This window comes from Elgaria multicarinata, chromosome 8 (assembly GCF_023053635.1).
Source record: "Elgaria multicarinata webbii isolate HBS135686 ecotype San Diego chromosome 8, rElgMul1.1.pri, whole genome shotgun sequence".
Lineage (NCBI taxonomy): Eukaryota > Metazoa > Chordata > Lepidosauria > Squamata > Anguidae > Elgaria > Elgaria multicarinata.
The window spans coordinates 4587475-4875832 of NC_086178.1; the positions used below are offsets into that span (position 1 = coordinate 4587475).

At 48.6% G+C, this 288358-nt stretch overlaps 2 protein-coding genes across 4 annotated transcripts; both read left to right on the plus strand.

The window, feature by feature from the left end:
* Positions 1 to 33275: 33275 nt before the first annotated feature.
* Positions 33276 to 168455, plus strand: TNK2 (tyrosine kinase non receptor 2). 3 transcript variants are annotated; one of them, XM_063131763.1, is made up of 16 exons: positions 33276 to 33535; positions 96765 to 96942; positions 98841 to 98911; positions 104383 to 104595; positions 105895 to 106047; positions 107964 to 108241; positions 113546 to 113672; positions 113807 to 113953; positions 118470 to 118564; positions 143095 to 143289; positions 147915 to 148006; positions 152422 to 152466; positions 155918 to 157302; positions 158115 to 158210; positions 164005 to 164132; positions 168239 to 168455. In XM_063131763.1, the coding sequence occupies exons 1-16, from the start codon at positions 33512 to 33514 to the stop codon at positions 168243 to 168245; spliced, it is 3234 nt and encodes a 1077-aa protein (XP_062987833.1). In that variant the 5' UTR covers positions 33276 to 33511; the 3' UTR covers positions 168246 to 168455. The 3 variants fall into 3 exon arrangements, with proteins under 3 accessions (XP_062987833.1, XP_062987831.1, XP_062987832.1); XM_063131761.1 differs by lacking the exon at positions 33276 to 33535 and adding an exon at positions 83985 to 84130; XM_063131762.1 differs by lacking the exons at positions 33276 to 33535; positions 152422 to 152466 and adding an exon at positions 83985 to 84130.
* Positions 168456 to 203446: 34991 nt separating this feature from the next.
* On the plus strand, positions 203447 to 221180 carry LOC134402370 (maestro heat-like repeat-containing protein family member 7). The gene is made up of 10 exons (XM_063131786.1): positions 203447 to 203604; positions 205040 to 205177; positions 208087 to 208195; positions 208577 to 208717; positions 211823 to 211999; positions 213850 to 214005; positions 216899 to 216997; positions 217317 to 217463; positions 220843 to 220896; positions 221099 to 221180. Exons 1-10 carry the CDS (start codon positions 203474 to 203476, stop codon positions 221102 to 221104), a joined length of 1158 nt encoding a protein of 385 aa, XP_062987856.1. The 5' UTR covers positions 203447 to 203473; the 3' UTR covers positions 221105 to 221180.
* Positions 221181 to 288358: the final 67178 nt, after the last annotated feature.

The window sequence follows — 288358 nt, forward strand, 5'->3', positions numbered from 1 at the left end:
CTTGAAACAGGCTGTCCACCCCTGCCTTAGCCCTTCAGAGCATCTTCAGGTGCCCAAACTAAAACTTAGGCCAATGCTATTTTCGGATGCATTAATAGAAGTATAGCTTCCAAATCACGTGAGGTCCTGGTTCCTCACTATTCAGCCCTGGTTAGGCCTCATCTAGAGTATTGCATCCAGTTCTGGGCTCCACAATTCAAGAAGGACACAGACAAGCTGGAGCATGTTCAGAGGAGGGCAACCAGAATGATCAGGGGTCTGGAAACAAAGCCCTATGAAGAGAGACTGAAAGAACTGGGCATGTTTAGCCTGGAGAAGAGAAGATTGAGGGGAGACATGAGAGCACTCTTCAAATACTTGAAAGGTTGTCACACAGAGGAGGGCCAGGATCTCTTCTCCATCCTCCCAGAGTGCAGGACACGGAATAACGGGCTCAAGTTAAAGGAAGCCAGATTCCAGCTGGACATCAGGAAAAACTTCCTGACTGTTAGAGCAGTACGACAATAGAATCAGTTACCTAGGGAGGTTGTGGGCTCTCCCACACTGGAGGGCTTCAAGAGGCAGCTGGACAACCCTCTGTCAGGGATGCTTTAGGGTGGATTCCTGCATTGAGCAGGGGGTTGGACTCGATGGCCTTGTAGGCCCCTTCCAATTCTGCTATTCGATGATTCTATGATCTATGATTCTAAATGCACCATCCTCCAGCCGCGCCAGCTAATTACTCCTGTTTCTCTTTGAACAAGGCCCGCGTGCTCACCGGCCAAGTGTTTCCAGGCTGCGTGTGGGCAGAGGCTGCCTCAGCAGAGTAGGAAAAGTCCCTGGCAAGCGGAGGAATTGGCAGGCCCTCGGGTCTCCGGGGATTGTCAGAAGAAGGCAAAGGAGGACAGGCCTCGTCTCGCACTGACGGAGCACAAGGCTGGCTTGGGCACACAACCGGTTCCCTTGCGGACGTGTGCTTTCCACCACTGTTGCTCCCTTCCCTTTGTCCACGGCACGCTGCCGCCTCACGCATCTCACGCGCCGGCTAGCATCCCAGAGGTGCTGCAACTTCTGTATTCCCCTGGACGAAGCGCGGAGCGTTCTGCTCTCATGCAAGCTGTGACACCCACCCATCCATCCAACGTCGGCGGTGTGCCATGAAGAGGAAGTGGCACAGAGCGCACGTACGGCCGTGGAGAGGCCGCACAGAGCGCACCAAACAGACGGCGTAGCCCAGAACTGTCTTTAGTCACACGGGGGGGGGGGGGTGGCAGGTGATTTGAGGGAACCGCTGCATGGCGTCAAGCCGTCAACGTTTGAGATTGCTCTTCTGTGCCTGCGTGGGTACAGCTCTGCACTTGTGCCCTGCTGGCAGGCACGATCGCGGGAAGAGGGTGTGTGTGTGTTAATTGGATTCCTCAGAAATGATGTGAGCGCTTCTCCGCTCCTTAAGCCCGAGGCGAGTGGGTTCATCTGGCAAGATTTGCCCTGGGACGTGTAACTACACTTGTCAAACTCAACATGTTTCCACTCTGACTCAAAGAGGAAGGGATTAATAAATGCATGCTGTATAAACACACCAGAGTCCATGTGCCCCATGTCCCTTCATAACCTCTAAGATTGCCAGGAAGTGCCCCGTTATGTTTATCTATCACGTCCTGCTTGTGATTGGCCACTGTGTGAACAAGATGGACCCTTGGTCTGATCCAGCATCAGAGCTCTTAAGAACATCAGAAGAGCCCCAATGCTGGATCAGACCAAGGGTCCGTCTAGTCCAGCACTCCGTTCACACAGTGGCCAACCAGTTATCGGCCAGGGATACACAAGCAGGACATGGTGCAATAGCACCCTTCCGCCCATGTTCCCTAGTAACTGGTGCACACAAGCTTACTGCCTCTGATACTGGTGGTAGCAACTACCTCGAGTACTGGAGAAAGCACACAACCATCAGGGCTAGTAGCCATGGATAGCCTTTGCCTCCAGGAATTTATCCAACCCCCTTTTAAAGCCATCCAAATGGGTGACCATCACTACATCTTGTGGTAGTGAGTTCCATAATTTAACTATGCACTGTGTGAAGAAGCCCTTCCTTTTATTTGTCCTGGATCTCCCACCAATCAGCTTCATGGGAGGACCCCTTGGGGTTCTAGTATTTTGAGAGAGGGAGAAAAATGTCTCCCTGTCCACATTCTCCACACCATACATAATTTTGTACAACTCTATCATGTCTCCCCTTCAGCCTCCTTTTTTCCAAGCTAAACAATCCCAGTTCAGGTAACCTTCTTTTCTCTGTGTCCGTCCATCTTTCAACGCCATGATGTTAGGACTGTGAAACCTAGAGATCTGAAACTCAGCATGCATACTAAGAGAACCCTAGGGATGTGCACGTCAGGGCTATTTTGCTTCTAAAACGCCTTAATAATTTTAATGTGTCCATGTGGTTGAAGCCTGCAGTGACATCTTTAGCCACTAGGGGTGGCTGTCCTTAACCAGCACATAGTTTTGCAGGTAGAAACCAATGCAGATGAGTAGGGTGGGGGGCAGAGTTATATGCTGACCCTTTTTCCCTACTCTGGGTCATCTGCCCTCCTTATTTATTTATTTATTTATTACATTTATATACCACCCCCATAGCCAGAGCTCTCTGGGCGGTTTACAGAAATTCTAAAATTGAGATAAAAACCAGTATACAAAGTTTAAAATTCTAAAACACGGAACATACACACATAAAGCATTAAAAACCGTTAAAAAACTAAACATGTGGGTGATTAAGATTTGCCGCTATATGCTTGGGCAAAGAGGAAACTCTTAACCTGGCGCCGGAAAGATAGCAGTGTTGGTGCCACGCGAGCCTTGTCAGGAAGATTATTCCATAGTCTGGGGGCCACCACCAAAAAAGCCCTGTCCCTCATTGCCACATTCCGAGCCTCTCTCGGAATAGGCACCCGGAGGAGGACCTTAGATGTTGAATGTAGTGACCGGGTATATTCACGTCGGGAGAAGCGTTCCGTCAGGTATTGTGGTCCCAAGCCGTGTTAGGCTTTATAGATCAAAACCAGCACCTTGGATTGGGCTCGGAAACATACAGGTAGCCAGTGCAAGCGGACCAGAGCAGGTGTTACATGGTTGAACCTTCTGGTCCCCAAAATCAATCTGGCCGTTGCATTTTGCACAAGCTGCAGCTTCCGAACCATCTTCAAAGGCAGCCCTACATAGAGGGCATTGCAGTAATCTAACTTCGAGGGTACCAGAGCATGGACAACTGAAGCCAGGCTATCCCTGTCTAGATAGGGGCGTAGCTGGGCCACCAACCGGAGTTTGTAGAAGGCACTCCGTGCCACTGAGGTCACCTGAGCCTCAAGTGACAATGATGGGTCTAAAAGAACCCCCAAGCTACGAACCTGCTCCTTCAGGGTGAGTGCAATCCCATCCAGAGCCGGTAGAACACCTGGCTGTTTTAATCTCATATTTTAACCTATATCAATTTTTGCTGTGTGGTTTTATCCTGGTCGTGCTTTCTATATTTAATTTTGTATTTGTGTTTTAAAATCGTTGGTTGTTTTATTATGCTCTTCATGGTTTTAATTTTTGTGAACCGCCCAGAGAGCTTCGGCTATTGGGCAGTATAGAAATGAAATGAAATGAAATGAAATAAATAAATAAAATAAGTGGACAGACTCCTACCTCAGAGGGCTATAGGGGTGCACCTAGCAGAAGCCATGCCTACGGATACTAGCAGGGATCACTTCACTCACTTGGGTTGAGCACAAACTTTGCATGTTTGGTTGAAGGCTTCGTTCAGGGCCGGCCCTCCCATGAGGTGGAGTGAATCCCCTACCTCAGGTGGCAGATCTGGAAGGGCAGCAGAGCTCCTGCACCCACCAGCAGAAAGGCCATGAGTTCCAATGTCGCAGCTGTCCTATGCCTCTCAAAGTAAGGCCTAGGGCAGGTGGCCGCTCCAGAGAGTCCTACTGACCACTCTCCTGCTGTGGCACATACAGCCAAAGTGACTCTCCGAAGCAGCTGTGGCCACCTGCTCTATCCTTGCACTGAGTAAAGCCTAGGCAGGCAGCCGCACTTGAGAGCCACAAAAACCGCTCCCCTTTGCTGCAGCACGAGAGCACCCGGTGCAGGTCCCTGGCGTGCTGCCTACCCCATGCCTGGCTCTGAGGACTCCTTAGAGGGACGTGTCAGGCAGGCAGTCTCTCTGGGGACCACCGGCAGCTTCCTGGCATGGCTCTTTACAGAGCCCAGCCCAATTGCTTTGCTCTGAGGGGGTATTCCCTCAGAGCAAGGGAAATGGCCCTATAGACTGCCTGTGTTGGAGCACCCCTCAGAGTGAGGCCCCCTCAGAGCGTGGTATTGAGGGGAAGGCAGGGGGAAGAGGGCCTGGGGGGCGAGGCGGCTCGTGCTCCTCCCTGTCCAGCAATGGAAGATGGGGGTGTGGGGGGTGTTGCTCCCTCTGGCAGGGACTTGCTCTCCTTCCCTTCCCAGCAGCGGCTTGCCTTTTCACCCCAGGGCAGCGGGAATAGCAGCTGTATCAAGGGCTATTCCAACCCCTGCAAAGGCGGGTCAGTTTGTTCGCCCCTGACTAGGGTGACCACATGAAAAAGAGGACAGGGCTCCTGTATCTTTAACAGTTGTATTGAAAAGGGAACTTCAGTAGGTGTCATTTGTATATATGGGGAACCTGGTGAAATTTCCTCTTCATAGAATCATAGAATAGCAGAGTTGGAAGGGGCCTATAAGGCCATCAAGTCCAACCCCCTGCTCAATGCAGGAATCCACCCTAAAGCATCCCTGACAGATGGTTGCCCAGCTGCCTGTTGAAGGCCTCTAGGGTGGGAGAAGAGCCCACAACCTCCCTAGGTCATTGGTTCCATTGTCATACTGCTCTAACAGTCAGGAAGTTTTTCCTGATGTCCAGCCGGAATCTGGCTTCCTGTAACTTGAGCCCGTTATTCCGTGTCCTGCACTCTGGGAGAACTAGAGCTTTGAAATCATCACAACAGTTAAAGCTGCAGGTGCCCTGCCCTCTTTTAAATCTGCTCACAGTATAGCTGCAGTATAGCTCCTGCAGCTTTAACTGTTGTGATGAAGAGGGAATTTCACCAGGTGTGACATTTATTTATTTATTTATTTATTTTATTACATTTTTATACCGCCCAATAGCCGAAGCTCTCTGGGCGGTTCACAAAAATTAATGCATACAAATGACACCTGCTGAAGTTCCTTTTTCTATGCAACTGTTAAAGATACAGGAGCCTTGTCCTCCTTTTCATAGGGTCACCCTACTCCTGACCCCATCTGAGTAAATGCATGTTGAGGTCTCAAGAAGCAGATGTAAATAGAAGGGTTTCACTGCAAGCAATCACTGAAATTATCTGTACCGTGCCCTGAGATCCTAGTGATATAGGGCGGGATACACATGTTTTAAATAAATAAATAAATAAATAAATAAATAAATAAATAAATAATGAAAAAGAGGGCTAGACACCCTTTGTCCTACAGGTGGCAGTAGAGCCCAGCTTTTTGGCGTGTTTCCCTCCCGCAGAGGAAAAAGTAAACACCTTTGAAGCTGGAGAATCGTGTAGCTACCTGCTTTTCAGGGTGGGGGAAACAAATTCTCAGCGGATGGGTCTGCTAATGGCACTTTTCGCCACCAAGGCAGCAAAAGGCTTCTATAGGGAAAGCCTGCCTTTCGGTACAATTGTCCTCTATTAAGCCTTTGGCTTAACCGGCTTTGGGCAGTATAGAAATGCAATAAATAAATACAACCCTTTTGCCTGCACTGAAATTAAGCTTAGTTCCATGTAACTGAACCGCACAGGTGTTCGTGTGCTGACATTTAGATTGTAGGTTCCTCAGGGCAGGAATCCATTTGCTCGTTTGTTACTCTGCTGGGGACCATGCAAATGAATGGTACTATTTATTTATTTATTTCATTTCATTTCATTTCATTTCTATACCGCCCAATAGCCGAAGCTCTCTGGGCGGTTCACAAAAATTAAAACCATGAGGAGCGTAATAAAACAACCAACAATTTAAAAACACAAATACAAAATACATTATAAAAAGCATGACCAGAATAAAACCACACAGCAAAAATTGATATAGGTTAAAATATGAGATTAAAACAGCAGAGTTTAAATTTAAGTTAAATTAGGTGTTAAAATGCTGAGAAAATAAAAAGGTCTTCAGCTGGCGATGAAAGGAATACAGTGTAGGCGCCAGGCGGACTTCTCTGGGGAGCTTGTTCCACAACTGGGGTGCCACAGCAGAGAAGGCCCTCCTCCTAGTAGCCACCTGCCTCACTTCCTTTGGCAGGGGCTCACGGAGAAGGACCTCTGTGGATGATCTTAAGGTCCGGGCAGGCACATATGGGAGGAGGCGTTCCTTCAAATAACCCATATGTGATCCTATGAAAAGGAGGACAGGGTTCATGTATCTTTAACTGTTGCATAGAAAAGGGAATTTTAGCAGGTGTCATTTGTATATATGGAGAACCTGGTGAAATTCCTTCTTCATCACACCAGTTAAAGGTGCAGGAGCTATACTAGAGTGACCAGATTTTAAAGAGGGCAGGGCACCTGCAGCTTTAACTGTTGTAATGAAGAGGGAATTTCACCAGGTTCCCCATATATACAAATGACACCTGCTGAAATTCCCTTTTCAATACAACTGTTAAAGACACAGGAGCCCTGTCCTCCTTTTCATATGGTCACCCTAATGTAAGGGTCCCTACCATTGATCTAGCCTGGCCTTCCCAGTGCATTTCCAAGCCCAACTCACAGTCTTTATCTTTATATCCCATCATGACTTGCGGCCGAGATACCTAGAGGATGACTTGCGTGCGTCTCCACATGTGCCTGCCTGTATTTTCATTTCATCATCTGAGATTCTCCTCCAGTTACAGCAGTGCTGGGCTTTTCAGTGGTGGCCCCCTGGATATGGAACAATCTCCCTAGAGAGGCTCGCTTGGCACTCACTCTGTTTAATTCCTCCAGACTTTTGACAATTCATTGATTTCTTTTATTCAGGACTCATGTCATGTTTATGCTGCTTTTACTAATTTGTCGCTTGTAACTTATTATTACTAGGGGTGTGCACGGACCCCCCGCTCCGCTTCACTTGCAGATCCGCCATTTTTCGGAGCGGGTCGCTCCGCCCCGCCCCCGCTCCGCCCACTTCCGCTCCGCTCCGCCCGGAGCTCCGGATCGGATCCGGAGCTCCGTTTTTGCCCCCCCATAGGCTTGCATTGAAAGCTAAAAAAGTAAACAACTTTTTTTCCGTTGAAGTTAGAAACCTCACGTTTGGCACCATGACACCTCATGGGCGTATACACACACACGCCAAGTTTCAAGGCAATCCCATCATCCCCTGATTTTTGGCGAATTTTTGAAAATCGGGCACCCCATTCACACCCCTTGGGATAGCTCCGTCAATTTGCATGTTACAAACCTCAAACTCGGCACCAGGGCAGCTTATCCATGTGTCCACATGCACGCCAAGTTGCAAGCAAATCCCATCATCCCCTGATTTTTGGCGCGGCTCTACCCTCTAACGCACCTCCCATAACCCTAATTCACACCCCTTTAGATAGCTCCGTCAATTTGCACGTTAGAAACCTCAAACTCAGCACCATGATAGCTTATCCACGTGTCCACATGCACGCCAAGTTTCAAGGCAATCCCATCATCCCCTGATTTTTGGGGAATTTATGAAAATCGGGCACCCCATTCACACCCCTTGGGATAGCTCCGTCAATTTGCATGTTAGAAACCTCAAACTCGGCACCAGGAGAGCTTATCCATGTGTCCACATGCACGCCAAGTTGCAAGCAAATCCCATCATCCCCTGATTTTTGGCATGGCTTAACTCACCCCAAATTGTCCCATTCTACAACTACGTCAATTTGCACGTTAGAAACCTCAAACTCAGCACCATGATAGCTTATCCACGTGTCCACATGCACGCCAAGTTTCAAGGCAATCCCATCATCCCCTGATTTTTGGGGAATTTATGAAAATCGGGCACCCCATTCACACCCCTTGGGATAGCTCCGTCAATTTGCATGTTAGAAACCTCAAACTCGGCACCAGGAGAGCTTATCCATGTGTCCACATGCACGCCAAGTTGCAAGCAAATCCCATCATCCCCTGATTTTTGGCGCGGCTTAAACTTTTTAACTCACCCCAAATCAAGTCCCATTCTACAACTACGTCAATTTGCACGTTAGAAACCTATCCTTTGGTCCCATGACAGCTTACCCATGTGTCCCCATGGACACCAAGTTTCAAGGCAATCCCATCATCCCCTGATGTTAGGGGAACTTTTGAAATTTGAACACTCCAGTATGTCAGGGATTTAAAGTTGCAATTGCAGACAGCTCAATGGGGCCAGTTCCAAGGCAATCCCAACATGCCACGAGATAACCCTAAATCTTCTGGCACATTTGAAAAAGGGATTATTGAATTTGATAAAGTCTAAGTGAGCGCAGGAAGGACTTCTCCCCTTAGTCAAAGCAAGACACATACACCATCGCTGCAAGGCGGGAAGGGGAGAATTATTATTATTATTATTATTTATTTATATAGCACCATCAATGGAAAGCAGGCAGGCAGCATGCATTGTAGTGCCGCAAGGATGGCTTGAGCACTAACGCATAGCAAACCAACCCATAAGTGGGCGCAAAGTGAGGCAAAGATGGCTGGTTGTTTCTTTCTAAGCCAGCAGTTACGCCTTGAGGGGCACAGAGGAGGACGATTGGGAGCAAACCAGGCACCAGGCGGGCAGAGAGGCAGGCAGAGTAGGCGAGGAGTCAGTCCTGGCAGATGCCCCACCACAGCAGCACCCCGGGGGAGGCGGGCAGGCAGGCAGGCAGGCTGCGGGCATTTCTGGGGGCACAAGGAAGTGATGGCTGGTTTCTAAGCCAGCATTGCAGTTAGTCACGCATTGCAAACGCAAACCATCCCAGCGAGTCGGTCACCGAGGAGGACAGGCTAGCAGAGGGGCAGGCAGAGTGACATGTCATAGATCTAGTATTGGGGAGGAGTCAGTCCCGGCAGATGCCCCAACACAGTAGCACCCTGGGTGGGCATTGGAAAACGCCATCTTGTGGGTCAATACTTCCCCCACCCCATGTCCTGCAGGGTTGCCTGCCTAACCCTTGTGGGGATGGGAGATGGAGAGCTTAGAGTGGCAGTGCCAGCAGCAGCCTTCGGCTTTCCCCTGGAACCAGTCGCCTTGCCCGCCTCTTTCCCCAGCAAGATCGCCTGGTGCTGCCTATGAAGATGCATCTTCATGCTGCTGGTTCCATAATGCCCTGTCGATGAACCCCTGCTTAGGCTGAGTTTGCAGTGGCGACAGACAGCAAAGCGGGGATCCGCTCCCAACTCAAAGTGGTCCCACACGATGCTTGTCTTTCGTTTCTGTGGTGACACCACCAATTGCCCGCCTGAGCTCTCTGGTGTTGCCACAGAAACAGGGGTGTGGGATGAGACTGGGGAGAGAGCCTCGGCCTGCTGCTGCTCCTCCTCAGCCCCCACATCCTGGAGGCCCACCGCCTCCTCCTCCTCCCCCCCCTCCACTGTGCTGAGGACCTCGTCTAGGTCCATCAGCGGGCTCGTGGGCTGAAAGGAGAATGAAGGAGTTGGGGATACTCCTCCTCCTCTAATGGCACTGCTGCCACGTGCCTCTTGCAAACGGGCACTTTTCCCATTCCCACCCTCAAAAAGAGAACGCCGGGCACAAGTTGCAGAAGAGAGTGGCTCTGCCTGCTGCTTGTCCTGCTTCTGTTTTGGAGCAGTCAGCCAAGGAGTTGCCCGTTTGAGTTTCACAGGAGGAGAGGAAGCCCTGCTGGCAGACTGAGCCTTGCTGCTTTCAGCACGCCTGCTTTCTCTTTTCATGATGACTAACAAAATATTAATACTACTAATACTATGTATAAGGTACTACTAAGAATATGTATAAGAAGAATATAATATGTTTAAATGTAGGGAAATGGGACAAGAACAATAAAATATACTACTACTAATATGTATGAGAATATACTACTAAGAATATCTACAAGAATATAATAATATGTTTTAGAATATTACTAATAAATGTAGGGAAATGGGACAAGAAATGGGACAACCACTACTATAAGAAGAACAAAATATGAATACTACTACTAATATGTATGAGAATGTATACTAATAGACTACTAAGACTATGTCAAAGAATATAATAATAATATGTTTAAGAATAGGGAAATGGTGTGCGTATGCTTTCCCCAAAATGCTCAATCTGTGGCTGCCTGTTGAACTTGACAAAAGCAGCCCACTCCGTCGAAGTTACACAGAGAAGAAAAAGAGAATCCAATTTTTTTGGTATATTTGGTATATAGAAGATAGAAGGAAACACAATCAGGATTTAAGAGAGGGGAGGGGGAAAAAGAACCAACCACTACTATAAGAAGAACAAAATATGAATACTAATATAATATGTATGAGAATATATACTAATGGACTATGTGAAAGAATATAATAAAATATGTTTAAGAATATAAATGTAGGGAAATGGGACAAAAAGTGTGTGTATGCTTTCAAAAGAAAGCTTTCACAAAAGCAGAACAGTCAGGCTTTAATACAGGGAAGGGGGGGGCAACCAACCCAACCACACACTCCAAAATTCAAAAATAAAGTTTATATTAAATCAAAGTAAGGGGAAAACACAGGGCAAACTAAGCTACAAGTCAGAAAGAAGCAAACAAACACACACACGCGCCAAACTAAACCTATATTAAATTAATCTATCTCCAAAGCAGGAGCACTAGCTAAGTAAGTGTTCCCTCCACGAACGCCAACCCACAAAGAGACACAAAACAGAAAGTTCTCAGGGTGGGTCTGCCTTAGTCCCCCCTCCAACGCTGGGATTGGAGGAGGATGCTTTCTGAGGAGATGAATTCTCATCAGGATTGGGAGTTGAATGTGCCTGTCATCGCTTCCAAAAAAATAATAATAATAATAAAAAAAAACCCAAACCCCGATTTTTAAAAAAATATTGCACGTGAACCACAGCACGCAGAAAGTTGAGAGTGGTCTCAAAATGACCCCCATCCACGACTCTCTGTGCACAAGAATTTTCAGAACGATAGCTTAAACCCCCCCCCAGTTATCCCCGATTCTTTCCCTCAATGCAATCCTATGGGCGAAAAGCCGAAACGCCGTTTGAGCCCTGCGGTTGACCCGATTTTTAAAAAAATATTGCACGTGAACCACAGCACGCAGAAAGTTGAGAGTGGTCTCAAAATGACCCCCATCCACGACTCTCTGTGCACAAGAATTTTCAGAACGATAGCTTAAACCCCCCCCCAGTTATCCCCGATTCTTTCCCTCAATGCAATCCTATGGGCGAAAAGCCGAAACGCAGTTTGAGCCCCGCGGTTGACCCGATTTTTAAAAAAATATTGCACGTGAACCACAGCACGCAGAGAGGTGAGAGTGGTCTCAAAATGACCCCCATCCACGACTCTCTGTGCACAAGAATTTCCAGAACGATAGCTTCAAAAACAACGTAGTTATGCGCGATTATTTGCCGCAATGCAATCCTATGGCGAAATGTTTTCAAGATGGCGACCGGAGCGCTCCGACTGAACTCGGAGCTCCGAAAAATGGTCGCTTCTCTTCGCCTTGCTTCTAGGGGGTCCGCGGTCCGCTCCTACTCCGCCTCTGGGTAAGGCGGAGCAGGCCAATCCGCTACTGCTTCTACGCTCCTAATCGGAGCGGAGCACATCCCTAATTATTACAGACTAGCCATTGTATCGTGTTTTTTAAAAATATTGTGAGCTGCCCAATCTAGGGCTGTGCTCTGCTTCATTCTGGACCCCTGGATCTGGAGCGGATCGGGACGATCCGGACCCACTAAATCCAGATCCGGATCGGGTCGAGGGAGGTCCGAAATGATCTGAAGTGGGTCGGACCCAACCCGGAAGGTCCAGATCAGGATCCAGAGTGAATCAGGGGGTTTCTGCACAGCCCTAGCTAGCCCAATCACCCTTTTTTTAAAAGATGGGTATAAGTTTAATAATAAACAAACAAGTATTGAACTTTGGGGGGGGTAACCCAATGAAACTGAGCAGCGACAGGAACAGAACGGATGAATGGAAGTAGTCTCTCTCTCACATCTCATCTAAGAATTTAACAGCACTGGCAAACATGTGTGGGTCATGTTCGTGTGCCATTTTCTCTGTGTGAATGGAGCCGTGCCAGGGATGCTTACCTGCCAGCCTAGACAATTTTGCAAAGGCAATTACGTGACATCACAAAAGAACTAGAAAGCAAAGAGAAGGAGGGAATCTGATCCCCTGGTTTGCAGTGCAAAGGGATCAAGAGCAGAGGAAGGATTTTAAGATCTGGAAGAACGCCTGCTGTGCCAGTCCAGTACCCCCACCACTCACTGCATGGGGTTGTTTCCCAGGAATTTTGGCTGATTTGCAGCCAGGCTCCTGTTGCAGCAGCAATGCCAGATTAAGCTATTGAACATGACAGCTCAGGTTCCATCCATACAATGGATGCGAGTCTGGGCAGGGAAAAGAGATCATCCTAGCTCTTTTTTCCTCTTCAGTAGTCAGAAGCTGTTGAAAGAAATTCCTCTTCCTTGCGTGAACTTTCAAGTCTTCGACAGAGTCGGAGTGCAACACTTCAGAACTCTTCTGCCTTCTGTAGTTCCATGTGTGGAGTCCCTGCATATCACTGACTGCAATATGCATGGAGGAGGAGGAGGAGGAGGAGGAGGAGGAGGAGGAGGAGGAGGAGGGGAAGAAGAAGAAGAAGTAGAAGTAGAAGTAGAAGAAGAAGAAGAAGAAGAAGAAGAAGAAGAAGAAGAAGAAGAAGAAGAAGAAGAGGAGGAGGAGGAGGAGGAGGAGGAGGAGGAGGAGGAGGAGGAGGAGGAGGAGGAGGAGGGGAAGAAGAAGAAGAAGAAGAAGAAGAAGAAGAAGAAGAAGAAGAAGAAGAAGAAGAAGAAGAAGAAGAAGAAGAAGAAGAGCAAACAAGGTCATCGAGATGTTGTATGGGAGCTGCAAAATAGCCAGTTTGGTATAAGGGTTAGAGTGTTAGACTGGGACTAGTTTGCACTCAGCTGTGAAGCTCAGTCACTGACTCTCAGCCTAAGTTACATCACAGGGTTGTTTATTTATTTTATTTACAATATTTATATACCACTCCCCATTCAAAATTTTGGAGCGGTGTACTAGATAAAATACAATAAAAACAGAATAAAACACTTCAAAATAGATTTTAAAAGAAGCAAAATGTACAGTAAACCGTGGCTAGTCATTAAGGAAAGTCTTCCTTGAACAATGACGTTTTCAGGAGGCGCTGGAAGGAATACAAAGTTGGCACCTGCCTGACCTCCAGAGGCAGGGAGTTCCACAGGAGGGGGCCACCACGCTGAAGGCTCTTCCCCTGGTGGACTCCAATCGGAGGATGGGTCTATATGGAACCACCAGGAGCAGGCCCCTTGGATGACCTCAGTGACCGGGCAGGTTGGTAGGGGAGAAGGCGCTCTCTCAGGTATCCTGGTCCCAAGTTGTTTAGGGCTTTGTACACAAGTACAAGAACCTTAAACCTGGCCCGGTAGCGAATAGGCAGCCAGTGCAGTTCCCTCAGCAGAGGAGTTACATGCTGGAAAGGGGCAGCTCCAGACAACAGCCGAGCTGCAGCGTTCTGCACCAGCTCCAGCTTCTGGAGCAGCTTCAAGGGCAGCCCCACATAGAGCACATTGCAGTAATCCAATCTTAAGGTTATCAATGCCTGTGGCCAAGCTATCCCTGACCAGAAGAGGCCATAGTTGGTGAACTAGCCAAAGCTGGTACTACGATCTGCCACAGCCACTTGAGCCTCCGGCGACAGAGATGGTCTAAGAGTACCCCACCCTTGTTGTGAGGATAACGACCATTTAAGCCAATTTGGGGTCCTTGCAAGAGGAAGAAAGGCAAGGTAATAAATAAATAGTCATGTTGTGTGATTCTCCTTCATTTCAATCAGGACAGGAGAACGTCTGAAGGAAAGCATCTAATCTTCACGTATGTCTGTAGATATTTCTGGAAATGTAGCGGGAATTGACTGAAAGGCTGGTGTTATGGAACAGGGTGTTCTAAGCCAAGTCTCTTTCTCATAGGGAACAGAAAATTACCGTATTTCTTCGATTGTAAGGCGCCATCGATTGTAAGACGCACACTAATTTCAGTACCACCAACAGAAAAACACACACGCTAAGACACACCTGAGATTCTAAGACGCACCCCATTTTTAGAGATGTTTCTATGGGGGGGAAAGTGCGTCTTAGAATCGTCTTTTAGAAGCGTCTTTTAACCTGTTGGTTGTTTTATTATGGTTTTAATTTTTGTGAACCGCCCAGAGAGCTTCGGCTATTGGGCGGTATAAAAATGTAATAAATAAATAAATAAAATCGAAGAAATAGGGTAATGTTTACTGTTTTCAGCTTTTGTGAATCGCCCAGAGAGCTTCGGCTGTGGGGCGGTATATAAATGTAATAAATAAATAAATAAATAAATAAATAAATAGCATCCCAGTAAGTTCCTTCACTTGGCCAGATGTTCCATTCCACCCACTCACCCCAAATAATGCAACTTTTCAAAGGCCAGGTTCATTGAGAATCGACATAGGATCCGAAGCAAGCATCCTGAAGATGAATAAGTAAGCAATCCACAGGACAGACTCTGAGCGCTCATCATGACCATATGGACCAGCCTTCCTCATGGCCATGCTGGCTGGGGATGATGGGACTTGTGGTCTAACACATTTGGAGAACATAAAATGTTAAGCTCTACATCTAAGGGCTTAACATTCCCTCTACGAGCGCTCGCGGCTCTTGCAGTCACCGTATTGACAGGGGTCTGATTCAACTATCTTGGCTGTAAGAGCCATCAGCTACAAGGCAGTAAGCCTGTGTGCACCAGTTGCTGGGGAACATGGGCGGGAGGCTGCTGTTGCACCATGTCCTGCTTTGCTGGTCCCTGGCCAACAGCTGGTTGGCTACTGTGAGAACAGAGTGCTGGGCTAGATGAACCATTGGTCTGATCCAGCATGGCACTTTTTATGTTCTAAACCCAACGGCTGGTCCCCTTTTCTGCTTAAGAATATAAGAAGTGCCATGCTGAATCAGACCAAGGGTCCACCTAATCCAGCACTCTGTTCACACAGTGGCCAACCAGCCATCGGCCAGGGATGAACAAGCAGGACATGGTGCAACAGCACCCTCCCGCCCATGTTCCCCAGCAACTGGTGCACACAGGCTTACTGCCTCGAGTACTAGAGACAGCACACAACCATCAGGGCTAGTAGCCATGGATAGCCTTTGCCTCCAGGAATTTATCTAACCCCCTTTTGAAGCCGTCCAGATTGGTGGCCATCAAACTGCACTCAATCCAGGCCTGCCTATTTCTGCATTCCTGCCTAGGTTCAACTTGTAAAGCACGCTGAGTTTTAACGAGCCATCTCTAGCCAGCTGAAATGCAACCATGAACATTTAATTACAAATGCAAACCATCCCGCCAAGAAGCACTCCCGTTCAAACTGCTGGAGTACCTGTAGGAAGGAAACTTGTCAAAGGAAAGGAAAGACGTTTCTAATCTCTGCTTGATTATTTTCCTCATTGGCTGGGTTCACATGGTCAGCTCAGGGTGGGAAAGCCACTGAGGATTTTATGCCACCCCACAACCCATGGCTTGTTGTAGGGGTTGTGCGGTGGTTTAGAAGCCCCCCCCCCACTGCACTGGGTTCAGACGACACGATAACCTGTGGGTAATTAGGCAAATGGTAGGCAGGTGAGTAGCATGCACAGGGCCAGGGGAATAAGCCAAGGTGGCTTCTTTCCCCCTGCTGATGGTGCAAACTGGCTCTGACTTCCTCTGTGTCAGGGGTGGTCAACTTTGGGAGGCCCTGAGACCATTTCCCCCACCTGTGGGACACAGTCCATGGGGTGCCACACAGTCATAGAATCATAGAATAGCAGAGTTGAAAGGGGCCTATGAGGCCATCGAGTCCAACCCCCTGCTCAATGTAGGAATCCACCCTAAAGCATCCCTGACAGATGGTTGTCCAGCTGCCTCTTGAAGGCCTCTAGTGTGGGAGAGCCCACAACCTCCATAGGGAAGTGGTTCCTTTGTCGTACTGCTCTAACAGTCAGGAAGTTTTTCCTGGTGTCCAGCTGGAATCTGGCTTCCTGAGCCCGTTATTCCGTGTCCTGCACTCTGGGAGGATCGAGAAGAGATCCTGGTCCTCCTCTGTGTGACAACCTTTTAAGTATTTGAAGAGTGCTCTCATGTCTCCCCTCCATCTTCTCTTTTCCAGGCTAAACATGCCCAGTTCTTTCAGTCCATAGAGTGTCCCTGGCCACCGTGCGAAGAGAATGCTGGCCAAGGTGGACCCTTGGTCCGATGCAGCATCAGGAGCTCTTCTGTGTTCTTATGTTCTCAACCATCATGTGAGATGAGTTTGTGCGTAAGGATGATTTTCCCCCCTCCCAGCTCCTGCCTCGAAAACAATTCCTGATTCAGCGAAGGAATCAAAACTTATACCAGAAAGACAATCCTGGCTGATTTCCCCCCCTTTTTTTCTTGCATGACTTAACTCCACCTTCCCCAACTTGACGCCTCCAGCTGTGCCCTGGGCTACAACTCCCATCACCCCAGCCAGCTGTGGGCATGCTAGTTGGGGATGATGGGCATCGTACTGGCTTCGCTTAGCACTTGTGCAGACGGCTCTTAGCCACTCCGTGCCTAGAGGGAGAAGCATCGCCAGCAGCAGGAGCCCTTAAGAATCCAGCCTGACCCCCCACCCCCCACCCGGGGTAAACTTGAAGGATGCCCAAAGCTTTGACCGCTGCACTTGCCCGGATCAAAAGCAAAGCCGCCGCCTCCGCTTCACCGGGGCGAGGCGCTTGCTCCTTCGCCCCAGGAGCGGCGCCCACCAGAGTTGGGATGCAGGAATGGCTGGACCACTCCGTCCTGGCGCATCCTTCTCCTCCCAGGGACGCCTCGTCCCGCGGCCGCCCGCCTGTCACGGGGGCGCTGGGATGACGACCGCCGCCTCCCGAAGCTGCGCAGTCATCGCCGCCTGTTACATAACCCGGGCACTGAATTAATGAATGGATGAACCCCCCCTCTCCCCCCCCTCTTTCTAGGCACAAACTCCGTCCGCGCTCCGCATTAACTCCTCGTTGCCCTGCTCCAACGCGCCCCGGGCGCACGGCGACGGGCAGAGAGACCCCCCCTGCTCGTCGCCCCCCTGAAGCCAAGGCCGCCCCCCTCCGTCCCCGCCGCCTGATTCCCCCTCCCGGCCGTGCTCTGGCCGGCTTACCGGTCCCCCCAAGCCCCATCTTCCGGAGCCGGGGCTCCTTTAAGGCGGGCGGGCGGAGGCGGAGCGAAGCGAGAAGGGAACAGACCGAGCCACGCTCCGGGCGAGTAGAGCCGGGCCGTGTGGCGCGGAGGCTGCGGGGCCGGGGGCCGGCGAGGGAGGGAGCGGGGCCGGCCGGCGGGCTGCCCGGGCGGGCGGGCAGGCAGGCAGGGGCTGCCAAGCGAGGCGGGCGCGATCCAGCCGCGAGGAGGAGGAGGAGCAGGAGCAGGAGCAGGGGGCGGCGGAGAAAGTGAGGAAGGGGCTGGCCGAGCCGAAAAGTTTTTCGGGGGGCGGCTGTCAGCCGGGGAGAGGGGGGAAGGGGGCTCTTTCGGAGGCAGCGGGGGCAGCTGGGTTGGAAGTTGGCTGGAGGGCGCGCAGGGCGGGGGTGGGGGGTCCCGGGAGTATTTGAGGCGGGGGGGGGGGGGCGTCGAGCACCCTGTAAGTGGGCGAAGGTGACCCGGTAAAGAGAAGGGCCGAAGGAGCCGGGAATCAGAATCGGGGGGGGGGGGAGTTGGGGGGCAGAGCAGTTGGGGGGGACTTCGGGCGAGGCGGGAGGGAACTGCCGGGGGGGTCCAGCCGTCGGAAGGGGCCCCAGCAGGGGCTCGGGTTTGGGGTCGGAGGGGTGCTTGGCCCCGGGGGGGGGGCTGCTTCTCGTCCCGCTGAGCCATCCGGCCGGCGGCGGTGCGGGCCCGCGGGGCGCTTTGCTGCCAGGAGGCGCTGGGACTGGGGCGGGGGGTCGAGGAGGCCGGGGGCTTGTCCGTCGGGGTCCAGGAGCGGGGCTGGGGCGCCGGCGTGCAAGAGGAGGCCCTGCGCTGGTCCGTGCAGGAGCGCAGCCGGCCCCAGGCGGAGGGAGCCGACGCGGACGCCTGGCCTGAGGAAGGCCCGCGGGCCGCGCTCCCTGGAGAGGAGGAAGAGGAACAGCAGCAGCAGCAGCAGCAGCGGCGGTGGGGAAGGGGCCGGCTGCGGGCCAGGGGCCCCCAGGCGCCGCCGGGCCACGTGCGCTGGGCGGGTGAAGGGGCGCCGGCAGGGGGCGAGAGCGTGCAGGAGCAGGCCGGCCGGCAGGGGGCGGAGCGCTGCGGGGTCCAGGAGGAGCACCCCCCCTGGGGCCAGGAGGGTCCCCCGGCGGCGCGCTGGGAGGAGGCGCCCCCGGAGGAGGAGTTGGAGGCAGCGGCCCCCGAGGAGGAGTTGGGGGAGGAGCAGTCCTCCGGCGGCCCAGTTGGACCGGGCTTGCTGGAGGAGCAGGGGCTAGGCCAAGGGGGGTGGCAGGAGCAAGGCTTGAGCCTGGGGGGCCGCCAGGAGCAAGAGGGGAGGGCCAGGGGGCCGGAGCAGGAGGTGGGCCTGCGTGCCCAGCACCAGCCTCAGGGCGAGGGGGATGTGAGCCCAGGGGTCCCCCTTGAGGCCAGCTGGGGGCTCCGGCAGGCGGTGCGGCACTCGGCCTTGCAGGAAGGCGGGGTGAGCCGGGGGGTGCAGGAGCAGGGGGGGCTGAGCCGGGGGGTGCAGGAGGGGCAACAGGAGCGCAGGGGCTTGGGTTGCGCGGTGCAAGAAGGGGAGGGCAACCCCAGCAGGCCGCAGCCGCAGCAGGGGTAGAGGAGCACGGAGGCGGTGGGCCCGAGGGCACCCAGAAGATCGCGGGACGTGGTGCTCCGTGGCAGCCGGTTGGAGGGCTAGAAAATCGACGGCTGGCAACAAGGGTCTGGTGTGCTGCGTGGCCGTGGCCGTCTCCCTTTGCAGCGGGTACCGACAGGGGTTCTGTACAGGTGTTGCTTCTGCCCGTTGAGATAGCCTCTGGGCAGTGCCCTGGCGTGAATTGCTGGACTTCTGAGATGCTCTGCAAGCCGCTCTGAGCCATTTCCTGTGACCACAGCTGGGACTCCTGCATCCGTGGGCCTAAAGGCGTTTGCTTTTGGCTGTGGCTGCTTGGTCTCTTTCTCCCCCCCGCCCCCGGTGCATCGTACCAGTGCCATGGTGCCCGGTGTGCGTGCTGGGGCTGTTTTGCCAATGCTCTGCAATGTCGTCTGTTCACACCGGCACCCTTCGGAGTAACGTCACCGTGTTGTTATCGCCTTCCTCCATTCTGCAAGCTTCATGATTTAGTCTTCCCGAGCCTCGTCCTCCTTGCGTCAGTGTGCAGAGTTTCCACGCAGAAGTTGCATGTGCTGCCTTACAAGCTGCAGCATCACCTCGTCTTGCGTGTTCCCCCCACCACACCTCTGCCCGAACAGCGGCAACTGCTTCGCCTCTGCAAGGGATCCAATCGAAACCCTAGAAGTTGCATGCGGTATGTGTGCTTCTACCTGCTTCCGTCTCGGTTGCTGCAACCGCGTCTTTCCCCATGCAGTGATCTTGGCACTGTGAAGTTGCAGCAGCGTGTAATGCAGAAGTGACCTTGGCAGTGTAGCAGCTGCATGCAGGGAGGCCTCGCAGTTAAACCTCCGCCTTGTCTCGTGCTAAGTAGCGCTGCCGGGCCCTCTGGATTATTACAGCAGCTGCAATGTCTTCCTTGTGTGGAAATTTGTGCTGTACGTCATCAGAAGCAGTGAACTTGGCCTCATACCTGTTGCTGTGAAGCACAGTTGCACGCATGTCACTACTCTGCAAAACACAGCAGTATCCTCTCTCTCTACCTGGTTCTTTGGGATTAAATTGGCAACTTTCTCCAAGTATCTGTCTTGACAGTGCGTAGCCACAAGAGTGCGCATTGGGTCTGCTGGTGCGCAAAGCCGCTGCATACAGTGATAGGCTGTCTCTGTGTGTGTGTGTGTGTGTGTGTCAACAACGCTTCACCCTCCTGGCGTATAAGATCAACAACAAGCCCGAAAAAAACAATACAGCGTCGGTGTGCGCATACTGCAACTCTGGAGTTTATCTCTCCGACGACGTGGGAGCACAGCGGAAGAACTCAGTGTCAGAAAGGAAGAAGGAGAGCATGGACTAGCAGGTAAAGTGCTTTGGCTAGAGGCCGGGGTGGCGGTGGCGGGTGGCGATGAATACATCCCCTCTTGTATCAAGTTTCTTGTCTTGTTCGTTCCTGTTAGAGGAGTTTAGACCACCTGCCTTCCTCCGGAGGCTGTTGGTCAGTTTAGATGGATGGACTCCATTCCCAGACTTGATTTAGGAATGAAGCCAGGTCTGTGGTCATGGGCCGGTGTTCTTAAACATTTGTATTTGAGGAAATGTTGCCTCCACAAGCTTTTTTTTTTTTTTAAAAAAAAACCCTGCATTTTGCTCTCCAAAAATGCACACCATGTAAATCAAACCGGAATAGGGAAAAGTTCCAAGTATCTGTAAATTATATCAGCGTGGTAAAGCATTCCATGTTAACCATTAATTATAACAATGCATGTATGTTGGAAGCAGGGGAGACCAGATCTCATATTCCCCTAAGCAGTCAGGAACAGGGTAAGGAAAATCCTTAATGAACAGAGGCAAGAGTAGAGAAATTCCAAAACGCTAATGCATGCAGGCTGATGCCTTCCCTGACTTGATTTAGACTGTGAAAAATCTCCATCCTGCTGTTGCAAAATCTGGAATTTGGCCACGGGTTCCGATTTAAAATCAGAAATAAAAAAGCAAATTAGCTCTCATTGTTGCATGTAATTTTTTTTTTAATAATATGGTTGTGATGTTTGGTAGGTTTGGTGCAGTTTAAAAGAAAATCCTAGATTTACATTGGGCCTTTCACAAATACTTTGCCTATAAGGCAAGATCATCCACTGTCCGCTAACCAACCGCAGGAATCCACATCCTTTTTCCTGAGCGCAGTGTGATTACACCGGGTTCCTGAGTAGCTTCATTTTGCTCCCCTCCTGATGTAAAACTCAAGCATATACGTGAGCAGGATAAACATGTGAATCCGCAAACATGGGCGCCCCATCGTATCTAGTTTGGCCAGAGAAGGCAGTAAAATCACTGTGCCAGTCCGCTTCGGGGAGGCGCATTTTTGACTCTTGTGATTTGGAGGCAAGTCTTGAGATTTGAACTGGTGTGGTTGTCTGTTGTGGACATTCATTATGTGAACCGCCCAGAGAGCTTCAGCTATGGGGCGGTGTACAAATGCGATAAATAAATAAATTGCATTGTATTTCATAGAATCATAGAATGTTCAATTTTCGACCGCATTTTCGGCGACTTAGAATCATAGAATAATAGAGTTGGAAGGGGCCTACAAGGCCATCGAGTCCAACCTCCAGCTCAATGCAGGAATCCACCCTAAAGCATCCCTGACAGAGGGCTGTCCAGCTGCCTCTTGAAGGCCTCTAGTGTGGGAGAGCCCACAACCTCCCTAGGTCACTGGTTCCATTGTTGTACTACTCTAACAGTCAGGAAGTTTTTCCTGATGTTCAGCTGGAATCTGGCTTCCTTTAACTTGAGCCCGTTATTCCGTGTCCTGCCCTCTGGGAGGATTGAGAAGAGATCCTGGCCCTCCTCTGTGTGACAACCTTTCAAGTGTTTGAAGAGTGCTATCATGTCTCCCCTCCATCTTCTCTTCTCGAGGCTAAACCTGCCCAGTTCTTTCAGTCTCTCCTCCTAGGGCACAACGACCCCATGCAGCTTGTCCTGTTCTCCTGTGTAGGGAGAGAGGGGCAGCTGGGTTCTGTAACGGTTGTTGTCAGGAGGGAAAGAGTGAGCCTGCCACTGCCCTTCTTAGCCAGCTGGATGGGCAGCTCTTTTTACGTGGCTTGGTGGTGTTTCTGAGACTCACGGCCCATCTGTTAGTCTTAGCATGGGGCTGCAGAACAGATTATGTTTCTGTATTTAGCTCAAAGATTGATCCAGCTGTGAGCCTCTTGAGCTGGCTCGTGTCGTGTCTTTGGTGGAAAGGAATAAGGGAGGATTAGAATCCATAACCCAGGCATGCTTGGGATACATAGAAATCTGGGAGTGACGATCTTCAACTTATTCATTCATTCATATATTATTTATTGCATTTCTATACCGCCCAATAGCCAAAGCTGTCTGGGCGGTTCACAAGCTCACTTGTCCCTAAATGACCTGGATTTATTCATTCATTCATTACATTTATACCCCGCCTTTTCTCCTCCAAGGAACCCAAGGCGGCGTACATAATCCTCCTCCTCTCCACTTTATCCTCACAACAACAACCCTGTGAGGTAGGTCGGGCTGAGAGTCTGTGACTGGCCCAAAGTCTCCCAGTGGGTTTCCATGGCCGAGTGGAGACTGGAACCCAGATCTCCCAATTCCCAGTCCAACACTCTAACCACTACACCACACTGGCAGTTTAAGGTTAACTCTCCCCGCCAGTGCACTGTGACCCCTATCCCAGATATCACGTGGCAGTTAAACTTAGGGAAAAACTTAGGAGCGACTTCTGGGCGCACCGTTCCGAAGCTGCCGGCTCCAGCGTCCTGGCTTCGCTTCGGCTGGGTGCCCAGCCGAAGCGGAGCCTGGAGGGGGAGGCTTCCCAAAACGATCCCCTCAAACCCCCCCCCCCCAATTCCGTGAAAAATTGTCTTCCACGAAACCAGTCCCTGTTGCCAAAAAGGCTGGGGACCGCTGCTTTATGTAATGTATTTTAATGGTTTTTAATTTTTGTGAAGTGCCCAGAGAGCTTCGGCTATGGGGCGGTATAGAAATATAATAATTTAAATGAAGTGGGGGAGGGGATTGCAGGTTATTTTATTTGTTTATTCTTGCATGTATTCCCCGCCTTTTTTCCTCCAAGGAACCCAAGGCAGCATACATAATCTGCCTGCTCTCCATTTTATCCTCACAACAACAACCCTGTGAGGTAGAGGTTGGGCTGAGAGTCTGTGACTGGCCCAAAGTCTCCCAGTGGGTTTCCGTGGCCGAGTGGGGACTAGAACCCAGATCTCCCGACTCCCAGTCCAACACTTTAGCCACTACACCACACTGGCTCTCAGATTTAGGGGTGAGCAAAGAGGGGCGTGTAGATACAGGGGAAAAGCACCACTGGACGAGTACGAAGCAAGAGACGGGCTCTGGTGCTACTGAAACAGTTAAAATTCTATAATAATTCTAAGAATTATTAAAGAATTTTAACTGTTTCAGTAGCACCAGAGCCCGTCTGTCGCTTCGTACTTGTGAGCAAAGAGGGGGCCAAGTGACACCAAATTATTTAGGGTGAATAAAACGAGAAGGGATTGTGAAGAGCTCCGAAATGATCTCTCCATACTGGTTCAATGTAAGCAAGTGTAAAGTGTTTCACTTTGCGGCAAAAAATCCCAACTTCCATATGCATTGATGAGATTGGAGCTGGTAGTGACTGTTCAGGAAAAGCATTCTGATGCTGTGGCGGATGGTTCATAGAAAACGTTGACCCAGGCCACAGCTAGACCGAAGGTTTCTCCTGGGATCATCCAGGGTTCGCCCCTGCCTGAGCACTGGATCCCCTGTGTGTCACCTAGATGAACAGGTTTGACCCCTGGACGATCCAGGGATAAACCTGAGGTCTAGCTGTGGCCCCAGTACGCAGTTGCTGTGAAAAAGGTTAAATTCCATGTTATGGGGGTCATTAGGCGAGGAATTGACAAGAAACCTGGTGATATCGTCCTGCCCTGATACAAATTTATATTGCAAACACACTTGGAACACTGTGTACAGTTCTGGTCTCTGCTCCTCAAACAGGATTTTGTAGATCTGGAAAATGTGCAGAAAAGGCAAACCAAGGCCTAATCTATGAAAGCGGTATATAAAAGGCAGGAGCCACACAAAGCAGGATATAGCGGTATGAAAGTGGTCTATGGTCTGTGTCAATGGGCCCCAACAGTTGTCAGTACACTTCAATACCGCTATAAAGCAGTCGTGTGACTCCTGCTATTATTATTATTATTATTATTATCATTATCATCATCATCTCTTTCTCACTCATGGTGTTTTTTCTAGACGGTCATGACAGGCGTTGGCAAGTCATGCTGTCTTTTACAGATTCAGGAATTTCCTGACAATTGAGCACGTTTTAAGTATGACTGCTTTCTGGATGTTGGTGGAGATGTATTTTGGTAGGCCCAGTTTCTGAAGGTTTTCTGTATAGTTTTTTTGATGTGATGCCAGTGACTGATGTGACTAACAGAATAATGGTGACCTTTTCCTGTTGCCATAGTTCTTTGACTTCCATGGCCAGTGGTGTATATTTCTCTCTCTTTTCCTCTTCCTTTTAACAACATTTTTGTCATTTGGTATTGCTATGTTGACGAGGTATGTGTTTTTTTCTTTTTTGTCTATTATTATTATTATTATTATTATTATTATTATTATTATTATATTTATATACCGCCTCATAGCCAAAGCTCTCTGCGCGGCTTACAAAGATTAAATACCAGTTTCGTACTGCTTTCATAGTGCAATATCCTTCTTGGTGTAGATTAGGCCCAGAAGATGTAGAGGCTAGAGTAACTTCCCTATGAGAAGAGATTATGATGTTTGGGGCACTTTAGCTTAGAAGAAGATGACTAAGGATCGGCATGAGAGAGGGTTATCAATTTACGCATGGTGTGAAGACAGTGAACAGGGAGATATATTTCTCCCTCTCTCATAATACTAGAACCCAATGGGGTCATCCCACGAAGCTGATGGGTGGAAGATTCAGGAAAGATAACAGGCAGTCCTTCTTCACACACAGCACATAGACTTTGGGATTCGCTACCACAAAATGTAGTCTTGGATGTTCGGATGGGTTTAACAGGAGACTAGACAAATTGATGGCTGTGGTTTTCCACAGGCAGCTGGTCGGCTACTGTGTGAAGAAATGCTGGACTAGATCACACTGGACTGACTTAAGTTCTTATACTGGGATCTTGTTTGGTGGAGTGGCTTTCAGGTGCAATCCCATCTATTATTATTATTATTATTTATATAGCACCAACGACGTACTTGGTGCTGTACAAAATATACAAATAAAACAGTGATACCCTGTCTAGAGGCTTACAATCTAAAATCACATTAAAACATATGAAGGGGGGAAAGGTGTTCACAAAGCAGAAATAAGAGAAAAGTCATAGTAATAATAACAGTAAATCAAGCTAAAATACCAAAAGCTATTGAAAACAAATTTATTTATTTATTTACTCGTTTATTACATTTTTATACCGCCCAATAGCCAAAGCTCTCTGGGCGGTTCACAAAAATTAAAACCATAATAAAACCACCAACAGGTTAAAAGCACAAATACAAAATACAGTATAAAAAGCACAACCAGGATAAAAGCCACGCAGCAAAATTGATATAAAATTAAAATACAGAGTTAGAACAGTAAAACTTAAATTTAAGTTAAAATACTTAGAGAATAAAAAGGTCTTCAGCTGGGGACGAAAGGAGTACAGTGTAGGCGCCAGGCGGACCTCTCTGGGGAGCTCATTTCACAACCAGGGTGCCACAGCGGAGAAGGCCCTCCTCCTAGTAGCCACCTGCCTCATTTCCTTTGGCAGGGGCTCACAGAGAAGGGCCCCTGTAGATGATCTTAAGGTCCGGGCAGGTACATATGGGAGGAGGCGTTCCTTCAAATAACCTGGCCCCAAACTGTTTAGGGCTTTAAATGTCAATACCAGCACTTTGAATCAGGCCAGGACCTGGACTGGCAACTAATGAAGTTGTAAAAGGACTGGTGTAATGTGATCTCGCTGGCCAGTCCCTGTTAGTAAACGGGCTGCCCTGTTTTGTACCAGCTGAAGCTTCCAGACCGTTTTCAAAGGCAGCCCCACGTATAACGCATTGCAGTAATCCAAACAAGAGGTTATCAGAGCATGGATAACTGCAGCTAGGCTATCTCCGTCCAGATAAGGACGTAGTTGGTCTATCAACCTAAGCTGGTAAAAGGTGCTCTTTGCAAAGGAGTTTTCAAACGCGTTTTAAAATCTACAATGGAACTCGTGGTACATACCGTATTTTCCGGCGTATAAGACGACTGGGCGTATAAGATGACCCCCAACTTTTGAGAAGATTTTCCTGGGTTAAAAAGTAGTCTTATACGCCAGGTTGCTCTGGAAGAGCATTCCAAGCAAATGGGGCAGCCAGAGAGAATGGGCGAAGCCGGGCAAGAGAGATAGAAACTTTTGGGCGGGAGAGCAACGTAACATTTGAAGAACGGAGGGTACGAGGGGGATGGTAGAGTGAAATGAGAGAGGAAAGATAAGAAGGTGCAAGACCAAGACACGCTTTGAATGTCAGCAAAAGAAGCTTATACTGAATTCTATATGGGATCGGAAGCCAATGAAGAGATTTCATCAAAGGAGAAACATGGTCAAAACGACGAGCCAAGAAAATAACCTTGGCTGCAGAATGGTGAAGAGAGACCGAAGAGGAGAGATGTGCATAAGGAAGACCAAAAGTCCAAACGGGAGATAACCAATGCATGGACAAGGGTCTTAGCAGACGATTCAGATAAGAATGGATGGATCCTAGCAATGTTATATAGCAGCCTTCCTCAACCTGGGGCGCTCCAGATGTGTTGGACTACAACTCCCAGAATGCCCCAGCCAGCTGGCTGGGGCATTCTGGGAGTTGTAGTCCAACACATCTGGAGCGCCCCAGGTTGAGGAAGGCTGCTATATAGGAAAAAACAGCAGGACTTGGCTACAGCCTCGATATGTGAGGAGAAAGAAAGTGAAGAATCAAAAATGAAGCCAAGACTACGAGCTTCTTCCACTGGATAAAGTGTGACATTTTATTTATTTATTTATTTATTTATTTATTACATTTTTATACCGCCCAATAGCTGAAGCTCTCTGGGCGGTTCACAAAAATTAAAACCATAATAAAACAACCAACAGGTTAAAAGCACAAGTATACAGTATAAAAAGCACAACCAGGATAAAACCACGCAGCAAAATTGATATAAGATTAAAGTACAGAGTTAGAACAGTAAAATTTAAATTTAAGTTCAAATTAAGTGTTAAAATACTGAGAGAATAAAAAGGTCTTCAGCTGGGGACGAAAGGAGTACAGTGTAGGCGCCAGGCGGACCTCTCTGGGGAGCTCGTTCCACAACCGGGGTGCCACAGCGGAGAAGGCCCTCCTGATTATTAACAGTAACAAAGTATGAAGAGCGAGGGGACAGTTTGGGAGGGAAGACAAGCAAAACTGTTTTCGCCATGTTTAGTTTTAATGAAACCAATGAAAATGGTAACATGGGAAACGTCCCAAGTTGACTCTGATTAAAACGAAACTAACGGGACCACAGCCCAGGGCTACCAAGCTGCAGTTCGTTCCCCCATTTTGTTAGTGTTTGACAGAAGTGTACGGTGAGGCTTGGGATCTGTGTGAAACGATGCAGACTCCCATTTCGTGTGTGTTACCTCCTGATTTCGGGATCCCAATCCCTTCCTTCCACCGCCTCCAGCACTTGTTAATCTGGTTATTCCGCTAGCGTTGAGGCTTTCGCTCTTAGTGGAACGCCTTCCGGTGCTGAACTGTCTGCCAATTGAACCTCTGTGCGTGGCAGGAGATTCTGGGGCAGCATCCAGGGGAGAAGATTCCGGATTCACTTTCCATCAATCTCCCAATGGTGTCCTCCTGATCATGTTAGATTACAATTCCTATTAATCCCCAGTCGGGCGCTGTAGCCCCACACATCTGGAAGGTGGCAGGATAGAGGAAGGCTGGTCTAGATCTTTCAGGTATTACTGTCACCCAAAGTGAACTGACTAGGCAGGGTGTTGCTAGGCCTGGGGCCCTAGCCCCGAATCGATTTTTGCTCAGCCCAGATCTTATTTATTTATTTATTTATTTATTTATTACATTTTTATACCGCCCAATAGCCAAAGCTCTCTGGGCGGTTCACAAAAATTAAAACCACAATAAAACACCCAACAGGTTAAAACACAATTACGAAATACAGTATAAAAAGCGCAACCAGGATAAAACCACACAGCAAAGTTGATATAAGATTAAAATACAGAGTTAAAACAGTAAAATTTAAATTTAAGTTAAAATTAAGTGTTAAAATACTGAATGAATAAAAAGGTCTTCAGCTGGCGACGAAAGCAGTACAGTGTAGGCACCAGGTGGACCAAGGGCACTGGTCCATTGGTGTCAATGGATTTCACCCCCTAAGCTTAATTGCCACAATTGGGGGGGGGGATTTTCAGGGGGAACACAGCTGAGGAGGGAAGGGCAAATCCTCCCTTTCCCATGTATTGCAGCCCCCTCCAGATGATCACCCACCCCACCCTGGCAATGAAGCTTAAGATAAATCCTTCCATTGCTGTAATTTCTGTGTTTTTTCTAAGCTTCATTGTCATGTTTTAGATATATGCTGCTTTGTGTGTGCTATCTGTTTTATGTTCCGTGAATGGTTTTAGACTTTATGTCAGGGGTCCCCAACCCCCGGTACCGGTCCGTGGCCTGTGAGGAACTGGGCCGCGGAGTTGAGCTGCTTTCACGCCCCACCCCCACCCCAGCGTACCTGGGCGCGGGGTGCCATCTCACCTGCCCAGCCGAAGCGAAGCCAGGACGCTGGGGTGGGGTGGGGTGGCTTTGGAACGGCTACCCGGCCAGAAGCCGCTCTGGGAGAGCGACTTCTGGGCGACCGTTCCGAAGCCGCCCGCTCCAGCGTCCTGGCTTCGCTTTGGCTGGGCCCACCCAGCCGAAGAAAAGCCAGGGGCACATCCACACGTCGTACTGAGGGCGCTTCCATGCGGCCCCAGTGCACCCCGAAAACGATCGTGTAGCTTGCCTGTAAAAGAAACGAGGAAGAGGCGTCCTTGCCGCTGCCAGCAGTACGAAGTGTGGAATCCCCCCCCAGGATGCTGGAGTGGGGGGGGGCTTCCCAAAACCATCCCCTCAAACCCTCCCCCCCGGTCCATGAAAAATTGTCTACCACGAAACCGGTCCCTGGTGCCAAAAAGGTTGGGGACCGCTACTTTATGTAATGTATTTTAATGGCTTTTAATTTTTGTGAAGCGCCCAGAGAGCTTCGGCTATGGGGCGGTATAGAAATATAAGTGAAATGAAGTGGGGGAGGGGATTGCAGGTTATTTTATTTGTTTATTCTTGCATGTATAACCTGCCTTTTTTCCTCCAAGGAACCCAAGGCAGCATACATAAACCGCCTCCTCTCCATTTTATCCTCACAACAACAACCCTGTGAGGTGGGTTGGGCTGAGAGTCTGTGACTGGCCCAAAGTCACCCAGTGGGTTTCCGTGGCCAAGTGGGGACTAGAACCCAGATCTCCCGACTCCCAGTCCAACACTCTAACCACTACACCACACTGGCAGTTTGGGAGGGAAAGGTTAACTCTCCCCTCCAGTGCACTGTGACCCCTACCCCAGATATCACGTGGCAGTTAAACTTAGGGGAGAAATGCCCCTTGATGCAAAAGGAAGCTGTTCTGGGGCGTGACTCAGATGGGAAATTCACTGGCTGACTTTGTCTTCTTTGAAAATGCAACTGAATTCTAGTAACTATTTTGAAATTTGCATACACAGGCATAAATTAGTATATGAAAACAGATTTTAGTCCTAACAGCCTGGCCCCCAAATTTCAAAGTGCCTAGCAAGGCCCCAACGTTTCCCGCGTGGCTGCTTTTGTGTCCTGCTGGTGGTCTGAAGGCAGTGGACGCTGGTGGCTCCAATGTCGGTGGGGCAGTGAATCTGCGCTGGGTTTTGACCAGAACTCTAAAGGAGCTATCTGTAGTCTTTGGGCCTGGAGCCTATTGGGAGCTTGAAAAGGATGTGGGCAGAGAAACCAATGTGTTATCTCCAGTCTGTGAGTGGAGATAACAAGGGGATTCCAGTTGGCGGCGGTTGACATGCTGGCCTTCCCCGATGGCGGAATCTGGTGCTGAGTAAAACAGGATGTTTGACTAGATCAGCCGCTGGCTGGGGTTGATGGGACTTGTAACCCATCACATCTGGAGGACACCAGCCTAGAGAGGGTTGGACTAGCTGGGCCTTGAGGAAAGCTGTTCTTATGTGCTTGGTTTCAACGGTGTTGTGCTGCTTTCAAGGGAACCTGTCGTTCACCTGCCACTGAATTTCTACTTAAAGTCTCTGCTGCTGTTCCAGCCTGCCTGAAGCTTGTGCTTAGCAGACCCTGGGCGGGATTCTCAAGGCTCCGTTCCTGGCTGCTGCTGGCTGGGATAAGCTGCGTTCCCTGCCTGGCCTGGATGCCTTAAAAAAGCAACAATTGGCCAGGGAGGAAACGGCTCGTTTATTAGCCGTGGAGATAATTGGATTCAGTTGTGTGAAGGCTGGTCTGTTCCATTGCTAATTGCTCCCTGGTGATAAGAAAGTTTGCAAGCAGCCAAGCCAAGGTGGAGTGGGCGGGCAGGCGAAGTGTTGTCCCCTTTCTCCTGATGGGGACACTGTCTTTGAACAGGACAGAAATTCGAACCTTTCCCGGTGTGGAGATATCATGACTGCTGCCTGCACCTGCTGGATTTCTGCCTGCACTGCTTAACCTACCTTAAAGGGTTGTTAAAGGCTGCAAGAGTTGGGGGAGATATTGTTGCCAGCTGGGCTGGGCTGTGTCCTCCAATAGCGTAGGACCTCCATTCCCATGGTCCTCAACTGCTGGGGAGTGATGGGACTTGTAGTCCTAAGTCTCTTGAGGGCACTGTCTAAGGGGAGCCTACAGGGTAGAAATGGAAAGTTATCAGATGTGGACCGAATTGGACCAATAGACGGTACTCACAGGAACATCGCTTGTAATTCATTCAGAAAACTGTTCGTTATAGGGCAAATTAAAAAAAGAATAAATAAATAAGCAAACAGACACGTTGAGCTGCCTTGTACGGAGTGAGATGTTTGGTCCACTTCTCCCGGTGCTATCCAGTCCACTCTGAATGGCAGCTGCCCTCCAAGGGCTGAGTTCGAGTCCTGCCAAGCTTGGCTGCCTGCACTGATCCTTCTTGCTGGACTGAATCTGTCAGCCCCATGAGCTCTAGTCCTTCCCCAGGGCAAAATTATTATTATTATTATTATTATTATTATTATTATTATTATTATTATTATTATTTTGTTACCCCGCCTCTCCCTCTGGATCGAGGCAGGGTACAACACAAATGCAAACACTATAAAATACATATAATTGATTAAAACATATTAAACTAATACATTATTGAAAGGCATCTTAAAATTCAACTGGGTATGATGGCAGTTGCAATCCAGCACATCCGGGAAAGGCTGATACAGCTTGTAATGAAATAGCCCTGCAGGTGACTTCATGGTCTCCACCAGGGTTTTCCCTTTTCACTTCCTGGCCATGGACTTCTCAAGGTGAGGTCCTGACCAGGCTAGAGAGATCCCGGCTGGTTTGCAGCGTAATCCTCCAGCCCCGCTTTCTTTCTCCGTGTCTCAATTTTGGGAGTCCATCCCTGATTAGAAACTGGCATGGTGAGGAGGGTGAGGAGGAGAAAGGGGGGCGTCTGGCAAGAACCGCTGGCTTCGGGCAAGAGGTGTTCGCGATGGATGTCGTCAGCCGTTCGGAGTGTTTTCTCACTCCTCCGCTTCCAGGAACAGGCCGTCCAAAAATGTTCCCAAGCAGCAGGGCTGGCAGCCTGGCTGAGAAGGGAGATAGGGCCAGCTGGCTGTGGGAAACGTACCCTCCCACAGGTCCTGGTTGCTCTGAGGCCTCCTCTGCTCCTGAAGGAGAAGGCAGGGTGAAGGACCGGACAGGACAGGACACCATATCCCTCTTAGCATCAATGAACATGTCCATTGCAGGCTAAGCAGTTGGGGCGGCGGCCTGGAGAGCCAGACTCGCACCCGTAACATGCTGGGGGGATGTCGTAAAAACATCAGAAGAGCCCCGCTTGATCAGACCAAGGGTCCATCTAGTCCAGCACTCTGTTCACACAGTGGCCAACCAGCCTTCAGCCATTGACCAACAAGGCAGGACATGGTGCAACAGCACCCTCCCGCCCATGTTCCCCAGCAACTACTGCCTCTGATACTGGAGGTGGCACAAAATCACCAGGGCTACTCACCATTGACAGCCTTCTCCTCCAGGAATTTGTCTAACCCTCTTTTAAAGCCATCCAAATGGGTGGCCATCACTGTTGGGCAGATGTCCGGGGCACAGAAAACCGCATGGCAAAAGGCATGAAAACGGGCACGGGAGGTGGAAATAGGGTTTGACGGCAGATGAATCCGTGTGCGAAGTCAAAAGCAAGACTGGAGCGTAAAGAGAGGCAAGCCGGAAAAGAATCATAGAATCATAGAACAGCAGAGTTGGAAGGGGCCTACAAGGCCATCGAGTCCAACCCCCTGTTCAATGCAGGAATCCACCTTAAATCATCCCTGACAGGTGGTTGTCCAGCTGCCTCTTGAAGGCCTCTAGTTTGGGAGAGCCCACAACCTCCCTAGGTCACTGGTTCCATTGTCGTACTGCTCTAACAGTCAGGAAGTTTTTTCTGATGTCCAGCTGGAATCTGGCTTCCTTTAACTTGAGCCCGTTATTCCGTGTCCTGCACTCTGGGAGGATCGAGAAGAGTTCCTGGCCCTCCTCTGTGTGACAACCTTTGAAGTATTTGAAGAGTGCTTTCATGTCTCCCCTCCATCTTCTCTTCTCCAGGCTAAACATGCCCAGTTCTTTCAGAGAAGTTGAGATATATAAACCTGAGGACTAGAAACATGAATGTCACGAAGCATGCCAGGGAGCCAGACCTATTATTCCAGGGATGGTGGTGATGACGACGACGACGATTTATATAGCACCATCAATGTCAAATCCCATATTTTTGATTCAATCTTTGTCAAATCCCACATTTTCCATCCCCATCCCCTCACCTGTCCTTTTGTGAACCGCCCAGAGAGCTTCGGCTATTGGGCGGTATAAAAATGTAATAAATAAATAAATAAATAAAAATTTATCAAGTCCTTTCAGCCTCCGTTCACCGTGACCAAGTTGTCCAGAGTTTTTGGGTCACTGAAACCTCTCTTGTCTGCTCTCTTGCAGGCTCTGCGTGACTCACCTGCATCATGGACCGTGCTGTGACACAGCCCCGCGTGGCCTCTCAATCCCCTGCCTGAGCTAGACCATAATAGTCTGAAGCCACTGGACGCTTAGATGGCTCCTCTGTGATCTCCTGTTCCAAGACCAAAAATCCCCTGGAGGGGCAAAGGGCAGGGGAAGGAGAGCCAACGGACTGGCCGCCCTCGTCCTCCACGGGCTCCTGGGGAGAAAGTGAGGATTGGGACCGGAAATAGAGACGATGACCCAAATAGCGCAGCCTCAGGTAGGTAAACACACCACTATTTAATACGCTGTGTCAAAGCTGCGGCAAGGAGCATTCCTTGTTGCAGCCTTCCTGATCCTGTGCATGTTTACTCAGAAGTAAGTCCCGCGGGAATCCCAAGGCATTGTGCACAAGACTGCCAACCTTTTGCCAGCCTCCCTCAACCTGGCGCCCTCTGGGTGTGTGGGTGTGTGCTGCACTCCAACTCCCATCATCCCTGGGCAGGTGGCTGTGGATAATGGGCTCTTAAGTCCAAAACCACACACCCCACCCAATGGTGCCAGGTTGGGAGACGTTGCCTGAGGCCATGTAGCGAGGACCGTCTCTCCTGATCAGTGGTGGGTTTCCAAAATATATAATAAAAATGGATGATCTAAAAAGTCCGGGCTTGTTGACCGTGGAAACTTTTCTTTCGGGGTTAATAACATCTTCATTTTTATAATTTATTTTAGAGGGTTCGGTGCTCACAGGCTTTCATAAGTGCTAGCTGCTATTTTATTATAAAACTTCTTAGACTTTTTTTTTTAAAAAAATGATTGATTTTTCTTGCCAGCTCTCTTTTCATATGCTAGATTCTATGCACGCGCATAATGTGCCCGTGGTTGTGGCGGAAATTCCCGTTAGCTCCATGGTGTCAGGGATGGAGCTGAGCTCTTGGTCATTTACATCTAGGAAGCGTTTGTATTCTTAAGGCCTTTGAAAACCTGAGCTATAGATGATTCTCCACGCTGTTGCCCCAACCCAGCCAGGGGTGCTACCCCAGTGGTAACAGCTACATATCCCCAGTTAAATGGCGCTGGGCATGTGCAAATAGGCTGTGTCTATACCGGTTCTCTCTTGTAACAGGGAGTTTCGTGGGGCGGTACCCATGTGCACAGCCATTAGAGCAGTGGTTCTTAACCTTTTTGGTGTCACACCTCCCTTGTGAAAAATCTTATGGCCCATGCCTCCCATGTGTTAACGGCGCAAAATTTAAGCTTAGGCAGGACGAGTTTGCATTTTTTAGTTGTCTCTGGACTAAAAAAAATGCATATTCAATGAAAGGAACACGAACACAAGCAGTGAATAGTTTTGTAGCCGACTGTGGAGGAGTCTTGTTTGTTTCTTTGTAAACCACCTCTCAGCACTTGGAAGATCCCAGCCACGCAATCCAATCAAGTTTAGGGAGAAGAGTAGGGTGACCCCATGAAAAGGAGGACTGGGCTCCTGTATCTTTGACAGTTGCATAGAAAAGGGAATTTCAGCAGGTGTCATTGGTATGCATGCAGCACCTGGTGAAATCCCCTCTTCATCACAGCAGTTAAAGCTGCAGGAGCTATACTAGAGTGACCAGATTTTAAAGAGGGCAGGGCTCCTGCAGCATTAACTGTTGTGATGAAGAGGAAATTTCACCAGGTTCTCCATATATACAAATGCCACCTGCTGAAATTCCCTTTTCTATGCAACTGTTAAAGATACAGGAGCCCGGTCCTCCTTTTCATAGGGTCACCCTATTGTAGGCCTTTTCTCCAGTGCTCCTAGGCCAGCAATTGGAGACCACATGACCTCACCCTCTCCCAACAGCATTCAGATAGAACTCTTGGGCTGCTGCATTTTCAAGGAGCGCTTTTAAAAATAAAAATAAAATTGAAAGAAGAAAGGAACAACTGCTTAAACTTCAAAAGGTGGAAACCCTGTCCCTTTCCCCAAGGAGAAATTCTCTGAAAATTTCTCCTTCCCCAAGCCTTTTTCTCCAGAGTTTTCGTTTTCTTCCTCCCCCCCCCCCCCCACGAAATGCCAAAAAATGGAACAATCAACACTTTCGGCCCAGCTCGACTTTTTGCAATAAACTGGGGGAAAAGTGACTTAGGGAATGGTATTAAAGGCAAAACTGAAGTACTTTGGCCACATAATGAGAAGACAGGACACCCTGGAGAAGAGGCTGATGCTAGGGAAAGTGGAAGGCAAAAGGAAGAGGGGCCGACCAAGGGCAAGGTGGATGGATGATATTCTGGAGGTGACAGACTTGACCTTGGGGGAGCTGGGGATGGCAACGGACGACAGAAAGCTCTGGCGTGGGCTGGTCCATGAAGTCACGAAGAGTCGGAAGCGACTGAACGGATAAACAACAAAACCAAGCAGTCACTTACCTTGAAAGATTGATTGTTCTTCACGAACGCGAACGCACGTGTAGCAGGTAACGGTAACTACGATAACGCACGTGGTGTACAAATGAGCTACGTCGTAGCTCCCAAGATTAGTAGAAAGAAATACGGTTGGGCCAAGCTGCGCTGCTACGTACTTGTAAAATAAACAATTTATAGTTGAGAGGCTACTCCCACCTCCCCTGGAGTCGGTCCAAACCTCCCCTGGGGAGGCGTACCCCACCGGTTAAGAACCCCTGCATTAGAGTAAGCCCTGCAGACCTGGGTGAGCAGCTTTTAGCGCTCCCCGTGCCCTGCAAAACATTTTATGCTGGAAGATGTTATTATTGGAACATCAGAAGAGCCCTGCTGGATCAGACCAAGGGTCCATCTAGCCCAGCATTCTGTTCACACAGTGGCTGTCGACCAGGGACCCACAAGCAGGACATGGGTGCAACAGCACCCTCCCGTCCATATTCCCCAGCAACTGATATACATAGGCATACTGATACTCCAGATAGCACATAGCCATCAGGGCTAGTAACCATGGATGATCGGCTTCTCCTCCAGGAATTTATCCCTTGCTCGGCTTCGTCCATTTTCTTCTGCTGCCCCTTACGCCTGGAACGCTCTTCCAGAACACTTGAGAACTACAAGTTCAATCGCAGCTTTTAAAGCTCAATTAAAAACTTTTCTTTTTACTAAAGCTTTTAAAACTTGATGTTGTGCGGACTCTATACTGTTAGTTTTACCCTACCCTGTGCCTGCTTACCCTACCCTGTGCCTGTTGGCATTCACTTCCCCTCCTTATTGTTTTACTATGATTTTATTAGATTGTAAGCCTATGCGGCAGGGCCTTGCTATTTACTGTTTTACTCTGTACAGCACCATGTACATTGATGGTGCTATATAAATAAATAATAATAATAATAATAATTATCCAAGCCCCTTTTAAAGCCATCAGCTAAGGATCGCGGGTCTTCTCTGAATGAATGCTTGGAGGCGGTAATGGGCTGGATGAGGATAAACAAACTGACGCTGAATCCAGACAAGACGGAGGTGCTTGCTGTCAAGGGCTCTGACCTAGGTTTGGAGGTGTGTCAGCCGGTTCTGGATGGGGCTACACTCCCCCTGAAAGACTGTGTTGGCAGTTTGGGGGTGCTCCTGGATCCGTCGCTCCAAATGACAGCCCAGATAGACGCGACGGCCAGGAGTGCCTACTATCAGCTTCGGCTGATACGCCCCTTCTTAGAGTCAGAAGACCTAAAGACGGTTGAGCACACGCTGGTAACTTCAAGGCTTGACTTCTGCAATGGGCTCTACATAGGGCTACCATTGTACCTAGTTCAGAAACTTCAACTAGTTCAAAATATGGCAGCCAGGTTGGTCACCGGTACATCTAGGGGTGAGCATATTACCCCAACATTAAAATCACTCCACTGGCTGCCAATTAGTTTCCAGGCAAAGTACAATGTGTTGGTCATTACCTTTAAAGCCCTAAATGGTTTGGGTCCATGTTACCTGCGGGATCGCCTTCTCCCATACAGTCCGCCCCGCACACTCAGGTCCTCTGGGGAGAACTTACTTCCGTCAGCTAAAACTAGGCTGACATCAGTTTCCCAGAGGACCTTTTCTTCTGTCGCCCCCAGATTGTGGAATGGCCTACCGGAGGAGATTCGTAAAATTAACACTATGTGTGATTTTAAGGCAGCTTTAAAGACTAGCCTTTTCCGGCAGGCCTATCCAGATCAATGTAAAATCAAGAATTTTTAAGATGTATTGATTCCTGTTCTAACGTTGTTCCCCGCCTTGATCCAAAGGGAGAGGCTGGTAAGAAATAAATAAATATATTATTATTATTATTATTATTATTATTATTATTATTATTATTATTATTGTTATTATTATTATCCAAATGGGTGGCCGTCACCACATCTTGTGGTAGTGAATTCCACTACGTGCTGCGTGAAGAAGGCCTTCCTTTCATCTGTCCACCCATCAGCTTCACGGGGTGACCCCTTGGGGTTCTAGTATTATGGGAGAGGGAGAAAAATGTCTCTGGACCAGAAGAAGAAGGTGGGCAGAATGCAAAAGGGACGGCAGCATGGTCAGGGGCTCTGGGGTCAGCTGCGGGCCCCCTCCTGAGGTGTGGACCTTGGCAGGTGCCCAGTCATGCCTTCCCCTGGTACCAACCTTGTGTCACCTGATCCCTGCTGAGCTATTAGCTGCAATACCACCTGCAATACCACCAATATTAGGTGCAATACCACCATCTGCAGTAGGTGGCGCTACTGCCCAAGCCAAGAGTGGACCAGAGAACTCTGTTCTGCAACATATTTTATATTGTTTCTATGATTTTTATCTCTACGCCGCGCTGAGATTCTTGTGATATAGGGCGGGATACAAATGTTTAAATAAATAAATAAAAATGTTGCCACTGTAACCAGGAAAATGGAGCCCAGGGTACCCTCCCAAAGCCCCAATTCACATCCCCTGGTTACCTTAGTGTTAGATTGTCAATCCCTCTCCAGTATCTCTTCCTGTGGAGACGGTATTGCGTGTCTATACATGGGTGTGTTTAATAAATATGTTAAATAATCCAGTGGGTTACTTAGGGTGTAATTCATCATCCTGTCTGGGGTGAGGCAGTAATTTATTTTGTTTGTTTGTTTGAAGCATTTTTAGCTAGCTTTTCAGCGGAAAAGGTTCACAAAGCTGCTTATGGATAATTTTTTTAAAAAAGGTACAACACAAAAAGAAAAGGCGACGGGGAGGGAAGAGGAAAAAAGCTAACTCTGGCACCGGTTCTTAAAGTGACAATTCTTATAATGTTCTGCTGGGTTGGAAACAGTTCAGAGAGCCTGAAGCAATGGCTGCCGTTAGGTGACAGTTAAGAGAGAGCCAAAGGCAGTTGTTCTCCTGACCGAGTTGGTCAAATAGCCCTTCTCCCTCCCTGCCACCTGATCAAAAGGCTACTGCGAGAATACCAGTATCAGAGGCAGTACGCCTGTGTGCACCAGTTGCTGGGGAACATGGGTGGGAGGGTGCTGCTGCACCGTGTCCTGCTTTGTTGGTCTCTGGTCCACAGCTGGTCGGCCCCTGTGTGAACAGGTTGCTGGACTAGATGGACCCTTGGTCTGATCCAGCTCGGCTCTTCTTATGTTCTTGCTGATTTTATTTTGATTCTCTTTGCCTTCGCATACAATATGTGGCTTGGCTCACTTGCTTGAACTGCCCGCAAGTGGGAAGGAGAGGCGTAAGGATTTCCTGGGCTGCTTCAAACTCATGTTTTTGACATGTGGATGGTATTTGAGGAGATCTCGAGCTATTTTGCTGCCCTGGGCAATCAGATAATTTGGCCTGGGGGAGGACTGCATTTCCTCTTTTCTTTACAAGTAAACGGACGAAGGGACTCTGAGCTCTGCGTGTCTTGAGCTACAGTGCCAAGCCGATACTGCAGGGGGAATGAAAGAGAAAATATCCTGCAGGATTGTACCCTATCTGCTGGCATTCGGTGCAAAGAATCAAAAGTCAATCAGGTCCTCTCCGCTTTGAACGGTTCAGAGTCTTATCCAGAGTTTTGTGTTGTTGTTTCTGTCCGTCATTGCATTATTTTGTTTTGTTTTTTAACTGTTGGTATTATTTTAATCGCTGTTGATATTATATTTTTAAATGGTGGTTTTATATATTGCAGCTATCTTTTAATGGATGCTATGGGGTTTTTCCGCCCCTTAATATACTGTAAGCTGCCCTGAAAAGGGTGGATAAATACGGAAAGCAAGCAAGAAAGAAAGAACGAAAGAAACGGCAGAGAATGTGCAATGTCACGGAATCATAGAATCATAGAATAGCAGAGTTGGAATGGGCCTACAAGGCCATCGAGTCCAACCCCCTGCTCAATGCAGGAATCCACCTTAAATCATCCCTGACAGATGCTTGTCCAGCTGCCTCTTGAAGGCCTCTAGTGTGGGAGAGGCCACAACCTTCCTAGGTAACTGATTCCATTGTTGTACTGCTCTAACAGTCAGGAAGTTTTTCCTGATGTCCAGCTGGAATCTGGCTTCCTTTAACTTGAGCCCATAATTCCGTGTCCTGCACTCTGGGAAGATCGAGAAGAGATCCTGGCCCTCCTCTGTGTGACAACCTTTTAAGTATTTGAAGAGTGCTTTCATGTCTCCCCTCAATTGTCTCTTCTCCAGGCTAAACATGCCCAGTTCTTTCAGTCTCTCTTCATAGGGCTTTGTTTCCAGACCCCTGATCATCCTGGTTGCCCTCCTCTGAACACGCTCCAGCTGGTCTGTGTCCTTATTAGTAGCCTCTTCTGGAAGCACCCCAGGTTTGCAATCTAAGGGTCTAATTTACACCAAGCAGGATATTCCAGTACGAAAGCGGTATATAAAAGGCAGGAACCACACTGCTGCTTTATAGCGGTATTGTAGTGCACTGACACCTGTTGGGGCCCATTGACACAGACCATATACCGCTTTCATACCACTTTCATAGTTTTATATCCTGCTTGGTGTAGACGTGTCCTGGGCCCCAACAGTTGTCAGTGCACTTCAGTACCACTATAAAGCAGTAGTGTAGATCCTGCAGTGCACTCAATACCACTATAAAGCAGTCATGTGTCTCCTGCCTTTTATATACCACTTTCATACCGCTTTCATAGTGGAATACCCTGCTGGGTGTAGAGGAGCCCTGAGACTGTTCAACTGAAGTCACACTCTTAAGAGCTGTTTCTTCCACTTATCTGATGAAATCCTCTGTAGTTCCCAACAAAGCTTAGCTCAGAAGGAGGTTTTAAATGCTCCGTATTTTCTTCCAATATGGCGGCGGGCACTAAAAAAACCCTCTTCAAGTGGTTTTCTGAAGGGGATATCCCACTACTGACACCATGTAGTATCCCTCAGGCATAGGGACCATACGGGTGAGCTTACCTGCTCAGCCTGCCGCTTGCCCCTAGACTGCCAGGCAATAACTTCAGAGCCTTTTCCTTGCTGGATTCCTTTATTATTGAAACCTCCTGGAACAGTGACACACCAAACTCCCTGCAGCAAAGGCCCACGCCACCAAGTGGGTCCAGGAGGTTGTAAATGCCTCCTTGAGAGAGGGAGTGGTGCCGGCCTCTTTAAAAGAGGCGGTAATCAGACCACTCCTAAAAAAGCCAAACCTGGACCAGGAAGATGCTAAAAACTACAGGCCGGTGGCTAATATCCCCTTCCTGGGCAAGGTGCTTGAGCGGGTGGTTGCAGGACAACTCCAGGCACTCTTGAATGAAACGGATTATCTAGATCCATTTCAATCGGGTTTCAGGCCTGGTTTTGGAATGGAAACTGCCTTGGTCGCCCTGTGGGATGACCTCTGTCGGGAGAGAGACAGGGGGAGTGTGACCCTGTTGGTTCTCCTGGACCTCTCAGCGGCCTTCAGTACCATTGACCATGGTATCCTCCTGGATAGGTTGTCTGAGCTGGGAGTGGGAGGTACTGCGTTGCAATGGTTCTGCTCCTACTTGGATGGCCGATTCCAGAAGGTGGTGCTGGGGGATTATTGCTCTGTGCAGTGGCTCCTAAGCCATGGGGTTCCGCAGGGCTCTATTTTATCCCCTATGCTGTTTAACATATACATGAAGCCGCTGGGGGAGGTTATCCGGAGATGTGGACTGAGGTGTCATCAATATGCGGATGATACCCAGCTCTACCTTTCCTTTTCATCAAACCCAGGTGAGGCAGTGGCTGTTCTGAACCAGTGCCTGGGCACGGTAATGGACTGGATGAGGGCTAACAAACTGAGACTCAATCCAGACAAGACGGAGGTACTGTTAGCGGGTGGTTCATCTGTCATGCAAGGTGATGTTTGCCCTGTCCTGGACGGGGTTGCACTCTCCCTAAAGGATCGGGTCTGTAGTTTGGGGGTGCTCTTGGATCCAGAACTGTCGCTTGAGGCACAGGTGAACTCAGTGGCAAAGAGCACCTTTTATCAGCTCAGGCTGATATACCAACTGCGCCCTTATCTGGACAGAGATAGCCTAGCTACAGTGATCCATGCTCTGATAACCTCTCGTTTGGATTACTGCAATGCGTTATACGTGGGGCTGCCTTTGAAAATGGTCCAGAAACTTCAGCTGGTACAAAACAGGGACTAACACGGTTACTAACAGGGACAGGCCGGTGAGATCATATCACACCAGTCCTTCTACAACTTCATTGGCTGCCAGTCCAGGTCCGGGCCCGATTCAAAGTGCTGGTATTAACATTCAAAGCTCTAAATGGTTTGGGGCCAGGTTATTTGAAGGAACGCCTCCTCCCGTATGTGCCTGCCTGGACCTTAAGATCATCCACAGGGGTACTTCTCCGTGAGCCCCTGCCGAAGGAAGTGAGGCAGGTGGCTACCAGGAGCAGGGCCTTCTCTGCTGTGGCACCCCAGCTGTGGAACGTGCTCCCCAGAGAGGTTCGCCTGGCGCCTACATTGTTTTCCTTTCGTTGCCACCTGAAGACCTTTTTATTTTCTCAGTATTTTAACACCTAATTTAACTTAAATTTGAACTCTGCTGTTTTAATCTTATATTTTAACCTATATCAATTTTTGCTGTGTGGTTTTATCCTGGTTGTGCTTTTTATACTGTATTTTGTATTCGTGTTTTTAAATTGTTGGTTGTTTTATTATGCTCTTCATGGTTTTAATTTTTGTGAACCGCCCAGAGAGCTTTGGCTATTGGGCGGTATAGAAATTAAATAAATAAATAAAGTGGATGAAACAGAAACCCCGCCCAGGCCTTCATTGAGGACCTGTAGACTAGCAGCTACATCCTCTAGTTCATGGGGGGGAGGGCATGGGTTTTTTTGCGGGGGGAAATGACAGATTGTATTGGTCATATGGACATGATGAATGTTCGGAGGAAAAGCAGCTTAGAAGTCTTTCTGCAGAATTAGGGGAAGTGGTTATGGGTGCAGGGTTACTGTTCCTAGAAATTGCCTTGGACCCATTCTGGCATTTTATCTCAGCAAGATGGTCAAGTCTAGACGTTTGTGGGGTTTTTACTTTATTTATTTATCTTTTAAAACGGGTGCCAGGAGAAGGCCAGGATGCAGATGAAAAGTTCTGCACTTGAAGTACAGTGGGGTACAAACAAGCAAAATAAGAGAGAGAGAGAGAGAGAGAGAGAGAGAGAGAGAGAGAGAGTCTTGAGGCACCTTGAAGACTAACACATTTTCTGTGGCATTAGCTTTTGTGGGCTCGTGGTCCTCCATCGGATGCAAGGAGTATCGTAGAGCATTTTAGGTTCGTATGCAGTAGATCTAGAGCTTTATCACAACAGCGTTATACTGTGCAATCACTGTGAATTGCATGCAAAGGACTCCGAAGTTTTCCAGCTCATAATCTGCTTTTATTGTGAAGTACTCCCAGGCATCCCACTTTAATTGTGCTATAAAGGCAAAAGACTCGCCGTATTTTGATACTAGTTTTCGAGAGTATCATCCGAGCGGCCACTGGGGCGCAGGAGCAGGATTTGAAGAAAAATTAAACAAATGCTTACATTTGCGTAAGCTTTAAAGATAAAGACCTCAAAATTGGCACAGTAATAGATATTAAGGAGAGCTTTAAGCATACCAAATTTGAATTGGATTGGGTCATCCGTTGATTTTTTAATGATTTTTTTTTTACATTTCCCCCCTTAACCCCATCTCCTGGTATGCAAAGGATCTTGGCGCCTGGTAGCAAAAAACAACAACGACGCCAACAGCTTAGCGCTGCAGGGATAATTCGAGGGAAACAGGTACGTGGGATGAAGCTAATAGGCTAGAAGGTTGAGGGGAGACATGATAGCCCTCTTCAACTACCTAAAAGGTTGTCACACAGAGGAGGGCCAGGATCTCTTCTCGATCCTCCCAGAGTGCAGGACACGGAATAACAGGCTCAAGTTAAAGGAAGCCAGATTCAAGCTGGACATCAGGAAAAACTTCCTGGCTGTTAGAGCAGTACAACAATGGAACCAGGGGCCTTAGGGAGGTAGTGGGCTCTCCCACACTAGAGGCCTTCAAGAGGCAGCTGGACAACCATCTTTCAGGGATGCTTTAGGGTGGATTCCTGCATTGAGCGGGGGGTTGGACTCGATGGCCTTGTGGGCCCCTTCCAACTCTGCTATTCTATGATCCTCCCAGAGTGCAGGACACGGAATAATGGGCTCAAGTTACAGGAAGTCAGATTCCAGATGGACATCAGGAAAAACTTCCTGACTGTTAGAGCAGTACGACAATGGAATCAGTTACCTAGGGAGGTTGTGGGCAGTTAGGCAGAAGGAAATGCAATGCAGAAAGTTCTGACAGTGACAACCAACACTGTTGTAAACAGTGGTCATTCACAGCACTGTTGCTGCTGATGACACAAACACTTTGGCGCTACGTAAAGCAGTTAACACATGGGCAAGAGTCCATGAAAGCGCGTGCCAGAATAAATGCGTCAGTCTTGAAGGTGCCGCAAAACCTTTTGTTGTTTTTGCTGCAGCAGCCTAACACAGCTACCATCCGGAAGTTGTTACAGGCATAAATGTGAGTGAAAGAATACCAGCTACTAGCGGTGACATCTTGGGGAAACTGTCGTGTCTTTTGCCAAAGTCAGAGGAGGGAGGCCTTTTCGTTCTCTTTAAACTGTCTCACTCAGTTGAGCGTGTCTCAGGATCGCACCCTGACCCCAGGGTGGAGGGGGTGTTCTTGAGAAGCGCCATTTTCGCTAGAGGACATTAGCGGATCGCCTGGACTTGTGGGACGGGAGCACTTGTAGACCTGGTGGTGAGTTCTGTAGGTGGCTCAGACTGGTCATGGACTCACCGTGGAACTCTGGGGATGGAGCTGTCTTCTTTATTCTTGACGGGCAGAAATTCAACAGGTGTGGTGCCTCCCCAGCATGGAGCTGCCATGATGGGAGAAACTTTGTCTATTGAAAGTTTTTCACGCAGCCATTAATGTCACAGAATCTGGGGAGGGGGCAGAAAGGGGGCAACCTCAGACCTTTGGTCCATTTAGCCCAATATTCTTGACACTGACTGGCAGCCATGGCTCTTAAGGGCTTCAGGCAGGTTTTTTTTACTGCCTTACCTGGGGCTGCTACCGGGGCGGGGGGGTGTCGAACCTGGGCCCTTCTGCATGCAAAGCAGAGGCACTACTACAAAGCAACATAGAATCATAGAATAGCAGAGTTGGAAGGGTCCCACAAGGCCATCTAGTCCAACCCCCTGCTCAATGCAGGAATCCACCCTACAGCATCCCTGACAGATGGTTTTCCAGCTGCCTCTTGAAGGTCTCTAGTGTGGGAGAGCCCACAACCTCCCTAGGTAACTGATTCCATTGTCGTGCTGCTCTAACAGTCAGGAAGTTTTTCCTGATGTCCAGCCGGAATCCGGCTTCCTTTAACTTGAGCCCGTTATTCCGTGTCCTGCACTCTGGGAGGATCGAGAAGAGATCCTGGCCCTCCTCTGTGTGACAACCTTTTATTCAATTCAATTAAGTGTACCTTTATTGGCATAAAACAACCACAAACCATGCAAAAACATCATGACATCCTCCAGAGACCACCTTTTAAGTATTTGAAGAGTGTTTGTACTTGAAGAGCCTCTTCTGTAGGCTCTTGAAATGGTTAGCGGGGCTTCCTCCCCATCCGTGAGATCCGGGCGATAGTCTGTCATGATCCCCTCCGAAGAACTTGACGGAGGAGGTCTTAAGTCTGCTGCGGAATTGGCTTTCGAAAGCCTGGGGTCGGCGATCCCGCTTAGAGGGTCATTCCGGCCCGTGATGCTGAGGGCAAAGGGATTGGTGCTGTGCTGGATTAACCCAGGCGGGCAGGCTAGTTTCTCAAGCGCTCTCCAGGATTTCGAAGAGCCTCTCGGGAGTGACTCTCTGTGGCTTTCTGCTGTGAGGGCACGCCTGCCTTTCCAGGGAAACCAACCCAACCAGCACAGCTCCTTGGCGAGCGGAGCATGTCACTGAAACTCTGACGCCACCCACATGCCTGCCTGCCTGCCTAACTGCCTGCCTTGCTGTTGGTAATGAGTTGAATGGTCACCTTCCTCCTCGCATGCCAGGATGGGTGAAGTCATTGTCATGTGACTGACTGGCCAATTGGGAGCGAGGCAGCCTCGCTGGGGGAGAGAGCCAGAAAGCCAGAGTGCCCAACTCCTGGCCAGATGTGTGTGTGTGTGTGTTTATGTGTGTGTGACAGGCAAGCGGCAACCTGAGCCTGGAGACATCCCTCCGGAAGAGATGCAAGAGGTGAGTACCGATGCAGAAGCCACCTTTCCATCCGGAAGCTGCCGGGTCCCTCCATCCCTCGGCGGCAGGCTGACAATGTCTAGCGTTGTCTGGACTGTGATTCCAAACCAGTCCCACTGCCTGGGGCACAGGAACTTTATTTTTTCCCCAACCCTCTGATGGGCCCCAGGCTGTTTTTGAGCTTCCTGAAACTGACGGAATGCTAGCTGAAACTGACCGCAGAGGGCAGGGGGAAGTGCTCCCTGTTTTGGGGTGCGGGGGGGGGGGGCTCGCTGAGAACAATCTGGTGGGCTTTCACGAGCGGGGCAGGGAGCGTGTGTGTGTGTGTGTGTGTGTGTGTGTTCTGTGTTGGGAGCAGTGATTTCCCAAATTGATCTGGATTATAGGTTGTGTTTCTCTTCTTTCTGTGCATGGTTGCTGTTAGTGGTGGCTTTGCGTATCCTGAATTTCTTACACAGGTGTCAGTGCAGGAAACGGCAGGTCCCCCATGGTCCTTTCGTTACACGGGACGAATGCATCTGTCATTGTACTGAGAGGTGCGCGTATGTGTTTGGGGATGGGATAGCAGCTATGCGCGTCAGCCGCGGCTTCCAACTTTGCGTCCCCCGTAAACTCGCCCTGCATCCTTTGGCCTCGGCGCCCTCTCCCCAGTCTGCAATAGGGTGATAATGATACCGGCTTACCTTACAGGAACGTTGTAGGAATTAATGAACTGCTGTCTGTGAACGTAAGACCTTGAACACTCGAAATGTCCTGTGAAACGCTAAGCAGCATTTATTACCGTGTTGTTCATAGGTTGGCGGTTGCTTCCACACAGGAAACCGCACGGACGTCTGTCACATGTGGGATTTATTGATTTATTTATTTATTTATTACATTTTTATACCGCCCAATAGCCGAACCGGATCACTGCATAACTGCCAGTTTCTCAGGGGCTGTGGATGAAAAGCCATGCCTCAGTAGACAGCCCGTTCCCACAGTGTGAATACGGACGGAAACAGCCCTCTGTGTGTTCCTCACATGTGACATTGTGGAATCCATGTATCATTTCTTACATCAGATTAATGTCAGGTAGAAAGGGATGACCGGTCCTTCAAGGTGATGGATTGCCTGAACATCACTGTTGCCATGGAGAAAGAAAGCATTCTATCTCTCAATATAGAAGATAGCGTTGGTGGTAGACGCGCAACACCCCCCCCCCCCCATGGGAATTATGAATGAAGGCAGTGCCGGCCAGTGCGACAAAACTGTGACAACGTTGTGTTGACGTGGGAAATGTAAAAGACTCTTTCGGTGTCTCCGTTCAAAATAGCCATGACAAATTCTGATTCAATAGTCTGTGCAGGAAATTGTGTGGGTTGTCATGTATATTGATTTCACACACGTGCTTCAACGTGGTACGGGCCGCTGACTCGGACAGCTTTAGAAGGGATTAGGCAATTTCATGGAGGATCACGCTCTCAGTGGCTGCTCATGATGGTGGCTGTATGTCATCTCCAGTATCATAGAATCATAGAATAGCAGAGTTGGAAGGGGTCTACAAGGCCTTGAGTCCAACCCCCTGCTCAATGCAGGAATCCACCCGAAAACATCCCTGACATATGCAGTAGGCCTATGTATACTAGTTGCTGTTGCACTCCTGTCTTTATTTATATATTTATTTATTTATTTATTGCATTTCTATCCCACCTTCTCTCCTCCAAGGAACCCAAGGTGGCATATGTAATCCTCCCCCTGCATTTTATCCTTACAACAACCCTGTGAGGTAGGTTGGGCTGAGAGTCTGTGACTGGCCCAAAGCCACCCAGTGGGTTTCCATGGCCAAATGGGGACTAGAACCCGGATCTCCTGACTCCTAGACCATCACTTTAGCCACTACATCACACTGGCCATCATGTCTTGCTTGTGACCTTCTGGTTGGCCCCTGTAGGAACAAAAGCTGGACTAGATGGACCTTTGGCCTGATCCAACATGGTTCTTTTTAGGTTCTAATGAAATCTATAATGTGCAGTTATCCTACATGGCAGACTACCATACATGGGTTGGCTAGAACTCCTGCTTAGCACATAAGAACATAAGAAGAGCCCTGATGCTGGATCAGACCAAGGGTCCATCTAATCCAGCACTCTGTTCACACAGTGGCCAACCAGCTGATGACCAGGGACCAACAAAGCAGGACATGGTGCAACAGCACCCTCCCACCCATGTTCCCCAGCAACTGGTGCACACAGGCTTACTGCCTCGAATACTGGAGATAGCACCCAACCATCAGGGCTAGTAGCCATGGATAGCCTTCTCTTCCTCCAGGAATTTATCCAACCCCCTTTTGAAGCCGTCCAGATTGGTGGCCATCACTACATCTTGTGGTAGTGAGTTCCATAGTTTAACTATGCGCTATGTGAAGAAGTACTTCCTTTTATTTGTCCTGGATCTCTCACCAATCAGTTTCATGGGATGATCTCATTGGGTTCTAGTATTTTGAGAGACGGAGAAGAATGTCTCCCTGACCACATTCTCCATACCATGCATAATTTTGTCCACCTCTATCATGTCTCCCCTCAGCCTCCTTTTTTCCAAGCTAAACAATCCCAGTTGATGTAACCTTCCCTCATAAGGGAGATGCTCCAGCCCTTTAATCCTTTCCTGCACATTTTCCAGCTCCATAATATCCTTTTTTAGGTGTGGTGACCAGAACACAGTGTTCTAAGATCCTAGGTCTGATCCCTGGCAGGAACTTCACGTAAGGCTGGAAAGACTCGTACCTTAATCCCTGGATGGCTGCTGTTGCCAGTCAGTGTTGACAGTACTGAGCTAGATGGACCTAGGGTCTGACTCCAACGTTCCTACCTGCGGGTTTCATGTGATTTTCCACATAGAAGAGCTTTCCGTGTAGGAGTTTTGCCATGCCTGAAGCTAACCTTAGATATTTGGCTATCGGATTCTTATTTTCCTGCCCTCTCGCTAGTAGCAGCAAATAGCGTCGAGCCGAGGAACGAAAATGTTCAGCACACGATTGTCAGGACGCTGGTTGAGTTGTATTACACCTTACGGATCAAGGCCACATTTCCTGCGGCAGCTCCGTTTTTTCTTAGAAGGTGTTGTTCCACCCTCGCTGTGGGGAGGTGGCTGGGATGGGATGTCCTGACATTTTATTGTGACATCAGTACAAACCTTAGGGCATGGGTTTTGTAGTCCAGTTTAACTGGGAAACATCTGTTCAGTTCCGGGATGGTGTGATTGCTGATCAGAGAAGCAGCACTGGTTGCATTTTTAAAGCTGTTTCCTGGGGATGCTCATTTTAGCAGCATTGGGAGGTGACTCACACCTCTGTGCCGAGCAAAATCCAAGATATGAGGACACAAAAGGGAGAACAGCAAAAGTCCCATCACTTACCACCGACACACAGGAAAAAACATCAGTGGCTGATCATGTTGAAGGTATCTCATGCTAAGGAGTGATGCTGGAAGAGTGTGAATGGCTGCCAGTGGCTACTAGTCATAGAATCATAGAATAGTAGACTTGGAAGGGGCCTAAAAGGTCATCGAGTCCAACCCGATGGCTCCATGTTGCCTTTAGGATCAGAAGCTGCAGTCTGGGGATACAAGCATGAGGTTGCTTGCTGTCGTGCTTAAGTCTTACTTTGGGCATCCAGTTGGCAACTGTGTGACCAGAATGCTGCACTAGAAACAGAATAGCAGAGTTGGAAGGGGCCTACAAGGCCATGGAGTCCAACCCCCTGCTCAATGCAGGAATCCACCTCAAAGCATCCCTGACAGATGCTTGTCCAGCTGCCTCTTGAAGGCCTCTAGTGTGGGAGAGCCCACAACCTCCCTCAGTAATTGGTTCCATTGTTGTACTGCTCTAACAGTCAGGAAGTTTTTCCTGATGTCCAGCTGGAATCTGGCTTCCTGTAACTTGAGGCTGTTATTCTGTGTCCTGCACTCTGGGATGATCAGGAAGAGGTCCTGGCCCTCCTCTGTGTGACAACCTTTCCAGTATTTGAAGAGTGCTATCGTGTCTCCCCTCCATCCTCTCTTCTCCAGGCTAAACGTGCCCAGTTCTTTCAGTCTCTCCTCATAGGGCTTTGTTTCCAGACCCCCTGATCATCCTCGTTGCTCTCCTCTGAACCCCCTCTAGTTTGTCTGCATCCTTCTTGAAGTGTGGAGCCCAGAACCAGATGCAGTACCTAAAGTGAGGCCTAACCATTGCCGAATAGAAGGGAACCAGTACCTCACATGATTTGGAAGCTATACTTCTATTAATGCAGCCCAAAATAGCATTTGCCTTTCTTGCAGCCATATCGCCCTGTTGGCTCATATTCAGCTTGTGATCTACAACGAAGCCAAGACTCTTGGTCTGATCCAGCAGGGCCCTTCTTACGTTCTCATGATGGACCGCTATTAACTAAACAGAAGGCCGTGGGACTTCCTCGGCTCCCTCACTCACGACGCCCCTGCCTTTAACTGAGCATTATATCCAGTTTTCTCCTCCTCTTGGTGAAACCAAGAGTCCACTTGCCACATAGCAACGGCGCTCGCTCTCCACATCCTGTGTATGCACTCTTCCCCCTCAGTAGCTCCCGCACATTCACAAGTGTTTGTGAAGGGCTCAGCTAACGGGCATGAGGGGCTCCCTGGAGCAGCCGATTCTCCTGCCTTTTCTGCTTCTAATTTATTTATTTATTTATTTTATTTCATTTAGATACCGCCCCACAGAAGCTCTCTGGGCGGTTTACAACAATTAAAAATGGTAAACATTAAAAGTATACACAATTTAAAAACCATCAAAAACATAAAAAAACAGTATAAAAACAACAATATCCGTTTAAAAACAACAATTCTGGGGTCCATTAAAAACAAACTTGATGTCGTTAAATGCTGTTAAAATGCCTGGGAGAAGAGAAAAATCTTGACCTGGCGCCGAAAAGATAACAATGTTGGCGCCAGGCGAGCCTCATCGGGGAGATCATTCCACAGTCGGGGGGCCACCACCGAGAAGGCCCTCTCCCTTGTTGCCATCCTCCGAGCTTCTCTCGGAGTAGGCACTCGGAGGACCTTAGATGTTGAGCGCAGTGTATGGGTAGGTTCATGTCGGGAGAGGCATTCCATCAGGTATTATTATTATTTATTATTATTTTATTTATATAGCACCATCAATGTACATGTTGCTGTACAGAGTAAAACAGTAAATAGCAAGACCCTGCCGCATAGGCTTACATTCTAAAAGAACTTTCAAAGATGTGGAGCCTTTAGAATTCTGACTGGAACCCGGAGCGGACTCACCGCCCCACTGACATCGCCCCACCAGCCTCCACTGGATAAACCTGCATAGAATTGTGCCGTTATTGACTATTCAAGGGCTCATCAGACTAAATCACTGTTTTGCTGTCCCAAGCCATGTAGGGCTTTATAGGTTAAAACCAGCACCTTGAATTGGGCTCAAAAACATATAGGCAGCCAATGCAAGCGGGCCAGAATCGGTGTTATATGCTCAAACCTATCAATCTGGCGGCCGCATTTTGCACAAGCTGCAGCTTCCGGACCGTCTTCAAAGGCTGCCCCATGTAGAGGGCATCGCAGTAATCTAATTTGGAAGTTACCAGAGTATGGACAACTGAAGCTAGGTTATCCCTGTCCATTTTATTCTTACCTTCTAAGAAGACGAGAACCACCTGCTAACCATTCCCTGGACGAATGAGCACGTAACTCCCCTGGAGAGCGCATTGCCTTCTTCACGCCTGCCCCTCCATCCCTGTTCACTCATATTTTGCTCTGGAAACAGAGGTGCCGGTTGTGCACGCTTGGGGGGGAACTGACCCTTGCGAAGCGAAGTTGTGGAGGGGTGGTTTCTGATGGCGCCGCATGTGCACCGAAGGGTGTTTTATTCCGCCTTCAAAAAACCTCAAATAAGCCAGAGTGGTTTTTTGCGCAAGGCTTCGTTTTCTCCCAGGAACGCACAGCGGAACTCCCTGGGAAACCATGCGCCCCCTCCTTTCTCGCCCACCCCACGGCCTTCCCGTCTCGTTGACTTTAATCACACATCTGTCTGCGTCGCGTCCCTCTGGAGCTTGGGAGACTGAACCTGGCAGCTTGCCTGGGCCTGCGTCACTTCCTCCCTCCGCCGCCTGGCGTGCTTCCTGGATTCCTGGCGTACTGGTGCGGTGACCTGTGTAGGCAGGGTAGCTCTTCACGTGTCTGGTGCCGCTGGGCTCTTCCCGCCTCGGCTGATGAGCTGAGCTCTGCAGCATGACGGAGAGGTGGAAGGGGCCGGGGTGAATGCAAACAGACACATGTGCATTCCTCTCTCTCTCTCTCTCTCTCTCTCTCTCTCTCTCTCTCTCTCTCTCTCTCTCCCCCTCATACAGCAAAGCTTTATTGACATGACCCGATAACACCAGAATAGTCCAGGAAAGACAAAGCTCCAATGAAACTTTAAGGAAGGGAAACAGAGCTGTAAGAACATACGAAGAGCCCTGATGCTGGATCAGACCAAGGGTCCATCTAGTCCAGCATTCTGTTCTCACAGTGGCCAACCAGCTGTCCACCAGGGACCCACAAAGCAGGACATGGTGCAGCAGCACCCTCCCGCCCATGTTCCCCAGCAACTGGTGCACTATCTGCTGATACTCCAGATAGCGCAGGGCCATCAGGGCTAGTAGCCAGTGATAGCCTTCTCCTCCAGGAATTTCTCCAACCCCCTTGTAAAGCCATCCAAAATGGTGGCCATCATTACATCTGGTGGTAGTGAGTTCCATAGTTTAACTTTGTGAAGAAGTCATAGAATCATAGAATAGCAGAGTTGGAAGGGGCGTACAAGGCCACCGAGTCCAACCCCCTGCCCGATGCAGGAATCCACCCTAAAGCATCCCTGACAGATGGTTGTCCAACTGTCTCTTGAAGGCCTCTAGTGTGGGAGAGCCCACCACCTCCCTAGGTAACTGGTTCCATTGTCGTACTGCTCTAACAGTCAGGAGGTTTTTCCTGATGTCCAGCTGGAATCTGTCTTCCTGTAACTTGAGCCCATTCTTCCGTGTCCTGCACTCTGGGAGGATCGAGAACAGATCCTGGCCCTCCTCTGTGTGACAACCTTTCAAGTATTTGAAGAGTGCTCTCATGTCCCCTCAATCTTCTCTTCTCCAGGCGAAACATGCCCAGTTCTTTCAGTCTCTCTTCATAGGCTTTGTTTCCAGACCCCTGATCATCCTGGTTGCCCTCCTCTGAACCTGCTCCAGCTTGTCTGCGTCCTTCTTGAATTGTGGAGCCCAGAACTGGACGCAATACTCTAGATGAGGCCTAACCAGCGCCGAATAGAGAGGAACCAGTACCTCAAGTGATTTGGAAGCTCTACTTCTATTAATGCAGCCCAAAATAGCATTTGCCTTTCTTGCAGCCCTATCGCACTGTTGGCTCATATTCAGCTTGCGATCTACAACAATTCCAAGATCCTTCTCGTTTATAGTATTGCTGAGCCAAGTGTCCCCCATCTTGTAACTGTGGATTTGGTTTCTATTCCCTAAATGTAGAACTTGGCATTTATCCCTATTAAATTTCATCCTGTTGTTTTCAGCGCAGCACTCCAGCCTATCAAGATCACTTTGAAGTTTGTTTCTGTCTCCCAGGGTATTAGCTATCCCCCCCAATTTGGTGTCATCTGCAAATTTGATCAGCGTTCCCTGCACCTCCTCGTCCAAATCATTAATAAAAATGTTGAAGAGCACTGGGCCCAGGACTGAGCCCTGCGGCACCCCACTCGTTGCCTCTTCCCAGTTTGAGAAGGTTCCATTGATAAGTACTCTTTGAGTCCGATTCTGTAGCCAGCTGTGAACCAACTGTAGCCAACTGTAGCCGGGTTCTAGTCCCCGCTCGGCTGTGGAAGCTCTCTGGATGACTTTGGGCCAGGCACAGACTCTCAGCCCAGCCCACCTCACAGGGTTGTTGTTGTTGTGAGGATAAAATGGAGAGGAGGAGGATTATGTACGGTTCCTTGGAGGAAAAAAGGTGGGAAATAAACGTAATAAATTACTAAATAAAATGTATAAATATAACTTCGTGTGCGTGCAGATTTCCTGCATAAAAGCAAGTGTCTGTGTAACACTGTTTTGGGGAAAGAAGCGCCCTAATGTTATTGGGAAACTCGCAGGGTGTGTGTGCTCGTAGGATCATACGAGTCGCCTTGTTGGACCAGACCGAAGATCCGTCTTGCCCAGCAATTCGCCTCCAGCAGCTGATATTAGTTAATGGCCAAATTGATAGCAATTGCCTCTCATCCTCATTAGTCTTCGTTAACCTAACCAGATTTCCTCTCCACTGTGCGTGGTCCTCCCTCTGCCCATATTCAGTGCTACGATGTTGAACAAATCCTACGCTTCAAATCTTGGACTAATCTCATATCTCCGGTGAAGTGGGTGAAGGGCCCTAGGGTTACTGGATTGAGGTGTGTGTTTTCATTCCCCACTGGGCTATTAACGTTTATTTATTTATTTCCATTTCTATCCTGGCCAAAGCTCTCTGGGCAGTTGAGGAAAACTGAAGGTTTCCGATATGCGGCTCTTCTTTATTTTCACCTTTGGCAGTTTCTGTCTGGTCTCTAAATGGTTGGTGTTTGGGGGGCGGTAGGGTGCATGGATTAGCCATTGATTAGGGAGATCCCCTCCCCACTTTTTTCCAAGCATGCTCAGGAGCGCCCTCTTCGCTCCCCACCCCTTCCCACCGTACATCGCGAGAAGGGCTGGACCAGGTTGGGCAAAGGGGAGAAGCCCCCTCCCCTTCTCTAGACACGTCCGTTGGATTGGCGTTGCGGGGGGGGAGGAAGGGGGGGCATGGATGCTGAGAGGGGGAGGGGTGCCTGGACCGCTCGTCCCTGTTCCAAGCTGCATTGCTGAGCATCCTCCCCCCTGTCTTTCTATGCTAGTTCTGCCACACGGGCGCCAGGGACTGGATTTTGAACCTGTGCCCTGGACCGCTTTCCGCGGTCCGCTGCCTCCTCTCCTCCTTGGTAGCCCGGGAAAAGGACGGTTTGCGGTTGCTGCCTCCCCATCTCCTCCGGCGCCTGCGTTTGGACCGCTGGGCAGGAGCTCTGCCTGTCTCTCACCTCCCTGCCTGCCTCTTTCCTAGGAAAGCTCCTCCATGCCTCCCTCCCAGCCAGGCGCACGTAGGATTAGCTCGGGGTTGTGAGCATCCCAGCATCCAAGGAGAGGCCTCCCCTCTCGCCATGGCGACGGGATGCAGGAAAGCCTGATGGCGCCGCAAGGAGTCTCCTTTCAATCACCTCGGACTGCAAGGACCCAGAAGGGGGGGGGGAGAGAGAGAGCTCCAGGAGCAACCGGGAAGGGCTGAGTCACTCCTGACGGGTGCCGGGGCAAAGATGGCCCCCTGACGCCTCTTCCAGGTGAGATCCTGTGAGACCCGAGGCCCATTTTGGGGCTGTGGCATCGTTGGGCTCTGGAATTTGGGATCCAGCCTTCCGGTTCGGCGGTCCGCCTTCTCCAAGCACCATGGGGGAGAAGTCCGATTATCAGCGTTTGGCCAGTGGGGAAGAGGAGGAGACAGAAGAGGTGGCGGGGACCCCGTCCTCCAGCTTCGCAGATTCCGTGCCTCAGGTGCCCAGGCTGGATTTGTTGGCAGTGCCCGGCCAGAGGGTCAGTATGACGTTGGCAAGGATGGGGATGCTGGAGGGAGAAGGGAGGCCATGGAGGCTCAGGCCGGAACAGTTGGGAGGGTGGATGTGAATCCACCTCCAAGAGGCACCAGCGTGTGGTGTCTTTGAGGCATCAGAGGGGTGCCCCTTAAGACGCAGGCGTCCAGACCCGGCCAACACTGGAACGATGGTGATGATCTGGAGATGTCCCGTGAGGGCTCATGCACCAAGCGGTGTTTGAAATGAGCTTTCACATTCTCCCTTGCGATCCCTCATGCCGGGGACTCCTTCCAAAAGAGCCACACGTGCCACCCAACCTCTCCCCTCTCTCTCTTTCTCGCTGCATCTTTCTTCAAAACCCATCTGTGAGTCCCTGACCCACCCCGCAACTGAAATGAAGCATGTGCAAGAGAGCCAGTGGGGTGTAGTGGCTAAAGTGTTGGAGTGGGAGTCGGGAGATCTGGGTTCTAGTCCCCACTCGGCCATGGAAACCCACTGGGTGACTTTGGGCCAGTCACAGACTCGCAGCCCAGCCCACCTCACAGGGTTGTTGTTGTGAGGATAAAATAGAGAGGAGGTGGGAGGAGGAGGAGGATTATGTATGCAGCCTTGGGTTCCTTGGAGGAAGAAAGGCGGGATATAAATGTAGTAGTAGTAGTAATAATAATAATAATAATAATAATAATAATAATAATAATAATAATAATAATTTATTACATTTCTATACCACCCAATATCCGGAGCTCTCTGGGCGGTTCACAAAAATTGCCATCCTCTTGGTCTCTGTAACCTTTCTCTTTCCTCCCGTTGATGTCATAGAATCACAGAATCATAGACTAGTAGGGTTGGAAGGGGCCTACAAGGCCATTGAGTTCAACCCCCTGCTCATTGCAGGAATCCACCCTAAAGCATCCCTGACAGCTGCCTCTTGAAGGCCTCTAGTGTGGGAGAGCTCACAACCTCCCTAGGTAACTGGTTCCATTGTCGTACTGCTCTAACACTCAGGAAGTTTTTCCTGATGTCCAGCCGGAATCTGGCTTCCTTTAACTTGAGCCCGTTATTCCGTGTCCTGCACTCTGGGAGGATCGAGAAGAGATCCTGGCCCTCCTCTGTGTGACAACCTTTCAAGTATTTGAAGAGTGCTATCATGTCTCCCCTCCATCTTCTCTTCTCCAGGCTAAACATGCCCAGTTGCTTCAGTCTCTCTTCATAGGGCTTTGTTTCCAGACCCCTGATCATCCTGGTTGTCAAAGCAATGTAAATTATTCTTCAACAAAGGAACCCCTTTTTTTACTGCAAAGCATTAACATCTATATTGATGTGTGTGTGTGTGTGTGTGTGTGTTTAGATAGATAGATAGATGGGTAAGTATAGATATACATTATATTAATATCTATGCATCTTTTCTGTAGCAGTCCTGCTGGTTCGTTTATGTTTTGTTTATGATACTTTTATGCTGCTTTTTCAAAACTACAAGCCTTCCCAGAGCAGCGCGCAAAGTTTTTAAAAACACAAATAATTCAGCAAAATGGAAACATTATAATGTCCATTCACTAATGATTGAAAAATTGTTCTGAAATGTAAAGTTGAAAAGAGCAGCAAAGAACGTGTCATAGCAACCGGTGTAACGTCACACAGCCATAAAATACTTCAAGACAAATCAGAGCAATCATAATTAAACCAACCTCATTTCATACCCAGAGGCGGATTGAAATAAAACGGTCTTCATGGCCTTCCTAAAAGAAAATAGGGAGAGGGCGGAGCTTATCGCTTGCGGGAGGAAGTGTCAAAGACAGGGGTCCACCACCATAAAGGCTCTGTAGCTCGAACAACCATTAAATAGTTCATACTGGCTGGTTTGTGAGCGGTGTAGCTCAAGACTTGGGCAGTTCATATAGGTGCAAGCAGTCCATCAAATAACCTGGTCCCAAACTGTTTAGGGCAGGGGTAGTGAACCTACCGTCCAGCAGCAAAATCCGACCCTTCTTGCATCATAATCCAGCCTGCCAGGGTTCCCCGTTGGTTTCCGTACAGTTTTTCCCCCTCATACAAGAGTGGTGTAGTGGCTAGAGTGTCAGACTGGGAGTCGGGAGATCCGGGTTCTAGTCCCCACTCGACCATGGAAACCCACTGGGTGACTTTGGGCCAGTCACAGACTCTCAGCCCAACCCACCTCGCAGGGTTGTTGTGAAAATAAAATAGAGAGGAGGATTATGCAGTTCACCTTGGGTTCCTTGGAGGAAAAACGGGGGATATAAACACAATAATAAATAAAATAAATAAAAATGCCTCTCTTGAGGTTTCGTTACTGGCAGTAAGAGCTTTAAGCTAAAATACCCTGGTGTTTTTGGCCACGCCTCTTGCCTTTGGCCACGCCTACCCCTGGAACGTGGCCCCTAAAAGCTTCTCTGAAATGGTATTGAGCTTCTGTCACCTCAGGGTGACAGAAGCTCAATACCCCCGATCAAAGGCCGGAGGGTCCAGATTTGATTGGTTTTTATTTCAATAGCGGCCTGCCTACTGCACTAGGAACGAGGCCCTCCATCAAAGGAGCATCGGTCACTTCTGAAGCCCAAACACTAAGCTCAGTCCTGCCAGTTTTTAATGTCCAGGAAGGACACGATTCTGGAGAGTAGGAGGCCGGCCGGCCTCGGACGCCAACGGCTTGTCCATATCCTCAGGTCGCCACAAGCGGAAACATGGCCAGAATAGCCCGGCCGGACAGTCTCCTAGCAGCCTCCATCTTGGCTCTACCAAACCACGGCTTGTCAAGTTGGTGCGAACGCGAGCAATTCTAGCTACAGAGTGCAAAGCAAGCTGGACGCAGCAGGCCTTTATGGGTTCTGCCACTTGAGCCCTTGAACAGGGCAGAGAAACTAATTTAGGTGGGGGCAGTGGAAGTTGGTGGCACAGATATCAGTGGAGCGGCGGATCCACCAGCCTCTGCTAGTAGAAATTTCTTCACCGCTCGAAAAAGCTCTATGCAGATGCAACAGTGGCAAAAAAGTTGAGCTGCAGGACTGACTCCTGTCACTGATTCGCTCCTTACTCCAAGAGATTTCGCAGATTTCACACGCGTTACCTTGTTGTCGTCCACGCAGCAACCCTGCGGGGTAGGCCAGTATTGTTTCCCTCTTGTTGCAGGCTGGGGTGGGAATTGGGTCTGAAAAAATGACGGCTTGCGTACGGTCACTGGGCGAGTTCAAGATGGAGGCGAGGTCTCCTGTTTTGCAACCCGGCCAGCCTGTGAGCCACTTCATTGGGCTAGCTGCTCTCACCTCCTACATAATAAGATTGCTTTTGTTCTTGTCCAGAACTGCGTTTCTAATTGGATTGTGGTCCTTAAATATTAACAAGATGCCTCGAGTGGATTGAAGATCGGAAGGGTATAGTAATTAGCGTACCTTATGCTGAACCTCAGAGTGGCGTTTCTAGCTTGTGATAAGAACGTAAGAAGAGCCCTGATGCTGGGTCAGACTAAGGGTCTATCTAGTCCAGCACTCTGTTCACACAGTGGCCAACCAGCCATCGGCCAGGAATGAACAAGCAGGACATGGTGCAACAGCACCCTCCCGCCCATGTTCCCCAGCAACTGGTGCACACAGGCTCACTGCCTCGAATACTGGAGATAGCACACAACCATCAAAGCCATTGATAGCCTTTGCCTCCAGGAATTTATCCAACCCCCTTTTAAAGTCATCCAAATTGGTGGCCATCACGACATCTTGTGGTAGTGAGTTCCAAAATTTAACCATGAGAGCACGTTTGAGTGGTGGAAGGCAGACATTCTCTACATCTAAGAGCTTAACATTCCCTCTACGAGCGCTCGCGGCTCTTGCAGTCACCGTAGGGACAGGGGTCTGATTCAACTATTTTGGCTGTAAGAGCCATCAGCTAGTGTAAATTGCATACACAGTTTTGTTAGGCAACTAGTAGTTGCCCTTTATGACCTTGCAGGTTGATGCATCAGGTATATTTGTGAATAAATAAGGTTAATGATCATTTTCTATCCCTGTATTTATATCATGTGGGAGAGAAACAAACCAGAAATATGGGAAACAACCCAGAGTTTGTTTGTTCAACTGCAAGTCAATTCATGGCTAAAGCAACAAACCATGGTTGACATAAACCATGGCGTAGCATTACGTGTGAACATAACCAATGTCAGAGAGGGGTGTGTGGAGGGCAGCGGACGTGTTTATTTATTGTTAATTTGTTGAAGGGTTGAAGCTGCATTATCTTGAATAGGACTATGAATTGGACTCAGCAATACTACAAACGAGAAGGATCTTGGAATTGTTCTAGATTGTAAGCGGAATATGAGCCAACAGTGCGATATGGCTGCAAAAAAGGCAAATGCTATTTTGGGCTGCATTAATAGAAGTATAGCTTCCAAATCACGTGAGGTACTGGTTCCTCTCTATTCGGCCCTGGTTAGGCCTCATCTAGAGTATTGCGTCCAGTTCTGGGCTCCACAATTCAAGAAGGACGCAGACAAGCTGGAGCGTGTTCAGAGGAGGGCAACCAGGATGATCAGGGGTCTGGGAACAAAGCCCTATGAAGAGAGACTGAAAGAACTGGGCATGTTTAGCCTGGAGAAGAGAAGATGGAGGGGAGACATGATAGCACTCTTCAAATACTTCAAAGGTTGTCCCACAGAGGAGGGCCAGGATCTCTTCTCGATCCTCCCAGAGTGCAGGACACGGAATAACGGGCTCAAGTTACAGGAAGTCAGATTCCGGCTGGACATCAGGAAAAACTTCCTGAGTGTTAGAGCAGTGCAACAATGGAATCAGTTAAGTAGGGAGGTGATGGGCTCTCCCACACTAGAGGCCTTCAAGAGGCAGCTGGACAACCATCTGTCAGGGATGCTGTAGGGTGGATTCCTGCATTGAGCAGGGGGTTGGACTCGATGGCCTTAGAGGCCCCTTCTAACTCTGCTATTCTATGATTCTATGATATTTATCAGTCTGGTCTAGCAGCTCACCGCATTCCTAGAATTTTACCGGGGGGCCACATGACGTTGTCTTCCATTTGTATACCTCCCGTGTCGCCTATCCGTCGTTATTTCCATCTTCTTTTCTTAGCACAGAAAATCCATTAAGGAGGAAAAGGCAGAATGGCAGCAGGATGCCTTTTGATTGCCAGTGCTGGGGGGCCCCCCTCTGTCCGCGAGCATACTTTGCTGAAAAAATATCATTTGTCTTTGAAGTGCTTCAGAGCCCTTTGTAAGACGCAGTGGGGTTCCCCCCCCCTTCTGACGCACGGCCAAGGCCACGACCCATGTGGATTTTAATCCACGTCAGTGACTGTGCGCCCAGACTCAAGGGAGGGGCAGTTTTCCCAATTTGTTTAATGTGGAATGGGAGGCTGCGGGCTCGTGTGCGTCCGTGGCTGTCTCTGTGAAGCAGTCTGGCACTGGCTGATCTGTGCGGCCTGGAGGAGCCGTATGGAGCAGGGGTGTAACCAGGGGCACGTCTACACGAAGGGTTTGCCCCGGGGTGGCGTCGCAGTAGCAGCATGTCATCTATATGGCGTCATTGCAAAGCCATCCGGGGGCAGACCCTGGAAACTCCGCTCCAAAAAAGTCGGGCACTTATCACAACTTTTTTTGGCAGCGTAGCCCATGACACTGCCTGATTGGTCACTATGGTCGTCCCGTGCCTCTGGAAAAGTTAAAAAATAAAAACTGGGGGGGGGTAGGGGAGAGAGAGGAACAGGCTGTTCCTCCCCCCTTTTTTATTTTATTATCTATATCTGCGGAGCTCCGCAGATACACATTAAAAAATTTTTAAAAATGGGGGTGGGCTCGCGTCGACTCAGCCTTCCATCCTCCTGAGGTCAGTAAAATGTGTACCCAGTTAACTGGGGGAAAAGTAATAACAGCTGGGGAAGGCAACGGCGAACCACCCCGCTATAAGGCCTGCCAAGAAAACGTCAGCGAAAGCTGGCGTCCCTCCAAGAGTCAGTAATGACTCAGTGCTTGCACGAGAGGTTCATTTCCTTCCTTTGTAACAATCACAGCATCTTAAAATTCTTAGGTTTAAAATTCATCTGGGTATGCCTGCCAGAAGACACTAGTCTTTACGGCTGTCTTAAACTCAGAGAGAGCTTTAAGCTGACGAATCTCCTCCGGCAGGCCGTTCCACAGTCTGGGGGTGGCAGAAGAGAAGGTCCTCTGGGGAACAGTTGCCAGCCTAGTTGTGGCTGACAGGAGTCAATCCGCCCCTGAGTGTGCGGGGCGGATTGTATTGCATGGGAAAAGGCGATCCCGCAGGTAATCTGGACCTACGCAGGCCTAGTGCCTCTGATACAGTAGACCGACTTTCCCATCATCCCCACCCAGCTTGGTCATTGGGCCAAATGTTTTTAAGGATGCACTGGCCATGGTGTCTTGGAGTGATGGTTCCAACCCCCTGCTCAGTGCAGAACCCACCTCAAAGCATCCCTGACAGGTGCCTGTCCAGCTGCCTCTTGAATCTGCCTCCGTCGTACACTTGACCCAGGGCTCAGAGGGTTGGTGCGGTGCACATACCTTTGGCGATCCCAGCTGACCTGCGGAAGAACGCAGAACCGAAGTGGACAGGAGGGCTGGTTAGTCCTGATTGTCCCTTCTTCTTCTTCTTTTTTTTTTTTTTTTTTTTGAAAAGTGTAAACAGATCAAGAGGGGGTGAACAGGACGGTCCAGATTCTTTCCGAGTTAATAATTGGAAGGGGAGCGAAAATGGGTCTGTTGATGCTGAGCAGGGCCACCCAGAGAGCAAGTGTGTTTAGGAGGTGCCTGAAGCAGGTAAGGTAACGCGTTGCGGAAAACGGGAGCCCCATTTTCTCTGGCGTTTCAGAGGGCCTCCTCTCTGTTCTCCAGTGCTTGTTTCCCAGGGCCCAAATCTGGTGGACGGGCGGATCTGGAGTGGAGAGCGGCTGTTCTTTCCCCGGCTCAGTTTGGTTGGTGGGCGAGCGCTCTCAGGTTGCAGACGCCGGCCGCCAAGAAGGGCAGCAGCATTGGTGACGGGGGGATCCGGGCCCCGGGGCTCAATCTGCGAGCCCTGGTGCAAGCTGCTATTCATTGCCATGGGAGAATATCCCGGTGGATTGTACCCTGGGTTAATTAGACGCAAGGAGGGTGGTGTGTTGCTTTTTTCCTGTTGCCCAAAAAACTGGAGCAAGCTGTGGTTGATGGGCACCCCTCCGCCCCCACACTCAGAATGCAGTTTGGCTCACTTGCACGAGTCACCTGGAGAGATTCCCCCCCCCTTCTATAAGTGCCTCTTTTTGGTGATGCATCTGTTTGCTGCTGCTGCTGCTGCTGTACTCTTGTGAGAGCTGATGATGAGATCTGTGGGGCTGGTATACTGGAAGGGAATCTACTGTTTAGGGGTAGTTGTGTCCCACGGCTAGATTAGGAAAACTTTGCGTAGGAAGGAGGAATCCATAAACAGGGCTGGGCGTTTATTTGGTGGCGCAGAATTCAGCACTGCGAAAGTCGCAGCGTTCACCTTTTAGAAACTGCACAGATTTCTAGTCCGTAGGGTTGCAAAGACAGGCTGAGCGTGCAGGCTGAAATCTCAGAAACAGAAGTGGTGGAAAGAGAAGATGTTCGGTGACAGATTCTTCCTCACTCTTCCCTGTTTATTTTATTTTACATATATATATTTAAGCCGCCTCTCAAAGAGGCTCACAAGATAAAAACAAAACAGTAATGAACATCAGAATGAGTAAAACATCAAAACCCTCTCAAGCCAGCTCAAGCGATTTTTTTTTTTAAAAAAATGCAGTAATAATAATAATAATAATAATAATAATATCAGAATTAATTATGAGAAGAGCCGGGAAGAATTATGCAAGGTATAAAAATGTGGGCGACTCCAGTGCCTTTCGGCCTTATCCGTGGTCACTCCCTGAGGGCCTTCGGCTGTGCCGGGACGTGCTTGGCGAATAACACGAATGCAAATCACACCGGACTCCGTTCCGCAGGCCTTGCCTTTACATCATTGGGTACAGAAGACCCTTGTTTGGTCTGAGAACCTCGGTGCGTTGGCTAACCACTTCTGCACGAGTCCAGAATCTAGCCGCCATCGTGACAAGCGTCCCGATTTCAACTTTCTTTCAGGGCAAGTTTCTAGCTCTCAGTGAGGTAACCGTGGGAAGGGATCTCTGGGCCCGTTCTCTCTCTGCATTCGCGGATGAAGAAGCCTCACTCCTCATAGCGTGTGGTTGGTTTTTTTAAAAAAAATTCCTTTTGGTAGCTTTGTCCATATTATAACGGATCTGTTAAACATTATGAAAGGAAGGGGCCGCCCTGGAAGAAAGAAACGGAGGGTCGATTGTATCATGCCACTGTTATTTTTTAAATTTGCCGAGTATGCAACTGTAGTCCCATCTGTCTCTGAGCGCTGATTAATTCCTCCCAGTGACAACACATCCATTTCTGGTGGGGAATCTTAAGTATCTCACAAGCCTGATGGTAAACAGACTTCCCTCCACCCACCCACCCACCCTGCCTCCCCTTTGGTTCCTGGTGGGAACCAGATGCTCTTAAGTTCCCTCTGCTCTGTATCGAAGGTCTTGTTGTTTTTTCCCAGGCTGCCCACAGAAGAGAGCTGTATATTTGGGGAAAATGGGAACAAATGATAGGTTGGAGCTGGGACCTGGCCTGCCCAGTCGAGCGGAAGTGATGTGGACCGTAGCTAGATGGGGCGATATCCTGGGGCGATCCAAAGGATTGTCCCTGTGCATCCACATGACGCACAGGGGATCCCGGGAGCAGGGAGGAAAGATTCCTCCCTTTCCCCGAGATCTCGCCCTACTCTTTGAGCCTGCTTTTTCCATGGTCTCGGGCTGATCCCAAAACTTTGGAACGTGTGTGCAGGCGTCGCAGTTTGTCCTGGCTCCTCGCAGTTACTCACGAGGAGCCGGGACCCACGTATCATGGGTTGGGTGGTGGAGCAGGAAAAATTATTTTAAATAAAAAAACCTGACCTTTTTGCGCACAAGCGTTCATGCGCTCTTCTCCTTTAACAAAAACAAAATGGCAGGCGTGATGTCCTCTCCCTCTGAGGGCGTCGCACACCACATGTAAACAGAGGGGGAGAACTCGCGATAAAAAATATCGTGAGGTCCTCACCCCTCCGTCGCACTAGACCTAGTAGGTCTAGCTGAGGCCTGTTAGCCAGCCTTGTTCAGAAGAACAGGTTTGGGGGCTGAGCTCTGGAAAAGCCTGGCTTACATTAAAGCCCCGCTGGAAGAATCTTTTCCTGGGGCAGAGACTGGAGAAGGGAAGTCGAGCGGCGTGAATTCTGGACAGGCCCAAAGAAGCACACGATGAACTTTTGAGCTTTGCGTCACCCACGGTGCGGTGATAGCTGCTGGCTTAGAAATTTATTTATTTCGTTTCTTTACCGCTTAATAGCCAAAGCTCTCTGGGCGGTTCACAAAAATTAAAAACACAAGGTACAGCATAAGATATCAAATATGGGAGCTTAAAACCACAGTAGAGGAGTACAACCAGAATAAAACGTAAGAACGTGAGAAGAGCCCTGATGCTGGATCAGACCAAGGGTCCATCTACTCCAGTGCTCTGTTCACAAACTGGCCAACCAGCCATCACACAGGGACCAACAAACAGGACATGGTGCAACAGCACCCTCCCGCCCATGTTCCCCAGCAAAAATACAGGTTTAAAACAGCAGAGCTAACAGACTAGGATGCTAAAATGTTAAAATACTGGGAAAATAAGATGTCTTTACCTGTTCACAGGTTTGAAATGGTGGGACTTCTGGATTAAGAGGGGCGCTGATGTCATCTACCCACCCCACCCCTCCAAGATGGATTATTTATTTATTTATTACATTTCTATACCGCCCAATAGCCGGAGCTCTCTGGGCGGTTCACAAAAATTAAAAACGTTCAAAGTATAAAACAAACAGTATAGAACCATAATATAAAATACAATTTAAAAGCTCAACCAGATAAAAACAGCAGCAATGCAAAATTACAAATTTAAAACACCAAGTTAAAATTTATTTATAGACTGTTAAAATGCTGGGAGAATAAAAAGGACTTCACCTGGCGTCTAAAGGCATATAATGTAGGTGCCAAGCGAACCTCCTTAGGGAGCTCATTCCACAACCGGGGTGCCACAGCAGAGAAGGCCCTCCTCCTGGTAGCCACCTGTTTCACTTCCTTTGGCAGGGGCTCATGGAGAAGGACCCCTGAGGATGACCTTAGGGTCCGGGCAGGTACATACGGTACATTTCCAGTATCTGTATATTGTTCTGAGCCTGTTATAAAGTATTTTGGAGTGGCTTGGTCTTAAAAGGGCAATTAAGACCCATTTGATTTACAAGAGACCTGGGCCGGATCTACACTACTGATTTAAAGCGCTTTAAAGAAGTAGTGTAGATCCAGCCCTGCTCCTGGTAGAGTTGAAGACTTCAAGAACTGGCGTGTTGAGTTTGAGAGCAAATGTTTCTCCCTGCTCCTGGAAAACCTTAGACTGGTGGTTTTATGCTGTGCTGTTTCCCTCTCTTTCCCTTTCTCGTGCAATCTCAGGTCTCTCCAGCCCCAAGTCCAACATGCTTCAGACTTCACTGCGCTTTGCCAGCTCATTTATTCTACAACTTCTCAGCTCATCCTTATAAATTGGGTATTATAGCTTGTATGGCTTTTCTTTGTTTTGTGTGTGTGTGTGAGTGTGTGTACACGCACGCACACATACACTTTGACCCTGTTCTGATGATGACACACTAAGCTGCAGTGATTAAGCCTTTTGAGCTAAACGTAGTGGGCCTGTTCAGAAGACACACTAAGCCATGGTTAGGCCACTAGAAGATTGAGGGGAGACATGACAGCACTCTTCAAGGACTTGAAAGGTGGTCACACAAAGGAGGACCAGGATCTCTTCCCGATCATCCCAGAGATCAGGACACAGAATAATGGTCTCAAGTTACAGGAAGCCAGATTCCGGCTGGACATCAGGAAAAACTTCCTGACTGTTAGAGCAGTACAACAATGGAACCAATTCCCTAGGGAGGTGGTGGGCTCTCCCACACTCGAGGCCTTCAAGAGGCAGCTGGACAACCATCTGTCAGGGATGCTTTAGGGTGGATTCCTGCATTGAGCAGGGGGTTGGACTCGATGGCCTTGTAGGCCCCTTCCAACTCTGCTATTCTATGATTCTATGAACCCTTTTGCAGTAAATGGTTAGTGAGCACGTTTAAACCATGGTTATGTAGCCAACATGGTTACATGGTTCCCATGGCATGCTAAGTCATTGTTCACATGACGTTTAGCTCAAAATGCTTAACCACTGTGGCTTTGGTGTCATAGAATCATAGAATAGCAGAGTTGGAAGGGGCCTACAAGGCCATCAAGTCCAACCCCCTGCTCAATGCAGGAATCCACCCTAAAGCATCCCTGACAGATGGTTGTCCAGCTGCCTCTTGAAGGCCTCTAGTGTGGGAGAGCCCACGACCTCCCTAACTACGGTGGCTACATAACCACGATTTAAACACGCTCACTAACAATTTGCTTCAAAAAGACTAGAGGCCTAGCCATGGCTTAGCATGTTGTCTGAACAGGCCCACTCACATTTATACAGATATAGATTAAACTTGAGGTCTGCATTTTTGGACTTTCCTTGGGGGCATGGCTATTGGACCGTCAAGAAGAGCGCATGCAATTTTTGAATTTAACCCTACACCACTAATTAGAGCAATTTGGGGCGGGCAGGCAGGCGATCGGTCTGTGAAGAGCTATTAAGAGTATTGAACCCTCATGGAGGCGGAGGGTGCAGTTCACACATTTAATAAATAAGTCAAGGTTGAGTATGCATACTGAGTTGGGCCACTGATCTATGTAGCCTAGTATTGTATGTTCTGGCTGGCAGCCTGTCTCCCTTCCAAGGATGCAGACAGATCTCTTTCGTAGCTGTGCTACCCTAAGATCCACTTGTTTAATGGGGATGCTGGGACTTGGACCTGCAAAGCCTGTGCTTTTCCCCTGAGCTCCAGACAAGTAGCAGTGGGTGTTTCTTCCTGTTTTGCTGTCCTTGTGATCCTCCCAGAAGCATCTGGCTGACCAACGTTGGAAGCAACTCGCTAGGCTAGATGGAGCTTCTTGGTCCGATCCAGCAGGGCTTCCCTTTCGTTCTCTCCTTACGCATTTGGGGTAAATCAGGGATCCCTCCTTCCCTCAAATTGGCTGGGAGGGGCAAGGGATTGCCAGCTGCTTTTGGCTTGACTTACTGTCTTGAATCACCTGGAATGCTTTGCAGGCACCTGCTGGCACCTGCTCTATTTTGGGCCATGCTGGGGTGGCGTGGCGTGGCGCTTTCTGGAAGGCAAAAGGGGCAAAACCAACAGGCTGAGCGCACACACGGCATAGTCCATGCTTTTGCGATGCTTTGGACAGGGTCCTACGCTTTTTGCAGCACACAAGCGCGGCCTCGGGAGCGTCGGAACGCTGCCAGGTGGCTCGGTAAACAGGAAGGCAGGTCAGCCCGCTTCCCTCCCCCCTCCCCCCCCCCCCCGCTTTCAGCATCTTTCTACAGAAACATTTAACTACAGATCCGGCCAGCTGTTCTCCCCGGGGACCCGCTGGAAGACAAGAAAGCAGTGTGAAGGAGCCAGGGCACCGCTCAGCGGACTGTTTTCTCCCAGCCCGTAGCGCGGACGGAAGCTGACTCCTCCCTCCCTCCCTCCCCCCGCCAGCCAGCCAGCCATCTGTCAGGTGCGCAGAACGGAGAGCGCTCTGGGAAGCGCTCTGCCCCATTCCCAGCAGGCCTGAGTGGGCTACACGGCAGGATGAGACCCTTCCCACACAGTTCCCAGCGGCCGGGCTCGAGAGAGAGGCTCCTGCGCGTCGTGAAAAGCAGACGAGGGCAGCTGGGTTGGGTCCCCCATTGACCGAGGGACAGGAAGCGGCTTCGCTTCGCTGTCCAAGGCTGTCAGGCGGCCCAGAGAGCGGTTTGGGCAAAGACCTAGCGGTACTGCCCCATTGGAACTAGGTCATTTCCCCCGCCCCCCAGATCTGACATCAGAGCTGGACCCGTGATGGGTTGGGGTTGAAGGAGATCGCTGTGATATGGTGGTTCCACTGTTACCTGCAGGGTTGCATGCAGAAATCCGGGCTGGGCAACTCCATGGACTTTGGAGCTGTGGAGCCCTGCAACGTTCCAACAGATTCCTCCCCACCCCACTGCTTTTTAACATTTATACGCAGTGTCGGCTATTGGTTTTGGAGGGCCTTTGGGCAAGACACCCCCCCATGGCCCTCCTCCCTCGGTGAGTCTACCTTCCCTTGTCACCAGCTGATCTCGGTTTTCCTCCTCCTCCTCTTTCTCATCATTGCAGCCGTCCGTTTGCTGGACAGCCCAAGAGCCCAGGAGGCAGCAGGTCATGGCATCCGCTGCTCCTTCTTCTCCCCTCCACCATTGTCTGGACCAGACTGAGTCCATAGCTAGCCGGGGCGAAATCCCAGGGCGATCCCGGGATCAGGGAGGGATGATGGCTCCCTTGTCCCGGGATCTCGCCCTACCCTTTAGGCCCAGTTTTTTTGCGGCCCGTTTTGTGTGTGTGCGTGTGGCCGGGCGTCGCAGTTTGTCCCAGCTCCTCGCGGTTACTCACGAGGAGCTGAGAGCCACGCATGGGGTGCAGAACTCCTCAGGAGCACTGCGCCCATCCGGGGTGGGGTGGGGTGGGGTGAGCAGGGAATCGTAGAATCACAGAATAGCAGAGTTGGAAGGGGCCTACAAGGCCATCGAGTCCAACCCCCTGCTCAATGCAGGAATCCACCCTAAAGCATCCCTGACAGATGGTTGTCCAGCTGCCTCTTGAAGGCCTCTAGTGTGGGAGAGCCCACAACCTCACCAGGCAACTGATTCCATTGTCGTACTGCTCTAACAGTCAGAAAGTTTTTCCTGATGTCCAGCTGGAATCTGGCTTCCTTTAACTTGAGGCTGTTATTCTGTGTCCTGCACTCTGGGAGGATCGAGAAGAGATCCTGGCCCTCCTCTGTGTGACAACCTTTGAAGTATTTGAAGAGTGCTATCATGTCTCCCCTCAATCTTCTCTTCTCCAGGCGAAACGTGCCCAGTTCTTTCAGTCTCTCTTCATAGGGCTTTGTTTCCAGACCCCTGATCATCCTGGTTGCCCTCCTCTGAACACGTTCTAGCTTGTCTGCGTCCTTCTTGAATTGTGGAGACTAGAACTGTTAAAAAAAACCAACCTTACCTTTTGCGCACAAGCGCTCGTGCACATCTTCTTTAATAAAAAAAAATGGCGGGCGCGATGCCTCTCCCTGTGAGGTCATCGCTCCGTGTGTAAACAGAGGGGGGATCTCGCAATAAAAACATTGTGAGATCTTCACCCCTCCGTCGCTCAAAAACAGGTTGGTCTAGCTAAGGCCTGAGAGGCAGGTGAATAACCAGGTTGCAATGGTGCAGGTGAGAGGCAACTCCAGAGGAGCCTTCTCGGCGGGCCCTCGGCCTGTGCGTCACCCACCACAGCCATCCCCGTCTGTACAAAGCCGCTGGGTGAGATCACCTGGGGATTTGCAGCATGGTGTCACCAACACACAGATGACACCCAGCTCTGTTTCTCTGTGTCATCTGAATTGGGGTGAGGCTGTGTTGACCCACTATCTGGCCTCGGTAATGGGATGGAGGAGGGCAGTAAGCCGGAGTTGAATCCTGACAAGACGGAGACACTGTGGGTTGGTGGTTCCCAAGTCCGGGAAGACGGTATACAACCAATTCTTGATAGGGTTGCACTCTCGTTGAAAGAAATGGTGGACCCGTTCAGAAGACACCTTAAACCATGGCTTTAACCACGGTGGTTAAGCCAGAAAGCCAGGCTGTGTTCAGAAGACACCTTAAATGGTAATGGACTGGATGAGGGCTAACAAACTGAGACTCAATCCAGACAAGACGGAGGTACTGTTAGCGGGTGGTTCATCTGTCCGGCGAGGTGATGTTTGCCCTGTCCTGGACGGGGTTGCACTCCCCCTAAAGGATCAGGTCCATAGTTTGGGGGTGCTCTTGGATCCAGAACTGTCACTTGAGGCACAGGTGAACTCAGTGGCAAAGAGCACCTTTTATCAGCTCAGGCTGATATACCAACTGCGCCCTTATCTGGACAGAGATAGCCTAGCTACAGTGATCCATGCTCTGATAACCTCTCGTTTGGATTACTGCAATGTGTTATATGTGGGGCTGCCTTTGAAAACGGTCCGGAAACTTCAACTGGTACAAAACAGGGCAGCACGGTTACTAACAGGGACTGGCTGACGAGACCACATCACGCCAGTCCTTTTACAACTTCATTGGCTGCCAGTCCAGGTCCGGGCCCGATTCAAAGTGCTGGTATTAACATTTAAAGCCCTAAACGGCTTGGGGCCAGGCTATCTGAAGGAACGCCTCCTCCCATATGTACCTGCCCGGACCCTAAGGTCATCCTCAGGGCTCCTTCTCCACGAGCCCCTGCCTAAGGAAGTGAGGCAGGTGGCTACCAGGAGCAGGGCCTTCTCTGCTGTGGCACCCCGGCTGTGGAATGAGCTCCCTAAGGAGGTTCGCTTGGCACCTACATTGTATGCTTTTAGACGCCAGGTGAAGACCTTTTTATTCTCCTACTATTTTAACAGTCTATAAATTAATTTGAACTTGGTGTTTTAAATTTGTAATTTTGCACTGCCGCTGTTTTTATCTGGTTGAGCTTTTATATTGTATTTTATATTATGGTTTTATACTGTTTGTTTTATACTTTGAATGTTTTTGATGTTTGTGAACCGCCCAGAGAGCTCCGGCTATTGGGCGGTATAGAAATGTAATAAATAAATAAATAAACAAACAAACCACGGCTTTAACGAAAGTGAATAATGCAAAAAGCCTTATTCACCATGGTTAAAGCCACGGTTTAAGGCAGCCTTCCTCAACCTGGGGCGCTCCAGATGTGTTGGACTACAACTCCCAGAATGCCCCAGCCAGCTGGCTGGGGCATTCTGGGAGGTGCAGTCCAACACATCTGGAGCGCCCCAGGTTGAGGAAGGCTGGTTTAAGGTGTTTTCTGAAGGGACCCAATGTGTGGTTTGGGGGTGTGCCTTGATCCAACATTGTCACTAAGAGGCCCAAGTAGCCTTGGTGGCTTGGAGCACCTTTTATCAGCCTCCTCTGCTTTGCCAGATGTGGCAAAGGCAAAAAAAGAAAGAAAACCTGCTGCAGCTTCTTTATGATTTACAACAAGTAAACTAACAGTTCAATTACATGTGATTTACGGTGCAATCCTATGCATGTTCAGACAGAAAAAAGTCCTACAACTCTCAGCATTCACCAGCCAGTACTTTCTTCTGTCTAAACTAGCATAGGATTGCACCCCTAGTTTGCAATCCTGTACACACTTACCCAGGATTAAGGGGCATTGAACTTGGTTGACTTACTTCAGAGTAGGATTTGCACTGTTAAGTTTTCCATGCGCGGGTTTGAAGCCAGGAGTTCGAAGCACTGTTTGGAAGTGAATAAGACGTATGTTTTTGAGTTTTGAATTGTTTTGTGGCATTTGAAACACTGGCGGTCTCACATACCAGTCTGTAAGAGTCATGCTTCCTAATGGCTGGGATGTTTTAACTTAATACATTATTTAAGCTGTTAGGTTTTTTTTAAGCCACGTACATTTGTTTTTAATTTCTCTTTTGTATGACAGGTTTTCAGTTGCCCTTGATGCAGAGACATTCTGAAAATGTGTCAGGGGCCAGGGGTGCAGCTGTCTTTTTAGACTTTGTTTTTGGCTTTTACAGCGTTTTAAGAACATAAGAAGGGCCATGCTGGAACAGACCTCTGTTCACACAGTGGCCAACCAGCCATCGACCAGAGATGAACGAGCACGACATGGTGCAACAGCACCCTCCCGCCCATGTTCCCCAGCAACTGGTGCACGCAGGCTTACTGCCTCGAATACTGGAGATAGCACACAACCATCAGGGCTAGTAGCCATGGATAGCCTTCGCCTCCAGGAATTTATCCAACCCCCCTTTAAAGCCATCCAAATTGGTGGCCATCAGTACAACTTGTGGTAGTGAATTCCATAATGTAACTATTTTTTTTGTGGCTGTTCTTGTTGGCCAGCTGGGGCTCTTTCTAGACAGGGATAGCTTGGCTATCATGATCCATAGAATCATAGAATAGTAGAGATGGAAGGGGTCTATCAGGTCATCTAGTCCAACCCCCTGCTCAGTCCAAGTTTATTTATTTATTTATTTATTTATTTATTTAAGGATTTTTATGCCACCATTCAGCCAAAAAAGGCCCTCACGGCGGCTTACAAAAGTATTTCTTGACAGTCCCTGCCCACAGGCTTACAATCTAAAAGACATGACACAAAAGGAAAGGAGATTGGGAGGGAGGAGGAGGAGGGGGGAAAGGAAAGCAAACTCAGGCACTACAATCTTAGTTGGAAAGTTCAGCAGTTACAGGTGACAGCAGGAGGGAGGGGGCTCTCAGCTGGAGCTGGACCCAGGCACGGTGGAGAGGTGCCTGGCTGCTGCTTCCTCCCTCACTGGTGGCCTCTGCAAAGACAGTTGGTAGCAGGAAGGAGGGGGCTCTCAGCTGGAGCTGGACCCAGGCACGGTGGAGAGGTGCCTGGCTGCTGCTTCCTCCCTCACTGGTGGCCTCTGCAAAGACAGTTGGTAGCAGGAAGGAGGGGGCTCTCAGCTGGAGCTGGACCCAGGCACGGTGGAGAGGTGCCTGGCTGCTGCTTCCTCCCTCACTGGTGGCCTCTGCAGAGACAGTTGGTAGCAGGAGGGAGGGGGCTCTCAGCTGGAGCTGGACCCAGGCACGGTGGAGAGGTGCCTGGCTGCTGCTTCCTCCCTCACTGGTGGCCTCTGCAGAGACAGTTGGTAGCAGGAGGGAGGGGGCTCTCAGCTGGAGCTGGACCCAGGCACGGTGGAGAGGTGCCTGGCTGCTGCTTCCTCCTTCACTGGTGGCCTCTGCATAGACAGTTGGTAGCAGGAGGGAGGGGGCTCTCAGCTGGAGCTGGACCCAGGCACGGTGGAGAGGTGCCTGGCTGCTGCTTCCTCCCTCACTGGTGGCCTCTGCAAAGACAGTTGGTAGCAGGAAGGAGGGGGCTCTCAGCTGGAGCTGGACCCAGGCACGGTGGAGAGGTGCCTGGCTGCTGCTTCCTCCCTCACTGGTGGCCTCTGCAGAGACAGTTGGTAGCAGGAGGGAGGGGGCTCTCAGCTGGAGCTGGACCCAGGCACGGTGGAGAGGTGCCTGGCTGCTGCTTCCTCCCTCACTGGTGGCCTCTGCAGAGACAGTTGGTAGCAGGAGGGAGGGGGCTCTCAGCTGGAGCTGGACCCAGGCACGGTGGAGAGGTGCCTGGCTGCTGCTTCCTCCCTCACTGGTGGCCTCTGCAAAGACAGTTGGTAGCAGGAAGGAGGGGGCTCTCAGCTGGAGCTGGACCCAGGCACGGTGGAGAGGTGCCTGGCTGCTGCTTCCTCCCTCACTGGTGGCCTCTGCAGAGACAGTTGGTAGCAGGAGGGAGGGGGCTCTCAGCTGGAGCTGGACCCAGGCACGGTGGAGAGGTGCCTGGCTGCTGCTTCCTCCCTCACTGGTGGCCTCTGCAGAGACAGTTGGTAGCAGGAGGGAGGGGGCTCTCAGCTGGAGCTGGACCCAGGCACGGTGGAGAGGTGCCTGGCTGCTGCTTCCTCCTTCACTGGTGGCCTCTGCATAGACAGTTGGTAGCAGGAGGGAGGGGGCTCTCAGCTGGAGCTGGACCCAGGCACGGTGGAGAGGTGCCTGGCTGCTGCTTCCTCCCTCACTGGTGGCCTCTGCAGAGACAGTTGGTAGCAGGAGGGAGGGGGCTCTCAGCTGGAGCTGGACCCAGGCACGGTGGAGAGGTGCCTGGCTGCTGCTTCCTCCCTCACTGGTGGCCTCTGCAGAGACAGTTGGTAGCAGGAGGGAGGGGGCTCTCAGCTGGAGCTGGACCCAGGCACGGTGGAGAGGTGCCTGGCTGCTGCTTCCTCCCTCACTGGTGGCCTCTGCAGAGACAGTTGGTAGCAGGAGGGAGGGGGCTCTCAGCTGGAGCTGGACCCAGGCACGGTGGAGAGGTGCCTGGCTGCTGCTTCCTCCCTCACTGGTGGCCTCTGCAGAGACAGTTGGTAGCAGGAGGGAGGGGGCTCTCAGCTGGAGCTGGACCCAGGCACGGTGGAGAGGTGCCTGGCTGCTGCTTCCTCCTTCACTGGTGGCCTCTGCAGAGACAGTTGGTAGCAGGAGGGAGGGGGCTCTCAGCTGGAGCTGGACCCAGGCACGGTGGAGAGGTGCCTGGCTGCTGCTTCCTCCCTCACTGGTGGCCTCTGCAAAGACAGTTGGTAGCAGGAAGGAGGGGGCTCTCAGCTGGAGCTGGACCCAGGCACGGTGGAGAGGTGCCTGGCTGCTGCTTCCTCCCTCACTGGTGGCCTCTGCAGAGACAGTTGGTAGCAGGAGGGAGGGGGCTCTCAGCTGGAGCTGGACCCAGGCACGGTGGAGAGGTGCCTGGCTGCTGCTTCCTCCTTCACTGGTGGCCTCTGCAGAGACAGTTGGTAGCAGGAAGGAGGGGGCTCTCAGCTGGAGCTGGACCCAGGCACGGTGGAGAGGTGCCTGGCTGCTGCTTCCTCCCTCACTGGTGGCCTCTGCAGAGACAGTTGGTAGCAGGAAGGAGGGGGCTCTCAGCTGGAGCTGGACCCAGGCACGGTGGAGAGGTGCCTGGCTGCTGCTTCCTCCCTCACTGGTGGCCTCTGCAGAGCAGAGAGTTGGAGAGAGTGCCTTCTCCCTTACCAACCTGGTTGGTCACTGAGGTCATTAGAAGGTGTGATCCTCGTGGTTCCACACGGCCCTGTAGCCCAACTGGAGTCCATCTAGAAAAGAACCTTCAGTGTGGTGGCCCCCTTTCTTGGAACTCCCTGCCCCTGGAGATCAGGCAGACGCCAGCACTTGTGTTGCTTCTGACGCCACCTAAAATCAGCTGTCTCTCCCAGGAAGCATTCTTTGATTGACCAGCCATGGGGGTTTTTTTTTTGGTACTCTGTTCTTAAAAACATCATCATCATCATCATCATCATCATTATTATTATTATTATTATTATTATTATTATTATTTGCATTTGTATACCGCCCCATAGACGAAGCTCTCTGGATGGTTCACACAAGATAAAAGCACTTAAAAAGCAATATGCAGAAATTAAAAACCACAAAAGCATGCCATATGCACATACATTTAAAACTTCTATAACAACTTTAAAAACGATGAGCCCCAAAACAGACCCAGTCTCATTACATATTGCTAAATGCCTGGGAGAAGAGAAACGTTTTGACCTGGTGCCGAAAAGATGACAATGTGATGTTTTGCTCTTTTCATCCTTTTATCTCTTACTGTTCGCTGCTCCAGAATCTCTTTAGATGAGAGATTTGTTGTATTTATTTACAACAAATGTTGTGAATAAATGCATAACGTGTGATAGATGGGCCGCCCTTGAAAATGCTCCAGAACCTTCAACTAGTACAGCATCTGGCTGCTAGAACTTTTATCTAGATCACAATGTTTTTACCCCCAAAAGCCAAGTCTAGGGTTGGGGGGAGCAGTTTGAACATGTGTGTATGGATGCGCTGAATAACCAGCTATGCAGGGAAGTGAGTCGGGCACCTCAGGCTGGTGGCCCACACAGAGAGCGGAAGAAGGTCACTCCCACGACACAGGCTCTGAACAACAGATCCGGCCACGGCTACTCCCTGCTCAAGCCAAGCACCACCGCTTGATACGCCTGAGGCAAGGGATAAAAACCACCTTCCTCCAAACTATGTGGAGAAAGGGGTTTAAATTGGAGAATGGATTTTAATATATATAATAATACACTGTGAGTTGTATGTGCGGAGGTGAATTATTGTCAGAGTGGGTGCTGAATGTGTAAACTTCAGAGGATAAATGCCAAACAGACACATGGGATTTTTGTGGTAGTTAAAAACAAAACAATCAAATTTTATTTTTAAAAGTTCGCAAGCTTTGTTTCAAATAAAACATTTTAAAACTTTTTTGAAACCTTTCATCCAATCCTTCTACCCATTCACATACGCGCTTTCCTTTCTCTCACACAATCACTCTTGAGCTTTCTTTATTATCGGTATTGTTTAATATACTTCAACTAGGTGCACACCACACTCCAAAGACACCACTCTCTACCCTGACCCTTAAATTTCCCAGGACTTAAGTACTCTAAGCACAGAGAGCACTAAAGACTCTATGGCCGTAGCTAGACCTAAGGTTTATCCCAGGATTGTCCTGGGGTTAAACCTGTTCATCTAAGTGCCACACAGGGCATCCAGTGCTCTGGCAGGGATGAACCCGGGATGATCCTGGGATAAACCTTAGGTCTAGCTACGGCCTAAGAGTACCTAAAAAGTCCCCCTCAATCCCCTTATATATCCCTCCTCCCCCTCCCCAGACATTCTCACTCCGCCCACTCAGGCCCACATTCTAAACTCACCACAGACTTACAAACTGCAGACATACATTTGGGAACTGACTTGTGGGGTGTAACGCCACAGTCACACACGGCCCGCAGGTTGCGCACTCCTGATCTAGATGGTGCCATGTTACACCAATTCTGAAGGCATTACATAGGCCGCTGTTTGCTCCCGAGCCCAATTCAAGTTACAGGAAGCCTGGTTCCGGCTGGACATCAGGAAAAACTTCCTGACTGTTAGAGCAGTACGACAATGGAACCAGTTACCTAGGGAGGTGGTGGCCTCTCCCACCCTAGAGGCCTTCAAGAGGTGGCTGGACAACCATCTGTCAGGGATGCTTTGAGGTGGATTCCTGCATTGAGCAAGGGGTTGGACTCGATGGCCTTAGAGGCCCCTCCCAACTTTACGATTCTATGATTCTAAGCTGCTGGTGCTGACCTTTTAAGCCCTGGTGCCGAAATGTCTGAAGAAGGGCCTCCTCCCATAGCATCCTGCCCATGCACTGAGAGGTCTTTCTCCAGCTTCCATTGTTAGGAGAGGCGCACTGTGCATGTACAACAGAGCGGGGCCTTCCCTGTGGTGGTGCCCCAACTTTAGAATGCCCTCCCAAAAGAGATCTGTCTGGCGCCCGGCACTGTACGGTTTTCAGCACCAGGTCACAACATTATTTGCCGAAGCAAGCATTTTAAATGGATTGTTGTGTCCACTGGTTAAACAATTTCATGTCTCTCAATGTTATTGTATCTATGGAAGCCAGATTCCAGCTGGACATCAGGAAAAACTTCCTGACTGTTAGAGCAGTACGACAATGGAATCAGTAACCTAGGGAGGTCGTGGGCTCTTCCACACTAGAGGCTTTCAAGAGGCAGCTGGACAACCCTCTGTCAGGGATGCTTTAGGGTGGATTCCTGCATTGAGCAGGGGGTTGGACTCGATGGCCTTGTAGGCCCCTTCCAACTCTGCTATTCTATGATTCTATGTTTTTTTCATTTTATTGTTGTTGTATTTCAGTTCTGAATTTTATGTGCATTGCCCAGGAATCCTTTTTGGACAAAAGTGCAGTTAGAAATGTGTAATTAAAGAGATCCCCCAAAGATGGTGGATTTGCCATGTGAAATGCCACATATGGGATTTAACATTCCTTATCCTCCACGCTAAACTTACGGTAGTGCGTGGACTGTGCTAGAAGTAAAAACAGCATTGAAATTTTGCACCAACGTGACTGAAATCCTACACCAAGAACAGCTGAATGCCGTTATGAGTATAAACCATGCAAATTAATTGTGCTTCTGCAAGTTTGCTTGCTGTCTACACTTTGTTCTGCTGTTGCTAATGAGACTGGGGGTGGAAAGTTATGCAGGGCGCAAAAGCCTAAATCCCTGGAAATACCGCTCCACTTTCCTTGAGCTGTCCAGAATTCATCAGTCCGCATGAAGCCTTTTTTTTTTTTTTTTTTACAAAGTAAAAGCAAATAAAAACTGAACATTTGACCAAATTCTGTGCAGAATCTGGTAATCAAGCAGAATCCGATAGTCGAGTGCAGAAAAGGGCAAACAAAATGTTCCAGGGGCTGGAGCATCTCCCCTGAGAGGGAAGGTTACAAGAGCTGGGATTGTTTAATTTGGGGGGAAAGGAGGCTGAGCGAAGACATGATAGAAAGGTTCAAAATTAGGCATGGTGTAGAGAAGGTGGATAGTGTGACATTTTTCTCCTGCTCCCGTAATTATTATTATTATTATTATTTATTTATTTATATAGCACCATCAATGTACATGGTGCTGTACAGATAACACAGTAAATAGCAAGACCCTGCCGCATAGGCTTACAATCTAATAAGTTGTAGTAAACAATAAAGAGGGAAGGAGAAAGCAAACAGGCACAGGGAAGTGTAAACAGGCACCGGGTAGGGTGAAGCTAACAGTATAGAGTCAGAACAAACTCAATATTTGAAGGCTATAGGGAAAAGAAAAGTTTTTAGCTGAGTTTTAAAAGCAGTGATTGAGTTTGTAGTTCTCAAGTGTTCTGGAAGAGCGTTCCAGGCGTAAGGGGCGGCAGAAGAAAAAGGACGAAGACGAGTAAGGGAAGTGGAGGTCCTTGGGCAGGCGAGAAGCATGGCATCAGAGGAGTGGAGAGCACAAGCGGGGCGATAGTGTGAGATGAGAGAGGAGAGATAGGCAGGAGCTAGACCGTGAAGAGCTTTGAAGGTCAGCAGGAGAAGTTTATATTGGATTCTGGAGTGAATTGGAAGCCAATGAAGAGATTTCAGAAGTGGAGTGACATGGTCAGAGCGGCGGGCCAAGAAGATGATCTTAGCGGCAGAGTGGTGGACAGAGACCAGCGGACACTAGAACTTCATGGGTCGCATCCCATGAAGCTGATTGGTGGGAGAATCAGGAGAGATAAAAGGAAGGGCGTCTTCACACAGCGCAGAGTTAAACTATGGAATTCGCTACTGATCCAGCATGGCACTTCTCACGTTCTTATGTACCGCAGGGCTCAGTCCTGGGCCCAGTGCTCTTCAACATTTTGATTAATGATTTGGACGAGGAGGTGAAGGGAGCGCTGATCAAATTTGCAGATGACATAAAATTGGGTGGGATAGCTAATACCCTGGAAGACAGAAACAAACATCAAAGTGATCTTGATAGGCTGGAGCGCTGGGCTGAAAACAACAGAATGACATTTAAGAGGGATAAATGCCAAGTTCTACATCTAGGAAATAGAAACCAAAGGCACAGTTACAAGATGGGGGATACTTGGCTCAGCAATACTACAAGTGAGAAGGATCTTGGAATGGTTGTAGATCACAAGCTGAATATGAGCCAACAGTGCGATATGGCTGCAAGAAAGGCAAATGCTATTTTGGGCTGCATTAATAGAAGTATAGCTTCCAAATCACGTGAGGTACTGGTTCCTCTCTTTTCGGCCCTGGTTAGGCCTCATCTATAGTATTGCGTCCAGTTCTGGGCTCCACAATTCAAGAAGGACGCAGACAAGCTGGAGCGTGTTCAGAAGAGGGCAACCAGGATGATCAGGGGTCTGGAAACAAAGACCTATGAGGAGAGACTGAAAGAACTGGGCATGTTTAGCCTGGAGAAGAGGAGATTGAGGGGAGACATGAGAGCACTCTTCAAATACTTAAAAGGTTGTCACACAGAGGAGGGCCAGGATCTCTTTTCGACCCTTCCAGGGTGCAGGACACGGAATAATGGGCTCAAGTTAAAGGAAGCCAGATTCCAGCTGGACATCAGGAAAAACTTCCTGACTGTTAGAGCAGTACGACAATGGAATCCGTTACCTAGGGAGGTGGTGGGCTCTCCCACACTCGAGGCCTTCAAGAGGCAGCTGGACAACCATCTGCCAGGGATGCTGTAGGGTGGATTCCTGCATTGAGCAGGGGGTTGGACTCGATGGCCTTATAGGCCCCTTCCAACTCTGCTATTCTATGATTCTATGATTCTTACCCCAAGGTGTAGTGATGGCAGTTTGGATGGCTTTAAAAAGGGGGTTGGATGAATTCCTGGAGGAGAAAGAAGGCTATCAATGGCTACTAGCCCTGATGGCTATGTGCTACCTCTGATACCACAGGTAGTAAGCCTATATACACCAGTTGCTGGGGGACATGGATGAGACGGTTCTGTGGCATGGTGTCCTGCTTGTGAGTCTAACATCAACAGCTAGTTGGCCATTGTTTAAACAGGGTGCTGGACTAGATGGACCAGGTGGTCTGATCCATCAGGGCTCTTCTGATGTTCTTATGGGTGTTTAACCTCGTCGTTGGGGCAGACAAAGTGGCTAGGTTTATTGGCTAGGTTGGGGAGGGGGAGTTGAACCTTAAGCCTGAGAGCCACATCTGGGCCACGTGTGGTTCTGATCTGACCCTGCAGGCTTCTGTAGATGGCCACGCCCCCTTTTCTGTGTCACCAGGTGCGTCTCACTCCCCGCCTCTGTGCCCACGATCATTGGGTGGCTGCCCAGACTTTTGTACATTTCTACCCCTCCTCATTCTAAAAAATGGAAACGCCTCTCTTAAGGCGTCGTTAGTGCCAGTAAAAGTTTCAAGCTAAAACATGCTGGTATTTTGGCCCCGCCCCCATTTGTCTTTGGCCCCACCCACCACCTGGACGCTGCCACCGAGAGCTCTGGAATGGAATCCGACCCTTGGACTGAAAGAGGTTCAAAACCCAGGCTGGATAAACGACACAGAAAGGCACCTTCTACCTAATCACACCATGGACTGTATCCAATGACTAAATCCCATTCATTTCAGTGGGTCTACTTCAAAACTGAAGTACTTTGGCCACATAATGAGAAGACAGGATACCCTGGAGAAGAGGCTGATGCTGGGGAAAGTGGAAGGCAAAAGGAAGAGGGGCCGACCAAGGGCAAGATGGATGGGTGATATTCTGGAGGTGAAAGACTCGACCTTGGGGGTGCTGGGGGTGGCGACGGCCGACAGAAAGCTCTGGCGTGGGCTGGTCCACGAAGTCACGAAGAGTCGGAAGCGACTGAACGAATAAACAACAACAACTTCAAGACAGACTAACTTTGGGTACAACCCTACGTGTCCCATCTAAATCCCTCCTATTTGTTCTGACTGGCAGCAGTTTTCCAGGATTCTGGGTTGAGGACTGTCACCTGTTCTGCCCCCGGGAGCGGATCTAGACGGCGTACTGAAGGCGCTTGGGTGCGCCTCCAGTGCGCCCCCAAAACAATTGTGTAGATCCTGCAGAAGAGGAGGAGGAGGCTGGGGAATGCGGCTGCGTCCTTGCCTCTGCCACCGCCGCCCACCTCCCCGCCGGCCTCCTGCTGCCGGGGAAAGAGCCACCCGGGTCGGATTCCCCAGCCTCCTCCTCTTCAGCCTCTTCTGCAGGATCTACACAATTGTTTTGGGGGCGCACTGGAGGCGCACCCAAGCGCCTTCAGTACGCCATGTAGATCCGCCCCTGGTCCTCCTTTGAACCGGGCAATGCCAGCCATTGCAGCTGGGCCCTCCTGCATGCAAAGCACGCTTTCTACCACCCAGCCGTGAATCCCTCCCTCCCGCAAAGGCTGTGAGCGTTGGCGGTCATTAGCCTCCTCCGTCGCGTGCCGTGTCCTGAGAAGGTGGAAGATGTGTGCGTGTGCATCGGCTGGAGGATAAGCCAGGACTGAAGAGATCTGGAATGCAAAGTGGTCCCCGGGACTGTTTCGGGATGGAGGATTTTACACCCATTCTGCCTGCAGTAAAAGGCCTCCTGCTCCTCTTGCCAATTCCCTATGGAGGTGGTGGTCTCTCCCACACTAGAGGCCTTCAAGAGGCAGCTGGACAGCCACCTGTCAGCGATGCTTTAAGGTGGATTCCTGCATTGAGCAGGGGGTTGGACTCGATGGCCTTGTAGGCCCCTTCCAACTCTACTATTCTATGAAATATTTGAAAGGTTGTCACACAGAGGAGGGCCAGGATCTCTTCTGGATCCTCCCAGAGTGCAGGACACGGAATAATGGGATCAAGTGACAGGAAGCCAGATTCCGGCTGGACATCAGGAAAAACTTCCTGACTCTTAGAGCAGTACGACAATGGAATCAGTGACCTAGGGAGGTTGTGGGCTCTCCCACACTAGAGGCCTTCAAAAGGCAGCTGGACAGCCACCTGTCAGCGACGCTTTAAGGTGGATTCCTGCGTTCAGCAGGGGGTTGGACTTGATGGCCTTAGAGGCCCCTTCCAACTCTACAATTCTCTGATTTTTTATGTGCCCATTGCGAGGTCATCTCGCTAGGCAGCTTCTGAAGGCAGTTTCAGCATCCTTCCTGCGGACCCTCTGAACCGCTCGGAACATTGGCAACCGAGACTGCATCAGCGGCAGCCCGGGCACGAAACCAAGAGGCCCTGACCCCTGCTTCCGCTACCCCTCCGCCGTGCTAGGAGGAGCCCTGGATCTGGTCCCTCTTGCGTTGTGTTGACTGCCCGGGGAAGAGCATGAACTCAAATGAACCCAGTCGGGTGTTTTGCTGATGCGTCGGTGCACGGATAGCAACCCAGCGTGTCCCTTCTGGCCCGCGTGACGCCCGAGTGGCCGAAGCGAAGGGAAGCGGGTTCCTGAGGCAGCTCTGGCCATCAGGATGTGAGCACAGGGGGCGGAGGAGCCTGAGAATCTATTTGAAATCCCAGTCGGAGGCCCACAGGAAATTGCCTCTCCAGCCCACAGTTAAATCTGACCTCTTGGCAGCCGGTCAAAACGGCGTTCCCTGCGAATACCATCGTGTCTCTGTTCCAGGCTAGCGGGCAGCCCAGCGCGAGATTCCCCGGGGAGCGACCCACTGGAGGAGAAGGGGGGGGAAAGGGGAGGAGTGGATAAAGAAAACACACAGGCACGCTTCTCGTGCACCAGTCTGGCCAGAGTCCTGTTGCAGGAGGCGGCACAACAAACCTCCTCTTGGTCCTGTCTGCGGAGAGAACCCTCCGTCCTGGCGGGATTATTCCACTTTGGGGGACACTGGGAGATCGGGGAGCCGTGAGCATGGAGCAGCCCGCTTCCTTTTGCGTGCCTCCAGAGCAGCAAATGGGGACGTCCGAGGGGCTGTGATAAGGGTCCTGTCCCTTCCCCCGCCCAGCAGCAGCTCCTGGTGAAGACTGGATTTGCTATTCTTGAAGGTGGGGGCAGGGCAGCATGGCACGCGGCAACTGTCCGGGGGCCGTCTGTCTCGGCAGTCGGCTCTCCGGGGCGACGACAAGAGCTGTGGACTAGGATGGAGTCCGCGCAGACACCCTCTGGGATCCACACCGCTGGATGTGTGCGATGTTTCCTGAAGGAGTTTCGGAGCCGGGATTTCTGGAGGGATCCTTTCCAGGGGAGTTGGCAGTGGTCAGATTCTCCAGCCCTGGAATTACGGAGGCTTGTGGGGCTTTTGGTAGACGCTGATCTTGCGAAGATCCTGTCCCCGTTTCCGTGAAACCTCTCCTTCCATGTTGCTGGGTCTCTTTCCTGAAAGGATCCAGCTAGGCAGGCGGCTGGCCGGGTCCCGACTTCCTCTCCGGATAGCAAAGATGCGTCGTTTTGAAGCGTTGCGCCGCTCTTTCCCGTTTCTGGCCCGTTTCCACCTTTACAGGGTAAGAGTGCGGCACTTCCCATGCCCATTTGCATGAAGGAAGCTTCCTACGTCTCTCCTATCCTTTCTGTGTGCTTCCTTCCGTGTGCCTCCCTTCTCGCTTCCTTTTACTTGAGCGTGCGGCTTGGCTGGCTTCCTAGAGTCATCTCCAGCCATTTGCTCTGTACGCACCGTGCGCTATGCCTGCGGTGTGCTCTTGTGGTCTGTAGCCTGGACTGTGAGATTTCATCTCTAGGAAGCTGTAGCTAGGATGGGCTCCTACAGACCAGGCTTCTTCAATCTGGGAACCTCCAAGTGTGACAGACTACAATTCCCATGTTGGCTGGGGAGCTGGGTATTGTAGTCCAAGACATCTAAAGGGTACCGGATTGAAGAAAACTGGCCTAGACCGGAGGCAGGTGACCTGGAGACCTCTAGACATTCAGGTCTCCAACTCCCATAATCCCTGGCCATGCCCTCCGGGGCTTATGGGATTTGTAGTCCCAAACACCTGGAGGGCACCAGGTTGCCTACGTCTGGTCTAGATAAGGTATCATGGGAAAACGTCAGCCAGGTAGGGTCATTGCCAGAGACACTTGTATGGGGCTGGTGGGACCTCCTGAGACGCAGCCAAGGTGGGAGGCAGGAGCAACCTGGGTCTGCATATCCCCACATGCAGCTGACACAACCGTGAGCCTCTTGACACACTTACATACAGGCTGCAGCAGCAGAACTATGGAACTCACTACCACAAGATGTAGTGCTGGCCACCAATCTGGATGGCTTCAAAAGGGGGTTGGATAAATTCCTGGAGGAGAAGGCTATCCATGGCTACTAGCCCTGATGGTTGTGTGCTATCACCAGAATCCGAGGCAGGAAGCCTGTGTGCAACTGTTGCTGGGGAACATGGGTGGGAGGGTGCTCTTGCACCATGTCCTGCTGGTGGGTTTCCCACGGATATCTGTTTGACCACTGTATGGACAGAATGCTGGACTTGATAGGGCTTGGGTCTGATCCATCATGGCTCTTCTTACATTCTTAAATTATCTCAAGACGCATTGGGTGAAAGCGGCTGTTTTCAGAGAGCTGCCATTAATTCCAACTGAGCTCATTTGGGACTCTGACACAACCCCCTGGAGGAGAAGGCTATCCATGGCTACTACTAGCCCTAATGGTTATGTGCTACCTCCAGTATCCGAGGCAGGAAGCCTGTGTGCACCAGCTGCTGGGGAACATGGGTGATCCAAGGAAGACTGTTTTTGTCTATGTGGCTTGAAATCTGCCTCTGCTCCCTATCTGGACAAAATCAGCAATGGAGAGAAGACTGGTGTGAGCTTTGAATTTGAAGCAGGGGTAGGGGGACAGAGGTAAGCCACTTTGCATGTTTAGAAGTATTTCATACCCTTGAATAAGACAGGGAGGGGGGATGTCCTTTGTATTAGACTTTGAGCTCCAGGTGCATGTGTGAATTGCCCTTCATCTCAGAAACGAGAATCCCACGAAACCTGCTCCCCTTCCAGACCTGAAGCCCATGGGCAGCGATGTCCATTGTTTTATATCAGCTAGCTCCCACGCTCAAAACAGGCAACGTGTTTACTTACAAGTTACATCCTGCTCTGTCCAGTGGACTCAGCAACCTCCTGGGGCCGTCTGCTTCACTGCCAAACAACTCTAGGATGCTTCTGACGTTTAGCAGAAAGCGGCTTCCTTGCAGTTTCAAATGTTTGAGAGCCGTTGACTCAAGGAACAGCAGGAGTCGATATCTGGAGTGGGTGCTTATGGCCTCCGGGAGGAAAATGCAGCCCACCTGTGAAGGACTCAAGCGAAACTCTGAAACCTCTGGCTATTTTGTGTTTGTGCAGGAAGCATACCCAAACGAAGAGTCTGGTGGCATTTTTAGGAACTGGCAGGTTTATTGTGACATAAGCTTTTGCAAGCCACACAGACGGATGCCATAATAATTGGATAGTCTTTAAGTTGCCCCCAGACTAAGGTGACCATATGGAAAGGAGGACAGGGCTCCTGTATCTTTAACAGTTGTTTGGAAAGGGGAATTTCATTGTGTCATTTATATGCATGCGGCACCTGGTGAAATTCCCTCTTCATCACCACCTTTAAAGCTGCAGGAGCCCTGCCCTCTTTTGTGTCCGGTCACTCTAGGGCAGGGCTCCTGCAGCTTTAACTGTTGTGATGAAGAGGGAATTTCAGCAAGTGCTGCATGCCTACAAATGACAACTGTACAATTTCTATACAACTGTTAAAGATACAGGAGCCCTGTCCTCCTTACCACAGGGTCACCCTACTGCAGACTCTTTATTTGTGTTTGTTGCTGTAACAGACGTGAGCTGAAATACTGCGCTCACTTACCAGGGAGTCAAACCCCATGGAACACAATGCCTTCTGAGTAAACATTGCAAAAGATTGTGCTGTTTGCCTCTGGCATTTATGCGAACATAACATCATTTTACGGAAGAAAAAAAAACTTCTATATCCTCATTGTGTCAATGAGCCCTTGATCTTGGGGGAACAAGGGTCTTCTTTGGGAGCAAGTGTTAGGTACGAAGGGCTCTTTGCTCTCGCGGGCCAAGAAAGAACAGCTGGGATTTAAAGCCAAGCAGATGCCGTTTCAAAATCGCGGGGACGAGAGGGAAGTTAACCAGTGATGGAACAATGAGCCAAGAATGAAGGGAGATTGTTCCTTGCTCAACTTGCAGATCAAGACCAGATGCCCTTAAGGGAAGAGGAGAAAAGTGTTCCACAGAAGAGAATCCTGCAAATATAGATATTGTCTGAGAGCAAAACTGCATTTCTGTGTCTTAGACCTTTGGCATGATTCTGCAGTGGGACAGTCAGCATTATTTCAAACGATGTATACTAGCCTTTCTCATATTCATAGAATCATAGAATCATAGAATAGCAGAGTTGGAAGGGGCCTACAAGGCCATCGAGTCCAACCCCCTGCTCAATGCCGGAATCCACCCTAAAGCATCCCTGACAGATGGTTGTCCAGCTGCCTCTTGAAGGCCTCTAGTGTGGGAGAGCCCACCACCTCCCTAGGTAACTGATTCCATTGTCGTACTGCTCTAACAGTCAGGAAGTTTTTCCTGATGTCCAGCTGGAATCTGGCTTCCTTTAACTTGAGCCCGTTATTCCGTGTCCTGCACTCTGGGAGGATTGAGAAGAGATCCTGGCCCTCCTCTGTGTGACAGCCTTTTAAGTATTTGAAGAGTGCTCTCATGTCTCCCCTCAATCTTCTCTTCTCCAGGCTAAACATGCCCAGTTCTTTCAGTCTCTCTTCATCGGGCTTTTTTTTCCAGACCCCTGATCATCCTGGTTGCCCTCCTCTACTTTATAGAGTCCTGGCCCGCTTCTAAACCCATTGGGACATTCACAGCCCCTTCCACGTCAGACGTTTCATTCTCCCCAGCTCACTTCCTATGAATACACAGCTCCTTTCCCCCTGCCCTTAGGTCCAAGGGTGGCCTAACCAGCACCTCCAGCAGGCAGGATCCGGCAACCTCAATTTGCTAAAAAAAACCATCCCCATGCCAGGCAGTTCCAAAGAAGCTGTGACCCATTTTGGGGTAAGCCTTGGGTATTGCAGACCTCTTGTTAATAACGCCTGCGTAAGGAATTTTGTGTAGAAGCTTTCAGTCAATGGAAATTGACCTGGCACGGAGTGTGTTGGTAGATCATTTGAACATGCATGTTTACTTGGAAGTAAGTCCTGCTAAATTCAATGAGTTTTACTCCCAAGTAAATAAGGCTGGACACAGACAATACTTTTTCAAGAAAGCTACAAGTAGTTTGAGGTATTGGTTCCTATGGAACACACATTCTCTCTCACACACACCCTTTCTCTAGTCAAACAGGTTTTGCAGGATTTTGCAATGATGTCAAAATCTGCAACACCTGCTTACTAGAGGAGAAAGTGAGACGAGTGCCCAGACTCTGAGCAGCAGCGTTTCCTCTTTCTGGCCTCCTTTAACTTATGATTTCTCCACCAGAAGTGGACATAGGGTGGTAGCTGTTGGGTAGGGTGACCCTATGGAAAGGGCGACAGGGCTCCTGTATCTTTAAAAGTTGCATAGAAAAGGGAATTTCAGTTCAGCAGGTGTCATTGGTATGCAAGCAGCACCTGGTGAAATCCCCTCTTCATCACAACAGGAGCTATACTAGTGTGACCAGGTGCAAAAGAGGGCAGGGCGCCTGCAGCTTTAACTGTTGTGATGAAGAGGAAATTTCACCAGGTTCCCACATCTACAAATGACACCTGCTGAAATTCCCTTTTCTATGCAACTGTTAAAGATACAGGAGCCCTGTCCTCCTTTTCATATGGTCAGCCTACTGTTGGGACCCTAACCAGGATTCAGGAATAGCACTTTTTCTGAATGTGCTGGATCCAATTTGGTTCCAAAAGAACCATGGGGATTGGACAGGAAGAGCTCCATCAGGCAATGGCTGAGAACACAGTCAGATACACCAGTGCCAACCACAGCTGTGCCTGCCCCCAAATCGGCCTGGGAATAAGAACACAAGTGCCCTGATGCTGGATCAAACCGAGGGTGCATCTAGTTATTATTATTATTATTATTATTATTATTATTATTATTATTATTATTTATTTATTTATTTATTTATATAGCACCATCAATGTACATGGTGCTGTACAGAGTAAAACAGTAAATAGCAAGACCCTGCCGCATAGGCTTACATTCTAATAAAATCATAATAAAACAATAAGGAGGGGAAGAGAATGCAAACAGGCACAGGGTAGGGTGAACAGGCACAGGGTAGGGTAAAACTAACAGTATAAAGTCAGAACAAAATCAAGTTTTAAAAGCTTTAGGAAAAAGAAAAGTTTTTAGCTGAGCTTTAAAAGCTGCGGTTGAACTTGTAGTTCTCAAATGTTCTGGAAGAGCGTTCCAGGCGTAAGGGGCAGCAGAAGAGAATGGACGAAGCCGAGCAAGGGAAGGAGAGACCCTTGGGCAGGCGAGAAACATGGCATCAGAGGAGCGAAGAGCACGAGCGGGGCGATAGTGTGAGATGAGAGAGGAGAGATAGGAAGGAGCTAGACAGTGAAAAGCTTTGAAGGTCAACAGGAGGAGTTTATATTGGATTCTGAAGTGAATTGGAAGCCAATGAAGAGATTTCAGAAGTGGAGTGACATGGTCAGAGCGGCGAGCCAAGAAGATGACCTTAGCAGCAGAATGGTGAACAGAAACCAACGGACTGATGTGAGAAGAAGGAAGGCCAGTGAGAAGAAGGTTGCAGTAGTCCAACCGAGAAATAACCAATGCATGAACAAGAGTCTTGGCAGAAGAGACAGACAAAAATGATCGAATCCTGGCAATATTATACAGGAAAAAACGACAGGATTTAGCTACTGCCTCAATATGAGGAATAAAGGAGAGCGAGGAGTCAAATATAAAGCCAAGGTTACGAGCTTCCTTGACCGGAGTAAGCGTAACATTACTGACAGTAAGAGAGAATGAGAGATGAGGAGAAGGTTTAGGAGGAAAAACAAGCAATTCAGTCTTTGCCATATTAAGTTTCAAACGACGATGAAGCAACCAAGCTGAGATATCTGAGAGACATGCTGAGATACGATCGTGAACATCAGGAGAAAGATCCGGAGAAGAAAGATATAATTGTGTATCATCGGCATTCAGATGATATTGGAGGCCATGAGATTGAATAAGATTACCCAAGGGCAGCATGTCCAGCACTCCGTTCACACAGTGGCCAACCAGCCATCGGCCAGGGGTGAACAAGCAGGACACGGTGCAACAGCACCCTCCCGCCCATGTTCCCCAGCAACTGGTGCACACACACGCTTACTGCCTCGAATACTGGAGATAGCACACAACCATCAGGGCTAGTAGCCATGGATAGCCTTTGCCTCCAGGAATTTATCCAACCCCCTTTAAAGCCATCCACATTAGTGGCCATCACTACATCTTGTGGTAGTGAGTTCCATAATTTAACTCCGCTCTGTGTGAAGAAGTACTTCCTCTTATTTGTCCTGGATCTCCCACCAAGCTTCATGGGATGACCCTGGCTTCTAGTATTTTGAGAAAGGGAGAAAAATGTCTCCCTCTCCACGTTCTCCATACCATGCATAATTTTGTTCACCTCTATCATGTCTCCCCTTAACCTCCTTTTTTCCAAGCTAAACAATCCCAGTTGATGTAACCTTCCCTCATAGGGGAGATGCTCCAGCCCCTTTATCGTTTTAGTTGCCCCTTTCTGAATTTTTTCCAGCTCTAGAATATCCTTTTTTAGGTGTGGTGACCAGAACCGTACACAGTATTCTAAGCGTGGTCACACCATAGATTTGCATAAGGGCAGTACGATGCCGGCCGTTTTATTCTCAATTACTTTTCTTATAATGCCTAACATGGAGTTTGCCTTCTTTATAGCGGCCGCACACTGGGTGGACACTTTCATGGAGCTGTCCACCACAACCCCAAGATCTCTTTCTTGTTCAATCACCGCCAGCTCAGATCCCGTTAGGTTATACTTGAAGTTGTTTTTTTTTGCCCCAGCGTGGATCACCTTACACTCGCTTATCATAGAATCGTAGAATAGCAGAGTTGAAAGGGGCCTACAGGGCCATCGAGTCCAACCCCCTGCTCAATGCAGGAATCCACCCTAAAGCATCCCTGACAGATGCTTGTCCAGCTGCCTCTTGAAGGCCTCTAGGGTGGGAGAGCCCACAACCTCCCTAACTGGTTCCATTGTCGTACTGCTCTAACAGTCAGGAAGTTTTTCCTGATGTCCAGCCAGAATCTGGCTTCCTTTAACTTGAGCCCGTTATTCCGTGTCCTGCACTCTGGGAGGATCAAGAAGAGATCCTGGCCCTCCTCTGTGTGATAACCTTTCAAGTATTTGAAGAGTGCTATCATGTCTCCCCTCAATCTTAGAATCATAGAACAGGCAACTCTGCTGTTCTTTGATTCTACTTCTTCTCTTTAAGTGCCAGGCCTCAGGCCTGTCTGGAGTTCTTGCTCTATGCCTAGAAATGCCCCTTTCCCAAACCTGAGGCCTGTACGGCAAGGCGGAGCCTATTGTGTTTGCTCAGCAAAGACCTCTCCACATGCTCAGAGGTACCATTCCTTCACCAGGCATTGAAGACTGGATGCTACAGTTAAGTGCAGTGAGCTCTCTGGCTGAAATTAATTCTTTGTCAGCACCAGAAAGTTTTTCTCTCTACCCCTCGCTCCAGCTCCCACTCATGTAGCCACCTACAACAGCATGACATGCAAAGGATAAATGCTTTGCAGCAGTTATTTTTATTTTATTTATTTATTACACGTATATACCGCCCCCATAGTCAGAGCGCTCTGGACGGTTTACAGAAATTCTAAAATTGAGATAAAAACAAGTATACAAAATTTAAAATTTTAAAACACAGAACATATACACATAAAGCGTTAAAAACCGTTAAAAAACTGAACATGTGGGTGATTAAGATGTGCCGCCATATGCCTGGGCAAAGAGGAAAGTCTTAACCTGGCGCTGGAAAGATAGCAGCGTTGGTGCCAGGCGAGCCTCATCAGGGAGATCGTTCCATAGTCTGGGGGCCACCACCGAAAAGGCCCTGTCCCTCGTTGCCACACTCCGAGCCTCTCTCGGAGTAGGCACCCGGAGGAGGACCTTAGGTGTTGAACGTAGTGGCGTTCCGTCAGATATTGTGGTCCCAAGCCATGTAAGGCTTTATTGGTCAAAACCATCACCCTGAATTGGGCTCCAAATACTTTTTAGAAAGTAGCGGTTTTCATTTCAAAACATTTGAACCTTCGAAAGGAAAACAGGGTGACAGATAGGATCGCCTTAAACCAGCCTTACCCAAACTGGAGCCTTCCAGATGTGTTGGATTACAAATCCCAGCAGGGGCTGCTGGGATTTGTAGTCCCAACAGGTCTAGAAGGCCCCAGTTTGGGCAAGGCTGCCTTAGGACGTTAGGGGGAGGTTCAGCAGGCCACATAGCCACCCACCCCAGATATGATATCATCCGAGGCCTCGCTTATTTTGATGCAAAGGCAGGCAGGAAGGAAGAAGGTGTGATTCAAGCCTTCCTTCCCCATCACCACCGCCGGTGGCTTTCATTTTAGGCACTCTCGTTCTACATATGCTGGAATCACATCACTCCGGTGGCTTCGTACCGAAATGCCGTATGCTGCCTGCGGTTTGTGGCATTCTCTTTTAAACGCTTACGAGGGCCTTTGCTGGGGACGGGGGGTGGGTTGCAGACACAGCTTTTTTGCTCCAGATGTTCATCCATCCTCTTGAAACAGGAAGGAAGAAAAACCGCTGATTGATGGATGTCCATGCCTGTTAACGGCAAGGATTCCAGAGGCTGCTGGCAACACAGTAGTGCTAAAATAGAAATATATAAAACAGGCGTGTTGATCCTCAGGCACGTGGGCCAATTGTGGCCCACCTGGATTCCCCTCCGGTCCCCAAGTTCCCCAGATAGCCTCGCACTCTTCCCCAAATCTAGGGTGACCCTATGGAAAGGAGGACAGGGCTCCTGTACCTTTAACAGTTGTATAGAAAAGGGAATTTCAGCGGGTCATTTGTACGCATGCAGCACCAGGTGAAATTCCCTCTTCATCACAAATTATTTTTATTTATTTATTTATTTTATTACATTTATATAGCGTGCAGGGTTGTTCTGAGGATTATAGGATAAAGCCTGTGAAATGCTTTGCACTCTTGAAAGTGCAGTGTAAATGCAAAGTAGTTTTTTAAATACTTCAAATACTTGAAGTTTGTTGTGCTGCACACTTGTATTTAGTATATTTTTGAATATTATTGCGATGTTGTAGTTTTATATTGTTAAATATTATATATTGTTCAATATTGTTGTAGTTTTAATTTTTGTAAACCGCCCAGAGAGCTTCGGCTTTTGAGCAGTATAAAAATGCAAATAATAATAATAATAATAATAATAATAATAATAATGTCTTACCCGCCTCTCCCTTTGGATCGAGGTGGGGAACAACATTAGAACAGGAATCAATACATCTTAAAAATCCTTGATTTTACATTGATCTGGATAGGCCTGCCGGAAAAGGCTAGTCTTTAAAGCTGCCTTAAAACCACACAGAGAGTTAATTTTACGAATCTCTTCCGGCAGGCCGTTCCACAATCTGGGGGCGACAGAAGAAAAGGTCCTCTGGGAAACTGATGTCAGCCTAGTTTTAGCTGACAGAAGTAAGTTCACCCCAGAGGACCTGAGTGTGGGGGCAGACTATATGGGAGAAGGTGATCCCGCAGGTAACCTGGACCCAAACCATTTAGGGCTTTAAAGGTAATGACCAACACTTTGTAAATGAAATGAAATGAATGAAAGGTTGTCACACAGATGAGGGCCAGCATCTCTTCTCGATCCTCCCAGAGTGCAGGACACGAAATAATGGACTCAAGTTACAGGAAGCCAGATCCCAGCTGGACATCAGGAAAAACGTCCTGACTGTTAGAGCAGCACGACAATGGAATCAGTTACCTAGGGAGGTTGTGGGCTCTCCCACAATAGAGACCTTCAAGAGGCAGCTGGACAACCATCTGTCAGGGATGCTTTAGGGTGGATTCCTGCATTGAGCAGGGGGTTGGACTCGATGGCCTTATAGGCCCCTTCCAACTCTGCTATTCTATGATTCTACAGGAAGCCAGATTCCAGCTGGACATCAGGAAAGATTTCCTGACTGTTAGAGCAGCACGACAATGGAACCAGTTCCCTAGGAAGATCGTGGTCTCTCCCACACGAGAGGCCTTCAAGAGGCAGCTAGACAACCATCTGTCAAGGATGCTTTAAGGTGGATCCCTGCAATGAGCAGGGGGTTGGACTCGATGGCCTTGTAAGCCCCTTCCAACTCTACTATTCTATGATTCCAAACGCTGTGATCTCATTCCATTCCACTTTCCATGACATGCCCTACAAGCTCTTAATTGACTGGGTTGGTGCTGGTGGAGGAGAGGGAGTTCTTAAATCGATCAATTATTGAACGAAATGGCACCATCCTGGTTCCCCCAGGGAGTTAGGAGCTGGGACTGCGACTAGTTTTCCAGATACAGGCTTATCTGTCTGTTGCTGCTTTTCAGCGCTTTCTGCCTATTCGCCTCTGCCTCCCCCACAACCCCCCCCCTTGATCCATGTCTGTGTTTTTCGTCTGCCCTCTGCCACCTCTCCTCCACCCAGACAGCCTCCAAAGACCCGGCTGCGGCGATTTCCTCTCCTTCTCCGCCCCTTCCCCTTTCTCCAGAGTCCGGCCTCCGGGTCTCGCCGATGCACAATCCAGACTTCTCCTGGCTCCGGCGTTCCCAGCCTCCGACCTCGCTTGGCCGCCCCTCCGGGTGACCACGCCGCGAATGTGGGATCGTTCAGAAGGAGAACAGAAGTCTCTCTGTCACCCACACGTGCCTCTGAGGACGCTGGGAACCAGGCCAGGAGAGCCATTACTGTCAATTAGACGGAGCTGGGGGCGAGCGAAGGTTCAGCTGGCTTCTGGGAAAAAAGCGCGGGCCAGCCGGCCCCCTCTCCGTTCGGCCCATTCCGCTCCAGCACCCGCGACACACAAACCCAGTCCCTGGGGGTCAAGGGGGGGGGAAGGGGCTGCAGTGACCGGGGTGGAAAGAAGCGGTGAATATAAGCAGTTGTTTTGAACATCTCCAAAGAAGCGTTCACACATCAAAGGTCTTTATTGGTCTTCCGCTGCGGCAGGGCACGACGGGGACGTCTGACCTCCCCAACCCTGACATAACTGCAACGCTGTTTAAATGATTTACTCACACACACACACAAACGGGGGTGTTTAAGTTTCCGGGTTGCCTCCGGATCCTGACCGTTGGATGCATCGTAGGCTTTCCCCCCTATTTTGACGCGTCTCTCTCACAGGGGCAGGTAACATACATTTATTTATTTATTTTATTTTATTTTATTTTATTTATTGCATTTCTAGACCCGCCCAATAGCCGCGGCTCTCTGGGCGGTTCACGAAAATTAAAACTGTTCGAAGTATAAAACAAACAGTATAAAAACATATGAAAATACAACATAAAAGCGCAACCAGAATAAAAGCAGCAGCAGTGCAGAAATACAAAGTTAAAATACAAATTTAAAACAGCCAGGTTAAAATTAAATTTATAGACTGTTAAAATGTTGAGAGAATAAAAAGGTCTTCAACTGGCTGGCGTCTGAAAGAATACAGTGTAGGTGCCAGGCAAACCTCTTTAGGGAGCTGATTCAACAGCCAGGGTGCCACAGCAGAGAAGGCCCTGCTTCTGGTAGCCACCTGCCTCACTTCCTTTGGCAGGGGCTCACGGAGAAGGGCCCCTGCAGATTATCTTAAGGTCCGGGCAGGTACATATGAGAGGAGGCGTTCCTTCAGTTAACCTGGCCCCAAGCCATTTAGGGCTTTCAATGTTAATACCAGCACTTTGAATTGGGCCCGGACCTGGACTGGCAGCCAATGAAGCTGGAAATAGACTGGCATGATGAGGTCTTGTTGGCCAATCCCTGTTAGTAACCGTGCTGCCCTGTTTTGTACCAGCTGAAGTTTCCAGTCTGTTTTCAAAGGCAGCCCCATGTATAATGCATTGCAGTAATCCAAACGAAAGGTTATCAGAGCATGGATCACTGTAGCCCACAGCCTCTATCTCAAAAGTCCCGGTGGCCCTTGAAAGAAAAGAGTAGAGCATACAGTGTGGTGGAAGGGTGAAGAGATTGAGCTGCGTATCGAGAAGTCCTGAGTTCAGATCCCACCACCGCTATGGATCCGCTAGGTGGCCCTAGGCCAGCTGGTCTCAGCCCCCCCCCCCTGGCAATATGGAGGCAGCGGTGACCTCCCTTGCAGGGTTGTTGCAAAGACAAACGTGAGAATGTCTGGAAATTGCTTTGAATGCTGGCTGGGAATGATGGGACTTGCAATCCAACCCATCTGGAGGGCACTGGGTTAGGAAAGACTGGATCAATACAGCTCATTTTGGTCTCACTCCTCTGCTTCCCCTTGCCTGGAGGCTTTGGCAGGTCTTTCTTAGCTTCTCATCGAACCCACTTAAGTCTCGGCGCTGACACGCAATCGTGTGCTGGCTGGCACAGGAGCCTTGGCATTTTTTTCTGGATGAATTCCTGCAACCCTCGGGCAGATCGAAGCATCCTGGTGGCTGGACCAGGGCCCCGGGAGTCTCCAACACATCCGTTCCCTCGGGACCGGGCTCCCCTTTGGATAACAAACAAACCTTTTCCGTTGCAACATCCTGTATATCCCGGAAGGCAGCGTAGAAGCAGGCTGTACAGAGAGAGATGAGGCGGGAAGCAGGGTCATATTTTGGACTGGCTCTCCAGGCGTACACCTGACCCCGCTGCCCGCTCACGTACCTAATGTACCTTTAACTTGGATTATGGATTAATTTGTTTTTAACTGTGTATATTTATTGTTTTATACTGTATGTTTTTATCTGTACGCCGCCCTGAGATCTTAGTGATATAGGGCAGGATATAAATATTTTAAATAAATAAATAACGCAGAGCAGAGAGTTTTGGGGGAGCCGGGTTCCCCCGTGTCGGCCTGTTCCTTCTTCCACCCCTGCCCGAGAAACCCCCGACGGCTCGCCTGCCTGATTTCCCCCTTCTCTCTGGCCCTTTGCAGAAGCTGAGCTGTGGCATGCAGGCGGACGAAGGCACGGACTGGCTTCTGGAGCTGCTCACCGAGGTCCAGCTGCAGCAGTACTTCCTGCGCATCCGCGATGACCTCAACGTCACGCGCCTGTCGCACTTCGAATATGTCAAAAACGAGGATTTGGAGAAAATCGGCATGGGGCGGCCCGGTGAGTGAGTCTGGGCCTAGGGAAGCAGGGATTGGGGGAGAGAAATTTCCTCCAGGGAGGTGGGGGTCATCGTAGAACAGGAGTGAGGAACCTCTTTCCGCTCGAGGGCCGAATTTCATTTTCAGGGAAGCTCTCGGGGGCCGCGTCCCAGTGGTAGGCGGGGCTGAAGGAAAAGGGGGTGTGGTCAAAGGCAAAAGGAGGTGGGGCCCAAAATAGGGGGGGGGGAAATACCAGCCTCTTTTAGCTTCAAGCATTTCCTGCCAGTAAAAAAAGCCTTAGGAGAGTCCTTCCAAAGTTTTAGAGTGGGGAAAGAAACTGCACAAAAGTTGAGACGGGGGGGGGGGACCCAAATGATTGGTGGTTGAGGGAAAGGGGTGGGGCTAGGGGAAAGTTGGGTGTGGCCATCTAAGAATAGAATAGAATACAATAGAATAGAATAGACTAGAATAGAATATTTATTTCTTACCCGCCTCTCCCTCTGGATCGAGGTGGGGAACAGCATTAAATACAAAATCACAATAAAATACATAAAACTGATTAAAAACATAAAACTAATAAATTATTAAAACAACAGCCAGACATCTTAAAAATTGATTGGGTAGCCTGCCGGAAGAGGTCCTGGTTAGGCCTCATCTAGAGCATTGCGTCCAGTTCTGGGCTCCACAATTCAAGAAGGATCCAGACAAGCTGTAGCGTGTTCAGAGGAGGGCAACCAGGATGATCAGGGGTCTGGAAACAAAGCCCTTTGCAGAGAGACTGAAAGAACTGGGCATGTTTAGCCTGGAGAAGAGAAGATTGAGGGGAGACATGAGAGCACTCTTCAAATACTTCAAAGGTTGTTACACAGAGGAGGGCCGGGATCTCTTCTCGATCCTCCCAGAGTGCAGGCCACGGAATAACGGGCTCAAGTTAAAGGAAGCCAGATTCCGGCTGGACATCAGGAAAAACTTCCTGACTGTTAGAGCAGTACGACAATGGAACCAGTTACCTAGGGAAGTTGTGGGCTCTCCCACACTAGAGGCCTTCAAGAGGCAGCTGGACAACCATCTGTCAGGGATGCTTTAGGGTAGATTCCTGCATTGAGCAGGGGGTACGACTCGATGGCCTTGTAGGCCCCTTCCAAATCTGCTATTCTATGATTCTATGAATCTTTATAGCTTTCTTGAATGCTAGTAGACTGCCATGTTGACGGGTCTCCTCCGGCAGGCCATTCCACAGTCTGGGAGCAGCAGAGGAGAAGGTCCTCTGGGTAATACCTGTCAACCTAGTTTTGGCTGGCTGAAGGGAGTTCTTCCCAGAGGACCTGAGTGTATGGGGCGGATTGTACAGGAGTAGGCGATCCCGCAGATAACCTGGATCCAAACCATATAGGGCTTTAAAGGTGATAACCAACACTTTATACTTCGCCCGGGAACTAATTGGCAGCCGGTGAAGAGATTTTAAGACTGGTGTGATGTGGTCACCCCTAGGTGTACCGGTGACCAACCTGGCTGCCATATTTTGAACTAGTTGAAGTTTCCGGACTAGGCACAAAGGTAGCCCTATGTAGAGTGCATTGCAGAAGTCGAGTCTCAAAGTTAGCAGTGCGTGCGCGACCGTCTTTAGGTCTTCCAACTCTAGGAAGGGGCGCAGCTGGTGTAGAGTTAAGCAAAACCAACATGGCTTCATTACAAACAAATGTGTGGTTTGCGCCCTTAGTGGCCTTTGAACAGGGTGGAATGGAGTAGAACGGAGCTCTCAGAACTCTGCCATTCTGTAATGTTGGTGGAAATTAATTATCTGCCTCGATGAAGGGTCCCTTCTGGGGGCTGTTGCCTTGCATGTACTGGGGTGGGGGAATACTTGGAGAATGGTCTGTTTCCTCCCCACTGAGACGCCGCCGCTTTTTGCCTTCGCAGGTCAGAGACGCCTCTGGGAAGCGGTGAAGAGGAGGAAGGCCGTTTGCAAGCGGAAATCCTGGATTGGCAAGGTAAGAGGCGTTCTCATGAGGGCTAGAAACGTGCTGTGGCTTTTAAAACGGAGTCTTGAAAGTTCCCAGGGCCCATTTGTCAGTCCGTTCTTTCCTTGGGCCCAAGTCTACAAAACGTTTGGAGCGTGTTTGCTGGTCTCTCACTGGTCTTTAAAAGAATCAAACAAACCTGAAATGCACCTGTGAGTTGGTGTGGATTTGATCAGAGCCGCAGCAGCAGGGGAAGAGGTTAAGACTAGGGCCACAGCTAGACTTAAGGTTTATCCTGGGATCATCCAGGGTTCGCCCCTGCCTGAGCACTGGATCCCCTGTGTGTCACCTAGATGAACAGGTTTGACCCCTGGACGGTCCAGGGATAAACCTTAGGTCTAGCTATGGCCTAGCTCTGACCCAACTCAAAATGCACAAACTGTTCTTTCACTGCCTTCCTTTTGCCACATCTGTCCTGGCCGTTCCAGTTTTTGACGGTGATGACTCTGGCCAGTGTCCGCCTACCTTCCCAATCCAAGGAGAAAGCGAACAGAGGCACCAAGAGAGTTGGGAGAAATAACTTATTTTAACGTGTATTTTCTGCTTTTAAAAAAAGAGTCTAAAATCATGATGATCAGGGGTCTGGAAACAAAGCCCTATGAAGAGAGACTGAAAGAACTGGGCATGTTTAGCCTGGAGAAGAGAAGATGGAGGGGAGACATGAGAGCACTCTTCAAATACTTAAAAGGTTGTCACACAGAGGAGGGCCAGGATCTCTTCTCGATCCTCCCAGAGTTCAGGACACAGAATAACGGGCTCAAGTTACAGGAAGCCAGATTCTGTCTGGACATCAGGAAAAATCTCCTGACTGTTAGAGCAGTACAACAATGGAACCAGTTCCCTAGGGAGGTGGTGGGCTCTCCCACCCTAGAGGCCTTCAAGAGGCAGCTGGACAAGCATCTGTCAGGGATGCTTTAGAGCGGATTCCTGCATTGAGCAGGGGGTTGGACTTGATGGCCTTATAGACCCCTTCCAACTCTACTATTCTATGATTCTATGATTCAGAAAAGGAATAAAAGAACAGAAGCCTCACTCAGTAAACAAACAGAGCCCTCCAAATAGCCACCGTGGCCATGCAGAAGTGCAGCTGAAGCCAAGTAGATTTCTGAAAATGGCCTTTCCCCCAGACTCCGAGGTTAGGTTCCCAGCCACCAGTGGCCTGCTATAAACGAATGATCACAACGGATGTGATGCTTTGGCTAATTGCTTGTGCTGCCCAGCCCGGCCCTTCCCAGCTCCACATCCTTTACCTCATTCCTCTCTCATGAGCCTTTTACACACCCAGTGGCTTTTCTGTCCTGCTGGCACCCTCTTCTGGAGAAACCTGTATCCCCTTTTGAAGCCATCCAGATTGGTGGCCATCACTACATCCTGTGGTAGTGAGTTCCATAGTTTAAGTCTGCGCTGTGTGAAGAAGTCTTTCCTTTTATTTGTCCTGGTTCTGCCTCCAATCAGCTTGAGATGACCCTGGGTTCTAGTATTTTGAGAGAGGGAGAAAAATACCTCCCTGTCCACTTTCTCCATACCATGCATAATTTTGTACACCTCTATCATGTCTCCCCTCAGCCTCTTTTTTCCAAGCTAAACAATCCCAGCCATCATAAACTTCCCTGATAGGGAGATGCTCCAGCCCCTTAATCATTTTAGTTGCCCCTTTGTGCACTTTTTCCAGCACTGTGATATCCCTTTTTTAGGTGTGGTGTCCAGAACTGTATGCAGTATTCCAAGTGTGGTCGCACCATAGATTTGTATAAAGGCAGTGAGATACTGGCCATTTTATTCTCAATTCCTTTTCTTATGTTCTTAACCTGTATCCAGAGTAAGTACCATCCGTAATAAATAGATACAATTGCTTATGATCTCTTTGAACTCGACCAAATTCAATTCCCTGTAATTATAAGGAAAGCATTAAATTAACTTCCATCGCTGGCTTACAGCCCAAACTGTTAATCTACGGCGGATCATCGTGAGCGGAATAATCCTCCTCGTTGTACAGAACAGACAAATTTGGCAGGGTTTTCTGGTGCTGCAGCCACAGGAATGGCAGGTAGCTGTGGAGCAGTACGACAATGGAATCAGTGACTTAGGGAGGTGGTGGGCTCTCCCACACTAGAGGCCTTCAAGAGGCCGCTGGACAACCATCTGTCGGGGACGCTTTTGGGTGGATTCCTGCATTGAGCAGGGGTTGGACTCAATGGCCTTGTAGGCCCCTTCCAACTCTGCTGTTCTATGATTCTATAAGAGCCTGACCCAATGGATGTGCTCACCCTGGGAGGTGGTCTGAAGTGATTTCCCCTGAGTGGGTTTAAGAATGTAAGAAGGATGAGTGAGGAGCCAGAGGTCCTTCTAGTCCAGTTCTCTGGGTGAGGAGCCAGAGGTCCTTCTAGTCCTGCAGTCTGGTGTGGGGCCAGAGGTCCTTCTAGTTCAGACTCATACTTACTACACTGTCTAGCCCAGCCTTCCTCAATCTCACATCCTCCAGATTCAGAACACTACAACTCCCATCATCCTCAGCCAGCATGGGAGCTGTAATCCAGTGCATCTAGAGTGTGCCTTGTTGGGGAAAGCTGGGCTAGACATATGCTTCTAGAAAGCCCCCAAGGAAGGCAACCTTCTCCTCCTTTGAAGACTAGGCTTCCATCCAGCTCTCGTGACTAATAGCAGGCGATGGGTCATTCCTGCTCTCTGAATGGGCCGTGGTCTTCTCAAGGGGGAGGTGTCTCTCAGCCCTTTGGGTTCCCCTTCTATGTGGCACTTCACGTGGACAAATTCCCTGCAGGAGGCCTGCTCCCTCCTCTCCCCATGGGTGTTAGCTTGCAGATGCTTACAGGTAGAGGGAAGTTGCATGATAATGGGCTTTTAATAGAGCATGACTCATGGCAGCTCACAAGGAAAATGCCCTTCCTTCCTTCCTCCACATCTTCCAGTCAGCAGTTTTCACTCTTGTTCAGAGGCCAGTGGCTGGCCAGGCCCCCTCCCCGAACCCTGGGGGATTTTATGGGGTTTGGGATGGCCTGTTACCATGTCCAGCAACCTTTCATGATGTCTCCGCAACCCAGCCTGTGAGGGGGAGGCCTGTGTGGAGAGGCAGCTGCTCTCAGCCTTCAGCCAGTCCAGGTCCGGGCCTGATTCAAAGTGCTGGTATTAACATTGAAAGCCCTAAACGGCTTGGGAACAGGCTATCTGGAGGAACACCTCCTCCCATATGGACCTGCCCGGAGTCTAAGGTCACCCTCAGGGGTCCTTCTCCGTAAGCCCCTGCTAAAGGAAGTGAGGCAGGTGGCTACCAGGAGCAGGGCCTTCTCTGCTGTGGCACCCCAATGAGCTCCCTAAGGAGGTTCGCCTCGCAAGTACACTATCCAGATCAATGTAAAATCAAGAATTTTTAAGATGTATTGATTCCTGTTCTAATGTTGTTCCCCGCCTTGATCCAAAGGGAGAGGTGGGTAAGAATTATTATTATTATTATTATTATTATTATTATTATTATTATTATTATATTCTTTTAGACACCAGGTGAAGGCCTTATTATTCTCTCAGCATTTTAACAGTCTATAAATTTAATTTTAACTCGGCTGTTTTAAATCCGAATTTTAAATTCGTATTTCTGCACTGCTGCTAATTGTACCCAGCTTGTGTTTTTATACTGTATTTTATATCGTGTTTTTTTGCTGTTTGTTTTATACTTTGAATGGTTTTAATTTTTCTGAACCGCCCAGAGAGCTTCGGCTATTGGGCGGTATAGAAATGCAATAAATAAATAAATAAATAAATAAAATTATCCATATTAGTTTTATTTCATTATTCTGTTGTGGCACCCCGGCTGTGGCATGCCCTCCCCTTGGAGGCCCGACCGGCGCCAACGCTGACTTTATTCCTGCACCAAGTAAAGACGTGGCTTTTTAACAAAGCCTTTGATGGCGAAATACACCAAGCTTGCACATTGATTTAACTGTTTTAATTGGTTTTATTGCTTTTAAATTTATACTGGTTTTAGCTTGATTAATGGTTTCATTTGTTTTTAGCTGTGTATATTTATTGTTTTATATGGTTGTATCATTTTATCTGTACACCGCCCTGAGATCCTAGTGATATAGGGCGGGATACAAATGTTTTAATACATAAATAAATAATCTTGGTATTTATAGGCCATCTTTCTGGCCCGTGTCCTCCCGAGGGGACGTATATAAAAGAATAAAAATGTAATCCCAATAAAGTTGTTCTCCATGTTTTATGGAGACTCCTGATGAAAATGGTCTTAAGGTTTGCGTTGGGCAACTTTGAGACCCGCTGCTTGACTTTTATTAGTGATCAAGTAGTTAATTGGAATTGGACATCAGGAAAAACTTACTGGCTGTTAGAGCAGTAAGACAATGGAACCAGTTACCTAGGGAGGTTGTGGGCTCTCCCACCCTAGAGGCCTTCAAGAGGCAGCTGGACAACCATCTGTGAGGGATGCTTTAGGGTGGATTCTTGCATTAAGCAGAGGGTTGGACTCGATGGCCTTGTAGGCCCCTTCTAACTCTGCTATTCTATGATTCTATGAAATACTTGAAAGGTTGTCACACAGAGGAGGGCCAGGATCTCTTCTCGATCCTCCCAGAGTGCAGGACGTGGAATAACGGGCTCAAGTTAAAGGAAGCCAGATTCCAGCTGGACATCAGGAAAAACTTCCTGACTCTTAGAGCAGTATGACAATGGAATCAGTTACCTTTGGAGGTTGTGGGCATTCCCACACTAGAGGCCTTCAAGATGCAGCTGGACAACCACCTGTCAAGGATGCTTTAGTGTGGATTCCTGCCTTGAGCAGGGGGTTGGACTTATAGGACCCTTCCAATTCTACGATTCTATGAATTGTACATTACAGGTGCTCTACGAATTTTGTAGGCCGCTGTGAGAGAGCTCTCTGGCCTTATAGGCAGCCTATAAGCATCCTTAGACAAATACATAAATTGCAATCATATTAAAGCAATGGTTATTTTTTGTTTTTCCAAAGGCCAGGTTATGTAAAAATTGACTTAATCGCTGAAAGAAGTATTTGTGCATTATTTGCATTATAAATATTTCATTTCATAAAAGATGCATCGCAGAGCAGTTTACAATACCGTTTAAAATCCAGACACGACAACAAATCGAAATATACAGTAAGACAGCCAGCTGGGAATGATGGGTGTCGCAGTCCCAACACATCTGGAGGGCATCAGGTTGGGGAAGGTTTCAGGAGGACGTTAAACATCCTAGAACAAGGTAACAGCAGAGCGGAAACATTTCTAAAACCTGAAAGGTTCGCTGTATAAAAGATAGGAAATTGTACCAACGTGAAAAATGTACCAATGTGTGTTTGTGTACACTGCTGTGATCATGAGGAGCGTGTGCCCTTATGAACGACCTTTGCCTTAGGCTCATGCTTCTGCATCTCATGTTTCCCTCCATCCGTCCAGGTCTTCAGCGGGAAGCGACCTGACTCAGAGTTCCCCCCGCAGCCCCAGAGCGTGCCGGGCAAGAGGCCCACCCCACCGCCCTTGGAGGAGAGCCAGCAGCAGGCCCTGACCTGCCTGATCAGCGAGAAGGACCTGATGCTCTTTGAGAAGCTGGGAGACGGCTCCTTCGGGGTGGTGCGACGTGGGGAGTGGTGTGCACCGTCCGGCAAGTTGGTAAGGAGTAAACTTAACCCTTCTCACCTTTGCCAAGCCTAAGCTTCCTACCCCTGTTAACAGTTGGAGGAAAGCTTAGAGGTCTGTCTTGTAATACCCCCAAAATAAGAGAGAATCTGATGGTGTCCCAGCACTAGCACTAGTGACGTTGTGCTAGCGTAAGCCGCCAGTGCTTGTGCAACGTACCCAGCACTTGCTAGTGCAAGGGGGCAAATCCCTGCATCTCCCTGTGCAGCAAATCCCTGCTTTTCCCCATTGTGCCAGCAAGCACTATATACTTTGCAGAAGTATTGGTTTATGCTACCGCAATGGCCTTAGCCCTAGCGCTGAGACACCGTTGGATACTACCTATAGCTCCCTGGTGGAGCACATGCTGTGCATGGAGAAAGCCCTATGCTGAATCATCAGAACCTGCTGTTCAAAAGGATGTCAGGTGGAAGAGGTGGGAAAGCGCCTCCTCTCTCTGAGACCATGGAGAATCACTGGCAGTCAATGTAAACCTGCCTTCTCCAACCTGGTGCCCTCCAGGTGTTTAGGTCTACAACTCCTAGCATTCCTGACCATTGTCCATGCTGGGTGCGAATGATGGGAGTTGAAGTCAGTGAGAGCTAGTGTGGTGTAGTGGCTAAAGTGTTGGACTGGGAGCCGGGAGATCCGGGTTCTAGTCCCCACTTGGCCATGGAAACCCACTGGGTGACGTTGGGCCAGTCACACACTCTCAGCCCAACCCACCTCACAGGGTTGTTGTTGTGAGGATAAAATGGAGAGGAAGAGGAGGAGGATTATGTACGCCACTTTGGGTTGCTTGCAGAAAAAAGGGTGGGATATAAAATGCAATAATAAATAAATAAAAATAAGTTCCACTCCCATCAGGAGGGCACCAAGTTGGGGAAAGCTGTGTAAACAGCACTGGCCAGATACGTCTTCGCTCTAAAACTCTTGAGTTATGTAAAATTCTAGGCTGTAATCCTCTGCGCCCTTCCCTGGGAGTAAGCCCCATTGGACTCAGTGGGGCGGACTTCGGAGTATTCATGTATAGGACAGAGCTGCATAGAAGCACGAGCTGTGTTTCTGATCTGGCTTGAGCTTCCGTTGGAGGGAGAGCGATTCTATATGTCAATACAAGACATCATTTAAAGAAAAAAATGTCTTCGGACTTGTTTTGATCTGTGGTTGATTCCCTAATTTTACATTTCAATTTTTTGTAAATTTAGTACAAATAAATCAATTCTGGGTGTTGCCAAAAGTTAAATCCGCCGCGTTCTCTTACTGACCCCGCTCGCTCGCTTTCTCCACCAGCTGAACGTGGCGGTCAAGTGTCTCAAGACGGACGTGCTGAGCCAGCCTGAAGCCCTGGACGACTTCATCCGCGAGGTCAACGCCATGCACTCTTTGGACCACATGAACCTCATCCGCCTCTACGGCGTGGTGCTCTCCAATCCCATGAAGATGGTGAGGGGGTAGGCCCAGTCTCCGAAAGGCACCACATCTGGGCTCAAGTCGATGGGGGAAAGCAGTGGGTGGGTGGGTGGGTGGGTGGGTGGGTGGGTGATGCCCAGTTTCCCCAGGACCCCAGAACACAGGGACCTGGGGAAGTTCACTCCCTTATCCTGCTTCCTCCCATTCTCCACAGCACCAGGAGACCACATAGCAGCTCTCTCCATAACTGGCATTTACTCATTCCTAGTTCCTAGCCCAGTGTTTCCCGACGTGGTACCCTCCAAGTGTGCTAGACTCCAGCAGGACATCAGGAAAAACTTCCTGACTGTTAGAGCAGTACGACAATGGAACCAGTGACCTAGGGAGGTTGTGGGCTCTCCCACACTAGAGGCCTTCAAGAGGCAGCTGGACAACCATCTGTCAGGGATGCTTTAGGATGGATTCCTGCATTGAGCAGGGGGTTGGACTCGATGGCCTTGTAGGCCCCCTTCCAACTCTTCTATTCTATGATTCTATGATCATCCCCAGCCAGCATGGGCATTGTAGTCCAGCACTTCTAGAGGACACCATGTTGGAGAAGGCTGTCCTAACCGATCCATCTGCATCCACTTTGATATCAGTTCAGCTCGTCATAACGTAAAAGAAGTCTTGTGATGTGAAGCAACTCAGCTTTGCATGTTTAGAGGGGGGGGGGGCAAAAGTCCCCACATTGGCGGTGGAATGCTGAGAGTTGTAGGACTTTTTTCTGTCTAAATATGCATAGGATTGCCCCCTTAATCGATTCGATCTAACCAGTTTAAAGAATATTGATAGCTAATTTACAGAAAAAGTGCAGTTCCAATTAACCTGGTAGCACAGTTTTGAAAAAAAAGAAAAGAAAAAAGAAATCTTAACACCAGTATTCATATATGTGCAAACGGTCGAGTTAACACACACACATATACACACACAGGTCACTTTCACACATAAACATTCACTGTGTAAAACTGAAGAAAACGGGTTGGAGGCAGACTTAAATTAGTTGAACTTGGGTCCTATTATGGTGAATTAGGCATGGCTGAGTTAAGTCCCATTCACTTCACTGGGAACAAAGTTCAACTAACTTCGCCTGGACCCAATCCAGTGTCGTTGTCGTTTCTTCATTCACTCTCATTTAGGCCAGAGGTGCTGAAGCTCAGAATTATGGCCCCAATCTACCCCCCACCCCCAAGACATCCTCTGAAATTTATTTATTTATTTATTTATTTATTTATTTATTTATTTATTACATTTTTATACCGTCCAATAGCCAAAGCTCTCTGGGCGGTTCACAAAAATTAAAACTATAATAAAACAACTTACAGGTTTAAAGCACAAATGCAAAATACAATATATATATATATAAAAGCACAACCAGGATAAAACCACGCAGCAAAATTGATATAAGATTAAAATACAGAATTAAAACAGCAAAGTTTAAATTTAGATGTTAAAATACTGAGAAAATAAAAAGATCTTCTGCTGGCGACGAGAAGAATACAGTGTAGGCGCCAGGCAGACCTCTCTGGGGAGCTCGTTCCACAGCCGGGGTGCCACAGCGGAGAAGGCCCTGCTCCTAGTAGCCACCTGCCTCACTTCCTTTGGCAGGGGCTCACGGAGAAGGACCCCTGTGGATGATCTTAAGGTCCGGGCAGGCACATATGGGAGGAGGCCTTCCTTCAAATAACCTGGCCCCAAAATTAAATTTGGCCCTCAAGGTGAAAGAGGTTCAATGCCCCTGGTTTAAGTTCTATGCAAACGCATGCAGATTTAATTGATTGATTCATGCGTTTATTGATCAGCGAAAACTCATTTTATTACTCGGCTGTGGGTTCTTTCACTGGGCCTAGAACCAGCCCCGACCTCACACCGTGTGACGGCGTCCCCTCCCGCCTCTGCCCACCCCACAGGTCACGGAACTGGCACCGCTGGGCTCCCTGCTGGACCGGCTGCGCAAGAACCTGGGGCATTTCCTGATCGCTACGCTCTGCCAATACGCCGTCCAGATCGCCAGAGGCATGGCCTACCTGGAGTCGAAGCGCTTTATCCACCGCGACCTGGCTGCCCGCAACATCCTTCTGGCCGCCAACGACCTGGTCAAGATTGGCGACTTCGGCCTCATGCGGGCCTTGCCCAAGAATGACGACCACTACGTCATGCAAGAACACCGCAAAGTCCCCTTCGCTTGGTGAGCTGCTGTCGGGATTCTTCCACGGGAGGGAGGGGGCTTACAGAAGAAGTTAAAAGCAACCCCGTACCAATAACTGGGTTCTGCTAACACAGGGCTTCATCCCACGTACCTGTCCCCCTCAAATAGCGCAGGGGTTCTTAACCAGTGGGGTACGCCTCCCCAGGGGAGGTTTGGACCGACTCCAGGGTAGGTGTGAGTAGCCTCTCAACTATAAATTGTTTATTTTACAAGTACGTAGCAGCGCAGCTTGGCCCAACCTTATTTCTTTCTACTAATCTTGGGAGCTACGACGTAGCTCATTTGTACACCACGTGCGTTATCGTAGTTACCGTTACCTGCTACACGTGCGTTCGCGTGAAGAACTATCAATCTTTCAAGGTAAGTGACTGCTTTGTTCTAAGTCACTTTTCCCCTCGGTTTATTGCAAAAAGTTGAGCTGAGCCGAAAGTGTGGATTATTCCATTTTTTGGCATTTCGTGGAGGGGTGTGGGAGGAAAACGAAAACTCTGGAGAAAAAGGCTTGGGGAAGGAGAAATTTTCGGACAATTTCTCCTTGGGGAAAGGGACAGGGTTTCTACCTTTTGAAGTTTAAGCAGTTGTTCCTTTCTTCTTTCAATTTTATTTTTATTTTTAAAAGCGCCCCTTGAAAATGCAGCAGCCCAAGAGTTCTATCTGAATGCTGTTTGGAGAGGGTGAGGTCACGTGGTCTCCAACTGCCTAGGAGCACTGGAGAAAAGGCCTACAATAGGGTGACCCTATGAAAAGGAGGACAGGGCTCCTGTATCTTTAACAGTTGCATAGAAAAGGGGATTTCAGCAGTTGGCATTTGTATATTTGGAGAACCTGGTGAAATTCCCTCTTCATCACAACAGTTAATGCTACAGGAGCCCTGCCCTCTTTAAAATCTGGTCACTCTAGTATAGGTCCTGCAGCTTTAACTGTTGTGATGAAGTGGAAATTTCACCAGATTCTCCATATATACAAATGACACCTAGTGAAAGTCCCTTTTCTATGCAGCTGTTAAAGATACAGGAGCCCTGTCCTCCTTTTCATAGGGTCACCCAAGCCTACAACTCCCAGCATAGGCCTCTTCTCCCTAAACTTGATTGGATTGCGCGGCTGGGATCTTCCAAGTGCTGAGGGGTGGTTTACAAAGAAACAAACAAGACTCCTCCACAGTCGGCTACAAAACTATTCACTGCATGTGTTCGTGTTCCTTTCATTGAATATGCATTTTTTTTAGTCCAGAGACAGAACTAAAAAATGCGAACTCGTCCTGCCTAAGCCTAAATTTTGGGCCGTTAACACAGGGGAGGCGTGGGCCATAAGATTTTTCACAAGGGAGGTGTGACACCAAAAAGGTTAAGAACCCCTGCCATAGCGTAAAGCTGTCGTTGTTTTTGTTGTTCACCAAATCACACCCCGGGCGGCAGCGCTAAGATCCTTTTGCATACCAGGAAAGGGTTTAAGGGGGAGAAATGTAAAAAAAAAATCATAAAAAATCAACAGATGACCCAATCTGGTTCAAGTTTGGTATGCTGAAAGCCCTCCTTAATATCTATCACTGTGCCAATTTTGATGCCTTTATCTTTAAAACTTTCGCAGATGTGAGCATTTGTTTAATTTGTCCTTTAAATATATCAAATTCTCCTCCTGTGCCTCCAGTGGCCACTCGGAGAACAACAAAAGATTCGCTCCTAAAGAGGTAGCAAAATAGGACGGTTCTTTTATATATGAAGCACAATTAAAGCAGGATGCATGGGAGCACTTCACAGTCAAAGAAGATTATAAGCTGGACAACTTCGGAGACCTTTGCACGCAATTTGTGGTGATTGCACAGTATAACCCTGGTGTGATGAAGCTTACAGGGTGGGCAACATGAGGCCCTTCAAACGTTGTTGGACTGCAACTCCCATCATCCATCACTATTGCCTATGCTGACTAGGGCTGGTGGGTTAGGGGACGAGAGTTTCCTTTTTGCTCGCAAAACATGCGCGCACGCCCCATTTGAAACTCCGAACGCAAGCGCAACGGCATGTCTGCCGAAAGTATTCGTAAACTACCGAACCCGTGCTCATGTTTGCCTCGTTCCCGATTCCCAGTTCAGTTTGCGCCATTTTCCTCCGTCGACTGAATCAACCCTTCTTTAGCCCGTGGAGAAAGGTTGCAGCAATTGGGATATTTGCCCAGATTTGTGGGGGGACTGCAAATCTCCCGTTCAAGCGCTGCTCGAATTGCACAAGTTTCCTGTTCACGATGGGTGAGTAGCAGTCTCAGACGCAACCGGGAATCGGGCACGAGGCGAGCAACAAGACGATGTTCCTAGAAGTCCGCCCGTCTGGCACACCGCTCATTTGCCCACCCCTCCTAACGGGAGTTCAGCAACGTCTGGGGGGTCACAAGTTGCCCACCCCTGTGCCGTCAGAAGCGCCCAGAAACAATAACAGAAACTAGGCCAGCCTAAAGCGACAGATTAAAGCTGCAGATGAAAGAAAACAGAGTGGCAAAAAAACCCACCACCATAAGTGCAATTGGGTTTAGAAAGATGAAGGCCCTGGTTGGGCCTCATCTAGAGTATTGTGCCCAGTTCTGGGCTCCACAATTCAAGAAAAATGCAGACAAGCTGGAGCATGTTCAGAAGAGGGCAACCATGATGATCAGGGGCCTGGAAACAAAGCCCTATGAAGAGAGACTGAAAGAACTGGGCATGTTTAGCCTGGAGAAGAGAAGATTGAGGGGAGACGTGAGAGCACTCTTCAAAGACTTAAAAGTTTGTCACACATAGGAGGGCCAGGATCTCGTCTCGATCCTCCCAGAGTGCAGGACACGGAATAACGGGCTCAAGTTAAAGGAAGCCAGATTCCAGCTGGACACCAGGAAAAACTTCCTGACTGTTAGAGCAGTGCGACAATGGAATCAGTTCCCTAGGGAGGTGGTGGGCTCTCCCACACTAGAGGCCTTCAAGAGGCAGCTGGACAACCATCTGTCAGGGATGCTTTAGGGTGGATTCCTGCATTGAGCAGGGGGTTGGACTCGATGGCCTTGTAGGTCCCTTCCAACTCTACTATTCTGTGATTCTATGAAGTAGACATAATATATTGTAAAGAACAAAAATAATGTCCTGACCTTGCATTGCACATTTTAGTGCAAGTGTTAAGACACCATCGTGTTCAGTTCAGCGCGTATTGCAGAATGTCATGCCACAGCCCACGTCGAAGAGGGTCAGGACATGCAGCTGTTAATAAAATGCTGCAGTATATAAAAAGCCACATGTTGAAACTCATAAAACAGCTTTGGAAAAGCCTGCCGAGACAAGACCGCAGTCGGCAGTTGGGGCCAGGTGTACCGTGCTGACGGGGGCGTGGGGGATGGAGGGGTCCAAAGCGCTCTCTCAAGTGGCGCAGAGTTCCTGCGCGGGCTCGTTTGAAGTTCAGATCACGCGCCCGCTTCACATGTGAACAAACAAATGTGGCCACCACAGTTGTGCCTCACTTGGCCCTCAAGACGCGGACTGGCGTGTTCAGGGCCCGTGCCAAGTGCAGGCATCATTGGGCATGTGCTGAGGCCCTCTGTAGTCTCCTGGTCCTTTCCTGGTCCTCTTTGCTGCTTGTTCACCTGCTCTCTGTGACCATGCAATGAATGGCAAAAAAAAAAGAGGGGACGGGGCAGCGTCCTTCATTTCCCTTGTGCTCTCTCTGTCTCTGGGCAGTTTGGCAGCTTGGGCACAGAGGGTGACCTCAAGGGAGTGGACAGCAGTGCCTTGGAGTGGAGAAAGGGGGCCCAGGGAGTAAGATGGAGTGCATCGAGGTCTCCGTCCTCAGGTCTCCTTAAAACCTGGAGCCAGCACAAGGCACGTCTGGTCACGGCCTCTCCGCCCTGGCAGGCCCTCGCCAGTGACACCCACCTGCAGGTTGTTCCAGCTGCTAGGGGCAATATTGCAAGTGTGGCAGCTGGGATAGGGGTTCCTAAACAAGACAGGAGAGGAGCCCTTACTATATATGAGTTAAAGGAAGCCAGATTCCAGCTGGACATCAGGAAAAACTTCCTGAGTGTTAGAGCAGTACGACAATGGAACCAGTTACCTAGGGAGGTTGTGGGCTCTCCCACACTAGAGGCCTTCAAGAGGCAGCTGGACACCCATCTGTCAGGGATGCTTTAGGGTGGATTCCTGCATTGAGCAGGGGGTTGGACTTGATGGCCTTGTAGGCCCCTTACAACTCTGCTATTCTATGATTCTATGATATATGAACAAAACACATAAGACCTGTGAGGAAGATACCTACTCCAGAAAAAGCTGTACAAGTCATAATTGTATTAGAGAAACAATCAATTTATATGTTACATATAGCATGAACATTGCTGATGTATATTGATAAATTTAACATTATACAAATTTATGAACCTAGACTTAAACATATGTTTGTTTTAATTTATGTATTTATGTATTTATTAAATTTATATACCGCCCCATAGCCGAAGCTCTCTGGGCGGTTTACAAAAGTTAAAAACAGTGGACATTAATAAAAAAAAGTATACAAAATTTTAAACCATCAAATATATATATAAAAACGACAGTATAAAACGGTATCCATTTTAAACAACAACAGTTCTGGGGGGCCATATTTATTTATTTATTTATTTATTTATTAAATTTATGTCTAGGTTCATAAATTTGTATAACGTTCAATTTCTCAATATACATCAGCAACGTTCATACCATATGTAACATAGAATCATAGAATAGCAGAGTTGGAAGGGGCCTACAAGGCCATCGAGTCCAACCCCCTGCTCAATGCAGGTATCGAGCAGGGGGTTGGACTTGATGGCCTTGTAGGCCCCTTCCATAGAATCATAGAATAGCAGAGTTGGAAGGGGCCTACAAGGCCATCGAGTCCAACCCCCTGCTCAGTGCAGAATTCCAACTCTGGGATAAACAATAATTGATTGTTTCTCTAAGACAGGTATGACTTGTACAGCTTTTTCTGGAGTAGGTGTCATTCCTCGTGGACAGGGGTTCCGGTAGCCTCTCCACGGGGTGAACCAAGCCACCGGGGGGGGGGGGGGGCAGTGGTGGTTGGAGTAAGAGGGAGCGCTTTGGAGGGCCATGTGGAGGCGGGAATGAGACCGCAACACACACACACACCGTGGACGTGGCTGTTTCATGGATGCGCCCTCCCTGCCTAGCAGTGTTTTGAACGCAACTCGGGTCGGGCTCCTCAATGATGACGGCATCTCTTTCTCTTTTCTCTCCCCCCCCCCCCCCGGCTTCCTCCCATGGGCCCGAAAATTGCCACCGCTCAGGTGCGCCCCTGAGAGCCTGAAGACCCGCACCTTCTCGCACGCCAGTGACACTTGGATGTTTGGAGTTACGCTATGGGAGATGTTCACATATGGACAGGAGCCGTGGGTTGGCCTTAACGGCAGCCAGGTATAATTGCAGCAGCCGGGGCTGTAGCACAGCTGACCTTAGAGTAGGCCGGGCGTTCCAGGCAGGTTTTGGCTTTGTTTTGTTTTGACCCTGTGTGCCGACCGGTCCGCCTGAGTCCTGCTTTCTTCGCCCAGATTTTGCACAAGATTGACAAGGAAGGCGAGCGGCTGGCCCGGCCTGAGGATTGCCCCCAGGACATCTACAACGTCATGTTGCAGTGCTGGGCGCACAAACCGGAAGACCGGCCCACCTTTGTGGCCCTGCGGGACTTCCTGCTGGAGGTAAGGGCTAGGCAGGCAGAAAGGGGCTCACCACCTGCCCCATTGAATCCACGTGCGGAGGAGTGGGGTGCCTTGGATAGCGGGTGAAAACTGGGGTGAACGGTTACGTTACACTGCCTCAAACTATGTGAACATATTGTTTTTAAATCATAACCTATCACATCGATATACAATTGCATGTTGTTTTTAAATCATAACCTATCACATCAATATACAATTGCGTGTTGTTTTTAAAGCGTAACCTATCACATCAATATACAATTGCATGTTTTTAAAGCGTAACCTTTCACATCAATATACAATTGCATGTTGTTTTTAAAGCATAACCTATATTGATGTGATAGGTTATGATTTAAAAACAATATGTTTACATAGTTTGAGGCAGTGTAACATTATTTGCCAATGAGAACAATCTAATTAACAGTGTTTGTGATTATGTGTTTTTTTCTGTTTGTGGTCGGAGGGTGTACACCCCAGCTTTTGTCGCAGTATTTCCAACCACCGCCTCCCCTTTATTTGGATAGAGGGCAGCCAGGGGACTGGGAAACCGGAGTTACTCCCCAGTTGTTTGCGCGAGGAGAACGGTCTGATAAATGTCCCAGTTCTAGGCCACAGACATTTTACTTTGCTGGAGTAAAACTCGTGTGGGGAACCTGTGTCTCGTGGGCCACATGCAACCCCCCCACCACTCCCAGTGTGGCCCCTGAATCCACCCACACCCCACCGCCCTCACTCCCTGGAAAAACATTTGAAAAACGAATAATTTTATATGGGAAAAACAGACAGCTTACATAGATTGGACTCAATGGCCTTATAGGCCCCTTCCAACTCTACTATTCTATGACTCTTTGAGGGCTTCATGATTTCTATGGACCCCAGAACTGTTGTTGTTTAAAATGGATACTGTATACTGTTGTTGTTTTTATATTTTTTGATGGTTTTAAATTTTTGTATACTTTTAATGTCCACTGTTTTTAAACTTTTGTAAACCGCTCAGAGAGCTTCGGCTATGGGGCGGTATATACATTTAATAAATAAATAAATAAAATAAAAGGGTCAAATTTAGCTTGCAAGCAAGCTAGATTTGAACTTTTTGGCACTCTGAAGTGTTCTGGGTGGCATTTTTCACAATAACATTTTTTTAAAAAAGTAAAATGGGGGGGCGCAAAATAGAATCATAGAATAGCAGAGTTGGAAGGGGCCTATAAGGCCATCGAGTCCAACCCCCTGCTCAATGCAGGAATCCACCCTAAAGCGTCCCTGACAGGTGGTTGTCCAGCTGCCCCTTGAATGCCTCTAGTGTGGGAGAGCCCACCACCTCCCTAGGTAACTGATTCCATTGTCGTACCGCTCTAACAGTCAGGAATTTTTTCCTGATGTCCAGCCGGAATCTGGCTTCCTTTAACTTGAGCCCGTTATTCCATGTCCTGCACTCTGGGTTGATCGAGAAGAGTAGCCTTGAGACATCCTGACGTTGCTCAGCCCTGTAGTAAAACAAGAAAGAGCCTTCAACCAGGACCACAAACCATACTTTACCATGTTCAAATGCCACAGCAAACTGTGGTTTTCTGAGAACCTGGAAGTCGCTTTCGAAGATGCTTCAAGCGCACGGAGGACGTAGTGTGAGCTGAGGCTCTCCTGAAGTTTGTACATGTAGCATCAAACCATGGTTTGGAGTTACATCTGCAAACATCTGGTCTGAAAGTCCAAGTGAGAAGCTGGACTCATTCTGAAGAGGGGACAGGGAGAATGTGTCAGTTCCTTTTTTGAGTTCTCTCTCTATGGACTCTTGGTTCCAAGCACACAGCAGAAAGCTGCTGTCGTCCCGTCCCCGTCCCCCCGCCCTGCCTCAAAGTCCGAAATGCCTGAATATGTTATAGTCTAAAAACGAGTTTGTGAAGATCTACAATTGTTCTTTGGGGATCTGAGCCTCAAAAACCTCAGATTAACGTCGGGTGTTTTCACACATGCATAAACCCTTATGTGGATGTCCTGTGTGCTGCCACCTAGTGAGGGAGGGGTGGAACTGCCGCACGACATTGACTGGTGAAGTGATAACGAATCAACTCCCCAAAGAGGTTTGCCAGGCTTTTTGGCACCAGGCAAAGAGGTTTCTTTTCTCCCAGGCATTTTAGAGACCTAGGGCCTTCCTAGACGGGGCTTTAGCCCGGTGCGAGCCCTGGGCGAGCCCCTGGACGTCCAGATGACGCACAGGGTATCCCAGGCTCAGGCAGGGGTGAACTCTCCCTGGGCCCGGGGTAACTGGCACCGCTTGAGGCCCGGTATTTCCTGTGGTCTCGGGCTGAGCCAGAGGCATGTAACCAGGTCGCCGCTTTTCCCCGCTACCGGATTTACTCCCGAGTAGCCGGGAAAAGCTGCGGCCATGAGGGCTATGGGGGGGGCGGGAAAAGGAGGCCGGGGAGATCGGGGGTAATCGCGGCCCAGGCGACATCGGGGGGGGGAATTGCGGGCGTGGGGGGACATCGGGCGGGGGATCAGACATCGCAGACGGGGGGGGGCGAGCAGGGGAAGGAGAATGGGGCCGGTGGGGAGGAGATCGTGAATGTGGGGGGGAAGGAGATTTTTTTAAAAAAAACCTACTTACCTTTCCTGGCTCCTGTGCTGCTGCTGCTGCCGCTTTAAGAAAAATTTAAATGGCGGCCGCGACAGCTCTCCTCCAGAGCTCGTCGCGGCTCGTGTGTGAATAAGGGCGAGATCTTGCGTTATTCATAATGCGAGGTCTCCCCTCCTCTCCTCCGGATTTTCCACCTGGTCTAGCAAGGCCCCTCGTTCTAGGTTATTGTGGCAGTTTTATCAATTCCTGTGCTCTTTATTGTTTTCCATTATATTTGTATTTTAGGCTGCTCTGTGGCATTTTAGTTTTTTAACTGGTTGCAATCCACCCAGAGAAGATTAGTTAATGGGCAGATTAGTAATGCAATAAATAAATAAATATTGTATGTACTTCAAGTAGACATTAAAATTCACCATCCAGAATCCTTTGTTCCAAACCCGGGCAAAGAAAAGCCCATTATGCACATTTATTTTAATTCTTCTGAGTCTGCAAGATACATTCAGCTTGGTGTAGGGAGGGGGCAAGGAGCTACACAGGACGCTTAAATCCCCCTCCCCGCCCCCCAACCACTGGGAATACCACCTTGGGTATTTTCAGTGGGTGTTGCCAATCAACCCTCATGCAATGTTGCAGCCGCGAAATCCCATAGATTAACTCTGCGCTGTGTGAAGAAATCCTTCCTTTGATCTGCCCTGAGGCCGCCCAGTGAAAGAACCCGTAGCCAATTAATTCAGCTTTATGGGGTGACCCTGGTGGGTTCTAGTATTACGAGAGAGAGAGAAAGAAAGAGAGAGAGAGAGAAAGAGAGAGGGAGAGAAACTCCCATCTTGCTGCCACTGCAAGGTTTCGCTCAGTCATACCTTAGTTAAACTTAGTTAAAGAGTACTTATCAATGGAACCTTCTCAAACTGGGGAGAGGCAACGAGTGGGGTACCGCAGGGCTCAGTCCTGGGCCCAGTGCTCTTCAACATTTTTATTAATGATTTGGACGAGGAGGTGCAGGGAACGCTGATCAAATTTGCAGAGGACACCAAATTGGGTGGGATAGCTAATACCCTGGAAGACAGAAACAAACTTCAAAGTGATCTTGATAGGCTGGAGCGCTGGGCTGAAAACAACAGAATGAAATTTAATAGGGATAAATGCCAAGTTCTACATTTAGGAAATAGAAACCAAAGGCACAGTTACAAGATGGGAGATACTTAGCTCAGCAATACTACAAACGAGAAGGATCTTGGAATTGTTGTAGATCGCAAGCTGAATGTGAGCCAACAGTGCGATATGGCTGCAAGAAAGGCAAATGCTATTTTGGGCTGCATTAATAGAAGTAGAGCTTCCAAATCACATGAGGTACTGGTTCCTCTCTATTCGGCCCTGGTTAGGCCTCATCTAGAGTGTTGCGTCCAGTTCTGGGCTCCACAATTCAAGAAGGACGCAGACAAACTGGAGCGCGTTCAGAGGAGGGCAACCAGGATGATCAGGGGTCTGGAAACAAAGCCTTATGAAGAGAGACTGAAAGAACCGGGCATGTTTAGCCTGGAGAAGAGAAGATGGAGGGGAGACATGAGAGCACTCTTCAAAGACTTAAAAGGTTGTCACACAGAGGAGGGCCAGGATCTCTTCTCGATCCTCCCAGAGTGCAGGACACGAAATAATGGGCTCAAGTTAAAGGAAGCCAGATTCCAGCTGGACATCAGGAAAAACTTCCTGACTGTTAGAGCAGTACGACAATGGAATCAGTTACCTAGGGAGGTTGTGGGCTCTCCCACACTGGAGTCATTCAAGAGGCAGCTGGACAAGCATCTGTCAGGGATGCTTTAGGGTGGATTCCTGCATTGAGCAGGGGGTTGGACTCGATGGCCTTGTAGGCCCCTTCCAACTCTGCTATTCTATGATTCTAAACTTTTCCATCACTTTTCCTCCTCTTTCCCCCTCTCTCAGGCACAGCCCACGGACATGCGGGCCCTGCAGGACTTTGAGGAGCCAGACAAACTTCTCATCGAGATGAACGACATCATCACGGTCATCGAGGGCAGGTATCGTGTGGGGAGAGCTGGGCTGGGACGTGGGCTTGCTGTGGGGAAGACAGCGGGACACAAAGCCCTGTATGTAGGACAGGTTCCCGTTCCTTCCTTCTCCACCTCGTCTTTAGCCGCTGCCCACCCCCTCCCCCTGTTCAGAATGTATCCGGATCTCACCAAAGGCCTATCTTAGGGCTGGGCACCTTCAGAGGATCTGGGAGTCATTTTCACATGCACACACACCGCGGGTCACTCGCCGCGGACCACCAGGGGGAAATCCACCAGTTTAAGAACAAGGCAGATGTAGCTGTCCAAGCCTTATTTAGTTGTTCGCTGGACTTGTTCACTGTGGGGGGTGTCAGGGGCCACACCAGGGGGTGGAGAGTGCCACATGTTGCCCACCCCAGCTTCTCTAGTCAATTATTTATTTATTTATTTATTACACTTATATACCGCTCCCATAGCCAGGGCTCTCTGGGCAGTTTACAGACATTCTAAAATTGAGATAAAAACGAGTATACAAAGTTTAAAATTCTAAAACACGGAACATACACACATAAAGCATTAAAAACCGTTAAAAAACTAAACATGTGGGTGATTAAGATGTGCCGCCATATGCCTGGGCAAAGAGGAAAGTCTTAACCTGGCGCCGGAAAGATAGCAGCGTTGGCGCCAGGCGAGCCTCGTCAGGGAGATCGTTCCATAGTCTGGGGGCCACCACCGAAAAGGCCCTGTCCCTCGTTGCCACACCCCGAGCCTCTCTCGGAGTAGGCACCCGGAGGAGGACCTTAGATGTTGAACGTAGTGACCGGGTATATTCACGTCGGGAGAGGCGTTCCGTCAGGTATTGTGGTCCCAAGCTGTGTTAGGCTTTATAGGTCAAAACCAGCACCTTGAATTGGGCTCGGAAACATACAGGCAGCCAGTGCAAGCGGATCAGAGCAGGTGTTACATGGTCGACCCTTCTGGTTCCTGGAATCAGTCTGTCCGCTGCATTTTGCACGAGCTGCAGCTTCCGAACCGTCTTCAAAGGCAGCCCTACGTAGAGGGCATTGTAGTAATCTAACTTGGAGGTTACCAGAGCATGGGCAATACAGTGGAAGCCATCAAGCAGGACTCGAGTGCAGCGGCACCCTCCTGCCCATGTTCCCCAGCAACTGGTGCACATTCGCTTACTGCCTCTGATCCTGGAGTTAGCATAAACCTATCTAGGCTAGAATGATAGACAAAGCCTCCATGTTGTATCCTTTGAAAGCCGTCTTAAGTTCGTGGCCGTCGCTATGTCTTGCGGTAGTGAATTCCATCGTTTAGCTCTGCGCTGTGTGAAGAAGTCCTATGCGTACTTTTATAAAACATCTATCCTGTTTTAACTTGTCATTTTTATTTTTATTTTTGAACTGGAAAAAAACACACCAAATGTTGTAACATTTCCTCTTAGGGAAGGTTCCTCAAACCCGTGGTTATTTTGGTTCCACTTTTCTGAACCTTCCCTTGTTATATAGTGTCCTTTAGGAGATGCAGGCCTTAGCTAGACCTATGGTTTATCCTGAGATCATCCCGGGGTCGTCCCTACCTGCTCCCGAGATCCCCTGTGTGTCAGCCCAGGCTGGAGTGCTGGGGTGAAAATAACAGGATGAAATTTAATAGGAATAAATGCCAAGTTCTACATCTAGGAAATAGAAACCAAAGGCACAGTTACAAGATGGGGGATACTTGGCTCAGCAATGCTACAAAAGAGAAGGATCTTGGAATTGTTGTAGACTGCAAGCTGAGTATGAGCCAACAGTGCGATATGGCTGCAAGAAAGGCAAATGCTTTTTTGAGCTGCATTAATAGAAGTAGAGCTTCCAAATCACGTGAGGTACTGGTTCCTCTCTATTCGGCCCTGGTTAGGCCTCATCTAGAGTATTGCGTCCAGTTCTGGGCTCCACAATTCAAGAAGGACGCAGAGAAGCTGGAGCGTGTTCAGAGGAGGGCAGCCAAGATGATCAGGGGTCTGGAAACAAAGCCCTCTGAAGAGAGACTGAAAGAACTGGGCATGTTTAGCCTGGAGAAGAGAAGATTGAGGGGAGACGTGATAGCACTCTTCAAAATCTACAACTTTATTAGATTGTAAGCCTATGCGGCAGGGTCTTGCTATTTACTGTGTATAATCTGTACAGCACCATGTACATTGATGGTGCTATATAAAATAATAATAATAATAATAATAATAATAATAATAATAATAATAATAATAATAATAAATACTTAAAAGGTTGTCACACAGAGGAGGGCCAAGATCTCTTCTCGATCCTCCCAGAGTGCAGGACACGGAATAACAGGGTCAAGTTAAAGGAAGCCAGATTCCAGCTGGACATCAGGAAAAACTTCCTGAGTGTTAGAGCAGTACGACAATGGAACCAGTTACCTAAGTAGGTTGTGGGCTCTCCCACACTAGAGGCCTTCAAGAGGCAGCTGGACAACCATCTGTCAGGGATGCTTTAGGGTGGATTCCTGCATTGAGCAGGGGGTTGGACTCGATGGCCTTGTAGGCCCCTTCCAACTCTGCTATTCTGGACATCAGGAAAAACTTCCTGACTGTTAGAGCAGTACGACAGTGAAACCAGTTACCTAGGGAGGTTGTGGGCTCTCCCACACTAGAGGCCTTCAAGAGGCAGCTGGACAACCATCTGTCAGGGATGCTTTAGGGTGGATTCCTGCATGGAACAGGGGGTTGGACTCGATGGCCTTGTAGGCCCCTTCCAACTCTGCTATTCGATGATTCTATGATTTACATGAACAGGGATGACCCCGGGACAATCCCAGGATAAACCTTAGGTCTAGCTAAGCAACCAGAACTGTACACAGAATTCCAAGTATAGTAGCACAATAGATTTGTTGAAAAGGCAGTTTTTTCCTCTTGATTCCTTTCCTAATGTTCCCCAATATGGAATTCGCCTTTTTCACAGCCACCACGCACTGTTCGACAGTTTCATCGAGCTGTCCACCCCCCCCCCCCCAAAGATCTCTTTCTGGGTCAATCACCGCTAGCTTAGAAACAAACCGCAAGGATATGATGTTGGGGTGGGGTTTTTTTTGTCCCAACGTGCATCACCTTACACTGGCTTACATTGAACCGCATCTGCCATTTGGACACTCTCTCTCCCAGCTTGGAGAGATCCCTTTGGAGCGCTCCACAACCCCTTTGTGTTTTAACCACCTTAAATAATCCTGGTGTCGTCGGCAAACTTGTCCACTTTACGGCTCACTCTTAATTCCAGGTCATTTATGAACAAGTTGAAAAGAAGTGGTCCCAATACCGATCCCACAAATTTACTTCCCTCCATCGGGAGAATGGACCATTTATGCCTACTCTCTGCTTTCTGCTCTTTAACCAGATTGATTGATTGATTACATTTCTATACCACCCAATAGCCGGAGCTCTCTGAGCGGTTCACAAAAATTAAAACCATTCAAAGTATAAAAAACATTCAAAGTATAAAATACAATATAAAAGCTCAACCAGATCAAAACAGCAGCAATGCAAAATTACAAATTGAAAACACCAAGTTAAAATTTATTTATAGACTGTTAAAATGCTGGGAGAATAAAAAGGCCTTCACCTGGCGTCTAAAAGCATATAATGTAGGTGCCAAGCGAACCTCCTTAGGGAGCTCATTCCACAGCCAGGGTGCCACAGCAGAGAAGGCCCTGCTCCTGGTAGCCACCTGCCTCACTTCCTTTGGCAGGGGCTCGCGGAGAAGGATCCCTGAGGATGACCTTAGGGTCCGGGCAGGTACATATGGGAGGAGGCATTCCTTCAGATAGCCTGGCCCCAAGCCGTTTAGGGCTTTAAATGTTAATACCAGCACTTTGAATCGGGCCGGACCTGGACTGGCAGCCAGTGAAGCTGGAAAAGGACTGGCTTGATGTGGTCTCATCGGCCAGTCCCTGTTAGTAACCGTGTTGCCCTGTTTTGTACCAGCTGAAGCTTCCGGACCATTTTCAAAGGCAGCCCCACGTTTAACGCATTGCAGTAATCCAAACGAAAGGTTAGCAGAGCATGGATCACTGTAGCTAGGCTATCTCCGTCCAGATAAGGGCGCAGTTGGTATATCAGCCTAAGCTGATAAAAGGTGCTGATCCATAAGGTTACTGATCCATAAGAGGACCTCTCCCCTTATCCCATGACTAGAGTGGGAGATCCAGTCCAATGCATTTCCAACACCCCCGGTTGGTGTCGGCTGCTATAGAGATTCACTGTACGTACATTGCAACTGGTTTAAATTGTGCTCATTTTAGATTGCAGGCTTTTGATTTTGATGGGGTGGGGACCTCATCCACGCAGCGAGCCTCTGTATCTGAATGTGTCACCAAATCAGGACTGTTGCCACGGGACATACTTTGAAATGTCCCCCATGTTGCAGCCTGTGAACCTGGCGAGGTATAAATAGCTAGCATACAGGCGATCATAACTTTTTCTCTTACTTTTGCGTAAGTGCGCGGGGCCTCGATCTGGATCAGGACCACCAGGCACCGGTAGTGGGGTGGATGGGTTTTCAGCCTTCCTACCCAGCCACTTTTCTTTCTTTAAATTCATCCCAGTGTGGTTAGAGCCAGTGTAGTGGTTAGAGCGTCGGACTGGGGCAAAGGAGAGCCAGGTTCTAGACCCTCTGCGACAGTGAAGATCACTGGGTGACTTTGGGTCAATCGCTTTGTTTCAGCTTAACTGAGCACACAGGTTTGTTGTGAGGATGAAATAGAGAGGAAGAGGAGGACCTTGGAAGATGCTTTGGCTTCCTAGCAGGACACGGAATAATGGGCTCAAGTTACAGGAAGCCAGATTCCAGCTGGACATCAGGAAAAACTTCCTGACTGTTAGAGCAGTACGACAATGGAACCAGTGACCTAGGGAGGTGGTGGGCTCTCCCACACTAGAGGCCTTCAAGAGGCAGCTGGACAGCCATCTGTCAGGGATGCTTTAGGGTGGATTCCTGCATTGAGCAGGGGGTTGGACTCGATGGCCTTGTAGGCCCCTTCCAACTCTGCTATTCTATGATTCTATTATTCTATGTCAGTCATAATTAGGACAGGAATCAAAGATAGCTGCCTATGAAGAGAGACTGAAAGAACTGGGCATGTTTAGCCTGGAGAAGAGAAGATGGAGGGGAGACATGAGAGCACTCTTCAAATACTTGAAAGGTTGTCACACAGAGGAGGGCCAGGATCTCTTCTCGATCCCCCCAAAGTGCAGGACATGGAATAATGGGCTCAAGTTAAAGGAAGCCAGATTCCAGCTGGACATCAGGAAAAACTTCCTGACTGTTAGAGCAGTACGACAATGGAATCAGTTACCTAGGGAGGTTGTGGGCTCTCCCACACTAGAGGCCTTCAAGAGGCAGCTGGACAACCATCTGTCAGGGATGCTTTAGGGGTGGATTCCTGCATTGAGCAGAGGGTTGGACTCGATGGCCTTGTAGGCCCCTTCCAACTCTGCTATTCTATAATTGATGCAGCTCCACCGTGCAGCCACAGCAGGGCTTTTAACCCATATATTTATTTTTTATTTTTTAATTTATTACACTTTTATACCACCCAATAGCCGAAGCTCTCTGGGCGGTTCACAAAAATTGAAACCACGAAGAGCATAAAAAACAACCAACAAGGTTCCCTTACTTCTTTGATTCCGTGCTCCATGGCTGAAATAGGCTGGTGTGAAGAGAAACACAATGAAGATTGTACAGCGCTCCTCTGATGAAAAACAGGTTCCTAAAATAGCAAGAGTCTATAACCACGAGGACAGGCCCAGGAATTTATGGATCGTGTTCTTTAGGGTGGGGACGACAACGACCAGGGACAATCTCACCTGCAGAGTTTCCAGCTTCGTTGGGTCTCTCCTGAGTTTCACTTTGAAATATTATGCTCCGGACTCTCCTCCGCGATCAGGGCTAGGCGTTTCAGCTCAGGGCCTGAGCACCGCCAGAGAGCAGAGTGCCGTGCAGAATGGGTGCCGTCCGTGCCCGTTTCAGGCTTCCTTTCTGGGGACCCTCGGCCCTCCCTGCCCTGAGTCACTTCTCTGGGCGGTGATTTCTGCCTCGGCTTGTGTACCCTCCAGTGCTCTGTGCTGCACGCTCGCACGCCCACGCCCCAGCTGCCACTCCCTGTCACCCACGCTGAACTGATCGGCACGCCAGCGGGACGGCCCAGCCTGCTGGTTTGGGATTGCGTTGCCAGAAAAGCCAGCCAGAGCAGAGGTGGGCTGCCTGCGAGGACAGCGGCCGCCAAATATCCGAAAGGCGGCCGTGCAGAAGACGGAGCGGAGTGCAGGGTTAGAACGCAATGGGTGGAAATGCCAGAGAGGCAGATTTCAGCTAAACATTAGGGAGAGCTGCCTAATGGTCAGGGCTATTTGGCAATGAAACGGACTCTACCTTGGAAGGTGCTAGGCTCTCCTTCGCCAGAGGCGTTTAAGCAGAATCTGGTTGGCCGTCTGTCAGGGAAGCTGCAGCTGCACCCTGCAGTGCAGAGCCTGCGTTGAGCGGGGGGGTGGACTAGATGATTTCTGAGGACCCTTCCAACTTTTTTTTTTTGGTATATTGTTTTTAAGTGTTTTTATCTTATGTGAACTGCCCAGAGAGCTTCAGCTATGGAGCGGTACATAAATGCAATAAGTAATAATAAAACAATAACTCTGGGATGCTCTTGCTTTTTGCCCACAGACTGCACTGGGTTGTTGGCGGGGCAGAAGGTAGATCGCGATCTCCCAGGAGAACCTGGGCAATTGGAGGTACATCCAGAATGTTTTCTGACACACACACACACCCCAGTTGTTGAAGAACAGCAATGATAGTGGTGGGGTGAGGAGTCAAAATGATTTCTGACTCTCTCCTCCCCACCACACATACACAACACACACCTCCCCCCCTCCCAAACTAGGTAGGCTGAGCCAAAGAACACTCTGGGGGGAATCTGCAGCGTGTGCTAAAGGACTTGGTGCTGGAACTGCAAACCGATTCCCAGTTGGGGGATGTGTTTAAAGCAGACTTCCCCAACCTGGCGCCTTCCAGATGTGCTGGGCGGCAACCCCAGGGTTCCCAGCCAGCCAATGGGAGAGGCATCTAACACTTCTGGAGGGCACCAGGTTGGGGAAGGCTGCCTTAGCTAGGGTGACCACATGCAAAGGAGGACTGGGCTCTTGTATCTTTAGCAGTCGCGTAGAAAAGGGCATTTCAGCAGGTGTCATTTGTATGCATGCAGCACCTGGTGAAACCCCCTCTTCATCCCAGCAGTTAAAGCTGTAGGAGCTATACTAAAGTCACCAGAAACAAAAGAGGGCAGGGCTCCTGCAGCTTTAACTGTCGTGATAAAGAGGGAGATTCACCCAGTGCTGCATGCATACAAATGACACCTGCTGAAATTCCCTTTTCTACACAACTGTTATAGATACAGGAGCCCGGTTCTCCTTTTCCATATGGTCACCCTAGGTGATAGAAACCTCTTTTACCATCTGAGCCCTGGGAGCCCCGGCTATTCCGAGCCAGAAAGCAACATTCCGCTAGCAAGACAAAGAGCAGTAGAGGCTGGTGGCTCAGATGCCAGTGGGGTGGTGAATCTGCACGATATTTTCGTCAGAACTCTAAATCCAAGTGGGGCAGTTAATCCACTCTGGGTTTCAGCCAGAAACAATAATAGAATAGTAGAGTTGGAAGGGGCCTATAAGGCCATCAAATCCAACCCCCTGCTCAACCCCCAGAGTACAGGACACAGAATAACGGGCTCAAGTTACAGGAAGCCAGATTCCGGCTGGACATCAGGAAAAATTTCCTAACTGTTAGAGCAGTACGACAATGGAACCAGTTACCTAGGGAGGTTGTGGGCTCTCCCACACTAGAAGCATTCAAGAGGCAGCAGGACAACCATCTGTCAGGGATACTTTGAGGTGGATTCCTGCATTGAGCAGGGGGTTGGACTCGATGGCCTTATAGGCCCCTTCCAATTCTACTATTCTATGATTCAATGCAGGAATCCACCTTAAAGCATCCCTAACGGATGGTTGTCCAGCTGCCTCTTGAAGACCTAGTGTGGGAGAGCCCACCACCTCCCTAGGTCACTGGTTCCATTGTACTGCTCTAACAGTCAGGAAGTTTTCCCTGATGTCCATCTGGAATCGGGCTTCCCATAACTTGGAAGGAAGTTCTAGTTTCCTGAACTCTGAAGGAGCTGTGCAACTCCAGTGGAGCCCTCCACCAGCTTCCACTGACGAAGTCTGAGCTGCTACAACAGAACGTGCCTGTCGCGTAACGAATGCCCATGTAAGGTACGTTCCCATAAAACCAGGCCGTGTGCGTGCTCGGGGAGGCGCATTCCAGTCGCTAGGGACACTCAGGGGAAGTGGGCCAGGTCGTTTCGAAGGCAACATCCAGGCATGACCGGCAGGTGCCTGGGAAACTCGGCAAAGGAAAAGTGACTCAATTGCCAGTCTCAACCCTCCCCCTGATTGGTAGAGAACCTAATTCTGCAGAAGGTCACAGGTTTGATGCCTGACAGCTCACGTTTCGAAGGATCAGGGACAAGGTCAGGAAACAGACGCTTCTGTATCAGTCGGAAGAAAAAGAACTCAGGTGGACCAGTGGATGGATGCTGAGTGCCAAACCCGTCCCGCTTCCGGGGTCAGGACACTTCCCCAACCTGGTGCCCTCCAGATGCAGCAGACTTCAACACCAAGGTGTTGTAGTCCGGCGCATCTGGAGGGCGCCAGGTTGGGGAAGTAAGGCTGCTCTCGTTTCCTAACCGCCTGACGTCTCCTCTACAAGGCTCACTCTGTTAGTCACCGCCGGGCCGTGAATCAGGGCGAAATTGTGTGTCTTCAGGGACCGGCTTTTGCCCCCGCCTACCCCGCGGTGACTGTTGCTCAGGGCCGGGCACCCTTAATTGCAGGGAGGCGCTTTTGTAACCGGAGTCCGGGACGAGGAGGGTGTAGTCAGATGCCAAAGCTGCGTGGGCACGCCCCCACCCACATTACCTCACCGCCCTGCTGAGTGATGTGATCGAGCACATAAACAGTTCTCCCTTGCGAGCTGCCCTGCTGTGCTCAGGCGTTCTGTGGTGGCGGCTGGAGCGGTGAGAAAGTCTCCTTGGCTTTCCCTTTCTGGCTGCGGGGATCACCTGAGCAGATTTCCCCCAGGAGGCCTGACTGAGGTGATTCGTGAGTGGTGGGCTCAGCCTGAGAGGGGATGGGCGTGGGAAAGGAGAGAGAGATGGATGGATGGATGGCAGCCCTCCAGATACGTCAGACTGCAACTCCCACCTTCCCCAGCTGGGATGAATTTTGTCTCATAAGAATGAATTTCTATAAGAATGGATCAAAAAATCGCGAATTTCATTTAAAAAAAACCCGAATGTGGCACGAAGCGAAATTGACAGATCTGCCCAGCTGGGAATGATGGGAGTTGTAGTCCAGAACACATGGAGGGATGCCAGGTTGGAGGGAGCTGGTTGATGGAGTCGACAGCAAATGGATTTCAAGGGAAGGTACGGAGGCGTTTGCTATGTTCTGTCTCTGATTGTCCGATCTTTGTTTCGGTGACTGAAGGGAGTTCCGCTGAGTGTGCGCAACCCTCTTGAAAGCAGGGGTTGTGGGTTCTAATTCTGCCATGCTGTTTCGTTGCTGTCTGCTCAGCCTCGCTTCCATTTTGTCATCTGTTCGTCACTCCCAGTGTCTTGCTTTGGCAGAGAAGAAATCAAAGGATTGTGCCGAACAAAGCTCAGACTTTTTAAGCAGGTGCAGGCAGGAACGGGCCACGCGTGGCCTGGCGTAAGACACTTTGATGCGTGAATTGGAGAAAACTAAGGGCAGGTGCACTCATTGTCATGAGTCAAAATCCAGTGGGCAGTTTGCATGTGTAGTGGCTAATTTCAACACGCCTTGTGTAGGGTTCCCCATCGGATTGTGCTTCATGGAAACAAAGCCCTATGAAGAGAGACTGAAAGAACTGGGCATGTTTAGCCTGGAGAAGAGAAGATTGAGGGGAGACATGATAGCACTCTTCAAACACTTGAAAGGTTGTCACACAGAGGAGGGCCAGGATCTCTTCTCGATCCTCCCAGAGTGCAGGACACGGAATAACGGGCTCAAGTTAAAGGAAGCCAGATTCCGGGTGGACATCAGGAAAACCTTCCTGACTGTTAGAGCAGTACGACAATGGAACCAATTACCTAGGGAGGTTGTGGGCTCTCCCACACTAGAGGCCTTCAAGAGGCAGCTGGACAAGCATCTGTCAGGGATGCTTTAGGGTGGATTCCTGCATTGAGCAGGGGGTTGGACTCAATGGCCTTGTAGACCCCTTCCAACTCTGCTATTCTATGATTCTATGATTCCTACACACCTGAATGGGATGCCCAGGTGGAAACTTTCTCATTCACCTTTAGGGCTGCATGAGAGATTTCATCCCAGCTCGTTTGCGCTAAGGCCTGACCAAATTCCGCAAATTCATACTTTTGATAGGAAAAAAAAAAACAAACGTGGAAGGAACGGACATATTCACCCAAACAAGCTCTGGGTTTTGAACGCTTAGATCTCAGAGGTCTGGGTTTGAATTCCTCTCTGTGCAGCTTCATTTCGAGTACTGAATTAGAGTTGTGACCCTTTTTTCCTCCGGCAGGCTTCAACCGTATGGCAGGCAGAGGGATCATGGCCCTTTCCATGCTGGGAATAAGCTGTACTATCAAAACTGGCTGGTGCAGATGAGTGAAGGATTTGTTCCGATTTAGTTTGATAAGAATTTACCATGGTGGATTTGATTTAAATCAATTTGATTTAAATCACGATTTAAATCACTACTCAGAAAGACTCGATTTAATCATGTGACTCCCCCTCCCCCACAAAAAAGTGCACCTATTAATTGAATTTTTTGAAACTTCACACTTAGGAGGTAAGGGGTTGATTAAAAAAAATAGATTTGCAAAGGCACAATGGGATCATGATCTCCACAGACCCAAATTCACAGTTTTGAGAACTGTAAAACCAAGAAGCATCTGTGATAATATCTTCTCGATAGAAAAATTGCCCAATAATCTTACAGGAACCTCTGGAAGAGCATGGCATTGTGAATGGATGAATGGAATTCATTTACCCAAAAATGTAAATGTTGCATGAATATACAGCCTCATGCTACATAATTAAAAACAAATCCTTATTTCATGATGAATAACCTTTGGACTATAATGTATCCTAAATAGAAAACTATCTTTAGATAGATTTTTCCTCAAAAAGCATTTTATTAAAAAAAACACGACTTAAATAAAAAAAAATTGATTTAAATAAAAAAAAATCTGATTTTTTAAATTGTTTTTTTTAAAAAAATAATTGATTTTTATCCACCCTGGAATTTACCAACATTCGCAAAGTTCATCCTATTCAAGTTGGAATGAACTTGAGGTTTTCAAAAACAGATTGCAGGAGAAAGCAAAATGGCCATGTGGTTCCGTCCTTCCTCGCCATCGCTTCGTAGCAGTGCCCCTCTCGCCATGGAAAGAATCGGTTCCGGCCAGAAAATCCTACACCACATTTCCCCCCCCTTTTTTTTTCTTGGGGGTTCTGCTTTTTGCGCCCCAAATTGTATGCTAAAGAGCAGAAACTTTCCTTGCAGGAGTGCAGGAAATTTTCGCACGTAGGATTTGGAATGTGGGCTGACTCATACATGGTTTTCTGTCCAGTTGCATTGTGGCACAGTGAAGTTTTCAGTGTGCTCTAGAATCATAGAATCATAGAATAGCAGAGTTGGAAGGGGCCTACAAGGCCATCGAGTCCAACCCCCTGCTCAATGCAGGAATCCACCCTAAAGCATCCCTGACTGATGGTTGTCCAGCTGCCTCTTGACGGCCTCTAGTGTGGGAGAGCCCACCACCTCCCTAGGGAACTGATTCCATTGTCGTACTGCTCTAATACTCAGGAAGTTTTTCCTGATGTCCAGCTGGAATCTGGCTTCCTTTAACTTGAGCCCGTTATTCCTTGTCCTGCACTCTGGGAGGATCGAGAAGAGATCCTGGCCCTCCTCTGTGTGACAACCTTTCAAGTATTTGAAGAGTGCTCTCATGTCTCCCCTCAATCTTCTCTTCTCCAGGCTAAACATGCCCAGTTGTTCTGTTGATAGGGGGTTAGCGGGAGTAACCTCTACCTTGTTGTAGGCTGGAAACTGATTTGGTCATGCAGCAAAGCATTTGGACAATTGATTTGCTTCTTGGCCAGCTCTAACATTACCTGCGTGCCCCAGCACCCATTTGGTGCAGAGATACATTTTCATTGGACCTGTGTCTCTTCCCATTAGACTGTGCAAACACCTGAGTCATGCAGAGCTCTTCATTGGCTAAAACAGAAAGGGGCCAAGGTTGATTACTCCTTCTTTCCTTCAGTTTGCATTTCCCCCCCCCAAGGGATTCTTTTTTAAAATATAAAACTAGAGAATCTCTCCTAGCACCTACATCCTGGCCAGTCAGTTCCCACATCAGATGAGGCATCTTTAAATGATGGTTTAAAGACTTGGGTTTGCGCACCCTACACCGCCGTCCACACGGCCTTCTTGAGCAGCTGCAAGGAGAAGATTTGGAAGTGTTTCTTTTCGCTTTTAAGCTAACCAGAGCGCCCCGTTGTATCCACACTCAGGAGTTTTGGTTAGTTTAAAGCAGGGAAATCAAAGCTCTTTTAGCCTGAGGGCCAAATCCAGAATCAAAGGCCAAAGAGATGAGGCCAAAATACCAGCATGGTTTCGCATAAAGGGTTCATTGCAAGTAACTTAAACCTTAGGGCAGGCATTTCCAACTGCCCTAAGGGGGTGGGGGAATTGCAAGGAAGGGGAAACCACAAAACGATTGTTGGATGGAAGAAAGGCTTTAAGGTGGATTCCTGCATTGAGCAGGGGGTTGGACTTGATGGTCTTATAGGCCCCTTCCAACTCTACTATTCTATGATTCTATGAAAGGGGGCGGGATAAGAGGCAGGGGAGGGGCCATGCAGGGGACCCCAGGTAGGACAGATTTGGCCCACAGGCGTGATGTTAAATGCCCCCGCTTTAAAGTGTGCTTAATTCAAACGAGCCAGGTTATGATCCTGGCTTGTTCACTAACCATTGTTTAAACTAACCAGAGTTCCCGGAGTTCAGAAATAACAGGGGAACTCTGGCTCGTTGGAAAGCAGAAGTGGGGTTAGGGGATGCTGGGAGTTGCGATCCAACGCGTCCAGAGGGCGCCAGGTTGCAATTGAACCAAAGGAGCATCAGGAAACGAAAACGGTTTTCAGTTCTTTGGGTTCTTTTAGTCATTGGCTAAACTCCACGTTCTAACGGTGTTACAGAAGCCTTCGAGGCAATCTCCACCAGTAATCGCAACAGTCCAGGCCTCCGGAATGAGTGACGGCCGCCCAAGGCTGGATGATTAATGTGCCGCGTATCAGTTCTCGGTTATATAACGCAATTCCATTCGTTTTGTCTACCCGAAGTGACTAAATCCAGTTGCATTAGTAATCAGCCTGGTTCTCTCGGGTTCTGAGCTATTATTATTGTTCTGAGTTATTCTTCGTCACCCTTATTTCCTGCACCTTCTTCCTTGGAGCGGTTCTGAATTCCTGAGAAAGGGAGGGAAGTCTTCTCGCTCTCTCCTTCCTTCTTCCCAAGAACGTGAGATGTGCAATGGGAAGATTTCTTCTTTCCCCAAGCAAAACGCCTTTTAGCTTTTAAAGGGGCGGTTAAGGGACCCCGTTGCCCTCTCTGGCCACATCCGGATTGGTGCCTTTCTCCGTTACGGGCGTGATTTGCCAACTCAGTTTTTACCGAGAATCCCCATGACGTCAATCCCTGGTTTTGCTGATTTATCGCATTTCTTTCCCACTTCTGCCACAGTTGAAGCAGAGATCATTCAAGTTTGAACTGGGCTGTATAGGGATATAGCAGCTTTCCCCAACCTGGTGCCCACTAGATGCGTGGGACTACAATACTCATTATCCGAGGCCAGCATGGACATCTGGTGGGTACGAGCAGTTCCAGCTCCAGATTTGGGAGGTAAAACACCCCCAAAGCCCCCCACCCCTGCCCAGTGACCCTGCCTTCTCACCACCATGGTCCCCAGCTGCTCTTCCTCATCTTCCTCTTCCTCATCGTTGCTAGGGAAAAAGGCGGGATACAAATAAATATAATAAATAAGATTGAGGGGAGACATGACAGCACACTTCAAGGACTTGAAAGGTGGTCGCACAGAGGAGGGCCAGGATCTCTTCTCGATCCTCCCAGAGTACAGGACACGGAATAACGGGCTCAAGTTACAGGAAGCCAGATTCCTGCTGGACATCAGGAAAAACATCCTGACTGTTAGAGCAGTACGACAACAAAACCAGTTACCTACACTAGAGGCCTCCAAGAGGCAGCTGGACAGCCACCTGTCAGCGATGCTTTAAGGTGGATCCGTGCATTGAGCCGGGGGGGGGGGGGTTGGACTTGATGGCCTTAGAGGCCCATTCCAACTCTACGATTCTGTGATTCTATGATTCTATCACTTGCTTGCTTGGCAGGCAGAAATCCTGGGAGCAAGAAGGCTGTGGCATCTCTTGCTCTTCTTCACCACAGCTGTTGTCTGGACTAGAGCGAGTAGCAGGTTGCAATGAGGGTGAGGAGGAGACACCCCTATCTGGACAGGGATAACCTAGCTTCAGTTGTCCATACTTTGGTAACTTCCAAATTAGATTACTGCAATGCCGTCTACATGGGGCAGCCTTTGAAGACGGTCCGGAAGCTGCAGCTTGTGCAAAATGCAGCGGCCAGATTGATAGCTGGAACAGGGAGGTTTGAGCATATAACACCGATTCTGGCCCGCTTGCATTGGCTGCCTATATGTTTCCGAGCCCAATTCAAGGTGCTGGTTTTAACCTATAAAGCCCTACATGGCTTGGGAGCACAATACCTGATGGAACGCCTCTCCCAACATGAACCTACTCGTACACTGCGCTCAACATCTAAGGTCCTCCTCCGAGTGCCTACTCCGAGGGAAGCTCGGAGGATGGAAACAAGGGAGAGGGCCTTTTCAGTGGTGGCCCCCCAACTGTGGAATGATCTCCCCGATGAGACTCGCCTGGCGCCAACGTTGTTGTCTTTTCGGCGCCAGGTCAAGACTTTTCTCTTCTCCCAGGCATTTAACAGCATTTAACAACGTTAAGTTTGTTTTTAATGGACCCCAGAATTGTTGTTTTTAAATGGATACTGTTGTTTTTATGTTTTTGATGGTTTTTAAATTTTGTATACTTCTGTTTACTATTTTTAATTGTTGTAAACCGTCCAGAGAGCTTCGGCTGTGGGGCGGTATATAAATGTAATAAAATAAATAAATAAAGAGGACCTCCTGCTAGAACTCCACTTGCAAGGACGTTTGCGTTTGGGGTTGTCTTCCGGAATTGCCCCATCCCAGTCGGCCACAAGTGGGAAAGACCGCGACTGATTTTTAGCAATCCGGAGAGAATAAGGTGACCATATGAAGAGGCAGACAGGGCTCCTGTATCTTTAACAGTTGGATAGAAAAGGGGAGCTCAGCAAGGGTCATTCGTACGCATGCGGCACCCGGTGAAATTCCCCCTTCATCACCACACTTAAAGCTGCAGGAGCTATACTGGCGTAACCAGATACAAAAGAGGGCAGGGGTCCTGCAGCTTTAACCGTTGCTATGAAGAAGGAATTTCACCCGGCGCTGCCTGCATACAAATGGCCCCTGCTGAAATTCCCTTTTCTATGCCACTGTTGAAGTTACAGGAGCCCAGTCCTCCTTTCCATAGGGTCACCCTAGGAGAGGAGGAGAGGTGGGTTTGAGCTGAAGCAAAGGACGTTTCAGTTCCCTTTCGAGTTCCCCAAGGCAGCGGTCCCCAACCTTTTTGGCACCAGGGATCGGTTTCGTGGAAGACAATTTTTCCACGGACCGGGGTGGGTGGGTTGAGGGGATGGTTTTGGAAAGCCCCCCCCCCCCGCTCACCCCCACTCCGGCGTCCTGGCTTCGCTTCAGCTGGGTGCGCAGCCGAAGCGAAGACAGGACGCTGGAGCGGGTGGCTTCGGAACGGCGCGCCTGGAAGTTGCTCTCCCAGAGCGGCTTCCGGCCGGGCGTGCCGTTCTGAAGCCACCCCACCGCACCCCAGCGTCCTGGCTTCGCTTCGGCTGGGCAGGCGAGATGGCGCCCCGCGCCCAGGTACGCTGTGGTGGGGTTGGGTGAAAGCAGCTCACCTGCGCAGCCCGGTTCCTAACAGGCCATGGAGCGGTACTGGTCCGTGGCCCGGGGTTTGGGGACCCCTGCCCTAAGGAACTTGTGGAATCTTAGAATAGATAAAGACTTGCTGTGGATTGCCTTTACTGAAGGTCTTCTTTGACTGGGCAGGTGGCTTGGAGGCCCTCAAGGACCCTCCCAAGCTACATTGTGGGCTGCTTCACCCGCTCCGAATCCGTGCAGAACAGGCCCGTGGGATGGAGGAATTGGAGCAACGTGTGGACAGGTGCAGCTTCCCGCTATGGATTCACATGTGCTTACCAGCTCTCCCACCGCCACCACGCATTAATCCCAGCCGGTGTGAGGAGCACCGCCCGTCGATACGATTGCACTGGCTAATACTTGGCTAAGTTTTGTCCACGGGGACAAAAACCACTTCCCCCCCTTTTTTTTTGGTGCATATAATCCCACTTGGAGAGACAGTGCGGTGTAGCGGTTAGAGCTTTGGAGTGGGTCTCGGGAAATCCCGGGTTCTTAGCCATGGAAGCTCACTGGGTGACTTGGGGCCAATCTAAGACTCTCAGCCTAACCTACCTCACAGGGTCGTCGTTGCGAGGGTAAAATGGAGAGGCGGAGGATTATGCATGCAGCCTTGGGTATAAGCCTGGTATAATATAATCATCATCTGAATTATTATTCTCTCTCTTTTCTGGCTCCTGGCGGTTTTTCTAGATCAGCCTTCCTCAACCTGGGGCGCTCCAGATGTGTTGGACTACAACTCCCAGAATGCCCCAGCCAGCTCTGCTGGCTGGGGCATTCTGGGAGATGTAGTCCAACACATCTGGAGCGCCCCAGGTTGAGGAAGGCTGTTCTAGATGAACGTGACGGGCTTTGCCAAGTCATGCTGTCTTTTACTGATTCAGGAACTTCCTGACTGTTGAACATGTTTTAAGCATGACTGCTTTCTGGATGTTGGCGTGGATGTATTTCGCTAAGCCAGTTTCTAAAGGTTTTCTGTAAAATCCTTTCATGTGATGCCAGTGACTGATGTGACTAACGGAATCATCATCCTCATTATTTTACAATTTCACATGGTATTGACGTAGATATTAATACCCAGCAGTACGTGTATGTGTGGAGGAGGGAAGGCAGTCCACATGCCCCACACACCCAATACTTCTATCTCTCGATTATATGAATTGTGTTACAAGCATTTTGTCATTCCATGCTGTCTTGGGAGTTTTCCTGCCCTGAAAGATGGCCTAGAAATACTTTAAAATAAATAGATAAATATGGTAGAGTGGCATTCCCCATCCTGGCGCCCTCTGGATGTGTCAGAGTGCAGGACACGGAGTGCAGGACGCGGAATAATGGCAGGACACGGAATAATTCCGTGTCCTCCCAGAGTGCAGGACACAGAATAACGGGCTCAAGTTAAAGGAAGCCAGATTCTGGCTGGACATCAGGAAAAACTTCCTGACTGTTAGAGCAGTACGGCAATGGAACCAGTTACCTAGGGAGATGGTGGGCTCTCCCACACTGGAGGCCTTCAAGAGGCAGCTGGACAACCATCTGTCAGGGATGCTTTAGGGTGGATTCCTGCATCGAGCAGGGGGTTGGACTGGATGGCCTTGTAGGCCCCTTCCAACTCTGCTATTCTATGTTTCTATGACTACATCTCCCATCGTCTAGCTGGGAGGATGGGACTTGTAGCCCAACACATCTGGAGGACACCAGGTGGGGAGAGGCTGTAGTAGAGAGTCCAAATTCATGGGAATTGCACAAGAGTAGATCTTCACAGGACGTCCCCTGGCAGACTGTGTCTTTGTCGAGACTTGAACTCCAAGCAGGGGCCCTCCAGCTGGTCACTGTCCTGCCCAGGAGGGCCGGCTCTACCGTTAGGCAGAACAAACTGGCCGACGATTTGGTTTGTCCCAAAAGGGCCAGCCTGGTGCCCTCCAGATACTTTGGACTACAACTCCCAGGATCCCTGACCATTGGCCCTAGTGGCTGGGGCCGATAGGAGTTGAAGTCCAAAACATCTGGAAGGCACCAGGTCGGGGAAGGCGAAGCGGTTAGTCATTCAAGTTTATTGTTATAGTACTTTTCCTGCCAGGAAGGAGGGGAGGAGCTCTTGGGAGTTTTTTACCCTGGGTGACAAAATAACTTGAGCCAACGTTGGGTCCTGTGTGACCTTGATTTGATGGTGGCAGAAGGAAGCTGGTGAGGGCACCGTTTACTGCTCCACCTCAAGCTGGCCCGGGTGACGGCTTGAGGAAGGCCGTCTCCTGACGTTACCCTGTGAGTCACTCGCATCGGGCTTGGATCTGCCCTTTTCCTGTTTACCTTCTTGCTGAGACGTCTTTCTGTGCCAACTTATTACTCAGCGTGCAGCGGGGGGGTGGGGGAGGCGTGAGCGGTGGAACCGGCACCCTCCTCCCTTGAGAAAACAGAGCTTTTCGCCCTCCAACAGAATGAAACAACAGAATGAAATTGAGTAGGGATAAATGCCAAGTTCGACATCTAGGAAATAGAAACCAAAGGCACAGTTACAAGATGGGGGATACTTGGCTCAGCAATACTACAAACGAGAAGGATCTTGGAATGGTTGTAGATCGCAAGCTGAATATGAGCCAACAGTGCGATGTGGCTGCAAGAAAGGCAAATGCTATTTTGGGTTGCATTAATAGAAGTACAGCTTCCAAATCACGTGAGGTACTGGTTCCTCTCTATTTGGCCCTGGTTAGGCCTCATCTAGAGTATTGTGTCCAGTTCTGGGCTCCACAATTCAAGAAGGGTGCAGCCAAGCTGGAGCGTGTTCAGAGGAGGGCAACCAGGATGATCAGGGGTCTGGAATCAAAGCCCTATGAGGAGAGACTGAAAGAACTGGGCATGTTTAGCCTGGAGAAGAGAAGATGGAGGGGAGACATGAGAGCACTCTTCAAATACTTAAAAGGTTGTCACACAGAGGAGGGCCAGGATCTCTTCTCGATCCTCCCAGAATGCAGGACACGGAATAATGGGCTCAAGTTAAAGGAAGGCAGATTCTAGCTGGACATCAGGAAAAACTTCCTGACTGTTAGAGCAGTACGACAATGGAACCAGTTACCTAGGGAGGTGGTGGGCTCTCCCACACTAGAGGCCTTCAAGAGGCAGCTGGACAACCATCTGTCAGGGATGCTTTAGGGTGGATTCCTGCACTGAGCAGGGGGTTGGACTCGATGGCCTTGTAGGCCCCTTCCAACTCTGCAATTCTATGATTCTGTGATTCCAGTTGGACCTGGGTTAATAGTCCCTCAGCCTCGGTCCCTAAAAAACTTGCTCGGTTTTGAGGTTCTTAAAAGGCTGGCTGGGAGAGGCTGGATTTTACTGCCAAGTGGAATGAAAACAGGCCTCGAGGGTGTGCGGCTGGCCTGCAGGACTTGCTGCCCAACAGCCATCAACCGTGGCCTCCCAGGCTCTGGTGAACCGCTCTGGTTTTGCCGCCCCAAGAAGCTGGCCTAGACTGGGGGTTCGCGGAGCTCCCGGCGGGCCACCGAACAGGTCTGGTGCGTCATAGTTGCCTTGGCTTATGTGTTTTTTCCAAACAGATTTTTTCTCCCATGAGACTGTTTGGAAATCGTGATGTCAAAACTGAAAAATGCTTGCAGGTTTTCCAAAAAGAAAGGAAAATGTGGCCTGCGTTGGCTTGTTTATTTCTGTCCCCCCCCTCCTCAGCCAAAAGCCTCCTGGAGCAGCTTAGATAAGATCAATAACACAAGGCAGCTCTTGCCTGCATGCTTACAATTTTGAGACACAACACACAAGGAAAAGGGACTGAGGAGGGAAGAGGAAAAGAGCAGGGCTGGCGGGATGGCCCTGTTTCCCACTCAAGACTCCTTCTGTGCAGCCGGCTGGAAAGTCTGCTGTTGGTGACCATTGAGGAAGGAGGAACTTTCAAGGGGGAGCTTTTGGGGGTGGGGGGGAATGCTTTGCCGAAAACACAGAGAGAAGGAAATGGGCTGAGGAACTGCAGAGGAGGGCCTCTACCAGTTGTAGTGACCAACCTGCCCCAACCTGATACCCTCCAGATGTTTTGGACTACAACTCCCAGCATGCCTGGGAGGGGCTGAGGCTGATGGGAGGTGGAGTCCAAAACCTGGGGAAGTCTGGCGTAGCCAAAGGCAAAGAGCCAAAAGGAGACACGCTCACACCGGGCACAATGCGGCACTGAGAGCAGAAAGGTGGAGAGCACGGAACAACTAAGGACTAGAAACTTGGGGTTGCTGAGGGTTGGCCTACCTCAGGCCCTCACACTTAACCCCAGAACCTGCCAGGGTTTCACCTCTGTGTAAGGGTCAGGGCTGGTGCCAGACTATTTTGTGCCCTAGGCAGGTGAGCTGCTTTCACCCACCCACCCCCACCCCAGCGTGCCTGGGCGCGGGGCGCCATCTTGCCCGCCCAGCCGAAGCGAAACCAGGACGCTGGGGTAGGGTGGCTTCGGAACGGCGCTCCCAGCCGGAAGCCGCTCTGGGAGAGCGACTGCCGGGCGTGCCATTCCGAAGCTGCCCGCCTGCCCCAGCGTCCTGGCTTCACTTCACCTGGGTGCCCACCCAGCCAAAGCGAAGCCAGGATGCTGGAGTGGGGGGGGTGGGCACGGCTTCGCTTCGCTTCGGCTGGGTGGGCGCCCAAGCGAAGCGAAGCCAGGATGCTTGGGCGGACGGCTTCGGAACGGCGCACCCGGAAGCCGCCCTCTCAGAGCCGCTGTGGGAGAGCAGCTTCCGGATGCGGTGTTCAGCACCCCCTCCCTTACCTTGACTCTCTAGGTGGCCGCCTGAGTGGCCTCTATGGTAGCACCGGGCCTGGTAAGGGAGTGTGCATGCTGCCCTTGCCCCAGTAAAATGAGTTGGGAGAATTTCCATGGGACGGCAGCCAGGGGGTATTTCCAAGGGTCCCTCTCCTCCTTGTGTAGGATCTGCATTCCCATCTTCCACCCCCCTCGACCCCCTATATTTTCTCCTCTGGAGCACCAGGAAATTCCACCTTCAGAGGCAGGAGTGGAGCTGTCAGGCCTTTGCAACCAATAAAATGTCCCCGGGGATGATGACTCAGTGGATGGGTTCTGTCTGGCTCCCTGCCACCCAGGGCAGGAATTTCCCCCTCACCTGCGAGGTCGCGCTGGCTTGTGACTCAGAGCGAGGGCCGGTGGCGGGGGGGCGGGGAGGCTCCCCACTGGCGCCATGTGGGGCTTGGCTGGCTGGCAGGAGGGTTTTCGTTTTGTTTTTACTCCCTAGGCACCTTCTAGGGCGTCCCTGCCCTCCGCTCGAGCTGTGGGTGGATACGGCTTGGACTGAAACCGCAGCCCTGAGGTGCCTCCTTCCCTGCCAGCCCAGCGATTGTGAGGCAGGTGTCAGGTATCTGCAGCAGCCAGGATTGGGGCCGTGCAGAGAGCGGCTGCAAGTGACCTTTGGCCTCTACCGACCCGGGGGTCTAGAGACAGGGTTAGCGTGAGCCCCGCGGTTTGGAGAGGGGCCGGGGGTGGGTGGGTGGGTGGGCTGCAGATGCCCAGATTTCAAAGTGCATCTGGAGAGGGACATCCTGCTAGTGCAGGGAGCTTTTCTTGTCTCGAATGAGGAGAGGCAGTGTGGTGTAGTGGCTAAAGTGTTGGGCTGGGCGATCCTGGTTCTGTGCACACGCACCTCTTTTTCCAAGAGAAACAATCCCAGATGTTGTAACCTTCCTCCATAGGGGAGATGCTCCAGACCGCTTAATCATTTGAGTTGCCCTTTTTCTGCTAGGAGTGGCGAATGTCTGGAATTTGCCCCGGAAGACGTGGCAAAAGCCAGAGGCTTAGGTGGGTTTAAAAGGGAATTTGGTTCATTTGCGGAGGAGGAGGAGGAGAGAGTTCTCTCGGTGACAGGGGCGGCTTACCTACTGAACAGCCGTTGACGGTGGGCTACCAACCAGGGAGTCCTGTTGCCTTCACGCCCTGCTGATGGGCTGCCTGGAAGCACCCAGCAGTAGTTCTCCTGTGTAAGCTCCCTGCCATTTGTACGGGAGAACTTCTCAGTGGGTTTGTGTACCCACAGATCATACCATGGCTTCTGTCTCCTGCGGGCTTTCCTGCCCTCTTCTTCTGAGTGCCAGCCGTTCCCTAAACCCGGGGGCGCAGGACCTCGGGCTAATGGCCCTGCTGGCTAGGGATAATGGGAGTTGTAGCCCAACACATCTGGGGGAGGGCACATCTGCTTTGGGCTCGAGGCCACTCTGCGCAATTGGAAGAGGAGGCGCCTGGATTCCGCAGCCGCCTCGAAACCTGGAGATGTGGGAATCAGCAAAAAAAAGCTCACTGAAGATCTCCCAGATCTGTCCGGGAGCTGTGATGGCTCTTGCCGGTATCAGACTGCAAGCTTTCTTTCGCGCGCCTCAGTCATGTGCGTCTTTGAAATGGACACATTGTTCTCTCGTTGCTCAAACCTTATTTTTGTGCATTGTTTCAGGCACCTTTTCATGCACGCCTTTTTTCAGGCGCATTCTTCAAATGTTCGCATGCTGTAGAACACTCTTTTGGGGTGGGGTTTTCACAAATCACATTGCAAGCTTGCAAATAGGTTGACTTTGTCTACAGATTGCTTCCATGTTCAGTCAGAAGGTGCAAACTTGGTAAAACCTGGGGGTATTATTATTACTATTATTATTGTTATTGTTGTTATTGTTATTATTATTATTATTATTATTATTATTATTATTATTATTATTTAATGAAACTGAATACTTGTACATCCTTATCCAAATCCCATCGGATGGTTTGCTCCAGAGACGTAGCGGGCCTGATTATTCTCCTGCCAAATTCCCTGGGGCGCTTTCATAGGGTGGCCACATGGAAAGGAGGACAGGACTCCTGTATCTTTAATGGCTGAATGGAAAAGGGAAATTTCAGCAGCTGTCAGTTGTAGGCATGCAACACCTGGTGAAACTCCCTCTTCATCACAAGCAGTTAAAGCTGTTAAAACAGTGAAATTCCCTCTCGTGTGTCTGGTCACACTAGGCAAGGCTCCTGCAGCTTTAACTGTTGTGATGAAGAGGGGATTTCACCAGGTGCTGCATGCCTACAAAGGACACCTGCTGAAATTCCCCTTTTCTATACAACTGAACCGCCCAGAGAGCTCCAAATATTGGGCGGTATAGAAATGTAATAAATAAATGAATAAATAAATAACCTGTTAAAGATACAGGAGCCCAGTCCTCCTTTTCCATATGGTCACCCTAGCTTTCATCCACCTCCACCTGCTCTCTCCAGCTCATCTCCTCGGCCAGCCCTGCTGCCTCCGTGTCTTCTTCTAGGCTGCCTCTTTGGCCCGGAATGGCCTCTTCCCCGCCCCCTGCTCCCTGCCCCCTTCCTCTGCAAAAGCCTTTCCTAATCCCCCTTAGCCTCAACACGCCTGCTCCTTCTCTGCTCCCATTCCCAACTAACTCCTCCGTCAACGCCCTGCCCTCTCGCTCCGTCCTGTCTCATCTGTTGAAACGTAGACTGCAAGCAGAGCCAGCATCAAGGGTGGGCACGGCCGGGCAACGGCCCACACCCCAGCAGGGGCTGACGGACAAGAGAGGGAAAAGGGGGGCCGTTGAGGGCATGTTTAGCCTGGAGAAGAGAAGATGGAGGGGAGACATGATAGCACTCTTCAAATACTTGAAAGGCTGTCACACAGAGGAGGGCCAGGATCTCTTCTCGATCCTCCCAGAGCTCAGGACACGGAATAACGGGCTCAATTTAAAGGAAGCCAGATTCCGGCTGGACATCAGGAAAAACTTCCTGACTGTTAGAGCAGTACGACGATGGAACCAGTTCCCTAGGGAGGTGGTGGGCTCTCCCACACTAGAGGCCTTCAAGAGGCAGCTGGACAACGATGTGTCAGGGATGCTTTCGGGTGGATTCCTGCATTGAGCAGGGGGTTGGACTCGATGGCCTTGTAGGCCCCTTCCAACTCTGCTATTCTATGATTCGATGAGGGTGTCTTGCCCAAGCCCAGCCCCCCCCCCAAAAAAAACACTTGGAGCCAGCACTAGTTTTAAGCCCCCTGAGCTAGGACTGTACCGCTTTTGTGATCCATGCAGCCCCTTCCCTGCCGTTTGCAGTAATCCTATAGTAAGGGAGGGAGTGGTGGTTTGCAGTAATCCAGCAGGCCCCAGAATTCGTGTAGGCGGAGGGAGAGCCTTGCAGGTTCCATTGGCAAACCGGGGCAGAACATGGCCTCCAGTTCTACCCGCAGACGGTCGCAGACGCGGGGGCGAGGGCCCCGTCTCCAGAGGCGCTTCCTCCGGCCCGCGTTAACCCGGCCTGTTTTTGTTCCCCTCAGGGCCGAGAATTACTGGTGGCGAGGCCAGAACAAACGGACCTTGAAAGTGGGCCAGTTCCCACGCAACACGGTGACCTCGGTGGCGGGGCTGTCGGCCCACGACATCAGCCAGCCGCTCAAGAACAGCTTCATCCACACGGGCCATGGAGACACCAACCCTCAGCAGTGTTGGGGCTTTCCCGATAAGATTGACGAGTAAGAACTCTGGGGATGTTCTCTGGCTGTGCTCTTGGCTCCTGCCTCTCCCAAGCACACACACACACACACACACACACACACACACCAGGGGTTTTTTTTCATTCTGAAATGGCTGCACATGTGACGAGGGTGGTGGGGAGATATTTCGGGGTGAGTGAGGGCCAGGATCAGGGGCGGCGTTAGTGCGCCTGTAGGCCACGGGGCGGTCTTTGTGCGCTCCGCACTTCCACGGGAACGTAGGATCGTGGGCATAGAAGCCAGCTGCGTTTGGGAGAAGAATGGAATGGAGGCAGGGTATAAGTGGCTGTCGTGTTCCTCAAAAAAACCTCCTGCCCTCTTGGGAGACAAAAAAACAAGGCCTGCTAAGTAATCCACAAAGCTTTATTTAAGCAATAAACATCTCGTCCCACCTGAAGAGAGTCTAATCTCTCGGAATCTTCCCCCTAGGCAAAACTATGCAAACTAAGCGAGACAATTGTCCTTTCAAGAAGGACGGAAAGCCCTTTCCCAAGACACGTTAACTTCAGAGAGACTAGTTGTGAGGCAGCTTCTGACGGGACGCCAGCCGGGCTGACTTTCTCTCGCCTTCCTTTCGCTGCGCCCGTTTTAGTCTGCGGCGCACTCTAGGATCGGCTAACCTGTCCTTACTCTCTCCTTCGGAAGAGTGTTGGCTTCCTACTGAGAGCCCGTGAGAGCTTCCTCCCCCACTGGTACAGGCTGGCCTGTGTCTGGCGCCAACTCCTCTACTTCAGAGGCTGACTCTGATTGATCACCTGAAACACCTTCTTCCAACCCAGGGGGAGCAAGGCTAGACCTGACAGTGGCACACAAAAGGCCAAACTGCTCGTGACACACCAACGTGCGTAAAAAGACGTCCAAATTAAAACTGACTTTGGAGGTGGCTGTTTAGCACAACCAGGTGGGGTAGAAGGTGCCTAAATCCCTACCTCCTGATGGACTTTTCCTTTATTCTTTTTTTTTTTTAAAGACCTTTAGGGCATGATCTGTAGTTACCCCCTAAAATGGGTGCGTACGCTGCAACGTCTCCAGGGAGCACCTCAGTCTTCCCCAACCTGGTGCAGTTCAACTGGGTTGGACTGCAAGTCCCATCGGCCATAGGGGCTGAGAATGTTGGAAATTGCAGTCCAGCCCATCTGGAGGACACCAGATTGGGGCAGGCTAGGGTACATAATTTTCTGCCTCCGTCCCAAGGATCATTTCCCTCTTAAGAGCTTATGATTTTTTTTAATCTCTCATTCTCCATTCTACAGCCAAAACATAGGATATGTCTACAGGAGAGGTGTGTGTGTGTTTGTGTGTGTGCATTTCTCCAGGCTCAAGTGTGCTCATCTAATGTACCAGATTCCCGAAAGCCACACGAAAACCAAATCCCACCTGTCCATAGAGCGGCCGCACGCTTTTCTGTGCATGGGTGGTACACGGCACGGATCCCCTGGGATGGAGCTCTGTCCGTGCACAGACCACCACCCTGTTGCACATCATCCTAACCATCATCCAGTTCCTACATGCCGTGTTTAATGCAGCTCCACAGAACGGAGGAAGTTCCTACGTGGACACGCCCCGCACGATCAAAAATGCCTGTCTGGATTGCCTCTTCAGCTATTCAAAATTTGGATATTGGAATATTTTATTTATTTATTTATTTATTTATTACATTTCTATACCGCCCAATAGCCGGAGCTCTCTGGGCGGTTCACAAAAATTAAAATCATTCAAAGTATAAAACAACAGTATAAAACCATAATATAAAATACAATATAAAAGCTCAACCAGATCAAAACAGCAGCAATGCAAAATTACGAATTTAAAACACCAAGTTAAAATTTATTGATAGACTGTTAAAATGCTGGGAGAATAAAAAGGTCTTCACCTGGCATCTAAAAGAATATAGTGTAGGTGCCAAGTGAACCTCCTTAGGGAGCTCATTCCACAGCCGGGGTGCCACAGCAGAGAAGGCCCTGCTCCTGGTAACCACCTGCCTCACTTCCTTTGGCAGGGGCCCGCGGAGAAGGACCCCTGAGGATGACCTTAGGGTCCGGGCAGGTACATACGGGAATATTTCGCAGCTTCAGCATTTTCGACGTCCGTTTCGACTTATCGCTCGACCTGGTTGCGGCCCCGCTCTGTGTATGACAGCCGCAAGCCAGAAGCACCCTTGCCAGACCTTTCCCGGAGAGCATGGCCGATGGATTCACGCTAGGCGGCTTGTGCATTGCACGCCACAATTGCTTCCAGGTGTCCGATCCCGCACGTCGCCCTTTGACACGCTGCTGCCGAGGCCGGCCCGGGTGTTTGTGTCTTGCGCCCCGTTCAGCCGTGGCTCTCCCTGCTTCAACAACGAAATGCGTGGCGGGTGGGTCTGGGGAGGGGGCAGTTCCCGCGCACAGCTCGGAGGCGAAGTCCCAACTCAGAGACAGGCTGGGCCAGTTTAGGCCTCACCCACCCGCTCAGGCCCGTGCGCCACCAGATTCCACAGGCGATGGTTTGGGCCTCTCTCGTGTTTACCCACGGCGCTCCTCTCCCAAGAGAACTTCTCAGTTCAGCCCGAGTTTCGTCATTCAGCTGCTCTCTGCTGCGTGGGCGGCTGCACATGCAGGCTGTGCAAGGAGGCCGCGGTGTTCCCAGGCGCCCAGCAAGGCGTGGCCGGCCTGCGCTTGTCATTGGCTGGGGCCACACCTGCCCCTGCTCTCTGGACTTCCCCATAGAATCATAGAATAGCAGAGTTGGAAGGGGCCTACAAGGCCGTCGAGTCCAATCCCCTGCTCAATGCAGGAATCCACCCTAAAGCATCCCTGACAGATGGTTGTCCAGCTGCCTCTTGAAGGCCTCTAGGGTGGGAGAGCCCACAACCTTCCTAGGTAATTGATTCCATTGTCGTACTGCTCTAACAGTCAGGAAGTTTTTCCTGATGTCCAGCTAGAATCTGGCTTCCTTTAACTTGAGCCCGTTATTCCGTGTCCTGCACTCTGGGAGGATCGAGAAGAGATCCTGGCCCTCCTCTGTGCGACAACCTTTTAAGTATTTGAAGAGTGCTCTCATGTCTCCCCTCAATCTTCTCTTCTCCAGGCTAAACATGCCCAGTTCTTTCAGTCTCTCTTCAGAGGGCTTTGTTTCCAGACCCCTGATCATCCTTGTTGCCCTCCTCTGAACACGCTCCAGCTTGTCTGCGTCCTTCTTGAATTGTGGAGCCCAGAACTGGGCGCAATACTCTAGATGAGGCCTAACCAGGGCCGAATAGAGAGGAACCCGTACCTCATGTGATTTGGAAGCTATACTTCTATTAATGCAGCTCAAAATATCATTTTCCTTTCTTACAGCCATATCGCACTGTTGGCTCATATTCAGCTTGCGATCTACAACCATTCCAAGATCCTTCTCGTTTGTAGTATTACTGAGCCAAGTATCCCCCATCTTGTAACTGTGCATTTGGTTTCTATTTCCTAAATGTAGAACTTGGCATTTATCCCTATTCAATTTCATCCTGACATCCACGGTGTCAGTAGGCTTGAAACGGAGGCGCCGGCAACGCAAACCTCGCTGTTTTGGGGGGCTCGGCTGAAAGAAGAACTCGGGGGTCATGAGAGTGAACAGAAGCATCCCAAGAAAACTGGGCCCACACACCGAGCTGGATGGGGGCTCTCGCCTTCCCCAATGTGGCATCCTCCAGAAGTGTTGCACTGCAACTCCCATCAGCCACTCCCCCCCATGCTGGCTAAGATGATGGGAGTTGTATCCAACACATCCGGAGGGTCCCAGTTTGGTAAAGGCCGGGCCGCCCCAATGGGGCCGCAAGGGATCGCTGGGCCATCTGTAAGCCTTTGGGGGGAAGAAACCACATTTATTTATTTATTTATTTATTTATTTTTATTTATTTATTACATTTATATACCGCCCCACAGCTGAAGCTCTCTGGGCAGTTTACAAAAGTTAAAAACAGTAAACATTTTAAAAAGTATACAAAATTTAAAAACCATCAGAAACAGTATAAAAACATCAGTATCCAAATTTAAGAAACAACAATTCTGGGGTCCATTAGAAAACAAACTTCGCGTTGTTAAATGCTGTTAAAATGCCTGGGAGAAGAGAAAAGTCTTGACCTGGCACTGAAAAGATAACAATGTTGGCGCCAGGCGAGCCTCATCAGGGAGATCATTCCACAGTCGGGGGGCCACCACTGAAAAGGCCCTCTCCCTTGTTGCCATCCTCTGAGCTTCCCTCGGAGTAGGCACTCGGAGGAGGACCTTAGATGTTGAGCGCAGTGTACAGGGAGGTTCATGTCGGGAGAGGCGTTCCATCAGGTATTGCGGTCCCAAGCCATAAAGCCTCTACAGCGGGAGTGCAAAAAGTGCGGCCCGTGGGCCACACCCGGCCTGCTGGGGGATTTGGGGGGGCCCTGCATCTGCTGCTGTGGCAGTCCTCCCTGGGGTTTCCCACATTAGGGGAATCCGTTCCTTTATCTCTGACCTTGAGAGACGAGGTGGAGCAGGACGGGATCCGTTCCCTTGCTACCCTCGAGAGTAATAAGTGTCCAGAAGAGCAAAAGATTTGGAAAGTGCTGGAATTGCCCCTGTTTTCATCCTTCTTCCTGTTGTCCCCCGCAGGCTGTACCTGGGCAATCCCATGGACCCTCCAGATGTCCTAGGAGTGGACTTGAATGCAGCGAGACCCACCCAGCTCCCAGGAAGGAACAAAAGTAAGACGTTCCCCTCCCCCCGGCCCACTCTCTCCCCACTTCCTTACCATCACTCCATCCCACCCGCCCTGCTCAGCCTGAGCCGAGGTGAACCGCAGATACGGACCTGACCTGTGTGAGTGCATCATAACTCCCGAGAACTACAAGCCCCGGCATGCCACTGCTTCATCGTTCCCCGGGCTGTTGCACGTTGGGTGTTGTAATTTACAACCGCACCATTGGGACATACGGTTGCTGCTCTTGGGTTTCTCCCCTGGCGTGTCAAGTTCCAAGAAGCGTTAGGAGGTGCTTGCATCACCCGGAGAGCAGCCGGTGCTGTTTTTCCAGGGGTTTCTCTGGCTTTGGGACAAGCTTCTTGGGCTTCCAACTGTTGTTTTCTGAACTATTTCCACCCCCGAGTCCCTCCTTCTTCTCCCAGTTCCTTGTCTGCAGGTGCTTTTTAAAAGCCCGTTTCGGAAGGGCAGTTGGGTGAGTTTCTAGGCGCCAGGAGTTGTTGCACGTCAACAAGCGGTGTCCTCAGGTGCTTGAAGTGAGCCGGCTTTCGGAGTGGGCGGTTTTAGAATTGCCCAAGCAACGCACACCCCTTCGCCCAAATCTAGCGCTGGTGCCAATTTATCAATCTATCAGTCTGCTACGAGCCAGTGACCCTGTTCAGACACGCTAAGCCACGGTGGTGAAGCATTTTGAGCTCAACGTTACGGCTTAGCATGCCGTGTGAACCATGATTTAGCATGTCCTGTGAACGATTCCTAACCACGGCGGCTACACAACTACGTTTTAAACACGCTCGCTGCAAAAGGGTTAGCGGCTTAACCGTCTCAGCAGGCCCAGTGTGGTGTAGCGGTTAAAGTGTCAGACTGGGACTCAGAAGATCCGGGTTTAAGTCCCCACTCGGCCATGGAAACCCACTGGGTGACTTTGGGCCAGTCACTGCCTCTCCGCCTAACCTACCCCACAGGGTTGTCATTGTGAGGATAAAATGGAGGAGGAGGATAATGTACACCGCCTTGGGTTTCCTGGACGAAAAGGCAAGAAATAAATGTAACAAACAAACAAATACAATAAACTTACAAACCTAAAGAACAAAGCCTTCCCTCCATGAAATGAGAAACAATGAGAAATTGTATTGATGTGTATATTATATTTCATAGAATCATAGAATAGCAGAGTTGGAAGGGGCCTACAAGGCCATCAAGTCCAACCCCCTGCTCTGTGCTGTTTGCCTCTGGCATTTATGCGAACATAACATCATTTTACGGAAAAAAAAAAAAAACTTCTATATCCTCATTGTGTCAATGAGCCCTTGATCTTGGGGGAACAAGGGTCTTCTTTGGGAGCAAGTGTTAGGTACGAAGGGCTCTTTGCTCTCGCGGGCCAAGAAAGAACAGCTGGGATTTAAAGCCAAGCAGATGCCGTTTCAAAATCGCGGGGACGAGAGGGAAGTTAACCAGTGATGGAACAATGAGCCAAGAATGAAGGGAGATTGTTCCTTGCTCAACTTGCAGATCAAGACCAGATGCCCTTAAGGGAAGAGGAGAAAAGTGTTCCACAGAAGAGAATCCTGCAAATATAGATATTGTCTGAGAGCAAAACTGCATTTCTGTGTCTTAGACCTTTGGCATGATTCTGCAGTGGGACAGTCAGCATTATTTCAAACGATTATTATTATTATTATTTATTTATATAGCACCATCAATGTACATGGTGCTGATGTATACTATCCTTTGTATACATCCTATCGATGTATACTAGCCTTTCTCATATTCATAGAATCATAGAATAGCAGAGTTGGAAGGGGCCTACAAGGCCATCGAGTCCAACCCTCTGCTCAATGCAGGAATCCACCCTAAAGCATCCCTGACAGAGGGTTGTCCAGCTGCCTCTTGAAGGCCTCTGGTGTGGGAGAGCTCACAACCCTCCTAGGTAACTGGTTCCATTGTCGCACTGCTCTAACAGTCAGGAAGTTTTTCCTGATGTCCAGCTGGAATCTGGCTTCCTTTAACTTGAGCCCGTTATTCTGTGTCATTTTTTCCCCCAAAATCAAAAACGGATAGAAAGAACGGGTCACATTCCTGTCTTCTGCGCATTAATTAATGTAACAATTTCACTCAATTTGGATATTTCGGCAGCATCAGACCAAACCTTTACCATCCGTTGCTTTAAAGCCAGTTCTGTCAACCAAGGGCCAGTCATTGGATTTTGGTTTTCACCATCATTTGCTCAGGTGTAACGCAAGGTTTGGAGTTCACACTGAATCCTCCTGAACGTCCCTGATATCCGCCTTCTCAGTCTACTCCGGGCATCTGATGGCAAGAGCTAGTTGCCTTTGAAAGCTTTTGCGTTGCAGTAAAGCGAAGTGCTACTCTGGATACTGTGAGATTTGATTTTCGCTGCAAAAGTTGCCGTTTCCAGAGGGGCTGAAATATTTGCTAGGACCAGGGGGGGGGAGGGGATACATCCACACCTTTTTGGCAGCCGTTTGCCCCCACCCCCACCCCAGTTCGCTGCTGTTCAAGGAATTCCAGAGGTTCCTGAATGTTCTGCTCCACGGGGCGAGCAGCAGTTTGGAAAGTAGAGCAAAAAGTTTGGGGTTTAAGAAGTGCCATAAGAACATCAGAAGAGCCCTGATGCTGGGTCAGACCAAGGGTCCATCTAGTCCAGCACTCTGTTCACACAGTGGCCCACCAGCCATCGACCAGGGATGAACGAGCAGGACATGGTGCAACAGCACCCTCCCACCAATGTTCCCCAGCAACTGGTGCACACAGGTACTGTAACCATCAGGGCTAGTAGCCATGGATAGCCTTCGCCTCCAGGAATTTATCCAACCCCCTTTTAAAGCCATCCAAATGGGTGGCCATCACTACATCTTGTGGTAGTGAGTTCCACGATTTAACTATGCCCCCTTCCCCCAGCTCTGCAGTCCCAGCCTGTCCGATCCACCCCACCCCACCAGGGGAGCTTGCCTCTTCGGTCCCCAATCCCTAGGGACAGGTTGGAACGAAAGCCTCCCAGGCCTCCAGGGCAAGAGGCAGGAACAGTAAGAAAAGTTGCAACTGTGCATGGAGGTTTTGCGTCCCCAGAGTTCTGCTGCCCTGCCTCCTGCATCAGTTGGAGGGGGGCGATTTGGGGGACCTGCCTCTCGCACGGGCAGGAGGCCAGCGCAAGCTACACATGGATCTATGTGGGGCGCAAGGGCTGGACGCGCTGAAGGAGCGCACATCAGACCCACCACACACACACACACAGGAAAACCAGAGATAGGCCCTAGAAAGCCTGCCTTTCACACTGTAATGTGTGTGTGTATTCACCAGAGTCTTGGATGTTTAATACAAAGAGTATTAAAACCTTGAGGAGGGAAGGGGTTAGATTCCCAGCTACACTTAGCCCCCACCCTCCTCGATTCTGTTCATGTGCAACAACTGTACATGCTTAGGGTGACCATACGGAAAGGAGGACAGGGCTCCTGTATCTTTAGCAGTTGCATAGAAAAGGGGATTTCAGCAGGTGTCATTTGTATATATGGAGGACCTGATGAAATACCCTCTTTGTCGCAGCAGTTCATCCTGCAGGAGCCCTGCCCTAGAGTGACCAGATACAAAAGATTGAGGGGAGACATGATAGCACTCTTCAAATACTTCAAAGGTTGTCACACAGAGGAGGGCCAGGATCTCTTCTCAATCCTCCCAGAGTGCAGGATACGGAATAATGGGCTCAAGATAAAGGAAGCCAGATTCCAGCTGGACATCAGGAAAAACTTCCTGACTGTTAGAGCAGTACGACAATGGAATCAGTTACCTAGGGTGGTTGTGGGCCCTCCCACACTAGAGGCCTTCAAGAGGCAGCTGGACAACCATCTGTCAGGGATGCTTTAGGGTGGATTCCTGCATTGAGCAGGGGGTTGGACTCCATGGCCTTGTAGGCCCCTTCCAGCTCTGCTTTTTTACAATTCTATGAAAAGAGGGCAGGGCTCCTGCAGCTTGCAATGAAGAGGGAATTCCCTCTTCATCACAACAGCGAAAGCTGCAGGAGCCCTGCCTAGCAGGACCAGATACAAAAGAGGGCAGGGCTCCTGCAGCTTTAAGTGTTGCGGTGAAGAGGGAAATTCACCCGGTGCTGTCTGCACGCACATGACACCTGCTGAAATTCCTTTTACAATACAACTGTTAAAGATACAGGAGCCCGGTCCTCCTTTCCCGTAGGGTCACCCTACACATGCTCGGCCGTGCACACAGCCCTGGCTCGAACGCCATATTTCCCCGCTCTGCCGCTTTGCCAGCTGCCTGCCGCCTCTTGCGCACAACCTGTGCCCCGTGCATGGTGCTGCTGACTAATGCGCTCCATCTTTCTCTCTCTCTCTCTGTCCCTCTCTCTCCTCCGGTGGGGGCCCCTCTCTGTTTCTCTCTTTCTTGCAGGGGAGCCGCCGCCCCGTCCGCCTCAGCCCTCGATCCTTCTAAAGAGTAAGTGGGGCCACTTCCTGGGCCGCCAGCCCCACGGCGCCTGCCCCCTCTGCTCTCTCTTAGCTCCTCTCTTCACAGGTACCGGGTGGGGGGAGGTGTGCTGTGAACGCCCTGCCTTGCGTCTGCCGACGTCTTTGCCCGGCCTCGCGCACAGCGATTCCGGAGGCTGCATGAGGGTGTGTGATGCTGAGTGCGCAAATTGAGGGACATAAGAATATAAGAAGAGCCCTGAGGCTGGATCAGAAAAAGGGTCCATCTATTTATTTATTTATATTTATTTATTTATTTATTTATTTATTTATTTATTTATTTATTTATTTTATTACATTTATATACCACCCCATAGCCGAAGCTCTCTGGGCGGTTTACAAAAGTTAAGTCCAGCGCTCTGTTCATACAGTGGCCAACCAGCCATCGGCCAGGGATGAACAAGCAGGACATGGTGCAACAGCACCCTCCTACCCATGTTCCCCAGCAACTGGTGCACACAGGCTTATTGCCTTCAATACTGGAGGTAGCACACAACCATCAGTGCTAGTAGCCATGGATAGCTGTCGCCTCCAGGAATTTATCCAACCCCCCTTTTAAAGCCATCCAAATTGGTGGCCCATCACTACATCTTGTGGTAGTGAGTTCCGTAGTTTAACTATGCGCTGTGTGAAAAAGTACTTGCTCTTATTTGTCCTGGATCTCCCACCAATCAGCTTCATGGGATGACCCCTTGGGGTTCTAGTATTTTGAGAGAGGGAATCATAGAATAGCAGAGTTGGAAGGGGCCTACAAGGCCATCGAGTCCAACCCCCTGTTCAATGTAGGAATCCACCCTAAAGCATCCCTGACAGAGGGTTGTCCAGCTGCCTCTTGAAAAATGTTCAGTCTTCTGAAAAATGCTCAGTCTTCTGAAGGCCCCAAATCAGTTTTTATGCCACGGGGTGTGTGGTGTGTATGTGTGACGTGTCTCTGTAGCCCATTGGGTCCTTTCCAAGTTTTAGTTCCTCTTCTAACATCCTTAATCCGTGACGCGCTCTTTCATCCTTTATTTCAGCCTTCCCCAACCTGGCGCCCTCCAGATGTTTGGACTCTAATGGCCATGCAGGCCGATGGGAGGTGCAGTCCAAACAACTGGGGGGCACCAAGTTGGGGAAGGCGGCTTTATTTCGTTCACCTTTGCAGTAACGCCCATTAAAGAAAATTCCACGGCCCAGCCAAGTTTTTGTTGGCTGTTAGGAGCCCTCTTTATGACGGGATTCCCAATATTCTCATTTCTGCGTCTCTGCTGCCCTCTGGTGGAGTAACCTGGTTTTCAGCGGATTATAGGAAAGATGCATATTGTGCACAGGGTGGAACAAGAAGTTACAGTCAATGTACAGCTGCCACCAAAAGCAGCAGCCTGCAGTGAAGGTCTTCTCACAACCAATTGGCACGAACACCCTTGGAGTGACATAATCCTGGGTGCGGTTCCCCAGCATGAACTGTTACTGGCAGGGTCAAGAAAACAGAATAAATGTGCTTAAGCATTCTGGGAAGATCATGAAAAGCTGAGCACAGAGCTGCTGTTTTCAGTGGCAGCTCTGTGTTGAACACATAAAGCTTTCACGTGGCGTGGCGTAATCCTGAGGTGCGTTTCCCTAGCATGACCTGCAGCAGGCGAGGGCGAGAAAACCACCTAAATGTGCCTATGCATTATGGGGAGATGGTGAAAAGCTCAGCCCAGAGCTGCTGTTTTCAGTGGCAGCTCCGTGTTGAACACGTAAAGCTTTCTCGTGGCGTAATCCTGAGGTGCGTTTCCTCAGCATGACCTGCAGCAGGCGAGGACGAGAAAACCACCTAAATGTGCCTATGCATTATGGGGAGATGGGGAGAAGCTCAGCCCAGAGCTGCTGTTTTAAGTGGCAGCTCCGTGTTGAACAAATAAGGCTTTCACGTGGCGTGGCGTAATCCTGAGGTGTGTTTCCCTAGCATGACCTGCAGCAGGCGAGGATGAGAAAGACCACCTAAATGTGCCTATGCATTATGGGGAGATGGTGAGAAGCTCAGCCCAGAGCTGCTGTTTTAAGTGGCAGCTCCGTGTTGAACACGTAAAGTTTTCCCGTGGAGTGGCGTAATCCTGAGGTGCGTTTCCTGCCGCAAGAGATCAGTCTTTACGGCTTTCTCAAATTCTGGAAGACTGTTAAGTTGGCGAATCTGCTCCGGCAGGCCATTCCACAGTCTGGGAGCAGCAGAAGAGAACTCTTTGAACCATGCAGGTTCATGTATGTTGTGCCTCTTGCACTCGCTGCGTGTGTGTGTGCTTGTGGAATATTGTGGTTTGGATTGCCGTGGCTGGCATGTGGGTCCGAGACAGGTTGTCCTGCCTCACAATCTAGACTTGCACGTCGATTCATCCAATTTTCTGATTTGGTCAAAAGCTTGTTTAGGACGGAGGTAAAGGTGGAAGCCCTCTCTGAGTTTTCCGAGCCTGCCTTAATAACCGAAGGCGATTCTTACCGCCATTTATTTATTTATTTATTTATTTATTACATTTTTATACCGCCCAATAGCCGAAGCTCTCTGGGTGGTTCACAAAAATTAAAACCATAATAAAACAACCAACAAGTTAAAAGCACAAATACAAAATACAGTATAAAAAGCACAACCAGGATAAAAACCACGCAGCAAAATTGATATAAAATTAAAATACAGAGTTAAAACAGTCAAATTTAAATTTAAGTTAAAATTAAGTGTTAAAATACTGAGAATAAAAAGGTCTTCAGCTGGCGACGAAAGGAGTACAGTGTAGGCGCCAGGCGGACCTCTCCGGGAGAGAAGGCCCTCCTCCTAGTAGCCACCTGCCTCATTTCCTTTGGCAGGGGCTCACGGAGAAGGGCCCCTGTAGATGATCTTAAGATCCGGACAGGTACATATGGGAGGAGGCGTTCCTTCAAATAACCTGGCCCCAAACCGTTTAGGGCTTTAAATGTCAATACCAGCACTTTGAATCAGGCCAGGACCTGAAGTTGTAAAAGGACTGGCGTAATGTGATCTCGCCAGCCAGTCCCTGTTAGTAACCTTGCTGCCCTGTTTTGTACCAGCTGAAGTTTCCGGACCGTTTTCAAAGGCAGCCCCACGTATAACGCATTGCAGTAATCCAAACGAGAGGTTATCAGAGCATGGATCACTGTAGCGAGGCTATCTCTGTCCAGATAAGGGCGTAGTTGGTATATCAGCGTAAGCTGATAAAAGGTTAATCCTTTAAGAAATAAAAAGCTCACACCCTGCAATTATTACCTGCTTCTTTGCAAAACTGGAGTTGGGCAGGGTGATTAGAGACCCAAACCACTGAGGACGAGGGATTTGCTGACTGGGGGGGGGGGGGTGATGGGTGTTGTAGTCCAAACACATCCGGAGGGCCCCAGGTTGGGAGAGGCTGCTCCACCCCCAGATCCTGACCCCGCTTCCCTTTGCTTTCCAGAGCCCTCCTACGACCCCGTGAGCGAGGAGGACGGCTCCCTCGCCTTGAGCCTCAAGCACCTCTGCCTGAAGAAGAAGCCCGGACCTCCCCGGGGCCTGCGGCCCGCCAAGCCCTCGGCGTTTGTCTCGGGCACCAAGGTGGGCGAGCGCTTGCTGCTCCCGCGGACCAGAGGAGCGGCTCTGCCTGGAAACGAGGTGACGCTCATCGACTTCGGGGAGGAGCCCGTGCCCACCACCCCGTCGCCCGTGGGGGAGCTCTGCGCCCCGTCGCTGGCCAAGCTGGCCATGGAGGCGTTCTCCTTGTTGGACAAGACCCCCCCTCAGAGTCCCAGCCAAGGCTTGCCCCGGCCCCTCCACCCGACGCCCATCGTGGACTGGGACGCCCGGCCCCTGCCCCCGGCCCCCGCCTACGACGACGTGGCCCAGGACGAGGACGACTTCGAAGTGTGCTCCATCAACAGCCCGGAAGGCATGGCGGGGCGGCGGGGGCCCCGCAAGAGCTGGGAGATGGGGGAGACCCACGGCGGCTTCGTGGCCGAGGGGGACCGCACAGCTCTCCCGCTGGACGACAACCTCTTCCTGCCGCCCAAGGAGGCCAAGCAACCCAGCCCCGCCCAGACCACGGAGATCTTCCAGGAGCTGCAGCAGGAATGCATGAAGCGCCTCAACGTGCCCCTGGGAGCTGCCTCGGCGGCCTCCACGCCCAGCCCCGGGGACGACAAGCCCCAGATCCCCCCACGGGTACCCCTCCTGCCCCGACCGCTCCGGCGCAACGAGCACGGCCGCTGGTCTGGGGAGCTGTCGCCGGCCTCCGGGGGCGAGGAGGACCGCCCGCCCCAGATCCCCCCCCGGGACCCCTTGTCCCAACCCGGCTCCAGGACTCCCAGCCCGATGGCCCTGCAAGGCGGCTCCCCGCAACCGAGGGCCAACCTTTGCTCTCCGCTCTCCCTGGGCGCCTTCCTGTCCACGTCCCCCGGCAAGCCGGCCATGCCCACCACCCAGAGCTTTGCTTTGGACCCCAAGTACGCGACGCCCAAGGTCATCCAGGCCCAAGGCAAGGAGAGCGTCAAGGGGCCGTGCATCCTTCCCATCGTCAAAGACGGCCGGAAGGTCAGCAACACGCATTATTACCTGCTCCCCGAGCGCCCGCCCTACCTGGACAAGTACGAGAAGTTCTTCAAGGAGGCCAAGAACCCCGAGGAAGCTCCGCCTCCGGCCAGGGTGGTCACCACGGCCACCGTGCGCCCCATGATCCAACAGCAGCCAGACTACAAAGCCAACTTCTCGTCCAACAACAGCAACCTCACGGTCAAGGCCACCTGCGGGCTTCAGAAGATCATCTACGAGGGCTCCGACGGGCCCCGGCCCTCAGATAAGATACGGCTGGTGAGTGGCTCCCTCGGGCTGCGGGGGCTGACGACCGAGGTCCCGTCCCCCCCAGGGGTGGGTGGGCACAGGCTGAAACCCACCTTGCCAGGTAAAAACATGGCGCATCCCCATGGTAAGAGAACCGCCCCACACACATACACACACATCCTGTGCCGTGTGAGCCCCTGCATGTCTCGGGAACAACAAAATCCCTCCACCTGCGTGAGTCCTACAAAGCATAATGTGCCTGTTTCATTCTGCATCATTTCCTCTGATGCTGTTGGTCATGGGAGAGTCAAGGAACAGAGCAGGGCACCAAAGACACCCTCCTCCTTGGACAGTAGACTATAAGAGCCCTGTTGGATCAGGCCAAGGGCTGGTCTGTCTTGTCAAGCGCCCAGTGGCCCACCATAGCTACCCCTGGCCACCGGCCCTCTGCAGACTGATTCCATTACACTAGCCCTAGATGGAGTGCAGGCATTCCATCAGGGCTAGTAGCCATGGATCGCCGCCTCCTCCAGGAATTTACCCACACACCCCTTTTATAGAATCATAGAATCATAGAATAGCAGAGTTGGAAGGGGCCTACAAGGCCATCGAGTCCAACCCCCTGCTCAATGCAGGAATCCACCCTAAAGCATCCCTGACAGATGGTTGTCCAGCTGCCTCTTGAAGGCCTCGAGTGTGGGAGAGGCCCACACTAGAGAGGTGTGGGCCTCTCCCACACTAATAGTGTGGGAGACGCCCACACTATTAAAGCCATCCAAATGGGTGGCCATCGCTACATCTTGCAGAGGAAGGCAGCTGCCATCTTCTCTGTCCCCCTGCAGGTCCAGGAGACGGTGCACGGCGTCACCACGGAGGAGTGCCAAGCTGCCCTGCAGAACCACAGCTGGAACGTGCAGAAGGCCGTTCAGTATCTGAAGGTAAAGGCGGGGTGGGGGCGCTCTCCTTCAGTTCCTTTCCCCTCCCAGCACAAGGAAGAGCCGGACGCGTGTGTGGGATAGTGCCGACCTTGGCCCACCAGCGCTCCTGAAGTTGAGCGCAGAAAATATAGGGAGCACGATGGGTTGCGCAAATCCCAAAAGCCTTAACATGGTTTATCCTAGCCGGCAGTCATATAATGAATGTCAGTGGACGTTTTAGCAAACATTTAATAAATATATAGCAAAGTTACTGGTGATTAACAAGGACAAAAACATGCCGTAACCATGAAAAAACACAAACAAGGGAAAACGTATAAATGTAATATTAAACCATGACTCTGGATTGTACGCACCGTTTCCAACTTCGTCAGTGATAACATGCTTTCGTAGAATCATAGAATAGCAGAGTCGGAAGGGGCCTCTAAGGCCATCGAGTCCAACCCCCTGCTCAATGCAGGAATCCACCCTAAAGCATCCCTGACAGATGGTTCTCCAGTTGCCTCTTGAAGGCCTCTAGTGTGGGAGAGCCCACCACCTCCCTAGGTAAATGGTTCCATTGTCGTACTGCTCTAACAGTCAGGAAGTTTTTCCTGATGTCCAGTGGTACAGCCTCTGCTTTGGATGCCAAACAAAGATCATAACAGATGAAGATCTTTAGTTGTATACCTAAAATGCTGTACGCCTTGGAATGTAATCCGTGAAGAAACGTGTGTTTTGTGCAGGGACACTCAGAGGGCAAGAAAGGGCTGCCTGTTGAGGCTCCTCTCAGTGGCAAACCTGGGCTTGCTGCCACATAACTACAACAGCTCAAGCAAGTATGCTTACAGGTCCCTGAAGGGGAGATGTGCGACAACGAAAAAGCAGATGAGGAATAGAAAATTGAGACTTTGATACTTGAGGGAGCGCATCTCTCCCTATATCTGCCTGCCCGAGACCTGAGATCTGTTGGAGGAGCTCTTCTACGTGCCCCAACAATGCTAAACATACGCTATGGTGTTGAACACGTAAAGCTTTCCCGTGGCGTAATCATAGAATCATAGAAAAGCAGAGTTGGAAGGGGCCTACAAGGCCATCGAGTCCAACCCCCTGCTCAATGCAGAAATCCACCTTAAAGCATCCCTGGCAGATGGTTGTCCAGCTGCCTCTTGAAGGCCTCTAGGGTGGGAGAGCCCACCACCTCCCTAGGTAACTGATTCCATTGTCGTACTGCTCTAACAGTCAGGAAGTTTTTCCTGATGTCCAGCTGGAATCTGGCTTCCTGTAACTTGAGTCCATTATTCCGTGTCCTGCACTCTGGGAGGATCGAGAAGAGATCCTGGCCCTCCTCCGTGTGACAATCTTTGAAGTATTTGAAGAGTGCTATCATGTCTCCCCTCCATCTTCTCTTCTCCAGGCTAAACATGCCCAGTTCTTTCAGTCTCTCTTCATAGGGCTTTGTTTCCAGACCCCTGATCATCCTGGCTGCCCTCCTCTGAACACGCTCCAGCTTGTCTGCGTCCTTCTTGAATTGTGGAGCCCAGAACTGGACGCAATACTCTAGATGAGGCCTAATTTTCAAAAGTTAAGCATTCCCCATAACATAAACATATAAGCTGGGCATGTTGGCTGCAGGTTGTAACCCCCATGGTAGACTGTTTGCTGTAATTGACAACTTCTAGAAACAGCATATGTCTAAACCGACGAGGAGAAGGTTGTTAGTCGGGATCGTGCAGCTGTAGGGCTGGCAGTCAACTGGGTCAGGCTTTTTAACGCCCCTGAGGGTCAATTCATTGGTTGCTGGTAGCATCGGCAGTTGCTGGGTCCAGGCACTAAATGGCAGCAGTGAAGGCACCTGTGGTGGCCTGCCCACCTGTGTCCTCTCGGCTTCACCTGCGTCGCCCGCAAGCCACCAGACAGGACTCCCCACACCACTCGCACCCAGGACCACTCAATCCCCCCTGTGCTGATGACGCGTGTGAGGGTTTAGGCCTACTGCTGCTGCCTCCCACCTTTATTCTTCAGGCCCCACAGCTCCACAGCCCAGCAACCTAGGCCTCAGTTTCCCATTCCGCTGCCACCATTAATTGTTCACTTCTCCGTCACTCCTCACAGACCACACCCGTTGTTTAAAAGTAATTAGAATTTATTAACCTAAGTAAGTGCATGTACAAACTTCATGGTTCCCTCGGTTCAAATGCGTACGGTGACAAGGTTCTAAGCGTATTGGTTTCTGTCAGTTCTTTCTTACAAGGTTCCACTATAGAATACTACTGTCTATAACTCAACTGTCTTCATTCTCATATAATCACCCACTTCCCTCATAGCCACTTGAGCCAGTGCGGTGTAGTGGCTAAAGTGTTGGACTGGGAGTCGGGAGATCTGGGTTCTAGTCCCCACTCAGCCAGGGAAACCCACTGGGTAGCTTTGGGCCAGTCACAGACTCTCAGCCCAACCCACCTCACAGGGTTGTTGTGAGGATAAAATGGAGAGGAGGAGGATTATGTATGCCACTTTGGGTTCCTTGTGTCGTGTACTGTAGCTGCTCCAGCTTTCTCTGGGAGACGAATGAGGTAAAGTGCTAGGTAATTTACAAAGCTTTATTGCAAGCAATGAACACTTCTGTAACATAAACTAGGCACCTTCTGTGAAACTTCCCCTTAGGCAAAAGCTATGCAAACGAAGCAAGACATTTTTCTGTTCAAAGAAAAGAAAAGGCTTTTTAAATGTCCGTAACTTCAAGGTGGTTGATGCGTGGGCTATTTCTCATGCAATGTGTCCAACTGTCTCTTTGCCGCTGACCTCGCTGAACGTTTTAGTTTCCGGCGATTCCTTGCATCAAGTAAGGTTTCTGAATGCTCACCCACCCACCCTCGGAAGTTGACTCCCTGTCCACTGAAGGCATAGAATTCGGCCATGAAGAGATAGACTCTGGAGGGGGCAGATTTGCAGCTGGAGCCTCTCCTGTGTGAACCTCCTCCCCCACTGGCTCTAACTGCCTGGTGTCTGGTTCGGAGTCTTCTGAGTCTGAATGTGTTTCTGATTGATTACCTGCCTCACCTGCTCCCAATACAGGAGCAGTAGGGCTATACATGACATCTCGGAGGAAAAAAGGCGGGGATATAAATGCAACAACAACAACAACAATAATAATAATAATAATAATAATATCATCCACTTCTTTCTACCCTTCACAGAGCACCTTGGAGTGCTCCTTGAGAGTTCTGGCTGGTTCTCACTGAACCCTGGAGCGGATTCACCGCCCCACTGACATCAGGGCCACCAGCCTCTACTGCTCAGTGCCATTCCTCCCCGCTCCGTCCTTTCCAGGCGACGTGGGAAGGAGCCACGTCATTCCCAGGCCCACGCCTCCACCGCCCCGCCCCAAAGAGCCTCCAAGCAGGCAGGCGGCTGTGTTGATCCATGCCGAGGAACCAGTTCTAGGCGTTTTCATCCGGTCTTTTTTAAAGCGCGTGGCTCTGAATTGCCTACTCTAGACCGAGCTCCTTCAAAACACTTTGCATGGCAATGAAACCAAGCTCAGGGGTGTGGCAGGCGACGCCTTTGCCCCGGAAAGTCCCAGGGCCTCGATTCTGCGGCCCTTGGCTCCACTAAATCACCACGCAGGGCCCTTGCAGCCGGACCATACCTGAACAGCAAAAGGAGGCAAGCGTCTTTTGGCCCTGGTTTAGGCATCCATGCAGCCACAGCCTGGCTTGCCATGTTTCCAGGAGGTGCTCAGCGCTGGTCGCATCCACCTTCCTCGTTCCGTCTCTGCACCCACACACCAGCTTTCTCTGAGCAGGTTCCTCAATATTAACCCTGAAGACGGATTGTCCTTAAGCTAAACTTTTGCTATTGAAATAAATCTACGAATGTGTACTGGGTCCTTTGTTCTTTAAAGGCAAAACACTTATGAAATGGGTAGTGAAAACAGTTAAGAACATCGGAAGAGCCCCAACGCTGGATCAGACCAAGGGTCCACCTAGTCTAGCACTCTTTTCACACAGTGGCCAACCAGCCGTCAGCCAGGGAACAACTCTGGACATGGTGCAACAGCACCCTCCCACCCATGTTCCCCAACAACTGGGGCACAAAGGCTTACTGCCTCGAATACTGGAGAGAGCACACAACCATCAGGGCTACTAGCCATGGATAGCCGTCGCCTCCAGGAATTGATCCAACCCCCCTTTTAAAGCCATCCAAATGGGTGGCCATCACGACATCTTGTGGTAGTGAGTTCCATAATTTAACGATGCGCTTTGTGAAGAAGTCCTTCCATTTATTTGTCCTGGATCTCCCACCAATCAGCTTCCTGGGATGAACCCCATTGGGTTCTAGTATTTTGAGAGAAGGAGAAAAATGTCTCCCTGTCCACATTCTCTATGCAGCACCTGGTGAAATTCCCTCTTCATCACAACAGTTAAAGCTGCAGGAGCCCTGGCCTCTTTTGTATCTGCTCACTCTACTATAGCTCCTGCAGCTTCAACTGTTGCAATGAAGAGGGAATTTCCCCCAGTGCTGCATGCATATAAATGACACCTGCTGAAATTCCCTTTCTATGCAACCATTGAAGGTACAGGAGTCCTGCTGAAATTCCGTATGGTCACCCTAGGAAAAGCCAAGCTGGGGCCATTGATAGCCTTTATCCAACCCCCCTTTTAAAGCCATCCAAATGGGTGGCCATCACGGCATCTTGTGGTAGTGAGTTCCATAGTTTAACTCTGCACTGTGTGAAGCAGTCCTTCTTTTTATCTGTCCTGAATCTTCCACCAATCAGATTCATGGGATATGACCCTGGGTTCGCCAATGAGTCCAGCTTCAGCTGGGGACCCGATAATGTCAGGGGGTGGACCCCCCACCCTGATATCATCCAGCCCCCAGATCCAAAAACATTCCCTGCTCCTGCCCTTCTGTGAAATAGATACTAACGCATTCATGATTAACCCATTCAGGGAACAGGAACTCTTTCACACCAGAGAATGGGGAAGGATGGATGCCAGTGTGGTGTAGTGGTTAGAGTGTTGGACCCGGGACTTGGGAGATCTGGGTTCTAGTCCTCACTGGGCCATGGAACCTCACTGGGTGACTTCATGCCAGTCATAGACTCTCAGCCTAACCTACCTCACAGGGTTGGTGTGAAGATAAAAAAGAAAGGAGGACAACCATGGAAACCGCCTTAAATTCCCTGCAAGAGCAAGAAAGGCAGGATAAAAATGTAATGCGAGCAGACCAGTGAGAGACTCAGGACAGATAAAAGGAAGTCCTTCTTCACACAGCATGAAGTTAAACTATGGAACTCACTACCACAGGATGTAGTGACGGCCACCAATTTGGATGGCTTTAAAAGGGGGTTGGATAAGTTCATGGAGGCAAAGGCTATCCATGGCTACTAGCCCTGATGGTTGTGCGCTATCTCCAGTATCTGAGGCAGTAATCCTATATATACCAGTTGCTGGGGAACATGGGCAGGAGGGCTCTGTTGTACCCGTGTCCTGCTTGTGGGTTCCTGGTCGACCACTGTGTGAACAGAATGTTGGACTAGAAGGACCCTCGGTTCTGATCCAGCTGGGCTCCTCTTTAAGTTCTTATGTTCTTCTGTAATAACAAATAAAAATAAAGTGTGGAGCTGTGACACCTTCTCTCTTGGCTCCCCCCTCTTAAAAAGTATTTTATTTATTTGTCAGTTGGTGTATTTATTTATTAGATTTGTATACTGGCCTGTGCCTTCCTGGTGCGTTGCACCCGGTCCGTGCCTCTTGCTGCCCGCCTTCCCATCCCATGCCCGGCTCACCCCTCTGCCCTGCTCTCCCCACAGGTGGAACAGCTCTTCTGCCTGGGTCTCAAGACGCGGCTGGAATGTCACAAGGTCCTGGAGATGTTTGACTGGAACTTGGAGCAGGCCAGCTCTCACCTGCTAGATCCGTACAGCGCCTTCCGGCTCAAGTAAGAGCAGCCCGGCCTGTTGCTGCCTCGCTCAGGAGGGCTTGCAGAGAGCAAGAAAGCCCTGTGGGCACCTCAAGAGACCCTCAGAGCTTGGGCACGCTGAGATGGGGCCACAAAATCTGGGCAACCCAAAATGGGCCAATAATAATAATAATAATAATAATAATAATAATAATACATGATAGCACTCTCCAAATACTTCAAAGGTTGTCACACAGAGGAGGGCCAGGATCTCTTCTCGATCCTCCCAGAGTGCAGGACACGGATTAACGGGCTCAAGTTAAAGGAAGCCAGATTCCGGCTGGACATCAGGAAAAACTTCCTGACTGTTAGAGCAGTACGACAATGGAGCCAGTTACCTAGGGAGGTCATGGGCTCTCCCACGCTAGAGGCCTTCAAGAGGCAGCTGGACAACCATCTGTCAGGGATGCTTTAGGGTGGATTCCTGCATTTATTTTATTTATTTATTTCATTGTTATACCGCCCAATAGCCGAAGCTCTCTGGGCGGCTCACAAAAATTAAAACCATAATAAAACAACCAACAGGTTAAAAACACAAATACAAAATACAGTATAAAAAGCACAACCAGGATAAAACCACGCAGCAAAATTGTTATAAGATTAAAATACAGAGTTAGAACAGTAAATGTTAAATTTTAAATTAAATGTTAAAATACTGAGAGAATAAAAGGGTCTTCAGCTGGCGACGAAAAGAGTACAGTGTAGGCACCAGGCAGATCTCTCTGGGGAGCTCATTCCACAACCGGGGTGCCACAGCAGAGAAGGCCCTCCTCCTAGTAGCCACCTGCCTCACTTTCTTTGGCAGGGGCTCGCGGAGAAGGGCCCCTGAGGATGACCTTAAGGTCCGGGTAGGTACATACGGGAGGAGGCGTTCCTTCAAATAACCTGGCCCCAAACCGTTTAGGGCTTTGAATGTCAATACCAGCACTTTGAATCGGGCCCGGACCTGGACTGGCAGCCAGTGAAGTTGGAAAAGGACTGGCGTGATGTGGTCTCACCAGCCAGTCCCTGTTAGTAACCCTGCTGCCCTGTTTTGTACCAGCTGAAGCTTCCGGACTGTTTTCAAAGGCAGCCCACGTATAACGCATTGCAGTAATCCAAGCGAGAGGTTATCAGAGCATGGATAACTGTAGCTAGGCTATCTCTGTCCAGATAAGGGCGCAGTTGGTAAATCAGCCTGAGCTGATAAAAGGTTAATCCTTTAAGAAATAAAAAGCTCACACCCTGCAATTATTACCTGCTTCTTTGCAAAACTGGAGTTGGGGAGGGTGTCTCTGTCCAGATAAGGGCGCAGTTGGTAAATCAGCCTGAGCTGATAAAAGGTGCTCTTTGCCACTGAATTCACCTGTGCCTCAAGTGACAGCTCTGGATCCAAGAGCACCCCCAAACTACGGACCCAATCCTTTAGGGGGAGTGCAACCCCGTCCAGGAGAGGGCAAACATCACCTCTTCGGACAGATGAACCACCCGCTAACAGTACCTCCGTCTTGTCTGGATTGAGTCTCAGTTTATTAGCCTTCATCCAGTCCATTACCGTGCCTGGGGGGGGGGGGGGTTGAGCAGGGGGTTGGACTCGATGGCCTTTTAGGCCCCTTCCAACTCTATTACTCTATTATTATTTATATTGCACCATGAATGTACATGGTGCTGTACATAGTAAAAGAATAAAACAGCAACACCCTACCACATAGGCTTACATTCTAATTAAAATCATAATAAAACAATAAGAAAGGGAAGAGAATGCATCAGACAATAAAACTAACAGTGTGAAAGTAAGAACAAAGTCAAATTCTAAAAGTTGTAGAAAAAAAGAAAAGTTTTCAATTGAGCTTTAAAAACTGCAGTTGAATTCATGATCCACAAATGCTCCGGGAGAGAATTCCAGGCATAAGGGGCAGCGAGAGAAAATGGACGAAGCCGAGCAAGGGAAGTAGAGACCCTTGGGCCGGTGAGAAACATGGCATCAGAGGAGTGAAGAGCACGAGCGGGGGAATAGTGTGAGATGAGAGAGGAAAGATTGGAAGGAGCTAGACTGTGAAAAGCTTTGTAGGTCAACAGGAGAAGCTTATATTGGACTCTGAGGTGAATTAGAAGCCAGTGAAGGGATTTCAGGAGTGGAGTGACATGATCAAAGCGATGAGTTAAGAAGATGATCTTAGCAGCAGACTCATGAATAGAGACCAATGAGGTGACATGAGCGGAGGGAAGGCCGGTCAGGAGAAGGTTACAATAGTCCAGCCGAGAAATATTTTATTCTCTCTGTGGATGGACTGGTCACAGAACCAGGCAGGACTCCTTCAGAGTCCTGCCTGGTTCTGACTGAAACCCAGAGCGGATAGACCGCCCCACAGATATCAGAGCCACCAGCCTCTCCTGTGTCTGAGGCCTGTCACAGTATAGGGTGACCATATGAAAAGGAGGACTGGGCTCCTGTATCTTTAACAGTTGTATTGAAAAGAGAATTTCAGCAGGTGTCATTTGTACATATGGAGCACCTGGTGAAATTTCCTCTTCATCACAGCAGTTAAAGCTGCAGGTGCCCTGCCTTCTTTTAAATCTGGTCACTCGAGTATAGCTCCTGCACCTTTAACTGTTGTGTTGAAGGAGGAATTTCACCAGGTTCTCCATATATACAAATGACACCTGCTAAAATTCCCTTTTCTATGCAGCTGTTAAAGATACAGGAGCCCTGGCCTCCTTTTCATATGGTCACCCTTTCACAGTAGGGCTGCAGAAACTCAGGCCTGAGTAACAAATCCGGCCCAATTCAGCTCCCAATTCAGCTCTCCAGAATTCCCCAGGATGGCCAAGTCCCCTCAACCACAGATGATTTGGTGATTTCCCCTTTCTTGGTGCAATTCTTCCCCTGTCCTGAAAGGTTGGGTTGCCTTTCTACTGACCGGAAGGGCTTTTAAGATAAAACCTGTTGGTCTTATTGGGCCCCGCCCCTTTTACTGCTGGGGAATTTGGGCTGGGAAAGGTTCGACATCCCAATTTGAGATCCGCTACCAGTTCGAGTTGAAAAGCCAGGAGTTCGCTGACCCCATGCTCTGGATGGGTTGCAGGCAGGAGTCAAAGACGGGGTTCGGACGTCATGATAGATAACCCATGATGAGTTAAATAAGCCATCATGGCTTATTTAAACCATCATGGGTTATCGTGTGATCTGTTAGGAGTGTGTGTGTGTTTTTAACCCACGATGGCCCAAATAACCCACTCTGTTAAGCCGCGAACTGCAGAGTGGGTTATTTAACCCATGGTGAGTTATTATGTTGTGTGGTGGTCACAGTATGCACAGTAGCTTCTTTGCCTGGTTGCACTGGGGGATAACAGTGGCTTATTTTCAAAATATGCTACTGTGAGTCGCTTACTAGCCCATGGGGGGTTGAAGTGACATCCGAACGCAGCCAAAGCATGGGCCAGGGTGACTCAGGGCTTAACGGGTAACTAGCCCTTTTGATTAATAGGAGCGACATTAAACTGGTAACGGTGTCTTCTTCCCCCGACGGCTGTGGTTTTGTTTCTGGGGAACCGGAGAGGGAACGTCCTACTCCCGTGACATTTGCCCCATTTATTTATATTTATTTTATTTATTACATTTAGTTATTCATTACATTTATATACCGGCCCCTCTCTGGGCGGTTTACAAAAGTTAAAAACAGTAAACATTCAATATATGCAAAATTTAAAACCATCAAAAACAAAAAAACAACAATATAAAAACAACAGTATCCATTTAAAAACAAAAGTTCTGGGGTCCGTTAAAAAACAAACTTAGCGTTGTTAAATGCTGTTAAATGCCTGGGAGAAGAGAAAAGTCTTGACGTGGCGCCTGAAAGATAACTACATTGGCGCCAGGCGAGCCTCATCGGGGAGATCATTCCACAGTCGGGGGGCCACCACCGAAAAGGCCCTCTCCCTTGTTGCCATCCTCCGAGCTTCCCTCAGAGTAGCCACTCGGAGGAGGACGTTAGATGTTGAGCACAGTGTTGAGCACAGTGATAGGTTCTCGTTGGGAGAGGCGTTCCGTCTGGTATTGTGGTCCCAAGCCCCATGGTCAAACTCCATGCTGTTTGTCCCTGCAGGCGATGACCAAGGAGGGAATCGCCCTCTGAAACGGAAGCCGCCGGCCTGTTGTGGGTTCCCACGTTTGGTGCTCTCCTGGAGACCCTCTTCTTCCTGGATCGGGTGCCGGTTCGAAGGCAGAGAACGACGGAGCAGAGGAGATCAAGACTGTGGCGGGGAATACTGTGAACTGCCGGGACGCGCCTGTGGGCGTGTGTGTCACCCCCCATGCCGAAGACTGTGCCCTCCCGCGGACGCAGGCGGCCCCGAGTCTGCTTGTGTTCCCCCACCCCACCCCGCCACCTCCCCCAGTGCCGCTTCTAAATGTTATTCCCGCCGCTTGCTGTCGGATTTATTTTGTAAAGAGAAGTGTTACATTAATATATAAATATTCTATTCTATTTTGGAGAGAACAGAGCCCTTGTCGAGTGCACCTTCGTGTCCATGGAAGCATGCATGGGGTGGGGCGCTGGGTGGAGGGGATTTTGGCCAGGGTCTGGTGGCCGGGGGGTATTTCTTGCAAACAGGTTGACTTGGCCGATGACACAGGCTGAAAGGCTGCCTCATGCTCTTCTTCCTGGGTCATCTCCCATCCCAGCACGGACCAGAGGCTGACTGCCTTCGCTTAGCAAAGCGGCTGCAACAGGTGCCCCCAGACCAGGGAAGGCTGGTGGCTCAAATGTCGGGGGGGGGGTGTCAGTCAGAACCAGCCAGAACTCTAATGGAGTTCTCCAAGGTGCTCTGACTGAACCCCAAAGCGGATCTGACTGAACCCCGAAGCGGATCTCACTGAACCCCGAAGCGGATCTCACTAAACCCCGAAGCGGATTCACTGCCCCACGGACATCGGAGCCACCAGCCCAGTGTGCGGCCGCTGTCAAGAAGGCAAACTCCATGTTAGGCATGATAAGAAAAGGAATTGAGAATAAAACAGCCAGTATCGTACTGCCTTTATACACATCTACGGTGCCACCACACTGAGAATACCGTGTACAGTTCTGGTCACCACACCTAAAAAAGGATATCATAGAGATGGGAAAAGGGCAGAAAGGGGAAACTATAAAATGATTAAGGGGGCTGGAGTATCTCCCCTATGAGGGAAGGCTATGAGGGATTGTTTAGCTTGGAGAAAAGGAAACTTAGGGGAGACCTGATAGAGGTGTACAAAATTATGCATGGTGTGGAGAATGTGGACAGGGAGGCATTTTTCTCCCTCTCCCATAATACCAGTGGGGTCATCCCATGAAGATGATTGGTGGGTTCATCATTGGCATTCCAGTGGTGGGTAGGACCAAAGACAAAAGCAGCAGGCCCTAAATACAGGCTCTGCCAGTAACTGATACTTAGGAGATGCAATTCTGTCTTTTAGAATCGGGAGGTTGACCCAAAGCAGGGAAAACACCAAATGTTTGCCGGTTGGGGGTTGGGATGGAACCAGAGGAAGGGTGTGAACTCTTCCTGCAGAACCTGCAGAACTCCAGAAGCTCAGATAGAGACCCAGGAAAGCTGGATTTGGCCTGTGGGGCTGAGGTTCAAGACCCCTGCCCATAAAGATCCTACGACTACTTTGGAATCACTTGGTTGGATGCGGCCCTGCTAGGAGGCGAGGTGAGGCTCATGCCTCAGGCGGCAGGTTGGGGTGCCCTTAAGGGTGGCAGGGTGGAAAGTGGGCCTATCCAGACTGGTCCAGTATTGGGGGTATTTTGCTCCTACTCCTTCTGTCTTTCACACCGCACATCACTGGAATGCAACAGCCAAGAGCTTCCCCAAGATGGACAGTCGTCCCTCAGACTAAAAGAAGTTCTCACCCCATGGGATATACATCTAAGAAAATGAGTTTTTAAAAAACCCAAGGCTTTCCCTTTCACTCTACCAACACTGGCATGAAAAACAGTTTACTATTATTTTTAATTTTATATTTTTAAAAATCCCCACCCACCCCCGATGCTCAAGTTAAGTATGGAGATGGTTCGAGTGATGAGAACGGTAAGCTAAGCTACATTTTCTGCCTCGGTTTTCTAAACAAGATTGTACCAAAGTTTTTATTTATTGATGCATTAATTTTGCATCCAACTTTTTGAATGGAGTCTTCGGACCAGCTCACGACATTCCCAAAATTCAACAATTCCGTTCAACCTGGGACGTTTTTTAACCAACGACCCAAATAATAATTTGGATTTGCCTGGCTCACGTGGAGCTATTGAGCTGTCCGGAAGCAAGATCACCTTGATTGGGTGGGTGGGTGGGTGGGTGTGGAATCGGTGCAGAACCTGTGAGAGCCCTTTGTCATTGGTTACTTTGTTGAGTAAATCCCCTCCCCATTATGACATCACCAGCCACTGTGGATACTTGATCTCAGCCGTGGATACGTGATCTTGTGTGACTCACTTGTTGGCAGTCCTTGGCTTGACGCTGGGTGGCCAGGGCGGGACTTTAGTTGGCTTGACCAACATCTACCCTTTGGCGATCACCGTGGTGAAGGACCTTCTGGACTCATTTCCTTTTCCCTGTTGGCTAGTTTAGCTTTGAAGCAGTGAGTCTTAAGGGCACGATCCACCTTGCCAGATGGGGATATCTCCCCGCTAAGCAGGTAAGGTACAACAATTTCCCTCATTAAGTTTTATTTTCTTTTTGAAAGGTACAATATGGTGTTTCAGTTCTATTATGGGTTGGTTAGTTGAGACTTCTATCCAGCCTCTCCAACTATGCCAGCGTGCTGTTCAAGCAGACAAGCTAAATTTCCATCGTACAAACTAGTTAAAACAGTTCAATAGAAAAACATAGCCAAGTTATGAATCCTCGTATTGAAGGTGATCCTTGTTAGAAACTTGGAAGGATGGAATTGCTCTCCTGTCTCCTTGGCTATTGTAGAGTGGCGATTCAAGGTTTTGGAGGGTCCTTGGACATCCACGCTAAAACACCCACAATGGCCCCCCTCCCTTGGTAAGTCTCAACACCTTTGCCACCACATCCTTCCTTGAAAGGCCAAGAGTCAAGTCCAGCCAATAGGAAGCCGCATCTACTGCCCTGCCCTCTTCTGTATCTGGTCACTCTAGGGCAGAGCTCCTGCAGCTTTAACTTGTGACTAAGAGGGAATTTCCGCAGGTGTCATTTGTATGCATAAGAAATTCAGAAGAGCCCCAATGCTGGATCAGACCAAGGGTCCACCTAGTCTAGCACTCTTTTCACACAGTGGCCAACCAGCCGTCAGCCAGGGAACAACTCTGGACTCCCACCCATGTTCCCCAACAACTGGGGCACACAGGCTTACTTCCTCGGATACTAGAGGTAGCACACAACCATCAGGGCTAGTAGCCATGGATAGCCTTTATCCAACCCCCCTTTTAAAGCCATCCAAATGGGTGGCCATCACGACATCTTGTGGTAGTGAGTTCCATAATCTAACGATTTGCTTTGTGAAGAAGTCCTTCCATTTATTTGTCCTGGATCTCCCACCAATCAGCTTCCTGGGATGACCCCGGGTTCTAGTATTTTGAGAGAAGGAGAAAAATGTCTCCCTGTCCACATTCTCTATGCAGCACCTGGTGAAATTCCCTCTTCATCACAACAGTTAAAGCTGCAGGAGCCCTGGCCTCTTTTGTATCTGCTCACTCTACTATAGCTCCTGCAGCTTCAACTGTTGTAATGAAGAGGGAATTTCCCCCAGTGCTGCATGCATATAAATGACACCTGCTGAAATTCCCTTTCTATGCAACCATTGAAGGTACAGGAGTGCTGCTGAAATTCCATATGGTCACCCTAGGAAAAGCCAAGCTTGGGCTCTGGGGAAACCCAGCAAGGGCCGGATTTCCCCATAATGGCCATCCGTAACCACAGCACAAGATCTCTTCCTTGGTCATTCAGCGCTAACTCAGATCCCATCAGCCTTTACTTGGTTGGGATTTTTGGCTCAAAGTGTATCACTTTACACTGGCTTTCATTGTCATCCACATGTGAACATGATTGATTGATTGATTCAGCAGCACCTTTGAAATGTGTGGCGTGTTGCAGAATAACAAAAAAAAAGGTCCCTGTCGCAAGGCACTTCCAATCTAAACTTGGCACAGGAAACTACATCGGGAAAGGGAAAGGCCAGATCTACACATCGTTGCAGAGGCGCCTTTTTTAAAGACGTACCTAAAAGAAGCACCTCTTTCTTTCCTGTGTGTACTGTGAGCTAGTCAGCGCCACCTGCGGAAGAATCTCTACCCCATTCAAAGACGCTGCTCCGGCCGCTTCCCCCTCACGTGTTCTTCCATTGGAATAATCCCCCCTCCCACCCGGTGGCTCTTCTGGCGCGTCCCGGCGGCGGCTCCTCCTGCAAAACACTTTCTCCCTCGGTGTGTTTGTATTTGCGTTTGCGTGCGCGCGGCGGACAAGTTCAGCTCCTGCCTCTCGCTCTCCCCTGCGATGTCATCTCCTCGGGACTCTCTTTGGTGTGTGCTCGCACACGCGCACGCAAACGCAAATACAAACACACCGAGGGAGAAAAATGTTTTGCAGGAGGAGCCGCCGCCGCCGGGACGCGCCAGAGCCGCCGGGTGGGAGGGGGGATTATTCAAATGGAAGAACACGCGAGGGGGAAGCGGCCCGAGCAGCGTCTTTGAATGGGGTAGAGATTCTTCCGCAGGCGGCGCTGCCTAGCTCACAGTACACACAGGAAAGAAAGAGGCGCTCCTTTTAGGTACATCTTTGAAAAAGGCGCACGGAAGCGCCTTCGCAACGACGTGTAGATCTGGCCCAAGAAGTTGATGGTAAATTGGCAGAAGTGGTACTCATTCAGTTCAGTTATACCTACTTTGGCTTAGCTTCATTAGGGCTAAAGGGTCCAAAAAACTCAAGAGACACGGTGCAGAAAGCTAAGAGTCACCTGAATGTAGTGCTCAGCATTCACTGGTGAATGTACAAAAAAGTGGGGAGACAGATTATCCGGTTTAGCAAAGTGTATTGGAAATACGTCGCACTCCTGTGCCAATATCAACATTCCTTCGACAGTGCCTTCATCAAAATGGACGACATCTTGCATTGGAGAGACTCCTCTTGGAATGAGTTCAGAAGTGGTGATGTAGAAAAGGTGACCAGCTTGGGGTCTTTGCCCCAACATGCAGGTAAGTCCAATGCCTCTTGGGGCTCAGGTGCTTTGAGTCTGGTGCCTCTTGAGCACACAAGACAGACAGACCTACGTACCACCAGGAAGTGCTGCTGGTGTCTCTCCTATGACCTGTGGCCCCCAAGGGAGGCTGCTTGCTCTGGGGTTGGGAAGACATAAGAACCTCAGAAGAGCCCTGATGCTGGATCAGACCAAGGGTCCATCTAGTCCAGCACTCTGTTCACACAGTGGCCAACCAGCAATCGGCCAGGGGTGAACGAGCAGGACATGGTGCAACAGCACCCTCCCGCCCATGTTCCCCAGCAACTGGTGCACACATCTGGGATCTATGACAGTGCTGGTCATTCACCCAAGCTAACTTGAAACATAGGCCAAGGAGTCCATACAATAGGGGGTGCAGAACTGCAGGTTCACAGCCAAATTTGGCCCACCTCAGATCTTCATCTGGCCCTGTGGGGTTCCCCATTCAGCCACGTCCCATCCCCTCAACCTCCGATGGTTTGATGGGTTCCTAGATTTTGTGTTGTTCCCTGCTTCTAAAAGTTTTAAATGCCTCTCCTAATCCTTAGCTAGGGTGACCATATGAAAAGAAGGACAGGGGTCCTGTATCTTTAACAGTTGCATAGAAAAGGGAATTTCAGCAGGTGTCCTTTGTAGATATGGGAACCTGGTGAAATTTCCTCTTCATCACCACAGTTAGTGCAGGAGCTATACTAGAGAGACCAGATTTAAAAGAGGGCAGGGCTCCTGCAGCTTTAACTGTTGTGATGAAGAGGGAATTTCACCAGGTTCCCCATATATACAAATGGCACCTGCTGAAATTCCCTTCTCTTTACAATTGTTAAAGATACAGGAGCCCTGTCCTCCTTTTCATATGGTCACCCTACCTTAGCTATTGACAATAATAATAATAATAATAATAATAATAATAATAATAATAATAATAATTTTATTTCATAGCTGCCTCTCCCTCTGGATTGAGGTGGGGTACAATACCAAATACAAAACACCATAAAATACATATGACTGGTTAAAAACATACATAACTAAAACATTATTAAAAGGTATCTTAAAATTCATCTGGGAAGAGCTCAGTCTTTACAGCTTCTCAAATTCTGGAAGACTGTTCAGTTGACGAATCTCTCCCAGCAGGTGAGAGACCACAGTCTGGGAGCAGCAGAAGAGAAGGTCCTCTGGATAACGGTTGTCAGCCTAGTTTTTGCTGGCTGGAGTAAATTCTCCACAGAGGACCTGAGTGTGCAGGGCAGATTGCATAGGAGAAGGCGATCCCGCAGGTAACCTGGACCCAAACCATGTAGGGCTTTGGTTTAGACTTCGCCTGGAAACTAATTGGCAGCCAGTGAAGTGATTTTAAAGCTGGTGTAATATGGTCACCCTTAGGTGTACCAGTGACTAAACTGGCTGCCTTATTTTGAACTAGTTGAAGTTTCCAGACTAGGCACAAAGGTAGCCCTATGTACAGCGCATTGCAGAAGTCAAGCCTTGAAGTTACCAGCACGTGCACTACCATCTTTAGGTCTTCCAACTCCAGGAAGGGGCGCAGCTGGCGTATTTGCCGAAGGCGATAGGAGACAACTCCTGGCTGCCGCATCTATCTGAGCTGTCATTTGGAGTGACGGATCCAGGAGCACCCCCAAGCTGTGAGCACCCCGAGGTGTAACCCCGTCCATTACTGGTTGACGCACCTCCAAACCCAGGTTGTGGCCTTTGACAGTAAACACCTCCATCTTGTCTGGATTCACCTTCAATTTGTTTTTCCTCATCCAGCCCATTACTGCCTCCAAGCACTCAAGAGCTTTAAGCTCAAATATGCTGGTATTTTTGAGAATCAATGTGGCAAGCTCATTCCCTGGAAAACTGTTACCATAGTCTTCATCTCAGGCCACCCACCATCACAACACTACTACCATTATGGTGACCATGGATATCTTCCCAAAGATCACCCACTTTGTCTCTTGCACTGGGACTCCTGAAACTGTCCAAATTCTTCCTCCATCATGTATTCTGTTTCCATGGACTCCCAGATCAACTGGTTTCTGACCAAGGCCCCCAATTCATGGCTCGGCCTCCCTGGACTTTGGCTCATTTGCTGTGAGCCGGGCCAGCTTGATGGCCATTGACTGGGGTCGGTTTGCAGATTTTCCAATAGCTCATTTTTATTTGCCTAAATAGAAATTTGCACAAGTTGCACAAATTTCAGCTGTACTTTGCAAAATTAGCACAAACCGCAGCCAAAATTTGAGTAAATTATACAAATGGCGGTTGCAGTTCGTACAGATTTCTATTTGCACAATTTTTTAAATGTCAACTTTAGTCTTATGGTGTTCTTTTAAATACAGCAAATGAACATCACCCAGTTTTTCCAGCCCACCCACACCCCTCTAAAATTATCCCTTATTGTTGATAAGGATTCATTGTATTTTATAGGAGTTCTATTCCTAGCAGAGGTGACTAGTTGTGTGTGCGTGTCATGAGAAAATGATGAGTAATAGCAGGTATTCTCAGAATTGAAAAGAACCAGCAGGTAAGTTGGGTGCTGGAAGCAGAAATCTCTTTAGCAAAGATAATTTCAGCATTACTGGTATCAATACCAGACTTCGCTACATTGAAATTGACAAGTACAAAAGTAAAGATGTCATTGCATTGTGAAAGATTTAAAAAGCAAAAGTTAGATCTGGTTGCCTAGAGAGATCCTGAAAGAATGAGGCACCTATTCAACATGATTCCCTAACCTCTGGAAACCAAGCATGCTTGCCAGATTAGTGACTATAAGATCTTAAAGGTGACTGCTTTGGAGAAGAATAGAACTTTAATTTTACTAAAGAATATGCTAGCCAGAATTTCTATTACACTTCTAATCATCCGAACTGCATTGTATGCAGTATTGTGTTTTGCTTATTTTATCATTGCATGGTTTGTTTGTTTTATTCTCCGATTCTGTTCGAGCAATAAATGTCTATTTTGTAGTGCCACACTGTATTATTTAACTTGAGAGACGTTTCAGAGACCACAACCTGTGTAAATTAATTCTTGGTGCCTCGAACACTCAGCTGGATTCATAAATCTGTCGCGGAGTGGCGTCTGCCCTTTAAAGCTGTTGTCTTCTCTCTTGATCTGATGCATCTCAGATACACCTGTCCAAGTCTGAGGAACAAGCTAATCAGATGGAGCGAGAAAAAGTTGCCACATTTCACCTTCCCCATCCTGTGGAGCAACCCTGTGCCTTTAACAGCAACCAGCATTCACTCTATAACAGCCTTCCTCAACCTGGGGCACTCCAGATGTGTTGGACTACAACTCCCAGAATGCTCTGGCTGGGGCATTCTGGGAGATGCAGGCCAACACATCTGGAGCGCCCCAGGTTGAGGAAGGCTGCTCTATAACATACATTCTATTTACACACACACACACACACACACACACACACACACACACACACACATATATATATATATATATATATATATATATATATTAAAAAAGGAAAAAGTTCCCGAATTTCAGGGTCAAAACGCAGTGCAGCAGAAATCCAGCTACCCAAAAGTATAGCTTCCAAATCGCGTGAGGTACTGGTTCCTCTTTATTCAGCCCTGGTTAGGCCTCATCTAGAGTATTGCGTCCAGTTCTGGGCTCCACAATTCAAGAAGGACGCAGACAAGCTGGAGCAGGTTCAGAGGAGGGCAACCAGGATGATCAGAGGTCTGGAAACAAAGCCCTATGAAGAGAGACTGAAAGAACTGGGCATGTTTCGCCTGGAGAAGAGAAGATTGAGGGGAGACATGAGAGCACTCTTCAAATACTTAAAAGGTTGTCACACAGAGGAGGGCCAGGATCTCTTCTCGATCCTCCCAGAGTGCAGGGCACGGAATAACGGGCTCAAGTTAAAAGAAGCCAGATTCCAGCTGGACATCAGGAAAAACTTCCTGACTGTTAGAGCAGTACGACAATGGAATCAGTTACCTAGGGAGGTTGTGGGCTCTCCCACACTCGAGGCCTTCAAAAGGCAGCTGGACAACCATCTGTCAGGGATGCTTTAGGGTGGATTCCTGCATTGAGCAGGGGGTTGGACTCAATGGCCTTGTAGGCCCCTTCCCACTCTGCTATTCTATGATTCTATGAAATGCCGGATTTCCTGGCGAGGGACATCCCACATGCTTTGCTGCCCTTCTGGATCTGCCGCCTGAAACCATAGGTGGGCTGGCCTTGTTTGAATCTGGATTTGGTTGCAACCCAATTAGAAGTGTATGCAAATGAAGCTATGTCAGAAATTCTTCAAATATCTGTTCTAGATTCCCCAACCTCACTGTCCTCCGAGGCAAGTTTTAGTTCCGGAGGTTCCAACACAGAAGTGAGAGAAGCTCTGAACTTCATGCATAAATTCCTCCATCGAAACATCCAGGTATGGTCATCCTCTCTCTGTTTCCATGTGATTTCCTTATGAACAGGGATTTCCTTCCCCAGGTATGTGTCACACCCATCTCTGAGATTTAGTTCACAAACTTCGCATTCCCAAAAGGATTCCCATTTCCCATAGTCTTGTAGGGCAGCTTCGGTGCTGATTCAGTTGTTTTTAAATTGGGTTAATTGCTTAACAAATTGGTACTGGGGCTCGCCTCTCCTTGGAAGCCCCACCCCCTTCTCCATGTTTAGTCATGTGATCTAACAAGGGTGCCAGTTGCATATTCGGTTGCTGGCCCAGCTACGTCCCTATCTGGGCAGGGATAACCTAGCTTCAGCCGTTCATACTCTGGTAACCTCCAAATTAGATTACTGCAATGCCCTCTACATGGGACAGCCTTTGAAGACAGTTCGGAAGCTGCAGCTTGTGCAAAATGCAGCAGCCAGATTGATAACTGGAACAAGGAGGTTTGAACATATAACACCGATTCTGGCCTGGGATCTATGACAGTGCTGGTCATTCACCCAAGCTATCTTGAAACATAGGCCAAGGAGTCTATACAATAGGGGGTGCAGAACTGCAGGTTCACAGCCAAATTTGGCCCACCTCAGATCTTCATCTGGCCCTGTGGGGTTCCCCATTCAGCCACGCCCCATCCCTTCAACCTCCGATGGTTTGATGGGTTCCTAGATTTTGTGTTGTTCCCTGCTTCTAAAAGTTTTAAATGCCTCTCCTAATCCTTAGCTAGGGTGACCATATGAAAAGAAGGACAGGGGTCCTGTATCTTTTAACAGTTGCATAGAAAAGAGAATTTCAGCAGGTGTAATTTGTGTATATGGGGAACCTGGTAAAATTCCCTCTTCATTACAACAGTTAAAGTGCAGGAGCAATACTAAAGAGACCAGATTTAAAAGAGGGCAGGGCTCCTGCAGCTTTAACTGTTGTGATGAAGAGGTGATGTGGATGATGGATTAGGTTGTCCAACCGGACTTATCTCCAAGTGAGACAGAACCAGGTATTCTTAAGAGTTGTTTATTGTATCGATACAGAGACAGGTCATACATGCAAGAGCATCAGCATGTTACACCCAGCTCCAACTAACTTGGGAGGATGTGGTATAGAGATATTTATACATCAAGGTGCAGGATGCATGCGTATAGCTGACAGAGCCTCTCCGGGCTGCTGCTACGTTCGCCTTACAGCAGTTACTTTGCTCCATATATGGCCAGCTGTGCATTCAGGTAGCCTGATTGGTTACTAAGTGTCTATAGGACATGATCAGGGCCTTCAGATGATACAGACCCCCACATCAGTCCCCCCTTTGGACCTAACCCAGCGGGTGCAGGTCCACCATCAACTTAAACAGCTGTATCTACCTACTCACGGGAGGCAGAGGATGTTCAAAAGGACTGCTAACCTGATGACTACTATCTGCTTCAACCAGGGCCAATCTGGCAGCCAACTGGTGAGCTAACTCTAGACATCCCAGGTTTTCCAGGTCTGGACAGGGGGTATGTGACATCCCTGATGTCTTGAGCTAATTTTTCTCAGGATTTTTCTATAATTGGAGTGGCTGGATTCTCCATGGCACTGGAGACCCAGGTCGCCCAGCTCCAGCATTAAGACACACAAAACAGTTTGTTTGTTTGTTTTAAATGCAAGGTAGACTGGATAACTTCTACGGTGGACATGATCGCGTTCTCAGGAGCCAGAGGCTCGAATGAGAACCAATCTTTTTGTCCCCGGCTTCTGCATCCAGGAGATGGATTTCCCTTGCTTTTTCTAGCTCGTTCTTTCAGTAAGGTTGGGGGAAACTTTAAACTGAATGAGGCAGAGATATTGATACTTGTGTAAGTCAAGATCTGCTGGCCTCATGGTCATGTTTGTGCATACATTTTAATTTTGGGCACCAGAAGGGCGCTGCAAAGCTGTATTTTTTTTTGACAACTGAGCTTTCTACTTCTGTTCAGCTTTGTTATAGGTCGCAGTTGCTGATTTGGGATTCAGAGCTGGGCGTTACCGGTAACCCGCAGTCTCACTACATAAAATTGTCCAACTTTCTTGAAGGTGGACCATATTAAGTTTGAAGGGATAACGACCTTGTGCTGCACTGTGGCGGAACAGCGTATGACCATTGCTGTGGCCCACTCTAGGCTTGTACTCATACAAATGTTCCAATACTGTATTGGCTAAGCGTGCTCATATTGCTCTTGTATCTATACATGTGAATCATTTTCGGTGCAAGTATGGGCCGTGATGTGTGCTACCTTGAGGCAGCCTTCTCTTTGGTGTCTTTGCAATTCTTGTTGGCCACGACAATCATTGTGTCCCCCCTTTAGGACTGGCCCAACTACGGTTCGTGACCAGTACCCTGGAGTGGTATAGTTAGAAGGGCCACACTTCGATATGTCTGGAGGGCAGCACGCAATGTCACACTGGACTGTCATGTAATTCCATGACAGGCTAATGAGGAACCACTCCCACGTGTGGTCCATTTGTCACAGGGAGGTGGTTCTGCGAAGGATGAGGGTGAGGGGTTTGTCAGGGTCGTGGTGGCAAGAGTATCTTGCTTCGTCTGTTTCTGGCCTCTTTTCGTCCTGTGGGTCCGTAGGGAGGCTGGTGGTGCTCCCCCGGGGGCTCACCTTGGCTGTGAGGCCTTCTACTGGTGGCTGTTTGCTGCAATGAGTATAGTGGATCCAGGTGTTGACTCCTTTCACTCGAACAGCTGAGTGTGTAGTAAGGAGGATAGGGCACGGGCCCTCCAACTTCGGTTCGCCTGGGCGAGCAGGTATCTTGCGGATCCACACAGCGTCTCTGGGTTTCAGTAGGTGCGCAGCGACATCTAGTGGCAGGGATTGAGCATCTTGGGCATACGTCCGCAATACCTGAAATTGTTTCTGTAACTAAATGATATAAGACGTTAGTTGCTCGTCCCCCCCTAGTAGAGAGACGTGCAGAGCACCAGTCACTCTACTAACTGGAGGAGGAGTTTCACTATTTCTCGTGCTGTAGCCCGACGGGCGGGGCATGCTGGAATTACTAGGAGCCACTGGAAACCATTGGACTTGGGCATATGGGCATAATCGATTTGAACACTTTCAAAGGGTAATTGGAACCATGGCCGCCCCCCTTGTGGCCCTGGAGGAGTGGGCTTCCGTGAGATTTGGGAACATTGGGGACAGGAAGAGACTACCCGCCTGGCGACTTCGTGAATTCCTGGGGGGAACCAACTGTTAAGAATGGCTTGAGTGAGTCTCGTAGACCGAAGTGGGCTCCGGTATGCGCATTAATATATAACAGGCGTAAGGCGGCTTTGGGCAACACAAGGCGGCCATCAGGCATAGTCCAGGCACTTCTCTGGAGCGTGGCTCCGGCTGCACGCCAAGTCTGTATTTCATCTTGAGAGGCTAATGACTGATGAGTGGAACAGTCATTTTGGGTGTCATCAGGAATAAGCATGGGAAACAAGTGGGCAGGGGTGGGGGTTGTGGCCAAAGCCGCAGCTTTGGCTGTCTCGTCAGCAAAGTCATTCCTTTGGTGTATATCACCACTAGATTTGAAAATGGCAAGGAAAAGTCCGTGTATAAGCTTGGCGTGTGCAATTTCTGAATTGGAGGATGTAAGGTGGCTGCACTGCCGCTAGATGATGCCAATGGCATGAACAACAGTCCTGAGAATCTGAATAAATAGTCACTGTGTGGTTTGTAGCGAGGTGGCAGGCGCGGAAGAGTGCTATGAGCTCAGCGGCTTGTGCTGAAGGGGTATTGACGAACATTTGGGTAAGGAACATTAGGTTTTATAGTAATTCGAATTAGTTCTGCTGAGGTCAACAACCCAACATCCTAAGAGGTTTCAGCCCAGACCGATTCGGGCAAAGTGTCTGGTCCTGGGATATTGGGATCTAGATAGGGCGTAAATTTAGGCTCAGGCATCAATGACATTAAAAGACACATTAGTTTGTCTGAGGAGACAGTAAGGTACATGCCATTTGGGCTGCAAGAAACGACAGCAGAAAATTTAGCCAACAAATCACGATCTAATAGTGAAACGGGGCTGTCTGGCTTCATCAGGAATGGGTGAGTGACAGTTGCTGAACCAATTTGAACTTTTACAGGTACACTTTCTTCCAAAACAGTTTCTTTCCCTTCAATCCCCATTACTCGTGTCCCGCGTCCGGGACACACAGGCAAAATATTTGAGTTCAGCATGCTTTTTGAGGCGCCAGTATCTACTAGACATGTAACAGGCTGACCATCAATCATGATTTCAAGAAAAGGTTTTTGTAACTCGAGCTTCCATTTAGCAACCGGAGCCTGGGAGGAGGCCGACCCAGAAAAGACTTCCTCTAATAGTCATTGGGAATCATGGTGACTGGTGGCCCCTTGTGGCCAGCTGGGGGGGCTGTACGGCTGGGATTGTCCATAGGGACACTCCCTTCTCCAGTGCCCTCTCTCTCCACAAGAGTGACATGTTCCAGACGCTGGTTGGGCGTCCTCTTGTGGTGAGTCACGGGGACCTGGGCCGATAGGAAACCAACGCTGCACTCCGCCCCCCCTCGGCTGCCCATACTCTGGTCTACCCAGAGGAGGGGGAGCACCGCGCCCCCTTCCTCTGTATCCACCTGTCACTGGTGTTCTTCTCCCACGCCCCCTTGGGCCGCCTCCCCGGCCCCTTCCTGCTTGAGGCCAGTGTGCCTGTGTCAGCGCTGCAACAAGCATTGATGCTTCTTCACGCTTTTCTTTCTTTCTTTTCTCAACATCCCTTTCTTCTCTGCCATCAAAAATGTACTTAGCTGTGGTGACGATCTGGGACACTGAGTTCCCTTGCCACCCAGGTTGGTGTAGTTTGAAGTACCCTTTGATGTCTGCGGCTGCCTGATCAACAAAAAGACTGACAACTAAAGCTGCGTTTTGCTCTGACTCAGGGTCGATTCCTCCCCAGGTGCGGAGTGCTTTTTGGAGGCGCGCCATAAAATCAGCAGGGCTTTCAGTTTTCTCCTGCGTTACAGTTTTTACTTTACTCCAATTGATAGACTTCCTGCCCATGTCCCTCAATACAGTGAGAGCGCGTCTTCCGATGTCTAAAATCATTGCTCGGTGTCCGTCTACATTGGGGTTCAAGCAGACGGGCACCGGAAAAGAGTTTACAGTGGTACCTTGATTATCTCCTAAAGGTGCACCTGCTAAATTAGCATTCATTCTCCTTGCAAAATCAGAGGCTTGAGTAGGATTCAGGACTGAATTTACAAATTGTATTAAGTCTTGGGGTGTGGGTTTGTAAGTATCGATAATTATTTGAAATAGTTGAAGCGCTTTTTCAGGATCCTCATGTAAATTTGGTATATTTTTAGCCCAAAGGATCAAGTCCTTAGGTTTGAAGGGCACGAATTGCCAAGTGTCTATGGCCTGATATACAGCTTGTTGCTGTGGCCGATCCCCCTCGGCTGGGCGGAAAGGCTGTGTTAAGTGTGACTGCGCGACAGTCATTAATGGCGCCTGCAGGCTAGATATAGGGCGTTGCCCAGTTGTTTGAGCCTTCGTGGTGACACAAGTAGGCTCAGTTTCTTCCGGAAGTGAAGGGTGCGGCTCTTCAGCCACACCGTTCTGGGCGCCATATTGTTCGGTCTCGCCCAATGCACACTGGTGATATGGTGGCGGAGCACTAGGGCCAATATTTTTACCACACTCTGCTCTTTTATAGGCAACATCCGCCCACAAATTCCAGTAGTCCATTTGGCCAGGGCGAGATTCTTCTAACACATTCCTGAGTTCTCTTAAGACTCTTTTGTTAAAAGACCCAATTTCCGGCCACGAATGACTCAACAGTGGCCACTTATTAACACACAACACAATCATACGTTTTTTTGACAATCCTGCCGTGCCAGGCAGTTTCCCTTTGTCCCATTGTTCACACATCACACTGAGTGGACTTCCGCTCGGAATACTCTGACCTTGACCCATTTTAAATAATTTATATCCTCTTGTCCTTTGCCGCGACAAGTTTAATTGGTGATTACCACGCCAGATAATCAAGTCACCACGCCGGGTGACTATGAGTCACTCTTAATTAATTTCTACTTCGCCGAGTAGATTTATTTTACCACGCCGGGTAAACGTGTCACCACGCCGGATGACTATAGGTCAGTAAGATTTATTACCACGCCGGGTAAATGTGTCACCACGCCGGATGACTATAAAATTCCGAGGTTTCTAGGGGCCCTCTAAGATTTTAAGAATAAAAGGTTCGTCTCACCTGTCAGGAGCCTCGTCCTTTGGTGGAAGCGGAGGAAGACACGTCCCGCCGACGGCTGTGACTTGTAGAAATATCTACTGGGCGCCCATTGGGCCGCAGCGGGCCGAGCCGGCCTCACGCAACCAGTCGGACTTTCTGCTCCTGGCTGGCTCGCCAATTGATGTGGATGATGGGTTAGGTTGTCCAACCGGACTTATCTCCAAGTGAGACAGAACCAGGTATTCTTAAGAGTTGTTTATTGTATCGATACAGAGACAGGTCATACACGCAAGAGCATCAGCATGTTACACCCAGCTCCAACTAACTTGGGAGGATGTGGTATAGAGATATTTATACATCAAGGTACAGGATGCATGCGTATAGCTGACAGAGCCTCTCCGGGCTGCTGCTACGTTCGCCTTACAGCAGTTACTTTGCTCCATATATGGCCAGCTGTGCATTCAGGTAGCCTGATTGGTTACTAAGTGTCTATAGGACATGATCAGGGCCTTCAGATGATACAGACCCCCACATCAGAGGGAATTTCACCAGGTTCCCCATATATACAATTGACACCTGCTGAAATTCCCTTTTCAATACAACTGTTAAAGATACAGGAGCCCTGTCCTCCTTTTCATACGGTCACCCTACTAGGATGACCCTAGGAAAGCAGATCTGTTCATATGGGTGAAGGTATTCCAGCTTAAACGGTCCTGATCAGGAACATTTAGGACTTCAAGAGTCAAAACTGAACTGGGCCTGAAAACCAGTAAGCCAGCAAAGTTGACGTAAAATAGAAGTTTTAATATGTTCCTGAGAGTACAGCTCTGTTTTTTTTTTAAAAAAAAAAATCCGATTGTCGCATGCCACACCAGGTTGCCCCATATAGAGTAAGTTGCAGTAGTCAAGAAGATCACTTGCTTCTCCTTTCTGAACTGAATTAATCTATCTAACCTTGTGGGTGAGAGTAGGGTTTATCTGAGAAGTCCAGGTTCCTGGACTGCGTCGACCTCATCAGCTCAACCGTCGACAGCGAGACAAAAAATAAATTCACAGACCAGCACTACAATCCATCCCTGCTGAGAGAAACCCTCAAGGTGAGTAAGAAGTTCTCTCTCTCTCTCTCTCTCTCTCTCTCTCTCTCTCTCTCTCTCTCTCTCTCTCTCTCTCTGTGTGTGTGTGTGTGTGTGTGTGTGTGTGTGTGTGTGTGTGTACACAACTTCTGGGGGATAGGGGCTGCGTTTCCCTCCCAAGAACCAACCAGGGACTTCACTCAGCCCCGCTACTATTGAAATTGCTGCCATGCTGGCAAAATACCCAGTGATCTTTATCTATTTTATTATTGCATTTATAACCCGCCTTTTTTTCCTGCAAGGAACCCAAGGCAGTGCATATAATCCTCCTCCTCTCCATTTTATCCTCACAACAACAACCCTGTGAGGTAGGTTGGGCTGAGAGTCTGTGGCTGGCCCAAAGTCACCAAGTGGGTTTCCATGGCCAAGTGGGGACTAGAACCCGGATCTCCCGGCTCCCAGTCCAACACTTTAGCCACTACACTACACTGGCTTTCTTTTAGAAAGAAACAAGGCATTTGGGGAGCATGGACCTGCTAAATTTCGCTCCTGGGAAGTATTGTGCTCTCTGTGTCCATTATTTCCATCTTTTATTGATGTATTTCTTTTCATTTCATTTCCGCCCAATAGCCAAAGCTCTCTGGGCGGTTTACAACAATTCATCGGACAATAAAATGCAGCATTAAAAGCACAAGCATAAAATATAGCATGCAAATTTAAATATCCAAAATTTAAAACCATTTAGACAGCTAAAAACTGTTTCGATGAAATACTAGACCTGTTTAGGCGACTGGCATAAATGTCCCATCGTAGGCAATTAAATGCCTGACAGTAGAGGGCAGTGTTAACCAAGCGCCAAAAGGATAACAATGTTGGCACCAGGCGGGCCTCAGTGTGGAGCTCATTCCACAGTCATGGGGCCACCACTGAGAAGGCCCTCTCTCTTGTTGTCACCCTCCGTGTCTCCCTCAGAAGACACACTTGGAGGTAGGCCCCAGATGTTGATCATAGTGTCTGGGTATGTTCAGGTCGGGAAAGGTATTCTGTCCAGTATTGTGGCTTTATAGGTTAAAACCAGCACCTTGCGTTGGGTTCAGAAGCATACAAGCACCCAATGTGTCAGATTTGGTTTTATGTGCCCAGACCTTCTGGTCCCAGTTCTTAATCCCAGGGGTCCTTCTCTGTGAGCAAAGGAAGTGAGGCAGGTGGCTACTAGGAGGAGGGCCTTCTCTGCTGTGGCACCCCGGCTGTGGAATGAGCTCCCTAAGGAGGTTCACTTGGCACCTACATTATATGCTTTTAGACGCCAGATGAAGACCTTTTTATTCTCCCAGCATTTTAACAGTCTATAAATAAACTTTAACTTGGTGTTTTAAATTTGTAATTTTGCATTGCTGCTGTTTTTATCTGGTTGAGCTTTTATATTGTATTTTATATTATGGTTTTATACTGTTGTTTTATACTTTGAATGTTTTTAATTTTTGTGAACCGCCCAGAGAGCTCCGGCTATTGGGCGGTATAGAAATGTAATAAATAAATAAATCAATAAATAATCTGGTCCCAATTATTAATCTGGCTGCCGCATTTTGCACAAGCTGAAGCTTCTGAATAGTCTCCAAGGGCAGCCCCATGTAGTGAGCATGGCAGTAATCTAACTTCTAAAATTTTCTAATTATTTTCCTCCAAAACCGTCAGCTTCTTGCTACTTTGGCAGCAAACTCAGCAAAGGGGCCCTGCAAAAACAGTCATGGAGGACTGGATCTGGTCCATGTGCTGCTTATAAACAGCGGAGACATCTCCGAGAAGCTCCTTCTAAAGAGGGCCAAGGAGAGATCAACGCTTAGAAGCCCATGAGTTTTCGTAATATTTGTATCTCTGTTTAGCTGTAGCGAAACCATTTGTCTGTCAAAGACTAGGGTGACCATATGGGAAGTTGGTCAGGGGGCTCCTGCATCTTTAACAGTTGTATAAAAAGGGGAGTTTCAGCAGGTGTCATTTGTATGCATGCAGCACCTGGTGAAATTCCCTCTTCATCAGAACAGGTAAAGCTGCAGGAACTATACTAGAGTGACCAGATACAAAAGAGGGCAACGCTCCTGCAGCTTTAACTGTTGTGATGAAGAGGGAATTTCACCGGGTGCTGCATGCATACAAATGACACCTGCTGAAACTCCCTCTTCATCACAACTGTTAAAGATACAGGAGCCCGGTCCTCCTTTCCATATGGTCACCCTACTGTCAAAGCCATTTCTGTTTACAACCTGGCCGGGCCCAACAAAGCGAGGAGCTACCAAGAGATGTGGTGGTTTTCTTCCGTTTAGACGTACTAGACTTGAGGGCAAAGCTAGATACATCATTTGTTTCATACAGCAGCTGCCCAAAACATGGTTTCTTGGTGGTAGAGCACATGCATCGCTTATGGGAGGTCCTGGATTCCAGTTCAAAGGCTTTCCAAGGCTTCAGAGTTAACTGCTGCCTGTTAATGCACACAAGGCAGGGTTGGGGATGCAGGGCTGACTTCAAGGGTAGATGGACATTATTTATTTATTTATTTATTTATTTATTTATTTATTTATTTATTACATTTATATACCGCCCCATAGCTGAAGCTCTCTGGGCGGTTTACAAAAGTTAAAAACCATGAACATTAAAAACAAATATACAAAAATTTAAAAGCATAAAAACAGCAATATCCATTTAAAACAGCTATTCTGGGATCTGCCACTCTCCGTGTCCCCCCGCACTGGGCCACGTCCGTCTCCCTCCAACCGCCTCCCCTCTGGTCTCCGCCGCCTGGCGCGGTTGCTGCTACTGCGACTCTTGGCGGTGCATTTTTGCTATCGCCACCCTTCAACGCCACGCTGATTGGCCGCCAGAGCCCTTTATGTTCCACTTTGAAAATGACCAACATTTCCAACCCAGTCCAACCTACTCCCACCCTGTATGTGAGTCACCGAAACTTGCATTCTTGTTGAAGCTCCCCTGGTGTGGTTGCACAAAGCAGCTCTTCTGAATTGTTCGTCAGGCATTTTTGTCTCAGTGAAGTTCTGCAAATGTTCAGTAGCTTCCTTTGGTGAAATGAATGCACTCTGATCTGTCCTGGGTTGAAACTTGATGACTGTTTCCTGGTATCTAAATGCCACATTCTCGGTGTAATCATTAGCTTGCGTCCTCGTTTTCCTCTGACAGTCTGAGAGCCATGGCAATGTATTTCCCATCTCCTGGCTTTCTTCATGTTTTTTCCCCATTTTCTGTTTTTGAAATAGATGTGGGCTTTCTGGATTTTAAGTTCCCCATTCCAACCCTTAATGTGCCATCACAGGGTGTCTGAGTGTCTTGGAACACTGCCTGGTTTTCCTCTAAGACTATAGCTTTGTCTGGGTAGTTTTCCTTGTTTTCATCTCTGTGAATGGAATTGGTTGTTTGGGCAACTGTTGAGGGCCCACAAGCCAGGAGGGGCCCATCACCAAGAGGTACCTGGAGTTGCTCCGGCTCTTCGCTGTTGCAAACTGTTCGTTCACCCGCCTCTTGCTCTGGCCCAGACAATAGTGGTGGTGAGAACATAAGAACATCAGAAGAGCCCTGCTGGATCAGACTGAGGGTCCACCTAGTCCAGCGCTCTGTTCATACCGTGGCCAACCAGCTGTCGACAAAAGACCGACAAAGCAGGACATGGTGCAACAGCACCCTCCCACCCATGTTCCCCAGCAACTGGTGCAGATAGGCTTACTGCCTCGAACACTGGCGATAGCACACAACCATCTGGGCTAGTAGCCATTGACAGCCTTCTCCTCCAGGAATTTATCCAACCCCCTTTTAAAGCCATCCAAATGGGTGGCCATCACTATATCTTGGGGTAGTGAATTCCATGGTTTGACTATGCGCTGGAGATGGCATTGCCTGCTTTCTCACTGGGTCTCTGCCTGTGAAGCAAGCCAGTGGGACAGTGCTGGCTCCAGGTTCTTGAAGGCCATTGGGCCTGTCACCCTCGCTCAGTGAGTCCACCTTCCTCCACCATTGTCACCAGCTCCCCAACCTTTTTCCCATTGTTTATTTATTTTATTTATTTATTTATTGCCTTTATATACCGCCCCATAGCCAAAGCTCTCTGGGTGGTTCACATAAGATAAAACATTTAAAAACAATATACCAAAATTAAAAACCACAAAAACATGCAAAATGTGCATACATTTTAAAACCACTGTAACAACTTTAGAAACGATGAGCCAAAAAAACAGACCCAGGGTCATTACTCCATATTGCTAAGTGCCTGGGAGAAGAGAAAAGTCTTGACCTGGCGCCGAAAAGATGACAATGTTGGCGCTAGGCGGGCCTCGTCAGGGAGATTGTTCCACAGTCGGGGGGCCACCACAGAGAAGGCCCTCTCTCTTGTCGCCACCCTCCGAGCTTCTTCCCTCGGAGTAGGCACCCGGAGGAGGACCTTAGACGTTGAACGTAGTGTTCGGGTAGGTTCATGTCGGGAGAGGCGTTCCGTCAGGTCTTGCGGTCCCAAGCCATGTCCCACTTTTTTTTTTACCTTTCCAGTTCCTTCTCCCTGAGATGTCTTCCCCAGACTCCAAGGTTCGAGAGCAGGCATTGTCCAGGATCTCCAAGCTGATCTGCTGCATCACAAGCCACTGCGTAGCCAAAGTGAGTTGCCCTGCTGTCACTATGGACTAGCGAAATGCCCCCAGGATGGGCTTAGGGGTCGTATAGTGCACACAGTGCCCGGAGGAGCAGGGCTGCAACTCACCCACCCCCGGTGAGAGATCTCGGTCAATGATGGCTGGATGGGAGGCATAGGGTGACCAGGTGTCCTACTTTCAGCGGGCAGCCCTCTGTTGAAAGGTCTGACAGAAGACAGTCCTCTGTTGAAAGGGCTGTACGGTCCAGGTCCAGTTTAAAGACCAAAACCCCACAAGAAGCGAGCCCAGGGGCCTTGGGGCTGCCCATCCCCAGTGAGCACCTGGGCAGCAGATGAACACCTGCAGGATACCTGGCCTCACTCCTCCACCCCACTGGGGTGAGAGGCACTATATGCGTCCAGTTCTGGGCTCCACAATTCAAGAAGGACGCAGACAAGCTGGAGCGTGTTCAGAGGAGGGCAACCAGGATGATCAGGGGTCTGGAAACAAAGCCCTATGAAGAGAGACTGAAAGAACTGGGCATGTTTAGCCTGGAGAAGAGAAGATTGAGGGGAGACATGAGAGCAGTCTTCAAATACTTAAAACGCTGTCACACAGAGGAGGGCCAGGATCTCTTCTCGATCCTCCCAGAGTGCAGGACACGGAATAACAGGCTCAAGTTAAAGGAAGCCAGATTCCGGCTGGACATCAGGAAAAACTTCCTGACTGTTAGAGCAGTACGACAATGGAACCAGTGACCTAGGGAGGTTGTGGGCTCTCCCACACTAGAGGCCTTCAAGAGGCAGCTGGACAACCATCTGTCAGGGATGCTTTAGGGTGGATTCCTGCATTGAGCAGGGGGTTGGACTCGATGGCCTTGTAGGCCCCTTCCAAATCTGCTATTCTATGATTCTATGATCTTTCATTTACAGCAATTGTTTCTAAACGCTCATCCATACATATCAATGAGTATATGCTATTTTTGTGCGGACCTGCGTCCTCTTTGGTCCCCTTTTTTGGCAATGCGTGTCCTCTCTTCTCGGCGGGTTTGACCCTCACCATATCAGTGCCTTCCGGCACATCCCTATACACCATCACAGAGGATACCAAGCGTTTCACTTCTGTGGGAGGAAGTAAAGGGGTCCCCCAAGTGCATTACAGTATGTATTTGGGAGGGGAGGGGGCGTTGGGGGCCCAAGCCGTGAAGTGGCTGAATCGACGTCCCCACGGCCTCACCCTGACTGCTGCTATTCCTTGTCTCTGCCGAGACAGACCGTTGGGAACCGACTCCGTTTCACGGAGGTGGGGGGGGATCTTTCCTTCTGCGCTCCCTTGGGGGCCATCAGTTGGAAGACGCCTGCTGATGGCCAGTGGGGAAGGCTCCCCCTTCTCTCTCCCTCTCCCCCCTAGGTAATGAAAGACTTCAAGATCGGGCAGGTGGCAGGGTACCTCACCCTGTGCTGCAGCGATCCCAATGAGTCCGTGAGCCACTGGGCCGCCGACGGGCTCCACCGCCTGTACACGTTGATCCTGTGCCAAAGGAGTAAGAGAAGCCCTTGTCCTTTGCCAAGAGGGTGGGTGTCTGCGCGAGGCCGACTCAGGCCCCAAAACCACTTAGCTGCCCCATTCACCATTAGGACCAGTTCCAGGTGGATCAGGAGCGTATGCAATGGAACTCTTAAAACTACTGCTAGGCAGTAGGGAATTACCTGCCCCTAAGGCCGAAAGCCCAACGTCCACCATGTTGGAAGCAAATTACGGGTTTCTCCCACCATTCTCTGCAATGCTGCCAGGGGTTCTACCTTGTGTTCTCAAAGGGAAACTTTCAGCTTCGCCCTGCTCAGAGTGGCCAAAACCCTTGAGCGAAGCAACGTGTTTTCTGTTGTTGAGACCCATTGAGACCCCTTGCCTGCTCCTTAAAAATCCCCAAACACCACCATTCTATGATCGTCCCAATATGCATCTGAGAGACAGGGAGGGAGAGAGGATCCCCTGCTCAGTGCTGTTTGCACATGTTTCTTGAGGTATGATCAAGGCGGAGGACAACCAGGAATATCTGGAGCTTCTGCAGGAGTGGGAGGAAGAGAAAATCTTCTGGCTGGCCTGGTTTTCTGATGTCAGCACCACCTCCATGGTAACTCTTTATCCTACAGTTTGAATGACTAAGGTTGGTAGTGGTCAAGGGTAGACGTGGTTGGGCACCTGCCACATCTCAGCGGGGGCCCACGGACAAGAGCCCCCCAGGCCTTGATCCTCTTCTCGATCTTCCCTGACTGCAGGGCACGGAACCATGGGCTCAAGTGATAGGAAGCCAGATTCCAGCTGGACATCAGGAAAAACTTCCTGACTGTTAGAGCAGTACGACAATGGAACCAGTTACAAAGGGAGTTGGTGGGCTCTTCCACACTAGAGGCCTTCAAGAGGCAGCTGGACAGCCCTCTGTCAGGGAGCTTTAAGGTGGATTCCTCCATGGAGCAGGGGGTTGGACTCGATGGCCTTGTAGGCCCCTTCCAACTCTACAGTTCTATGATTCCCTTCCCTGGTGCAACTTGCTTGATCACCTGCCTCTTGCTCCGGCCGAGGAAATGGTGGGGGTGAGAAGGAGGAGAAGGAGATGCCGCAGCCAGCTTGCTCCCTGGGTCTCTGCCTGACAAGTGTGTGAGTGGGAGCAAGGAGGAGAACGTAAGAACATCAGAAGAGCCCTGAAGCTGGATCAGACCCAGGATCCATCTAGTCCAGCACTCTGTTCACACCGTGGCCAACCAGCTGTGGACCAGGGAGGAGGAGAAGCAAGAGCAGCTGGTGACCGTGGCAGTGAGGAAGTAGAAGGTGCCTTGACCAAGGACCTTCCAAAATCTGGAGAACTGCAGGTGCCCACCAGAGATGATTTACCTAAGAGCCTGCAAAAACCTGGGGCTGGCACTACTAAGAGTCAGGGTTGAACCAGTAGTGGCCCTAAGCACTGCCCATGACAACTCTGCCCATTCACTCATCATAGAATCCTAGAATAGTAGAGTTGGAAGGGGCCTACAAGGCCATCGAGTCCAACCCTCTCCAGCCCATGTAACCCTCTTCAGGCTAGATCTAAAACTATAACAGGTGGACGTGGCCAACACATTGCCCGTGGAAATGCGTGTCGCAACACAGGTGCATCAGAGTGCCAGAACTGGCTGTGTTCTGAGTTTCAGTGGACAAGGGACGACACACCATCTGTCAGGGATGCTTTAGGGTGGATTCCTGCATTGAGCAGGGGGTTGGACTCGATGGCCTTGTAGGCTCCTTCCAACTCTGCTGTTCTATGATTCTATGATTCTAGGCTAGCTTATGGAAACAGAAAACTCAAGCAGTTTGGGGACTCTTCCACTTCGGATGGAGGAAGTTCTATCTGGGAGTGTTTCCCAGCGGAAAATAAACCCCACCTCCCTACACGTCGAGAAATAGTATGCCAATGGCAAGGAAAACTTTCCTATCCCACACACTTCTTTCGTATGTGGGAGGAGGGTTTTTTTTTTAGTGGGGAACCGTTCAAATGCTACACCTTGAACGTGAAGGTGGCTTCGTGGTCGCCCGACGGACTTTTGAGAATGGGGAAATCTGCTCCCGGTAGACTGAACAAGAGCAAAGGAGCAGAAAGAGGTGTGAGTCACCCTTTTGCTCCCCTTCCCAAGACAATAGTAGCAGCCTGAGAAGTGCATTTTCAGGGGGGGTCTATACGACGACGCATTGCCACCGCAACCCCCCCCCCGCACTTGCGCTCCTGTGGGGTTGTTCCCGTGGCAAGGAGTGGGCGTGGGGTTTGCAAGGAGCCACCCCCACCCCATGAGCTGCTGCATTGCCGCACGAGCGCCGCTGCGTATCTGCACGTCCCCGTCCCCCCATTTCCCCCCCCCCATCTGGGGTTTTCTTTCTCCCAACGATGCTGGGTGGAGGTTTTAGTTTCTCCCATCGATGCCAGAGGAAGCACGCGGAGGCGTCCCAGCGGCCATTCAGCTCACTGGCCCGCCCCCTCCCCCCGTCCAGACCGATGGCAACCAATCAGGGGTCGCCATCAGCCTGGCCACGCCTCCGCTGCCACTTTGGAGGAAGGCAACAGACGCAGATTTACCGTCGTCGCCTTGCTCCACAGAAAAAAGCCAAGGTAATTCGAAGAATCGAGGGAAAGCCCTGGGAAGGTCTGTAATGGCTGCTGCGTCATATAAACAACACAGCGCCACTGTGCAGTCACCCAGGTGCTTTCCCCACGTATAGGCAGCCCCGAAGGCTTACTACTTCCTGTCACCTATCAAATACCAACTGCTGCTTCTTAGGTCCCAACCGACACAAAATATTCCTATATCCAGTGTTGTTGCGGAACATCCGTCGGGAGCAGGGGAGGTAACACAACATTGTCAGCTGTAACCTATGCCGCCCTTTTCCTCCTGCACAATCTCGGTATCATTCCCAGACAGTCTCCAGGGAGCCAAACCTGCTGAGCTTCAGTTGCAACAGAAAGGTGCCTATTAGGCACCTCCGGAACATTCTCGAAGCCAGATTGTCAGGAAGTGAAACTGCACGCGCAAAGTGTGTGTGTGTGTGTGTCCTGTTCCGTACATAGCCAAAGAACCAGTTACCTAGGGAGGCTGTGGGCTCTCCCACACGAGAGGCCTTCAAGAGGCAGCTGGACAACCCTCTGCCAGGGATGCTTTAGGGTGGATTCCTGCCTTGAGCAGGGGGTTGGACTTGATGGCCTTGTAGGCCCCTTCCACCTCTGCTATTCTATGATTCTATGATTCTAACCCCATCCACAAGCAAGCAGGAAGTACCGATAGGGTGTACCAGAATCTTGTTTCAGTTTGCAAATCACCCAAACGTGCCCCGTTCACAACCCCAAATGCAAAAAGGATGTGCTTTTTTTTTTTAATGTCAACACATCTCCAAACACGCAAATGCGTTTTAAGAAAATATATTGGGGGAGGGGGGTTTTAAATAAAATGTTTTAAATAAAAGAAATACAACTTTTCATTCTTTAGTCGCTGGAGGTGGGGGAAGTGGGCGCTTTTGAAAAATGCTCGCAGAAGTGCACACTTTTCCCATTCAAACTGTGCCCTTTTCGCCCGTGCGAACTGAAAACAGGCCACAAGAAGTGAACGTGACGTGTGTCGAAGAGACATTTAGAGAAATTGGGGAAGCTTGAGCATCCCCGGTTCTCCACGCCCTGGGCATCAGCAGGGCTGGAGGGAACCGCTGAGGTTTACAGAAGTGCAAAAAATCTTTTGGGGGCAGAGAAGACGAGAGGGGGATGCAACCGCCACCCGAGAAGCAGGGCCAGTGGGCGTGAAATGTGGACTGCCTGTTGTCTGCATGTATCCTCCCAGAGTGCAGGACACGGAATAACGGGCTCAAGTTAAAGGAAGCCAGATTCCAGCTGGACATCAGGAAAAACTTCCTGACTGTTCGAGCAGTACGACAATGGAATCAGTTGCCTGGTGAGGTTGTGGCCTCTCCCGCACTAGAGGCCTTCAAGAGGCAGCTGGACAACCATCTGTCAGGGATGCTTTAGGGTGGATTCCTGCATTGAGCAGGGGGTTGGACTCGATGGCCTTGTAGGGCCATTCCAACTCTGCTATTCTATGATTCTATGATTCTATGATCGGGGGCAGGGGGGACCTGGAAATCCAGGAGGGGGAGTGGAGTAGCTGGAAACCTGAACAGGACCCTCACCACCTATTTCAAGTTCTCCCTTTTATGTACCCATACCAGTCTCAGCGCTCTCCAAGCGTTCTTCCTCATGCAGCCAAAATGGTGCCACCCAAGCGCAAGAGGGACGTATCTGCCAGTTTCAAGGAACCCAAACATTTCAGAAGTACAAAAATCATTTAGCGGGGGGGGGGGGGGAACGGGACCTTGAAAGGGGGGGACTTGAAACAGCCCACTGAGAACTGTCGGTGTTCAATGGGCACAGAACGCCTAATGCAGCCTTCCCCTACCTGGTAGCCTCCAGGTAGGTTGGTCTACAACTCCCTGGCTGGGGAGTTATGGGACTTGTAGACACATCCGGAGGGCATCAGGTTAGAAAAAGTTGGCCTAAGGAAAACTGGGGGCGGGGGATGTAATGGAGTACACCTAAAGGGGCATGGCTGGCTGCAATCTTGTGCAAAAGCAAGGAAAACCCTGTGGGGGAGTAAAAAATAGCCAAAGGCAAGGGTGGAACCAAGTAATCTTCAAACATAAATATTAGCAAAAGTTTTATTAAAGGGCCAAGGCGCCTACGCGTTTCGAACGCAGTTGCGTTCTTCCTCAGGGCTTTATAGCATTCGTGGAGTTGTAGAAGTTTCTGTAGACAACTTCACGAATGCTATAAAGCCCTGAGGAAGAACGCAACTGAAACATGGAAAATGCGCATACAATTAAAACCACCGTTAACAACTTTAGAAATTATAAGCCGAAAAAACAGACCCAGGCTCCTCATTTCATATTGCTAAATGCCTGGGAGAAGGGATTAGCAAAAGTTTTATTAACGGGCCTACGCGTTTCGAACGCAGTTGCGTTCTTCCTCAGGGCTTTATAGCATTCGTGAAGTTGTCTACAGAAACTTCTACAACTCCACGAATGCTATAAAGCCCTGAGGAAGAACGCAACTGCGTTCGAAACGCGTAGGCGCCTTGGCCCTTTAATAAAACTTTTGCTAATATTTATGTTTGAAGATTACTTGGTTCCACCCTTGCCTTTGGCTATTTTTTACCCCTTGGCTGCAATCTTGAACAGAGCGTTCCATGGCGCTGTGACATTTCATTGCAGGTCCCACATATGTGCTCTAGCACTGAACAATGGCCTCTCTTATATAGGTGGACGCTTCTTTGGCAAGTCTGTGGATGCCAAGCTAATTCTGCAGCTGGTGGGCCCAGCTCTTCGGCCTGTGAGGCTTTCATCTAACCGCCCTGTTTTTTAGATCTTCAAAAGGTGCCTCCGTGCCGACGACCAGATGGACTTCCTTTTAACTGCCGTCAAGGGCATGAGGGACGACAGCGTCCACAGTATCAGAGCCGCCGTTCACATGCTGAAAGCCATGCTGCGGGTTCCCAAGCCCAATTTTGTGAAGGTAAAAGCCTTGGGGGAAGGGGCAGCTCGGCTCCTGTAAAATCACCTGTGAAAGGGACTCCTGTTACGGCAAGCCTAGAAGAAGAAGCTGTTGTGCTTGTGTGTGCAGGGCCGGGCAAAGCTGGTCATAGCCCCGGGCCAGATGGGAAATGTAGTCCCCATTTCAAACTGCTCATTAAGTATTTTGTGAACCGCCCAGAGAGCTTCGGCTATTAGGCGGTATAAAAATGTAATAAATAAATAAATATTTTTTAATCAGTTCTAAATACATATGAACTAGAACGATTTATTAAAAAAAGGTAAAGGCAAGCACTTCTATTCAAGATGTATATAAGACATCACTTCTTAACATTCAGAAATGCTTTACATTAGTGGTTCCCAAAGTGGGCGGTACCACCCCTTTGGGGGCGGTGGGATTGCATAGAGGGGCGTTAAGAGGCAGGGGGGCGCTCGAGGTGGTCTTTTCCGAGAAGCACCTCTTCAGAAGGTCTTAAAACCCAGGGACATTTTTATGGGAGAAGGTAGTTTGGTCCCTAGACATATAGGGGAAGAAGCCACACATGTATTAATACAGTTTAAGAAGAGTCCTTTTAACGGTGAATTGAAATGTTTCAAAAGCACCAAAACGCTAATGAAGAGACATATGCTGCTTGGTGTGCTCCGCCACGCCGGTTGCAAAACAGAGGCGTTCGCTCTCTTTTCCCTCCCTCCCTCAGCAAGCCTGTGGCGGGTGCTTCCTATTTAAAGGGGCCAATTGAGCTACAAAACGACATTGAGCTGAAGCCAAAGTTTAAGAAATCGTACCAGGAGTTTTGGTTACAGAAGGAAATTTCTGATCGCTATCCTGCACTACAAAGAGTGGTTCAGAAGCTCCTGGTTGCATTTCCAACATCATATTTGGTGGAAAGTGGTTTTAGCGTGGTCTGCCTACTTCTCTCCAAGCAAAGAAATCGACTCCAGATTACTAAATGTGGTGATTTAAGACTCATGTGAAGTGACTTTAAACCAGACATTGGGAAACTGGTATCACTTCCTCAAACCCACCCATCACATTAAGAATTTACAGAATAGTGAGGTACTCTACCCTAGTTACTAAATGTGATATCTAATATTCTGAATAATGATTTTTATAGGGTAGGGTAGGGGGCACTGGGCATGAGTTTGTGGAACCAAGGGGGCGGCGACCTGAAAAAGTTTGGGAACCACTGCTTTGCGTGCATTTCTTTGGGCAAATCCATCAACAACAACAGAAAAATCAAGCTACTTCATAACAAATCTTTACCAAAGGGTCCCCTTTTGCTTCTACTCTATTCCTTCAATGGTTACATAGCGGGTGGGGCTTCCAGGTGACTGCAGAGGGTGACTTCGAGGTACCACGGAAAACGAGGCTCCCGTATCTACGAGGGTCCGTATGCGGGTGCCTTCCACCCTTAAGGATACCATGGGGTCCAGACAAGCGTTTTGAGCTTGTAGGGTGGTGGCACTGGACCCCAGTCCCCGTCAGTCCCCCCTTCTACCAGGTGAACTTGGAGTAGGCCCCCTCAAAATCGTAGACCCATGCCAACTGGCCCCACTTGCTGCCCAGCCGTGTGTGTGTGTGTGTGTGTGTGTGTGTGTGTGTGTGTGTGAGTGAACTGATCCTGGCAACAACAAAAATTAAATTAAGGCTCCACACAAATACTGATAGCTGCCTGGCAGGGTTCTTAGACTCATAGAATAATAGAATAGCAGAGTTGGAAGAGGTCTACAAGGCCATCGAGTCCAACCCCCTGCTCAATGCAGGAATCCACCCTAAAGCATCCCTGACAGATGGTTGTCCAGCTGCCTCTTGAAGGCCTCTAGTGTGGGAGAGTCCACCACCTCCCTAGGTAACTGGTTCCATTGTCGTACTGCTCTAACAGTCAGGAAGTTTTTCCTGATGTCCAGCTGGAATCTGGCTTCCCGTAACTTGAGCCCGTTATTCCGTGTCCTGCACTCTGGGAGGACACAGAATTCAGGCTTGCAGCAGTTTTTAATCTAGGCCAGAAGAAATAATAATAATAACAACAACAACATTTCTATACCTTACGTAAGAGGAAAAGAAAGAGAAAGGAGTTTGATTTCTCCGTAAAGCGGACTGTACACAGTTAATTCACTGCTGGGCCTGAATACGAACGAATGCTCTGACATTAGAGTTGGGGTCTTGTTCCCAGGACTTCATCAGTTTCACCCTTGAAGACCCCGTTCACGCTGAGCCACGGTGGTTCAGCGTTTTGAGCTAACCCTTACGGCTTAGGGTGGCGCGTGAGCCATGACGTGGCGGGTTGTGAGAAAAAATTCCTAACCGTAACCCCGGTCTAAACACGCTCACTAACTATTTTATTTCTATTTATTTATTTATTTATTTATTTATTTATTGCATTGGTATACCGCCCCATAGCCAAAGCTCTCTGGGCGGTTCATGTAAGATAAAACATTTAAAAGCAATGTACCAAAATTTAAAACCAAAGAAACATGGAAAATGCGCATACAATTAAAACCACCATTAACAACTTTAGAAATTATAAGCCGAAAAAACAGACCCAGGCTCCTCATTACATATTGCTAAATGCCTGGGAGAAGGGATTTGCTGCCAAAGGGTTAGTGACCCTAACCATGGCTTAGCGTGTTGTCTGAACAGGCCCCTTGGCAGGGTCAACGTCAAGAGTAGGTATGGTTGGGCATCTGTGGAAGGCCCACACTCCAGCAAGGGCCCACTCACAAAAGCCCCCCAGGACTTGCTGCTCCTCTTCCTCACCCTGGTTTACCAGTTTCTCACTCTGGTCCAGACTAGGGTGACCATATGACCGGATTTGCCTGGATTTGTCCGGGTTTTGATGGCAAATCCAGGAGGGGGAGGGGAAATCCAGTTTTTTTAAAAAACAGATTTGGGGCCAGTAGCAAACCCTGTTAACAACAACAGCAGCTTGCAATGAGTGAAGATACAGTCAGAAAAGATATTTGAGGGAAGGGGAGAATGTAACACACAGAGTAGAGCAAAAGTTTCAAAGTACAGCAAAACCTACAAAAGTAGGAGTGAGTGAAGTTAATTTCAGATACACTGAATCTCTCACTTGTTATTTATTTCAGTGATTTTAACATTAAGATGTTACGTAGAACAGATTTGTCTTAAATGTGTGCTGTAAAATCAGACATGTGACCAAGGCTATGTTCAGGTGGGCACGCCCCCTTGGTGCTGGACACGCCCCCTTGGGGGCAACCATGTTGTCCTTCTTTATGGTTTCCAAAATATGGTCACCCTAGTCCAGACAATGGTGATGATGAGAAGGAGAAGCAGGAGAGGCCACAGCTGACTTGCTCACTGGCTCTTTGCCCGTCAATCAAGCAGGTGGGAGCAATGAGGAGAGAGAGGATGAAGAATCATAGAATCATAGAATAGTAGAGTTGGAAGGGGCCTAAAAGGCCATCGAGTCCAACCAGCAGTAGACGCTGGTGACCATGGTGGTGAGAAGGTCAACTCACTGAGGGAGGGGACCCATTGAGAGTGTTTTGCCCAGGGACCCTCCAAAACCTGGAAACTGGCAAGGTTTGAACTGGTATAAAACTAGGGTACGTCGGTCGTGTAGATGTGCCCTTGGACGATCACCTTGGCCCCTGTCGTCCTCCTAGGTACCAAAGGCCACCAACGTCTTGCATTTGAGTTTGGAGCACATCAGTGATCCTCAGGCCCGTCAAGAAGTCTTGCGGTTTCTCCGCCTGCTGGGAAACAGCCACCCGCAAGAGGTGGTGAAGACGCTCCTTAGCTGCTCCCTTCCATGTGATTGGTAAGAGGGAAAAGGCACATAGGCGTCTCATGCTGCGGTGTCTCTGACCGGGAGGGCAGGTCCTCCTTCAAACCTGCCAGTGTCTGATACCTTCTCCACCTTTGCTATCATCATGACTTGCTCCAAGATGGGGTGTTCAGAGAATCTCATTTTTCCAAGGTGGGGTGTTCAGAGAATCTCGTTTTTCCAAGGTGGGGTGTTCAGAGAATCTCGTTTTTCCAAGGTGGGGTGTTCAGAGAATCTCATTTTTCCAAGGTGGGGTTTTCAAAGAATCTCATTTTTCCAAGAAGGGGTGTTCAGAGAATCTCATTTTTCCAAGAAGGTGTGTTCAGAGAATCTCATTTTTCCAAGGTGAGGTGTTCAGAGAATCTAATTTTTCCAAGGAGAGGTATTCAGTTAATCTCTTTTTTCCAAGGTGGGGTTCTCAAAGAATCTCATTTTTCCAAGGTGGGGTGTTCAGAGAATCTCATTTTTCCAAGGTGGGGTGTTCAGAGAATCTCATTTTTCCAAGGCGAGATGTTCAGAGAATCTCATTTTTCCAAGGTGGGGCTTTCAGAGACTCTCATTTTTCCAAGGTGGGATGTTCAGAGAATCTCATTTTTCCAAGGTGGGGTTTTCGGAGAATCTCATTTTTCCAAGAAGGGGTGTTCAGAGAATCTCATTTTTCTTCCAACCTGTGAAGGGGACCTTCCTTTTGATCCGAGAAGTGCAGTGCAGGAAGTTTTGGTAACTGCATTTGACTTGAATTTATTTTAATGTTTCTATGGCCTCCACAGAGAAACTAATTTTCCAACCTTGACGCAAATCCCAGGGCAGGGCTTGGAAGGGGCCCCACAGACTGAGTTCATTGGAGCTTGGTTGCAGCTGGGGGGAGGTATGTGAGGCTGAGTGGGGGAGGGGGCTTGCTTCAGCCACCTAGTTAGTTCATGGCAGAGTTGAGATTTGAACTCAGGACTTCCTGGGTCACAGCTCAGCCTCTTAGTTGCTATGATGTACCTGCAAGTGGCATGCATTATGGGACACGTGAGAGTTGGTGGATTCCAGGCACTGCCAACAGAAGGCATTGTGGAGGTGCTCCATTTTTTCCCTTCCGCTAATGCATTATCTGCGGTGAGAAAAACAATGGTGGGGAAAGCGGTGGAGTTGTCATGAGTGAAAGATGGTGGAATTTGGATCCCCCGCCAAATCCCCCTGAATGGGCAGGGCCATGGAGGAATAACAGCCTAGAAGGAGGGCTTTCTCCGCTGTGGCACCCCAGTTGTGGAATGAGCTCCCCAGAGAGGTCCGCCTGGCGCCTACACTGTACTGCTTTCGTCGCCAGCTGAAGACCTTTTTATTCTCTCAGTATTTTAACACTTAATTTGAACTTAAATTTAAATTTTACTGTTTTAACGCTGTATTTTAAATCTTATATCAATTTTGCTGTGTGGTTTTATCCTGGTTGTGCTTTTAACCTGTTGGTTCTTTTATTGTGGTTTTCATTTTTGTGAACCGCTCAGAGAGCTTTGGCTATTGGGCGGTATAAAAATGTAATAAATAAATAAATAAATAAGCATGCCCCACCTGGAAGCACCATGCGATTCCTGCATCACCGGTGGTGCACCTGAGGTGTCCTGGCTAAGCAGAGTTCAGAAAGTGAGGAGAGCAGTTCCATACAGCTCAGACTCCTGACTTTTTCTTTTCTTTTCTTTTGAAAAACTCGCAGCACCGCCTCTGTCATGTGGCATGCCTTAACGGGTTTCTCTGAGCATTCGCAAAAGGTCCTGAACATCCTGCAGGCCACCCTGGTAGAGCGACCGCTCTACAGCAGTGATCCTGCAATGAAGGCCACCTTGACTCCTCTGGCTGTAAGTATCACGGGGTGGCAGCTCTGAGCCAAATGGATCTCCTAGATAGAAAGCAGGGCTGCGGAGTTACCAAGTTCCACCTCTTCGCCAGATTTAAGTGGGGGATGGGGGCAAGCAGACCTCCGTCTTGGAGCCGTGCGCTCCGATGGCCCTGCAGGGCTTATAGAGGCACCCTCTTTTCTGCTCGGTTAGGACCTCACAGGGCAGTGAGGCACCTTGGGCAGTTGGTGAAGTGGTGAGGCTGTGGATTCTGGGTCCTTGCTAGAGGATGCTAAACTAGGGGTGTGCAAGAATTTATTTCATAGAATCATAGAATAGCAGAGTTGGAAGGGGCCTACAAGGCCGTCGAGTCCAACCCCCTGCTCAAGGCAGGAATCCACCCTAAAGCATCCCTGACAGAGGGTTGTCCAGCTGCCTCTTGAAGGCCTCTAGTGTGGGAGAGCCCACCACCTCCCTAGGTAACTGGTTCCATTGTCGTACTGCTCTAATAGTCAGGAAGTTTTTCCTGACGCCCAGCTGGAATCTGGCTTCCTTTAACTTGAGCCCGTTATTCTGTGTCCTGCACTCTGGGAGGATCGAGAAGAGATCCTGGCCCTCCTCTGTGTGACAACCTTTCAAGTCCTTGAAGAGTGCTCTCATGTCTCCCCTCAATCTCCTCTTCTCCAGGCTAAACATGCCCAGTTCTTTCAGTCTCTCTTCATAGGGCTTTGTTTCCAGACCCCTGATCATCCTGGTTGCCCTCCTCTGAACACGCTCCAGCTTGTCTGCATCCTTTTTGAATTGTGGAGCCTTCTTGAGGGCGTGGTAACAGGGTCTACCAGGATGAGTCCCTGCACACTTCCAAAGTTGCCACCCAACCACAGCCTGGGAGATGCCGGAGGCAGACGCCTGGTGCTCTCCTTTGCCTCAGACTCGCCGTTGTAGTCAGGAGCAAGTGTGAAAGCGGGGTGGAATTCTGTCTGGCCCTGACCCTTAAGCCGAGCAATGTCCACCTTCCTTTCAGGCAACAGCAGCTCTGTATGAGATCCTGAGACGTCCCTCCCCAAGCTGCAGAGAAGTGCTGAAAGTCATGTATCCCACCCTGTCTGTTTCCCTGCTCTGCCAGATCTCCTTCACCCTGCAGTTCACGCCCCAGGAGATCGATGTCTATTGGAGGACCTGCATGCAGCAGAAGGTTCCCACACCCCCTGTGCCTCTGAGGTGCCCCTTCCTTTTGGCTCACACCAACCACTTGGGGGGGGAGGAAGCCAAAGGCAAGGGGTGGAACCAAGAATATGTCCAAGAATATTTAACAAGACATCAAGATTCCTGTAAAAATAATGGGGGTGATGTTTCCCTGTCCTGGACGGGGTTGCACTCTCCCTAAAGGATTGGGTCCGTAGTTTGGGGGTGCTCTTGGATCCAGAACTGTCACTTGAGGCACAGGTGAACTCAGTGGCAAAGAGCACCTTTTATCAGCTTAGGCTGATATACCAACTGCGCCTTTATCTGGACAGAGATAGCTTAGCTACAGTGATCCATGCTCTGATAACCTCTCGTTTGGATTACTGCAATGTGTTATACGTGGGGCTGCCTTTGAAAACGGTCCGGAAGCTTCAGCTGGTACAAAACAGGGCAGCCCGTTTACTAACAGGGACTGTTCAGCAAGACCACATCACGCCAGTCCTTTTACAACTTCATTGGCTGCCAGTCTAGGTCCGGGCCCGATTCAAAGTGCTGGTATTAACATTTAAAGCCCTAAACGGTTTGGGGCCAGGTTATTTGAAGGAACGCCTCCTCCCATATGTACCTGTCCAGACCCTAAGGTCATCCTCAGGGGTCCTTCTCCATGAGCCCCTGCCAAAGGGAGTGAGGCAGGTGGCTACCTGGAGGAGGGACTTCTCTGCTGTGGCACCCCGGCTGTGGAAGGAGCTCCCTAAGGAGGTTCGCTTGGCGCCTACATTATATGCTTTTAGACGCCAGGTGAAGACCTTTTTATTCTCCCAGCATTTTAACAGTCTATAAATTTTAACTTGGTGTTTTAAATTTGTAATTTTGCATTGCTGCTGTTTTTATCTGGTTGAGCTTTTAAATTGTATTTTATATTATGGTTTTATACTGTTATAAGAGCCTCGTGTGGCACAGAGCGGTAAAGCAGCAGTTTCTGCAGCTAAAACTCTCCCCACGGCCTGAGTTCGATCCCAGCGGAAGCTGGTTTCAGGCAGCCAGCTCGCGTCAACTCAGCCTTCCATCCTCCCGAGGTCGGTAAAATGAGTTCCCAGTTAGCTGGGGAAAAGGTAATAACGGCCAGGGAAGGCAACAGCAAACCACCCCACTATAAGGCCTGCAAAGAAAACGTCAGTGAAAGCTGGCGTCCCTCCAAGAGTCAGTAATGACTCACTGCTTGCACGAGAGGTTCCTTTCCTTTCCTTTTATATTGTTGTTTTATACTTTGAATGGTTTTAATTTTTGTGAACCGCCCAGAGAGCTCTGGCTATTGGGCAGTATAGAAATGTAATAAATAAAATTAAATAAATAAATAAGGGATGCACTCAAATTAATTTATAGAGCTTCATCCCGCGGCAGCATTCCACAGTCCTCATCCCAAGCGACACATTCCGGCTCGTCTCTCTTACGGATTTTGCTCTGTGCGCAGGTCTGCCTTGAGGACCTTCAAAGCTCTCATCAGACGGGCAAGTGAGGGGGATCAGGCCCTCATCATGAATAAGAGGAGGGGCTCGGAGCTCCTGCTGCATCACGCGACTCACCAGAAAGGACTCACTCTTTTTGCCAGGTGAGTGCAGGGTGGTTAAAGTCCCACCTGAGGGTACCCTCCTCCGCTGCAGAAAAACAGGTCATTGGGGCTGTTTCTGAAAATGGCCCTTTATCGCCACCATTATGTGCAACATTAGACTTCTGCAATGCGCTCTACATAGGGCTACCTCTGTGCCTAGTCCGGAAACTTCAATTAGTCCAAAATATGGCAGCCAGGCTGGTCACTGGTACACCTAGAGGTGACCACATTACACCAGTCTTAAAATCTCTTCACTGGCTGCCAATTAGTTTCTGGGCGAAGTATAAAGTGTTGGTTATCACTTTTAAAGCCCTACATGGTTTGGGTCCAGGCTACCTGCAGGGTCCCCTTCTCCCGTACAATCTGCCCCGCACACTCAGGTCGTCTGGGAAGATTCTACTTCAGTCTGTCAAAATTAGGCTAACAAGTATTACTCTTCTGCCGCTCCCAGACTGTGGAACGGCCTGCCGGAGGAGAATCGTCGACTTAATAGTCTTTTAGCATTCAAGAAAGCTATCAAGACTGATCTATTCCGGCAGGTCTATCCAGTGGAATTTTAGGATGTTTTAATAACGTATACTATGTTTTCAATTCAGTTTTATGTATTTTATAGTTATTGTTCCCTGTCTCGATCCAAACGGAGAGGCGGGTAAAAATTATTATTATTATTATTATTATTATTATTATTATTATTATTATTATTATTATTATTATGTAAATCAGCCTTCCTCAACCTGGGGCGCTCCAGATGTGTTGGACTGCATCTCCCAGAATGCCCCAGCCAACTGGCTGGGGCATTCTGGGAGTTGTAGTCCAACACATCTGGAGCGCCCCAGGTTGAGGAAGGCTGCGCTATAACATCAGCATTCAACACGTGGTTCAAATTTTATTTCACAGCTCTGAATTCAAGAAGCTGGAAAAGGCTTCCTCTTCCCACACCCCTGACATCAACATGTTAATAAAGTAACTTTGTATAGATTTAATAATAATAATAATAATAATAATAATAATAATAATAATAATGAATTTATTACCCGCTTCTCCCTCTGAATTGAGGCAGGGAACAACACTAAATACAATATAGTACATTTGAATTTGGGAAGCCAATCTTAGCTGGAAGGTGGGGTGTAACTATAATAACCAAACAGGAACAATGAATAAATAAATGCCGGAGAAGCTGAGCCTTGTTGAAAGGTCAAACTATTGCCTGCTGCTCAACTTTGCCACCACTAGAACCAAAAGGACTGGCTGAAAGGGGATAAAAGTGAATTGCAAATGGTTGCTATGCAAACAGTTGCCAGGCAACAAGCCCACTATCATCGGAATCCATGCATTAGGGTGGATTCCTGCATTGAGCAGGGGGTTGGACTCGATGGCCTTGTAGGCCCCTTCCAACTCTGCTATTCTAGGATTCTATGAATCAGTCCGAAGCACTTTGGACCTGGTTCAACCCAGACCGGGCCACTCCAGAGCAATCCGGCGTCAATCTGAATTTGGACTGATTCAGTCCGAATCGCCCCGCTTCAGTTTGAGATTTAGATCTGAAACTGAAGCATTGCACAGCTCTAGGTTCTAGATCCATCCTGCTTACAGTCACACGGCATCAAAATACTACAGTATCAGGGCACAGACACACCCCTAGCCATGGCCACTAACATCTTCCACACTTGAATGGAATCACACGGAAGCCACGTTAAAAGGAAAATCCATCACAAAGCCATTTTTCAAAAAATGCGGTTTTTACGGTGAGAAAACCCGCAGTTGCTGAGAAGGGGACGTCATATGTTGCGCCTGTGTGTCAGAAGCACCACAGTAAATCCCCTGTGTAGATGGAGCCCTGGGGGGATTCCACACGTCATGCCGAGGGTGCTTCCATACACCCCCAGTGCGCACCCAAAGCGATCGTGTAGCTTGCCTGTTCAAAGAGACGAGGAAGAGGCGTCCTTGCCGCTGCCACCGCCACCACCCACCTACCTCCTCGCCGGCCGGGTCGGAGAGCTCGGCGGAAGAGCTCTCCGACCCGGCCGGCGAGGAGGTAGGTGGGTGGCGGTGGCGGTGGCAAGGACGCCTCTTCCTCGTCTCTTCCAAGCAAGCTACATGATCGCTTTGGGTGCGCACTGGGGGCGCATGGAAGCGCCCTCAGTACGACGTGTGGAATCCCCCCCTGGAAAGAAAACATTTGAAAGGCAACTTTTCCTTTTCTTTTCAGCTAGTAAAAGTGGTTGGGGCCCTGTCAATACCGTAAAAACAGCTGGGGACTAGCAATTTCCCTTAAAGTGATTGAGTCCACAACAGAATGAGAATCAAATTGGGGACTTCGCGATGCATTCCTATGTACGTTTACTTGGGAGCAAGCCCCACATGAATGGGATTGTGCTGTCGGTCTATTAGCCACTACTCCACACCAGCTCTGTGGGCTACTCCCATTTCAAAAGATATTTTCGGGATCTCCAGCCTGGGTCCAATTGTCCTTAAAGGCACAGAAGAGTGAAGTGTTTACATATGTGTTCAGAGGATCTCTCATAATCTGCTTTCCTCATGTAGGTGGCCCTAAACCACCACTTAAGTGAGCACATCCAAATTCCTCCTAGAACAGCCTTCCTCAACCTGGGGCGCTCCAGATGTGTTGGACTGCATCTCCCAGAATGCATTCTGGGAGTTGCAGTCCAACACATCTGGAGCGCCCCAGGTTGAGGAAGGCTGTCCTGGAACAAAATGCCATCTTCAGTTTTAATCCCAAAGTATTTAGACATACTGTGTTGAGTGCTGTTGTCGGGGGCAGTGGGGGCAGTGGGGTGGGGGCCAAGAATGGTGTATTTGAGAGAAGGCAGGAACACTGAACAAGAGCACTCCATGCTGCAACATCTTGTTGTGGTCTCACTTGAAATATTTCTATTTTTCAATAACAGGGCACTAGTCAGAAACCAGGAGTGTGAAAAGATGGTGCCCTATCTGGTGGACATTTTGGACTCCAAAGAGGATATACTACACATCATTGTGATGACTTTCTTGGTTGAGGTGAGCCAATTTTGGTGTTTGTTGGAGGAGGAGGAGGAGGAGGAGGAGGAGGAGGAGGAGGAGGAGGAGGAGGAAACTGTTTTTCCTTTTATGGTGTGCATTTCCGTGAATAACTTTCACTACTGAGTGCATTTTTACGTGCATTTTTTACAGGCGAGAACTGTATTGTGACAGTCAAAAGGGGTGGACCTTGGTGTTCACATTTGTTGCAGGTCACTTATTGGTTTGGGAGGTGCGGATTTGGTGAAAATTCAGACAGAACGAAGGTATCGCCCATCCCCCTAGGCTAAACATCATTCAAGCCCCCTTTTCTTTCCAGATGTGCTACCCCGGGAAGCAAAAAAGCAATCGCCAGTCCTGCCCTTTGCTCTCTCATTCCAGCTCCTTAACCGGAAGACCTTTGATGATGATGCAGAAGACCTCATCATCCACCAGCTGTGCAGGCAGCTGAAGGCAAACAGAGCTGAACTCAGGTCCCTTTCCCTCAGCGGCATGCTCTACCTGAGCATTTATCCGCAGAAGGTGAGACAGAGCACGCCTCCTGTGCTGCCCTTGAGTTCCTTGGTGCATGGGCCATGGTGGTCATGATGGTGATGAGCTGCCATTGGTCCATCTAGTTTAGAACTGTCTATTCTGATGGGTCTCCAGGGTTTCAGGCAGAGAAACGTTTCTTCTCAGCACTGGTTTTAACTTCAGATGCAGGGGATTGAACCTGGGTCTCCCTGCATGCAAGGCACGTGATCTACCCCGAGATGGAAATGATGTTACATCTGCTAATGAAATAAAAATCGAGCAGAAAGCAGCCTGGACTCCTTCCAGATGAATGGCTTCTTGTGCTACGTATCCAAAAGCATTGTGCAGCTATTCTTAGGGTGACCATAGAATCATAGAATCATCGAATAGCAGTTCGAAGGGGCCTACAAGGCCATCGAGTCCAACCCCCTGCTCAATGCAGGAATCCACCCTAAAGCATCCCTGACAGATGGTTGTCCAGCTGCCTCTTGAAGGCCTCTAGTGTGGGAGAGCCCACCACCTCCCTAGGTAACTGATTCCATTGTCGTACTGCTCTAACAGTCAGGAAGTTTTTCCTGGTGTCCAGCCGGAATCTGGCTTCCTGTAACTTGAGCCCGTTATTCCGTGTCCTGCACTCTGGGAGGATCGAGAAGAGATCCTGGCCCTCCTCTGTGGGACAACCTTTTAAGTATTTGAAGAGTGCTCTCATGTCTCCCCTCAATCTTCTCTTCTCCGGGCTAAACATGCCCAGTTCTTTCAGTCTCTCTTCATAGGGCTTTGTTTCCAGAACCCTAATCATCCTGGTTGTCCTCCTCTGAACACGCTCCAACTTGTCTGCGTCCTTCTTGAATTGTGGAGCCTAGAACTGGACGCAATACTCTAGATGAGGCCTAACCATGAGCTCCATCAGATGAGCGTTTTATTTCACACTCATTACTGGGTGCTCACAGACTTTTGCAGGTCCCTCTAACAACGTCGTCTGCCTCCTGCGCACCTCCTACCCTTTCTAGCCTTCTTTGCACCACAAAAAAACCACCTCAGTAAGTCTTATTTATTTTAAAGACGGAAGTTGCTGCTATCTCTTGCTGTGTGCAGGAGCAGCAGCAAGATCAAAACAGCCCACTGAATGGGCCATGAGCATGTTGTTTACGTCCTCTTTCAGAAGAGGAAGTAATGAGGGACAAATGTGCGGGCAGAAAAATGACGGTAAGCAAACACAATTTTCCTTGTCTGATGGAGCTCCGTATGACAAGGAGGGCAGGGCTCCTGCATCTTTAATAGTTGTATAGAAAATGGGATTTCAGAAGCTGTCATTTGGACGCATGCAGCACCTGGAGAAATTCCCTCTTCATCACAACAATTAAAGCTGCAGGAGCCCTGCCCTCTTTTGTATCTGCTCACGGTAGGCAGGGCTCCTGCAGCTTTCACTGTTGTGATGAAGAAGGTATTCCACCAGGTGCTTCATGCATACAAGTGACACCTGCTGAAATTCCTTTTACAATACAACGGTTAAAGATACAGGAGTCCTGTCCTCCATTCCATAGGGTCACCCTAGATATTCTGTTGTTTTTCCTTAACAGGTTGTTGTTGTCCTTTGTTTTGTGGAAAGAAAAAGGTGGAAGAAATGACGGGCGAACATGGGAGGGTTATATGTGGAAGTTCGTCTGTCCCTTCCCCCCATAAAATTCCATGAATGAGGCAGGTCAATTGCATGAGAAAAGCCTCATCTAGAAGCATCACTGGACCCCACTCAAAACAGCTAAGGATTCAAAACAACTCAGTGAAATGAGATCGAAGATCAAATACATGTCTTGGATTCTTAAAACTCAAAATTAGCTATAGAAGGGGTGGGGATATTTTTCAGTCCATAAACCAAGTTCCAATCTGAGAAAACTCTTGGGGGCCACAATCCATCTGTGGCCATGGCCGGAATGTGATACTAACCAATTTTAAGCCTACTCAGAAGTAAGCAGGCCAAACCTCTGAATGTCTGCTCAGAAGTAAGCAGAAATGAATCATTCAGCAGCACTTTCAAATAGCAACCCAGACACCAAGCCTCTGAATGTCTACTCAGAAGTAAGCAGGCCAAACCTCTGAATGTTTGCTGAGAAGTAAGCAGTAATGAATCATTCAGCAGCACTTTCAAATAACAACCCAGACACCAAGCCTCTGAATGTCTACTCAGAAGTAAGCAGGCCAAACCTCTGAATGTTTGCTCAGAAGTAAGCAGAAATGAATCATTCAACAGCACTTTCAAATAGCAACCCAGATACCAAGCCTCTGACTGTCTACTCAGAAGTAAGCAGGACAAGCCTCAGATGTAAGCAGGACTGAATCACTCAGCACCTTTCCCCTGCAGGAAAATCTCATCTCTGATCAGCAGCTGATGAGAGATGAGAATTTTCCGGAGCTGGTCACTGAAAAGGGGTTCGGAGATAAGAGCTTTTCCCTTCTGGGGAGAGGGGCAGCCCTTGAGGAGGAATTGGGTGGGGAATCCCTGCAAGCCAAGGATCCCACTAGGCCAGGGCTACAGAATTCTTTATGCAGTTGTGTGATAAAACTGTGAAAGTTGTACATGAGTAGTAGATGGCACACCTTACCACTCTTCTGGGTCTCCACGTGCAAAACAGAGGCACGTGCTGCTTTGCAAAGTAACAAACCAGACAGCATGCCTACTTTGCAGAGCTGTGCGATCTATAGCCCAACTACCTCGTCATCCGGCAGTCCCGTACCCTCACATTTTGGCATGGGAGGAAGCAGTTAGTAGTGAAGGTGTGGCTTTAAAGAAGCCTCCTCCCTCTGCACCAGTGGAGGCTCTTGGCTCCAAGGTCAGTAGGGTGGTGGATCCGCTCCGGGTTTCAGTCAGAACCAGTCAGAAGGCTGAACAAGCTCTCAAAAGTGCAGAACCACCTTGGACAGCTCCTTTAGAGTTCTGACTGGTTCGACTGAAACCAGGAGTGGATTCACTGCTCTGCTGATGTTGCCACCACCAGCGTCTCCTGCTCTTCACCTTCTTCTATTCCTAATGATCAGCAGGAAGAGTGGACTTTCATGTTTCCCTGGCTCTTCTGTTTTGCCTTGGAGATGCCCGACTGGCCCTCTCATCTCCTGCAGATGGCGAAACTGAAGCCAGCGCTGGCGAACATCTTGCAAAGGCTGAAGGAGACCAACAGAGAGATCAACATCAAGGCGCTCAAAGTCCTGCCGTGTCTTTTGAAGACTCTTGCAGGCGAGGAGGTGAACTTCCACACCTTGGAGGTGGCTGCCAGGGTGATCCCCCTGTTTGATGATGTGAGTCAGGACGGTCATGAGTATGTGTTGGGAGGGATGTATGCGTGTGCAGAAAACGGGAGGTGACTGGGCTGGTTCAGAGATCTAGTACTGGGAAAGGTACTTCACTGTTGATCGTCCTGGTACTACTTCTCCCTCTCCATCCTTCTTATTGTCCTTTTTCTTCCATACTGCTGATACTTGAATTGGAGGAATGTGTAAAGCGCAGGAATTCCTAGTCCAATTTTAAGGTAGTGCGTGACCACTTTTGTACTGGGTTTTACTATCTCAATACTGGGCCTACCACATAGGACCTCCCATCCAATGACCCTCTTGGGTCTTTAACACACACACACACACACTCCATTCCCAACAAGAAAGGAAGAACATAAGAATCACAGAATAGTAGAGTTGAAAGGGGCCTACAAGGCCATTGAGTCCAACCCCCTGCTCAATGCAGGAATCCACCCTAAAGCATCCCTGACAGATGGTTGTCCAGCTGCCTCTTGAAGGCCTCTAGTGTGGGAGAGCCCACAACCTCCCTAGGTAATTGGTTCCATTGTCATACTGCTCTAACAGTCAGGAAGTTTTTTCTGATGTCCAGCCAGAATCTGGCTTCCTGTAACTTGAGCCCATTCTTCCGTGTCCTGCACTCTGGGAGGAGTTCTTTCAGTCTCTCTTCATAGGGCTTTGTTTCCAGACCCCTGATCATCCTCATTGCCCTCCTCTGAACCCGCTCCAGCTTGTCTGCGTCCTTCTTGAATTGTGGAGCCCAGAACTGGACGCCATACTCAAGATGAGGCCTAACCAGTGCTGAATAGAGAGGAACCAGTACCTCGTGCGATTTGGAAGCTATACCTCTATTGGGCCAGATTATTATTATTATTATTATTATTATTATTATTATTATTATTAATTGCATTTTTATACCACCCAACAGCCAAAGCTCCCTGGGCAATTCACAAAAACTAAAACCATTCAAAGTATAAAACAGAGTATAAAAACATAACATAAAATACACATTAAAAACATACCATTAAGACATCTTGAAAACATCAGGATTTAAACTGATGCAGACAGGAAATTGACAACTCCTTGGCCAGTCAGCCCAAAAACACTTTAGTTGGCTCCATCAATCCTACCAAATTGGAACTGGAAGAATCCTTTTTGCAATACTTACAATTTTGAACAATACCATGACTCCCTGAATTTCCTTCACTCTAAACACATTGAGCACCTGTTCTCCTTAATAACCCTTGTTTCCAGCTATTATTTTTCTCTGCTGAAGATTGGGTGCTTTATGTAAAGAGATTCCAGGCGGTAATGTTCCATTTCTCTTTGGATTTTGCATGTAGCACTGCATGTGTATGTACGTATTTTGCATGCAGCCCAAGCACATCACTATATAACTATGAAGCAGCTAGATAGCACTAATTTGGTACTAGTGTGCAACTGCTCACAAAGAGATTGGATTATGTGGCCAAGTATTCCTCCAGTATCCACATCACAATAAGAGGAGCACCGTGCAAACACCAGGAGGCCATCCTTGGTTTTATTCATTCCCACAAGTTATTTTCAAGCATGAGATTTACGGGTGCAATCCTGAATCTGGTGACATCCTGGGAACGGCCAGAGCCAGCTCAAGCTATTTTGCGGTCCAGGCTGACATTGATTTCCTATGCGTCAATTGCCCTCCATACTTCAGATCCCATTGTCCCAAGGTTCTGGGGAGAATTGTATTCCCACTAGAGGAATTTTAGGAGTTTTTTGGATCTCAGGGAATCCTGCATCCATGTTAGTTTGGATCCAAGCCCTTTAGTTGCACAGAGCAACAAAACTTTGACAGGATTTCTCCTCTCTTCTCGGCACAGGCATCCCACAAAGTGAGGCTAGCAGCCATCTCCACCTTCAAAGGGCTGTACGAGGTCATCAAAAGGGGTGGCAAGGAGCAGATGAAAGAGCTTGCCCTTCAAAGCCTGGTGCCTCTGATGGTGCATCTCCAGGATGACAGCGTCCCTGTGACCAAGGTAGGCTGCAAAGTACACAGTAGGGCTGTGCACGGACCCCCCCCCCCCGATCCACTCCGCACCCGATCTGCAAATTCCAGATCGGGCCTGCTCCGCCCCGTGTCGATCTGCCTATGGTCCTCTGCGGAGCTCCGGCTCTGAATTGGAGCTCCGCAGCGGTGCCAGGTAAGCCCCCCCTCTCTCCTCCCCCCTTACCTGCGTCTGTCGCGTTCTGGAGGCTGCTTCAACTGAGCCCGAGGACTCAAATGGTCTTCCAGTTTGAGTCCTCGGGCTCAGTTGAAGCTGCTGCCGGAACATGACGGACTCAGGTAAGACCTGCGTCCGTCACGTTCCAGCAGCGGCTTTACCTGAGGCTCAAAGCAGAAGGGCAGGCTGCAGTTGCGGCCTGGTCTTCCGGTTTGAGCCTCAGCCTCAGTTGAAGCTGCCGCCGGACTGCAACAGAGGCAGGTAAGCCCCCCTCCCCTCTGCCCCCTTACCTGGCTCTGCCACTGTTGCCACACGGACTGCGCCAGCGCCAAGTAAGCGCCCACTTACCTTTTTTTCGGAGCTCCAGATCCGCTTGGATCCGCTTGGTCTTGATCCTCTTCACCTCGATCCGCAGCCCCTCCCCCGACCCACTTCGTCTCTGCCTTTGTCGGATGCGAATCAGGCTGCCTCACTATTGCTTCTACGCTCCCAAGCGAAGTGGAGGACATCCCTAGTACACAGTTCCGGTGTGACCTCTACTAGTGTGGGTCCTATGGGGATTAATTAGAATAAAGCTTGCAAAGATATAACTGAACAAGCATGTCTTTAGTAAAAATTGAAATTATATGAAACATGCAACCATTTCCCAATACAGCTGCAACAATTAATCTCTCTGAGACCAAACAAAAATATGGAGGTGGTTGGGTTTTTTTTTTGCAACTTTGAAGTCCCAAAGTGTCTTTGGTTTCACAAGATGTTCGATATTTCAGCAGTCCCATTTGCAGATTCCTTAACTTCAACCACGGGACAAGCTACGATTTGTAGCTTATATATTGTAGTTCAGGGTATTCGCTCTGCAAGAAAAAGATTAATATAACAAATATCAAAAATGCAGAAATATTTCCGCATCCCCTTGCAATTCTGCAATACGCAAGTATCAGTTCAGTTTACACAGTAAATCTGCCTTCTCACCAGCATTGTTACCAGTTGCTATTGCTACTACTCCTCCTCATTGCTGCCATTTGGTGGCTAGCTTGGCAGAGATCCACCACCATTGCATTTGCCAGAGCATAGAATCATAGAATAGCAGAGTTGGAAGGGGCCTACAAGGCCATCGAGTCCAACCCCCTGCTCAATGCAGGAATCCACCCTACAGCATCCCTGACAGATGGTTGTCCAGGTGCCTCTTGAATGCCTCTAGTGTGGGAGAGCCCACCACCTCCCTAGGTAACTGGTTCCATTGCCGTACTGCTCTAACAGTCAGGAAGTTTTTCCTGATGTCCAGCTGGAATCTGGCTTCCTTTAACTTGAGCCTGTTATTCCGTGTCCTGCACTCTGGAAGGATCGAGAAGAGATCCTGGCCCTCCTCTGTGTGACAACCTTTCAACTATTTGAAGAGTGCTTTCATGTCTCCCCTCAGCCTTCTCTTCTCCAGACTAAACATGCCCAGTTCTTTCAGTCTCTCCTCATAGGGTTTTGTTTCCAGAAAGACAGGTGAGCTAGCAGGCTGCAACATAGGAGCAGCAAGTCCTGGAGGCGTCTTGTCAGTGGGCTCCGGTGGAGGTGTGTGCCCTCGGCAGGTGCCCAACCATACGTACCCCTGACACCAGCTTGGGAGTATACATGCAGACAGCCAGGTCCTCTGGCTTGTACTTCAGACAGGGAAGGATTAACTCTGGTGTATGTTCCCATGGGTTCCTCACACTCACACACGCTCACACAGGCTTCATACACTATTGACACCTGTTAGTAGCATTCCAAAACGTGCACCCGCAGCCCCGCTAGACAATCCCAGAAAGAGCTCACACACTTTTTTCACAGGATGAGGAGTCTCCTGATAGCCCTGCTTGAATCACAGAATCATAGAATAGCAGAGTTGGAAGGGGCCCACAAGGCCATCGAGTCCAACCCCCTGCTCAATGCAGGAATCCACCCTAAAGCATCCCTGACAGGTGGCTGTCCAGCTGCCTCTTAAAGGCCTCCAGTGTGGGAGAGGCCACAACCTCACCAGGCAACAGATTCCATTGTCGTACTGCTCTAACAGTCAGGAAGTTTTTCCTGATGTCCAGCTGGAATCTGGCTTCCTTTAACTTGAGCCCGTTATTCCGTGTCCTGCACTCTGGGAGGATCGAGAAGAGATCCTGGCCCTCCTCTGTGTGACAACCTTTTAAGATTTTGGGGAGTGCTATCATGTCTCCCCTCAACCTTCTCTTCTCCAGGCTAAACATGCCCAGTTCTTTCAGTCTGTCTTCATAGGGCTTTGTTTCCAGACCCCTGATCATCCTGGTTGCCCTCCTCTGAACACGCTCCAGCCTGTCTGCGTCCTTCTTGAATTGTGGAGCCCAGAACTGGACGCAATACTCAAGATGAGGCCTCACCAGGGCCGAATAGAGTGGAACCAGGACCTCCTTATATAGATGGGTGCAACTGCTGCTGCAGTGAATTTGATTGGACGAACTTGTTTGAAAAATAAGGGAAGCTGATTGTGAACTGCTGCTCAGCACCAGTTTCCATTGGCTGGGAATGTATGTCGGTTGGTTGCCCAAGGTCTGTGATTTCTATTGAGGAATTCCCTCACACAGTTGCTTGATTCACTTGTTTGCTGATGCTTTGTCCCTGGAGCTCCTCACTCTCGGAGAATCTTGAATTTGAGGTGTTCGTGGCAGCAATGACACAAACCAGGATTCCCCTCTCCCTTCTTCTGCAGGCATGCTGGGCTACTCTGAAGAGAACTGACCAGTTTCTGAAATCCTTCATCCAGTTGTCAATCCAGGAAAGTGAAGTCCGGAGCTTCTGCACAAGGCTGGTGAGTGGTCCTTCTTTGAGGTGGTGGGACCCTTTTCTCTACAGAGGCTGATGAAAGGGGAGACTCCATGCCAGCCTTCCTCAACCTGGGGCGCTCCAGATGTGTTGGACTGCATCTCCCAGAATGCCCCAGCCAGCTGGCTGGGGCATTCTGGGAGTTGTAGTCCAACACATCTGGAGCGCCCCAGGTTGAGGAAGGCTGTTCCGTGCTCACTTGTGAGGAATACATTGCATTTTGCCTTGAAGAAAGAGAAGGAGCCCTCCATCTCTCTCTCTCACACACACACACACCCTCTTCCCCCTTTCGGTCCCGCCTCTAGGTAAAGCGCTACAGAGAACAAGGAGAAGGCATCCTCGTGGAGCAAGCGTTTGCTTACCTGGAAAACCCCCGCAAAGCTTTGAGAGATGAAGCGGTCAGACTGTTAGGCAAGCATCATCAACATCACCAGCCCCCCTCAATGTACATGGTACACTTTACACAGTATGTTTTAGCAACAACAACATAAAGATAGTTCTCTGCCCCCACAGAGCTTACAGTGGGGCAGGGAACTATCTGCCTTGTTTTCCCTGTTGAACTATCTTCAACAGAGGAAACGAGAGAGGTAGAAGGGAACAAGGGTCAGAGGTGGGCAAATTCAGTGACACATAGACTTTGGTTCAACTGGGGATGAGGATTACAGGGCAAGATTTCCTTAATCGTTTAGAACCTTTATTTTGCTTTCTTGGTGGCAGACCTCAAGGGTTACCTCCTCCGTTCCTTAATTTTTGCTCACTTCTAAAGTGAGCCAGGTGCCCACTCTAAAAACGCTGCTCTTTCTCTTTCTATGATGGGGTTAAGCATTTTGACTTCTCCTAATTCCACTGGCATGTGCAACTTGGTAGTCGTGGTGGTATTGCTTGGTGCCAAAAAATTCCTGGGCTGAGAACCTTGATCCTCCCCCACTGCCCACTTCTGCCCCACTCACCACCCACTTATATTACACTAGGCTCTGATTGGGCCTCCTCTGGTCAGAGGGCCTTGGTATTCTTGTAGAAAAAAACCACCTAAAGTAGATCCCGCAAGGCTGAAGTCTGCCCATCCCGGGCCTATGGACTCCAACTGTCTGCTATATAGAGCTCTAAGTTCTGTTGCTCAGGCCGAGGGAAGGTGTCGTAAATCACCAGCGTTGCGAGATAAGCAGTCTGGAAACATCAATAAACAGTCCTTAGTCGTATACCAAAAGTATCCGTCTGAAGCCGGGTCAAACAATACCAGGCTCAGGAATTTATTTTATTTATTACATTTTTATACCGCCCAATAGCCGAAGCTCTCTGGGCGGTTCACAAAAATTAAAACCATCATAAAACTACCAACAGGTTACAAACACAAATACAAAATACAGTAAAGCACAACCAGGATAAAACCACGCAGCAAAATTGATATAAGATTAAAATACAGCGTTAAAACAGCAAAATTTAAATTTAAGTTAAAATTAAGTGTTAAAATACTGAGAGAATAAAAAGGTTTTCAGCTGGCGACGAAAGGAGTACAGTGTAGGCGCCAGGTGAATCTCTCTGGGGAGCTCATTCCACAACCGGGGTGCCACAGTGGAGAAGGCCCTCCTCCTAGTAGCCACCTGCCTCACTTCCTTTGGCAGGGGCTCGCGGAGAAGGGCCCCTGAGGATGACCTTAGGGTCCAGGCAGGTACATATGGGAGGAGGCGTTCCTTCAAATAACCTGGCCCCAAACCGTTTAGGGCTTTGAATGTCAATACCAGCACTTTGAATTCAGCACGGACCAATGTGCAGAAGAGTCATCAAAGTCCTTTCAAGTCAGGTTACGTTCAGGCAAGGTAAAGGAGCTGGTATGCAAGCAACGAGGACAGAGTACCGAACACAACAATTGCTTCTAGCACCCACTCAGTGCCTCTGGCTTGCCTTATATTGGGATGGTGATGATTAGGGATTGAAGTCAGCTGTGTTGGCCTGCAGCTAGCTTCTGCCTCTTGCTGTGAAGGGCCACTCCCCAAACACTCCCGGGCGCAGCTGTTCCTCCTTCCTGCTCTATCCCAAACTGAGGCACAACAGAGAGCAGCAGACCTTGGAGCCCTATATAGTAGACAGTGGCTGAGTTCGGACGACACGCTAATCAACTGGATGGGGGAGGCAATAGGAACAGAATGGGAAACAACCATTGATTAGCGTGTCGTCCGAGCTCAGCCAGTGACACCCAATTGGCTTGCTGAGATCACCTGATTCCAAGGACCAGGAGGATTCTGGTGCATGGCATTAGTGCCCTAGCTTGAACTGCCTTCAGTTCCCGCTTAGAAATGTCGGAGGCTTCCTTAAAGCCTTGTCGGGCCTTGGCCCAACTTGGTCAGTACTGTCTGTAGCAGCTTTCTCTAGCCTGGAGCCCCTCAGAAGTGTGGGACGATCACTCCCATGGTTGGCTGAAGGATTTTAGAAGTTGTATGTCATCCAACACATCTGGCACTAGGGGAAGTGCCTGGCAACAGCTCTCCATGGGCCCATAGAGATAAGAATTCTAGGGATTGAACCAGATACCTTTTGCATGCTAAGAGGGTGCTCTACCGTTTGATCACGGCCTTTCCCTCAATGGCACCAGTACAAGGAGCAGTGAATCAGGGCCTGAGCTTAACTGAAGCAGAGTTCCTGGTCCAAGTCCTATAGCCCCTGGCAAGCATTTTGCTGGATTCATCCCTAGGGTGACCATATGAGGAGGGCAGGGCTCCTGCAGCTTTAACTATTGTGATAAAGAGGGGATTTCACCAGGTATATATTTATATATTGGGTGGGATAGCGAATACCTTGGAAGACAGAAACAAACTTCAAAGTGATCTTGATAGGCTGGAGTGCTGGGCTGAAAACAACAGGATGAAATTTAACAGGGATAAATGCCAAGTTCTACATTTAGGAAACAGAAACCAAATGCACAGTTACAAGATGGGGGATACTTGGCTCAGCAATACTACAAACGAGAAGGATCTTGGAATTGTTGTCGATCGCAAGCTGAATATGAGTCAACAGTGCGATATGGCTGCAAGAAAGGCAAATGCTATTTTGGGCTGCATTAATAGAAGTATAGCTTCCAAATCACGTGAGGTACTAGTTCCTCTCTATTCGGCTCTGGTTAGGCCTCATCTAGAGTATTGCGTCCAGTTCTGGGCTCCACAATTCAAGAAGGACGCAGACAAGCTGGAGCGTGTTCAGAGGAGGGCAACCAGGGTGATCAGGGGTCTGGAAACAAAGCCCTATGAAGAGAGACTGAAAGAACTGGGCATGTTTAGCCTAGAGAAGAGAAGATGGAGGGGAGACATGATAGCACTCTTCAAATACTTAAAAGGTTGTCACATAGAGGAGGGCCAGGATCTCTTCTCGATCCTCCCAGAGTGCAGGACACGGAATAATGGGCTCAAGTTAAAGGAAGCCAGATTCCAGTTGGACATCAGGAAAAACTTCCTGACTGTTAGAGCAGTACGACAATGGAACCAGTGACCTAGGGAGGTTGTGGGCTCTCCCACACTAGAGGCCTTCAAGAGGCAGCTGGACAACCATCTTTCAGGGATGCTTTAGGGTGGATTCCTGCATTGAGCAGGGGGTTGGACTCGATGGCCTTGTAGGCCCCTTCCAACTCTGCTGTTCTATGATTCTATATATACAAACGACACCTGCTGAAATTCTCCTTTCAATACAACTGTTAAAGATACTGGAGCCCTGTCCTCCTTTTCATAGGGTCACCCTACTCATCCCCAGTCTGTCAGAACATTAATTTCTTTCAGCCTTGTTGGCATTTAGGGAGGGGCTGCCCTTTCTGGCCGTGAAGGTTACTGCTGTTTCCATCCCCAGAAACCATCGCTCAGGAGGCAAAGCACAAAGAAACACTTGAAGCCATTGCTACTGGTGAGAAGAAATTGGATTTTATCTCCCCTTTGACACCCCTTCCCTGCTTGGGCCTTGCACCGTTATCTCCTTCTGGGTGTGAAGCACGGACTGGTTGGCGGTGCATTTTGCTGCTGCTTCTGGGCTGCATATTTCCACGCCTCACGTAGGGCATCTTCAGTATCATGCTGTTCTCTGCTTTGCCTTCCTCTCCCCAACTTAGTCCTGAATCTTGCAAGCCTGAATGCTAAACCATCCAACATCTACCTGGCAGCATCTGGGATTATGGAGACAGTGGGGCGTGAACCGCCGTCGGAGAACTTCCTGGACAGATACTTCAACAGAATCAGAATGATCTGTGGGAAATGAGAACTGCTCCTTTGAGGAGGGTGGGGAAAGGTAAATACTGAGGAAGGAGAAACCCAAAAGCATTATTTTCTCTTCCCCTGCCCTTTTTATCCAGCAAATTTAAACAAAAAAGAACTTGGGCCCAATGAGGGATTAACTGTTGGCCGCCATCTTGGATTGCCAAGCATGATGGTGCCTTTATTTCTTTGTGACTAGCAAGCGTAAGCATTTTTGGAAGTTTGCTTTGCAGGCACTGCTAGTTTCAATACCGGAGTGAAACCAGTTGGATTAAGGGTTGCCAGGTTGGAGGGCACCAGATTGGGGAAGGTTGATCTAGGGCCTGTTCCGTCCTGGACCTGCTCTGCTGGGAATATTCTCCAACTTGAACCTCTTGTTGTTTTTTGCTAACTCCATGTTTCCATCTCCCTAGTCTGGACTTGGACCATCCCTGCTGTTCCTCATCACCCGGTTGGACGCTTGTCCTGGATCACAGTTCTGTCTGCATATAGCAAAAGGCGCTGCTGCTGCTCCGACTTTTATTGGACATTTTGATCCCCTCGGTCCTCGGGTTCCTCTCTCCAGGATGCCTCATGGAACTTTCCAGCCTTGCTCCACGGCAGCCTTTTACCCAACCTCCTGCTCTCTAGATGTGTTGGACTACTCCCAGCATCCCCTGCTCAAATGCTTGGGATTGTAATCCAACGTATCTGGTGGGCACCAAGTTCGGTGAAAGGATTCTCTACTTATACGGCAAGGTGTCGCTTCCTAGTTCAGGCAGCCAAGGCAAAATGGCGGAAAATGCGGGTGCCGTTGTCCTTTCTGAGGACTTTCCCCGATTTTCTCTTATCAGCTGTGTAGGATATTGTCTCTCAATCAATGAGGAGTAATTGTGAAGAAAGCTGTTTCATCCTCAAATCCCTCTATTATTTTATTTATTGCGATATTGGTACCCACCTTTCTGTGTCGGCATATTCCAGTCCGCATGAATGATGGAATAAAAATGAAATACAGCCAAAATACAGCCTCTGCTCTTCTATCTTTCCTCATACATCCTGCTGCCAGAAGGTCTCCTGCCCCCCCCCCAAAAAAAACTTTCTCTTTCTCCCTTGCTGCACCATACGCTCGGAACGGCCTCCAAGAACACCTCTGTGACACCACTTCTCTTCCTTCTTTCAAATCTCACCTTTTCCATCAAAACCCATTGTGAAGAATTCAGCACAATTAGAGACATGAAGTCCTCTGGGAGGAAGGGAAATGGGGGGGACTTCGCCCCCACCCCACCCCCGTTTTCTTCTGCTAGGGATTATTGGAAAATTTAGGGGGAAACCTTCCCCCCATTTCCCCCCCCAAGCCTTCACATATACAGGTACAATCCTCTCATTCTCAGGCCCTGCTGTCAATAAGTCTGTCCCTAAGACTATGCCCATGTCACTGAACTAATTACACATTCTTCCCATTTCTCCTGGTGGGAAACTACACTGGTGTTATTCTAACGTTTTGAATGGGTTACTGTGACGCATAGCGTCACGTGACCCTGGGTCTCCAACGTTGTAAATGAGTCGTACTTCCAGGTTCTGTTTCTTACTTCCAGCGTGGCTGCAGATTCATGTGCCTCCTTCTACCGGTAATTCTCCTCTCGCAACCCAGAGCTGCTGAGTTTGCTCCGCCCACTTCCTGTTCTCCTTCCTTCGCCCCGTTTGCTATCTTATCTGCTACAGCAGATAAATCACACCAGCCTTATACTGTGCAATCACTGACAATTGTATGCAAAGGACTCAGAAGTTTTCCACCTAAGAATCTGCTTTTATTGTGAAGTACTCCCAGGCATCCTGCCTTAAAATTTGAATCAAATTGGGTCATCGGTTGATTTTTTATGATTTTTTTAAAAAACATTTCCCCCCTCTTTGCAAAGGAGCTGTAGCTCCCTGCAGGAAAATGAACAAGGGTCCAAAGTCCAAAACTCATGACCAGCAGCGGCTAAAACTTTTCAATTTGGTCTCCCATCCCAACCCCAACCCTGCTTAGCTTCAGCAAAGTGGCTGGCTCCTTTGCGTTCAGGCAATTCCCTGGGACTTGTGTTAAGATGTTTTGGGAGGGAGAGAGTTTGTGTGTGCTTATGACTTGCCCTACTCTGCTGGCTAGGAATGAGGCAGGCAGTGGGCGGAGCAAACCCAGCAATGAAAGGATTTAACAATGTGCCCTGCAGTAACGTTACAGCTACAGAGAACCGATACGGAGAACCACGTTAGAAAGGGACACTAGCAACGTTATAAGACTAGTGTAGATCCGGCCCTGGTCTCTCCCTTTCCCTACTTCTGTTCTTCCTCTGGTATCACATTTTAGATTGTAAGCCCCTAGGGGCAAGGACCTGTATCCTGTAAGGTGAAGTGCACACTATATTGAGTTTAAAAATGATTATAATCTCTCTCTCTCTCTCTCTCTCCACACACACACACACACACACACACACACACACACATAGTTATGTGCCTTCAAGTTGACTTTGACTTCTGGCGACCCTGTGAATCAGTGACCTCCATTCGCATCTGTTGCCAACCACCCTATTCAGATCTTGTAACTTCATGTCCATTTATGGAGTCAATCCATCTCTTGTTTGGTCTTCCTCTTTCTACCTTCTGCTTTCCCTAACATTATTGGGTTGTTGTTGTTTTTCTAATTTTTTTTTTTTGCTTCTTTTTAAATTTTGTTTTAACTGTTTTATTCTGTTTTTATTTTCATTTTACCTTGTACACCGCTCCGAAATTTTTTCAATGAGGAGCGGTATATAAATATTCAAAATAAATAAATAATAAATAATAATGAGTCATTTCTTCACATTATATCTCCAAAGTAGGATAGTCTCAATTTCACCATTTCTGCTTCTAGTGAGAGTTCTCGCTTAAATTGCTCTAAAACAATTTTCTTTTCTGTCTTTTTCGCAGTCCATGGTAGCCGCAAAATTCTCTCTCATTTCAAATGAGTTGATCTTCCTCCTGTCTGCTTTTTTCATTGTCCGATTTTTGCATCCAGACATGGAGATTGGAAATACCATGGTCTTTAATAATCCTGACTTTGGTTTCCAATGTTATACTTTTACTTTTGTTAGAAATGGATAGATATGTTACTTTTTCATATTACAATGTTTAACATAAGGAGAAAATATAATGGCTAATGCATTATTAAAATATTATTATAAGGGCTTCTGAAAAGGGTCAGCTAAAAGCAACGTTATAACTGAAGCATTATAAGAAAAACAGGAAGGCATAGCAGGTATGGAGGGTCTTTTTCAGCTGAGATAATGAGAGTAACGGAACTTGTGGTTGGACTTGTGGTGAGAAGAGGTGATAAATAGAACAAAACCGAAAACAGCAGTTAATAGCACATCTGTTGTTTCTGAACTCATGACCTTGTGGTTACATGATGGGAGGGGGGATAATGAAGAGTGATTAAGAAGGTGTGCTCAGAGGAATCAAAACCAAATATGGACACAAGTAAATACAAATGGGTGGACTATCAAATGAGAGGGGCATAGAGGTAAATAGAGGCGGAGTTACAAGGCGTACCGGGATAGGCTGTAACCCCTTGAGTCTCTGACCAATGGAGTGACAGGGGAGGGACCACTTCGGCCGGACTAAGGGATAAAATGGTTTTGCTCTAGCTGGTAGGTGTGCCTACCTGGCTTGGGCACCCAGACTTGCAATTCTGTTCAATAAAAACAGAGTTCTTTCACCATTTGTCCTTGAATCTTCATTTCAAATCATGTTTCTAACACTTTGAAGGATGGGGAAAGGTGCACTTAAATGTAGGACTACATTACGTTTGGTGGTCTTGTGGGGTCGTAACTGAAAAATCACATGGTCTTAAAATAGGTCTCCTCGTATTATATCCAGACTAAAAATAATGATTGATTATAGGGAAAGGATCTCAGACGGCAGTTGAAGGAATGGTATCTCCACAATCAGTACTTATTAAAGACCTGCAGTCCAAAATTCATGTTTTGCCACCGATATGTCTACTCTACTGTGGCTGACAGCAGACTCTCCAGACTTCATTTTTTCCCCATCACCTGCTCCCTGATGCTTTTAACTGGAGATGCCAGGGCTTGAAAGGGAACCTTCTGCATGCAACGCAGGGGCCTTGCCACTGGGCTACGGTGCTCCCAAACCGCTCCAGACCCCTATGCACCCAGAGATCAAAGACCCTGCTGTCCAGGGGGTAGATGGCGATGACCAAAAGACCCACAACTCTGCAGCCATCCTCACAATGGGTTCTACACAAGTCTCCCTGTCTCTGTTGGTCTTATGATGTGTCATGACAAGGCCTGTTCCCCTTAGGCTGGGGGAAGAAGTTTCAGGTGATCAATTAGAATCAGATTCTGAGGCAGAAGAGACGGTGCCAGAAACATACCAGCCTATACGGGTGGGGTGGGGCAGGTGACTCTCACGGGCCCTTCACCAGCTGGAAATGAACCTTCGCCAGACCTTATCTCTGAAAACGTTAGCAATACACAGTCTGTGGGAAATCAATATTCTTCCGAGGCGGAGGGCACTTCAAGGTTAGCTGATCCTAGAGTACGCCGCAGACTAAAATGGGTGGAGCTAAAGGAAGGTGAGAGAAGGTCGGTCCAGCCAAAGGCTTCTTCAGAACCAGTCTCCCTGAAGTTAAAGCATTCTGGGAAAAGGCTTTCCATTCTTTTTGGAAGGACAATTGCCTCACTTAGTTGGCATAGTTTTGCCTAGAGAAAAGTTCCTAGAGGTTGGACTCTCTTCAGGTGGAAAGAGATGTTTATTGCCTGAATAAAGCTTTGTGGATTACATGCCAGACCTCTTCATTGTCTCCCAATAAGGCAGGAGGTTTTGGGAAACACGACACAGTGCAGCTCGGAACACGGAGTGGTACCTGAAAACCGACAATACTGGAGTCCCCCTCTGTCTCCTTACACCAGACTCTATATTGTTAGAAATATTACGTTAAGCATAGTCTGATTCTAGACTTTCTAACAGTATAAGGTGGGAGGAGGTTTTCTGCTCTGTTCTGTTGCAGTTGAGAAAGGCAGTTAACTGCTCTTCTCTTTGTGTGTTGTGTGTTGTCTGTATTAAGGAAAGGACAGACTGTGTTTTATAGACTCTTGTTATTTGTTGTTACTACTTTCTTCAAATTCAACATAAAGAAACACTTTAATATATATATCCTCTGGTCAAGTATATTCCTTTGCTGTTATCTTTCTATATGTCACATACCGTATTTCTTCGATTCTAAGATGCCATCGATTCTAAGGCGCACCCCATTTTTAGAGCTGTTTATTTAGGGGGAAAAGTGCGTCTTAGAATCGAAGAAATACGGTATAACTCCTAACAGAAGGGATCTACTCTAGTTGTTAGAACATGTCTTACCATTTTTAAGTGTGCATTTGGTAGTATTTCGCCACATGACATTCAGTTTGTGACGTTTTATTGTTGTCTGTTCTCCGGTTTTTATTTTGATCTTCTCTGAAAAAAGTCGTTCTATTTGGTATGATGTGACCAATTTCATCGTATTAAATGGGTTTCCAATCGCATTCCTGGGGGCATGTTTATGTAATTTCCGTGCCCAAAGTTGGAGCCGTTTTTGGGTTTTTTTTCTTTCAAGCCTCTTTTTTGCAGACATTTTTAGTTTCACTTTTGGGAGGCTGCATGCTGGATCGTTTGTAAGTGGAGGATTCTCAGAGAGAAGAAGAAGTGGGAGGGGAAATTGGCAGACAGGGAAAAAGAACAAACAGATTTCTTTTCTTAGTGTGGCCAAAAAGAATGCATTCCCACGGAAAGAGAAAAGTAAGTAAACGTTTTAAAAACTGCTACATTTTAAATAGTTCAAAAACAAAATGTTCAATGACTGTAAAAACAACGTTTCATGTACTGTGTAGATCCCCTCAGAGTTATATATAACTCCTATACTGGAGTCCCACCCTGGCCGTAGCTAGACCTCAGGTTTATCCCAGGATTGTCCTGGAGTCAAACCTGTTCATCTAAGTGCCACACAGGACATCCAGTGCTCAGGCAGGGACAAACCCAGGATGATCCTGGGATAAACCTTAGGTCTAGCTACGGCCCCTGTCTCCTTACAGGGTATATAGAGTCTCCAGACTCTATATACCCTAGGGACACACCTGCTTGTTGGCAACAATATGATTGGGCTAATTATAAAATCAGAAAGAGAGTAATGAGGGCTTGAAGACATTTTTATTCAGCAAAGTCAATCATTCCAACTTTTAGAATTTGGTAATAGTTTTCCAGCTCAGCTCCTACATAAAACAGAGGAGTGAAAGTTTTAAAGGAGTCTGTTAACTCCGACGGAAGAATCATTGAGGCTTATCTGTTGCTAAACAAGGTCTGGGCGTGGAGAAGTTTCAATCTGTAAGGAAGAAAGCAGCAATGTCAGTATCTGCCTTTAAAGAAGCATTAGTATCGTTGCCTAATGATCGAATTGAAAAGGTGTTATTTTTTAAAAATTTCTACCTTCGGAGGATCCTTTCTACATTGACGTCTGCCATAGGAGACCTGCATGGAGCTGCTGTGCATTATTATTATTATTATTATTATTATTATTATTATTATTATTATTATTATTATTTATATAGTACCATCAGTGCACATGGTGCTGTACATAGTAAAACAATAAAATAGCAAGACCCTGCCGCATGATTCTGGTGCATAAGTCATGATTCTAGAGTTCTACCATCTATTTATGTAGAATACCGAAAATCATAGAACAGCAGAGTTTAAAGGCGCCTACAAGGCCATCTAGTCCAACCCCCTGCTCAACGCAGGAATCCACCCTAAAGCATCCCTGACATATGGTTGTTCAGCTGCCTCTTGAAGGCCTCTAGTGTGGGAGAGGCCACCACTTCCCTAGGTAACTGGCTCCATTGTCATAGAATCATAGAATAGTAGAGTTGGAAGGGTCCTATAAGGCCATCAAGTCCAACCCCCTGCTCAATGCAGGAATCCACCCTAAACCGTCCATGACAGAGGGTTGTCCAGCTGCCTCTTGAATGCCTCTAGTGTGGGAGAGCCCACAATCTCCCTAGGTAACTGATTCCATTGTCATACTCATAGAATCGTAGAATAGTAGAGTTGGAAGGGGCCTACAAGGCCATCAAGTCCAACCCCCTGCTCAATGCAGGAATCCACCCTAAACCGTCCATGACAGATGCTTGTCCAGCTGCCTCTTGAGGGCCTCTAGTGTGGGAGAGCCCACAACCTCCCTAGGTAACTGATTCCATTGTCGCACTGCTCTAACAGTCAGGAAGTTTTTTCTGATGTCCAGCCGGAATCTGGCTTCCTATAACTTGAGCCCGTTATTCCGTGTCCTGCACTCTGGGAGGATCAAGAAGAGGCCTACTTGGCCTCTTTATTGCCCCCATGCAAACAGAGAAGGCACCCTGGAAAATATGCCATGCACTCCAGGGGCTGCACTTTGCAAGAGAAGACCAGCAAGGTGGATTTTGCAGAAGCTTGCCTGCCACCACTCCAGATAAGCTCCTAAGGAATTCCAGTTTTGCAGAACATAGACAGCCCATCAGCCTTTGCCAGCATAGGCAATGGTGAGAAATGATGGGTGTTGTAATCCAACAACATTTGGACGGCCACATCTTGCCCGCTCCTGTCATAATTGAAGCGTGGGGTAGGAGAAAATCCACATGCAGCCAGAAGCCTTATACCTTCCACCATATATTCTTACCTCTTTCTTCACTGTCCAAATCCTCTTCCGATGATGCTGATGATGCTGTTGGTTCCAAGAAAAGGTCAAAGAGTTATTTGCATGATACCGCTACCCTCAACCTGAATCATATATTGGGAATATTGTTGCAAAAATAGCTCATTACCAGGTGTACCAAGTCCAATACAGCACACGAGGAGGAGAGGAGATGAAGTATGGGTCTAGCAATGTTTATTCTGCAGAATAAGAGACACAAGGAGCTAATTGTTCCAAAGCATGTGCCTTTCCTCCTTGTGTGCTGCATTGGACTTGGTACTCCAGGTAACGAGCTATTTTTGCAACAATGTGGGAGGTTTCACTAGCCAGAAGGAGGACTGGATGTGCAGTTGGGTGTGAAGCTCCATCAAGACTGATATAACCTCTTGCAAAATATTAATCTCCTACGCCAGTGTTCCCCAACCCATGTCCCTCCATATGTGTTGAACTCCAACACATCTGGAGGGCACCCGGTTGGAGAAGGCTGCCCTATGCACATGAGGCCAGGTGTTTTCTATAGGATCATCAACTAACGCAGGGAGCAGGATTGGTCTGGCATGGAGGTAGGACACGGAGTAACAGGCTCAAGTTAAAGGAAGCCAGATTCCAGCTGGACATCAGGAAAAACTTCCTGACTGTTCGAGCAGTACGACAATGGAATCAGTTACCTAGGGAGGTTGTGGGCTCTCCCACACGAGAGGCCTTCAAGAGGCAGCTGGACAACCATCTGTCAGGGATGCTGTAGGGTGGATTCCTGCATTGAGCAGGGGGTTGGACTCGATGGCCTTGTAGGCCCCTTCCAACTCTGCTATTCTATGATTCTATGATGATTCTATGATCCTTCAGTCATGAAAGTCACTGGTGGATGGAGTTGAGAAACTCACTATAGACCACCAATATGGCTTCCTCTTTTCCCCCTTTTTTCCTGGTGTGTGTGTGTGTGTGTGTGTGTGTGTGGAATACGTGAACCAACCAGGGATAACCAGGGATTACCAGGGATAACCATATAATAACCAGGGATATTATTATATGAAGCAATATATACATAAATATTTATTTATTTATTGCACTTTTATACCGCCCCATAGCCAAAGCTCCCTGGGCGGTTCACAAAAAATATACATAACCGCCCAGAGAGCTTCGGCTATGGGGCGGTATATAAATGTAAGAAATAAAGGGTCATCCCATGGTGGGGGATTCAGGACAACTCATAATTAAACCACTGAATTAGCTAACCCAAGACATCATGGTGACCGCCGGTTTGGATCACTATAAAGAGGGTTAGACCAATTCATGGAAGATAAAACTACCAATAGCTACTAGTCATGGCAGCTAAATATTATACTTCTAGTATTGGCAACAGTATATTTATAGAATCATAGAATCACAGAATAGTAGAGTTGGAAGGGACCTACAAGGCCATCGAGTCCAACCCCCCTGCTCAATGCAGGAATCCACCCTAAAGCTTCCCTGACAGATGGTTGTCCAGCTGCCTCTTGAAAGCCTCTAGTATGGGAGAGCCCACCACCTCCCTAGGTAACTGATTCCATTGTCGTACTGCTCTAACAGACAGGAAGTTTTTCCTGATGTCCAGCTGGAAACTGGCTTCCTGTAACTTGAGCCCATTATTCCGTGTCCTGCACTCTGGGAGGATCCAGAAGAGATCCTGGCATTGGGCAGGAGGGGAAAGAAGGCCTTCACCACAATTGTTGCTGCACCACTCCACCTAATCATTCATTTGTTTACATTGTTGATCTTTGTTATCAGGGAGCCCATCTGGCAACCCTGCAGATGGAATCCAGATCCCTGGCAGCCCTTCCGAATTTTAATCCATTTTCCAAAGTTTGCCTATGGATTCACTCATAAGGAAAACCCAAAATGTTTTCAAGCTGTATGGAGTAAAGATTTCCCACACTTGATGGTTACATCTCTCTGTTGCCCTGGCTATGGCTATGTCTGACCACTTTTGCTTCAGAACAGTAGCATCCCTACTGCCTGATGCTGCCATGTTTATTATGGATCCTGATCGTTCATGAAGGGATCAGTCTGCCTGAACAAATGCACTTGTGTTCCTCACTCTGCTGTCCAGAGGACAGAATGTGCCAGGTCAGATATACCTAGGAGCCCATGATGACGAGTAAACAAAATGTACTTAAAAGAGTGAATGGCCAATGGAATACACTGAACACAAAGTAAATGGTTGTTTATGGAGGAGTCTCTAGTGACCATTCTTAAATGGCTGAACAGGAAATGAGCGCTGTTCCAAATGGCCGTTGAGTTACACTGAGACAGCTGAACAGTTATAGCTATCGGGAAACCCACAGACATATAGGGATCTGTCCAAAGACCCAAAGGATAGCTCAGTGCTTACAGCATTTCCCTTTAAAACAGTCTCTCTCTCTCTCTCTCTCTCTCTCTCTCTTTCTCTCTCTCTCATTCTCGATTTTTAATTGAACACTTCTAATCCGTGTAACCCAATTTATATCCTGTAGATAGAGCAAGATGAACGAATTAATACTATCGGTCATTGCTCCCAGAAGAGGGCTAATTTCCCTTCTTACAAACATTGGATACTCACCCCGGCCTGGAAGCCTGAATCCATCACAGCCAATCTTGGGTCTCTTTTGGCTGTACTTATCACAGAACTGTGGGTTTCCGGCTTGATTACAGCACCAGTCATAGAACTTCAACTCTTCATCTAGGAACAGGAATGATGGGAAGAAAGGAAAGGGAACCATGTAGGCATGATTTGGAACCGTTTCTGACAAAAGGCCTGCCTTGGACAGAGGGCTCGGGTGTTGGACGTCACAGCACTCTGCTAGAATTGGGGTCAAAACTTCCTTTGTTTCTTACAAGTTCTGCTATTGAGGCATGGCTTCATATATGCTTGGCTTTGGGCAACAATCTTGCTTTACTCAACAGTAGGGTGACCATATGAAAAGGAGGACTGGGCTCCTGTATCTTTAACAGTTGTATAGAAAAGGGAATTTCAGCAGGTGTCATCTGTATGCCTGCAGAAGCTGGTGGGATTCCCTCTTCCTCACAACAATTAAAGCTGCAGGAGCTTTTGTACTGGGTCAAGAGGGCAGGGCTCCTGCAGCTTTAACTGTTGGGATGAAGAAAGAATTTCACCAGGTGCTGTTCTCTTTTCCATATGGTTACCTACTTAACAGGTAACAGCCTTGCAGGAGCAAAAGAAAAAGGGGAAACAGCCTGCAGAGAACTTTCACGCATCACCAAATGTGCTACTTACCATTGTTGAGGGAGCTTCTTCTGGAACCCTTCCAGACTTTCTCCTGATGACCTTCCACAAGCTGGTTATTTTTGTTATACAGACACCGGACCCCAGCGCCATACTTGTTTGGGGTAGAGGAATACAGCAGAGTTAAGCGGGAATTCAGCACACCTGCAAGAGTTAAATGGGTTAGTTGCACGTGGCGGAACTTTAGAGGGCGTTTTCTTCCCATGTGTAGGAAGAAAATGCCCATTGTACACCCTTCAACTATCCACAGATGGAAAAATAGGGACATTCCAGTATACTTCTCAAACGCAGGATTGCTGTTTCATTATTGCATCTTCATTATTGCACAATGCTGAAGGCAAACACTGCCGTCTGCCGGATTTATTTACTCTTACACTGTCTGCTGAAGCATTCTATTTTACTAAACTGGCCATACGTTTCATTCCTCCTTGGCAGTTTCACTCCGGCGGGAAATGACACAAGAAAGAGGAATGTCAACATTTCCCACAACCATTTGTATTTTATAAGAGCATCCTGAACTGAACTGACACCAGGTAACGTTAGAGTTCCTGTGAGAAAAGAGGGGGTTTCCCTGCCACCTGTCCGTTGGTGTAAGTTTTCCCCCTCTCCAGTCACTTTCCCGCTCTCCACCCCGCCTTCTTCCGCCGAGCTCCCCGACCCGGCCAGCAAGGAGGTAGGTGGGTGGCGGCAGCGGCAAGGATGCCTCTTCCTCGTCTCTTCGCAGGCAAGCTACACAATCACTTTGGGGTCGCACTGGGGCGCATAGAAGCGCCCTCAGTACGACGTGTGGAAGTCCCCTAGGTCACAGCAGCTGATCCAATATCTGGGAAAGTGACTGGAGAGGGGGAAAACTTACACCAATGGACAGGTGGCAGGGATTGCTGTTTCCACCCTGCCTTCTTCTGCCAAGCTCTCCGACCCGGCCGGCGAGGAGGTAGGTGGGTGGTGGCGGCGGCAAGGACGCCTCTTCCTCGTCTCTTCGAAAGGCAAACTACACGATCGCTTTGGGGGCGCACTGGGGGCACATAGAAGCGCCCTCAGTACGACGTGTAGAATCCCCCCTAATTGAATGTTCAGAAACTACAATCCTAGAACAGTAGAGTTGGAAGGGGCCTACTAAGGATGAATGTGTTTATTTATTTTATTTTATTTTATTTATTACATTTCTATACCGCCCAATAGCCGGAGCTCTCTGGGCGGTTAGCAACGGAATGCTGACAAACCTTGCCACTCCTGTGAAGGTCTCAAAAGGCTAGTTGAAAAACTTCACACATCGCAACACAGTGAATTGTGTGCTGTTAAGGGATGGAAGGAGAAGTGTAAAGAGGGTTTAGGAGATAGGATTTGATTTGAACGAGCCATCAAATATTTGACCGCAGGTCTTTAATTCATATATATGTTATCGGATATCTTGGCCAAGTAATTCATTTGGCACCGATAAAGGTCCCCACCTCTTTTTAGCACCCACAAATGGGGGAGGGTGAATTTAGGTTGGGGGGACGGCTGTCGGGGGGAGATTTAAGCCTCCCCGCCCCACGTGTGCTGGTTCCGATCCAGATTAGAGCACTTCAGGGAAGTTAGGATCATCTGCACACTACGTATTTAACAAAGCTTCGCCCTGAAACATTGGCTTTGTGCATCTAACTGAGTGGACGTCGCAGGGCAGAAGACCATCTGTAAAATGCACCTTTCTTGCCGCGTGTGTAGCGACCGTCCGCCAGGCCCCGCTGAAGTGAACAAGGGCAAGGGGGCAGGTTCTTGTTCCACACTGACGGCTGTCCCTCATGGCTAATCCAGTCAAGGCACCTCTGCCTGTAGTTCACCTGGATGCGGCTGTCCAGTTTGTATATCCAGAGACCACGCACATCTGGAAGGGAGGCAAATAAACAGCAGAGGCACTCAGCTTAAATGATTCACATTCATCCCTAATTATTGCAGTCTCTCACCCTCCTCTTCTCTTGCTATTATTCCGCTATAACAGCCTTCCTCAACCTGGGGCGCTCCAGATGTGTTGGACTGCATCTCCCAGAATGCCCCAGCCGGCTGGGGCATTCTGGGAGTTGCAGTCCAACACATCTGGAGCGCCCCAGGTTGAGGAAGGCTGCGCTATAACATCGGCATTCAACACGTTCAAATTTTACTTCACAGCTCTGAATTCAAGAAGCCGGAAAAGGCTTCCTCTTCCCACACCCCTGACACCAACAGGTTAATAAAGTAACTTTGTATAGATTTAATAATAATAATAATAATAATAATAATAATAATAATAATAATAATGATGAATTTATTACCCGCCTCTCCCTCTGGATTGAGGCAGGGAACAACACTATATACAATATAGTACATTTGAATTGTAAGCCATTTTGGGAAGCCAATCTTAGCTGGAAGGTGGGGTGTAACTATAATAACCAAACAGGAACAATGAATAAATAAATGCCGGAGAAGCTGAGCCTTGTTGAAAGGTCAAACTATTGCCTGCTGCTCAACTTTGCCACCACTAGAACCAAAAGGACTGGCTGAAAGGGGATAAAAGTGAATTGCAAATGGTTGCTATGCAAACAGTTGCCAGGCAACAAGAGTCGGGGCCTAGCAGAAGCACGCCCCAATGAATGGAATTAGGGTGGCCAGAGGTGAAGTAGGGCAGGGCTCCTGCACCTTTTTAGCTGCCTTCCCCAAATGGGTTGGACTATAAATCCCAGAATCCCACGGCCAGCATAGTTTGGGGAAGCTGGCTGTTGGATTATGGGAATTGCAGTCCAACACATCTGGGGGGTAGAATCATAGAACAGCAGAGATGGAAGGGGCCTACAAGGCCATCAAGTCCAACCCCCTGCTCAATGCAGGAATCCACCCTAAAGCATCCTTGACAGATGGTTGTCCAGTTGCCTCTTGAAGGCCTCAAGTGTGGGAGAGCCCACCACCTCCCTAGGTAATGCATTCCATTGTCGTACTTCCCCCAACCAGGGTACCTGGTTGGGGGAAGTTTCTATATACAGTAACTTGGAAGGCCGATGCCATAGCATCTCCCACGCTGCTCCTTGCTGGTTCTGTTGCCCACGCCACATATAACTGCTGCAGGGAGAGACCACCCACTCAATATTTCACAATATGAGTGGAAGAGTCCAGGCCGAGGCACAGCTTAACTAGGGTGACCCTATGAAAAGGAGGACAGGGCTCCTGTATCTTTACCAGTTGTATAGAAAAGGGGATTTCAGCAGGTGGCATTTGTATATATGGAGAACCTGGTGAAATTCCATCTTCATCACAACAGTTAAAGGTGCAGGAGCTATACTAGAGTGACCAGATTTAAAAGAGGGTAGGGCACCTGCAGCTTTAACTGTTGTGAAGAAGAGGAAATTTCCCCAGGTTCTCCACATATACAAATGACACCTGCTGAAATTCCCTTTTCAATACAACTGTTAAAGATACAGGAGCCCTGTCCTCCTTTTCATAGGGTCACCCTAGCTTAACATCTGCTGCTCCTTCTGGAGCCTGACTGAAGGTAAGCCCACCTAAGATGCCTTCAGCCAGGCCTCCACATCTTTGCAACCCACCAAAACACAGTCCACCAGCTGTCACGGCTGGATAAACCTCCCCTGTCTAGCTGTGACTACGAAAACATAGGCGTTGTTTTTGGAGACCGTATTATTCAGCTGGTGGGGTGGGGTATGTTTGGCTTGGTGGGTCACAGATTGCTCAAAGCCTTAGAGATGCCTGCCAGACCGCAACGTAGAGATCCTGTTTGTCTCTCGAACCCTTTTGCCGCCTCAAGGCGGGGAAGGAGTTGCAACGTCTTCTCCCACCCAGTACCTCCTCCGGTTTACTCCCCATCCTGCTTGGGGAGTGAAACAAGCTCCAGCACGCAAGGGAAGAGGTGTGTGTCCGTGCTATCTTACAGTGCATCAACAGTACCTGTGTTGTAGCCCTGGAACTGATCCGGCCGGTATTTCTCAGCTGGTGTTTTAGACATCAAATCATCGTTTCTGAAAAATCCGTCGCCACTGAAGAAAAAGAAGGAAGCTATTGATCCTCATCTTTCCAAGGATACCCAACAGGTGTGCCGCTTTGGGCAGGTCATCTTTCAGAACTCCACTCAGGGATGGGTGGATGTGTCAGGCCTTTGCTAGACCAGGCTATATCCTGGGGCAAAACCCGGGATCGTCCCTGTGCGTCCACATGACGCACAGGGGATCCCGGGATCAGGGAGGGATCATCCCTCCCTTGCCCCGGGATACAGCCCTACACTTTGGGCCCGGTTTTTCCACGGTCCCGGGCTGAGCCCAAGACCACGGAATGTGTGGCCCGTTTCCGTGGTTTGACCCCGCTCTGCACGATTACTTACGCGAAGCCAGGAGAAGCGCTGCGCCCATCGAGATTAGAGTTGGGGGAGCAGGAAAACCAATTAAATTTTAAAAAACACTAACCTTCAGCGCATGAGCGTTCATGCACTGCCGTCGCTTTAAAAATTAAAAAATGGCACGCGCGACGCCTCTCTTCCTGAGGCCATCGCGCCTTACATGTAAATGGGACAGAGATCTCGCATTAATCCCAACACGAGATCTCCCCTCCTCTGTCCCGGAACAAAAGATAGGTCTAGCTAAGGCCTCCGTTTTTGGTTGTGCACCATTTCTCTTTTCTCAGCCTTATGATGGTTAGGTTCAATTCAGACTCCCACCAACGGACATACTGGAGGCTATCACAGAACAATGCCTTTTGGGTGGTGGCCCCCCAAATTGTTGTAATTTTATTGGTCTTGTAATTTTTCTTTTAACTGTAACCTGCTTGGAGAACCATGGTTGAAAACCAGGCCGTACAGTTGTGAAATAAGTGAATAAAACCTCAAGTAACAGAATGTCAAACAGCAGGGCCGTGCAAAGTCTTCTCCTGCCATAAGAGTATGCTCTGTAAACAGCCCTATATCTTTGTGTTTTTATATTGTATTTTAGATTATGCTTTTAAACTGTTTGTTTTATATTTTGAACAGTTCTGAATGGTTTTAATTTTTGTAAACCGCCCAGAGAGCTTCGGCTATTCAGCGGTATAAAAATGCAATCGATCAATCAATAAATTCTGCATCAATTTTTTTTAATGTATGCTCATTTCTTTAAATATATGCATTTTTATATGCACTTTTCCCCAAATATATACATTTTCCTAAGCTATTTTCACCTATTAATGCATTTCCGTGTTTACGTTTCCCGAATGACCACATTTTTGCATGTATGTTTTTTTAACAGACAACTGTATTGCAACTTTTTTGAACAGAAGCCATTGCAGGGCTTTATCCGGGTATAATTAGACCCAAATCCTCCAATTCCAGCTCACTCTTGTCACTCTGGTTAGAAAGATGAACATACCTGGTGTATCCTATCAGCACATTTGAAGCAGAGATTTTTGTGTAGTCCCATTTCATCCCACCATCTTGATAAATGAAAATAGTATATGTTCTGTATCCATCAGTAGTAAGAATGGCTTGGTAAGTGTTAGTCTGAAAGAATATATATATACATATTAGGCTCTGATCACATTAAAATTGATAAAGTAATGATACTAAATTCACAAGAAAAGGCAAGGGAAAGATGGTGTTAAACTGCCTCAAGTCACTTCTTTTAAAATCTATTTTAAAGTGTTTTATTCTGTTTTTATTTTATTTTATCTTGTACACTGCTCGCAAATTTTGAATGGGGAGCCGTATATAAATATTGTAAATAAATAAATAAAATAGAATCATAGAATCATAGAATAGCAGAGTTGGAAGGGGGCCTACAAGGCCATCGAGTCCAACCCCCTGCTCAATGCAGGAATCCACCCTAAAGCATCCCTGACAGATGGTTGTCCAGCTGCCTCTTGAAGGCCTCTAGCGTGGGAGAGCCCACAACCTCCCTAAGTAACTGATTCCATTGTCGTACTGCTCTAACAGTCAGGAAGTTTTTCCTGATGTCCATCCAGAATCCAGCTTCCTGTAACTTGAGCCCATTATTCGATGTCCTGCACTCTGGGAGGATCGAGAAGAGATCCTGGCCCTCCTCGGTGTGACAACCTTTGAAGTATCTGAAGAGGGCTATCATGTCTCCCCTCAGCCTTCTCTTCTCCAGGCTAAACATGCCCAGTTCTTTCAGTCTCTCTTCATAGGGCTTTGTTTCCAGACCCCTGATCATCCTGGTTGCTGATTCATACTGATTCATCTATCATTCCTGCCTCTTTCATACTCATACAGGTTGGCTGCTGTGCTGTTGTTTTTAATTACATACTTTCGTTAATATGTATATAGTATACCTACATCTTCACCTTGTGTTTTGTTTCATTTTGTTTTCGTTTTTTTACAAATAACACACACACACACACATTGTGCTCTGGGGATTGGTATACTTGAACTTCAGTATGGTAGTCTAACACATCTGGAGAGCACCAGGTTGGGGAAGGCTATTTTAGAATAACTAACATTTCCTGGATTATTTGGATATTACATTTTTACAATTTTGTGATATATACCAATTTGGGAGCCTTGTTTCTGGTAGGAAGGCAGAACATAAGTGAAATAAATCATTAAAATAATAAACAACAATTACCGTATTTCTTCGATTGTAAGACACCATCGATTGTAAGACGCACACTAATTTAATAGAATCATAGAATCATAGAATAGCTGAGTTGGAAGGGGCCTACAAGGCCATTGAGTCCAACCCCCTGCTCAATGCAGGAATCCACCCTAAACCTGGTGGTATTTCAGTACCACCAACAGAAAAAAAAACTCTTAAGACACACCCGCGATTCTTAATTTTTGTGAACCGCCCATTAATTTTTGTGAACCGCCCAGAGAGCTTCGGCTATTGGGCGGTATAAAAATGTAATAAATAAAATAAATAAATAAATAAAATAAGACACCCCCCGTTTTTAGAGACGTTTATATGGGGGGAAAGTGCATCTTAGAATTGAAGAAATACGGTACATTAAAACCTTACATTTGAACAACAACAAAAAGCAAAACCATTGGAAATGGAATGGGGAAACAAAGATAAAATAAAATAAATTGTCAAAACATGCAACTACATCTAAAAGCCAGCTTTCTTTCTCACACTCGTCTAGAATAACAGTATTGGGCAAAAGACTGGATAATAATAATAATAATAATAATAATAATAATAATAATAATAATAATAATAATGGGAGGCAGAATCTACACTACTGCTTTAAAATGGATTATAACGGTAGTGACAACTGTTGGGGCCCTAGACACACTCCTGATACAGTATTCAAACCATTTTCAAAGTGTCATATCCTGCTTGGTGTAGATCTGAGCCAGGAATTGGGTATTTTAGTAGAGTAAAATATAACAATGAAACAAGGTATCACCAGCTTATTTGCAAGGCTTTTTAAAATAAAATCTTTCATTAAAAATTATTGGCTGTACCAAACTAACAATATTATGGGTTGTTATTTTTTTTAAGGACCACTCACTCTGCTGTCCCGTCTCTGTGCCGGGTAGGCCTGGACCTTCACCCAAGTGATCTTGAGTGTCCATCTAGCTGAATAGGAAGACTTCACGTATTGACGAATCTTTTCTTCTACATCCTGAACAAGGGGCGGTTTGGCAGCGTTCTGGGTAACATATTCCTGTGCACAATGGAGGAGTATACAGTATTACAGATGGCAGGCACACATGCAAGGGACAGGTAGAAAATAAATGTACCTTTTCCTTTTAAGTCTCTTTTTAATGCCACCAGCACAGCAAAAAGCCACTTCATCGTAAAAGTAATCACATATAATGAACCAATCAAGACTCACCTGGTAGAAAGTGGTGCCAGTGCCTCTGGAGAAGTCGGCATTGTCCCAAAACACAGCTATCATTGGGACTTTCTCACGGCCATTAAATCCTTGGGGAGGCGGGTTGGGGTAGCTGGCAATATCTTTACTAGAGGCTGCGAAAATGATCTGCCCGTTGTCTGTGAACTAAATAAGGGGAAAGGATAGGAGAAATGAGATGGGTCAACTAGACTGAGTTGTTCTGTATAAATGATGCATTTCTGGAAAATTGGAATTGTACATCTGTGGAAAGTGTAAGCATTGTGGGGGTGGAGGTGATTTTATGTTAAACTCTGTAAAACAGCAGACATATTGATAACACTACGTTAAAGATGATGGTGATGGTGACTGGAGGAGGAGGAGGAGGAGGAGGAGGAGGAGGAGGAGGAGAAGGAGAAGGAGAAGGAGAAGGAGAAGGAGGAGAAGAAGAAGAAGAAGAAGAAGAAGAAGAAGAAGAAGAAGAAGAAGAAGAAGAAGAAGAAGAAGAAGAAGAAGAAGAAGAAGAAGAAGAAGAAGAAGACTGCTTTGGGGCATCAAAATTGAAGTCTTTTTTTAAAAAAAATACAAAAGTAGCCACCACAATTCAAGTTTCAATCATCATCATCATCATCAATAAAAAAAAGAACAACAATGACAACTCCAACATTCTGCAGCAATTTCAAGAACTTCCAGGCTTTTATAGTGCCATAGCAGAGGGCCTTCTCTGCTGTGGCACCCCGGCTGTGTAATGAGCTCCCCAGAGAGGTCCGCCTGGCGCCTACACTGTACTCTTTTCATCGCCAGCTGAAGACCTTTTTATTCTCTAAGTATTTTAACACTTAATTTTAACTTAACATTTAAATTTTACTTTTCTAACTCTGTATTTTAATCTGATATCAATTTTTGCTGCGTGGTTTTATCCTGGTTGTGCTTTTTATACTGTGTTTTGTATTTGTGTTTTTAGACTGTTGGTTGTTTTATTATGGTTTTAATTTTTGTGAACCGCCCAGAGAGCTTCGGCTAGTGGGCGGTATAAAAATGTAATAAATAAAATAAAATAAAATAAAAGTAAATCGCCCTGCCTCATTCACAGAATTTTATGGAGCTTCAAGACAGCAGCATCTTCAACTCATCGCCCACCCATATTAACCCCTTAACCATCTTTCACCATAGGACAATCCATGAAGAAAGAAAAGATAGAATCGCTTTATGATGCCATCTGTTTAGGTGCACTAGAGCCCTCCGTCTGAAAGCACCCTTAGAGTTTGGTTTTGGGCACTATTGATTTTTTATTTTTAGGATTTGAATCTCTGGTTACACCTTCCTTGGGCCAAATATTGTGGCTATACCCAAACTATTCCGACAACCAGAGCTTGGAACAAAAGGAGTCCTGCTGCTTTAGAGATGCAACACACACACACACACACACACACACACACACACACACACACACACTGGGGGTTGCAATACCAAGAATATCTCAGTCTCAAAACCCTCTATTTTATGTTTCATTTGTGTATCTGGATTACTGAAGAACAAACCAGGCCTATCCAAACTCAAGTGTAGCAAGCTCTATAGCACAAAGAGTGTCTCTATATTAAGGGGAAATTGTGTTGCTTACCCAGGGCTTTTACTTCCTGCTTCTTTGGCATGATTGATGTGGGCTGCATTACATGAGCAGAGAGGGGCAACCACATGGTTTGAATTGAATACTTCCTCTCCATTCACTTCAATTGAGACAGCGCCATCTAGTGGCAGATGGTCCCTCTTTTTTCTGGATATTACCACATTAAAAGTGATTCTTTTAATAGTGGGATTTCCAAGGAATAGCACAGGAAACATCCTGGTCGTTGATGATGTCGTGTAATGGACTCGCAAACATTCGTGAGTGGCCAATCACGAACGAGCATGCAATAAATTGCTCGTTTAGAGGAGCCCAAAGTTAAAACAGGCAATATATGTCAGAAATGTAAGGAATCTCGACCATCACTCCCACTGACAACCCCTGCCTGATAGGCAATCTAAGGATAAGGGTTGCAATTACGCCGGCTTATGCCTTATGAAAATGATAAATAGACTTGTTTTAGTCATTTTGAATGGCGGTGTAAAGGGTGATATGAATGGGGAATTTACCTTCCTGTCAAGTTTGGGTGCATCAACGATTGATTATATCATAGTCTCTTATAATTTGTTAAATAAGGTGACTGGGCTTAAGGTGGGTAACCGTGTTGAGAGTGACCATCTACCCTTAATGCTATCCCTAAACCTGAGAAACCTTAATGTGCACACTGAACACAGTTCTCCAATGATTGAAGAGGCAGAAATGAGATCCTCACGGATTAGGTGGTCTGCCAAACTAGACAAAGCAACATCTGAGATGTTATACTCGGATTGCATTCTCCACCTCAGAGATGTTCTACTAAATGCAGTATCTCCCGAAAAAGCAGTATCATTATACCAAATATTGATCTCCTCCCTTCAAAATTGCACCTGTTGGGTGTTTTACTGTGGTTTTAATTCTTGTGAACCGCCCAGAGAGCTTCGGCTATTGGGCGGTATAAAAATGTAATAAATAAAATTAAAATAAAATAAAAATAAAATTGCTTGAAGCATAAAAAGGGTAAACAACAACTCTCCTTGCCCAATAAATCTAAAAGGTGGTTTGACCAAGACTGCATTGCTTTAAAACACCTCTTAGTTAAAAAATACAGGCAGTACAGGGAACAGAATCTTCCAGTACTTCCTAAGGAATGGTTTGAGCACAAAAGGAGATCTAAAGCTCTGATTAAAGATAAAAAGAAGCGAGCCCAAAAGGAAGCATGGCAGAGTTTAATAGATGCATCGAGGGCAGGTGATTCAGCCACCTTTTGGAAAGTTATTTCGAGGGGTTGGCCAAATATAACAGCTAGACCGGAGTATTTTATCCCTGCTAAAGTTTGGGAATCCCATTTCTATACTATGTATGCAAGTGGGCAAGTTTCCCAACAGTTTCCAAGAGCTTTAATTAATACTGCTCCCGAGTGGCCCCCTGTATCTGTTTCTGAAATAAATAACCTTATCCTGAAACTTAAACGGGGTAAAGCACCAGGTGGAGACAACATCTCTCCAGAACTGCTTAAAGCCAATAAAGAGTGGTGGGCACCAGTTTTGGCAGCCCTATTCACTTACATCGATCGTTCAGCTTGCATCCCAGAAGATTGGGGACTTGCAATTATCATCCCAATATACAAAAAAGGGGAAAAGATCGGACCCTGCAAATTACAGACCCATCAGCCTTTTAAGTATAATTAGTAAATTGTATGCCGGCCATCTTCATGAAAAACTAGTTATGTGGCTGGATCAAGAAAACATTCTAGAAGACGAACAGGCAGGATTTAGGTCTGGGCGATCTACTATTGACCAAGGCTTGGTTCTCCAACACCTGGTTGAAAAATATGCATCAAAAGCTAGAGGAGCTCTCTATGCAGCCTTTATTGATTTCAAATCGGCCTTTGACCTAATTTCAAGAGAGAGGTTATGGGAAAAATTTGCAGATACAAATATTGATAGACGTCTCTTAACTCCCATACGCTGCTTATATGAGAACACTTATCTTCGGATAAGTTGCGATCGGGTGGGACACCTAACTGATCAAATCCCAACTTTTAATGGGGTAAAGCAAGGCTGTATACTTGCACCTACTCTTTTTAATTTCTATATCAATTCATTAGTTAAAAGTGTGAGGGAAGTATGTTCCCATCCCCCAAAATTGGCAAATAAGCCCTTGACAGTACTTCTGTATGCCGACGATGCTGTGCTGCTTTCCTTAACAAGTGTAGGACTAAGACGTCTTTTAAAAGCGTTAAATCTCTATTGTAAAAATGAATTACTGTTGATTAACCATCTTAAATCTAAGGTTATGGTTTTTTCCAGAAGAAGGTTAAAGCATAAATGGCAGATTAACAACCATCCCATTGAACAAGTTTCATCCTTTAGATACTTGGGTAGAACATTCCATTCTTCTGGCTTATGGAGTTTGCAAACTAAAAATGCAATTGAGAATGCACAGAGAAGCATCAAGGCTCTCCTCTGCTTTTTCTATACGAAAGGAGGCCAATATATTCCCTCAGCCATTCAAGTTTTCAAGGCGAAGGCCATCTCCCAGATGTTATATGGATCACAGTTGTGCACATACAAAAATTTTGCCCCCTTTGAAGTCACTCAGACTAAATTTTTGCGTTCACTTTTGGGAGTCCCAAGTTGTGTTCCAAATGTAATTGTCCGTTTAGAGACAGGGCAAATTTCTATTGAGGCCCGTATATGGATCCTTAGGATTCATTACTGGCTGAAGCTGATTTTCTCCCCAGTGGGCCTGGCCCCACTGACATTAATTGATACATTCCAGACAAAATGGAAAACTACACTATATGAAAAACTGAGAGTTCTAGGCTTCTCACCAGATGCCCTAGTTGGTCTTGGTTTTGAAAAAGCTAAAATGGCAATTCAACAACGTATTTGGGATATAGAATTGCAAAATCATTTGAGTTTGGCTTCAAGGTATCCTGAATTTAGAGATAATGGGAGGATATTTGCTTATGCAAAATATCTGGTGGACTTGAATATTCCTAAATTCAGGAAAGCTTTCACTCTGGCCAGGTTTAATGTTCTACCTTCAGCCCTTTTGGATGGAAGGTTTGGAAATGTACCCTACCAAGAACGGGTATATCCCTGTGAGATGGGTAAAGTGGAAACAATAGGCCATGTTCTGCTATATTACTCCTTTTATCAAGATTTACGCCAAACCTTTATAACTTCTATCCTGCAGCGAATTCCCGGTAGATCAGATGAATATTACATAAAACATCTTCTATCGGATCAGAATCCTCAGGTTACTCTAAAAGTGGCCAGTTTTTGTGCGGCTGCCATAAGCCAACGGAAATTAATGTTGAAGAATTTTATTGCACCTTAGACTAAGGCTGAGACTGCCGCGTTTTATGGATTTTATGTATGTATTTTATTGTATATTGGGATTTTATGGATTTTATGTATGTATTTTATTGTATATTGGGGGTTTTAATATTATTGTGATGATGTTTTCTGTTGTGCTGGTCTATGACCGAAATAAACAAACAAAAATTTTGTTTCACAAATTTTGTGAACTGCCCAGAGAGCTTCGGCTATTGGGCGGTATAAAAATGTAATAAATAAATAAATAAATAAATAATAAAAACAAAAACATCCTGGCAGTCTTTCATACGTTTCAAGCTCTGCCCACTCATGGGTAGGGCTTAAAGAAAACAAACCCCTTCTAGAGAGCCTGGGAATGTGATATCTTGCTTTTCTTCTGTCTATGCTCTCTTCCTCTTTGGAGGGCAGAGGGCAGACAAAGGGCGAGGGAAGCTGAACTCCCATCCTGCTCAGCTCTCAGCTGAATGAGGATTTTCCTTTCCAAGATTCACATCTTTTTGCATCCCATCCTGAAAATTAAGCTAAATCCATTGATGAGATACTCACGTAGAGGGAGTCACGCAGAGTTTTTCCTAGTGGGACTCCAATCTCGGGCTTGAACAGCGGCGAGTTAAAATCTATTTTCCTTTCGACATATTCTTTATCGTTGGCACTTGCTCCGTACGGGAACAGTGACGCACCTGCAGATAAAACCCAAGCATGTTAATTAGCCCAGATGGCTATTGTGGTCCGTATCTTCCCATCTCTTCATAACCTACGTGCATCATGCATTTAGGTCCTGATGTGTGCTACAGCTACAACTGTGATTCAAGGTAGGACTAGACGTTATAAGAAACGTGGAGCTGCCCCCGACCCCACCCACTTGATGCCTCTTTATTCTCTCTTTCTCATAACCACATGCATGTCATGGTTTTAATTCACTGGGTATCTCCCCACCCTTTCCTCTCATCATTGGCTGATGGAGGTGTGGACATGAAAATGGAGTAACGACACATGGAAGGATGGCAGCCCCATGCGTCCTATATCAGGATCCCCCAACCTAGTTTCCTCCAGTTGTGTGGGACTGCAACTCCCATCATTCTCAGACAGCATGGCCATCGGCATCAGGCTGAGCATCGAGTTGGGCAAGGCTGACCTAGATCGTTGACCTTCAACTCATAAGTCTGGAGGGCCCAACACTGGGTCACTGCTTGACCAAAGCAATACAAATCTAGGGGGGTGTCTACATTGCCCTATATCCCGGGATCGTTCCTGTGCATCCAAATGCCACACAGGGAAACCCAGGAGCAGGCAGGGATGGTCCCTCCATTTCCCTGGGATAACCCTTAGGTGTAGAAAAGGCCTATATAAATAATTAAGAAGCAAGTATCCAAATGCATATTTGGGCTAATCATAGAATCATAGAACAGCAGAGTTGGAAGGGGCCTACAAGGCCATCGAGTCCAACCCCCTGCTCAATGCAGGAATCCACCCTAAAGCATCCCTGACAGGTGGTTCTCCAGCTGCCTCTTGAATGCCTCTAGAGTGGGAGAGCCCACCACCTCCCTAGGTAACTGATTCCATTGTCGTACTGCTCTAACAGTCAGGACGTTTTTCCTGATGTCCAGCTGGAATCTGGCTTCCTTTAACTTGAGCCCGTTATTCCGTGTCCTGCACTCTGGGAGGATCGAGAAGAGATCCTGGCCCTCCTCTGTGTGACAACCTTTCAAGTATTTGAAGAGTGCTATCACGTCTCCCCTCCATCTTCTCTTCTCCAGGCTAAACATGCCCAAATATACGGCTGTCCTCTGACAGACCTTCAAGCAGACCACTATACTATGTAAACTGGTCCCCACACAGCTACAGTAGACAGGAGGGGACAGAGAACCAAGCATTTTATCACTGGGAAGACTTTATCATATCTATAAATATATTAAATGCACTTCTGGGTTCCCAGCCGACCCACCTGATGGCACAGGAATTGAAACTGCAGGCTTCTCATTGGCCGTTGCTGTTTTCCCATTCTTGGAATTCTGGGAACGCGAATCGGGTTTCTTGTCTGATGTCTTGCCGGCGGCTTGTAAGGATTTTGTAGCCAGCGGCCCAACTCCTGAGACTGCAAGGTGGGCATCCAATTGACCTGGGAGAGACACTTTGGAATCGGCAGATTCTCCTTTGCTCATCTCGACAGCCGGTTTACTCTCAGCAGATGAATGGGGCAGCGATGGGCTGCCCGGACTGCTTGAAGATCCTGAGTTTGCAGCCTTTGATCCTGAAGAGGAGCTGCTCGAAGACGCAAGGACAGAAGAGGACGGTTTTCCCGAAAGGGTGTGTTCAGCACTTCCTGTGACTTGAATCTCGGAAGGCGGAGGAGATGTTTCCACTTTGACTCCAGGTCCTGAATTCACAGCAGGCAAGTTCTTTGCAGGCCTTAGTTGTGTGCCAGAAAGAGAGGGATGAGTTTCACCACCAGTAGGTGCTGCGGACACCCCCTTATTAGCTGTTGAATCAGAGCTGCCAACACCACCTTCAGAGGCTGCTAGGGAGGAACCCTTTCCACTCTCCGCAACTGGTCCATTAGAAGAGCTTGGGAGCCCAGCGTTTGGTGAGGGTACAGCTACTTTGGCCTCTGATTCAGAGGAGAAAGAGTCTATTTTGCCTGTTTCTTTGCCAACGGATACCTCCTTCGTCTGAGAAGATGGACCACTGGATGGATTACTGGCTACATTCCCTGTGCTTGCAACACCTGAACCAGAGGAGACTGAGTTACTGGGGGACAATACGGTACCAGAAGATGCCTTTCCTGGTTGTTGATCTATTGCTATGTTTGTGCCTCCAAGCTGCTCAACTACATTTTCTTGACCAAGGTGGGCCTCTGTGGAAGAGGTGGAGCCTTTGGTAGCTGCTGATCCCAAGGTGGCAGTTCCCACCCCTTCAGTAAGCAGGGAAGATTCTCCATCTCCAGAAACTTCTGAACCAGCAGATGTTCCAGCTAATTGTGAGCCTGCAGCTGATGGAACCAAAGACGATTTTCCCCCACTCGCAGTGGAAATATCTTCCAATTCTTCTCTCCCCTCAGAAACTACAGCCCCTGCAGATTGGGACTCTGGGGCTGATTCTCCTCCTGGGAGGGCTGGTGATCCATTTGATGGAGCTTCTGTTGCTTCAGTCTCTGAATCTGAAGGGCCAGGAAGTGTTTCATCATGAGATGTTGAGGGAAGGGGAGACTCTCCTCCTGGAAGGGCTGGTGATTCACCTGATGGAGCTTTTGTTGCTTCAGTCCCTGAATCTGAAGGGCCAGGAAGTGTTTCATCATGAGATGTTGAGGGAACGGCCGATTCTCCTCCTGGTGATCCATCTGATGGAGCTTTTGTTGCTTCAGTCCCAGAATCTGAAGGGCCAGGAAGTGTTTCATCAGGAGATGTTGAGGGAAGGGGAGACTCTCCTCCTGGAAGGGCTGGTGATCCATCTGATGGAGCTTTTGTTACTTCAGTCCCTGAATCTGAAGGGCCAGGAAGTGTTTCATCAGAAGTTGAGGGAAGGGGAGATTCTCCTCCTGGAAGGGCTGGTGATCCATCTGATGGAGCTTCTGTTGCTTCAGTCTCTGAATCTGAAGGGCCAGGAAGTGTTTCATCATGAGATGTTGAGGGAAGGGGAGACTCTCCTCCTGGAAGGGCTGGTGATTCACCTGATGGAGCTTTTGTTGCTTCAGTCCCTGAATCTGAAGGGCCAGGAACTGTTTCATCATGAGATGTTGAGGGAACGGCCGATTCTCCTCCTGGTGATCCATCTGATGGAGCTTTTGTTGCTTCAGTCCCTGAATCTGAAGGGCCAGGAAGTGTTTCATCAGGAGATGTTGAGGGAAGGGGAGACTCTCCTCCTGGAAGGGCTGGTGATCCATCTGATGGAGCTTTTGTTACTTCAGTCCCTGAATCTGAAGGGCCAGGAAGTGTTTCATCAGAAGTTGAGGGAAGGGGAGATTCTCCTCCTGGAAGGGCTGGTGATCCATCTGATGGAGCTTCTGTTGCTTCAGTCTCTGAATCTGAAGGGCCAGGAAGTGTTTCATCATGAGATGTTGAGGGAAGGGGAGATTCTCTTCCTGGAAGGGCTGGTGATCCATCTGATGGAGCTTTTGTTGCTTCAGTCCCTGAATCTGAAGGGCCAGGAAGTGTTTCATCAGAAGTTGAGGGAAGAGAGGATTCTCCTCCTGGGAGAGCTGGTGATCCATCTGATGGAGCTTCTGTTACTTCAGTACCTGAATCTGAAGGGCCAGGAAGTGTTTCATCAGAAGTTGAGGGAAGGGGAGACTCTCCTCCTGGAAGGGCTGGTGATCCATCTGATGGAGCTTCTGTTGCTTCAGTCTCTGAATCTGAAGGGCCAGGAAGTGTTTCATCATGAGATGTTGAGGGAACGGCCGATTCTCCTCCTGGTGATCCATCTGATGGAGCTTCTGTTGCTTCAGTCTCTGAATCTGAAGGGCCAGGAAGTGTTTCATCGGGAAATGTTGAGGGGAGGGGAGACTCTCCTCCTGGAAGGGCTGGTGATCCATCTGATGGAGCTTCTGTTGCTTCAGTCTCTGAATCTGAAGGGCCAGGAAGTGTTTCATCGGGAAATGTTGAGGGGAGGGGAGACTCTTCTCCTGGAAGGGCTGGTGATCCATCTGATGGAGCTTTTGTTACTTCAGTCCCTGAATCTGAAGGGCCAGGAAGTGTTTCATCAGAAGTTGAGGGAAGGGGAGACTCTCCTCCTGGAAGGGCTGGTGATCCATCTGATGGAGCTTCTGTTGCTTCAGTCTCTGAATCTGAAGGGCCAGGAAGTGTTTCATCATGAGGTGTTGAGGGAAGGGGAGACTCTCCTCCTGGAAGGGCTGGTGATCCATCTGATGGAGCTTTTGTTGCTTCAGTCCCTGAATCTGAAGGGCCAGGAAGTGTTTCATCAGGAGATGTTGAGGGAACGGCCGATTCTCCTCCTGGCAATTCATTTGACGGAGCTTCTGTTGGTTCAGTCCCTGAAATTGAAGGGCCAGGAAGTGTTTCATCAGGAGATGTTGAGGAAAGGGGAGACTCTCCTCCTGGAAGGGCTGGTGATCCATCTGATGGAGCTTCTGTTGCTTCAGTCTCTGAATCTGAAGGGCCAGGAAGTGTTTCATCAGAAGTTGAGGGAAGAGAGGATTCTCCTCCTGGGAGAGCTGGTGATCCATCTGATGGAGCTTCTGTTACTTCAGTACCTGAATCTGAAGGGCCAGGAAGTGTTTCATCAGAAGTTGAGGGAAGAGAGGATTCTCCTCCTGGGAGAGCTGGTGATCCATCTGATGGAGCTTCTGTTACTTCAGTACCTGAATCTGAAGGGCCAGGAAGTGTTTCATCAGAAGTTGAGGGAAGGGGAGACTCTCCTCCTGGAAGGGCTGGTGATCCATCTGATGGAGCTTCTGTTGCTTCAGTCTCTGAATCTGAAGGGCCAGGAAGTGTTTCATCATGAGATGTTGAGGGAACGGCCGATTCTCCTCCTGGTGATCCATCTGATGGTGCTTCTGTTGCTTCAGTCTCTGAATCTGAAGGGCCAGGAAGTGTTTCATCGGGAAATGTTGAGGGGAGGGGAGACTCTCCTCCTGGAAGGGCTGGTGATCCATCTGATGGAGCTTTTGTTACTTCAGTCCCTGAATCTGAAGGGCCAGGAAGTGTTTCATCAGAAGTTGAGGGAAGGGGAGACTCTCCTCCTGGAAGGGCTGGTGATCCATCTGATGGAGCTTCTGTTACTTCAGTCCCTGAATCTGAAGGGCCAGGAAGTGTTTCATCAGAAGTTGAGGGAAGGGGAGACTCTCCTCCTGGAAGGGCTGGTGATCCATCTGATGGAGCTTCTGTTACTTCAGTCCCTGAATTTGAAGGGCCAGGAAGTGTTTCATCAGAAGTTGAGGGAAGGGGAGACTCTCCTCCTGGAAGGGCTGGTGATCCATCTGATGGAGCTTCTGTTGCTTCAGTCTCTGAATCTGAAGGGCCAGGAAGTGTTTCATCATGAGATGTTGAGGGAAGGGGAGACTCTCCTCCTGGAAGGGCTGGTGATCCATCTGATGGAGCTTTTGTTGCTTCAGTCCCTGAATCTGAAGGGCCAGGAAGTGTTTCATCAGGAGATGTTGAGGGAAGGGGAGACTCTCCTCCTGGTGATTCATTTGACGGAGCTTCTGTTGGTTCAGTCCCTGAAACGGAAGGACCAGGAAGTGTTTCATCAGAAGATGAGGGAAGGGAGGATTCTCCTCCTGGGAAGGCTGGTGATCCATTTGATGGAGCTTTTGTTGCTTCAGTCTCTGAATCTGAAGGGCCAGGAAGTGTTTCATAAGGAGATGTTGAGGGAAGTACTGGTGATCTATTTGATGGAGCTTCTGTTGCTTCATTCTCTGAATCTGAAGGACCAGGAAGTGTTTCTTCAGGAGATGTTAGGGGGAGGACAGATTCTCCCCCTGGGAGGGCTGGTGATCCATTTGATAGAGCTTCTGTTGCTTCAGTCCCTGAATCTGAAGGGCCAGGAAGTGTTTCATCATGAGATGTTGAGGGAACGGCCAATTCTCCTCCTGGTGATTCATTTGATGGAGCTTCTGTTGGTTCAGTCCCTGAAACTGAACGGCCAGGAAGTGTTTCATCAGAAGTTGAGGGAAGGGGAGACTCTCCTCCTGGAAGGGCTGGTGATCCATTTGATGGAGCTTTTGTTGCTTCAGTCCCTGAATCTGAAGGGCCAGGAAGTGTTTCATCAGGAGATGTTAGGGGGAGGACAGATTCTCCCCCTGGGAGGGCTGGTGATCCATCTGATGGAGCTTCTGTTCCTTCAGTCCCTGAATCTGAAGGGCCAGGAAGTGTTTCATCAGATGTTGAGGGAAGGGCAGATTCTCCTCCTGGTGATTCATTTGATGGAGCTTCTGTTGGTTCAGTCTCTGAAACGGAAGGGCCAGGAAGTGTTTCATCAGGAGATGTTGAGGGAAGGGGAGACTCTCCTCCTGGAAGGGCTGGTGATCCATCTGATGGAGCTTTTGTTCCTTCAGTCCCTGAATCGGAGGGGCCAGGAAGTGTTTCATCAGGAGATGTTAGGGGGAGGACAGATTCTCCCCCTGGGAGGGCTGGTGATCCATCTGATGGAGCTTTTGTTGCTTCTGTCCCTGAATCTGAAGGGCCAGGAAGTGTTTCATCAGGAGATGTTAAGGGGAGGACAGATTCTCCCCCTGGGAGGGCTGGTGATCCATCTGATGGAGCTTTTGTTGCTTCTGTCCCTGAATCTGAAGGGCCAGGAAGTGTTTCATCAGGAGATGTTAGGGGGAGGACAGATTCTCCCCCTGGGAGGGCTGGTGATCCATCTGATGGAGCTTTTGTTGCTTCTGTCCCTGAATCGGAAGGGCCAGGAAGTGTTTCATCAGGAGATGTTGAGGGAAGGGGAGACTCTCCTCCTGGAAGGGCTTGTGATCCATCTGATGGAGCTTTTGTTCCTTCAGTCCCTGAATCGGAGGGGCCAGGAAGTGTTTCATCAGGAGATGTTAGGGGGAGGACAGATTCTCCCCCTGGGAGGGCTGGTGATCCATCTGATGGAGCTTTTGTTGCTTCTGTCCCTGAATCTGAAGGGCCAGGAAGTGTTTCATCAGGAGATGTTAAGGGGAGGACAGATTCTCCCCCTGGGAGGGCTGGTGATCCATCTGATGGAGCTTTTGTTGCTTCTGTCCCTGAATCTGAAGGGCCAGGAAGTGTTTCATCAGGAGATGTTAGGGGGAGGACAGATTCTCCCCCTGGGAGGGCTGGTGATCCATCTGATGGAGCTTTTGTTGCTTCTGTCCCTGAATCGGAAGGGCCAGGAAGTGTTTCATCAGGAGATGTTGAGGGAAGGGGAGACTCTCCTCCTGGAAGGGCTTGTGATCCATCTGATGGAGCTTTTGTTCCTTCAGTCCCTGAATCGGAGGGGCCAGGAAGTGTTTCATCAGGAGAAGTTGAGGGAATGGCAGGTTCTCCTTCTGAAGGAGAATACGGCAATGATCCTACTACATTTTCTACAGGTGACTGACTTGAAGTTTCTACATCATCCATGGTCCCTGATCTTCCACCAGGCAACTGTGTTCCATAAGCCGGGACAAGCTTGTCATCCGAAGGTTGGACATCTACTTCGTTCTGGCCTTCACTGCTACTTTGTGTGGCTTCCTCATTTTGAGCTGGTCCTGAGGCAACATTTGGTTCTGTAACTGCCTTGCTGCCTTCAGAACCAGCATCTCCAGGTACTCCACTTGGGGAGACTTCTCCTCCCTCTGTCTCAGTGGGCGTGTCTTCTGCCTTATCCTCCAGAGCAGAAGGAAAGGTCACTGCAGTATCAGGCAATGTTTCTGGTTCTTTTTCTGCCGCTCCAGCAGAATTTTCTTTGGGCAAAACTAGAGAGGAGGGTTGGGTTTCGCTCCTGGAACTTATACTGCTAGATATGGTGGGTTGCTCATTATCTGCCAACTTTGAACTAGCTGGTTCCCCCCCAGGATTCAAGGAGGAGGCTGTTCCACTTTTAAGATCTGTAGGAACATTTTCTCCCTCCGGTGTCTCTGTTCCTGAAATGGCTGGTTCTTGCTCTGGAGATGATGAAGCAAAAGGTGTGTCGTCGTTGCTGTTTGTTCTTCCGGAACCTTCCTCTGCCCCTTCTTTCGTTATGGAAACTGTTGCTGTCTCACTGTCTTCAGGCAAGAGGGAAGAAGAACCCGGAGCCAGGAAAAACCCAGCTGGAGAAGGAGCTGTTGGATCAATGCCCAACTTTGAAGAGTTATCGGTAGTGTCTCTGACTGAGGTTATATCAAATGGGGCATCTGTTGTGGCATCCACTGGAGGAGAGCTAGGTGCGTTGGCTCCACTTAGGACTTCTAATTCTCCAGTGGGGACCTCTGCTGAGCTTTCTGGGCTAAGCTCTGGGCCTGTGGAGGTGGGAACTGCCATCACTTTTATATCACTGTCGGATGTTTTTGCTGACAATAAGCTATCTGCGTCACCTCTTCCTCCAACAGGAGCAGCTAGGTCAGCCTTGCCATCAGGAGGGGGTTGAACAGAACCTGCGGCAAGTTCGCTTAACTCGGTGGACCCAAAGGTTGGGTCGCTGGGTGACAGCAAATCAGAAAGGGGCAATTGTGACGATGGTGCCTCTTTGGCTGTCACAGAAGCATCCTCTGGAGGTGGTGGAGGAGAACTTCCATCGTCAGGAGCAGCTGCTGTTTCTTCTGTAGGAAGCTCTTCTGTATTGCTAGAACTAAGTGCTGGGGCTAAGGATGGGGCCGCCTCCTCACTGGTAGCAACTGCGGAAAGTTCTGGAGTGTCCTCATTTGCTCCTGAGGTGGCATCTGCCATTACTTCCAATGAAGCGATGGTGGGGTTCACTTCTCCACCTGCATTTGTTTCTTCAGCAGCTGCATCCGATGACTTCTCTCCTTCTGAACCTGATGGTAAAAAAGTTGATTCACTGGGAACAGCGTTATAGGCCTTTTCCCCAGAGGTAGGTGCTAATATCACTTGGTTACTGGTTGCTGCAGGAAAGGATGAATCCACTGCACTGTCATCTGTGTTTGTTAGGAGATCTTCTTCTGGCTGTTTATCAGAAAAAGCAGAGGGTGTTCCCTTAGAAAGCAAGGCATTGGTCGTGGGTGTTTCATCTGAAAGGACTGCAGTTGTTTTAATTGTCCCTTTTTCCAAAAAAGGGTTTGAAGAGTTCCCGTTGGCTAAGACTTCCTTTTCTCCAACATGCATCTCTGTTGTTTCCTCTGTGTGTTCTCTTGGGGGTGTGACTTCTACTTTGTTGGGAGCATCAGTGGCAGAATCAACGTTGCCTTCACTAGAAGCCAACACAGGATTCGGTGTTCCTTTCTCCACGGGGTTCACTTCACTATCAGGATCTGGATTTTCCGCAAACGTTTCTTCAGCCCACGGAGGGGCTGTGCTCTCCGGGTCCTCTGTAGTCATTGTCATTGTGGAACCAACATAGTCATCTTCCCAGGGAGCGTCTGTGGTGGTGAAGCCATCTACGTCCATGGGATGCCACGTGGTGGCAATGGGAATTGCTGCTGCCATCCCTGGCTCTGCAAGGAGTTGATAAAATAAGGCGAAGGTTACACATTTGCGTCAAGAAATGGCTTAGCATTTTCCTATGCTTTGTAAAGGAGTCAGTGGTTTAAATCACAAGAAATGGAGAACAATATTCCAGGCACAGCGCTACCACATCTGGTTGCTTTCAGATGAAAGAGCACTAGAAATTTATAATATCTTTTTAATATTTGCTTTGTTTGCAAATATACAAGCAGTGCATATGGAAGCAAAGAAACACCCCTTCAGCGGGCAGCAGATTCCCAGACAACACCCCTCGTCTCCACTAAAACCATCTATTGGGCCAGTTTGCATGATCACCGCAGCCCACATGGCTTATTTAAGTTACGGTGGGTTGCGGCACGTGCCAGCAGCCATTGTAAATATTAAAGTGCTGTGGGCTGTTACTGAGGCTTATTGTGCCATCTAAACCCAGCAAGGGTGGGGTTTTGCTGTGGTTTAACACAGCGGTCCCCAACCTTTTTGGCACCAGGGACCGGTTTTGTGGAAGACCATTTTTCCATGGACCGGGGGGTGGGGTGTTGTTGAGGGGATGGTTTGGGGAAGCCCCACCCCACCCCACCCACTCCAGCATCCTGGCTTCGCTTCGGCTGGGTGGGCGCCCAGCCGAAGTGAAGCCAGGATGCTGGGGTGGGAGGGCGGCTTTGGAACGGCGCACCCGGAAGACGCTCTCCCAGAATGGCTTCCGTCTGGGCATGCCGTTCCGAAGCCGCCCCCACCACCAGCATACCTGGGCGCGGGGCACCATCTCGCCTGCCCAGCCGAAGTGAAGCCAGGACACTGGGGGTCGGGGCAGCTTCGGAACGGCGTGCCCGGATGGAAGCCATTCTGGGAGAGTGACTTCATCTGGGCGCCCACCCAGCCAAAGCGAAGCCAGGACGCTGGAGGGGGGGGCTTCCCAATACCATCCCCTCAAAATCCACCTCCCCGGTCCGAAGCCACCCCCACCCCCAGCGTCCTGGCTTCGCTTCAGCTGGGCAGGCGAGATGGTGCCCCGTGCCCAGGTACGCTGGGGTGGGGGTGAGGAGGTGGGGGTGAGGGGGTGGGGCGGTGAAAGCAGCTCACCTGCACGGCCCGGTTCCTAACAGGCCACGGACCGGTACCAGTCCATGGCCCGGGGGTTGGGGACCCCTGGTTTAACAAATCACCCACAACCCATGGCCTGTTTTTGGGTTGGGTGGTTTGTTAACCACGGCAACAACCCACACTACACTGGGTTTCGACATGCAGTGATGGCCGGCTGCAGCTTGAATTTTGCAATGCCTGGGTTTGTATGATCACAGAGGGGAAACAGGTTTTGGTGGGTTATTTTGCCTCTGTGGTCATGTGACCCCACCCAATGGCCACAGACATCATGATAAACCTTGGTGGGCTATGAAGAATGTGTGAACCAGGCTAGAAACTCCCTGGGTTTCATGGCGGTTTATAAGTCATCCCAGCCAGCCGCCCTTGCTTGGTTCAGACTTCATGACAACCCACAAGCAGATAATTATGCTAAATTAGGCATCTCACAACGGGTTAGCATTATGAATCCAATCTTTATGTGCTTTCATTTCTTTAAACACTACAGGAGGGGGCTGGAGGGATTGCAGCTGTGACTCATGAATCCACTTTCTAATGTTAGGGCACCTTTTACCAGAGTCTCCAGTCACTGCGCTTTTGAGATGGACAAGGACGAAAACATGAGATGGCCATTCTCCCAACACTATCAGGCTTCACAATGAAAAATACCTTATGCTGATTTTCAATCATCATAATTCTCTAGCCTCTGCACCTATCCTTCTGAAACTTTACAGGTTTCTTGCTTGGGACACATCTGAGATGTGCACTATTTTCATACATATTGCCAAATCAAAAAAAAAAACTGGAGCGGGGGGAAAGAGAAGCAAATCAACTCCCCCTGCAAAAAAAAAATAGGAGCGCTTCCTTTCACATGAACTGCTGCACCTACCCACCTGAAACCTGGCAGCTTTCTTCCTTAGGCATATACACTCCGCACCAAAACATGTACCCACTATTTTTATATTCCAAGAATGTGTCTAGGGCCAGGTTTGCACCAAGCACGATATGACACTTTGGAAATGGTTTGAAAGCTGTATAGTGAGTGTGTTATGAACTAGGGATGTGCTCCGCTCCGATTAGGAGCGTAGAAGCAGTAGCGGATTGGCCTGCTCCGCCTTACCCAGAGGCGGAGTAGGAGCGGACCGCGGACCCCCTAGAAGCAAGGCGAAGAGAAGCGGCCATTTTTCGGAGCTCCGAGTTCAGGCGGAGCGCTCCGGTCACCATCTTGAAAACATTTCGCCATAGGATTGCATTGCGGCAAATAATCGTGCATAACTACGTTGTTTTTGAAGCTATCATTCTGAAAATTCTTATGCACAGAGAGTCGTGGATGGGGGTCATTTTGAGACCACTCTCACCTCTCTGCATCGTACGGGTCACGGGCTATATTTTTGTGAAAATCGGGTCAACCGCGCGGCTCAAACTGCGTTTTCGGCTTTTCGCCCATAGGATTGCATTGAGGGAAAGAATCGGGGATAACTGGGGGGGGGGTTTAAGCTATCATTCTGAAAATTCTTGTGCACAGAGAGTCGTGGATGGGGGTCATTTTGAGACCACTCTCAACTTTCTGCATCGTACGGGTCGCGGGCTATATTTTTGTGAAAATCGGGTCAACCGCGCGGCTCAAACTGCGTTTTCGGCTTTTCGCCCATAGGATTGCATTGAGGGAAAGAATCGGGGATAACTGGGGGGGGTTTAAGCTATCATTCTGAAAATTCTTGTGCACAGAGAGTCGTGGATGGGGGTCATTTTGAGACCACTCTCAACTTTCTGCATCGTACGGGTCGCGGGCTAGAATTTTTTTAAAAATCGGCGGGAAAAATACCTTTTTCAAAGGGCTGAGGGGCAGAGTCAGCTCCCGGTCATGATGATCCCAAAGTTGGAGGAGGGCATAGGCAAAACAGGTAACTTGGGATTCTGGGAAACTTCTCTTTCTTCATCTGAACGGGCTTTTCCCCGTGTTTTTTAACACACCTCGCAGGGATGTTGTGTGTGGGGTGCCCGATTTTCAAAAATTCGCCAAAAATCAGGGGATGATGGGATTGCTTTGAAACTTGGCGTGCGTGTGTATATCCCCATGAGGTGTCATGGTGCCAAACATGAGGTTTCTAACTTGAACAGAAAAAAAGTTGTATACTTTTTTAGCTTTCAATGCAAGCCTATGGGGGGGGGAAACGGAGCTCCGGATCCGGATCCGGAGCTCCGGGCGGAGCGGAGCGGAAGTGGGCGGAGCGGGGGCGGGGCGGAGCGGCCCGATCCGAAAAATGGCGGATCTGCAAGTGAAGCGGAGCGGGGGGTCCGTGCACACCCCTATTATGAACCCCAACAGGTGTCAATTCTGTAATAAGCCGTTTTAAAGCAGTAGCATAGATCCTGCCTAGGGCTCAGGGGTGTTTTTCATAGAATCATAGAATAGCAGAGTTGGAAGGCCATCGAGTCCAACCCCCTGCTCAATGCAGGAATCCACCCTGAAGCATCCCTGACAGATGGTTGTCCAGCTGCCTCTTGAAGGCCTCTAGTGTGGGAGAGCCCACAACCTCACCAGGCAACTGATTCCATTGTCGTACTGCTCTAACTGTCAGGAAGTTTTTCCTGATGTCCAAGTGGAATCTGACTTCCTTTAACTTGAGCCCATTATTCCGTGTCCTGCACTCTGGGAGGATCGAGAAGAGATCCTGGCCCTCCTCTGCGTGACAACCTTTTAAGTATTTGAAGAGTGCTCTCATGTCTCCCCTCCATCTTCTCTTCTCCAGGCTAAACGTGCCCAGTTCTTTCAGTCTCTCCTCATAGGGCTTTGTTTCCAGTCCCCTGATCATCCTGGTTGCCCTCCTCTGAACCTGCTCCAGCTTGTCTGCGTCCTTCTTGAATTGTGGAGCCCAGAACTGTATGCAATACTCTAGATGAGGCCTAACCAGGGCCGAATAGAGCGGAACCAGTATCTCACGTGATTTGGAAGCTCTACTTCTATTAATGCAGCCCAAAATATCATTTGCCTTTCTTGCAGCCATATCGCACTGTTGGCTCATATTCAGCTTGCGATCTACAACAATTCCAAGATCCTTCTCGTTTGTAGTATTGCTGAGCCAAGTATCCCCCATCTTGTAACTGTGCCTTTGGTTTCTATTTCCTAAATGTAGAACTTGGCATTTATCCCTATTAAATTTATCCCTATTAAATTTTGGAAATAAAGTTGGCACTAAGAGCTGGTGCTTTCCTTTGCGGTCTGCGTTAAAAATAATAATTATGATTCCGGATCAGCTATCTGGATTAGGCTTAGGAGGCATTGTTTTGAAGTGCTTCTGATCCTTCCTAGAGGGGCAGTTTCAAAAGCTAGACTTCTGTTCCAGTCCTTGGCCATGAGCCTGTGGAGTGCTGAAAGGTTCCATTCTGTTCCATTCTGGTTTTTAACATCCACATGAAATACCGGGGAAAATACCAGGATGATCAGGGGTCTAGAAACAAAGCCCTATGAAGAGAGGCTGAAAGAACTGGGCAGGTTTAGCCTGGAGAAGAGAAGATGGAGGGGAGACATGAGAGCACTCTTCAAGGACTTGAAAGGTTGTCACACAGAGGAGGGCCAGGATCTCTTCTTCATCCTCCCAGAGTGCAGGACACGGAATAACGGGCTCAAGTTAAAGGAAGCCAGATTCCGGGTGGACATCAGGAAAAACTTCCTGACTGTTAGAGCAGTACGACAATGGAATCAGTTACCTAGGGAGGTGGTGGGCTCTCCCACACTAGAGGCCTTCAAGAGGCAGCTGGACACCCACCTGTAAGGGATGCTTTAGGGTGGATTTTTGCATTGAGCAGGGGGTGGGACTCGATGGCCTTGTAGGCCCCTTCCAACTCTGCTATTCTATGATTCTGTGATCAGGTGGTTTAGGCTGAAGTGCCATCAGAATGCAAATGATACTACATTTTATCTCTCATTTCCATCTATATATCCCAGGGAGGCTGTCGAACTCATGAAACTGTGCCTGGAGGCTGTTACAGGTGAACGAGAGTAAACAAGCTGAAATCTAATCCAGGCAAGATTGAGATACCGTGAGCTGGAAATTTACTTATTTATTTATTTATTTATTACATTTATATAATACTGCCCCACAGCCAAAGCTCTCAGGGCGGTTTACAAAAGTCAAAAACAATGAACATTCAAAACAGATATACAAAATTTAAAACCACCAAAGGTTTTTTTAAAAAACAAAAACAATATCCATTTAAAACAACTATTCTCGGATCAGTTAAAAACTCAGCATATACTGTTAAATGCTGTTAAATGCCTTGGAGAAGAGAAAAGTCTTGGCCTGGCGCCGAAAAGATAATGATGTTGGCACCAGGCAAGCCTCGTCGGGGAGATCATTCCGTAATTGGGGGGGGGGCACCACCGAGAAGGCCCTCTCCCTTGTTGCCATCCTCCGAGCTTCCCTCGGAGTCGGCACTTGGAGGAGGACCTTAGATGTTGAGCTAAGTGTACAGGTAGGTTCATGTCGGGAGATGCGTTCCATCAGGTATGGTGGTCCTAAGCTGTGTAGTACTTCATAGGTTAAAACCAGCACCTTGAATTGGGCTCGGGAACGTATAGGCAGCCAATGCAAGCGGGCCAGAATCTGTGTTATATGCTCAAACCTCCCTGTTCCAGCTATCCATCTGGCCGGTGCATTTTGCACAAGCTGCAGCTTCCGAACCGTCTTCAAAGTCAGCTCCACGTAGAGCGCATTGCAGTAATTTAATCTGGAGGTTACCAGGGCATGGACGACTGATGCTAAGTTGTGCCTGTCCAGATAGGGGCATAGCTGGGCCACCAAACGGAGTTGGTAGAATTGTATGGAGTAGGGAAATGAACTGAGGTACTATGAACTGGGAAATCTGTGGATGGAGGTTTAGTACTGGTCTTAGATGGACTTGCACTTCCCCTAAAAGATGTTGTAATCAAAGTCCTCCTAGACCAGCCTTCCTCAACCTGGGGCGCTCCAGATGTGTTGGACTGCATCTCCCAGAATGCCCCAGCTGGCTGTGGCATTCTGGGAGTTGTAGTCCAACACATCTGGAGCGCCCCAGGTTGAGGAAGGCTGTCCTAGACTCTGTGCTAACTGTTTAGGGTGACCATATGAAAAGGAGGACAGGGCTCCTGTATCTTTAGCAGTTGTTTAGAAAAGGGAATTTCATCAGGGGTCATTTGTAGGCAGGCAGCACCTGGTGAAATTCTTTCTTCATCACAACAGTGAAAGCTACAGGATCCCTGCCCTCTTTTGTATCTGGTCAAGAAAGCGAGGACTCCTGCAGCTTTAACTGTTGTGATGAAGAAAGAATTTCACCAGGTGCTGCCTTCATACAAATGACCCCTGATGAAATTCCCTTTTCTAAACAACTATTGAAGATGCAGGAGCCCTGTCCTCCTTTTCATATGGTCACCCTACCTAACTTAGGAAGTCCAGATGGCTGCATTGTCCAGGAATGTGTTTTACTACCTTAGGCTGGTTCACCAGCTGCAGCCCTATCTGGAGAGGCCAAACCTTGTCTCAATTATCCATGTACTAGGGACATCCAGGCTAGACTACTGTAACGGTCTGTATATTGGGCTGACTTTGAAGACACTTCAGAAACTTCAGCTGGTGCAGAACGCGCACTCTCAAGTGTTGGTGGGGCCATTCAGTTTGATCATATCACACCTATACTGCACCAGCTGAACTGGTTACCAGCGGGTTTCCAAGCCCAATTTAAAGTGCTGTTTTTGACCATTAAAGCCTTAAACGGTTTGGGACTAAGTTCGATACAGTTCAGTAATTATCTGAAACTGTAGGGTCTAGATTTGGTTTCTTCAACAAAAGCCTCACCATTGCTTCTTTCAAAGGTGCAGGAACTTTAACGTCTCTCAAGGTGGCAATTACCACCTCAGAGGACCAGGAAAGGGACGTTGGAGGAATCCGTCCAGGGGGTGAAGTTTGCTGAGCTTTCAGCAATTCCCACACACACACCATGACTTGCTTATATACAAGTTGTCCTGGCTCAATCTGTATCAAGTGGCACCAATGCGTGGATTTTCATGCTTGTTGTGTTTTTTAAAAAATGGTCATTTATGAATGTTAGCTCAATTTGCGTAAATGGCAATTTAAAAAATAAATCCTAGACTGTTCCCCGATTTCAGGGGGAAAGCCAAGCTGGGGACTCTGGAGAAAACAGGGGAGCCCCAAAAGGGCCAGAGATCCCCACGACAGCCATCCATTGTCCAGGTACCCAGTCCAGCTCTGGCAGTGTCCACAATCCAGGATGGAGATAAAAATGTAGGGTGACCCTATGAAAAGGAGGACAGGGCTCCTGTATCTTTAACAGTTGTATCGAAAAGGGAATTTCAGCAGGTGTCATTGGTATATATGGAAAACCTGGTGAAATTTCCTCTTCCTCACAGCAGTTAAAGCTGCAGGAGCCCTGCCCTCTTTTAAATCTGGTCACTCTAGTATAGCTCCTGCACCTTTAACTGTTGTGATGAAGGAGGAATTTCACCAGGTTCTCCATATATACAAATGATACCTGATGAAATTCCCTTTTCTATGCAACTGTTAAAGTTACAGGAGCCCTGTTCTCCTTTTCATAGGGTCACCCTATAAAAATGCAAACTTTCAAAACCTCAGTGTAATTGTTCTTTTAGATTTGGGAAGAAAGGTGAAATATCTTAGAATCGAATTTTAAAAAGCTGCTGCTTCTTGGTAGCAGAAGATGCCAAATTTAGCATTTTCATTTAATATTTAAATGAAATGAAATTTAAAAATGTTTAATTTGTAATTCACAGCTGTGAAGATGTGCATTCTACATAGGCATAACACAGTTGTTGTTGTTGTTATTTGTATGCCGCCTCAAGGTGGCCTTACAAAGTTTAAAATATACATGGGGGGGGGGGGGACAAAACCATAAACGTTTAAAATACACAACAAAATTATAAGACATTAACATAGACGGAGGGCCAGATTATTCTCCAAAGCCCTGCTGGAACAAAAAAGTTTTAGCCTGCTTCCGAAAGCCCGTCAAGGAGGGAGCCAGCCTAGCTTCCCCGGGAAGAGAGTTCCAGAGCATTGGAGCAGCCACCGAGAAGGCCCTCTCCCATGTTTCCACAAAGATGGCGGAACTGAAAGAAGGGCTTCCCCAGAAGATCTCATAACCCAGGCAGACTCATAAGGGAAAATACATTCTTTCAAATAACCTTGACCCAAGTTACCAATCTTTCGGTGGGGAAAGTCAATTTGACTTATTTATTTATTTATTACATTTCTATACCGCCCAATAGCCAATAGCCCACTGCTGCTACTATTGAACCACGATACTAGGGCTTCTGTCATGAGCTCTTGGTAGAAACACACATGATAAAACAGACATGATAAAACAGACAGAAAGATACATCCTTACACACAGAGAGACTGGGTTCAAATAACTAGGGTGACCATATGAAAAGGAGGACAGGGCTCCTGTATCTTTTAACAGTTGCATAGAAAAGGGAATCTGAGCAGATGTCATTTGTATATATGGAGAACCTGGTGAAATTCCCTCTTCATCATAACAGTTAAAGCTGCAGGGGCTATACTAGAGTGACAAGATTTAAAAGAGGGCAGGGCTCCTGCAGCTTTAACTGTGGCAATGAAGAGGAAATTTCCCCAGATTCCCCATATATACCAATGACACCTGCTGAAATTTCCTTTTCAATACAACTATTAAAGATATAGGAGCCCTGTCCTCCTTTTCATATGGTCACCCTAAAATAACACAATAACCAACATTGGTTTTAATAGTCTACAGTTGGTTATTTAACTTACTGTGGGTTATTGTGTTTTGGGGTGGGAGTTTTTCAACCATTGGTTATTTGGCCAAAATAACCGACGCTGTGCAGAGTTGGCTATTTGAACCACGGTTGGTTATCGTGCTGTGTGGAGGGCACCGTCAGCTATTTCCTCAGCCAATGTTGGTTATTTCATCAACCACAGAGTCGCAAGGAAAGAGCAGTCAAACTAGCAGCTGCCACTGTGGTCTAGCCAGCAGACTAGATCTTTTTAGCAACAATGGTTGATGGGATACTAGCAGGAGGACTGAGGGAGTGAGATAGGGTGGAGGATGAGTGAGTCAATTCGGCATGGACTAATAGACAACTCAAGGCTGAACCTCATTCACACCACGATTGATTATTATCGTGTTGTGTGGGGAGTTCCCTGTAGATAAACAACTGTCAAGTTAATTATTACCCCACCGTTGACTGGTGTGTTGTCTGAACCCTACCATCCGCCACCACCCATCCACCATCACCCCTAAATAGTGACCCTTGCATCAGCTGGCATTTGTGCTCATTTCCTTACAAGCATTGCAGCAAAATGTAATTAAATTACATTAACAATACAACTATGGCTGCAATCCTACAAACACTTGCTTGGCAACTCCACACACTACTGCTGGGGGAAACACTTGTGCTTCCTGCAGCCAACATGTAGAATCATAGAATCGTAGAGTTGGAAGGGGCCTAAAAGGCCATCGAGTCCAACCCCCTGCTCAATGCAGGAATCCACCCTGAAGCATCCCTGACAGATGCTTGTCCAGCTGCCTCTTGAAGGCCTCTAGTGTGGGAGAGCCCACAACCTCTCTAGGTAACTTGTTCCATTGTCGTACTGCTCTAACAGTCAGGAAGTTTTTCCTGATGTCCAGACGGATATATGTGGATTACGCATACAAATGTACCTGCATCTTTAAACGCCACATCTGCACACACCTGGGAATACCACATCTGCACACATCTGGGAACCCTAGACCAATTGGCTCTCCTCCAGATACATGTGCATTGGTGTTAAACCTGTGTACACTCATAAGTCACATCCATGCTTCCGTTGTAGAAATGAGTGACGCAAAATAAAATCTCAATCTATCTACTGTTCTACTGTTACTTTCTACTGTTAGTTTTTCCCTACCCTGTGCCTGCTTACCCTACTCTGTACCTGTTTGCATTCTCTTCCCCTCCTTATTGTTTTACTATGATTTTATTAGATTGTAAGCCTATGCGGCAGGGTCCTGCTATTTACTGTTTTACTCTGTACAGCACCATGTACATTGATGGTGCTATATAAATAAATAATAATAATAATAATAATAATAATAATAATAATAATAATAATCTATCATCTATCTATCTTCAGCTTACTATCTTAGGCTGGTTGAGCCCATCCACCTTTTGATCCGAAACAGTAGAAGATAACAAGCAAAGAGGAAACTCACCGCACTGAAGCCATACCCAGAAACCTACAAGGGTCCAAAACATCTCTTTCTGTGTCTTCATCGGCCCGTGAATTGAATTTGCTTAAATGGGTGCTAAAATGGTCCCAGTCCTTTGGCAGGACTTTGTGGACAGCCTCCCAAGAGCACCAAGGTATTTATAGGAGATGTGGGGGGAATAAGTGGGTTGTGGCCACCCTCTCCCACCCTCTAGCTAGGAGGACCGGAAGGGAATTTCGTCTGAGCCACCCCCGCTCCAAGCTGCTCACTTCCCATTAATGTACAACCCACATCAACAAAATTACAGGGTCACAGAGAGCTGGAGCAAACCAGGTACACCTTGCTAAAGGTGCCCATAAGAGATAGAATAAATCATACGAAGTCAGGAGGGTCAAACACCGTTCCTCTGAACTGCAAACTGCTGGAGAAGTGGGAGAGACAGACACCCCACACACACACACACACCTAGGGTGATAGGGTGACCCTATAGAAAGGAGGACAGGGCTCCTGTATCTTTAACAGTTGCATAGAAAAGGGAATTTTAGCAGGTGTCGTTTGTATGCATGTCTCACCTGGTGACATTCCCTCTTCATCCCAACTGTTAAAGCTGCAGGAGCTATACTGCAGCTATACTGTGACCAGATTTAAAAGAGGGCAAGGCACCTGCAGCTTTAATTGTTGCGATGAAGAGGAAATTTCACCAGGTTCTCCATGTATACAAATGACCCCCTGCTGAAATTCCCTTTTCAATACAACTGTTAAAGATACAGGAGCCCTGTCCTCCATAGGGTGACCATATGGAAAGGAGGACAGGGCGCCTGTATCTTTAGAATTGAAAAGGGAATTTCAGCAGGTGTCGTATGTATGCATGCAGCACCGGGTGAAATATAATAATAATAATAATAATAATAATAATAATAATAATAATATATTTCTTACCTGCCTCTCCGATTGGATCGAGGCAAGGAACAACAACAAGCATAAAATGCACAAAATACTGATTAAAAACATAGTATACACTGTTAAAAAACATCCTAAAAACATCCTCAAAGCATATGAAAAGTATCCTAAAATTCTACTGGATAGGCCTGCCAGAAGAGATCAGTTCCTAGAGCAGGACTCTGTCCTGCAGCTTTAACTGTTGTGATGAAGAGGGGATTTCACCCGGTGCTGCATGCATACAAATGAAACCTCTTGACATTCTCTTTGCTATACAACTGTTAAAGATGCAGGAGCCCTGTCCTCCTTTCCATATGGTCACCCTGCCTAACCCATTTAATTTGTAGAAGAGCTGGGGAATTCCTCAACAGCACGTTCAAGTAGAATCTTGAGAGAACTCCTATACGCCTTTTTTCAATATGGATTTTTGAGGTAAACTGGGGGGGCAGGTCTCATTATGCAATTAGCACAAATGTGATAATTTTCAGAATCAACCATTTTGTGAGAAGCACACAGCCTCCATGGTTTTAGGGTGTGTGTTTTTAAAGCTGCAGGAGCTCTACTAGAGTGACCAGATACAAAAGAGGGCAGGGCTCCTGCATCTTTAACTATTACGATGAAGAGGGCATTTCACCGGGTGCTGTATGTATACAAAGGACATCTGCTGAAATTCCCTTTTCTATGCAACTGTTAAAGATACAGGAGCCCAGTCCTCCTTTTCATAGGATCACCCTGCTGTAGGCACAGTGTGAGCACACAATTGCTTCACATTTCACTCACACACACTGCAGAGGGACTATGTATGAACTGGACCCATGTATAAAGTCATTTAAACCAGTTTCATGTCAGGTTCCCCAACCAAGGGTTGTCCATTTGGTCTGTTTGCTCCGTCATGGCTGTGCAGTGTTTATATGACGCAGCCACCAATTTACAGCCACAACAGTCTTCTACCCCAAAACAGTGCTTTTTTGCACTGTGATTTGACTGTAGGCTTCATCCCACGTACCCATTTCCCTCGAATTATCCCCATAGCGTAAAACTCTCATCGTCGTTGTTATCTAAATCACATCCCAGGCGGCAGCGCTCCTAAGATCTCCCGACATGAATCTACCCGTACACTGCGCTCAACAACTAATGTCCTCCTCCGAGTGCCTACTCCAAGGGAAGCTCAGAGGATGGCAACAAGGGAGAGGGCCTTTTCAGTGGTGGCCCCCCAATTATGGAATGATCTCCATGATGAGGCTCGCCTGGCGCCAACATTGTTATCTTTTCAGTGCCAGGTCAAGACTTTTCTCTTCTCCCAGGCATTTAACAGCATTTAACAACACTAAGTTTGTTTGTTTTTTAACGGACCCCAGAACTGTTATTTTTTAAATGGATACCGTTGTTTTTATACTGTTTATGTTTTTGATGGTTTTAAATTTTGTATACTTTTTAATGTTCACTGTTTTTAACTTTCATAAACTGCCCAGACAGCTTCGGCTATGGGGCGGTATATAAATGTAATAAATCAAATCAAATCAAGATCCTTTGCATACCATGAAAGGATTTAAGGGGGAGAAATGTAAAAAATCATAAAAAATCAACAGATGACCCAATCTGATTCAAATTTGGTATGCTGAAAGCCCTCCTTAATATCTATCGCTGTGCCAATTTTGATGTCTTTATCTTTAAAACTTACGCAGTTGTAAGCATTTGTTTAATTTGTACTTTAAACATATCAAATCATCTTCCTGCGCCCCCAGTGGCCGCTCGGAGAACAACAAAAGATTCGCTCAACAACAAAAGAGGTAGCAAAATATAATGGTTCTTTTATATATGAAGCACAATTAAACCAGGATGCCTGGGAGTACTTCAGTCAAAGCAGATTGTAAGTTGGAAAACTTCGGAGCCCTTTGCACGCAATTCGCAGTGATTGCACAGTATAACCCTGGTGGGATGAAGCTATGTGAGTCTGTTGTTGTTGCTCCAAGGTCACCACATTGTTTCCCAGTCTGTCAGTGGTAGCCTTGATTTGGGTTCAGTCGGTGGGCATTGCTGGGAGTGGATGCAAGTCCAGAGTAATACCAGGGTAAGTGTGGGAAGACTAGAGAGTGAACAGGGGGAGGACTTCAGGAGCCAAATAGCCACCGATACTGCGATGATTTGGCTGGATAGACTATGCACCCTCCTGCCGTATTAATTTATCTTTCCTACCCCATAGCAGTGAGACTAAGGGATTTTGAGGGAATCGGGTGCAAAGCAGCAGTGTGTGTAGACAACCCTCCAAGACCTGGGACTTGCAGTTAGGTGAAAGAGTTAAGACTCTCCAAAACAACTCCCAAAATGTCTGGAGGTCATCAGGTTGGGGAAGGCTGTTCTGGAACTTTTATCCAGGTTGTGCATAAGAACGTAAGAAGAGCCCTGATGCTGGATCAGACCAAGGGTCCATCTAGTCCAGCACTCTGTTCACACAGTGGCCAGCCAGCCATAAGCCAGAAATGAACAAGCAGGACATAGTGCAACAGCACCCTCCCACCCATGTTCCCCAGCAACTGGTGCCCACAGGCACTGAAGGTAGCACGTACCCATCAGGGCTAGTAGCCATGGATAGCCTTTGCCTCCAGGAATTTATCCAACCCCCTTTTAAAGCCATCCAAATTGGTGGCCAGCACTCCATCTTGTGTTAGTGAGTTCCATAATTTAACTCTGCGCTGTATGAAGAAGTGCTTCCTTTTAGTTGTCCCGAATCTCCCACCAATCATCTTCATGAGATGACCCTGTTGGGTTCTTGTATTTTGAGAGAGGGAGAAAAATGTCTCCCTACTCACATTCTCCACACCGTGCATAATTTTGTCCACCTCTATCATGGCTCCCCTCAGCCTCCTTTTTCCCAAGCGAAACAATCCCAGTTGTTGTAACCTTCCCTCACAGGGGAGATGCTCCAGCCCCTTCATCATTTGAGTTGCCCTTTTCTGCACTTTTTCCAGCTCTATAATATCCTTTTTTTAGGTGTGGTGACCAGAACCGTACACAGTATTCTAAGCGTGGTCGCACCATAGATTTGTATAAGGGCAGTACGATACTGGCCGTTTTATTCTCAATTCCTGTTCTTATAATGCCTAACATGGAGTTTGCCTTCTTTACAGCAACCGCACAATTGGTGGACATTTTCATCGAGCTGTCCACCACAACCCCAAGATCTCTTTCTTGGTCGGTCATCACCAGCTCAGATCCCATTAGGTTATACTTGAAGTTCCCCCCCCCACCCACCCAGCATGGATCACCTTACACTCGCTTACATTGACCCGCATCTGCCATTTGGACGCCCACTCTCCCAGCTTGGAGAGATCCCTTTGGAGCTCTTCACAATCCCTTTGTGTTTTAACCACCTTAAATAATTTGGTGTCGTCAGCAGACTTGGCCACTTCACTGCTCACTCCTAATTCCAGATCATTTATGAACAAGTTGAAAAGAATTGGTCCCAATACCGATCCCTGAGGGACCCTGCTATTTACTTCCCTCCATCAGGAGAATTGACCATTTATTCCTACTCTTTGTTTTCTGTTCTCTAACCAATTACTGATCCATAAGAGGACCTCTCCTCTTATTCCATGACTACTAAGTTTGTTCAGGAGTCTTTGGTGGGGGTCTTTATCAAAACCCTTTTGGAAGTCCAAGTAACCAATGTCCACCGGACCACTCCTGTCTACATGTTTGTTGACACGCTCAAAGAATTCCAGTAGATTAGTGAGACAGGACTTGCTCTTGTAGAAGCCATGTTGATTCCTTTTCAGCAGGACCTGGCAATTTTATTCTCAATTCCTTCTCTTATAACGCCTAACATGGAGTTTGCCTTCTTTACAGCAACCGCACAATCGGTGGACATTTTCATCAAGCTGTCCACCACAATCCCAAGGTCCAGTTCATCCTGGATGAAGGCTCTCAGAAGGTGGTCCTGGAGAGCTTCTGCTCTACCTCATGGCCATGGGCCTGTGGAATACGACAAGGTTTCATTGCCTCACCTATGCTTTTCAACATAAATATGAAATTCTTGGGACTGCTTGCCTTGGAATCCTGCTGAACTTAGCGAAGCAAGGGAACATTAACAAAGCACATTGTCAGAATGCAAGGTCGAGAGCAAATGCAGAGTTGGGAGGGAGTTCAGGTGACAGCCGTATATATCACTTACTAACTGCTAACACCAAACTCCCAAGGAATCATATGTCATGGACCTTACATAACAGATTATAACACAGCTCCCTGGTGAGCAAACTATGCTCCATGATATGCCACAGTGACTCTGGGAAAGGCCTCCAGTCTTGTACCAGACCCATAAGCTTTACCGCAGATTCACTGTGTGATCTTGGCCAAGTCTTGTAGCATTTTACTTTGCTTTCAGTGGGGGAGGAAATAGCCTTGGATAAAAGCAGATTTAAAACTACTCAGAAAATGCAGTGGCTTTCAAACTCCCTACGTTCAGGGAACCCATTGCTTGTAGATCGCAAGCTGAAAATGAGCCAACAGTGTGATGTGGCTGCAAAAAAAGCAAATGCTATTTGGGGCTGCATTAATAGAAGTATAGCTTCCAAATCGCGCGAGGTAATGGTGCCTCTCTATTCGGCCTTGTTAGGCTTCATCTAGAGTACTGCGTCCAGTTCTGGGCTCCACAATTCAAGAAGGACGCAGACAAGCTGGAGCGTGTTCAGAGGAGGGCAACCAGGATGATCAGGGGTCTGGAAACAAAGCCCTCTGAAGAGAGACTGAAAGAACTGGGCATGTTTAGCCTGGAGAAGAGAAGATTGAGGGGAGACATGAGAGCACTCTTCAAATACTTCAAAGGTTGTCACACAGAGGAGGGCCAGGATCTCTTCTCGATCATCCCAGAGTACAGCACACAGAACAATGGGCTCAAGTTACAGGAAACCAGATTCCAGCTGGACATCAGGAAAAACTTCCTGACTGTTAGAGCAGTACGACAATGGAACCAGTGACCTAGGGAGATGGTGGGCTCTTCCACACTAGAGGCCATCAAGAGGCAGCTGGACAACCACCTGTCAGGTATGCTGTAGGGTGGATTCCTGCATTGAGCAGGGGGTTGGACTTGATGGCCTTAGAGGCCGCTTCCAACTCTACTATTCTATGATTCTGTTGGCTTCTCTAGCAAGGAACATCTGTGCATCAGAGCACCATAGAGTATTGTTTTTGGAGGGAACTGGAGTGTGTTCTAAAGTGGGGGGTCCCCAACCTTTTTGGTCCCATGGGCACATTTGGGAATTTGAGAAACTGCTGTTGGCACCAAAACGAAACGGCTCCTGCGGAGAACGTGGCCAGGCACATGATGGTTGCCATGGGGGCCTGGCTAGCCAAAATTAAGCTAAAGACATGTGGAGGGGGTGGTGGAGAGAAACAGTGAGGCTAGAGGCTGAGAGGAAGGAGGAAATAGCAAGGTGAAGGGGGAGAGAAAGAGCAAGTCTAAAGTCTAAGAGGGAAAGAAACGGCGTTTTTAAACAAGGCATGTATCGTGTGCTCGTGATTGTTCACTCATGAAAGTTCGCGGGTCCGTTTCATGATGTCATCAACCTCCGGTGCCTCTCCTGCCATTTCTTAGGTTTATTCCGCCACTATATAAATCACCGAAAATGCAGTAACAAACACATGCACACTGCCAAAAACCACCATCGAAGCGATGGTGTAATTCAAGAATCATACGATAATATAGAAATCTTGCAGTGCCATCTACTGTGACGGCACATTACAGGAGAAAATGGGTAGTGGTGGGCAAGCCATTTTCTTCTGATCTTCTCAGTAAGGAACCCCTGATAAATTTCCAGAGAATCCAGGAATTCCCCATTAGATTGGGCTGCGAGATTTCGCTGCGAGGCCTGCAAATGCGCTGATGCAGTGAGAGGTTCAAGACAGTTTTGCAAGCAGTCACCTGATGTTTCCTGCAAGAGCCACCCACTCAAACAGGGCTTGGAATGTACATGTCAACAGAATCTCAAGTCACGCCTCATGGGCCTCAGAGGTATAAACATGGTAATTCTGCCAATTCCGGCATGGCCCATTAACTCAGCTGATGAGGTCACAGACCATGAATCGCTAAGGGCTCTCTGCTCACCTGGAACAAATGCCTTGGCTGGTCTTGCAAAGTAGAAGAGGGCTTTTATGTTGCTAGCCAATAAAAAGTAGCATCACTGATAACAGACATACCTTTGGAACACGACATGCAGATGGACGTCACAGCATCCTGTTGATATCAGAAGAATCTCGTAAGATTGAGAAAGATGGAAGGAGATATAAATGGCTCCCCAAAGGTTGAATTCCAGTTTTCATTCTCATTCAAAGCTCATGAATTACACATTTTCCTTCAAGGCTGGAATTTCCCCGGATTTGGCTGGGCTTTCGAAACCAGGGATCTTAGGCTTAGCTTTGGAACATGTGATGAAATAAATAAAGGCGATAGTGCCACTGAACACATGAGAAGTGCCTTCCACGTTTGCTGCAGATACAACAGGCAAAAAGAACACAAAGAAGTCTTTTGACTGCTTCATTTGGACTTTTTGGGAGTTCATGTTATTCTGTTATATCAGCTCCTGAAGAAGGATCGGCAGATCCAAAACATTGAGCTTTTATTCCAAAGTCTTGTTACAACAATACATTTTTAAACGTTTGAGATATCAGTATAAAGAGATTAAAACTTTTCTACATTTTAACACTAGAGACTATCTCTTCCTTTTTTTGGTTCCACACATCGCCATGGGTAGTTACAAGCAGCCTCAACACATCTGGGATTTGTGAGAAAGAGATGGAGCATGTTCAGAGGAGGGCAACAGGATGATCAGGGGTCTGGAAACAAAGCCTTATGAGGAGAGACTGAAAGAACTGGGCCTGTTTAGCCTGGAGAAGAGAAGATTGAGGGGAGACATGATAGCACTCTTCAAATACTTCAAAGGTTGTCACATAGAGGAGGGCCAGGATCTCTTCTCGATCCTCCCAGAGTGCAGGACACGGAATAACAGGCTCAAGTTAAAGGAAGCCAGATTCTGGCTGGACATCAGGAAAAACTTCCTGACTGTTAGAGCAGTACGACAATGGAACCAGTTACCTAGGGAGGCAGTGGGCTCTCCCACCCTAGAGGCATTCAAGACAGCTGGACAACCATCTGTCAGGGATGCTTTAGGGTAGATTCTTTTATTGAGCAGGGGGTTGGACTCAATGGCCTTATAGGCCCCTTCCAACTCTGCTATTGTATGATTCTATGAGATCCAGGCCAGAAGGTTTTGTAAAGTCTTTGCAAAAAAAACCCTCTCTGGGTATTTGATAGTTAATTTTGGAGGAAACCCTTCTGCCTCTTAGGACAAAATTATATGCCATGCCTTTTAAAGGCACTTAAATCACTCTTCCTCAAATGCTGCCCTCCGGTGACCATCTGGAAAGGAGGCCTGGGCTCCTGTATCTTTAACATGTGCATAGAAAAGGAAAGTTTCAGCAGGTGCTATTTGTATGCATGCAGCATCTGGTGAAATTCCCTCTACATTACAACAGTTAAAGCTATAGGAGCCCTGACCCTCTTTTGTATCTGATCACTCTAATATAGCTCCTGCAGCTTTAACTTTTGCAATGAAGAGGGGATTTCACTAGGTGCTGCATGCATACAAATAACACCTGCTGAAATTCCTTCTTCATCACAACTGTTAAAGATACAGGAGCCCAGGCCTCCTTTCCATAGGGTCACCTACTAACACTGCTTTGCAACTAGAGTTGGATGGAGTCCCACATTTCAGGTATCCTTCTTTCCTTCACCCACACACCTTCTCTACAAAACTGACAAGGGGAAAGAATTGTCAGTTTCATCAGGGAGACGAGAAGGAACAGTGAATGATGGTGACATTTGCATTTGGTGAAACTGACAATTATTTCCCTGGCCTACATGAACTGTAGCTGGTGAAACTGACAAGCATTTCAATATCTGCATGAAACAGCTGGGAGAGGTTATCCAAACATGTGGTCTGAGTTGTCATTAATATGCGGATGACACCCAGCTCTACCTTTCCTTTTCATCAAACCCAGGTGAGGCGGTGGCTGTTCTGAATCAGTGCCTGAGCATGGTAATGGACTGGATGAGGGCCAACAAACTGAGGCTCAATCCAGACAAGACGGAGGTACCGTTAGCGGGTGGTTCATCTGTCCAGCGAGGTGATGTTCAACCTGTTTTGGAGAGGGTCGCTCTCCCCCGAAAGAATTGTTTTTTAGTTTGGGGGTGCTCTTGGGATCCAGAACTGTCACTTGAGGCACAGGTGAACTCAGTGGCACCTTTTATCAGCTTAAGCTGATATACCAACTGCACCCTTATCTGGACAGAGATAGCGTAGCTACAGTTATCCATGTTCTGATAACCTCTCATCTGGATTACTGCAATGTGATATACATGGGGCTGCCATTGAAAATGGTCTGGAAACTCCACCTGGTACAAAACAGGGCAGCACGGTTACTAACAGGGACTGGCCAATGAGATCACATTACACCAGTCCTTTCCCAGCTTCCCTGGCTGCCAGTATTAACATTCAAAGTCCTAAATGACTTGGGGCCAGTTTATATTCTAAAGCATTGCCTCTTCCCTTATGTACCATGACCTTAAGATCATCTTCATGAGTTCTTGTCCGTGAGCCCTTGCCAAAGGAAGTGAGGCAGGTGACTACCAGGAGGAGGGCCTTCTCTGCTGTGGCACCCCGGCTGTTGAATGAGCTCCCTAGACAGGTTCGCCTGGCACCTACGTTGTACTCCTTTCAACGTCGGGTGAAGACATTTCCAGTATTTTAACAGTTTACGTTCTTAGTCTTTTAACTTTGCTGTTTTAAATCTGTATTTTAAAACTGTATAAACCTCTACATTGCTGCTCAGTTTTATCCTGGTTGTGCTTTTATATTGTACTTTTATATTGTGGTTGTTTTATACCTTGAATTGTACTTGATGGATTTAATTTTTGTGAACCACCCAGAGAGCTTTGGCTACTAGATGGGATGGAAATGCAATAAAAAAAATAAATAGTCAGTTTCAATAGGGGGAAGAAAAGTTGCTTCTATGAAATTGATTTTTCCCATCTTCATCTTTTTCACCAGAGTATCAATGAAACAAACAAAGTTTGTCCACCATGCTCCCATAGAGGGAGAAGTTAAAAGTGTGAAAAGGCATTACAATCTTGCATTGTATTTTCACCTTGTAATGGCAGCGCTCCTGTCCAGGGTTCCTGCCAGCCGTGCCCTCCTCCAGTACACCATTCCATCATCACCCCTTTTACCATTTTTATTTTTCTACTGACACTCAGTACTACTGAGCTATTGAGTATGTTTAACCCTCATTGGACTATTTTTTTGGTGGGGAGAGGTTGGCCCGGTAGGGTTTCTCTGTACTTCTGCAAACCTCAAATTTCCTCTGAGCATGGTAATACATCCCTTTCCTTTCCAGTGGTTCCGTAGGGTGACCATATGAAAAGGAGGACAGGGCTCCTGTAACTTTAACAGTTGTATAAAACATAGAATTTCAGCAGGTGTTATCTGTATGCATGCAGAAGCTGGTGGGATTCCCTCTTCCTCACAACAGTTAAAGCTGCGGGAGCCCTCCCCCTTTTGTATTTGGTCAAGAGGGCAAGGCTCCTGCAGCTGTAACTGTTGGGATGAAGAGGGAAATTTCACCGGTGCTGCATGCGTACAAATGCCGCCTGCTGAAACTCCTCTTTCAATACAACTGTTGAAGATACAGGAGCCCTGTCCTCCTTTCCATACGGTCACCCTAGTTTTGGCTCCACTTCTCTTGGCACTCATTAACTGGCTTCACTATTACAAGTGGTGGTGGTGGTGATGATAATGATGATGATGATGATGAGCACAGTTCTGTCATATCTGATTCATAGAAGGAACCATCTCATGACTTCAAATGGACTTAGTCATAACAAGGGAGATATCTCCTGGAGGAGAAGGCTATCAAGGGCTACTAGCCGTGATGGTTATGTGCTACGTCCAGTATCCGAGGCAGTACACCTGTGTGCACCAGTTGCTGGGGAACATGGGCGGGAGGGTGCTGTTGAACTCATGTCCTGCTTTGTTCGTCCCTGGTCGACAGCTGGTTGGCCACTGTGTGAACAGAATGTGGACCAGATGGACCTTCGGTCTGATCCAGCAGGGCTCTTCTGATGTTCTTATCTTGCCTGCATAGAGTTCCCCATGTTTTAGAGATAAACCAAGAGGCTAGAAGCATTCCCCTGAACAGGAGGATAGGGCTTACTTTGCACTAAAACCTCATCTGTAGAACTCCCTGCCTTTGTCTTTTCACCAAATGCCAATTGTGTTTAATTTTAAGGCACCACCTAAGAGCCATTTTGGGTTTTGTATCTTTTACTGCAGGGCTGGGCAAATGGTGGCCCATTAGATCTTTTTGTGCTGCCTGGAGATGATGGGAGTTGTAGGCCAAAAATCTGGAGGACCACACATTGCCCTCTCAAGTTTTACTGTCACTGGTTAAAGAGCTCTTGTAAATGGACATAGAATTTGTTTCTTTAAAATAGCTTAGAAGAAGAATGGGAAATTCCCTACTGTTGTTTCTTGGGGAAATGCTTGATGCGAACTGCAGTGAATGCAAGTTCATGTGGGATTTCCAGAGTCATCTATGGAGAAGAGAATGCTTTGTTCATGTCTCACGCAGCGGATTCTCCTTGTCCCCCGGCCCATGGACGGCTATGGAAACCCACACACACATCAGAGGAGGGCAACCAGGATGATCAGGGGTCTGCAAACAAAGCCCTATGAGGAGAGACTGAAAGAACTGGATATCTTTTCGATCCTCCCAGAGTGCAGGAAACGGAATAAAGGGCTCAAGTTACAGGAAGTCAGATTCCGGCTGGACATCAGGAAAAACTTCCTGACTGTTAGAGCAGTACGACAATGGAAACAGTTACCTAGGGAGGTTGTGGGCTCTCCCACCCTAGAGGCCTTCAAGAGGCAGCTGGACAACCCTCTGTCAGGGATGCTTTAGGGTGGATCCCTGCATTGAGCAGGGGGTTGGACTCGATGGCCTTGTAGGCCCCTTCCAGCTCTGCTATTCTATGATTCTATGAACATGCTGGTTGCAGGAATTCTTGCAAAGAATTATGGGCTAGATCTTGCTCTGATCCTGCAAGACACTTCTTAAGTTCTTAAGCAAAAGATGAAGCTGATTGGTGGGAGATCCAGGACTAATAAAAGGAAGTCCTTCTTCACACAGCGCAGAGATAAATAACAGAACTCACTACCACAAGATGTCGTGATGGCCACCAATCTGGATGGCTTTAAAAGGGGGTTAGATAAATTCCTGAAGGCAAAGGCTATCCATGGCTATTAGCCCTGATGGTTGTGTGCTATCTGCTGTATTCAAGACAGTAAGCCTGGGTGCACCAGTTGCTGGGGAACATGGGTGGGAGGGTGCTGTGGCACCATGTCCTGCCTTGTTGGTCCCTGGCCAATGGCTGGTTGGCCACTGTGTGGACAGAGTGCTGGACTAGATGGACCCTTGGTTTGATCCAGCTGTTCTATGATTCTATTATCATCTTCCAAGATGGGCTGCCATTGCTTTAGTTTGCTGGGGGCGGGGGGGGGGAACTCCACTCTCTTCTCAGAACCATTTCCAAAATCTGGAAGTGCAACCAAAAAGCACTTGACATTCCTCCAAGGTGACACTTAACCAAACAGTTGGTATTCAGAAGTTTTTGGACTGCTTTTACCAAGCTGATTAAAGAGTTAATGGGTGACTAGGCCGTTGTATAAGCCGATGCATGGAGCAGAGGGTTGCCTCCAAGTAACTTTCCAAATTAATGAGCTGGATGCCAGCAGTGGCAGCACAGAGTTAGGTAAACTCGTGAACCGTTAAGCTGGACACTAATGGCCCGAGGTGTTAGAACGTTTTCTAATGGGGAGGACATCGAGTCTTTACAGGTCCCAGGTTTTCCACTGATTTGGTTCCCAAACGCCCACGGCACACGGTTTCTAATCAAAGTGATTCACCTTCCTTGCTGCCAGGATCATTTAAGAATGATCTGTGTTGCTCCTCTAGAATCCATGTAAGGCAAGGCATAGCAATAAAATGGCTGGGTTCGGACGACATGAACGAGTCCATTGTGTTGCTTATCGTGTCATGGCGGGGGACGACGACGACACTCAACGGGCATACAACTCACAGTACGCTACTTTTTCCATTTAACCCATGGAGAAAAACAGGCTGCTCCGTCTATTATCCGGAGACCCGTTGATTAGAATGTCATGTGGCGGGCTCCGTTGGGTGTACCGTGCGTTATTCCCATTTGTCATAGAGTTCTGCGACAGGAGCAGCCGAAAGCGCCCTGGCCGCTCCTGTACAGCCAGCAGAACTTGCAATGCATGATGGGATAGGGCCGGGAGGACTGAGGGAGGAGCGCCAGTCACCCAGAAGGACGACAGGACTTTTGGCCGCACAACAGGGGGCAACGCAACGTGTTGTGCGGAGAGTACCAGATTGATAACTGGAACCAGAAGGTTCGAACATATAACACCGATTCTGGCCCGCTTGCATTGGCTTCCTATACGTTCCTGAGCCCAATGGTTTTAACCTATAAAGCCTTACATGGCTTGGGACCACAATACCTGATGAAACCCCTCTCCCGACATGAACCTACCCATACGCTGCACTCAACATCTAAGGTCCTCTTCTGAGTGCCGACTCCGAGGGAAGCTCGGAGGATGGCAACAAAGGAGAAGGCCTTTTCAGTGGTGGCCCCCCAATTGTGGAATGATCTCCCCGATGAGGCTCGCCTGGCACCAACACTGTTATCTTTTCGGCGCCAGGTCAAGACTTTTCTCTTCTCCCAGGCATTTAACAGCATTTAACGCTAAGTTTGCTTGTTTATTTGTTGTTTTTTTTAACAGACCCCAGAACTGTTGTTTTTTAAATGGATATCGTTGTTTTTATACTGTTGTTTTATGTTCTTGATGGTTTTAAATTTGGTATACTTTTTAATGCTCACTGTTTTTAACTGTTGTAAACTGCCCAGAGAGCTTCGGCTACGGGGCGGTATATAAATGTAACAAATAAATAAATACCAGAAACATCACACACGGTGAGTTGCCTATTCCACCCATCCACACCCCGCATTGCCTAAAGTGTCATCCGAACTCAGCCACTGACTTCTACTACGACCAGATATAAAAGAGGGCAGGGCTCCTGCAGAGTGACCAGATATGAAAGAGGGCAGGGCTCCTGCAGCTTTGACTGCTGGGATGAAGAGGGAATTTCACCAGGTGCTGCCTGCATACAAATAACATCTGCTGAAATTCCCTTTTCTACACAACTGTTAAAGGAACAGGAGCCCTGTCCTTCTTTCTATATGGTCATCCTACCTCTGATGGGAGTTTGTTCCAGAGGCAAGGGGCCACTGCAAAGAAGGCCTTCTCATGTGTAGGCTCTCACAGTTGGGTTAAACACCCCAGTGCCTTTGAATTCGTTAGCCCAAAACTTAGAAGCTGGGAACAGGTTTACTTCGCTCACAATTTGATACACCTTCCCATATCAGCTTGAGTAAAAGAGCTAAGTAGAAACTTTCAAGCAATGTCGAGTAACGGAACAATCCTAAGCAGGTCTACTCAGAACTATGCCCCATTGAGTTCAATGGGACTTACTCCCTTAACAGGAGGACAGGGCTCCTGTAGCTTGTATTGAAAGAGGAATTTCAGCAGGCGGCATTTGTATGCATGCAGCATCTGGTGAAATTCCCTCTTCATACCAACAGTTAAAGCTGCAGGAGCCCTGCCTTCTTGACCAAATACAAAAGGGGGAGGGCTCCTGCAGCTTTAATTGTTGTGAGGAAGAGGGAATCCCACCAGCTTCTGCATGCATACAAACGACACCTGCTGAAATTCCCTTTTCTATACAACTGTTAAAGATACAGGAGCCCTGTCCTCCTTTCCATAGGGTCACCTAGTTGAAATTAATGGGGTTTATGGTTTTCAAAGACTTCTTGTGCCATTGGTTTCAATGGGACTTAAACACAATTAACTTAAATTCGATTAGAACCCATTGTCTCTGCAAGGTTAAATATTAAAACTGGCACTGATTGAGAGCAGAAAGAAGATTCTCATTCAATCAAAAATACAAACATTCAGTTTGAAAATTATTTTTCATATGGTCACCTTATTTCAACTAGCTTTATGTGGGTAGAGGCCTTTCTATCAATTTTGTGTAGTCAAAACAGGCCGCATTCTCTGTATATGATGACACTCAGCACTTATATAGCGCTTTGCGTGCGTCCAAAGCACTTCACATACAGTATATTATCTTGTTGCAATACTTACAACAATCCTGTAAGGTAGGTATTAAGGACCCCATAAGGTATTATTGTCCCCATTTTGCAGTTAGGAGGCTGAGAGGGTTGATTGCAGAAGTGATATTTAACTTCTGTAATTATGGAGTTCTGGGCTCCACAATTCAAGAAGGACGCAGACAAGCTGGAGCATGTTCAGAGGAGGGCAACCAGGATGATCAGGGGTCTAGAAACAAAGCCCTATGAAGAGAGACTGAAAGAGCTGGGCATGTTTAGCCTGGAGAAGAAAAGATGGAGGGGAGACATGAGAGCACTCTTCAAATACTTGAAAGGTTGTCACGCAGAGGAGGGCCAGGATCTCTTCTCGATCCTCCCAGAGTGCAGGACACGGAATAACGGGCTCAAGTTAAAGGAAGCCAGATTCCGGCTGGACATCAGGAAAAACTTCCTGACTGTTAGAGCAGTACGACAATGGAATCTGTTACCTAGGGAGGTTGTGGGCTCTCCCACACTAGAGGCCTTCAAGAGGCAGCTGGACAGCCATCTGTCAGGGATGCTTTAGGGCGGATTCCTGCATTGAGCAGGGGGTTGGACTCGATGGCCTTGTAGGCCCCTTCCAACTCCACTATTCTATGATTCTAAGATCTGCAGGTGGATTTCCTGATTCGCAGCTCAGTCTCTATGCCACAATACTATGCCAACTCTTTGGTACACTAGCAAAAGAGCACAGGAAAAAAGCTATGCAAGTAGAGGGTCCATATTGAGGAATAAGGATATATGTTTACACATGAAGGAAAAACCAATTCACTGCACCCCATTAAATCATCACTGATGTTCAGCAGCCAAAGATGAATCTCTGCTCCTTTAGTGGGATTCGTTTTGCCTTAATTTCTGATAAGCAAGTGGGTGTGAATCTTCTAGTGCGTTGCCTTTCACCTCCTCTGCTGTCCTATCCACGTTAGATGGAAGCCAGCATCTGGGAACTTTGCATGCAGACCTTGGCCAAGCTGGAGAGGAGAAAACAGAAGTGCAGGAATAAAATTTCCATGCAAAATGTGAATGCTTTTTTAACGGTATCAGTAATTTTTTTGTATGTGACCTTTGTATACGACCTCTTACCCCAAAACTCCTTACACTGCTCAGACGTTTGGGGGAGTTATCTTTATTTTAAAGTCCTATAAGATCCGCGGGGAAATTGCTACTGAGCATTCAGACTTGAGTCAAACCTTTCAGGAAACACTGGGCTCCGTCACACCTACATTTTTTTCCTGGTCTGCATCCACAATTTCCACCTGCGAACTAGCCCTGTGGAAGAGATCCACTGGAGGGGACCTGAAAATGCTGCCCCCCCCCGCCCACATCATCTAAAGAAGGGCCCCCCTGTGTGGTGCAATTTCAAAGGAAGTTAACCGCGTAGTCTCACCTTCTTCAAAACCAAGTCTCTGACAGTGGGGTCTGTGATGTTCAGGGAAGTGATCAGACTCACAGATAAGATGAAGAGAGTCCCATTCCTGCCTGCAAACGGTGAGGGGAGAGAAACACAGCACTTTATTTCTTAATTATTTGCACCCTTTTAACCACAATATGCTAACAGAGAACATAAGAATATGAGAAGTGCCATGCTGGATCAGACCGTGGGTCCAACTAGTCCAGCACTCTGTTATTATTATTATTATTATTATTTATTTATATAGCACCATCAATGTACATGGTGCTGTACAGATAACACAGTACATAGCAAGACCCTGCCGCGTAGGCTTACAATCTAATAAGTTGTAGTAAACAATAAAGAGGGAAGGAGAATGCAAACAGGCACAGGGAAGTGTAAACAGGCACAGGGTAGGGGAAAACCAACAGTGTAAAGTCAGAACAAACTCAATATTTGAAGGCTATAGGGAAAAGAAAAGTTTTGAGCTGAGTCTTAAAAGCAGTGATTGAGTTTGTAGTTCTCAAGTGTTCTGGAAGAGCGTTCCAGGCGTAAGGGGCAGCAGAAGAAAAAGGACGAAGCCGAGTAAGGGAAGTGGAGGTCCTTGGGCAGGCGAGAAGCATGGCATCAGAGGAGCGGAGAGCCCGAGCGGGGCGATAGTGTGAGCACAGTGGCCAACCAGCCATTGGCCAGAGACCAACAAGGCAGGACATGGTGCAACAGCACCCTCCCACCCATGTTCCCCAGCAACTGGTGCACACCGGCTCACTGCCTCGAATACTGGAGATAGCACACAACCATCAGGGCTAGTAGCCATGGATAGCCTTCACCTCCAGGAATTTATCCAACCCCCTTTTGAAGCCATCCAAACTGGTGGCCATCACTACCTCTTGTGGTAGTGAATTCCTGCTGTGTGAAGAAGTACTTCCTGTGCATGAAATCTCCACATCTACAAGGCATGTGATGAACAAAAGCCGGTTCTACCAGTAAATGCATGACCGGTGTCAGCAAAAGGCTGGGTCAGATGGTTGCCAAAGAAAGATGTTAAGGTGGTAGGTCTTAGAGTCTACTAAGAACATCAGCAGAGCCCTGATTACTGGATCAGGCCAAGGGTCCAGCTAATCCAGCACTCTGTTCACACAGGGGCCAAACAGGAACCCACAGATAGGGTCTCAACATCAATGTTCACTGCTCCCTCTCCTGCTGGTGTGCACACATGGTGGCTGAGAATGATAGGACTTCAAGTCCATCCGATCTGTAGGGCACTGGGTTGGGAAAGGCTCTTCCACAACCAAGAAGTCTTGATGGACTGGTTCCCAGTGCTAATGTTATTTCCCCCCTTTAAAACCACTTTATCTGGTGACAGCAGATTCCTTTGGGCCAGTCACTGACTCTCAGTCTAACCTACCTCGCAAGGTTGTTGTGAGGATAAATTGGAGAGGAGGTAGACTTTTACCCCACCTTGGGATCCTTGCAAGAGGAAAAAGAGGTAGGATATAAGGGCAATAGTAAGTGAACAAACTATTAGTCAGAGTGAGGAGACTGAAACCAGTCCCCCATGATATTCGGATTAACAACCCAGTGCCTGTTTACCCTACCCTGTGCCTGTTTGCTTTCTCTTCCCCTCCTTATTGTTTTATTATGGTTTTATTAGAATGTAAGCCTATGCGGCAGGGTCTTGCTATTTACTGTTTTACTCTGTACAGCACCATGTACATTGATGGTGCTATATAAAATAATAATAATAATAATAAACTAGCTAAAAGTGGGCTACATGGAACAACTATTAGGTGGATTCACAGTTGGCTACAGAATCGGACTCAAAGAGTACTTATCAATGGAACCTTCTCAAACTGGGGAGAGGCAACGAGTGGGGTGATGCAGGGCTCAGTCCTGGGCCCAGTGCTCTTCAACATTTTTATTAATGATTTGGACGAGGAGGTGCAGGGAACGCTGATCAAATTTGCAGATGACACCAAATTGAGTGGGATAGCTAATACCCTGGAAGACAGAAAGTAATCTTGATAGGCTGGAGTGCTGGGCTGAAAACAACAGAATGAAATTTAATAGGGATAAATGCCAAGTTCTACATTTGGGAAATAGAAACCAAATGCACAGTTACAAGATGGGGGATACTTGGCTCAGCAATACTACAAACAAGAAGGATCTTGGAATGGTTGTAGATCGCAAGCTGAATATTAGCCAACAGTGCGATATGCCTGCAAGAAAGGCCAATGCTATTTTGGGCTGCATTAACAGAAGTAGAGCTTCCAAATCACGTGAGGTCCTGGTTCCTCACTATTCGGCCCTGGTTAGGCCCCATCTAGAGTATTGCGTCCAGTTCTGGGCTCCACAATTCAAGAAGGACGCAGACAAGCTGGAGCGTGTTCAGAGGAGGGCAACCAGGATGATCAGGGGTCTGGAAACAAAGCCTATGAAGACAGACTGAAAGAATTGGGCATGTTTAGCCTGGAGAAGAGAAGATTGAGGGGAGACATGATAGCACTCTTCAAATACTTAAAAGGTTGCCACACAGAGGAGGGCCAGGATCTCTTCTCGAACCTCCCAGAGTGCAGGACACGGAATAACGGGTTCAGGTTACAAGAAGCCAGATTCTGGCTGGACATCAGGAAAAACTTCCTGACTGTTAGAGCAGTACGACAATGGAACCCGTGACCTAGGGAGGTGGTGGGCTCTCCCACACTAGAGGCCTTCAAGAGGCAGCTGGACAACCCTCTGTCAGGGATGCTTTAGGGTGGATTCCTGCATTGAGCAGGGGGTTGGACTCGATGGCCTTGTAGGCCCCTTCCAACTCTGCTATTCTATGATTCAATGATTCTATGAAATATCCCCCCTCCCCAGCCACTGCGCTCTCTTGAAGGACAGGGCTGTGTGTGGCACACGGTCTGTCCTGCCCTCCCTAAACTAGCCGGTTGCCCTTGGGTGGAGGAAGCGGCCCTGCTGGCGATACTCAAGACCTAACTGCAATTCCTAGCAGCTTCTGTACGTGGAATGGAGGGGGGAGGCTGCCAACTTCTCCTTGGCTCCACGCACCGCGTTCTCTTGGGTCAGCCCTGGCAGTGCCGTCCATTGCATACCAGCGTCTCATTCCCTGGTCACATCGCCTGCAGTGGGCAAGGGCTTTCCTTCCTAAGGAAGCCAGCCGCAAAGGCCGAGCTGCGCCTGTCATCCTTGTGCGCGACTTTCCTTTCCAACGGTTCAGGCAGCTTCAAAGACTCACCACCCTTACCTGGGGGGGCAACTGGATGTTGAATAACTGTGGCTGTAGTTGGGGTGGATGGCGCTACAGTCGTGGCCTTGGTAGTGGGCGCTGTACTTCGCGTGGAGGCGTGCGGTCGCGCTCTTGTGGTCGCTGGGGTTTCTCGTGGCCTAGGGCTGGTTCTGCCGGTCGTGGTCTCAGCTACTGAAGTGGGAGCTGTGGTCTGAGTTGGTGCGGTGGGAGGAAGGAGGGTTGTTGCATTTGTTTGGGTCAACGTTGTGAGCTCCACGGTGGTTTCTCCTGGAGAGGAGGAAGAGGGCCAGCCAGTAGTTGGAGTGACCGATTCTTCTACAGATGTGGCAACTGGTGGTGTGCGTTTCCCCGGAGCATAGGAAGCGACTGCAGGAGTCTGGGCAAGGGAAGCGCGCAGAGTTGTGGTTCTCCTTGGAGAGGGAGACGGTTGGTCTGTCGTTGGAGCGACTGACGCCATTTCCTTGACTGCAACACTGGTTGTATTAGTTCTACCTGAAAAGAAATGCTAACAGTCAAGCACTGCTATATCACGGACGATAACAACGACCCACTGTTATGCTCAGAGGCCCGGAGACATTTTGAAATCAGAATCTGTATTCTGCCTGAACTTAGTACATGGAGAATCCTATTTTGCAAATCTCTCCTTCCATTCAGCCACAAGCAGACCAGGCTTCTTCTTTCTAGAATTCTTGTTTATTTTATCCTGCCTTTTTTCCTCCCTCAAGGAAACCAAGACGTACATACTCTACTACCTCTCCATTTTATCCCCGCAACAATCCTGCCAGGTAGACTAGGCTGAGAGTCAGTGACTGGCGCAAATTCACTCCGTCCTTTCCTTGCATAGCAGCATCTCAACTCCCAGTCCCATGGCCTGCAGCGGCCAAAGGCTTTCCTTTCTGGGGGAGCCAACTGCAAAGGCCTAGCTGCACTTGGAAGAACATAAGAGCATAAGAAGAGCCCTGATGCTGGATCAGACCAAGGGTCCATCTAGTCCAGCACTCTGTTCACACAGGGGCCAGGCAGCCATCACCCGGGGACCAACAAAGCAGGACACAGGTGCAACAGCACCCTCCCACCCATGTTCCCCAGCAACGGGTGCACACAGGCTTCTGCCTCAAATACTGGAGATAGCACACAACCATCAGGCCTAGGAGCCACTGATAGCCTTGTGTCCGACTTTCCTTTCCGACGCTTCAAGCAGCTGCAAAAAAATCACCATGATTACCTGACGTTGGATATTGAATAACTGTGGTTGCAGTTGGTGTGGACGTGGTGGTGGATGGAGCTACGGTTGTGGTCTTGACAGTTGGCGGTATAGTTTGCGGTGCAGTGGTCCGTTGCACTGTTGTGATGGCGGTGGTTTCTCCGGGAAAGGAAGAAGGCCGGCCAGTAGTTGGAGTGACCGATTCTTCTTCGGATGTGGCAACTGTTGTGCGTTTCTCCGGAGCATAGGAAGCGACTGCAGGAGTCTGGGCAAAAGATGTGAGCTCAGTTGTGTTTCTCCCCGGAGAGGGAGACGATTGGGCTCTGGTTGGAGTGGCGGATCTATCTGTCCTAGAGATTCCGGCCGCATGGCTTTCACCTCTTGGAACTCCTGGCGAGGTAGCAACCAGCTTTGCTGTGGATGTTTCTGTCCCTGGAGGAATGGAACTAGCAGTCATGGCTTCAGGTGTGGTGTCTTCCTGAGCGCCTGAAGACAGGGTTGTTGAGCCGGTCCCTCCCCATCTCCCGCTGATGGTTTCTGGCGTAGGTCTGGTTGGGCCGGTTGTGGTCTCAGCTACCGAAGTGGGAGCTGTGGTCTGAGTTGGTGCGGTGGAAGGAAGGAGGGTTGTTGCATTTGTTTGGGTCAACGTTGTGAGCTCCACGGTGGTTTCTCCTGGAGAGGAGGAAGAGGGCCAGCCAGTAGTTGGAGTGACCGATTCTTCTACAGATGTGGCAACTGGTGTGCTTTTCTCCGGAGCATAGGAAGCGACTGTAGGAGTCTGGGCAAGGGATGTGCGCTGAGTTGTGGTTCTCCTTGGAGGGGGAGACGGTTGGTCTGTCGTTGGAGCGACTGACGCCATTTCCGTGACTGCAACACTGGTTGTCTTAGTTGTACCTGAAAAGAAATGCTAACAGTCAAACACTGCTATATCACGAACGATATCAACAACCCACTGTTATGCTCAGAGGCCCGGAGACACTTCGAAATCAGAATCTGTATTCTGCCTGAGCTTAGTAGATGGAGAGTTCTATTTTGCAAATCTCTCCTTGAATTCAGCCACAAGCAAACTAGGCTTCTTCTTTCTAGAATTCTTGTTTATTTTATTATCAGGTTTAAATCCTGCCTTTTTTCCTCCCTCAAGGAAACCAAGACGTACATACTCTACTACCTCTCCATTTTATCCCCGCAACAATCCTGCCAGGTAGACTAGGCTGAGAGTCAGTGACTGGCCCAAATTCACTCCGTCCTTTCCTTGCATAGCAGCATCTCAACTCCCAGTCCCATGGCCTGCAGCAGCCAAAGGCTTTCCTTTCTGGGGGAGCCAACTGCAAAGGCCTAGCTGCACTTGGAAGAACATAAGAGCATAAGAAGAGCCCTGACGCTGGATCAGACCAAGGGTCCATCTAGTCCAGCACTCTGTTCACACGGGGGTCCACCAGCTTCTGGCCAGGGACCAACAAAGCAGGACACAGGTGCAACAGCACCCTCCCACCCATGTTCCACAGCAACGGGTGCACACAGGCTTCTGCCTCAAATACTGGAGATAGCACACAACCATCAGGCCTAGTAGCCACTGATAGCCTTGTGTCCGACTTTCCTTTCCGACGCTTCAAGCAGCTGCAAAAAAATCACCATGTTTACCTGACGTTGGATATTGAATAACTGTGGTTGCAGTTGGTGTGGACGTGGTGGTGGATGGAGCTACGGTTGTGGTCCTGGCAGTTGGCGGCATAGTTTGCGGTGCAGTGGTCCGTTGCACTGTTGTGATGGCGGTGGTTTCTCCGGGAAAGGAAGAAGGCCGGCCAGTAGTTGGAGTGACCGATTCTTCTTCGGATGTGGCAACTGTTGTGCGTTTCTCCGGAGCATAGGAAGTGACTTCAGGAGTCTGGGCAAAAGATGTGAGCTCAGTTG

Bases quoted from the DNA above. Each gene is read 5' to 3' on its own strand.
- TNK2 (XM_063131761.1), top strand. From the start codon at position 83,987: ATGTTGCTGGGTCTCTTTCCTGAAAGGATCCAGCTAGGCAGGCGGCTG. The intron at 98,912-104,382 runs GTAAGAGGCGTT...CCATCCGTCCAG, and splicing joins GGAAATCCTGGATTGGCAAG to GTCTTCAGCGGGAAGCGACC. The intron at 158,211-164,004 runs GTAAAGGCGGGG...CTCTCCCCACAG, and splicing joins AGGCCGTTCAGTATCTGAAG to GTGGAACAGCTCTTCTGCCT.
- LOC134402370 (XM_063131786.1), top strand. From the start codon at position 203,474: ATGTATCCCACCCTGTCTGTTTCCCTGCTCTGCCAGATCTCCTTCACC. The intron at 208,196-208,576 runs GTGAGCCAATTT...CTCTCATTCCAG, and splicing joins TGATGACTTTCTTGGTTGAG to CTCCTTAACCGGAAGACCTT. The intron at 212,000-213,849 runs GTGAGTCAGGAC...TTCTCGGCACAG, and splicing joins TGATCCCCCTGTTTGATGAT to GCATCCCACAAAGTGAGGCT.